General features: G+C 43.3%; 4 protein-coding genes, 1 long non-coding RNA gene and 1 pseudogene across 10 annotated transcripts; 2 read left to right on the top strand and 4 right to left on the bottom strand.

Annotated features, from left to right (window-relative positions):
• The first annotated feature begins 23,858 nt into the window (after nt 1-23,858).
• SPPL3 (signal peptide peptidase like 3) lies at nt 23,859-160,309 on the top strand. 3 transcript variants are annotated; one of them, XM_019467243.2, is made up of 11 exons: nt 23,859-23,981; nt 112,027-112,104; nt 136,152-136,240; nt 142,303-142,422; nt 143,659-143,737; nt 144,657-144,769; nt 155,262-155,368; nt 155,629-155,792; nt 156,544-156,743; nt 157,728-157,837; nt 158,489-160,309. In XM_019467243.2, the coding sequence occupies exons 1-11, from the start codon at nt 23,959-23,961 to the stop codon at nt 158,558-158,560; spliced, it is 1,155 nt and encodes a 384-aa protein (XP_019322788.1). In that variant the 5' UTR covers nt 23,859-23,958; the 3' UTR covers nt 158,561-160,309. The 3 variants fall into 3 exon arrangements, with proteins under 3 accessions (XP_019322788.1, XP_019322789.1, XP_019322790.1); XM_019467244.2 differs by lacking the exon at nt 23,859-23,981 and adding an exon at nt 121,633-121,772 and having other exon boundaries at nt 112,034-112,104; XM_019467245.2 differs by lacking the exons at nt 23,859-23,981; nt 112,027-112,104; nt 136,152-136,240 and adding an exon at nt 138,473-138,632.
• Nucleotides 137,413-138,253, bottom strand: LOC109277517 (40S ribosomal protein S3a-like; annotated as a pseudogene).
• A 4,303-nt stretch (nt 160,310-164,612) lies between the features above and the next one.
• On the top strand, nt 164,613-171,161 carry LOC128777013 (uncharacterized). The gene is made up of 2 exons (XR_008422147.1): nt 164,613-166,233; nt 170,558-171,161. It is a non-coding gene; the product is annotated as an uncharacterized LOC128777013 (long non-coding RNA).
• Nucleotides 171,162-201,648: 30,487 nt separating this feature from the next.
• ACADS (acyl-CoA dehydrogenase short chain) lies at nt 201,649-213,951 on the bottom strand. 2 transcript variants are annotated; one of them, XR_008422146.1, is made up of 11 exons: nt 213,817-213,951; nt 212,108-212,271; nt 204,838-204,987; nt 204,488-204,599; nt 203,878-204,029; nt 203,405-203,575; nt 203,196-203,333; nt 202,925-203,020; nt 202,667-202,723; nt 201,946-202,506; nt 201,649-201,878 (listed from the first exon to the last, which is right to left on the bottom strand). XR_008422146.1 is itself a non-coding variant. In XM_019467246.2 (10 exons), the coding sequence occupies exons 1-10, from the start codon at nt 213,860-213,862 to the stop codon at nt 202,354-202,356; spliced, it is 1,239 nt and encodes a 412-aa protein (XP_019322791.2). In that variant the 5' UTR covers nt 213,863-213,951; the 3' UTR covers nt 201,649-202,353. The 2 variants fall into 2 exon arrangements, 1 of the variants encoding a protein (XP_019322791.2); XM_019467246.2 differs by having other exon boundaries at nt 201,649-202,506.
• A 2,137-nt stretch (nt 213,952-216,088) lies between these two features.
• UNC119B (unc-119 lipid binding chaperone B) lies at nt 216,089-227,869 on the bottom strand. The gene is made up of 5 exons (XM_019467249.2): nt 227,595-227,869; nt 225,050-225,163; nt 222,355-222,466; nt 222,057-222,229; nt 216,089-219,904 (listed from the first exon to the last, which is right to left on the bottom strand). Exons 1-5 carry the CDS (start codon nt 227,836-227,838, stop codon nt 219,792-219,794), a joined length of 756 nt encoding a protein of 251 aa, XP_019322794.1. The 5' UTR covers nt 227,839-227,869; the 3' UTR covers nt 216,089-219,791.
• Nucleotides 227,870-233,807: 5,938 nt separating this feature from the next.
• On the bottom strand, nt 233,808-248,953 carry MLEC (malectin). 3 transcript variants are annotated; one of them, XM_019467251.2, is made up of 5 exons: nt 248,703-248,953; nt 241,669-241,847; nt 240,910-241,086; nt 240,746-240,803; nt 233,808-239,436 (listed from the first exon to the last, which is right to left on the bottom strand). In XM_019467251.2, the coding sequence occupies exons 1-5, from the start codon at nt 248,704-248,706 to the stop codon at nt 239,207-239,209; spliced, it is 648 nt and encodes a 215-aa protein (XP_019322796.1). In that variant the 5' UTR covers nt 248,707-248,953; the 3' UTR covers nt 233,808-239,206. The 3 variants fall into 3 exon arrangements, with proteins under 3 accessions (XP_019322796.1, XP_019322795.1, XP_053758082.1); XM_019467250.2 differs by lacking the exon at nt 248,703-248,953 and adding an exon at nt 248,238-248,630; XM_053902107.1 differs by lacking the exons at nt 240,746-240,803; nt 240,910-241,086; nt 248,703-248,953 and adding an exon at nt 248,238-248,638.
• Nucleotides 248,954-249,509: the final 556 nt, after the last annotated feature.

Here is a 249,509-nt window from a genome sequence, read left to right as displayed (position 1 = left end):
GTTCGAGCCCCGCGTCGGGCTCTGTGCTGACAGCTCGGAGCCTGGAGCCTGTTTCCGATTCTGTGTGTCTCTCTCTCTCTGACCCTCCCCCGTTCATGCCCTGTCTCTCTCGGTCTCAAAAATAAATAAACGTTAAAAAAAAATTAAAAAAGAAAAAGAAAAAGTGCTTACTCCAAAATCGCACCTATTTGAATGGCTTCAATGAAAAAGACTGACCGTAACAAGTGCTGGCAGGGACACGGAGCTTCTGGAGCCCTGGTGCACTGCTGTTAGAAACGTAAGGGGGTACAGCCACTTTGGAAAGTAGCTTGTAGTTTCTTTAAAAGTTCAATACGGGGGCGCCTGGGTGGCTCAGTCGGTTGAGCGTCCGACTTCGGCTCAGGTCACAATCTCACGGCCCGTGAGTTCGAGCCCCGCGTCGGGCTCTGGGCTGATGGCTCAGAGCCTGGAGCCTGCTTCCGATTCTGTGTCTCCCTCTCTCTCTGCCCCTCCCCCGTTCATGCTCTGTCTCTCTCTGTCCCAAAAATAAATAAACGTTAAAAAAAAAATTTAAAAAAAAAAGTTCAATACGTAACTACCCTCTCCTCCCACTCCACTTCTAGGTATTTACCCATGACAAATGAAAACACCTGCCCACATGTAAACGTGTGCCACAAATGTTCGTAGTAGCCAAAAATGAGAGGTGGACCAAGAGACCATCAACCAGTGGACAGATAAACTGTGTTCTCTCCATGCAATCGAGTATGACTCGCGAATGACTCGTTCGGGCACAACTACGTGAATGAACCTCAAAGTTATTATGCTGAGCGAGAGAAGTCAGGCAACACCGAGCACATACTGAACAATTTCGTTTATATATTTGTTTACTCCCGTGGGGTAAGCCCGATGAGAACACAGCTTCTCTTCCTTCCCGTAGTGGTCCTTTCCCCGGGGGCCAATCATGATTTGGAAGGAGAAAGACCTCAGGGAGCCCTCTGGTGGGCATTCTAAAACAAAACAAAACAAAACAAAACAAAACAAAACAAAACAAAACAAAAAAACCAAGAGTTGACACACACACAGCCTCTTAAGACTGTATTTTTGTTGTTAAATTCCTTTCTTTTATGTTTATTTATTTATTTTTGAGAGAGAGAGCAGGGGAGGGGCAGGGAGAAAAAGAGAGAATCTCAAGCAGGCTCCACACTGCCAGTATAGAACCCGATGTGGGGCTCAAACCCACGAACCCCGAAATCATGACCTGAGCCGAAACCGAGAGTCAGATGCTCGACCAGCGGGGCCACTCAGGCGCCCCAATAGGGTCCTTTTTTAAGAAGTTCATCTGTGTCTGAATATTCTGGGATGGTAATGCAGGTAGGTTCACTTTAAGGAAACCGTCGCATAAGAGCTCAAACTTGCAGAAAAGGATTTGTTTATTCATTCCACAAATATTTACAAACTGGGTGGCTTAAGCAACAGAAATGTTATTTCTCCCAGTTCTGGAGGCTGGAAGTCCAAGATCAAGGTGCCAGAAAGGTATGTTTCATTCTTTTTTTTTTTTTTTTTAGGATTTTATTTTTAAGCAATCTCTACACCCGGTGTGGGACTTGAACTCACGACCCCGAGATCAAGAGTCTCACACTCCACTGACTGAGTCAGCCAGATGCTCCAAGGTAGGTTTCATTCTGAGGGCTCTTTTCCAGACTTGCAGGTGGCTACTTCCTCACCATGTGTTCACCTGTCCTTTTTGCAGGAGAGAATGAGCTCTCTGGTGTCTCTTAGAAGGACACTAATCCCATTGGATCAGAGCCCCATCCTTATGACCTCACTTGACCTTAATTACTTCTGTAAAGGCCTTATCTTCAAATACCATTCACTGCGGATTAGGGCTTCAACTTGTGAATCTGTGAATTTAAGTGAGGGGAGGCAAACATTCAGTCGTTAGCAGTTATCATCCCCATTTTACAGGTGAGGAAGATAAAGGACTGGGTACTTACAGTGGTAAATAAATGAACGCTAATCCCACCCTCTTGAGCTTACGGCCTGGTGGGAGAGACCAATGTTAAATCACAAAATTAGCTCGTCACCATGGAGAAAAAGCAGAGAGAGTCCATGAGGGTAGGGCCCGTGGAACCGCGTCTAGAATGGGGAGTCAGAGAGAGAGATTTTCCTGAGGAAGTGCTGGGTGGGCCTCTCCGTAGCGTGGAAAGGCTGTGTGGAACAAGGCACATTCTAGAAATTAAGGAAGTGTGGACAGGATGAAGAAAGCCACGAAGGGCGAGGAGGCTGGAGAAGTGAGCTGGGGCCAGACCCCACGAGCAGGGAGAGGGTTTAGATTGGCCCTTAAAGCAATGGGGAGCCACTGAAGCCTTTAAGAAGAAGAGAAACATCATGGTATTTACAATTTTGTTTTTTTTTTTAATGAGGGTAAGAGTTATTTATTTATTTATTTATTTTTAATGTTTATTTTTTATTTAAAAAAATTTTTAATGTTTATTTATTTTTGAGACAGGGAGACAGAACGCGAGTGGGGGGGGGGCAGGGAGAGAGGGAGACACAGAATCTGAAACAGGCTCCAGGCTCTGAGCTGTCAGCACAAAGCCTGACGCGGGGCTTGAACCCACAAACCGTGAAATCATGACCTGAGCCAAAGTCGGACGCTCAGCCGACTGAGCCACCCAGGCGCCCCAATGTTTATTTTTGAGAGAAAGAGACAGAGACAGAGCATGAATGGGGGACAGGCAGACAGAGAGGGAGACATAGATTCTGAAGCAGGCTCCAGGCTCTGAGCTGTCAGCACAGAGCCGGACACAGGGCTTGAACCCACGAACCACGAGACCGTGATGTGAGCCGAAGTCGGACGCTTCACCGACTGAGCCATCCAGGTGGCCCAGGATATAAATTTTGGGGGGAGAGTCATCTAGGTGGGTTGAGGGTGGAGTGGCGGATGGGAGGACCTCTTCTCTAGGGCTCCTTTAAATGGACACCCTGACCTCCAGTTTACCATCCCCTCTCCCCCCACCCAGCATAAACATCTTGCCTCAGTTTACACAAAACTTATCTGGAGGGCACCAGTGTTTGAAAAGTCAGGGCAGAATCAATCACAAAGGAAAGGGAACGAGGAAAAGCCTGAGTACCTACTATGCGCTACTTCATTTAAGCTCATTCATTCATTCAGAGGAGCCCCCCCCACCATGAGGCGTGGATCAGAAACAAAGCCGAGGGTTCACTGCACCCCCTTCCCTTCCTGGGCCCTGGCTAGACCACGTTTCCAAGCGCCCTTGCATCTAGGGAGGGCCGTGTGCCTTGTGCTGCCAGTAGAGCGTGGCTGGAAAGGATGTCCACTCCACCCTGCCTGGCCCGGAGACATCCCGCCCCACCTCTCATGTTCTCTCTCCCGGCCACATGCAAGGGAACAAAGGAGTTTAAGACGGTGGACCCTTATGATGGAAAGCAACCCCATCCCTGAGTCTATCACTTGGCAGAAGGCTTGTCTACCTAGCCAGGAACATCTGCATCAGACTTGGCACAAGAGAGAAATGAACCGTGGTTGGGTTAAGCCAGTGAGACTTCGTAGTTGTTTGTTTCAGCAGCGAGCCAGTCTTGATTAACACAGGGCGTCTGCGGGTGTCCTCGTTTTATAGATGAGGAAACAGAGGTCCAGGGAAGTTAAGTAAATTAAGGCCACGCTGTTCAGAAAGAGTATAGCAAGAGTCCCCCCCACCCCCAGCCCGGTGACGGTTGTTCCCACTTTCCCTCCACCGTCAAAGTGATCCTTCGGTGAATATACTTACGGCTAAACCTTGGTGCATAATCCTCGATTTTCCTTTAGGATGCGTTCTTAGTGACGGAATTTCTAGGTCGAAGTGTTTGCGTACTTTTATGGGAGGGGGTGGCTGTGGAATATATATAGCCGAATAAGTCCCACACCGGTTCCTCTGCCTTATGCTGGCTCCTAAGTGGGTGGCTGATGATTGGGAGGGTCCTTGAGATTTCTCTGACGTCTGTGGCCTCCATGTAAGGCATCAAGAAAGCTGGAGTCCAGAGCTTCCGGCTGCGTGTGAACCTAATGAAATCAAGCAAGGAAGCAACCTGCTAGGTAAGCAAGCCAGCTGGCCAGGGGTTCTCGTACAAGTACCACGGATAGGTATTCCCCTTTCACGGACGTTTAGGTTGTTTCCCACCTCTTGGTATCATGAGCGCTGAAGCAAGGAACACCCTTCACCAAATATTGGTTAAGCTCCCCCAAGGTGCCCGGTGGATAATGAGGATAAGGTAGAAAATGACACAGATGTGGTTTGTGCCCTTGGAGAACTTAAGGTCAAGTGAGGAAGAGACAATTGACAGTCAACAAACCAGTGAAATATGCAGGGGCACAAAGGGAAGTGCATGACGCCTTGGGAGTACCGATGGGGTGCCCAGTCACAGGGTCAGTGCCAAAGGGGACTTGGGGAAGGGCATAGCCTTCCTCCCCATCATTTCTATCAGCAGAAGCCGGGAGGGGATGTATTTGATATTGACACGGACAATTTTTCAGTCTCACGTAAAATGTGATTATCTTAGGCTGAGTCTGAGGCAGGTGCCAGTGAAGGAGTGAGGGAAGCAGGATGGGGTGGGAGAGGGGCTAGAGAAAGTCTAGCCTTGGCCTGATTTACCACAGCTGGGGCAGAGGGCGGGGTGCCCTGGAGTCTAAACTACACCATAGATTTGTCCCACACTGAGGCATGACGTCCAGTCTTTTGCGTCCCTGTATCAGTCGTTGCCTGCAGGCTGCTGGGGGGGGGGAGCAGTAGGAGGTGCTGGAACCTCCTAGGTGAGGCAGGACCCCTTAGATGAAGGCAATTCTCTGGAAAAAGAAGCAGCAATGCTCCTAGTGTCTGGACAATGGATGCTGGGAAGAGGGACCCGAAGAGAATACCAACAGCATCTTCTACAGCTGCCAAAATGCAGCCTCAAGGCAAACCCCCCAGCCTTGCCCTGCTGAACCCGATTGCCCCACCTTCAAGGTCACAGAAGGCTTGTCTGCAAATATGAGTGATTTTTCCCAGGGGACCTAAGGCATGATGAGGAGTTTGCAGACAGAAGAGAGGAAGGAGCAGGAAGAAGCCTCCCAACCAAAAGCCAGCACTTGCAGAAGCATGGAGGTGGGAAGGATCATAGCTCGTTTGAGGAACTGAGACCCAGCCAGGGAAGCAGAAGTACAGACACCCTCGGGTGACCGCGGGGCTGGAAGTGGGGTACAGATTGTGCCGGGTCTTCAACTTTATCCTCAGGGTAATGGAGAGCCACTGGAGGTTTACAACAAAGGAATGACATGACCTGACTTCCATGTTCAAAGGACCCCTCTGGCTGCTGTGAGAACAGACCCTTGGGGGCCAAGGGCAGGAGCTTGGACTCCAGCGTGGGTGTTAGTGGTCTGGTTCAGGCAAGAAGTAATGGTGTCCACACAAAAACTGTACACGTGTTCATCGTAGCCTTGTTCATAACGCCCCCAAACTGGAAGTAACACGAATGTCTGTCCACTGGCGAATTGATACACAAAATGTGGTCTAACCATACGATGGAATATTTGGCCATAAAAAAAAACGAGGAAGTACTGACGTGTGATACGATGTGAATGAAACTTGAAAACCTTACGCTAAGTGAAAGAAGCCAGAAACAAAAAGACCATGTATTCTGTGATTCCATTTATATGAAATGTCCAGAGTAGGCAAATCCTAGAGGCAGAATTTAGATAAGAGGTTAACCAGGGCTAGGGGGAGAGACCATGGGAGGGTGCGATTGCTAACAGATGAGGGGGGTTCTTTTGGGGGTGATGAAAATAATTTGGAAGTTAGATGGTGATGATATGGCCCAAGTTGGTGACTATATTAAGTTCACTGAATTTTAAAAGGTGAAGTTTTTAGTACGTTGGGATGGTTGATCTTATGTGTTATGCCAACTCGGCTAAGCGATGCCCAGATAGCCAGTGAAACGTTACTTCTGGATTTGTCTTGTGAGGGTTTTTCTGGAGGAGATTAGTATTTAAATTAATGAGCTGAATAAAGCAAGTAGCCTTCCTCAATGTGGGTGGGCATCACCCAACCCGCTGAGGGCCTGAATAGCACAGAAAAGATGGAGGAAGGGAGAATTTACTTTCTCTGCTTGAGCCGGGACGGCTATCTTCTCCTGCCCTCAGACCCTGGTGCCCCTGCTTCTGGGCCTTTTGGACTCAGATCAGAACTAGACCATCTACACCCCTGGTTCTCAGGCTTTCAGACTCAGATTGAATTATACCACGGACTTTCCTGCAGATGGCAGATCATGGGACTTCTTAGCCTCCATAACCATGTGAGTTAGTTCCTAGAATAGATCTCCTTTTTTAAAAAAGTTTATTTGCTTATTTAAGTAATCTCGACACCTAATATGGCTCAAACTCACAACCCTGAGATCAAGAGTCACACGCTCTTCTGACTGAGCCAGCCGGGCACCTCATACATCCCCTCTTACGTGTATCTATACCGATCCCTACCCCATCGCTGTCTTTATCCCTACCCCTATCGGTGTTGTTTCTCTAGAGAACCTCGGCTAACGTATATGTGAACTATATCCCAACCAGAAGGAAGCGGAGGGGAGAAGGGGAAGGGAGACTCGGACCCAGTGGAGGAAAGCGGCTGGATCTGGGACGTATTTTGAAGATGGGTTACTTCAGGGGACAGAGTGGGGCAGAGGGTGGCTCTGTAGGAGTCCCTGCTTCCCTCAAATGTAATACTGGCAGGGGAACAGAAGCAGCCACAAGCAGAGAGCCCGTAGCAGGGAGACTCGGCTCCACAGTCTGAGCTGCTCAGAGAATAGAGACCATGCAGCTCTGGGATTCAGAAAGTCTGATTTTTTTTTTCTTTTTAAGAGAGAGAGCAAGAGCGTGAGCAGGGAAGAGAGGCAGAGAGAGACAGAGAATCTTAAGCAGGCTCCATACTCAGCGTGGAGCTGGGTCCCACGACCCTGGGATCACGACCTGCACTGACATCAAGAGTTAGGGGCGCCTGGGTGGCTCAGTCGGTTGGGCGTCCGACTTCAGCTCAGGTCACGATCTCGTGGTCCGCGGGTTCGTGCCCCGCGTCGGGCTCTGGGCTGATGGCTCAGAGCCTAGATCCTGCTTCCAATTCTGTGTTTCCCTCTCTCTCTGCCCCTCCCCCGTTCATGCTGTGTCTCTCTCTGTTTCAAAAATAAATAAACGTTAAAAAAATTAAAGAAAAAAAAGAGACGCTCAACCGACTGAGCCACCCAGTAACCCCAGAAAGACTCAGAGTTTGAAGCCTCCCCTCACCAGCTTCTTGGCTGCCTGTCATTCTACACATAGCTTGCCCTCCTGGGCCTCTGGAGGGACTGGAGGGGTGAGTCTATGAGGCTCTGAGCCGCCTTCCCAGCATTCCTCAGCACCTTGTAATCTGAGTGCATCATTACAAGCTCCAGGCAGCACTGACACCTGCCAGAGTCCACATGCGGCCTTCTCAGCGTGGTTTCAGAGTCCCCAGGTACAAACCCGACCGCGCCCAGCCAACCCCCGCTCTTAAACGGCACAGCCCGGCTTCAGAGGAGCGTTTTCCCTCCGTGACCTCACCTCAGTGCCACTGCTTCTGGAGCCCAACCCTGTCCCCAGTTCACCTCCAGAATCACTCCGGCCTCCTGTCTCCGCTAAGTTCGAATTCTGCTGCTGCCACGTCCTAGCTGCATGACCTTGGGCGAATGTCGTGCTCCCTGAGCCTCCGTTCCTTCATCTGCATCATGAGGATTCAGTGAGATCTTAATGGTGCCTGAAGTGTTCAACCCAGGACTTGGCCCGTGGCAATGCCCACTAATTGTTAGGTATGGTTTTTACATTTTAAAAGCCATTTTATTGTATAATATTTGATGTATACCATGTAACCTCTTCATTCCAAAGACACTTATTGAGGACCTATGGGGTACCAGCCCTGCTGTGGATGCCGGGGACACGGCAGGGATGAAAACGGACCCAATTGCTGCTTCTGTACCTCGCACAGAGAGAATCCACAAACAAAAACACTGACGCTTTTCGTCTTTCAGATGGTAATAAGCTTTCCAGAAAAAAAAATAATAAAAATAAAGCAGGAGAGGGGCGAAGGAGCACAGCGTGGATATAATTTTGAATGGTGCGACTATAAAAAGCTTCATTGAGGAGGAAACTCTTGAGCAAAACCCTGAAATATGTTATAAAGCCTAATCACAAAATAAACATTATCTGGGAACCCAACCCCTGATTTATGAGCTAGAATATTATCACTCCTGAAGCTCAGGTTTTTGTTTTGTTTTGATAGTCCGGCTCTCCCCCCACTGAATAAAGCACTGCGTCTCAAGCTTGCACATGCACCGCGATCACCTGGGGATCTGGTGAAAAATGCAGGCCAGGCCCAACGCTCTGCATTTCCAACAACAAAGCTATGGCTTTCGTATTAATTATCTCTAGTTCTCCCTTATGGCCTAACCTCGCTTAAGCCTTCTTATGATGTTCCTTCACCTTCCTCTCTCCCCTCCACCACGATGCCTTCTTGCCTGCCACACCCCACATTTCTCTCCTTTCTCGTGACTTCTGAAGCCTTTTACAGCTCAGTTAGAAAGCCCGAGTCAGGAGGTCAACATGTGGCTTGACCACAAGCTCTATGTGTGGCTTTGAGCAAGCCATTGGCCTGCTTGGTGCCTCAGTTTTCCCATTCTGAAAGTGGAAGACAAGAGGCTCTTCAAGACCCCTTCCGGCTTAGACTATGGGTTGGACGGTAGGTGTGTGTATGTGTGGCTTCCCAGCATCTGAACCTCATACCTGTGTTTGGGAGGGGTCCACCTTCTGGATCAAACATCAGATTTTCTATGAAATAAAAGTATCAGATATTCATTCTCACCAAGCTGGATCACTTGGCTGGAACTTCTGGAAGCACAGGGTGAGGGCTACCTACGAGGAGAGATGATTTAGGCTTCATGGGGCCTCTGATGCTCAGCGATGGCCACAGGCTATTTGTGGCAAAATCCTTAGGCGTCATTCCATCCATCTCCCTCCCCTGGGTTTCTGCCAATTTTCTGCTTCTATTTCTCTCACCGGTTCTCTAAGCTTCCAGATACCCTTCTAACAAATTCCTTTCTGCCTGAGTTACCTAGAAATGGATTCTGTTGTTGGCAGCTAATGAGCTCAGACCTTCAAGTAGTCCTGTGTTACAACCATGTGTCTTTTTCTTTTTCTTTTTTTTAACTGTGTCTTTTCTTCAAGAGTGGCATGCCTTTTGGGTGTGCGTGTCTTATGTCTTCCCATCTCTAACCTTCCCTCCCCCGATAGAGGGGTATCTTGAGGGCCCACAGTGCAAAACTGGAAACGGCAGATTCATAGACATGGGATCCTTTCCAAGATTGTGGAGCATCTTCTAGTTCAGAGGGCCAAATTGTCAGCCTGATGCAGCCATAAGTAAAAATGCTTTGTTTGTTTGTTTTAAACAAATGGCTTTTATTTATTATTTTTTAATGTTATTATTATTTTTAATGTTTATTTATTTTTGAGAGAGACAGAGACAGAACGCAAGTGGGTTAGGGGCAGAGAGAGAGGGAGACACAGAATCCGAAGCAGGCTCCAGGCTCTGAGCTATCGGCACAGAGCTCGACGCAGGCCTTGAACTCACAAACTGTGAGATCATGATCTGAGCCGACATCGGACGCTCAACCGACTGAGCCACCCAGGCGCCCCTAATGTTATTTATTTTGAGAGAGACAGAGACAGCGGGAGCAGGGGAGGGGCAGAGAGAGAGAGAGAGAGAGAGAAACAGAGAGAATCCCAAGCAGGCTCCACACCGTCAGCGCAGAGCCCGATGTGGGGCTCGAACCCATGAAACCGTGAGATCATGACTGAGCTGAAACCAAGAGTCGGATGCTTCACCAATTGAGCTACCCAGGTGCCCCAGAAATGTTTTGTTTGTAAATTTCACATAAAAGTTTCAGATTTCCAGATTTTCTTGAAAAATCAGAAGATCTGGCCACACTGACCCACGGTCCCACACGCTAACATTTGGTACAAGATGAGTAGCACCTGTTGCCTTTCAGTGGGGTGTGACCTCCTCCAGTTTTCCATGGTCTCCACTCATCCCTGTTGGCCTGGACTGCTTCGCTTATTTAAATGATCTGTTTGGGCCCAGGAGGCTCTTGGGTTTGTACCCCTTGTTTAGGTGAGTAGAGTGTTGTGATTCATGCCTTGTTTTCCTTGAGCATCTCTCTTTTTTTTTTAAGTTTATTTATTTTGAGAGTAAGAGAGAGCGCGTGTGCAGGTGCGTGTGTGTGCGTGTCCGTGTGCAAGAGGGGGAAGGGCAGAGAGAGGGAGAGAGAGAATCCCAGGCAGACTCCGTACTGTTAGCACAGAGCCCGATATGGGGCTCAAACTCATGAACCATGAGATCGTGACCTGAGCCAAAGTCAGACGCTTAACTGACTAAGCCACCCAGGTGCCCCCTTGAGTGTGTCTCTTAAGGCCACAACTGGGGATAGGATGTGGCAGGCTGAGACAAGCATGGACTCTGGAGTCAGGTACCAGCTGTAAGCCTAGGAAGGCCCCTTCACCTCTTGGACCCTCGGTCTCCTCAACTCTGAGATGAAAATCCTTCCCAAGAATGTTGTAAAAAAAAAGATGAGGTCCGTAAAGCGTGACACAGAGTAGGTGTTCACCAAAAGTTTATTCAACAGTTAGGGGATTCTGAGACCTTCCGTTTGGAAGGGCCCAGCAGGACGCTTGGCTCATGGTGGGTGCTTAGAAAATATACCTTCTCTCCCCCCAGCCTCTTGATTGCTGGGTTCTTGGGTAGGATTGTTTTGGCTCAGCGAAAGCACAGCAATCCGGCCACAGTACCCTCCAGAGGGGCCCGTGGGCTAGAAATAGACTGGTTCCCAAATGGCTGTGGAACATTAGGTGGGAGGCGGGGGGCATGGTACCTCCTGCAATATGGCTGGACACACCCTCTGATCTGCATAGGACCCATGGGCCTCAAGGAAAAGAGCTGATACCCTGTCCAGGTATCTGACCCTAGGGTTCAGACAAGGTCACACCAACCCAACAGCATCAGCAGAGATAGACATAACTACATGCAGGGAGGAAAGGCCCCTGAGAGAGAAGATCCCAGGAGGAAGACACCAGGCAGAGAGGGCCTGACAGAGGACTAAGCTGAGAGATTGTTAGGAACAGGTGTTCAGGGAACAGTCTGAGGATGCGTTTGCCCTTCTTCGTCCTCACATAGCCCTCATTTGTTCTGGGATGAGAAGGCTGTGGGGCGAAGGCAAGGAGGGGTTCACGTGGGGCCCAAAACGCTCTGCTAAGGGATCCCCCTCTCTAACGGAGCTCAACAGGAGACACTACAGGGGACTGGCCACAGAGAGGAGTGAGCATAAAGCCTCCCAGGTAGGCAGGCCCCGAAGGGAAGTCAGCAGTGGGGCAGCGCCTGAGCCCCACCGACAGTGGGCAGAGGGGCCTCGAGCCAGCAAGGAGCAGCTCTGGCCGCATCCGAGGCGTCTCCTCCCTTCCCGGACCTCGGAGGGAGCCACAGCCCCTACCAGAACCCAGAGCATGGCTGGAATCCTTGGTGAAGGGGACCCATGTCCGGGTCAGGACTTCCTGCTGGCCCAGCTGTGGTGGTGCTGGTGGGGGGCGGTTGGGACACCAAGACCGTAGGTGGAGGCGTGGTCCTGTCATACTCATGGCTCATCCACAGCTATTCAGCACGTGCTCTGTGCCCAGTTCCGTTCCACACCTACGGCGAACAGGGAGCAGGAGCTTCAAAGCAGCAGGGAGATACCAAGCAAGTGCATCAGATGGGTCAAGGTCAATCCTGTGGTGAAATGTGTTGTGAAGAAAATGATGTGATACACTGGAGCAGCTGAGGTGGGTGGGGCTGAGTGACCAGAGCAGACTTGGTCATTTGTGTCACCAGGGGATGAGCTAGGGGCAGAAGGGTCACAGCTTTTTCCTTTTCTTGGGTGTTACCCCAGCCCTTGCCCTGTTGGGGCCTGTGTCCCATCTGAGAAGTCAGGTCCACCGAATGCTTGCCCAGGAAGGCAGGCCAGCTCTGTAGCCCCCTCACCAAGACGACCCCAGGGGTCTCACCTAAGAATGAGGCCAAGTGGGTGGGTGTCCTCTGAACCACTGATGGGGTTTTCGATGTGCTCCTACCTGCCCAGGTACGCCCAGACTCCAGGGCAGGGGTGTCACCTTTGACTCATCTCAGGCGGAGCTGGGAAGCTGCCTGCTACTCCCCACCTCCCCACACTACCGTGACTCTAGGACTCTGGGAGAGGATCTGACCAGAGGCACAGAAACAGGGGCTTGTGATCACTGGGGCAGGAGCCATACCCCTCTGCGCCCTGTGGCCATGATGAAATTTAAGGTTCATTTCTACCCTCTTCCTGTAGGAAGGGGGTGTGGTCCTTGAGGACAGGATGTCAGCATTCTTCTTTTTTTTTTTTAAGTTTATTTATTTATTTTAAGAGAGACAGAGAGAGAATGCATAAGCAGGGGAGGGGCAGAGAGAGGGAGAGAGAGAATCCCAAGCAGATACTGCCCTGTCAGCTTGGAGCCCGATGCTGGACTCAAACCCCACGAACCGTGAGATCATGACCTGAGTCGAAATCAAGAGTCAGAGGTTTAAGCGACTGAGCCACCCGGCTGCCCCCACGATGTCAGCATTTCTTAGGGGACTGGCCTGGGTTTGTAGTGCTGCATGTGAAACATATGCTCTAAGAGGTGGCCAGCTGGCATCGGCCCCCACCAACATTCGCTGGTCTTTGCCCCTTCTTCCTCAGAGATGCCTCCTTCAAAACCCACTAGGTTCTTTCCCTTTGCACCTTTATCTCATTCACTCAACCCAGACCCTCCCTTCTACTTCCTGGGATGCCACATTTCCCTGGATTCAAAGCCTGGCCCCACTATTCATTTATTACCTGTCTGCCCTTTGACTCCCCCCGCCCCCCCACCCACTTCTCTTTGTTTCAGCTTTCTCTTATGTAAAATAGGAATCAAGAGTCTAGCCTCATAGTGTGGTTGTCGTATTTTTCATTCGGCAAATACAGCATGAGTCAAGACATATAAAGCCCTTTGAACAGTACTTGGCATATAATAACCACTCAATAAATGGTACCTATTTCACTCTTATCATGATTAAGTATTGACCTAGTGTCTATTCTTCTGGGCATTGGGGATTCAGTGCTGAGGAAAACAGACACCTCACGGTACAGATGGAGGACAATAAAGAATGTGCAGCACACATAGAGGGTCCCCAGTAAAACGGGGGATCCTTTTCCCTTCCTTCCCAGGAACCAGCCGTGGGAACCCTTCCGGTCCTCGGTGTTTCCTGAAACCTACAGACCTGACATATGATGGAAGCAGAGGGAATGCTCTGGCGGGCATGTGCCACATTGGAAAGGCTTCCCTGGCCAGGAGTCCTGTAGTGAAGTCTACCAGATGGGGCAAGCTTCAAGGGTGGCGGGTGAGTCCTCTCATACCCCCAGCTGTTCAGCCAGTGTCCAGGAACAGGGTGTGAGAAGCTTGCCTTCCTTGGATCTTCTTGGCCAGGCCTGGATTCCCCTTAGGACACTCTGACTCAGGCCTGACTCGGGAACAGAGGTAGTTAGTTTCAACAACGTAAATCTGGTTTTGCCATTGTAACGCCCCATTCTGGTATTCAAAGCTGTCACTCAGGGCTTCACAGAAGGTGTGGCCTGTAAGGTCCAACGCACAGGCAAGAAGGGGCACAGCCTGACGCTAAGGGCTGCTTAGTCACTGCTAAGAAGTTCTTTCAAGTTCTGGGCTCGATTTATAAATTATTTTTAATATTTATTTATTTTTGAGAGACAGAGACAGAGGGAGAGAGAGAGCAGGGGAGGGGCAGAGAGAGAGAGAGGGAGACACAGAATCTGAAGCAGGCTCCAGGCTCTGAGCTGTCAGCATAGAGCCCAACGTGGGACTCAAACTCAGGAACCGCAGGATCATGACCTGAGCGGAAGTCAGACGCTTAAGCGACTGAGCCACCCAGGTGCCCTTCTGGGCTCAATTTAAAATGCCTCCTGCTGCGGGTGCCTGGGTGGCTCAGTCAGTGTCCGACTCCAGCTCAGGTCCTGATCTCACAGTTCCTGAGTGCAAGCCGCATCAGGCTCTGAGCTGACAGCTCAGAGTCTGGAGCCTGCTTCGGATTCTGTGTCTTCCTCTCTCTGCCTCTCCCCTGCTCGTTCTCTGTCGCTCTCTGTCCCTCAAAAATAAATAAACATTAAAAAAAATTTTTTTAAACGCCTCCTGCTCAGGGTGGGAATGGATCGGTTGCAAGGTCAGAGATTGTGTTAACTTTTGGGAGAGGGGGATTTTGAAGTACCTTAGAAAACACGGGTGTAGTTTAACTCTAGAAGCTGGGTTTAGATAAGTGATAAAACACAGTTTATGCAAGCAGAAAAGCTAAGGGAGGGGGTTTTCATAATAATAGTTACTATCAACTGAGGGCTTACCAGGAGTCAGGCACTCTGTGAAATGGTTCAGCTGAATTATCTCATGTAATCCTTACAATAGCCCTGTGAAGGTGGTGCTCTTGTGATCCACATTTAAGATAAGAGAAAGCAGGAGGCTCAGAGAGGTGGGGCCACCTGCCCAAGGCCACACAGCTGACAAGTGACAGAGCTAGGATGTGACTCTAAGTGGAGTGACTCCGGGGCCCACAGCCTTAACCAGTGTCAACACCAGTGTTAGTATCTTGGTGAAGCATGATGGAAAAATAAGAATCCTGAGCTACGAGAGACAGAAGAATCCTGGTGGCAGTTACTTTGCCTTTACCAGATAGGTTTGTAACCCTGCCTGGGCATTAGAATCATTAAGAAACAGTATAAAATGTAGATTTCAAGTCTCTCCCACTAGAGATACCTCTCCAGGAAATGGGGCCTAGCATCTCTATTTTTCATAGTTTCTCAAATGATTCTGAGACTGTGGATTGAAAACTACTGCCCTAGCCTGAATAGGGGTTTTCAGGGATCTCACCTCTTCCCATCCTTGAATATTTTCCAGTGGGCTGTAGGGTGGAATCCAAACCACCTTAAAGACATATAGGAAGTACTGGGAATTACAGCAAGGATAGGGTTATGTCATCTGGTTTGTTTCAAATCCTGGTTGTGCCATGAACTAGATGTGTGACCTTGGGCAAAATGCTTCTTTTCAAATTCTTGGTTTCCTTAGCTTAAAAATAGGACTGATTATACTGACCTTGAGGTGGTGCTCTGAAAAATAAAAAAGTTAAAGAGTGTAAGGGAAAAGGGGTGGTAATAGCAGATTAGATTGGGCAGAACAACCCTCCATCAGATAACAATGATAAAATCTGAACAAAATATAGACCGAAAACCTCCAATTATTTGATGGCACTGTAGAGCACCCAACAGGAGGCAGAAATGTGAGGGGAGTTGATACTTGAGAGACAGGAGCTACATTGGGTGAAATCTGTATTGTTGGGGCCTCTTGCCTGAGGCACTCTCTAATCTGTGTGGGAGGTAGGGAATGTGTAGAGAGCTGTGGTTTTACTGGTTTGAGGTGTCAAGGGTACAGAATTCCATGCAAATTGCTGGAAAATTAAGGCGTGGTGGTGGTGGGGAATCCCAGAAAGACATGAGCTGTAGAAGAGATGGGTCCCCAAATCTGTATACAAACTCTGTCCAAATCCTTAGCTGTCCACTGACCTACACACATGCACAGGAGGCTCCAGAGATCCCAGTGAAATCAGCACCTGGAAGCTCAAAGAACTGAGTGGAAATTTCAGGGGTCGCCCTCTACAAGGGGGCACAGTTGGGAGTTTTGAGTCCAGCCAAGTTAGTTGCCTGCTAAAACCAAACTAAACGCTCTTGAGAGGAACATAACATAATCCAGGGTGTCTACAATGGGTCATTGACAATGTCCAGCATACAAAAACCAAGTAAGTTGTAGTAGACCTGTGAAGAAACAGAAAACTGACTTATACTCAAGACTCATTTTCAAGGAGAAAAGCGATGATCCAAATGTTGGAATTAAATATCAAGGATTTGAAAGCAACTCATAAATATTTTCAAGGCCTTAAAGGAAAATATGGTCACAGTGAAGAAACAGATGGAGAACCTGAGCAGAGAAATTGAAACTATAAAAAAGAACCAAATGAAAATCCAAGAACTAAAATGTGCAACAAATGAAATGAAAAATTAACTTGATAGGTTCAATAGCAGTATGAAGATGACCAAAGACTCTGTGAATCCTTCACAGGGCTATTGTAAGGATTACATGATCAATAGAACCCCATTCTGGGGGTGACTGGATGGCTCAGTCGGTTAAGCATCTGACTCTTGACTTGGGCTCAGTTCATGATCCCAGGGCTGTGAGATTGAGCCCCCTCATTGGGCTCCATGCTGAGTGTGGAGCCTGCTTGGGATTCTCTCTCTCCCTCTTCCTGTCTCTCCCCTGCTCATGCTCTCTCATGCATGTACTCTCTCTCTCAGAATAAATAAATAAGCATTTAAAAAAGAAGCGTGAACAATCTTCAGAAAAGAAAGAAAGAAAGAAAGAAATCACCCATTCTGAATACCAGAGAGAAAAAGAAAATTGAAAAAAATTAAACAGAGCTTCATGGACCTGTGGGAAAACATGAAAAGATCTATATACCACACGTAATTGAATTTTTAGAAAAAAGAGGGAGAATGGGGCATAAGAATATTTGAAGAAATATTTGCTGATGATTTCTCAAATGTAATTAAAGATAAATTTGCACATTCAAAAAGCTCAGTGGAGCCCACACAAGAAAAATACAAAGAAAGCCATACCCAGCATAGCATAGTCACACAACCAAAATCCAAAGAGAATGAGAAAAATCTTGAAAACAGCCACAGAAAAATGACACATTATAAACAGGGGATCTATGATATAAATGACAGCTGACTTCTCATTGCAAATGAGAAGCTGGAACCTAACAGATCGACATCTTTAAAATGCTGGAAAACAAAACAAAACATAGCAAATCCCTTCTTGAACCAGATATCTATATCCAGTGAAGACATACTTCAAACGTGAAGGCAAAATAGACACATTTGCAGATAAACAAAAACTGTGTTTGTCACCAGCAAACCTGTATAATAAGAGATGCCAAAGGAAGTTTATCTGGAAGAAGGGAGATGACATCAGATAAACACTCAGGTCTAAAGGAAGGAATGAAAAACACTTGAGTGGTAAATATGTGAGTAAATAATTGTTAAAAAATTCTATTTTTTCATTTCTTGATTTCTTTAAAATACATAACTGTTTGAAAGCTAAAATTATGACATTATATTATAGGGTTTATAACAGATGTAATTTATGTAGTAACAACAGCATACAGGCTAAGAATCAATATTCTGGCACTGTATATATATTCCTGTATATATCGTTGTGAAGTTCCTTTATTTTATGTGAAGTACTACAATATTAATTTTAAGTAGATTGTGATAAGTTAAGGATTTGTGTTATAATCACTACAGCAACCACCGCAAATACAATTCACAGAAGGTGTAGCTAAAAAGGCTACAGGATTTTTAAAGAGGATTTAAAATGAATACAAAATATTATTCAATTAAACCAAAGGAAGGAAGGAGAGGAGAAACAGAGGAACAACAACAACAAAAAGATGGGACAGCAGAAAGCAAATAGCAAATAGTAGAACTAAACCTAAATACATCAATAATTACATTAAATGTAAATGGACAAAAAGCACAAATTGCCAGAGACAGCGGAGAAGCAAGATCCATGTATGTGCTATCTACAAGACACATTATTTAAACACAAACTACACATAGGTTGAAAGCAAAAGAGTGGAAGAAGATACAAAATAAAACCACAAATCATAAGAAAGCTGGAGTGACTATATCAATACCAGATAAAGTAGACTTCAAAGCAGACTGCAACAGATATTTCACAATGATAGAAGAGGCACTTCATCAGGAAGATATAACACCTTTAAATGTATATTAACCTAATCACAGAGCTTCAAATGTATAAAACAAAAATGGATAGGATTATAGGGAGAAGTAGACAAACTCACAATTATAATGACAAATTTTAATACTTCTCAATAATTGATACAAAAAATCAATTACTAGACAAAAAAATTAGTAAGGATGTAGAATATCTGAACATTATCAACTATCTTGACTTAATTGACATTTATAGAACATTACACATCAAATAATACAAATCCTTTTTAAGTGCATATGGAATATTCATCAAAATAAGCCATATCCTGGGGCACCTGGGTGGCTCAGTCAGTTGAGTGTCGGACTTTGGCTCAGGTCATGATCTCACAGTCTGTGAGTTTGAGCCCTGCATCAGGCTCTGTGCTGACGGCTCAGAACCTGAGTCTGCTTCACATTCTGTGTCTCCCTCTCTCTCTGTGCTCCTCCCCTGCTTGTGCTCTGTCTTTCTTTATAAGAAAATAAAATAAATATATAAGAAATATAAGATATAAGAAATATATAAGAAATATATATAAGAAATATAAGAAAATAAAATAAATCTTTAAAGATTTATTTAATCTTTAAATAAAGATTAAAAAAGAAAAAAAAATATCCTGGGCCATAAACAAGTTTTAGCAAATTTCAGAAGGTTAAAATCTTATAGAATATATTCTTTGACCACAGCAGGATTAATTAGAAATAAATGGCAATAAGATATCAGGCAAAACCCCAAATATTGGGAAATTAAGCAACACACTTCTAAGAAACCCATGACATTCTGAATTAAGTTGAAAACGTATGTCCACACAAAAACCTGCACATGAATATTCTTAGCTGCTTTGTTCACACTTGCCGAGATCTGGAAGCATCCAAGATGTCCTTCAGTAGGTGAATGGATAAACAGACACTGGTACATTCATACAGTGAAATATTATTCTGCGATAAAAAGAACTTTGAAGCCACAAAAAAGACATGGAGAACCTTAAAAGCATATTGCAAAGAGAAAAAAAAAGCCAATCTAAAAAGTCTGTATGATTCTAACTATATGACATTCTGGAAAAGGTAAGCTTACAGAGACAGTAAAAAGATAGGTAGTTGCTAGGGGTTTGGAGGGAAGGAGGGATGATGAGTAAGTGAAGCACAGGAGATCTTCAGGGCAAGGAAACTATTCTGTACCATACTGTATTGGTGGAGACATATCCTTATACTTTTGTCAAAACCCACAGAACTGTACAACACAAAAAGTGAAACCTAGGGGCTCCTGGCTAGGCTCAGATGGGGGAGCATGCTACTCTTGATCTCAGGGTCGTGAGTTTGAGCCACACGTTGGGTGTGGAGATTATTTTTTAAAAAAAGATTTTAAAAAGTGAAACACAATGTAAACTATGGACTTTAGTTAATCATAATGTATACCATTATTGGCCCACCAATTGTAACAAATGTACCACACAAGATATAAATAATAAGGGAAACTATGTGTTGGGGGCAGGGGAGTATGCGGGAACCCTTGGTACTTTCCCATCAACTTTTCTATAAACTTAAACCTGTTCTACAAAAAATTAAGGTTTTTTTTGAAAGACCCATGTCCAAAGATTGCAGGTGACCTGATACCTAAGCTTACCATATACCTTCCTTCCAATCTTTTGCCTTCCCATAATATTTCTAACCGAGATTTATCTGCCTTGAAGGATTCTCTTTCTCAGTCAGGGAGGGGGTTTTGGAGGACAGGAGGGGATGCTGAATACGAACAAGGTCATGGAGAGAATCATGGGAACATCAGGCGAAACCAGTTGTTCTGGTTCAAAACCTGGTTAGCCTCTTGCTCACTCAAGCATTCATTCCACAATATTCAAGCTTCTACTGCACTGGGAACTGGAGGTGTAACTGGCAGCAAGCCACAGTCCCTTCCCACAAGGCATTCACGATCCAGAGGGAGAAAATGACAAGTAAACAAGCAGTGACAGTTCAGCGTGCTAAGTGTTACCATACATGTAGATTCAGGGGCCTGGGGGAGGCCTGGGGAGGAGTATCTAACCGAGCTTACGTTTGGTCAAGTGAGACTTCCCTCCTGGGTGACATAGAAGCAAACCTCAAAATTATGAGCAGCAGTGAAGAAGCAATGGAAATGCCTCCCGGGCTTGGTCAGAGATCTAGAAACAAAAAAGAACAGAGCCCATCAGGAAGTGCCATCCACTCACTGTGGAATGTAAATAGAGAGCATGTGTGTGGGGGTGGGGAGTGGACGATAGAGGTGAAAATGGGTCGGAGAGGCAAGGGGGACGCTGGGACCCAAGCCTTTTACCCTCTCACTAGTGCCTACTCAGCCCAACCCGACCTGCAAAGCCTGCTCCCAGGAGTCTGTGCCTAAGGCAGATGACAGGTCCTGGGGAGACTCACCAAGTCTCTTTTGAACACAGTTGATAGAAGAAGTGATCCTATAATTACCGTGGTGATAATTAGAGGAACTTCCATTGCTTCTTTCAACAAACATTGCATAAAATGTGGCCCTCTTATCTTCGGGGACGGGGGGCGGGGGCGGCGGTGTGGGGGGAGGAAGCCAGGCATCCCCCGTGGGGGAAGCGAACACCTGCATCTATCTCCTCCTGCCAAGCGCCAAGCACACCTGACTACCGGGCTGAGGCCCAGAGGTGCCATAGATACACCTGGGACTGCTCCAGGTTGGAGCTGAGCGCTACTGGCAGAGTGACTGAAAGTCACTCCCCGGAGATCCTGCCCAGGACCTGGAGGTGCTTTCTACATCTTGGCAACCTTAGCTCCAGATGCTCAAGCCACTAGCCTGGGCTCACACTCCATTCTCCTTGGACCACATACACAGGGTTTCTGTGGCCTAGACACTCTCTTAGTCTTGTCAAATGCTGTTTGTTTGTTTGTTTGTTTGTTTGTTTGTTTGTTTGTTTTTTATGAAATTTATTGTCAAATTGGTTTCCATACAACACCCAGTGCTCATCCCAACAGGTGCCCTTCTCAATGCCCATCACCCACCCTCTCCTCCCTCCCACCCCCCATCAACCCTCAGTTTATTCTCAGTTTTTAAGAGTCTCTTATGGTTTGGCTCCCTCCCTCTGTAACTTCTTTTTTCCTTCCCCTCCCCCATGGTCTTCTGTTAAGTTTCTCAGGATCCACATAAGAGTGAAAACATATGGTATCTTATGGCTTCTTATACAGTCTGCCCTCACTTGTTCACCCAAGAGACACTATGAGGACCCCTGGTTTAGATGAGGAGAAAAAAACCTTTCTTTTCATTTCTGACCCCATACCTTTACCCAAACCTCTTCTTCCTTTCTTCCACCAGATTTTTCTCAGTGCAAGGTCCCATTGCTTCTGGGAAAGCCTTGACTTTCTTTCCTCAGCACCTCCTGTCCCATCCAGCAGATACCAACTTTTCACTTGGCTTTGCCTTTAATGACTCACTGGGAACTAAAAACCAAGTGAATTTCCCAGAGGCTCTCCATCTTTTTGTTTCATTAGCAACACGTCTGGTCTGTTTTGTTCTTAGCTTTCCAGGCAAGAAGCTTCTGCACCTCTCAAAGCCACTTGTACCAATGGCTTCTGGTCTTTCCCATGGGGTCTGAAACCTCAACTCATGCTCCTCTGAGACTCAGAATGACTGTATGTCACATTCAAGGGAATGTTTGGCATTCTGCAAAAGCACTGGCAAAGCTGTAAGAGCTAAGTGAACATCAAAATGTAGGCTCTCTGCCTTCCTATCTCCCCATGATATCCCTACATCCAGTGCTATTTACAGCTGGGAAGATATTTGCAGGCTGGTATCTTTCTGTCAATGGTCAGAGGAAGGGCACTTGGTGGTCTGGCATTTTCTTGGGGCCCTATCTCAAACCCTCTTTGGGACTTTGATCTTATCAGCTGGCCCTTTCCCAGGGCTCTGTGGTGGAGCTTCAGGAAACATGTCGAACCTGACTGGTCTTGGCATCTGGCAGTGGGGCAAGGAGGAAGAAGGAGAGAATGCCTCTGAAGGAAAAGTGTACTTGGCTTTCTCATTAATGGGTTCCCCTTGGGGAACAGGCAAGCAGCAGATGTATGGGCAGTGGCCAACTGATCCATTTGGAGATAGATTCGGGGTGTGGTGTTCCCTGTAAGCCCGGGCAGGCCCTGGGAAACTGGAGCAGAGCTAGATCCCGGCCTGAAATTGGCCAAGCTGCAGAGGAGCTTGAATATGCTGGTTTCAGGTGTGCAAGGTCTGCTCCCTCTGGAGATTGGGGTCCAGGGGGGACTCGTGTGTCTGTTGCTCAAGCATGCTTATCAAACCTGGAGCTGCACTGATCATTTTCATTCATGAACATAGTAACTGGCTTATCTTGGCCCTTCAGAGTCTGGCCTCAATGCACCTTATCAGTCCCTTCTCTCAACACTCCCCAGCACAAACTATCCACTCCCACTCCCGGATCCAAGCTCACTCCAAGCCTTCACATCTTTGGGCCTTGCCTCATGCCATTCTCTCTTCATAGAATGCCTTTTCTCCTCATAAGCCACTCCTGGAGAGGCATCCCCTGATGCCTAGAAGCTCAACCCATCTCTCCTCTCTCCTCCTACGCCCCAGATTCACTCTGTTGGTCTCTGGTCTAGCGCTGTTATTTTACTTTGTGCCTGCCTCCTGTCATCCCGATGGGCAGTTCCCTGAGGTTTTTGCTCTTGCAGGACCAGCTCCTTCTCATCCTTCAGGTGTCAACTCAAATGTCATCTGCTCAGCTAAGCCTTCCTCGACCACCCTATCTAAGGGTAGCCTCCACCCGTACACACTCTGTCCCATTACCTTGAGTTATCATCTTCATGAAACAGCACCCGACATCATCTTCACCTCTTTGTCGGCTTGGACTATGTCTCTTCCTCTAGAATGTAAGCTCTTAGAGGGCAGAGATCCAGCAGAATCGGTGGATTTATCGTTTGGTTCCCAATAAATATCTGATGATGGATTAAGTGAAGGCAAGTGTGGGGTATTCGAGTTGGCACCCCGAGGACCTGGCACAGAGCCTGGCGCAATAGAGGCTGGCAGCACGGAACATTTGCTAAACGAATGAATGAACCAACGAACGAAGGGATGAGGCGCTCGGCCTGCGGACTGACAGGTTGACTGACAGTTGGGGGACCCGCGGCCAGCACACTGTTGATTGACGGCTGACAGCTGACTGGCAGCCAAAGGACGCTTCGGGGCTCCTGATTGGCTGGCTGCTGCAGCCCCCTTAAAGGGAAATGGGAGGGGGCCCGAGGCGACGGCTCCGCGTGGGGAGGAGGCGGCACCAGGCGGCGGGAGGCGGCTCATCCGCCAGAAGCCTGGCGAGCAACAGTCGCCTCGAACCAGCGAACCGACGTCCCCGCGCAAGGGCCTGGCGCGAGGGGCGGGGCGCGCGCGTCACGTGAGCGTGTTTTGGGCACGTGACCCGCGCGGGTCCAAGGCTGGCCCCCGCCCCCTCTTCTCCTCCCCTCGGCGGGTGTGAGCCGAGCGGCCTCGCCTCAACGCCTAGCGCCCCCCTCAGCCGCCGCCGCCGCTGCCGCCGCCGCCGTCTCCGCCGCCGCCGTCTCCGCCTCCGCCCGCCGGCCATGTCCCCCGGCCGCCGCCGCCGTCGCTCGAGCGCGGCGCTCCCGCGGCCCAGCGCGCAGTGAGCGCGGGGCCCTCTCGCCGCTCGCCCGCCCCGGGGCCCCCTTGTTCTCCGCGCCGCCGCCGCCGCCGCCATGTTGGGTTTAGAGCCGCAGCGGAGCCGCCGCCGCCGCCGCCGGTGAGGGAGGCCGAGAGCGGAGCCCGCCCCGCCCCGGGGCCCAGGGAGCGGGGCCGCCTTGGAGCCCGGCCTCTCCCCGCCAGCCGCCTTCCCGGCCCGCCCGCCGTGCGAGCCAGCGAGCGAGCGCCGGGCCGCGGCCGCGCCTTCCGCTCCCGGCCCGAGCGAGTCCGCCGCCCGTTCGTGCCGCCGCCGCCGCCGGGCCCGGCCAGAGCCTGCAGCGGAGCCCACGAGAGTCAGCGCCATGGCGGAGCAGACCTACTCGTGGTGAGTGCGGGGCTCGGGAGGCCGGGGCGCGGCGCAAGTGGGGGTCGGGGCGCCGGCGCGGCCGGCCGGGGGCAAGAGGAGGAGGAGGAGGAGGAACAGGTGCGCGTTGCGGGGGGGAGGGCACGGGTTGGGGGTGCACGCCCCCCTCGTCCCCACCAGAGGGGGCGGCTGGCGCTGGAGGAAGGCGGTCAGCGGCCGGGGACCCGGCGCCCGAGAAGGGGGATGGAGGCGGCGGCGGCCGCGGCGGATGTCATCTGGTCATGGGCGGAGCAGGTGATGGAGAAGGGGAGCATGACCCCAAAGGTGGGAAGCCCGCGGATGGGAAGTTGAATCCCCTGGGCACCCCGGAACTGACTTGAGGGGGTGGCTCCCGGGCAGGAGGAATTGAAAGGGTGGGCAGAGGCGGGCCGGGGCAAGGGTGAGCCACTGGGTTGCGAGGAAGCTGGTGGGAAAAACAGGTGATAAAAGAGGACGAAGTTGGAAGTTGTGAGAGAGGAGGAGCCGTCTAACTGGGGCCGCTGCTCGGCACCTGGAGGGCGAGTGAAGGGAGAGTTGGTAAGGTGGGCAGAGGCCCGGGCATGACGGAAGGGTTAACGGCGGAAGGAGCGTCTCGGGAGCCATGGAGGGAAGTCCCTTGTGAAGAGTTTGGAAGGGGAGCCTGTTTGGATAACCACATTCTGGAAGGGAGGTCGTTGGTGGCAGTGGGGCATGAGTAGAATCTTTGTGAGGGTCGGCACTCTGTTCTTCAGAATTTAAAGTGGCCTGGTGCCCTGGGTCAGGTGTGGAGATGGAAGGTCTGCAAGATCTGCCCATTTTTATAGGACTTTTAAAGTTATTAAATAGCTTATTAAGGACTGAGAAGCGTTACTATGTAGTTTATAGAGTGAGGACATACCTGTCTTGAGAAGGGAGTGCGGTGTTTGGGGAGAAGGGGATGAGAGGCCTCCCTGTAGCATGTGGAGGTGGAATATTTGCGGGAGGGGTTGAGGGAATGATGATAGTTTCCTTGAAGAGTGGAAATTGGATAGTGCGGAGGAGGTAGTAATGGGAGGGTGAGGAGGCAAGAAATGGGATGATGGTGTGGGGATGGGGAATCCGGTTGCAATCTAGAGAGATTGAAGATGGTTTGCCTTTGGTTTGAAGCCAATTTGACTTGGGACAGAATTGTGTGCTTTCCCTTGTTAGAAAAGAGCACAATAGAGTAGGAAGGGCAGGGCATTTGGAGTTGGAAGACTTGGTTTGGAGGTCCGGTTCACCACTAAGTTGCTTTATAACTGGGCAGGATAGTAAGTTCTCCATTTCTTTTCCCTTACTACTAGATAGGAGAATTGCCTTTTTCTTGGGTTGTAAAGATTAAATGAATAACTTTACAAAGCACATGGCAAGCTGTAAAGTGTTACATCTTACTACATTATAGTTAGGGAAACAGAGAATGGGTAATAAGTGAAAACAAAGAATGGTTTTTAGGTGGAGGGCTTTAATGGAGTGGATGCTTTGTGGTGGTTGGCGTTAGGATAAGTCAGGAACTCATTCTGCTTTCACAGAGGGAAAGAGGGTTGATGGTTGAAGATGGTCATTCAAAAGGGAACCTCAATGATGTGTATACAGGCTCAAAAAGAAGATAACGGAAAGACTGAAATAAAGTAACACTAAAAGAAGAATTAAAACGTTGGTAAACAGTTGTGACTGCATATGTATTTTTAAAAGCTGTTTAATTGGATAGTTTTGAGCAACAGTGAGCTGCCTCTCCCTAGCAGGTAATAAGGAACACAAGATTGCGGCTGGAGCTTTCTTATGGACACAGTAAGTTCGCCTTGTGGTAGCTAACTCATCTCAAGCTCTTAACACTCTGGCCCAGCTGAGAGTCCTGATGGCTACCCTGCTTTGTGCTGTATAGAGGCCGCGGATGGTTGGAGGAAATACACTGGCCAAGAAGTGGGGGAAATGAGAGTGTTTCACTAGGTAGGTTGGCCACACACTATCTCTGTGTGATGTTGGACAGCTCTGCTCGTTCAGTAGGGACTATTTTGTGAAGTTTGATAGTTTACAATATTCATCCTACTGAAATACTTCAATCTCAGCTCCCTTTGGCTTTACAGGCAGAGAAGCTCCTTGAAATCAGAATGCTTAGCCTGTCATCTTTAGATGGAGAAACTTTTTACATCATCTTGAGAGAGGGAGTTGTCTGAGGCGAGAGGACTGGAAAACCAGGCAGCTTTCTAGGTTCTGATAGTTACCAGAGGTAATGATCCATGTGGCGGTAAGGTACTTGTTTAATTCTCCCAAGGCCCTGAGGTCGGTGATCACTCCCTGTTTTAAAGAGGAGGAAATGTAGGCTCAGGAGGACAAGTGATTTGTCTAAGATACTTCATCTGTGATGCTTTATTTTGTTGGCCATGAATTCTCCCATCATTTTATTCATTCTCCTTGAAATGTAAGTATGGAAAAGGTATTCCGAAAGTACATGTAAACTGAGTTTTGGAATATCTCTCATTTGCAGTATCTTTGTCACCATTCCTTAGGTTCAGGCAAATAAGAGTTGATTTTTTTTTTTAATAGACTTATGCTTTATTTGTATGTGGCCTTGAGGAAAATCAACCTTGTGGAGACCACTGTGGCAATATAGATTTGTCTGAGGATGGAGTCAGCGAAGAATGTAGAAGTCAGAAGAATGAAAATAGGTTTCTTTAGGATTTTCATATAATAAGATAATGTAAATCATAAAGCAAGATTGGCCATGAGGTGGTAATTGTTGAAGCTTAGTGATGAGTACATGGGGGTTTATTATTTTATTCTGTATACCTGGACATATTTACATTTTTCATAATAAAAAGTTAATTTAAAAACCCTACACATGCTGTTCATGCTGTTTTCTGATTTCTTGTGCTTGCTTTCTGTGTTGAGAAGCTTTCTGTGAGTAGGTGTATTAAGAATATGTAGGTTATGACCTGATGAATGAGGGGGCACGAGCCACCCAGGTAGTGGGCAGGTAGCTCCCTGAGCATTGAGCTTCCACTTTGGGCACATGAAATCCATGGGGTTGCTCTGGTTGAAGGTGCAGGTTCAGTACACCCATACAACAGAAGTACAGAGTTCCCCTTGTCTGTGGGGTTTACATGCCAGGACTCCAGTGGATGCCTGAAACCAAGGATAGTACTGAACCCTAATATATCCTATGTTTTCTCTATCCATACATACTTACGATAAAGTTTAAATGATAAATTAGGCCTAGTAAGAGATTAACAACAAAAAATAAAATAATTATGATGGCATACTATAATAAAAGTCATGTATGGTCTCTCAGAATATCTTACTGTACTGTACTCACCCTTGTTGAGATGATAGGAGATGATAAGATGCTTATGTGATGAGATGAAGTTACGTGCATGAACATAGGCATTGTGATGTAGCATTAGGCTATTATTGACCTTCTGACAGTACGTGAGGAGGAGGATTATCTGCTTCTGGACTGTGGCTGACCCTGGTAACTGAAATCGTGGGGCCCCATGAGCCAGGGAGAGGGTAGACCTGTGTCCCAGGTCATGAGCAGGAGATACATAGCCGGGTAGCAAGCACCTGTGATTGGTGTGGAGGTCAGTAATTTGGGGGGCTTAATGCTAGTGGTTATTTTTTATTTTTTTTTTTTATTTTTTTTTTTAAATTTTTTTTTTTCAACGTTTTTTATTTATTTTTGGGACAGAGAGAGACAGAGCATGAACGGGGGAGGGGCAGAGAGAGAGGGAGACACAGAATCGGAAACAGGCTCCAGGCTCCGAGCCATCAGCCCAGAGCCTGACGCGGGGCTCGAACTCACGGACTGCGAGATCGTGACCTGGCTGAAGTCGGACGCTTAACCGACTGCGCCACCCAGGCGCCCCTGCTAGTGGTTATTTTTAAAAGGTGCCCAGGGAAAAGCAAAGCAGGGACTTGTGGTGAGTATCCCAAACTTGAGTCCTTATCTGAATGTCCAGACTCTGGGTGTGATTATGGATATCATACTAAAAAATGGCTAGGTAGCAACTCAGAAAAACAAAGTTCTTGTTCTCAATAGTTGTTTTCCTCATCACACTTTCTTCCTAGCAAATTCTATCAAAATCCTGTCATGCAAGGGTTCACTGCAAATTCCACTGAGCTGTGAAGCATTTTCTGAACACCCCAACTGAAAGTGATCTCTTTATTGTTGATGCTTGTAGTCTGCATCATTCCTCCCTTTACATGTGTGAATACTTAAGCCTCTTCATTAGATTGTAAACTCCTTGAGGGTAAGGACACTGTTAACACTAACCTTTGTCTTGCCCATAGCTCCTGCTTAGGAGCTGATTGAGTGAACATGATTTTCAGGGTGTTTCATCCTTTGTTGAAAGGATTTTTTTTTAAATTTTTTAATGTTTATTTATTTTTGAAAGAGAGAGAGAGAGAGAGTGACAAGAGTGCAAGCAGGGGAGGGACAGAGAGAGAAGGAGACACAGAATCCAAAGCAGGCTTCAGGCTCTGAGTTGTCAGCACAGAGCCCGACGTGGGGCTCGAACTCACGAGCCGTGAGATCGTGACCTGAGCCAAAGTCAGACGCTCAACTGACTGAGCCACCCAGGCACCCTTGTTGAAAGAATATTTTAAGTGTAAAGGGAAGCTACAGTTAGATGAGTGTTTATTATAATCCATATACTTATAGAAGAGAGCTTTTGGTAACTTAGTTTCCTGGTATCACTTGCTATAAGAATGAATAATGCCATCCTTAATAAAGTTTTAAATAAAAGCTATTGACATATGAAATTAAAGTTATTGGTAGTAACACCACAGTCTTTATCATGATTAAACCACAAGATTCTGCTTGTATCCTTTTTGCTTGTAAAGTGAGGAAGTAAAGGAATGCATGTGAAAACACAAATAGAAGGAGCAAACTAGACTTTTATTAATTTGAGAAAAATACCTTGCTTAATAAATATTTTTGAGCAGTTGTTTTAGCTTAAGTTCTGTGGGAAAGGGGAACTTGTCTCTCTTATTTTTATTTTTTAATTTTTTTTTTAGGCTTGTCTCTTGATGGAGTCATTTATAAGTGCACTTGAATCTTGGTGGTAAAAGTTACTTATGTTAGGGTTAATGTTGGTGTAGGGGGAAAAGGAAATAAGTACATGTGAACCTCACTGGGATGAATTTTGTTACCAAAATAGTATCATAATAATTTATTGTGTTTTCTCCATGCTAGGGCTTTACACGCATTGCTAAGTAAGGAAACTGAGGCTCAAAGAATTTAAGTAACTTGCCAGATAACATGTAAATGGTTAAAGGGCTCAAAGTCCAGACTGACACGAAGATTCTGCCACTGAATCTACTTTCATTTCCACAGTCACCACTCAAGCCAACCCATCTTTTGAGTGAGTTCCTTGTTAGCCTCCTCACTGGGTTCCCCCCATTCTCCACACGATGGCCCTTCTGAGTGGCCTTCTAACTCCTTGACTCAGATCCTGTCAATCCTCTGCTTTTAAAACCCTTTGGTGGCCACACTTAGAATAAAATTTAAGTTCCTTAGTAGACTCTTCATAGTCTCATCTTGTGTGTGTCTCTGAGGGATGACAGACCATAAACAAGCTAAAAGTTACACAAGGGTAAGAATCTATTTTGATACTCTCTCCAGGGCCTGGCATGTAATGGGTAGCTCGTAAATATTTACTGAACAAATGAATGAGAATGCTTCCTCTGGCCTGCGTTTAAGATCTGCTCTAAGGATTGCATTATGTTGAGGTGATATAGTGTTATGATAATGGACTTTATCCTGTGAGGTATTTACAAATAGTGCTAAACCTGAGAGTGAGAAATAACAGATCTCTGGAACTCACGGAAGTCACTTCTACTTTGCAGTTACTGTTGTGTGTCATTTTATCTCTAGTGATCATACCTGATTGCTGTATCTTGTGGTCATTGCATCTAATACAAGTTTTTCAGAGAGAAAATACTCAGTTGAAAATATGTCTCTAGTATTATAAACTTTAGATTTGCTCATTAAAAAAAATTTTTTTAATGTTTATTTATTTTTGAGAGAGACAGAGACAGAATGTGAGTGGGTTAGGGGCAGAGAGAGAGGGAGACACAGAATCCGAAACAGGCTCCAGGCTCGGAGCCGTCAGCACAGAGCCCAACGCGGGGCTCGAACTCACGAGCCGTGAGATCATGACCCGAGCTGAAGTTGGCCACTCAACCAGCTGAGCCACCCAGGCGCCCCAAGATTTGCTCATTTTAAAAACATGTTTTGCTTAGAGTTAAGGTGCTGTAATAATGGTTTGGTGATGCATGATTCAAGCTGAAAATTAACCAAAACTAAAACCAAGAATTTGTACCAAAATCATTTTCCTCAATGTTTCTTATGAAGCCTGGGGAGGGGGAAGGGGGAAGCTGGAGAGTTTGTAGCCATATCAGCCTATAATTTAGCAAGTAGTATTACGAATTAAAATGCCTAGTGCCCGTGGATCTCTCAAAACAGATTTCTACGTGACCACTTATTTTAGAGATGACAAATGCCACTGAATTGAGGTGTTATGTAGTTCTGTATAGTTGTATTTTACTTCAACATAATAACTTCATTTTTATCATTCTCACGTTTCATCAAACTATCTCAGGGAAAATCCAGGGGTGTTCTAAGAGGAGAGAGTGTGTCTAACCAAGTGCTGTTTTAGTTGGCTACGTTTGGCACCTGAACTTCATGTGGTTGCTGTCCCTGGCAATAGAGCCATAAGAATGACTTGATTTATTAAATTCTATAATATATTTTCTGGCGTTTAATGGTTGTTTCTTAAGAGTTAAAGGGAAGTATTGGTTTTATTCGTTGTATGTTTAAATCAAGAAATTTTTGGAACTTTGCAACAAGTTTCTGTAACACATTTTCCAATCCTCACTTAAAAAGTGAGAGGTAGAGTTCTCCTCTTCCGTAATTTTAACCTCTTAGGTGTCTAGAGGGGCTTCAGGTGACCAAATTCAATTTTACAGGGAAAATCTACAGTTAGTCCCGATGATCCTCATAATGAATTCTTACCTCTCAGATTTTATTAGTAGGTCTCACTAGGTCCACAGCTTAACATAAAACAGACCTACTCATTAGCTGTGACTAGACTAGATTGAGGACCTGTGAAAAGATTTGAAAGTATTTTTAAGATATTAGACTGATGTGGGGCGCCTGGGTGGCTCAGTCGGTTGAGCTACTGTGGCTCAGGTCATGATCTCATGGTTTGTGAGTTCGAGCCCCGCATCGAGCTCTGTGCTGACAGCTCAGAGCCTGGAGCCTGCTTCTGATTCTGTGTCTCCCTCTCTCTCTCTGCCCCTCTCCCACTCATGCTGTGCCTCTCTCTGTCTCAGAAATAAATAAACATTAAAAAAATTAAAAAAAAAAAAGATATTAGACTGATGAATATGCAGTCGCCTAATAGACACCTAGTAGAAAATCCCATTTCTTGGTTTGTAGGTTGCACCCTAGCTTGGTAAGAAAACTCAGTAATCTCTATTTTGGACTTCTGGTATTGATAGTGAAGAACTATTAAGGGATAAAAAACAAAAGTGCACTAAAGTAGAGGTGTGCCCCAGTTGTTTTTTATGTAAATTGTATTGAACGTAAGTGATGGCTCAGAAAGCATTTGATTCTGCCAACGTCATTCACTAAATTTTTGTTTGAAATTCTAAAATACGAGGATTTACTTCTGGTTTTTTTTGAATTGGGAAACATTTGTTGGAGGGTGATTTCCATCTCTGATGAACTGTGAGCTAGTCTTGTCTTGGTCCCAGTATTATATTCTGTACAGTGGTTATGCCTGTCCTCCATAGAATTGTTGCAAGGATTCAATGAGATAATGTAAGTGCAAATGCTTTGTAATTGCTAAGTGAAATATAAAAAGCAAGGTATTTGTTCTCTACATTGTAAGATCCAGACAGGTTCCAGATACAGGTTCCTCGCTACAGAAATGATTTTTCTCATTTCACGAAATAACTAGCATTTAAACTTTGAGATGTTCAAATAATGTTTTATAAAAAGAATGAGAATAGTTTGCAAATTGTCATTGGTTTGTATTGTTGCCTTTGAAATGTGCTGAAATGTGCTTCTAGTCCTGTTTTGAAGTCCAACAAACAAGAAAAACCATGAATAAAAGCTAAGTTTTTTCATAAAATAGTTTTATTTTGATTGCTTGAAGGCAGTTTCCTTCATAATGTATTCATGTGAGGGGAAGAGAGCAGTGGTATGGATAAACCTAGTCTTTTCCTGGTTTTCTCTGGAATGGCCAGGACACTTGGACCCTAAAATGTGTGAGGAGGGGCTGTTAGCAGTTTCTTATCTGTTTCCCTACTCCGTACCAGGTCTGCCAGGCACACCCATTTCCCCTCATCTGAAGGCCTCAGATTTTGGCTTCACTCTGACCTAAATAGGACATGTGCAGCAAAGTTTTAATTGTTTCTTCAACTTAGTTATACAGACGTTTTGACTTAAGTACAGTACTTGACTTCGTTGTTTCCTTGTCTTAAGTTTTGCTTGAGTTGTCTAGCTTTACTCTCCAAATCTGTAAATCTTCAGGCTTTGCCTGACAGCCTTAACTTTTAAACATTGGACTGTATGCTTTACTGACTTTATAAACCCCCAGAAATTTACATCCATTTCTCAAAAATGCTTGGAAAAATACTACTGTTAGAAGTAAAAGTTAGTTTTAGAGAGTGAATTCTTTTATCTATGCATTGATTAGTGCAAGCACCAATACCTTAAAAATATTTTCAAACATTGGGGCGCCTGGGTGGCTCAGGCGGTTAAGCGTCCGACTTCGGCTCAGTTCATGATCTCGTGGTTTATGGGTTCGTGCCCCGCATCGGGCTCTGGGCTGACAGCCCGGAGCCCCGAGCCTGGAGCCTGCTTCCGATTCTGTGTCAACTTCTCTCTCTGCCCCTCCCCCACTTGTGCTCTGTCTCTCTCTATCAACAATAAATAAACGTAAAAAAAAAAAAATATTTTCAAACATAGCTTTCAGAGGGGCTAAGTCTAGTCTTGTTACAGAAATGCCACCTGGTACTGCTGCAAGGCTAGCGAGAGTGAAAGATTTGAGATAAGATCAGTTAATTAGGAAGGAGAGAATAGAGAGGGCAGAATGGAAGACCGGAAGTTGAGGCTTGGGAAACTCAAAACTGAGAATGGGAGGAAGAAGAGGAATCAAAGGAAGTTCCATCAGAAGTAGGGTAATTAGCAAAGCTCCATGGCAGTGAAAGAAAAGGCACAGAGAATTTGGGGGGGCAAGAGTGTAAAAAGCTACAAGGTTCAAAGAGAATGAAGAAAAAACAGGCTATTGAATTTGCAAAGGAAGTCATTAGTGAAAGTGCACTAATAAAGATCAGAGTAGTGAGGGTGAAAGGCAAATTAGGGAAGGGTAATGAAGAAATAAAGGCATCCTTTGGGTACTGGCCATTTGTTTGCCAAATAAGATGGGAAAGATGTAAGGAAAGAGTATGCTTGTTATAGACAGGGCCATAGGGTCTTCTGTTTTTATTGATAAGGTAGAGGATTGTATATTTGAAGCCAGGGAGAAAGAGAAATTGATCTTGGAAAGAGATTATTATTATATTACTGTAGTTTAAATTTAGAGATTTTTATTTATTTATTGCAGTCATGGATTTCAGTTAGGAGTTGTGAAGGGAAATTAATGGGAAATGAACAACACTTAATGGGGATGTGACATTTAGTCTTTGATTCTTTGGATCTTTACATTAGTACTATTTCGGATTGTATTTCATTTGGATGTCTTGTTTTCTTGTGTGTGTGTGTGTGTGTGTGTGTGTGTGTGTGTGTGTGTGTGTGTTAATTGTGTCCAACCTCTTTGGTCATTTGAAACATTGTTGCCTTGTAATCCTACTTCCTGTATTTTCTTTAAAATACTTGTTATTTCTGCCAAACTGGATTACTCACTGTTTCCCCTTTTATTCAAGCTCTTATACCTGGTTAGCCTTTCTCCCAAGTCTCTAAATATGTGAGTCCTATGCATCTTTGAAGGTCCAGCTGAAATGCTTTCCTCTTGTTACAGAATCTTTTTGATTTGTCTAGAAGAAATATTCTTCTGATGCCTGTAGTTCTTTATCTGATCCTGCCATGTGGCAGCACTTTGATGATTTTCTGACCTTGCATTGAATATATTTATGTGGCTATCTTCCTACCTTGACCGTGAACTCTGGGTAGAGGCTGAGGTTTTCTTTTTTTTTAAAGAATGAATGTTTTAGAGGTGACATTTGCCAGGTGCTGGATTTTAGAATATAATGTTTCCTTAAAAATATAATGAAAGGGCACATAGAAGAGAGGAGAGAATACTTACCTAACATCTCACAGCTCTTTGAAGAAAATACAAAAGTAAAATTGTTATTGTTAAGTTGGATCAAGTGCTGTGGCCGGATTTGCCTAACTTCCTAATATCCGTATAGCACCTTGAGAAGGAAAGTGGCTCAGCCCCCGAACCAAACACCTATGGGAGGCGTTTACAGAGGACCACAGGCTCTTTAGAGTCAGCGTCTTTGTTTATCTCAGTCTTCTTCAACTTGACTGCAGACCAACTGCTACCAATTTATTTATACTTGATCTCCCAAACAGGCACTTTGTGATATAATACTATTTTTTTTAATTGGAGAAGCTCTGCTTTTTTTTTTTTTTTTTTTTTTTTTTTGGTAATTATCAGGGGACGAGTTTCAGTCACATGCTCAAATGAAAATATTTTGCAGGAAACTTCCTTTGAGGTATGAGGAGCAATAAGTTATGTGGAAACCAGCTTCTGAGCAATTTAACATTTTCTCTCTTGCTTCTATTTCAGAGTTTCATATTCCTTGTATTTAAGCTTTTGTTTAAAGAGCTGATAGCATGATCAGTACCTCTGAGTTACAAGAGAAATGTTTATATTATTGGTTGCATTCACATGAGTGTCTTTTTAAAATTGCATTGCAGTGTTCAGGTACAATTTGGTGGTGGTATAGGAGATATCTGTAAGGGATTGGATATCAGAAGTTTAAGAGAGAAATTGTTTTTGGAAAGTAATAGATTTTATAAGTAAGGATCTAAAAGATATATTTCTGATGATTTATCTTAAGAGGATTTTATCATATTTTTTCCTTAATTTTCTTTACATTTTATCTGAAAATATTCAGTTCCTTCATATTTTTGTTGCTTTTACTATCAAGAAAGTATATATGTCTCACAATAATATTGTTTCAATTTACAAATTGTTCCTTATGTTATAAAGAATGAACCTCCAATGTAGTCTAATCTTTAGATTAAAAATACAATTTTTTTCTGGAAAAAAATGGTGCTAATTTTTTTTTTAAATAGAAACTTATTTTGCCTTCATCTTTTCCCTGTTTTTAAGAGACTGTTTTCTCTTTTAACTCATTTCTTTTCTCTTGTTTAATAATTGTAATTCAGAAAGGGCAATTAAAAAAAATCTCGGCCTAGTGAGTGCATATTTTAAATTGCATAGATACAGCAGTGCCTCAGTCTTAGTTTAGAGTTCAATAACCTAGTCGTCTGGATAGGGATAAACCAGGAGTTTGGGGGATTAGAAACTTGTTTTTGTTTTGCACCTTTGTATGCTGTGCAACGGTGAAAATAACTGACAGACCTAAGGATGATATATTAGGCTGGTATTCATGGATAGCAAAGGTTCCAAGACCTAATGCTAAAGGTTACCAACCAATTTAGAACAAAAGGGACTAACAAGTAGAAGTGAGAGAGAACAGTGAATAGCAGATGTGATTGGACAGTAGAAGCGAGGCAAAGGTTACGAGACTCACGCATCAGGAAACTCAAGTAGTGAGACCAAATGGAAAAGATAGCCAGCTACTGGAATAGGAAACTCAGCCAGAGTCATCATGTGGCAAAGGTGCAAATAGCCCCATACATCTCTGCAAATCCAGCTTTGTGCTTCAGTTTAGGCTTCCCAAGTTGATAATGAGTCAACATTTGGTGATGAGGCAGTCTTAGCCTGTCCCATAGCTATCAAGAGCTTCTGGTGGGGCATCACAGCTAGGGACCTTGGAGACATTCTTAATCCCCATCAAACAAGTCAGTAAGCCCTGTTCATTTTATATATATATATATATATATATATATATATATATATATACACACACACACACACACACACACACACACACACATATATGTATTTTTTTTCAATTTTAGAAACAATTTGTCTCTTCTTTATTCCCATCGTTGTCCCTAGATGACCCTTATTTGTGTTCCCTTAGTACATTGTACTTACCTTTTTCTTTTTTTTTTAATTTTTTTTAACGTTTATTTATTTTTGAGACAGAGAGAGACAGAGCATGAACGGGGGAGGGTCAGAGAGAGGGAGACACAGAAGCAGAAACAGGCTCCAGGCTCTGAGCCATCAGCCCAGAGCCGGACGGGGGGCTCGAACTCGCGGACCGTGAGATCGTGACCTGAGCCGAAGTCGGCCGCTCAACCGACTGAGCCACCCAGGCAGCCCCCGTACTTACCTTTTTCACTTGTTGTTTGTTTCCTTATTTGTTTCCTTGTAAAGTATTGAGGGCCTGATTATATTTTGTGTCTTTATCCTCAGTGGCTTGGCACATAGTTTATTTAAGTGTTATTCTAGGGGCACCTGGATGGCTCAGTTGGTTAAGTGTCTGACTTTGGTTCATGTTGTGATCTCATGGCTTGTGGGTTTGAGCCCCGGTTCGGGCTCAGTGCTGAGAGCCCAGAGCCTGGAGCCTGCTTCAGATTCTGTGTCTGCCTCTCTCTCTGCCCCTCCCCTGCTCGTAATCTGTCTCTCTCAAAAATAAGTAAACATTAAAAAAATAAATATTCTGTATTTTATTTTTTAAAATAACCCTAAAAGTAAAATTAGTAAGATGGAAGGTTATGTGATATCTTCTGTTGCTTTCAACTTTCAGTTTAAGAGCTTGAAGGGACAAGCATCGAATATCATTTGGGTCTGTAGGTCAGTCTTTTACACTAAGTAATTGAAAATATTGTTGAAGATGTTAGGCTGGACCTACCTTGGTTATAACTAGTTTATGGAACCTCTTCAAAATACAGTGGGAGAATTGGTCACTGTGTTGGTTAGCTGTTGCTGCAGTAATACTGCATAACAAATTATCCCCACACCCGGTGGCTTAAAGTAGGAGTCTGCAGGTTGGCTGGGCACCTTTGCTTCTTGCTTCAGATATGTAAGTCAGTTGGGCGGCTCTGCTGCATGTGTGTTTAATTTGGGGCCTAGACTGAATGGGCAGCAGCATCTGCATGGGTGTGTGGGGGGGAGTCCTTCTCATGACAGTGGCAGAAGCATAAGAGGGCAGGTGGAAACCTACAAGACTTCTTGAGGCTCAGGCTCAAAACTGGCATACTGTCATTTCTGCTTCATTCTTTCAACCTAAGCAAGTCTTTGGTGGAAACCAAAGACAAGGAGCCACAAAACTAAATCTTCCCCGTTTGTGGGAGGAGCTGCAAAATCACATGGCTACAGAGTAGATTCTGGGAGACTCGAGGAATTAGTGCCAGGAAAAGCAGTCAACCACAGTTGGAAGTTCCCACTTCCCTTTCATGTGACTAGGTGTCACTTTTCATTTTGTTCTAAAATGAAGCATATCATATAGTCAGATTTCATGTAGGTCTCTTTCTCTAGCATTCAGGTTTTCATTCTAATCTTTTATATTTTTAAAATAGCATTTTTGAGGTATAATTCACATACCATATAGTTCATTCATTTAAAGTGTACGTCTGGTGGTCCCTAGGTGGCTCAGTTGGTTAAACGTCCTACTGAGCTCAGGTTGTGATCTCACAGTTAGTGAATTTCAGCCCCTCATCAGGCTCTGTCCTGACAGCTCAGAGCCTGGAGCTGTTTCGGATTCTGTGTCTCCCTCTCTCTCTGCCCCTCCCCTGCTCTCAGTCTCTCTCTGTCTCTCTCAAAAATAAATGAAATATCAAAAAATAAAAATAAGTGTACATCTAGTGGTTTTTAGTACATTCACAGAGTTGTGGAGCCATTGCCACAATCAATTTTAGAACATTTTTTTTTTCCACCTCCAAAGAAACCCTGTCATTAGAAATTACTCCCTTTTCCCCCTTCTCCCTAGCTCCTGGAAGCCACTAATGTACTTTTAGTTTTTATGGATTTGCCCATTTCGTATAAATGGAATAATACAATATGTGGTCTTTTGACTTACTTCTCTTAGCATGCTGTGTTCAGGATTCATCCATGTTGTGGCATGTATTGGTGCTTCGTTCCTTTTTATTGCCAAATAATATTCCATTTTATGCATATACCATATTCTGCTTATCTGTTCATCAGGTGATGATTGTTTTCATTTTTTGGCTATGATGAATAAATGCTACTATGAACATTCATGTAAAAGCTTTTGTGCAGATGTATATAAATTTACGTTTCTCTTGGGTAAATACCTGGGAGTGGAATTGCTGGCTCATTTTGTTTCTCTGTGTTTAACATTTTGAGGAACTGCCAAATCATTTTCCAAGACAGCTGTACATTTTACATTCCTACCCACAATGTTTGAGGGTTCTGATATCTTCACCTCCTCACCAGCACTTGTCATTGGCCATGTTTTTTTATTATAGCCATCTTAGTGAGTGTGAAGTGGTTCTTACTTGTGTAGTGTTTATATTTAAGGGTTTATAGAGGATAAAAGCAGTGGTTTAAAATGTTAGATCTGTTTGCACTTAACAGGGTAGTACCAGAGTTGCCACCTCAGTTTTAATTACCTAAAAAAAGGTAAATTGAGGGGAAAAAAAATATAATATTTTGACTCAGATTTTTCTTCAGGCTACTCCTTATTTTACATGCTAGAATCATTTAGCAAGAGATTAACCTCAGGTGATTGTTAAACTAGTTCTTTACCTTTGAGTAAGTGAATGCCCAGATTACTCCGGCAGCCTGCTGTGTCATCAGTAGTCTTGGGACTGTGACTGGTTTAATGACTGAAGTCGTTCGTTTTTTTTTTTTGGGGGGGGGGGGGGCGGGGGTTGCATGGAGGGAGTCCTCTGTATCTGTTCTTTGCCAGCAAGGTAATCACTAGAGGAGTTAGTTGTAAAATACGACCTTTTTTGGGACAGCACTGTTCAATAGAAATATAATAAGGTACATATGTAATTGTAAATTTTCTAGTAGCTGCATTAAAAGTAAAAAGAAACTCATGAAATTAATTTTAATAATATGGTTTATTTAATCCAGTATGTAAAAATATTTGTATCATTGATTATATGTAATCAAAACAAAAATTAAGATATTTTACATTTTTTTAGTACATAGTCTTTTCAGTTCAGACTAGCGACATTTTAAAAACTTAACATCTACAAGTGGCTGGCAGCTGCCATATTGAACAACAAACACCATTCTGGAGGTCTAAGAGCTTATGATCTGGATTTCTGCTCACATGTATGATGATCTGTATCATTAGGAAAAACAGATGAGTGCTTGATCAGCCTGTATTTCTAGTTTCTCAGTTTTATGTTGTTACTGCCTTTTCTTTTTTTAAATGTGGAAGAGAATCTTCAGAGGGGTACAGAGAGACCAGCTCCTTACAGCTCAGATTCTTGGCTGTGAGTAGAGATTAGTTAACAGGAGAAAGAAGAACTTTGGTCTCCCTCGTCATTAAGGGTGTGTACCAGGTTCTGTAGTTCTTGGCAAATGAAAGAACTGCTACCATTTGGTTCTTATTCTAATTGTTCTTGTACATTCAGGGTCTCATTTGGCCTGTTGTTTATCAGTTATATACCACTCGTACTGTTTGACCACATAGTTCTCTCTTGGTTAGACAAAATAAGGCTGTGGGTTTGATCTCTGTAATTAATGACTGACTCTTTGCCTGCTGGGGCTTCACTATAGTAACTAACGCAGAATAAACAGGATTCTCTCTTCCGTGAGTTTACACTGTTGATAGAGACTGCTGGCATTTTGCCAGCAGATGTAATTAAGACCACTTCAAGAGAGGAGATTTCAGAATGGGCCATTGTATGGATGGTGTGTCCCAGTCAATCATTTGATTACTAGAGGGACTGAATTTGGTCAAGTGTTTTAATATTTGAGTGTCATTACTCATAGCTTTTATTTTCTAGTTTGCCTCAGCCCTCACCACTTCCTATTGCCTCACACAGAATCTGTATATTACTGGTTTATATTGTTTACCTAGCCCCTGCAGGCAGTTGAGTGTTGACCCCCTCCTGATGTCTATGATCAGTTCTAGGTCATTGCCACAAGGGTGGGTTAGGGACAAGGAGATAGCTGATCAGTGCCCCAGTGACAGTGGATAAAAAAAGACTTTATCTTATGAGTACTTCCATCGTGAGACACAAATACTCCATACTTGACCACTGTATTAAGTTTTGCCGACTATTGGATGTCTTAATGTTCTAATAAATGTTCCATCAGCTTCTTCTTTCTCTCTGGCCCCACTGCTGACTAGGGCATGGCCCCGGGCAAGTCTCACCCTCTCCATTAGTGCTGAGACCTCCCACCAGTGTCCAGATACCAGACGCCAAATTCCCTTTCTATTTTTTTTAAAGTTCATTTATTTTGAGAGAGATAAGAGCGTGAGAGAGCAAATGAGCAGGGGAGGGGCAGAGAGAGAGAGAGAATCCCAAGCAGGCTCTGCACTGTCATCACAGAGCCCGATGCGGGGCTTGAACTCACAAACTGTGAGATCATGACCTGAGCTGAAAGTTAAGAGTTGGACACTTAACCAGCTGAGCCACCTAGGCGCCCCTTGAGTTTTTGATACACATTATGATTTTGATAATTTCCAAGTTTAGTTTGACACTTGTTCATTAACTTCATTTTTGAAATGTGCTTGAAAGAGAGAAATAATGCTTTTTAGTTTAGAATTTGAAATGCCTTGATTTATTGGTATTATAAAATATTCATTTAACAGTTGTTTTACCTGTTCTCAACTGAGTGCACAGACTGCAGTGACTAAGCTCCAAGTTGGTTGGATCATCAGTGGGGATAGAATTGGAAGCGTTACTTCTTCTCTGGTCTTAGGCACTAAATAATTCCACTCTTCCGGTGGTAAAACCTAATTTAGACTTCTTCTGATGGCAAAAAAAACAAGCCCTAACTGACATGAAGTTCTTGATATTACCTGTTTATCCCTGTTAGGGTGACTCTTTGCTTTGCTGCAGAAATATTTGTGTTTGGTTATGGGGTACTGACTGAAACCGTGCTAGGGTAATCCTAGTACAGGTTCTGTGTTTTCTTTTTCGTGGGTGTGTGTGTGTTGCCTTTCTAAAAGCCAAAAAGGGGTGCCTGGATGGCTCAGACAATTAGGCATCCAACTCTTGATTTCGGCTCCGGCCATGATCTCACAGTTGTGAGATTGAGCCCCACATTGGGCTCTGCCCTGAGCATGTAGCCTGCTTAGGATTCTTTCTCTCCTTCTCCTCTGCTCCTCCCCTGCACTCTCTCTCACAAAATAAAAACAAAAATAGATTTAAAAATCAGGATTCTGAAACATCCCTGGCTGCAAGAGTATCAGATAAGTAATTATGGAACTCTAGTACTACACATTTTCTTGGTGCAGTTTTAGAAGATGTAGATAAACAGAAAAAGAAAAGAAAAACACTTCTACCTACCCCCCCCATCCCTCATTAAATTTTCTGTGTATCTTTCAGGTCTTTTAAAAAATGCATATGCTTGTGACTGTTGTTGTTTAATTACACACTAGTTCATAAAAAATCAGAAATCTTGAATAAGTAGTAATAAAAAAAATTATCGTTACCTAAAATTTAACTTACCTAGAAAATTCGTGGCAACATTTCATGGTACCCTTCTGGGTATTATAGGAAGTATAGATAATTTTTTACACAAAAATAAGGATAGATTCATACTGTATTTTCCTTCTTGTGTCAAATTTAATATCTACAGAAGAATAAATGTTCTGTGTATGTTAGTTATGAGACATAATAAACACTCATGAACTTCACCAACCACCTAAAGAACTGCAGGATTACGAGTACTTTCTTGAAGCACCTGTGTGTGTACTCCTTGATCCCTCCTCCTACCTACCCTCCTCCCCCTGTCACAAATGTGATGTTTAACATTCCCTTGCTTTTTAAAAAATTAGTTTTACTATGTTTTACTGTATGATATAATGTTTATTTTTACTTTAATTTTTTACAGTTGAGTATTGTGAAGATATATATGGTGTCTTTTATAATTTGCTTTTTAAAAATCAATATTATTTCCAAGATGTGTCCCACTTTTTGTACTCATTTTCCACTAATGTATAATATTCCAGCCTGTGAATTATATCATAATTTATTTATCTATTTTCCTGTTGACGGATATGTAGGTTTCCAGTTTGGAACCGTTTCAAAGATTTCTGCTGTGAACATTCTTATATATATTCTTGGTGTTTTTTTTTTTTTTAATGTTTATTTTCAGAGAGAGAGAGGGAGAGAGCGAGTACGCAAGCACTAGCATGTGAAAGGGCATGGGGAGAGGAAGAGAGAGAATCCTAAGCAGGATCCACACTGTCAGTGCAGAGCCTGACACGGGGCTCAATCTCACAAACTGTGAGATCATGCCTGGTGTTCATGTTTGAGAGTTTTCCTAGGATTTATCCCTAGGGCTAGAATCTAACCATCTCTCCTAGGTGAGTGCTTTTGTGTCGTAAGAAATCCCTCTCTGGCCTGAGGTTTTAAAGGTATTCTCCTGTATTTTTTTCTAAATTAGAGTTAGTGTTAATACTTTGCCTTTCATGTACAAATTTTTAATCTAAAATCTAGATTAAATTTAGAATTGTGTCTAAATTAAGATGAATTTAGTTAAGACTAAGACATCTGGAATTGTTTTATTTAACCATAGGGTAATAGGACTATAAGATTATTAATTATACTATTATATCCTGTTAGTAGAGGGTAATAGGAATCCAGTTGTCACAGCTACATTTATTGATAGTCCCTTCTTTTCTCACTGATCTTTGATGTTACCTCTGAGACTCCTTTTGGTGTGTTTAAGTAATGTTAGATGGTAAATAGTATTTTGTTACTAAACAGCAAATAGTATTTTGTTATCTGCCTTTTTTTCTATTTAAAATACCTTGAATATCTTTTCAAACCATTAAATATAGGTTAGTTTTTAGTGTGTACATAATAGACCACTATATTCAACCCTTCTTTATTATGTCTTATTCACTCCTGATCCTCCAGTCTCCCTCTCCAGGAAAATATAGCCAGCTTTCTCTCCATTCTTCTAGAAATGTATGCTTGAAAGCACATGTATAAGTATAATCCTATGTAATCCTCCATTTTTATTGTGGCAAAATATACAAAATATAAAATTTTCCATTTTAACCATTTTTAAATGTACATTAGTTCAGTGGCATTAATGAGTGCATTCAAATTGTGCAACCGTGGTGCCACCACCACCCATCTCCATAGTGTTTTCATCTTACAGAATGGAAACTCCATACCCATTAAACACTAAACACTAATTCCTCATTCTACCCTCCTCCCTTCCCTTCCCCTTCACTGTCTCAGTGAATTTGACTACTGTAAGTATCCCGTCTAAATGGGGACATACACTGTTTCCCCTTTTGCGTCCAGCTTATTTCGTTTAGCCTAAGATCTTCAAGTTTCATCCACGTTATCGCATGTGTCAGAATTTCCTTCCTTTTAAGGCTAAATAATACTCAATTCTGTGTATATGCCACAGTCTTCTAATCCATTATCCTTCTGTTGGCTTTATATTATTGAATAATGCTGCCATGAACATGATTGTACAGATAGCTGTTCAAATCCCTGCTTTCAAATCCTTTGAATATATACTCAGAAGTGAGATTGCAGATTGTGTGGTAATTCTTAGTTTAATTTTTTGAGGAACTGTCATATTATTTTCTATGGCAGCTGCATCATTTTACATTCTCTGCAGTGGTGCATAGGGTTGCAGTTTTTCCACATCCTGTCCAACAAGTGTCATATTCTGTTTTTTGATCATTGTCATCCTAATGGGTGTGAAGGGTATCCTTGTGGTTTTGATTTCCATGTTCCTAATGATTGATGGTGTTGAGTGTCTTTTCATGTGCTTGTTGACTATTTATATATATTTGAAGAAATGTCTCTAAGTCCTTTGCCCATTTCTTATTCAGGTTGCTTGATTTTGTTGTTGAGTTGTAGTTGTTTATATATTCTGGGTATCAATCTCTTATCAGCCATATGATTCGCAAATATTTTTTTCCCATTCCATAGATTGCGTTTGCACATTGTTAATAGTTTACTCTGGTGCACAAAATTTTTAATTTTGATGTTTATTTTTTTTTCTTGTTGCCTGTTTATTTTTGCTTTTGGTGTCATATCCAAGAAATCATGGCCGAATCCAAGGTAAGGCTTTTCCCTTGTGTTTTCTTCTTCAAGTTTTCTTGTATTGGCTTTTATGCTTAGGACTTTGATCTATTTGGGATCCATTTTTTTTTTTTTTATGGTAAGCATTCAACTTCATTCTTTTGTGTAATCCCTTTTTGATGAAGTGATAGTGTGTTCTACACACTGTCATGCTATGGCTTGCTTTTTTCACTTAGTAATGTATCTCAGCCCCACTAACTTGTTTCTTTTTTGTTCTATCCAGCATTCAGTTGAACAGTGTAAGTCAGTATGTAGGAGAGCTTTTTGAGTATGGCTGGCTACCTTAACGAACAGTTAAATTAAAAGAAAATCACATAGGAATGTTAAACCCAGGAATGAAAACTGAAAAGAAAAGGCAAAAGCAAGGAAGGGAGAAAGAGGGAATATAAGGGAAAAAGATCATTAACTTTTGCTTTCAGGAGGACAAATGCAATTTTGTTGAAAGTTTATCAGGTTTATATATTCTTAACACACTGTGTGTATATAATTTATCCTTAAATCAGTCCTCTGAAGTGTAGGTATTGCTCCCTTCCCCCGGCCATTTTACAATTGAAAAACTGATTACTCACCCAAGATTATATAGTTAATGAATGGCAGAGCTAGAATTTGAACACAGATATTTTTAACTCCAAAGCCTAGGCTCTTTGCCATTAATGGTTCTCTGAGAATAAAGGGAACCTTTAATCAAGTAAGCCTGAGAAAGGCTGCATATTAAATTCTTCTCTTGGAAATTCATAGTCTGAATTAGCATATCATGAGCTCTGGTAAGTCAGGTGGTAAAAAAGAAATCTGTCTGATTTTGTTTTAGATGTTAAAAGACACTTGCTCAGGGGAAGAGTTTGGCATCTTAACAGTACCTAGAACAATTCCCCCTTAACACTATTTTGGGGAAGTGCCACTCATACTTGTGTTTTCTTTGTTGTATCAAATTTCAAGAAAGGCTGAGGACAGGAAATTAAACCCTAACCTGGTGAAGAAACAATCTATAGAATTACCTAACACAGAGCAGGCATGCAGCATTTTGGAGCTTATTTCCCAAAATCTGTAAGGTAACTCAAATGGGCAGCCAGCTGCTTTTCCAGAGGTGAATTGCGTGTGACTACAACTTCCCTTGTCTACAAGTAAATAATAAGTTCTAGCTTTATTTCATTGCGTATGATATGGTAAAATTACAATACAATAGAAGAATTTAAGAGGTTCATTTGGAAATATTTAAGAAAAAAATAACATTTTGACCTGCAGTTCTTCTTACATGTGAGCTTTCAGTTAAGGATTCTATCTTGGTCATGAATTGTGCATTTTAGCTGTACCACAGATGATATAAGCTACGATTTAGGAAATGAAAGATTGTCTCTATTATGAGTGTGCCATTTAAACATTGAACAGAAACTAGTGTCAGAGATGGTCAGCAAATGAATGAATCAGCAGCCTATTTGCATTTATTTTGCAAGAGAAAGCCATTTTTCAGTTTGAGACCCAATCCCTTGCTTAGACATTGCTTTTAGTATTCCATAGGCCTAATCCTATCTTCATGATTTTACAGAATGTTCTTTGATTTTCCCCCATTTATTTTTCCAAGTTCTCAAGTTGTGTAACATATGTTGTTAGTGTTTAAAAAAATTTTTTTTTAATGTTTATTTATTTTTGAGACAGGGAGACAGCGCGTGAGTCAGGGAGGGGCATAAAGAGAGGGAGACACAGAATCTGAAACAGGCTCTGGGCTCTGAGCTGTCTGCACAGAGCCCGATGCGGGGCTCGAACCCACGATCTGTGAGATCATGACCTGAGTCGAAGTCCGACGCTTAACTGACTGAGCCACCCAGGCGCCCCGTTAGTGTTTTAATTGGAAGTACATCACGTTTATTTTTTAACTTGGACGAAATTGTCTGCTTCATGATACTGTGGCCTATTCCTTTTCTGTAACTAACCAAGTTTTTCCGCATTAAAGTTTAGGTTTTTTTATACATTCACTACACCAATTAACAAATGTTTTATTCTTTTTGTTGCTGTTTTCACGGAGATACTTCGGCATTCTTTTTCTAGCTGGTTACTACTGGTGTACAGCATTACCATTGATGTTTGCAGACTTGCTTTTTATATCCAACAAGTATAGTAGACAAATTATTCTAATGATTCTTTGCTTAGCTTCTATACAGACTCAAGTAGTGATCTGTATATTTCAGTAGTTTTTGTAATTCTCTGTTTTATTGTCCCTTAAAAATTACTCTGGAGTAAAGAATATGTAATATATTATTACGAATAGCTAAATCAGGTACCTCTTGGTCTCTTAAGTGGAAGACCACTAATGTTCAGCCATCAGATTTGTAATGTGGATTGTTTTAATCACATTAAAAAAGAAATCAAAAGTTTTTTATTGCTTTTTATAGAAAGGAGTGGGACTGATTGAATTTTATAAAATGTAGAGTCTATTGCTATCATGACATTTTGCTCGAATCTTTCATGTGCTATCAATAGTTTTATTTAAAACCCTTGCGTTCTTCTAACAAAAGCTATATAGTAGTACTTTTAAATAAATCTCTTGATGTACTGCTTTAATTGCTTAAATTTTATTTAAGATTTCTCACATCATTATTCATAAATAAGACTGTCCTGTAATTTTCTTTTTTAATTTTATCTTAACGGTTTTAAGACCAGGATAATGTTTACTTCACAGTACTTTGAGGTCAGTATGCCACATTTTTGTAAGAAATTTAAAAATTTCTGTGTAAAGCTAGGTTTGGGGTTTTAGTGCTCTTGTAGGGATAAAGAAGAGGTGGTTGGGTAATTTGTTATCTTGGTCACTGTCTTCTGTTACAGATTTGTTTAGCCATGTCTTTTTGTATCAGTTTTGGTATCTAATATTTTAATAGCATATCTATTGAACCTAAATTTTAAAATTTCTTTTTTTTAAATGTATATTTTCGAGAGAGAGACAATGGGGAAGGGAGAGAGAGAGAGAGAGAGAGAGAGAGAGAGAGAGAATCCCAAGCAGGTTCTGTGCTGTCAGTGCAGAGCCCAACATGGGGCTTGAACTCAAGAACCATAAGATCATGACCTGAGCTGAAGTCAGATACTTATCCAACTGAGCCACCCAGGCGCCCCAGAGTAGTTTATTTTTTTTAAGTGGTCCAGAATATGGTTCATGTTGGTGAATGTTTCAGGTACACTTGAAAAGAATGTGTATCTTGCTGCTATTGGGTGAAATAGTGTATGAATATCTATTAGGTCAAGTTGGTTTATAGTGTTCAAATCCTTGCTGATTTTTAAAATTCTATCCATTACCGAGAAACGTGTGTTGCAAGTTGCCGACTTTAGTTGCTTTGTGTATTTCTGCTTTCAGTTCTGTGACTATTGAAGCTTCGTTATTAGATACATACATATTTAGGATTGTTATTTAAGTCCTTTTAATGAATCGATCTCTCGATCATTATTTATATCCCTCCTAATAGTCATTGTTCCAAAATCTACTTTGCTGGTATTTATACCGCTTCATCTTTGTGTTTGCCTTCATTTGTATTCTCCCATCCTTTTACTTTTAATCTGTCTGTGTTTTTATATTTAAACTCTGTTTCTTGTGGATAGCATTTGGTTAGGGCTTGCTTTTTTATCCAGTTTGACAACCTTTGTCTTTTAATTGGAGTAGACTGTTTAAATTTTCTGTAATTATATGTAATTTAATATGCTAGTATTACACATATTTTCCTTCTTCTTTTTTTTTTTTTTTTTTCTTTTTTAAGTAAGCACCATGTGCAACATGGGGCTTGAACTCATGACCTAGAGATCAAGAGGCGCATGCTTTCTGGCTGAGCCAGCCAGGCACCCCCTGTATTTTCTTTCTTGCTATTTGTTTTCAATTTGTTCCATCTGTTCTTTCTCGTTTCTCATTTTTCCTTCTGTCTTCTTTTTATTAAAACATTTGTTGAGAATTTTTATGGTTTCATTTTATCTTCTTTCTTGGTTTACTTTGGTTTATGTCTTTGTTTTATATTTTTCGTGGTTGATACAGGGCTTACAGTATACATCTTTAATTTCCTACCATCTGTGTTAAAATAATGTTACACCACGTCACCTATAACTTACAGGGTTTACAATGGTACAGTTTAATTTTTCAGCTGCCTGGGTTCCAAAGGCACATATCCTAACAAGAAACAGACAAATAGAAATTTTTTTGCCTTTTATGACCTAACTTTGATCTTGAGTCAGGCAGTGTCTCTCCTGCTGTATTCTGTAGGTGGAGGCAGTTATAAAGATTTGCCCAGATTCAGGGAGAGGGAATATAGACTCCCCCCCCCCAGCACCCCTCACCCATCTTAGTGGAGGAATATTAGTGTCTCATTGGAAGCAGAGCATGTGGATTGCAACAGGAGGCAACCTTTGGAAAATGCAGTCTGTTACACTCTCCTGTATCTCTGTGCCTCTATTATCATTCCATGTAATTTTTCGTATGTTGTAAACACCACAGTTCGTTTCATTTTAAACATGTCTTTTGCTTTTGCCCACCTATTTACCATTTCTTTCCCTCTTTATTCCTTTTTGTAGATCCAAATTTCCATCTGATATTCTTCTGTGTGAGGACCTTCCTTTAATGTTTGTTATAGCAGGGGTCTGCTTGCGATGAATTCTGTCAGCTTTTATTGGTCTAAAAACGCCCTTATTTTGTCTTTGTGTTTAAAAATACTTCACTGGATATAGAATTTTATGTTGGCTAAGTGTTTTTTTTCTTCAGAACTTTAGAATCTTACTTGTTTTTGTCCTGTGTGATTTCTTTCTTTTTTTTTTAATTCTACATGATTTCTAATGAGAAGTCTACTTTCATTTTTATCTGTGTACCTGTTTGAATAGTATGGCCTTTTTCCCTGGATACTCAAAGTTTTTCTTTTTATCAGTTTTCATGTTTTTTGTTTTTTGTTTTTTTTAAGCAGTGTTGTGTGCTTTGGTGTTTTTCCCTTTGTGTTTCTTCTGGGACTTGAGTTTCTTGGATTTCTCATAATTTTCATCAATGTGTCAGATTTTCAGCCATTATTTCTTTGTTGTTGTTGTTTTTCTGCTCTCCCTTCATTTTTTCTGGACTCTAGTCATGTGTGTTTGACCACTTGACAGTGTCCCACAGGTTACTGAGGCTCTTTCCTTCCCCCCCCCCCCCCCCCCGCCCCCCAATCTTTCTTTCTATGGATAGTTTCTATATTCTGTATCTTCAAGTTCACTGTTATTTTCTTCTGCAGTGTCTCATCTCTTTTTCCCATTCAGTGTATTTTTCATTTTACCTACTATACTTTTTAAAACTCTGCAAGTTCCATTGGGTCTTTTTTCATCTATTTCTCTTTTTTCCATGTCACATTTATGTGAACCAGATTTATAGTATCTGTTGTAACATCTTTGTCTTCTAAGTCCATCATGTTTATATCATTTATGGTTCTGTTTCAGTTGATTCACTTTTCTTCTGGATGTGGATCTTTTCCTCTTTCCTTTGTATGGCTGAACATTGTGAATTTTACATTTTCCATCTTTTTTTGAATTTATTTAAAAAAATTTTATATGTTTATTTATTTTTGAGAGAGAGAGAGAGAGAGACAGCGTGAGCCAGGGAGAGGCAGAGAGAGAGGGAGACACAGAATCTGAAGCAGGCTCCAGGCTCTGAGCTGTCAGCACAGAACCCAATGCAGGGCTTGAACCCACGAACCGCGAGATCATGACCTGAGCTGAAGTCAGATGCTTAACCAACTGAGCCACCCAGGCACCCCTTGATTTTTTTTTAATGTTTATTTTTGAAAGAGAGAGACAGAGCGTGAGTTGGGGAGGGGCAGAGAGAGAGGGAGACACAGAATCCAAAGCAGGCTCCAGGCTCTGAGCTGTCAGCACAGAGCCCGGCACGGGGCTCAAACCCACGAACCATGAGATGATGACCTGAGCCGAAGTTGGACACTTAACTGATTGAGCCACCCAGGCATCCCTACATTTTACATTTCTGGGCACTGAATTTTGCTATATTCCTTTAAAGAATGTCAGATTTTATTGCCATACAGTTATTAAGTAATTTTTTGGTCAGTTTGATTCTTGGGAAGCTTGCTTTTAAGGTTTTTATGGTTGGTCACAGCAGTCTTTTTCCTTAGACTAATTTAGCCCCACTACAGAAGTGTGGTCCTTCTAGTGATTCTGAGGTTTCTACATTCTGACCAGTAGGATCACAAACTAGTCCCAGCCCTGTGTGAGCTCTGGAGATTGTTGGGCTGATTGCTTTTTGGTGGTTTGCTCCCTGCTCTTGAGAAGGTTTCCGAGATTGAAGAGAATCCTTATACAGATCATCAGATCTCCACATGCAGGCAGCTCCTTGCTCTTCAGTACTTTGTCCCGCAAATTCTAGCTGCAAATTCCAGGTGCTTCAGCTTCCCTGGCTCTTGTCTCCTCAGTGCAGTCAGAGCCGGGAATCCTGTGTCAAATTTCTGTCCCTGCAGTGAAGTCTGGAAATTGCCTCCAGGCCATAAAAGTTTGGTCAGTCATGGAATTTACTTTCTTTGTTTCCTTTCTCTTGAGGATCACAGTCTCTGCTGCTGTTTGCCCAATGTCTAAAAACTGCTATTTCATGTGTTTTGTCAGGTTTTCTAGTTGTTTACAAGAACAGGGAAATTCCTGTAGCAATTAGAAGTTTATGTTCAGAATTTCAAAGCTTCCTGTTTAAATTGTATTAATACTTTCAATGATTTAACAGTTTCATTTGCCAACAAAGTGTATGTCAATTCTACTTTCTGCTTTTCCAGCTTTTCCCCCCATTTAATTTTTTGTTTTAAATATATAAAATATAAATAAGTAAGAAAATATAAATATATTTTAATATATTCATATAATATCAAAATAAAAAGTTATCATTTGTAAGCGTACAGTTCCATGGCATTAAGTATATCCACATTGTTGTACAGCCACCACCATTGTTCATCTCCAGAACTTTTTCATCTTCTCAAACTGAAACGGAGTACCCATTAAACACGTATCAGTATTCCATCCTCTCCCTAAGCTTTGGCAAACACCATTCTGCTTTGTGTATCTATGAATTAGACTACTCTTAAATACCTCACACAAATGGAATCATATAATATTTCTGCTTTTGTGACTGTCTTATTTTCTTAGCATAATGTCATCAAGATTCATCCATGTTGTAGTGTCAGAATTTTCTTCCTTTTTAAAAGACTGACTGTTGTATGGATATACCATATTTTGCATATCCATTTGTCTGTTTGTGGGCATGGGTTATTTCTACCTTTTGGCTATTGTGAATAATGCTGCTATGAACGTGGCTTTACAAATACCTGTTGGAGTCCCTGCTTTCAGTCGTTTTGAGTATATACCTTGGCCTTACTAAGTTTTATGGACACATATCCTGAGAGAATATTGAGACATTCAGGAGTAGTTCCTAGTACTGAGTAGATTGCTGATCCAGTAAAATCCAGTTTTTAAATATTCCTATTTTTGGATTCTCAGCTGTATATTTGAAATCAACTACATTCGAAATTCTTTGTTCCAGAAGATACATATTTCCATTCTGGTTTGTATTTAAATCATGTTTGATTACATATATTTGTGATATGCTTAGATGTAGTATTTGTTTCTGTTTTTATGACTTCTTTTATGTTGATCCATTATAGTGAATTATAGCTACAGAATAATACTGTGTAGTAGCAAAATGCTAATTTAAGAAATAGAAATAGTAGCATGCCAGTGATTTTTAAATAGCCTAGTTACTGAGCTCAGTAGTTCTCAGCTAGGGTAGTGCTTGCTGTTTGGGAGAGGGGGGCATTTTGGGTTGTCACCACACTGAAGGTTGTCACAGGCATTTAGTGAGCAAGGGGCTAAGTTTCTAGATGCCTTACATTGTTCAGGACAGTGCTGTACAATGAATAACTGTTTTGTCTCATTTCATGTAATTACCTCAGTCTAAAATATTCTACCTGTAAAAAAAAAAAAAAAAAAAAAATCGGGGCACCTGGGTGGCTCCGTCGGTTAAGCGCCGACTTCAGCTCAGGTCACGATCTCGCGGTCTGTGAGTTCGAGCCCCGCATCGGGCTCTGGGCTGATGGCTCAGAGCCTGGAGCCTGTTTCCGATTCTGTGTCTCCCTCTCTCTCTGCCCCTCCCCCGTTCATACTCTGTCTCTCTCTGTCTCAAAAATAAATAAACGTTAAAATATATATATATATTCTACCTGTATACACAAGGCATTTTTTTACATGATGTTAATATATAATCTAGTCTATAAATGCAACTAGTATGTATGTCAAGGAGTGAGTAATGTCCTTTCATGTAGAGCTTTACCAAGAGTTGTTTACCGTTTTGGAAAAATGCATTTGCCGTTTTGGAAAAATGCATCACAGTGGTACCCCTCAGAGTATATTAGTCACTGTTTGACATACCTGATTCAGTTGGCGTTTGTAGCTGTCATTTTCATTGTGATTCTTCGTATTGGTGCAAACATCTTATATATCTTATGTATTTTCTAGTGTAGTGATGCTCAAGTTTTTACATCTTAGTGCTTTATTAAATTAATTTCCTTTTCCTTTTCTTTTTCGTATTTATAGTTGGGGCATTGTAATGATATTTTAAAGTTAAATGGATAGGTAAGTTATCACTTAATATAATTTCAGGGTAATAAAGGGACTGTTAAAACGTTTTTTATAAATAGGAGCTTTTGAGTTTGGTAAGGTTGGAGCCGCTGAACTGATTAAATAGCAGAAACAACGGAACTCCATGGTCCCTGTGACACATACACAGCCTTTAAGATTGCTTTAGTATTTCTGTGAAGTTACCACTAATACTACATTTCAGATATGTATGAAAATATTCTTTTATCAATATTCTTTGGAAATTACCACACTGTCTCATGAATGACTGGGCAATACCAATAGTACTTTGAGAGGCATTGCTGTATATCTCGTCTTGCTTTTGTACATTGACCTTCTTTTCTCAGTTACCGTTTTTGTTCTAAACTCTCTATATAGTTTTTATTCCAAAAGTCTTTTTGTTTGTTGATTGTTGTTATTGTTTTAGAGAGAGAGAACATGAGAGTGAGGAGCGGGGAGGGGTAGAGGAAGAAAGGGAATCTTTTCTTTTTTTAAGTTTATTAGTTTGAGAGAGAGATGGAGAAAGAGAGAGAGCGTGCACACGAGCACACGCACGTGAGTGGGCAGAGAGAGAGGGAGAGAGAGAAGCTGAAGCAGCCTCCATGCTCAGTGCAGAGCCCGATGTGGCGCTTGATCCCACAACTGTGAGATCATGACCTGAGGTGATAGCAAGAATAGGCTGCCCAACCAGCCAAGCCACCCAGGCGCCCTGGAATAGAGAGAATCTTAAGCAGGCTCCACCCTCAGCAGGGAGCCTGATGAGGGGCTCTATCATGACCCTGAGATCATGACCTGAGCCAACATCAAGAGTCAGACACTTAACCAGCTGAGCCACCTAGGCTCCCCTGTTTTGTTTTAAATTTTATTTTATTTTATTTTATTTAAAAAATTATTTTTTAATTTTTATTTTTGAGAGAGTGCAAGTGGAGGAGGGGCAGAGAGAGAGGGACAGAGGATCTGAAACAGGCTGTGCACTGACAGCAGTGAGCCCATTGTGGGGCTTGAACCCACAAACTGTGAGATCATGACCTGAGCGAAAGTCAACTGACTGAGCCACCTAAGAGCCCCTAAATTTTATCTTAAATTAATTAAGATAAACTGACATACAACGTAGTGGTTTCAGGTGTACTCCAAGATTATTTTAGTTTAGTTTAGTTTTATTTTGTTTTAAAATGTTTATTTTTGAGAGAGAACGAAAGCAAGAGTAGGGAGGGTAGGGACAGAGAGAGAGAGAGAGAGAGAGATTGATCATGAATCCCAAGCAGGCTTGAACTCACAAACCATAAGATCATAACCAGAGCCAAAATCCAGAGTCGGATGCTTAACAGACTGAGTCACCCAAGATGCTTTTAAACTCTACCCTTCAGGTGCCTGGGTGGCTTAGTCAGTTAAGTGTCTGACTTTGGCTCAGGTCATGATCTCGTGGTTCATGGGTTCCAGCCCTGCATTGGGTTCTGTGCTGACAGATCAGAGCCTGGAACCTGCTTCGGATTCTGTGTCTTCCTCTCTCTTTGCCCCTCCCCCATTTATGGTCTGTCTCTCAAAAATGAATAAACGTTAAAAAAAAAAAAAAAACTTAAACTCTACCCTTTAGTCTGTCTTTTGTGAACAGTTTGTAATTGAATTTGGGTTTCAGTTCATTCTGATGTAACTTTTTATAAAGAAATCTGATCCTTATATTTATCACTGTAATTTTCTTATACATAAATTATCTAATACCATAATTGCCCAACTGTAGAATGAACCTTTTCAGTGCTTTTAAATGTTTTTGATGTGATGTGGCACCTGGGTGACTCATTTGGTTAAGCATCTGACTCTTGATCTCAGTTCAGGTCTCAAGCTCAGGGTTGTGAGTTCAGACCCCACGCTGGGCTCCACACTGGGTGGGTGCCTGCCTAAAAAATGTTTAAAACAGTTTTGATGTGCCTTCGCAGTCCTTAATGGCAAACAAAATTTGTGATGTACTGGCAGATTACTTTGTATTACAGATGTTATTGCCTGCTTATATATCAATTTAGCCACGTGTAGAGTTGTCTTTTCACCCACTTGCCACCTCAGTTATTTGCACTGACATTACACATGGCTGAATTTTAAGTTAAATGTAGATATAGAATTTGTTTTATATTTCTTCAAAAGGAGGAAGATACAAAGATTATTTTATGTGCAAGAAACAGCCTGTGTACCAAGACATGATACAATCAAAAGTGACAGAAATCACTAACTCATTGGAACACATCTTGAGAGTTTGAGAGATAAGGGAGTTGAGTGTGACTGATTCATGACTTGTGATGGATTATAATTCAAGTGCTAACATCTTTAAAAATCCTTCTGATTCTTAACGGAAATTGCTCAACTTCTGTTACTATCTAGTTAAAAATGAAACAGAGGATAACTACATGTAAAAATTAGAGGATTCCCAGATATTCCTCTATTCGCCTCAAAATTGTGCTGTCAGTTCTAAAGATGTCAAAGAGAACAGAGTTATGGTTTTTGAAAAGTGATGTGTTAATCTGATATTATGCATGCTTGCTGATGGCCAGAAGTTCAGAAAAATTGTTAAACTCTGAATTTGAAGATAGTTTCAATCCAAACTTGGATCAGAATTTGAAGAGGAAAGTGATATGTAATTACTTTGAGAAATTCTAAAGATAGCATCTTAGAATGGAAGAAATGAGTTATTTCTCCCTTTTAAATGTTTCCTCCTTTCAAACATGCCTTCTTCAGGATAGATTATGCCTTACCATTTCAGTTTATTCAGAAAATGACTTTATATATCAAACTTTTTTTCTTTTCTGTTCCTTTTCTTCTTTTCTTCTCTTTTCTTTTCTTTTCTTTTCTTTTCTTTTTTCTTTTCAGTAGGCTCCATGCCTAGTGTGGAGCCCAATGTGGGGCTTGAATTCACGATCCTGAGATCAGGACCTGAGCTCAGTTCAAGAGACACTTAACAAACTGAGCCATCCAGGCACTCCTATATCAACCTTTTAATAGTCGTGTTTGTAATGAATTTTACACTATCCACAAAATAAAATGTGTAAGTTGTGTGATGATAGCCATGATCTAAATCCTTCAATTACAGTATTTCCTCCAGTGGTATGTTTCCCACCCTCGTATGACAATAAGAATTCCCTAATGTGTTATGCAGGATTCCTAGGCTCTTTCCTTGAAGTTTCTGATATACTAAGTCTAGGGTAGAGGCCAGGAATCTAGATTTGTAGGCACCCTAAGTGATTCTTCCAGGATAGTTGGCAAGTACTGCTCTAGATACTGGGCTTGTTCCTGGGGGTGCTGCCTAATTTTGACTGCTATACAAAATTTCTTTGCTATAATTTAGGATACATATGTTCTAGTACAGTGATATTTTGAATATTGCTGGTATCTTGCAAGTACTTCCTTTGTATCAGGCCCCATGCCAAACACTGCATGGGTTGAATCCTCAAACTCTTGGAGATAATGAGTACTGTTATTCTCATTTTGCAGATGAGGCTAAGTAATTTATATAAGGTTACCTAGTAAGTGGTAGACTTAGGATTGGAACCCAGGCAAACTGACTTAGAGCCTGTGCTCTTAGTCACACAGTATTGGCTATTGCAGGGCAAATGCTGAGCTAAGCTGGTTGTGCAGTACATTGTAGAGTAGTTTACAATTTACCGTGTGTATGAAGTGAGAGACGTGGTAGAACGTAAGGTTGAATGCCCAACAGAGTGTGGCCTCCTAACTATATGAGAGAGTTAGAGTCAGAGCAGAAAACAATAACCAGTTCTAAAGGGCCACATAGGGATCAATTAGATAACTGTTAATGCTTCTGTAGATTAGCAGTTCTCGGTGAGGCCTCTATTCTCCTGGAAGCCCTGGAACTCTTTCAAGGGGTCCTCAAGGTCAAACTGTTTTTATAACATTACTGAGAAAGTGTGACTTTTTATGTGTGCTAATATTTGTACTGCTGATATAGCTGCATTGGTGGGTAAAGTGTTGGTGCCTGAGCAATTCCAGTGCCCTGGAACCAGATTGTCCTGGAAGCCATTATACTCTTCACTGCCATACACTCTGCAGTTAAAAAAAAAAAAAAAAAGCCGGTTTCATTTAAGAATGCTTTATTGAAGTAAAAAATAGAGTAAAAGAGAACACGTCCTTTTATTAGTCTATATGATATGATGAGAAATACATATATGGAGCTTCTGCATATTGAAGTACTGTGGTTATTTTAAGGAAAAAGCACTTGGAGGTTTGGAGTTGCATGCTGACCTAGCAGAATTTTTCATGGAACATCATTTTTACTTGAAAGAATAATTGACAGAAAAACTGTGGTTATTCTGATTTGGGTAATTAGCAGACATTTTCTCACAAAATGAAAGAACTGAGAAATAGGTTCTGGGTGACTTTGGATGTCTGTTCATCCTTGGTGTAGGGACTGCTTAGTGCTGGGCCTTGCAGATTTGATCTTTTCTCCCTGTAGACCTGAGGCCTCTGCTGCAGCCGTGTTATGTTGGATCCTCAGGCATCTGAGCTTGATCCCCCTCTTCGTATTTATTGGAGCGGGAGGTACTGGAGCGACGCTGTCTTGTGCCTGGCATTGTTCAATCCAGATGTCAGTTTGGATAGGAAGAATAACTCAGAACCCTGGAACAAACGATCTCCGTGATCAATACAAGTTCCACTTACTGAATGCAGATTACAGCAAACTGATAAAAGAGGTCCAGACTTCTAAATGAAATGTTTCACCATAAAGCTGCTTAGAATGAAGGTGTTCCAGAAGCTGTCCGCACAATTTTCCACTTATCTAGGAAATATCTTTCCTCTAAATGCATGAAATCATGTTGGTGTATTGTGTTGGGATTTACACTGATAAATAAATGTCTGAAACTTGGAAAAAAAATGAAAGAACTGTTGCCAGTGATAAAATTTGGACTTGACAGCTTCCCAGTATTTAAAGGCTTCTCTGAAGAGATCAGTGGCAATGTTAAGAAATAGGAATTTTTGATACTGAATAAGGAAGTATATCAGTGTTTTGAAGAGCTGTATAACTCAGTGAAGTAATATTGGCTGAGTAAAGATCCCTAGTACAAGATAGACCAATGGATTTTAAGGTAACGGTGTACAAAAAGTTCATTGACGTGGTTTCAGATTCTGTATTGTATGTAACCTTTAAGAAAACTACCATCTGTTAAGTTTTGTGGCAGTGTTGAAGAAGAATGTTGACAATTTTCTTAAAGACTATTAAACTCTCTTTTAAACTACAGATTTGTGTGAGGCTGTATTTTCTTTATATACTTCAGCCAGAGCAAATTATCGGAACAGATTAAATGCTGAAGTAGATAGGAGGATGCATCTGACTTCTGTTAAACCAGACATTAAAGATATTTGTAAAAATGTGAAACAGTGCCACAATTTTAACTTTCTTTAAAAGAAAACTTATGTTTTAATTAAAGCATGTGATTTATGTGAGTATGTAATGTGTCTTTTATTTTGTTTTTTATTAAAAAAACTTTTTTAATGTTTGTTTATTCTTAGAGAGAGAGAGAGGGAGCGAGCATGCGCGGGGAAGGGGCAGAGCAAGAGAGGGACACAGAATCCGAAGCAGGCTTCAGGCTCTGAGCTGTCAGCACAGAGCCCGATGTGAGATCATAACCTGAGTTGAAGTCAGACATTTAACCGACTGAGCCACTGAGGTGCCCCATCGGTATATTCTTTTAAAATAAATATTTTTAATGTTCTCAGTTCTAATTCTAATGATACATATCAGTAGATATAATGTACATAAACAGGAGCCTTTTGGGCCCCCAGTAGGAGTTCTGAAACCAAAAAGTTTGAGAACAGCTTCTCTAGACACTGTGGGTATTATTTTGCAGTAGTACGGGTTGTATTAGAATTATTGTTGGCTTATTTACTGTTGTTTTAAAGGCCTAATCCCTTCAAGTATGTTGCTCAAAATTCTAGAATTGAAACCATGTGGAAAAAATGAAAATGTTCAAGAACTACCACCCAGAGCCATGTTGACAGTTCTCTCTTACCCCTGAGTCTCCTTATCTTCGTTTTGGGGTCTCAAAACTTTTAGGTTTCGGGACTCAAGAGCCTACTTTGGAGGGTACTTTCTGCTCTTCCCTCCTTCCGTACCACCTCTGTTTGTTATGCTTGTTGTAATATGCTAGATTACTGTGATACAGTTATTGGCCCTCAGTTTGGGAGATTGTTCTTGAGAGGTATTACAGATACCTTTAAAGTTTTATGGTTTTATTTCAGATGGTTGAAAGTCTGAGTGCTGATGGGATTTTGTTCTTTGCATGTACTGAGGAAATCATGGTCTGGTTGGAAAACCTGAATAATAGAGATTAGGAAACCTGGATTGTGGTCTTGAATCCACTTTTAACCAGATGAAATTTTTCGTACCCTTGGTTTCCTTATCTGTGAAAGGCAGATACTAATTACCCACCCTTACTCACATCTTACTCAGTAAATAGTTGATTTTTTTAAAAATGTGTTTGGTAGAGAAGATGCAAAGAAGAATCAGGCATGAATCCTGCTGTCAAGTAACATAGGGTATAGTAGGAGAAGACTTGTCAGTTTTGCCTTGCATTTGGGTTATTTATAGTGTTTTTGTTTTTGTTTTTGTTTTGAGAGAGAGAGAGAAAGACAGAGAGACAGAGAAGGAGAGGATCTTAAGCAGTCTCCATGCTCAGCATGGAGCCTAACTCAGGGCTCAACTTCACAATTGTGAGATCATGACCTGAGCCGAAAGTGGCTAAGTCAGACACTGAACCGATGGAGCCACCCAGGCGCTCCTAGGTGTCTCTTATTTTAATTATTAGAATATAACTGTTGTGAAGGCAAACCTTATTTTTACATCCTTAATAGTGGATACCACGAGCAGACTTTTGTACTTATTAGGTACAGGAACTGTTTCAAAAAACAAATAATGAGGGATAGGACTAACCTGTTAGAGATTGGATTGTTTTTTATAAGTTATGATTTCAAGAATGTGATTTTTTTTTTTAATCTACTAGAAATTTGATTGTATGCTAAGGGTAATAGCAGATGGTGTTCTCCCCTGCCAGATAAACCAGGGTTCAGTCCTTTGCTCTGATGCATATAAATGAAGTCATCTTGCTTATGTAGTATCACCACAAGGCACTGTAGTTTAGTGTAATAAAGCAAGGATCCATCACAGCCTGGTTAACGTATGACTAGGAATGTGACTGCTGGCATAGCTAAACAAAATCTAGACTACATTGATAACGACCTCTTAAGGATTGGATTCCAAAATTCTTATTCTTTTCCCCTTCCTTTCCATTGCCAAAACCTTTTGTCCTTTTGGATAATTTTATGCTTTGTCTCCTTCCTCATTCTATTTTTCTTGAATGTTACAGTACAGGGATCAGTGAATTTGGCCTGCAGGCCAAATCTGACCCACCAGCTATTTTTATAAATAAAGTTTTATTGTAACAACGATGCCCATTTGTTACATACTATCTATGGCTACTTTCATGCTGTAATGGCAGAGGTTAATAGTTGGAGCAGAGACCCTATGGTTTGCAAAGCCTAAAATATTTACTGTCTAGCCCTTTACAGAAAATTTGTTGGCTTCTGCTTCTCATGCTGTTTCTGGTAAAGTACCAGTTCCTCCTCTGTCCCTGCCCCCAATTTGTCACGAACACATTTTTTTGGTAAAATACATTAAAGTAAATTACCAGAAAAAAAGGAAATAAGAGCTTATAAATGTATGCCCTAAAATTTTGTTATTAGAGGCAACAGACCTAAAATTACCAAACTACTGTAAAGGTTTCAAAATCAGTTTACTCTGTTTTTGTGCTTAACTTGAAGTGGGTCCCTTGCCAATAGTTTCTGAACCAACACCAGTGCTGAATCACACTTTGAATAGCCCTAGCAGTCAATCTATTATTAAAAACTGTTGCATTTAAATTAGTGGTTTCTATAGGATTTTTGTTTCAGGTACTTTTTTGGGGGGGTCAAAATAAAACATATATACACAGACATACTACGATGTATGATGTATATATTATCACAATTTTAACCTCAGTTATTGCTTGAAAACATTTGGATTCAGTAATCCTTACCTTATTTAGGAAGATATGTGAGCACTTATTTTTATATTTTGCTTGTGACACAATATAAGTTTTCTTTATAGATAAAATCTCCCCATTGGAAAAAATTTTTAGTGTGCCTCCAGGAAACATGATGAGACAGAATAAAAAAATGAAAGCATAACTACTTATATTAAGGACCCTAAATAGAGTGACTAAATAAGGAAACACTAATAGACGATAAAAAGAAACTGGTTCTTAAAAAATTAAACAAATTTACCATATGACCCTGCAGTTTCACTCCTACTAGGCGTGGCTGCCGATAAATTCTTGGCTCACATTTGTTTTTCTCTGTTGTCTTCTGCCATATTGTGTCACTGTCAAAGACTAAAGATATTCTGATAGTTTTTTACAAGTGATTTGGTCTTTTTTCCTGGATGCCATGATTTTTGCTGTTTTCAAAATCTAGTAATTTTACTAAACTGTGTCTTAGAATTGGTCATTAGGGATTGATTCAATATACAGTTTCAATCTTCTGTTTCATCAAATTTTTCTTAAATTATGTTTTTTAGTATTTTTTAATAATTTATTTTTTAATTTACATCCAAGTGAGCATATAGTGCAACAGTGATTTCAGAAGTAGATTCCTTAGTGCCTCTTACCCATTTAGCCCTTCCCCCCTCCCATAACCCCTTTGTTCTCTATATTTGAGAGTCTCTTATGTTTTATCTCCCTCCCTGTTTTTATATTCTTTTTGCTTCCCTTCCCTTATGTTCATCTGTTTTGTATCTGAAATTCCTCATTTGAGTGAAGTCATACAATATTTGTCTTCCTCTAATTTCGCTTAGCATAATATCCTCCAGTTCCATTCACATAGTTGCAAATGGCAAGATTTTGTTCTGATTGCCAAATAATACTCCATTGTATATATATATACCACATCTTCTTTATCCATTCATCCATCAGTGGACATTTGGGCTCTTTCCCTACTTTGGCTCTTGTCGATAGTGCTGCTATGAACATTGGGGTGCATGGTCCCCTTTGAAACAGCACACCTATATCCTGTGGATAAATGCCTACTAGTGCAATTGCTGGGTCATAGGGTAGTTCTATTTTTAGTTTTTTGAGGAACCTCCATACTGTTTTCCAGAGTGGCTGCACCAGTTTGCATTCCCACCAACAATGCAAAAGACATCCTCTTTCTCTGCATCCTCACCAGCATCTGCTGTTGCCAGAGTTGTTAATGTTAGCCATTCTGCCAGGTGTGAGGTGGTGTATCTCACTGTGGTTTTGATTTGTATCTCTGATGATGAGTGATGTTGAGCATTTTTTCACGTGTCATTGGATGGTAGTGTACAGGTGGTTGGTTTACTATTAACCATATCTATTTATGTTTCTTAGTAGTCCGGCCTTAATACATGCTGACAAAATTATTTTCAGCAAAGTACTTGTAACCTGTTATTTAGGATATATTTGTTTTGAGGTACAAATTTGGAATTGACATCAGTGTCTGATCTTTAAATACATAGGGTTTGTTTCACTCCTGTACCAAGGACAACAGTTTATTTCATCCACTTTTACTTTGCTTATCTTATGAATTGCTATATCTTCAGCTACAATGAACAGCAATCCTGATTTGACTGATACAATAAGACCTTGTTGAATTCATATTGTTGGGAATTTTTATCTGTTGTGCTCATTGTAGGATCTTGTCAGTGCTTAGGACCTGAATAAATGAAAATATATAAAATATCTGAATGAGTAAATAGATGAAAATATCTCCATAGTACTGGTTGGGCAGCTCAGTGATCATATCAGGGGCCCATATTCTTTCCATTCTTCTGCTCTGCTCTTTTCAGCGTATCTGTCTCATATGTAGGCTTGCTACCCTACTGTTTGTAAGATGACTGCAACATTTCCTAGACATCACTTCCTCAAGACCACATTTAGAGGCAAAAAAAAGAATCTTTTCTTCTTTGTGTATGTGTGTTGTTTTGTTTGTTTGTTCTAGATCAAGGAAAATCTTTTCCTCCTATCTCATTGGCCAGAATTATTCTAGATCACTGTCGAGGGCACTGGAATCTCCAGAATTTGCTTGCATCTGTGCTATCCAGTAAGGTAGCCTTTAGCCACATGTGGCTGTTTAAAGTCATTAAAATTGAATAGAATTACAGATTCAGTTCCTTGGTGGCCCTCAAGTGGCACTCATCACATTTCACTTATTGGACACTGCAGATACAGAAATGTTTTCATCATCACAGAAAGTTCTAGCTTACATTAGCATAAGCACTGGCTTACGTTAACGTGATTTATCCTCTGGGCCTTTCAGAATTACACTCACCCTTAAGACTGGAATTCTGTCCACTGCCTTCCAGCCTTCTAGGGACATCTGCATAGTGAATAGACACAGTATCTAACAGTGATTCCACCCTGGTGTGACTCTTGGGCTGTAGGTATGCCTCTGCTCCTTTGCAGGGTGATATATTTCCTCTGTGTATGAAGAAGAGTAAGATTTTTACTGCCTGAAAGAAGACCGCACGCATTTCTGAAGCAAGTATTGTTTTACTTGAGACCAATAACTTTATTTGAAAATAAAGTTTTGGAGTCATAATGCTAAGTAGCAGAGACCTGTGATTTACTTGATGAAAAACTGGTTTATATATGTTTGTCAGTTTCTAATTGAGTAGTTGAAAAATGACGTTATGCTGTGTTATTTCTGTTCCTTTATTGTGCTCTCCAGAAGGTCTTATACCAGGGGATCTACTTCATAAATTATTAGAACTGTGGACGTGGATGTGGGTTACCCTGTTCTGGTGCTTTCCATCACCTAAGTATTATTTTTTTACTCTATTGCTCATCATGGTGGCAGAAAAAGGATGTAGTCGTTGATAGTCTTCCGTACCTCTCTGGTCTAATTCTAGCACTCTCTGGGGTCTTGTGATCATTCTATATAAAGAGAAGAAAGAGTGGCTGGATGGATACTGATTTCCCTCTCCTCTTTCCTGAATAGTAGAGGTAGGATCAGGCAAGCTTCTTCTTTCTCTCTTTCCTTCCCCTGTGGAGTGCCACCACTAGTTACTTGCATGCGCTGGAAATCCTGATTTGCTGTTAGGTCCATGTAAATAGCATAAATATCATAAATATAAGAATAGGGGCGCCTGGGTGGCTCATTCGGTTGAGCATCCAACTCTTTTTTTTTTTTTTTTAATTTTTTTTTTTAACGTTTATTTATTTTTGAGACAGGGAGAGACAGAGCATGAACAGGGGAGGGTCAGAGAGAGGGAGACACAGAATATGAAGTAGGCTCCAGGCTCTGAACTGTCAGCACAGAGCCCGACGCGGGGCTAGAACTCACGGACCGCAAGATCATGACCTGAGCCGAAGTCGGCCGCCTAACCGACTGAGCCACCCAGGCGCCCCGAGCATCCAACTCTTGATTTAGGCTCAGGTCATGATCTCAGGGTCGTGGGATCGAGCCCCATGTCAGGCTCCCTGCTGAGCAGGGACCCTGCTTAAGATTCTCTCTTGGGGGGTTGCCTGGGTGGCTCAGTCGGTTAAGCATACAACTTTGGCTCAGGTCATGATCTCGCAGTTCATCACTGTGCTGACAGTTCAGAGCCTGGAGCCTGTTTCAGATCCTGTGTCTCCCTCTTTCTCTGCCCCTCCCCTGCTTGTTCCCTCCTCCCCCCGCCTCTCAAAAATAAATAAATATTTTTAAAAAATTTTAAGATTCTGTCTCTCTTGGGGCACCTGGGTGGCCCAGTCGGTTAGGCTGACTTCGGCTCAGTTCATGATTTCATGGTTCATGAGTTCAAGCCCTGCATTGGGTTCTCTGCCCCTCCCCTGCTCATGCTCTCTCTTTCTCATTCTCTCTCAAAAATAAATAAACATTTTTTAAAAATTTATTTAAAAAAGAATAAAAACTTTAATAAAAAGATTCTCTCTCTCTCTCTTCCGTTGCCTTCTCCCCTGCTCATGTGCTCTCTCACTTCTCTCTCTCTCTCAAATAAAAAAATATATATAAATATAAGGACGTTCTCATTATTGCACTGTTTCTCTCAGTGGAACCAGTTTTGATTGTACCAAAGACATGCTCACTTTGGAAACACTTGCCAGTGGTGGTTATTTAGAAGGAATAGGACTGGGGTGCCTGGGTGGCTCAGTCGGTTGAACGTGACTTCCACTCAGGTCATGATCTCGCAGTTCATGAGTTTGATTCCCACGTCAGGCTCTGTGCTGACAGCTCGAAGCTGGAGCCTGCTTTGGGTTCTGTGTCTCCCTCTCTCTCTGCCCCTCCCCTGCTCACGCTCTGTCTCTCTCTCAAAATGTGAATAAACATTTAAAAAATTAAAATAAATAAAAGGAGTAGGACTATCAGGAGATTGAGTTTTTCGTTGTTGATAAACTTTGTAAAGTTCTGTAACTTAATGGTACTTAGGCTTTGGGGCATTTAGGCTAATTTTAGATTGACTCAGGTAACAGCTAATTTTGTTTGAGGTTTTTTAATATCATTAAGATGCTGTCTTGCTTAATAAAACATACTAATGCAATTTAGCATTTAATTAAGGATTTGATAGCACTTCATACTCTTGCCCATTGTTTATGACTTCACTGATTTTATTTTACTTTTTTTATTAACTTGGTTTTATTTTTTATTTATTAAAATTTTTTTTAAAAAATGTTTGTTTATTTCTGAGACAGAGACAGAGCACGAGTGGGGGAGGGGCAGAGAGAGAGGGAGACACAGAATCCGAAGCAGGCTCCAGGCTCTGAGCTGTCAGCACAGAGCCCGACGCGGGGCTCGGACTCACAAACCATGAGATTATGACCTGAGCTGAAGTCGGTCACTCAACCGACTGAGCCACCCAGGCGCCCCATATTTTTTATTTTTTATTTTTCAAAATTTACATCCAAATCAGTTAACACATAGTGCAACAATGATTTCAGGAGTAGGTTCCTTAGTGCCCCTTACCCATTTAGCCCATCCCCCTTTCCCACAACCCCTCCAGTAACTGTCCATTTGTTCTCCATATTTATGAGTCTCTTCTGTTTTGTCCCCCTCCCTGTTTTTATATTATTTTTGTTTCCCTTCCCTTATGTTCATCTGTTTTGTCTCTTAAAGTCTTCCTGTGAGTGAAGTCATGTGATATTTGTCTTTCTCTAATTTCACTTAGCATAATACCCTCCAGTTCCATCCACGTAGTTGCAAATGGCAAGATTTCATTCTTTTTGATTGCCAAGTAATACTCCATTGTATATATATACCACATCTTCTTTATCCATTCATCCGTCGATGGACACTTGGGCTCCTTCCATACTTCGGCTATTGTTGATAGTGCTGCTATAAACATTGGGGTGCATGTGTCCCTTTGAAACAGCACACCTGTATCCTGTGGATAAATGCCTAGTAGTGCAGTTGCTGGGTCGTAGGGTAGTTCTATTTTTAGTTTTTTGAGGAACCTCCATACTGTTTTCCAGAGTGGTTGCACCAGCTTGCATTCCCGTGGTTTCACTGATTTTAGATATAGATTCTGTAAGAGAGTAGTGACCAACACAGCACATCTCCCCCTGATTAAAAAGTGCTGCCTGCTTGCGTACATCTCCATTTTGTGTCAGCGGGACTAGATTTACTTACATTTAACTATTAGAGTGTAATTTATTTACATCTAACTATTAGAGTGTAATTTGGCAAACACCAGCAAAACTTATTTGTTTCTTCATTCTGAAGCAGTTTAGGGATGGACAGGCTCTGTTTACAAATTTAATGCCCTCTCACTGGATGTTGAAAATTATTCTGGTGCTTAATGGTGAACTCTTGGCTTTTCTGAACTTTGGTTTCCTCTGGCCACATTACAGAGAGCTGTTACATGTATGTGTTGTCTCATTTAATCCTTGCAGAGCAGTCAGTGAAGGGTAAATTGAGAACTTGCACAAACCAGGAGGAGCTCAGTTTGAGTTAGCTAAGTTTTCTTATTTGGGAAAGTATTGACTGTCAGTGTGTTTTCTTTTTTCTGTGTGTTTTTTGTTGTTTGTGGTGGGTTTGTATTGTTTTGCAGTTTCGTTTCCTCGCCAGCTTTCATAATGCATTTAGTAGCTTTTTGAATTGCCATGAAAATGTGAGTTTCATCTGAAACTGGTTTTTTTAAAGTGTGGTCCCTGTACTAGCAGCATCTGCATTGCCTGGGAACTTTTTTTTTTTAATGTTTATTTTTGAGAGAGAGAAAGAGAGAGAGGGAGGGGGCAGAGAGAGGGAAGACACAGAATCTGACTGAAGCAGGCTCCAGGCTCTGAGCTGTCAGCACAGAGCCCGATGTGGGGCTCGAACCCACGAACCGTGAGATCATGACCTGAGCTGAAGTCAGCCACTTAATCGACTGAGCCACCCTGCCGCCCCACCTGGCAACTATTTAGAAATGCCCCAGATCTACTGAACCAGAAACTTGGGGGTAAGGCCCAGCAGTCTGTGTTTAAATCTTTCAGGGTGATTTTAGTGTACCCTCAAGTTTGAGAATACTCATTTAGAAGATCCCTGAATTTGTATCATGTGGGACCAACTCTGAAACTTTCTCTACATGTGCTTTGATTTACATCATACCTTCCTTCCTAACGTTAGGTTTTTTTTGAGAGAGAGAGAGAGCACGTGCGCAAGTAAGAGTGTGAGCGAGGAAAGAGCAGAGGGAGAGAGAATCTTAAGCAGGCTCCATGTTCAGTGCAAGCCCGACATGGGCTTGATCTCATAAATCAAGAGTCAGATGCTTAACCTACTGAGTTACCCAAGGTGCCCCCGAACATTAGTCTTAAAATGATACCAAAGAATCAGGAAATAAGACAGTTTATGTTAACAGTTTTTTACTTTGCTAGTATTGCATACATTTTTAAGGTTCTTAAATATTTTTTTGGTGTTTGGCGTCAGGCGTTCTTGTGATGTCTTAATGAGTAAGTACCTTTCATTTGGGCAGATGAAAATGTCAGTGTATTTTATTTGTCTCACACAGTTCTCTTTCAGATGTAACATGCTCCTAGAGACATAAATAAAAATCCTTACTATGTACAGATATTTTCCTTGAGCTGGTCGCTTTTCTCAGGAGAGTATGATGAGCACATGTGGTAATAGAGAATGTATCTTTAATAGAAAATGTCAAATTGGCATGTCAATATGTATGGAAACAGACTGGGAGTTCCCTGTATTGTGTGTCTTAGCCCATTATTCAGAGATGCAGCTATTATTTGCATACCAAATACATAGGCCCACAGGTCCAAATAGTTTGCCCAGACACTGAGGGGTGCCCCAGCAAATTCACATGGGCATCACAGGATACTTTTAATTTTCTGGGAAACACAGTGACATCTGTCAGACATCACACAAACTGCTAGTTTAACGTAGTTTACAATTCAGCATTAAATCACTGCATTCCTTTCGATATTTTGTCATATTTTTGCGAAGCTGGAATTTTGACCATTGCTATAACTAAGGAAGTACTGTAGCATGAAAGTCAATGTGAAATAGGAAGTAAAGGTGGCGGTGTCTAACCTGATGCTAAGAATCAGAAGTTGAGAAGTTGTGGAGTACCCAAAAGGTGCTAAGTTGTTAGGACATAAATACTTAGTGTGGTTGGAGCTAACAGAATATTTTGGCATTTCTTCTGGCCCAGGGAATACCATGAGAAAATGACCAAGATTATAAGGGAACAGTGACCTGAAAAAGTATAAGGACCTGTGCTGTGGGTTAAACTTTTTTGATAAATTGCAGTTTGGACTTCAGGTATGGTAAAAAGTCGTACAAGAAAATGGGAGGAGAAAGGCAGGGGAATTGTAAACAGCACGGCTGGGGAGAAGGCAATATATGATGATGGTGTATATTCTCTAGTTCCTTAGGGCCATATTCTCCAGTTTTAAGTCCTGGTTCTTTGGCTAACTATATGACTGTGGCTGAGAAATGAACTGTTCTAGACCTGCCTTAGCATTTATAAAATAGGAATAACACCTCATAAGGTTTAAATGAAATATTCTAGTTAAGTATGCTTTATAGAATTTAAAATCTCTAGATAGGTTTGTGGTAAGGTGAATAGTGGCTACTCAAAGATGTCCACATTCTAATTTCTGTTACCATAAGTATGGTAAAAGAGACTTTGTAAATGTAATTAAGTTAAGGATCTTGAGGCGGGGACATTATCCTGGATTATCCAGGTAGGTCCTTAGAAGGAGGCAAGAGATCCGAGTGAGTAGTAGGAGAGTTGATGATGGAAGCAAGAGGTGGGAGTGAGTGGTGTGATGAAGGGGACCTGAGCCAGAGTAGAGGAGGGCCCTAGAAGCTAAAAAAAAGAAAAAAAAAAAAAAGCAAGGAAACCAGTTTTCCCCTCAGAGCCCCCGGAAGGAACCAGCCCTGCCACCACCTTAATTTTTAGCCCCAAACGGCTCATTGTAGATTTATGATCTCCAGAATGACGAAAGAATAAATTTGTGTCAAGTCATTAAGTTTGTGGTAATTTGTTACAGGAGCAAGAGAAAATGAATACAGACAGGGTGTTACTTAAGTTGAAAAGGGGACAGTTTCTTTAAGAAACCAGTAGTCCAGGGTCAGAAGACTCCTCATTCTTTTTTCTAACGTGGAGTCTGGAATAGCAGCAGTTGGCTTTTTCGCATTCTCTACACTGTGGCATAAACTTCTATGGTGTGTACGTGTGGAGAAGATTTCCTTTGGCCTTAACACTCAGATGGCTCTAGAGACTTAAGAAATTAGATTGGATAGGGATAGTAGGGAGGATTCCTAAACCTCTGGAACATCTCAAATAAGAGTTTCTGTAGGAGGCTTAATGCAGTGGAAAGGGTTCCAGGGAGTTTTCTTGGCAGCTCTGGATCTGTCCTTTACCCACCATCCATCATGATGCGTTTGATGCAGGAAGTTACTTTAGAACGGTTTCTCCAGGCCTAATGTATTTTAAATTTGCACAGCAGAGGGTAGTGTTTCAGAGCCTCTCTGAAATGCAAAGTTGGGGTTTTCCATGGACTAGTGATTCAGCTGAGGGAAGCATCTGATCGGTATCTGCTTGTGTGTATCTCATATACTGTTAAGAATGGTTATTTTTTACCGAGTCTTTGTCAACATCTTTTCAATCTCAGATATTACAGAAAAGTTTTTTCACACTAGGGGCACCTGGGTGGCTCAGTCGGTTAAGCGTCTGACTTCAGCTCAGGTCATGATCTCATGGTTTGTGGGTTCGAGTCCCACGTCGAGTTCTGTGCTGACAGCCTGGAGTCTGCTTCGGATTCTGTGTCTCCCTCTCTCTGCCCCTCCTATGGTCATACTCTGTCTCCCTCTCTCTCAAAAGTAAATAAACATTAAAAAAACATTTTTTTTTCACACTAGACTTAGAGATGTATGAAGCAGCAGCTGTCATAAAGAAGTGATAAGGCTTGAGGATATGAAAACTTCAGAGGGGGATGGTATGTGTGAGATAATTTAGAGCCTGTAATCCAGAGTTGTTTTCAGGAATCTCTGCTTACTAGGATTTTCGTAGTCCCCAAAGGTATAGACCATATGTATTATTCACTAGTCAAACCAGTTCACAGCCTAACTAGAATGCCTAGTACAAGCCAGACATTTTCTTGGATATAGTCTCAGTACCATATGGAAAAATCATACAAAATATGTTAGTCTCTGGTTTTGAGCAATTTGGATTTTTTTTTTATATATTGTTAATCTAACTGCCCCAAATCTCTTAAGCAGTTGCTGGTATAAACAGATCACCCATTTCAACTGTCTCTGTGGTGGCTCGTTAATCCATTAGTAGCTACCTAAACAATAGCTCAGGAAACCATCCTCCAGTTGGTTACAACTTTGTAGAAGTGGGTACTAATTACATGAAATTATTATTATTATTATTATTATTATTATTATTATTTTTACCTTTAGAAGACTGACTTAGATGGTTTGATACACAGTACAGCTTTTTAGAGTTGATGATTCCGTCTCTGGTAGCTTTGTTAGAGGGAAGAGAATATCAGAGGTATGTTTAGCTTTAGTTTTACTTTATTGATGTAAAAACATTCACACAGTAACCAAGTTAGTGTTTTGTCCTGGGCCCCGAAAGATAGTTTAAAAAAAATGGGACGTCATACAAATCCTCTCTAGCTTGCTCATTTTTTAGTTATCAGTGTAATTTATCATATAGAGATGATAAAGAGTAGTTTCTGCACAAATTTGTTTAAATTTTTTCCTTATTGTTTGCTTACTTGCTTTACTATTTCTTTATACTTTAGATATAATGAGGTATGCTAAAAGAACAATAAAGTACCTGTAAGAAACCTAGCTTTTCGTTTTGTAACCTTCTGGATTTTTGTGACTTTGGAAATGAAACAATCAGAAAGTAGTTATGAAAACTATAAATTTGGCTTCCTTTAATCTTAAGTATATAGATTAATTCCACAAGTCCATGTAAAATATGTTAGGTGATTAAAGTAATATAGCAATTCTAATATAATACTTGTTAAGCTGGCTTACTTGGTTCAAGGCGGAGCTAGTAAAGTAGTTAAAATAAACTGTTACCATTGTCTTAATGGTACCACTGTTCTCAGTCATTCAGACCAGACAAGAATAGCAGTGCTCGTGTGCCACCTCCCTTGGGTCTTCCCATGTTGGAGGACTTTCACTTGAGGGCTCAGTTGTGTGAGTATGAGAATAATTGGAGACCTGTACACTTCCATGTAGTCCTCAGCTTCATTCCAGGGCTTTAGGAATGGTTCGACCTGTGTTCTCAGACCCTTTCCTTGAGATTTATATCCTGTGGAGAAAGTGAGGTTAGAAGCTGCAAGTACCACTTTGTTTACAGTGACAAGTTAAGGCAGCCTTGAGCTTCTCTGTCAAGGCAGTGCTAGTAATGTTCTTTTAACAGATTCTGGCCACTCTTTTCATCAAGAGGTGGTAAATAATCTAGGTCAGAAACTACTCTTGGACACATGTAAACCCTCTCATCCCACGCCAGTGTTCATGGACCAGGCTAGTTTTGAGGGGTTTTTGTGGGTTTTTGTTTTTGTTTTGTTTTTTTGTTTTTGTTTTTGTTTTTTGTTTTTTGTTTGTTTGCATAATGTCTTCTCCTTTCTGTCACCAGGCATTCAGTTGATGATAAAAATCACTCCTTGGGGCACCTGGGTCGCTCATTAGGCTAAGCATCCGACTCTTGTTCTCACCTCTGGTGTTGAGCTTAGGGTTGTGAGTTCAAGCCCCAAGTTAGGCTCCCTGCTGGGCATGGGGCCTACTTAAAAAAAAATAAGCAAACACTCTACCGAACCAGAGATTATTCCTTTTATCTCGTCAGTTAAAATGAACACAGTTCGTATTCACTGTGGCAATTTAAAAGTGAGGGCACACACACAAAGTGATTATGGTATGTAGTTACAGGAGAACAGGAAGACCAGTGCTCTGCTATAAAACATGAATTATGAATATCAGCACTATCTTTTTATTAGATTGAAAGCCATTTCAAATGGCTACCTTAAAAAATCAACCTGATCCATATTTCTAGCTTTCCTTAAGAGACTAACTAAATTTGTCTTTTTCTCTCTCTCTCTCTTTTTTTTTTTTTTTCCTTTCTTTCTAGTTAGCATTGAAATCACTGTTACATCTTCTTTTCTTTTGGTTTATTTTGTTTGCTGAATTTCCTTTTTTCCTTTTCTTTATGTTTGGTTCTGTGCATAGTGAAGCTTGAGGCTGTTGGTGCAGGCGTTCACTAACATAAAACTTGATTTATTTGTGTTTATAAGTCAGAATCCTGTTTCACATCTTCCTGAGCCTGAGGGGAATCTTAGAAAAATCCATTGAGATTTAAGTTTTAAACACACTACTTAATTACTGCGCAGCCTTAACCACAGAGTTTGCTGTCACAATATAAACACCCAGACAGGGCCTGAAGGAAGCCTCCACACTTCCACCCTCGTGAACTCCCTGGGGTTTTCTATTTTTCTATTCCTGCCCTCTGACAAACAAAAATATGGACTCCATTCCAAGAGCTTCTGTGGAACTGGTTTAGAAACTTTATATGTCTCAACTAAATGCCCAAAACTGTATGACTTCTAGTCCATTTTGCCATCTTTCTCCAGGCCATTTTTTAATTTAATTGTTTGAAAACTTTGTGATTGTATTCTTAAGACATTGTACTTAATTTGCTGCCAAGTTTTAAAAACTCCCAATTTTAAGACTTGTTTCTCTTTCTAGCCTTAAGTAACATACACTAAATAAGCAAAAAACATCCTTGGCTCACTATTTTACTCTCCAGAGCCCTTATAGGATAAAACATGTTCAGGCTTTAAAATTCTAAGACAACTATTGTAAATTGAAATCGCAGCTATGTAAGTAAACCAGAGACTGTTGTTTCATCAATTTAAAACAGTAAAATTTCATTGCCTTCAATGTAATTAAAAATCTATTTGAAGAGCCCACCGTCCATCTTTGGTAAAGTCAAGTGACACACTAAACAACGGTGCCATACTGTGCATGCGTTTGAAATGAATTTGTGAGATTAGTAAATTATTTTATCAATTCTCTTAGAGTGTCCCTCCTTCTCAGTTATTCAGTCATTTGAAATATTTACTGTGCTGTAGTTTTGTCAGGCACTGTTCTAGGTGCTGGGGGTACAGTAGTGAACAAGGTGTCAAATCCCTGCTCTAGTGCGGCATACCTTCTAGGGAGCAGTAAACAAATAAGGAAAATATCAATAATGAGTTGTAAGCAGAGAATGAATATAATTAATGTTAATATAGAATGATACGGTGATTGGGATGACTGAAATTGGACACGCAGGAAATGGCTGAGCAGGTGACATTTAAGCTGGTGTCTGAATAGCAAGAGCCAGCCATGCAAAGATCAGAGGATATATATCCTAAACAGAAGGAATAGTCCCAAAGTGGAAATGAGTTTGAATATTCAAAAACAGAAAGGTGGCCAGTGAGGCTGAATCATAGTGTTTGTGTAGCTAAGGGATGAGGTGTGGGGTGCTAGGGAGGGGTCATGTAGGAAATAAGAGTAAGATTGAGGTCAGATAGGTAGACAGGAGGTTGGATGTTATCCTTTTGATGGGATGCCATTGGAGGATTTTAAACAGGCACAGCAGTGCTGTTTAGACATAAAGAATTGGTTGTGTGTGTATTGGAGGAAGGAGAATGGAAGTAAGACCAGTTAGGAGGCTGTTGCAGTGGTTTAGGATAGAGATGGTGTTGAGTTGTACCAGGATGCTTATAATGCAGATAGAAGTGGAAGGACTGGGGATATATTTTGAGGGCATGCTCGATTTACTCGTGTTGTAGATTTTGACTTAAGTACCTGGGTGGGTAGTACCTTTACTGACCTAAAAACTGGGAAAGAGAAGCTTTTTGAGAAAAACCCAGAGTTTCTGTTTTGTCCATTTGTACAGTTTAAGATACCTGTTGTTAGATAGCGAACTGGAAACACCAGATTACCAAATGACCCCAGAGTTCCAGAGAAAAACCCAGACTGACAGGTATTAAGCAGTAGAGAGTGTGTATTTAAAACCACTGGACTTGAGGGGTGCCTAGGTGGCTCAGTCAGTTAAGCGTCCGACTTCAGCTCAGATCACGATCTGATGGTTCATGAGTTCAAGCCCCGCATCGGGCTCTATGCTGACAGCTCAGAGTCTGGAGCCTGCTTTGGATTCTGTGTCTCCCTCTCTCTGTGCCCCTCCCCCGCTCACACTCTGTCTCTCAAAAATAAATAAACGTAAAAAAAAAAAAAAATTTAAAACCATTGGACTTATAAGATCACTGAGGAAATTGTGCAGATTGAGAAAAGAAGGAGAGCTGGTACCCTGGGGACCCCAGGAAAAGAGCCAGCAAAGGTAAATTGAGGAGGAACAACCACTGAGGTGAGAGGAAACCAGTGATAGTGGCATCAGAAACCAAAAGTTGAAAGTTTCAAACAGGAAGGATAGAAACTGACAAACACTCCTGGGAGGGCAAGTTAAATAAGAACTACAGTAATGTTGGCTTTGAGAGCTATTCATGATCTTAATGAGAGCATTCTCAGTGGAGTTGATATGAATGAATGGTCAAAGAACAGAAGTGAGGAAAGGGACAGTTACAGACAACTCTTATATCAGGAAGGATGATGTCCCGAATAGATACCACAGGTAATTATGTTTTGTAAGAGAGAACTGGGATAACAAACGTACTTTGTTCCCAGTGCAGATCTATAGAAATATCCCTATATGGTTTATATATGTGTACCTCCCACCTGTGGACCCAAGACATGTATTAGTAGAACTATGATCCATCACTGTGTGAATGCTGTTGAATGTGGCATAGGCTGTATTGAGTACCAGTTTGAGGCTGTAATTCAGTATATTTCAAATTAGAAATAGTACAAAATGTATAGTTGAAGGAGTGTGTGTGTGTGTGTGTGTGTGTGTGTGTGTGTGTGTGTGTGTGTTGCCTCCTGCAGGTTCCAAATCCTTGATTAGCAGGTCCTTTTGCATTTAAAAAACCAAAACCAAAAAACCTTCTTGGTGTTTTTTTCCATTTACTGAATGTTTGCTAGAGTTATATCTTCAACACTATATTTTCCCCTTTCATTATTTTTGAAAAATAATTTGTTCAGGAACATTTTTAGAGGAACATTTTTATAAGTTCTTGGTAAGATTCCCCTTCTTGCCCCTTCTCGGTGTGTTTTATAATGTTCTGCCACTATCCAAGGTTGATGAACAAGAGTTTCTGATGTACCCATCTTTAACTTTGAGGTGCCTGTTAGCATCAACCAAGTAGACCATCAGGGGTCTTTTAGGACTACTTTTTTTTTTTCACTCTCCCTAAAAAGTATCAACTTGCTGTGTGTGAGTCAGACCCATCATTTCAAAGTTGAGCCTTTCTGTTCTTTTTGCTATCACAGTTTGTAGCTGTGCTTTTTCTATCTGTACTGTGATAGTCCAGCAGAAGAGACCTAGACAGTCTGTGTTGGTGATCAGAATTCAACCTGTAGATCCTTAGACTTACTGTTTTAGATGGTAAGATAGTATTGGGGCGTGATAGAAGTTTAAGACATAATAAAGTATCATATTTTGCCTTACATGCCTAGTAGTACTGGTGCATGTTTAAAAGTACAAACCAATAGTTCTGTGATTCAGGGTATTGATTAGTAGTAAAAGCAGAAAGGTCTGTTGTGTTGATGTTTATTTTGCTTTGAAGAAAGAAGTTGTATTGCTGAGACTCTGTAACTAAAAGAAAATAGTTATCACTCTCTTTCTGACCTTTCACTTTTCAAACTCAGAAACTGAATAGATTTGGACAACAAGGGGTACTTGTTTTGTAACATTGGGCTGATTGTATAAAGCACAGACTGGGACTTGCCCAATTAACACATTTTGTTTCATATTCCAGAACTTCTGATTGATACAGTCAAGTAAATTAACCTAATTCACACCAAAGAGCAAACTGAGGGAGCGTCTCTTTTTTCTCTTTTAAGGAAAATACGTAACTTGGCTCTTTCTTATCCTCTTACAACATGAAGGTCTCAGGAATCTGTAATAATGAAAAACAAAGTTGGAGGAAGGAGACATCCCAGCATATAAGTAATCTGTTCTTTTCACTTAAAAGGGCATGGCAAAGAAAGTCAGTGACTAATAAAGATTTGAACAGTTCAAAGCTTTTATTGTTTTTTTTTTTAATACCAGCTTTATTGAGAGATAACTTACATACCTTAAAATTATTCTCTCCTAATATGCAGTTCCACTTTTAGTTGTGCAACCCTCATCATTATCTCATTTTTTTAAGATACATAATTTATTGTGAAATTGGTTTCCATTATCTCATTTCCATCCCCCCCGCCATGGGGACCCATGCCTACCAGGCTGTCAGTCTCCATTCCCTTATCCCCTACCCCAGCCTGAAGCAGCCTTGATCTCTTTTCTGTTGATTCACCTCTTCTGATGTGTCATAATTGGACCCCTACAATATGTGGCCTGTGTGTCTGATTTTTTCCACTTAGCATAATGTTTTCAAGGTTCATCCATGTTGTAGCACGTATCAGTGCTTCATTCTTTTTTATGGCCCCAGATAGTCCTTTGCATGGTTTATGCCACAATTTGTTTATCCATTCTGAAGTGGTGAACATTGGATTGTTTCCACTTTTGAATTAGCATGAATACTGCTGATATATGAGCATCTGTGTGTATGTTTGTGTGTGTGAACATGTGTTTTCTCTTCTTTTAAATATGTACCAAAGAATGGGATTGTTCAATTAAAAACATTTTTTTAATGTTTATTTATTTTTGAGAGAGCACACGAGAGCATGCGAACGGGGGAGGGGCAGAGAGAGAGGGGGCACAGAGTCCAAAGCAGGCTCCAGGCTCTGAGCTGTCAGCACCGAGCCCAATACGGTGCTGGAACTCACAAACCACGAGATCATGACCTGAGCCCAAGTTGGACACTTAACCGACTAAGCCACCCAGGTGCCCCAGAATTGCTCTATTTTAAAGTCTGTCTTATTGTTTCATAAATAATATCATTGTTGACTAGTCCAGTGAATGGAATGTGTTAAATGTATTTACATACTGAGAAGCAATTTAGCCACAGAGCTAGGGATATTATTACGCCTGCTGTTTTCCACCTTTGGTTATTTAAAGAGAAAGGCTCCTAAATTTTTTTTTAATTTTTTTTTTAATGTTTATTTATCTTTGAGACAGAGAGAGACAGAGCATGAATGGGGGAGGGTTAGAGAGAGGGAGACACAGAATCCGAAACAGGCTCCAGGCTCTAAGCCATCAGCAGAGCCCGATATGGGGCTCGAACTCACGGACCGTGAGATCATGACCTGAGCCGAAGTCAGCCGCTTAACCGACTGAGCCACCCAGGCGCCCCAGGCTCCTAAATTTAAGATGAGTTGAGGAAAGCTCATTGGGTTTTTTGAATTTGCCTACTTTCTTAGGATGATGGCTATGTACTTTGGTAATACCTCTGATTCTGATTTCACATTTGCTCCTTGATTACCCTGAAAATTTTATCAGTTGAATGTTTGGATACAAATAATAAAACAGAAAGCCCGATGGCTTAAGTAGTAATGAGGCTTCTCTAGTACAATGACTGAAAAGTCCAGGTGGTACTGGCTTCAGGCAAGACTTGTTCTTCCACTCTAAGATAGAGTTCCCTGATGGCTTAAACAGAAGTCCCAGTCGAATCTTACGGCCCTGATTGATCTGCCTTGGGTTGTGTGCTCTTGTTTGGTCAGGATTTGGGATAAGCTAGAGCTGGGAGTGGGTATAGTCCAAGTTAGGGTTGTTTTAGGGGAAGAAGGGAGAATGTATGCTTGAGATGTATCCAGTAAGAGTCCACTGCAGAGTCACACATCTCTTTCTGTAGAGCTGATAAGGAAACAAATAAATTCGTATCCAACTGCACTTGCACTTGAGCCTGTACCCGATAACGTACTGAATTCAAGAAGCCCATCTTTCCTCAAGAGACCAACCCTTTTCTTTTTCTAGCCTTTGTGGCCAATCTGTGATATCTGTGCCTCTTTATTATTGGGGGGGGGGGGGTGGAGGGAGACAGAGAGTGAGTGAAGGGGAGGAGTGGAGAGAAAGGGGGAGAGAGAATCTCAGGCAGGCGTATGTCCAGCGCAGAGCCTGTCATGGGGCTTGACCTCACAAACTGTGAGATCATGACCTGAACTGAAATCAGGAGTCAGATGCTTAACTAACTGAGCCACCCAGGTGCCCCTGTGCCTCTTTATTCTTAAGTTTTGTTTTGGTAAAGTATTGTATGACTTTGTTAAACAAAAATGGTTCCTTTGTTTTAAGTGATAAGTGTGGGCTATATTCATAAATCATTGTGTCTGAGATTTAATACTAAAGGAACATCTGTCAGCAGTGAAAAATGTTTTATTTTTGTTTAGTGATAGTCTTGCTCGATACAGGCGTTGGGTTTTTAGTGACCAGTCCAACTTGAATTTAAAAAAAATTTTTTTAATGTTTATTCATTTTTGAGAGATAGTGACAGAGCGCAAGTGGGGGAGGGGCAGAGAGAGAGAGAGAGGGACCCAGAATCTGAAGCAGGCTCCAGGCTCTGAGCTGTCAGCACAGAGCCCGACGCGGGGCTCGAACTCACAACACACTAGATCATGACCTGAGCCGAAGTTGGATGCCTAACCAACTAAGCCACCCAGGCGCCCTGAGTCCAACTTGAATTTTATGTGAAGCAGCATCCCTATATGACTCTTCCAGCTTATTCTAATAAGTACAGGTCAAGGCAGTAAATAGGGTGGCTTAAACATTCTCTTCTGGGCATCAGTGAGAAGAATGCAAATAAGCATTCTGAGCATCATATGAATTTTATCCAGTTTAATAACTTTCCTTGCGCAGATGTTGTTAGTCTTCTTTTCCTTTCCTTTTTTTGGGGGGTGGTGGTGGTGGGGGCCTGCTGCATAACCTTGAAGCCTCAGTGAACTACAACCAGCAACATTTATTTTTGTTCCTATGGGTTTTGAGTTGGTTCAGTTCCTCTACTCATCTGGGCTTTGCTCATCTAGGCCAGGCTGAACTTCAAATCTCTGGCCAAGGTCCAGTCTATTTTGTAAGTTTTTATTCTGGGGCTTGAGCTGAGCGGCAGTGGCTACCTGGGCATGTGGCTACATGTTCTTCTCATATAGGATCATAGGAGTATGAGAAGGGTGATTGGAAACATGCAGTGTCTCTTAAAGCTTTATCTGGGAATTGGCACATTGATACTTCCTCCCAGTTTTATTAGCGAAAGTAAATTATATGGCCACGCCTAAAACTAATGGGACCAGGAAATACACTGCTCCCACAGTGGGAGGCATTATAAAGTCACACAGCAGTGAACATGGGAGTATACTTTTTTTTTTTTTAAACGTTTATTCATTTTTTGAGAGACAGAGTGTGAACAGGGGAGGAGCAGAGAGAGAGGGAGACACAGTATCTGAAGCAAGTCCAGGCTCCAACAGAGCCTAACGTAGGGCTCAAACTCACAAACCATGAGTTCATGACCTGAGCCAAAGTCGACCACTCAACTGACTGAACCACCTAGGTGCCCCATGGGTGTATAAGTCTAATGAGGGATTGAGTTTTACTCAATTGGGGAATGCTAATCTGCTGAGCCATAGGTATTATCCAAGGAATAAAGATGCATGAAACTGTCATGACCAAAGCAGACTTCTTCTTAGAGTGAGTAAATTAGGATTATATAAGAGCATAATTGGGTACATTTTAATAATCTGATTAAAACCACAAGTGTTAAAACTAAATTAATGATATTTTATTTACTGCTTCCTCTGAGAAAGCAACGATGGTACTGTGTTCAACTCCTCCTCTCAGTGTCTGAAGACATTCCCTAAATTGCTTTAGTGATTCTTAGTACTGGTCTCTTGTGTAAATTGTAAAAAGGGCTGAAATCCTTGTTCATGGTCAGTCTCAAATTGTTAACCAACTCTTATTCCTATTATTTCTCTAGAATTTAGCAAATACTAATTAGTCAATTTATACATCAGCTGTTACATGGATTTCATTAACAGCTAGAATATAGAATTGGTGAAAAGGTGAGGCATCTAAAATTACATTTAGAAACATCTAGGTCATCTAGGAACATATCAGGAACATTGTATGCATTGCCATAGAAAGAATTGTAGGTTTGTTTTTGTCCTTTAGAAAGTTTCCAGTGCTGGTAGAAAAATGATTTTGTAGACTTTGAAGAATCTTAGGTTTTAATGGGTAGGACAGTGTTTTCCTACTCAAATATGCAACTCTTCCACAAGAAAAGGATATTTTCTGTGGAATCTTTCCTAAGATTCCATGGGGATATATTTTGGATAACATTGTTGTAGGCTGGATTTATTAGTTAGGATTAAGTTTAACTATATATGATAAAAAACTCAAGACCGGAGCACCTAGGTGGCTCAATCAGTTAAGCATCCAACTCTTGATTTCTGCTCAGGTCATGATCTTGTGGTTCATGAGTTCGAGCCCTGCATTGGGCTGTGTGCTAACAACATGGACCCTGCTTGGGATTCTGTCCTTCTTTGCCCCTCCTCAGCTTGTGTCCCCACCCCACCCCCAATGAATAAATAGACATTAAAAAAAGAAAAAAAACCCTCAAGACAGTAGTGGCATATATATGGGAAAGAACTATAGAAAACAAAAATCTTTGGTGTTTTAAAGTGTGGCTCAGTCAGTTAAGCATCAGACTTTGGCTCTGGTCATGATCTCATGGTTCATGAGTTCAAGCCTTGCATCAGGCTCTGTGCTGACAGCTCTGAGACTGGAGCCTACTTCATATTCTGTGTCTCCCCCTCTCTTTGCCTCCCCCCTTCTCTGTCCCTCTCCCTCCCTCCCTCCCTCCCTCCCTCCCTCCCTCCCTCCCTCCCTCCCTCCCTCTCTCTCTCTGAAAAATAAATAAACATTAAAAAAATTAAAATGAAGCTAAATATATATTTGGACTTAAAAAAAAGAGCTCAGATTTTAATATAATGTGTTTTGGCTAATCTAAGACTATTTATTTAAAATGGACCATAACGACTAAGGAAAAAAAATGCTGTCAATTGTAAAATACATTCCAATTTTAGAGATGTTAAAACATGGGAAAAGTGTGTCTTTGATAGTATTAATCTTTCTCATAACTGGTTTTTGCCTCCTCCCATTTCTCTCTAGCCAGTTGAAGGAATAATTATTGTATGTAATTGAGAAATGTTTGAACAGATGCAAATAAAAAAGGCAAAAATAATGTACCGTAGTAATAATAGCACTTGTTAGCATCAGGGTTTTTTAAATTTTTTTTAAGTAGGCTCCATGTACAATGTGATACTTGCACTCACAACCCTGAGATTGAGAGCTCCATGTTCTAACGACTGAGCCAGCCAGGCACCCCAGCATCAGTTATATACCCAGTTAGTGTTTTCTTAGAAAGCTAAGCTAATTAGTTCAATTAAAATGTTGCTACTCTGTATCAGTTATCTATTGCTATATAACAGGCTACTTCAAAACCCAGTAGCTTAAAGTAACCATTTTTAATTGACATTTTTATTGAGATAATTGTGGATTCACATGCAGTTGTAAAAAAAAATAATGCAGAGAAATCTCACATATCTTTTGCCCATTTTCTCTCTGTGGTAAATTTTGCAAAACTATAGTGTAATATCACAGCCAGGATATTGGCTTTGACACAATCCACTGATCTTACTCAGATTTCATCAGTTTACTTGTACTTGGGTGTGTATGTGTGTTTGTGTTAGGTGTGAATAATTTTTTTAATTGTATTTAAATCCAAGTTAGTTAACATACAGTGTAAGGTCTGGACAGTTTTATCACCTGTGCTTTGTATATCCACCACCATAGTCAACAGGACTAACACTAAAAGTACCCTTCATACTGCTCTTTTGTAACCGTACCCCATACCCACCTCTCTCAGTGCTGATATTCCACTCTCCCTCCCATCCCTAACCCTTTGCAACCACTGTCTGTCATTTCTAAATTTTGTCTTTTCAGAAGTACTTGCTCATGGTTCTGTGGATCTGCCTTTGGAGCAGGGCTCAGTTGGGATGGTTTGTCTTTGCTGGACTCTACTCGTACTGGAGAATCCCAAATGGTCTCCTTCACGTGCCTGCAGCCTTGGTACTAGCTTTCAGTTAGTGTGTAAGTGCTCCTCCTCATAACCTCTCTCATACAGTGTCCTCTTCCATGGGGCCTCTGTTTCCACATGGCCCTTTGTTTCTAGCAGAAGAGCTGGGACTTCCTTACATGTAAGCTCAGGGCTCTAAGAAAGCAAAAATTGGAAGCTGCCAGGTCTCTCTCAACCTAAGTCTGGAATTGACAGAACCTCACTTCTGTAAGCAGCCTCTCGGTTGGCGCAATCACAAGGGTAGCCCGGATTCAAGGTTGGGGGGGGGGGCGGAATAGATGCCACCTCATAGTGGGAGGAGCAGCAGGTGTGTGCAGGAATCAGCGAGGCATTGTTGGTGGTCAGCTTTGCAGACAGTCTGCATGCTCCAAACAAGATAGTCAGGGTATAGGATTGATGGCACATGTGTGTGCTTGGATCTGTTGTAAGTGTTACCTTACTTCATTTTGAAATGTGAATTAGTTTGAATTCCATAAAAAGTACATAGAATGTAAGATTCATAGTTTTCGGCTGTTAATGCCTATTTCAAGTAGGACGTTGCAGGGCAAGTTGCCAGAGTTGAAGTTACCGACCAAATCTAAGGATTCTCAAGGGGCCTGTGGTATTTACAGAACAAGTGGTTGCTTGAAGTGGCTGTTAAGATGTTAGGAATGGTTCACCTCTCTTTTATTTTCCCAGGCTAGCTGTTTTCTTGTGATCATAAAATAGCAAGGGCTTGTATACATATTTCGGATTTCTATAATGCTGACTTTGAAAGACTATACAGATTTTCTTCTTTGTATTAAACTTTTTAGGTAAGGCATAAGGGTATTGTTTTTTAAGATAGTTTGACTTCATAGAAAAGATCTTTTAATAGGGAATAAAGTTGTAGGAGAAGAATTTGAAACCAGAAGAGCATTTTCTCTTGAGTTTTTTTTTTTTTTTTTTTTTTTTTGACTGTGAAATGTTACTGTGCAAGCCTTTGTTTTGTTGTGAGAGCAGCGGTAGAGTGGGTCAAGGGTTAGGTCCTGGGCTTTTTGGGGAAGAATTCTTGTTTGTCTGTTACACTGTAAGGAATAAGCGTTCATAGAATTTCTGGAATGACAGGTAACTAAAGGAACGTTGCCCAGTGAGAGTCACATGCTTAGAGAACCTTTAGTGAATCATGAGAATATGTAGACTTGTGGTTTTAAATATGGATATCAATTTTTCACTCTGAGTTGTAGAATAGTATGTTATTTGTTTGCGATTTTCCTTCCTGGTTTCCTTTTGAGTGATAACTGAGTTCACAGACATTTACTGTATACTGTATGTTGAGACACTTTGTTAGACATCATTAAAAGAAGGCTAGAACAGGGTACCTATTTTTCAGGAGGTTGTGGTCAACAAGGCAAATAAGATGCACATGAATAGCTGATATATAATACCAAGGTGATAACGTAGAAGTTCAACATGAGTTAGTGAAACACAGAATTACATTTATTAATGAAATACAGAAAGGGAAACAAAAAGGTTTTATTTTTGGTTAAACTAGAGTAGTTCAAGACTTTCTGTAGTGCTTCTCAGATACTAGGGGTGAGAATAGCACAGCTGATTCCTGTTCACGTTGATAGAAAAGGAGAATGAATTTAAAATTGGAGAAGGCAGTATTGCCTAGATAGTGGACAGGAAGTGTCTTCCTTTGTTTTAGTAGACATTGCTAACTTCTTCTTTGGCAACATCCGTGGTCCAGTCCTCTTTTGCTTTCTACCTCCTGAATGTTAGTTGTTCACATGGAAGCTGTTCATGGTCCGTCTGTCTGTCTGTCTTCCCAGCAGTCTCTCAAAGAGTGCTTCAGAGGGCAGAATCCCTGCCACCCTCTCCTGCTCACCACCCACCTCAACCCCTGTCGGAGACAACCATGGAGCCTTCACGGACCCCTGAGCCCTCCCACCAGCCACGCTGTTGCTCCCTGTTAATCACGGCACAGTCAGCTTCAAACTGCTTAGCATACATGATTGTGCTGTAGACATCAGGGAGCTACACCAGGAGTAAAAATGAATTGAAAGATTCTCATACTAGCCTGGTTGCCTGTTAGGAACTGAAGACTTTTGAAACTCTTCAGTGAGATTTCCTTTGTTTCTGCATTCCAGATTGTGGTTAACGTAAAACTAGTTCTAACTGTGAAGTCATTAGCTAGGAAGAATTTATAGACCGAATATTACAATTTTGGGAAGCAGTGATAATCATGTGAGATAAATGCTATCTGTTAGGATTAAAGGCAACTATAAGTGAAAGTGGTTAATCCTTGACACATGTGTATTGTGAGTCTTCAAAGATCAGTACTATGCAGATTTAACGGCACTCTCCTTATGTATATGTTAAGGTGAAATCTCAGTCCTGAGCGTTAGCCCCACATTTGCAGTCCACTGTAGTCATACAAAATAAAAGTGGATCTCACCACTGCAGTGTCTATCACTTGAAGCTCAGTATATGCAAAGCAGCACTCCTTTCCCCGTCCCAGCTCACATGCGTCGTCTTCTCCTCCTTTGCTGCATATTACCATCCTGTCATTTACCCAGCTTCATTCCTATTTCTCTCTTGCTCCACCACACCAAGTCAGCTGCCAGACCGTGTCTGTTCTGCCTCTTACTATGTCCTTGGTATCCTTGGTATCAGCCTTCATTCAGGTATTTGCCTAGTGTATTCTAATAGCTCCTCTCTTTGGAGCTATTAGAATAGCTCCTCTCTCCTCTATGCTCTCTCCCTTTTTTAAGGCCTGTCATGGGCCACCTTCACTTATCTGGCCAACCTTGTTTTCCTGTATTTCCTCTCAGGGCCCCGTGGTCTACATGAGCTCCAAGTACTTACCAACACCCCACACTTCCTTGCCCTGTGCCATCATTCCTGTTGTACGCTTTGCTTCTGAATGTTCTTCTCCTTGCTGGATTCCAGATATCCAGGTCCCGCTTACCCTTTGAGAACGTTTCAAGTATTACCTCTGCAGAAGAGGCTAATTTGACCTCTGCAATTGGAAGTAGTCTTTTTCTCCTCTCCTGTACCTGTCTGTTCCTTTTATTGAAATATAATTCTCTCTGCCTCATTTAGAGTTATGTATGTACATTTTTATCTCCCCACTTAGATTGTAATCTTGAGGTCAGGAGCTGTGAGTTATCACCATATTCCCATAGTGCTGATGTGGTGCCTAAAGTAATCCCTTATACTTTGGAAGGGTTCAGTAAAACATCTGTTCAGTGCCCTGCTTTAAAAGTCTTCCTGTGCAGTTAGATCTCTGATATTAAATGGCAGTGTGGAAACAAGCTGCCCACTGTGTAGTATAGTGAGCTCTCAATTGCTGTGAGGGCAACCTTGAGTTCTCCCTTTGATTGTAAGGATTTCCAAGTAAAATAAATTTTTGTTTTTATTTCCATAAATGTGATGTTTCCAAGTAACTTGTTTTCTTTAAGAGCAGTCACACCGGTATTTTTCTTCCTCCACCACCTCCTCCTCCTCCTCCTCTTCTTTTTTTTTTATGTTAGAGCCAGAAAATAACAGCATAAGGCAAAAACCACTTTCTCTAATCCTTTGGGAATTAATCAAATGTCATACTTCTTAGTATACTGCCAAAATATTGGTCATTAAAATCAAATTTTAGATAGTTGGTGCTTGCTTATTTTTAAGGTTGGCATATCTCCTGTTTTTATAAATGTTACCTTAAATGCTAACTTTACATGAATAAAATAGGAATAATGATATAACTTTGTCACAGGGTTATTTCGAGTATTAAATTGGCTAATTTATTTAAAGCACTTTGCACAGCACCCCACACATACTAAATGGTCAGTAAAACTAAGCAACTATATTACTATCAGGAATTTGTAATTTGAGATTTTAGATTGTTGTTGGGGTAAAAGCAAGTGCTGCTGCTGGTTTTTATGTTTTAAACTGTGCAGAGTAGTTTCCTGGGAATTAGATTAGCCCTGAAATGTTATGTCAGCTGAGAATCTTGGTTTCTAGGTGACAGTACTGCTGGAGGAAAAAGGACTGGCTCTCCCTCCAGAGAAAAAAGCTTTCAGTGGGAATCCATAGTAGCTTTTTTTTGTTGTTGTTGTTAATCTGATTCTTCCTTCCCAACTCTCAGATTAAAATGATAGATTAAAATGGGTGGCTCAGGGGGCTCCCGGGTGGCTCAGTCGGTTGGGCCTCCGACTTCGGCTCACGTCATGATCTCACGGTTCCTGAGTTCAACCCCTGCGTCGGGCTCTGTGCTGACCAGCTCAGAGCCTGGAGCTTGTTTTGGGTTCTGTGTCTCCCTCTCTGTCTCTGCCCCACCCGTGCTCATGCTCCATTTCTCTCTCTCAAAAATAAACATGTAGGGGCGCCTAGGTGGTTCAGTTGGTTAAGCGTCCGACTTCGGCTCAGGTCATGATCTCTCCATCCATGAGTTAGAGCCCTGAGTTGGGTGCTGTGCTGACAGCTCTGAGTCTGGAGCCTGCTTCAGATTCTGTCTCTCTCTCTCTCTCTGCCCCTCCCCACTCACTCACTCTCTCTCTCTCTCTCTCTCTCTCTCTCAAATAAATAAGTAAACATTTAAAAATAAACATTTTTAAAAAATTAATAATAAAAAAATGGGTAAAAAAAATAAATCAAAAATGGGTAGTTCAGTCGGTTAAGCATCTTGATTTCTGCTCAGGTCATGATCTCCCCATTCATGAGATTGAGCCCCACATCTAGCTCTGCACTGACAGCTTGGGTTTCTCTCTCCCTCTCTCTCTGCCCCTCCTCCGCCTGCACATGTGCATGCTTGTGCTCTCTCTCAAAATAAATAAACATTTTTAAAAAATAAATAAAATGTTAGTGTAAAAGAGAATAGGGAGCCTCTGCAAAAATGATCAGGAACTACAGAACTTCAGAGGAAATGACTGCTTGAAGAGATGGGAGAAACGAGAAGCTTGTTTTGTTTTTGTGTATTAAGCAAACACTTACTGGTGGAAATAGTAAACTCCATAATAGGAAAGGAATACTGAATCAGAGGTACAGGTGATCCAACATGAATTCCCAAAGTATCCAGCCTCTCTCTCCCTTGCATAAACAGTGGGGCATATGGAGTGGGCATAATAAGTGGAATACAGAAATAGAGACGTGGAGGAATTTCTGCTAGAGGGGTGTGAGTAGGACCTAATTAAGTAGGAGCCATGGACAGTGAACACATTTTGCCTTTCTTAGAAGAAGAGTATGCTTAACTTGGGGGTGAGAGCTGGTCAAACCATCAAGCAGAACTGTATGTGGCTAGGCTTCCTTCTAGGGTCACAACAGAGTCTACATGATGGGATTTCTAGCTAAAATGGAGGAATACAGTGATGTTTACACACACACACACACACACACACACACACACACACACACACACCTTGGGATCAGTAATGACATTATTTTTCTTTGATAGCCGACTGGAGCTTAGAAGTCTACTCCTAATCAACATCCAATACCCCCCTGTCCCCACCCCCACCCCACCATCTTCCCCATGTAGCCTTCCAATGTCAGTTGTTGGATGCTTCACGTTTCCAGTTACTCAGGCCAAACCGTAGTAGTCATCCTTAGCTTCTGTTTCTTTCATGCGTATCAGGAAATCCTGTAGACCTTATCTTCAGAATACAACTAGAAATCTGATTATTTCTCACCACTACCATGACTTTCACTTGGTAACAGCCACCATATATTGTCGTTTGCCAGGGCTAGCTACTACAGTAGTCTGTTTTCTCTGCTTTTGCCCTACCCCTTGTAATCTGTTCTCAGTATATCAGCCAGTCATCCCCTTTTTCCTCCACTTTTTAGAAAGTCAGATTTCTTAAAGTATAATTTACAAACAATAAAATTCACTTTTTAAGCATAGAGTTTTATGAATTTTGACAACACGTAGTCTTGTACCGACCACCATAATCAAGAAATAGAGGGAACATGAGTCAGGTTTCTACCTCAGTTGTTGCCTCCTAACTTTCTGTTTTGTTTTTAAATTTTTTTTTGTTTATTTTTATTCTTGAGAGAGAGAGACAGAGTCTGAGTGGGGAGGGGCAGAGAGAGAGGGAGCCAGAATCTGAAGCAGGATCCAGGCTCCGAGCTACCTGCGCAGAGCCCGACGTAGGGCTTGAACTCATGAACCTGCAAAATCATGACCTGAGCCGAAGTCGGACACTCAACCGACTGAGCCACCCAGGCGCCCCAGTGTGTCTCCTAAATTTCTAATTGCCCAAATAAATGGCTGTTTGCAGGAACATAGAGGGAGGGAGAGAACACTTCAGTTGCCCCCCAAAAGTTCCCTCATGCTCTTTTGTAATCATTTTGTAATCAGTCCCTTCATCTGATCCCTGGTCCCTGGCAACAGGTTTCTTTCCTCTCTCTTTAGTTTTATGGTTTCTGGAATGTCTTATAAATGAAATCAGGTTTGTAGACTTTTTAGTCTAGCTTTCTTGACTTAGCATATATAGATCCATCAACATTTCATGTGTTAGTAGTTTGTATTTCTTTATTGCCGAGTCTACTCCACTGTGTAAAGGTTCCATAATTTGTTTATCCATTCACTAGTGGATGGACATTTAGATTGTCTCCCAGTTTTAACAGTTCTGAACAAAGCTGCTGTAAGCATTCATATTCAGGATTTTGTGTGGCTGTATATATTCATTTCTCTTGGGTCATATGGTAACTTTTATATGAAACTGCCAAACTGTTGCTAAAGTGAGTACCATTTTGCATTCCCACTGGCAGTGTTTGCAGTTTCTGGTAGTAGCTCAGCTTCCTCAGAGCACTTGTTACGAACAATAACAAGTTGTAATCAGCTTGTTTTTAATTTGAACCATTGCAAAAGATGTATAGTTGTATCTTAATAGAAGTTTTAATTTTCTTTTTTTAATGTTTCTTTTTGTTATTCAATTTTGAGAGAGAGGGAGAGAGAACGAGCAGGGGAGGGGCAGAGAGAGAGACAGGGAGAGAGAGAACCCCAAGCAAATTCTGTGTTGTCAGTGCAGAGCCTGTCGTGGGGTTCAATCCCATGAACCAAAATCATGATCAGAGCCCAAATCAAGAGTCAGATACATAACTAAGCCATCCAGGTGCCCCAAGTTTTAATTTTCACTTCCTTAATGACTAGTGGTGGTTGAGCATCTCTTTATTTATTTGCCATCTGTATCTCTTGGTGAAGTGTCTCTTCTGATCTTTTGCTCAATTTTTTATATTGGGTTATCTGTTTTCTTACTGAATTGAGAGTGTCATTTATATATTGTGGTTAACCGTCCTTTATCTTATATGTATTCTGCAGAATTTTCTCCCAGTCCATTGCCTGACTTTTTATTTTCTTGACAGTGTCTTTAGAAGAGCAGTTTTTATTTTGATGAAGTCTGATTTACCAAATTCTCTTGTATGATTTCTGTGTTTTGTGTCTTAAGAAACCTTTACCTAACCCAGTGTCCATGAAGGTTTTTCTCCTCTCTTTTCTTCTAGAAGCTTTGTGGATTTCAGTTTTACATTTAAGTTTATGGCTCATTTTGAGTTACTTTTTATATCCAGTATGAGGTTTTTGTTGGTTTGCATTTGGATGTCCAGAACACTTTGTTGAAAAAGACTGTTCCTTTCCACGTGGTATTTGTGTCTAAATATCAGTTGATCATAACTTTTCGATTTCTGGAATCTCTCTGTTCTGTAGAACAGTATGTATATTCTTCATCAGTATCACACAGTGAATAATGTAGTTTTAGAGTAAGTCTTGAAATCAGTTCATGTGAATCTTCCAACTTTTCTTCTCAAAATTGTTTTGGCTATTGTAGTTCCTTTGCTTCCATAAAAAGTTAGGGTTGGCTTGTTGATACCTATAGAAATTTTCTAATTATCAGTTTTATTGATTTCTGCTCTGTATTTTTTCCTTCCTTCTACTTGCTTTGCATTTCATTTTCTCTTTTTTTTCCCCTAGTTTCTGAAGGTGGAAGCTTAGGTCATTGATTTTTAAACCTTTTTCTTTTCTGATATAATAATTTAATGCTGTAGATTTCCCTCTATACACTGCTTTGGCTGCATTTTGCATATTTTAGTATTTTTTGTTTTCATCTTCATTCAGTTCAAGATACTTTCTAATATCCTATGTGATCTCTCATTTTGACCTATGGATTGTTTAGAAGTGTGTTATTTTTATTTTTTTATTTTTTTATGTTTATTTTTGAGAGAGAGAAAGAACGTGAGTGGGGGAGAGGCAGAGAGAGAGGAAGACACAGAATCCAAAGGAGGCTCCAGGCTCTGAGCTGTTAGCACAGAGCCTGACATGGGGCTTGAACTCAGCCATGTGATCATGACCTGAGCCATAGTCAGACACATAACCAACTCAGCCACCCAGGCACCCCTAATTTCCAAACATTGGAAATTTCACAGATTTTCTGTGGGTGATTTCTTCTAATTTAATCCCATTGTAGTTGGAGAATATATTTTATAGGATTTCAGTTCTTTTAAATTGCTTTTATGGCTTAGCTCGTAGCCTATCCAGGAAAATGGTCCGTGTGTGCTTTGTTTCTTGTTAGCACTCAGAACATGCATTTTGATACATCGTACAACTTAATGATCAGGGCTGAGGTTGGGGAACAAGCAGAGTTGAGGATCGTGAAATGGTTTAGAGCATGACCTCTGGATCTGGAGGCAGACTGCCTGGATTGGCTTGCTTAGCTCTGCTTCCTCCTTAGGCAAATTAAAATTAGTTTGTCTCTCTGTGCTTCCATCTTTTCATCTCTAGAGCTGATAATAATAGTGCCTTCCTCAAATGGATGTTATGAACGTAAAATGAGTTGGATGTAAACAGCTAGTACAATGTCTAACACATAGTAAGAGCCCCCAAAATATTTGCTGTTGTTATTGTTACTGTTATTATATGACAGCAGTGTAATTTCTTGGTCTCACAGACCTGTCAGATAGGGCCTTGTTTGGTTGCCTGGATACTTTGTAAAGAATGACTCCCCTTTTAAAGGTTTTTCTCATATTTATTATTTATGAGAAGCCAAATAACACTTATTTGAGGGTTTGTGTCATGTGTATGTCGAGGAAAATGGAAAGTTTGGGAAATCTATATAACCCAAGCTTTTAAAACACTGTAATTTAAACTCTAAACAAGAATTTGACTCTTAGTCAACAGTTTCCTCTGAAAATATTCTTACAAGTAGCAGACATCTCCAATTATAAAAGAGTCCAGTACCCATTATAACTACTAACTAAAAATAGTCTTTCTTTGTGTGGCTTTTAAATATTGACATTCATCTTATGAATGTCTCACTTTTTGTCAAGATTAATCAGAAAATTCATAACTGAATTAACCCAGGGCTTCCTGTTCTTGTTTCTGTTTCTAATAGGATATTTGTATTGTTCCCCCACCCCCACCCCCAGAGTCCTGGACAGTAGTTATTTGATCTGAATCTTTTTAGAGGAGCAGAAGTGGATTAATTCCAGCTAAAGACCTCAGTCACTGATTCTTTGCATGTATCTCTGAAAACAAACAAACAAACAAACAGGGAATTAAACATTATTACTGAGGACAGAAGAGTCCTCTTTAGACCATGAGTTTTTGGAGTTATTTAGCACAGATTATTTTAGAGCTCCTGGCTCAAATAGTCTAGATTTGAATCCAGACTCTGTCACCTACTGATTTTGTACCATTGAACAAGTTCTTGAACATTTTTCTGTTCAGCAGTTTCATCCTTTTAATCTGGGGATAATAAAAGTTGCCTGTCTCATAGGGTGGTAATGAAAATTAAGTCATGAAACTAAAGTACCGAATAATGATACTTGGCACATAGTAAATGCTTAACAGTTATCATTTTCTATTATTATTGTGGTTATTATTTGTGTTTAGTTTCTGAATCAAGAGTTAGAGACCAGGTTTTTACCAGGCTTGTGTTGGAAAAAAGACTCCTTCTTTTAGAGCGGAGCTTCTTCAAGAGTGTGCTGTGGGACACAAAAGCTGCTCCAGAAAAAAAGGGGAGAAGTGGTATAAGTTTTGCCAGAAATATATAATGAGCTTCAGGAAGTTCTCTATTTAAAAAACAAAACAGTAGTCAAGTTTATTTCGTTTAGCTCAGCATTTAACAAACCTACTTGTCCATTACTACTGTTAGTCATGCACATCAGTTTAAATTGCCTAAGAAACTTATGTCCCATAGAATCTGGGAAACACTATTTAAGAGGTTGGTGTTGTTACTAATACTGAAGTTTGCCAGATATTTTCCTATTATCACCCTTATATTTGTTTTACGACATTAGCTCAGCTGTGACCAATTTTATTAAGGTTCTGGCTTACCATTCCTGTTCCTTCTGAATCACTAACTAAATCCTCGTATAATCAAGGCAGTGGTGAAGTAGACAACTGCATTTCTCTTTCTACAAGGGGCTATGCTGTGCAAGCTCAGGAGTAGAAGTTGGGCTCCTGTCCAAATGAGGGTGGGATGGAGCTGAGAGGAACTTGGAATTCAAGTATGACCTTACAGTAAACATATGTTTATAATATTGGGAAAACAGCAACAAAGCTCTTTTTTTTTTTTTTTTAATGTTTGTTTATTTTTGAGAGAGAGAGCGCGCACGAGCATGGGAGGAGCAGAGAGAGGAGACACAGAGTCAGAAGCAGGCTCCAGGTTCTGAGCTGTCAGCACAGAGCCCGACATGGGGCTCGAACTCACAAACCGTGAAATCATGACCTGAGCCAAAGTTGGATGCTCAACTGACTGAGCCACCCAGATGCCCCAGCAGCAAAGCTATTTTTATCAGAGTTGGAAGACTTGTGTTTTACATGAATGTTGCACAATGAATTGCCTTTTACATTGAGTTGATAAATGTTGGCCATTTTTAACATGCTGTTGTAATTAGAACATTGTTTAGATTCTGAAGTCTCAGCACCGTTGGTCTTAGATTCCTTATAAAATCTATTGGAAATAGAGTAAAAGTAATGTTAAAACTTTCAGAACACTATAAGCTTTTACTTTGAAATCTGTTATTTGGAAACCTTACCCTTTACGACTGAATTGGAGGCAAATTAATGAATTACCTCCAGTTTAGTTGTCAGACAAATTAACGATGTTTTCCTATTGTGGACCTTCATCCATGGCCAGTCCTGGCGTCTGGTACATTAAATGTAAGTATGCCTTTTCCTCATACTCTGTAGTAATAGCTAGCTGATGCAGGTAAAAATCCAGTTGAATAAATTGGGTGGGTTCAAGTTGAAATAGGACATTAGCACCTGAAAATGTGGTAGTACAGCTAGAAGTGAAAAAGGATTGAGGGACTAAGTAGCCAAAAGGGAGTATACATATTCTCTAATGGGAGATACCGAAGAGTTTAACCTTAAGGAGGTTAAACATTTCTTCCCCTACTACAGTCACTCTACATAGCTTTGGGTATCTGTGGAAAAAATTGGGCCCTGGGGCTGATCTTGATTTGTCTGCTAGAAAATGACAAGTAGCTGTATCTACAGTCAGTCCTTGAATATTTTCACTAATAGAGGAAAGCCTTTTCTTGGGAAATCCAAAATGGCAGCTATTCAGAGTAAACACAGTACTTTAGAGCTTCTGTACCCAAACCGTCTGGATTTGAATCTGGACTCTGTCACTTAATACTTTGTAACCTAAGCAAGATATTTCATTTCTATATTCCTTAGATTCCTTATATGTAAATTAGAGATAATAAAAGTTAACTATTTCCTAGGGTGGTAATGAGGATTAAATAACTATTACTCAGAATGAGCCAAATCTTTGGTAAATGTTAGCTCTTACCCCCTGTAGAATTATTAAAATAAATTTCCTTACTTTTCCCTTTTCATCATCTCTTAGCTGAAGAATATGTGATTCCCATTGAACAGTAAACTTATGTTATTAACATTCCATCTACCAGATCACTTCATTGAGAGCTTAACTCTATGAGATAGATGGTGTTATTATCACCCTCATTTTACAGATGACAACATTGAAGAGTAGAGAGGTTAAGTAACTTGCCCAAGGTTGCAGTTGGTAAAGGACAGGGTCAGGATTTGAACCCAGGACATCTGACTACAGAGTCTTTTGTCTTAACTGTAACAATCTCACAGTGCACTTCTCTGTACGCTCCATGTTTCATTGACCCAGCTCTCATAACTTTATTAGGTGTTTATCCTCCTCAATTTCTGCATTTCCATCTTCTTACCATTTTATATTTCATCTTTTCTGCTTAAAATACCTCCATTTTTCAACCAGTCTTCTAGGAATCCTTCCCCAGTTCACCTTACCCAACTCTTCATATCTTTCTTTGGCATCTTTACCTGGCTGATTTCCACAGCACTTAGATACTCATTATTCTTTGAAGGGAATTCAAGTGTCCCTTTTTATATATTAATTCAGTATGAAGAGTTTCTAACATGAATTTTATAAAAGTACATGATTAATTTGAATTTAAGGAAATTTCTGCTTAAGATACTTCCAAGCCTACTCTTTTCTTTGAACCTGTTGTACTTTGTTCACTTCATACTGAATAACTGACTCTAGAAAATCACCTGTAATCTCTCCTAAATCAGCCTCCATCCTCATCTGCTTTTATGAGAGGTAATAACAGGGGTGATGGTTAGAAGTGTGGACCTTTGGAGCCATACTGTATTCACATCCTGTTTCTGCCACTTTTTTTTTTTATGTTTAGTTTTGAGAGAGAGAGAGAGAAAACGTGAGTGGGGGAGGGACAAAGAGAGAGGGAGACAGAATCTGAAGCAGGCCGTAGGCTCTGAACTGTCAGTGCACAGGGCTTGAACTCGTGAACCACGAGATCATGACCTGAGCCAAAGTCGGACCCTTAACTGACTGAGCCACCTAGGCGCCCCCTGAAACTTTCTGTAGGATTTGGGGCAAATTCGTTAGCATCTGTCTCACAGCTCCAGTTTGCTCAGTACATATGCTCAGCATTTAATGTGATCTTTTTTCCCTCCGCTCTAAGTTCTCCCCGTAGTAATTCCTAATTTCCATTGTGCACTGTTCAGGGTAATTGAAACCAAAGATTAAATACTGAGTGAAAACGTTTTGCCATCAAAAAAGTGAATCCAGTCCAGTACAGAGTCTAGGCTCTAGGAGATGAGATTTGAAATAGAGGAAATGGATTGGGGCTTTTGAAGACGAAAGATAGTAGAGTACCATGTTAGAAATTGGAGTGTCTAGGTATTGTAGGTTGCTGGGGCTTGTTGATGAATGAGGTAGGCATGGGGCCAGGAGACGGTCTGTGTCGAGGTTCTTCTGCCTTGGTTTGTGACTTCTGCCTCTGGTACTGATATGTGAGGTACCTGGACCTGGATTTTGGTGCCCAGTCAGATGTCTCCACTGTCAGGCTAAGTGGTCAGGTCACTGTCATATTATAGAAATTTTCACTCTTGTCTCTTCGTCATTCCCTTTGCCCAGTGTGTCACCAGATCTCCTTGGTATTTCTTTCAAAATATAGTTTGTAACTGTTTACTTCCTCCATTTCTACTTCTTATTAATCTGGACTATAGGCCTGGGTTCTGTTTTTTTTTTCTTTAAAAAAAATTTTTTTTAACATTTATTAATTTTTGAGAGACTGAGCATGAGCAGTGGAAGGCAGAGAGAGAGGGAAACACAATCCGAAGCAGGCTCCAGGCTCTGAGCTGTTAGCACAGAGCCCAATGCAGGGGCTTGAACCCACGAACCATGAGATCATGACCTGAGCCGAAGTCAGATGCTTAACCAACTGAGCCACCCAGGTACCCCTAGGCCTAGATTCTTGTAAGAGTTTTAGTTCGTCTCCTTCATTCCAGTCTCATCTCTTCTGCCCCTTCCATCTACAGTGGATATTTCTGTCTAGTTGATTTTCCAGGAATATTATTGTGTCATTTTTATGATTTTACTTCATTGATAATGGTAGTATTTCTAGATGCGATTAAAATTTCAGCAGATAAAATTCTACTGACAAACCTAGAATCTAAGTATACCATATTTTAACCTAATCACTAGATAGAAACTCATCTTCCAGTTAATCTCTTTGGAATTTCACTCTTCTGTGAGAGAAGATACTTGCTCCTAATGATACTATTCTCCCTGTGTACCTATGTCCTCTTCCCAGAGTTTGACTTTAGTAACAGAGATGTTCCTTTTGTGTTACTAAATATAATGACTGTACGATAGATTTAAGGTTTGTTTGATTGTTTATTTTGAGAGAGAGTGCACACACATGGGCACACAAAAGTAAGGGAGGGACAGAGACTGGGAGAGAGAATCTCAAGCCGGCTCCATGCTGTCAGCACACACCCCAAAGTGGGGTTCCATCCAGTGAGCCATGAGATATGACCTGAGCTGAAACTGAGAGTCAGATGTTTAACCGAGTCAGATGTTTAACCAACTGAGCTACCTCCATGCCCCTTGACTGCCCGATAGATTTAAGGTAGTATCATATAGGAGGACATACTATGGGAAAGGGACTGGGGGTCTGTTTACTCTTTAATGTTTGTTCAGCCCCATCTACAAATAAACTGTCTATTTTAAAAATCTATTACAGTAGCTGCTTAAAAATTTTTAAGCTGTCTTTTCAAATGAATTACAGTATGAGAGTTTGCTGCCATTTCCAGTGTGAAAAGGGGTCAATAACCAGAAAAATAACATTTAGTACCATTTAGTGCTGAATCAAGATCTCAACTGATGTGATTATATGACTAAATAAGACTTAAAATATATATGTAATTGTAACGTTGGTGCTTTAATTTTAAATGTATGTATGTATGTATGTATGTGAGAAAGAGCGTGAGCGTGTGCAAGCTGGGGAGAGGGGCAGAGGAAGAGAAAGAGAGAGAGAGGGAGAGAATTTCAAGCAGGCTCCAAGCTCAGCATGGTGACCAACTTGGGGCTCAATCTCACAACCCTGGGATCACGACCTGAGTCAAAATCAAGAATCAGGGGCACCTGGGTGGCTCAGTCGGTTCAGTGTCCGACTTCGGCTCAGGTCATAATCTCACGGTCTGTGAGTTCGAGCCCCGTGTCAGGCTCTGTGCTGACAGCTCAGAGCCTGAAGCCTGTTTCAGATTCTGTGTCTCCCTCTCTCTTACCCTCCCCCATTCATGCTCTGTCTCTCTCTGTCTCAAAAATAAACATTAAAAAAAAAAGAATCAGACACTCAACCAGGCCACCCGGGAGCCTCATGATGTTGGTGCTTTTAAAAGTTTAAGAAAACCTTTGTCTTTAAATTTGGCTTTTTGAAAATAGATTCTACCATAGATGGGATGTTACGTTTAACTGAAGGATATAGGCTTTTAGCACATGGTTAAAAATAAATGAAAAAATGTAGCCTATTCAGAAATCACAAGCACTTTCTTTTCTTAGCATATCCTCCTAAGATCCTAAACGCAGTTTTTAGTTTTTATTTTTTTAATGTTTATTTATTTTGAGAGACCTTGCATGTAGGAGTGGGGGAAGGGGCAGAGAGAGGAGAAAGGGAATCCTAGGCAGACTTCCACTGCACTGTCAGCACAGAGCCTGACATACGGCTTGATCTCACAAACCGAGATCATGACCTGAGCCAAAGTCAGCGGTTGGACACTTAACCAACTGAGCCACCCAGGCACCCCTAAATACAATTTTTTAAAATGTTAGTGTCATGGGGCGCCTGGGTGGCTCAGTCGGTTAAGCATCTGACTTTGGCTTAGGTCATGATCACAGCTTGTGGGTTCGAGCCCCGTGTCAGGCTCTGTGCTGACAGCTCAGAGCCTGGAGCCTGCTTCAGATTCTGTGTCTCCCTCTCTATCTTCTCCTCCCCCACTCGTGCTCTGTCTCTCTCTCAAAAATAAATAAACATTAAAAAATTAAAAAAAAAATGTTAGTGTCATTTTTAAAATTCACATAAATGCAAAAATGTGAAATAGTCCCATTTTAAATAAATGTGGTATTATGTGATATATTGGTCTTTAGCCTGCTTCCTCCTGTAACGGGTTTTCCATGCTGTTCTTTTAAAATTTCTTCATAGTGGAGTGAAGTATACAAAATACAATGACTATAGCAAAAGGAAAAAGGTTGATTAACCTCATTGTGTTTCAGTTACTTCATCTGCAAAAGCATTTTATGCACTACTTGACACACTACTCAACAGAAGATTGTTACTGTTTCGAGGAGGAGGGAGCCATCAACCTATAGAGATGGTAACTGAACACATGACAGTAGACAGTGTCACACAAAGACAATGCGTGGAGTAAGAAGTGAGGGGGCACTGATGACAGAAGCCATGATGAGCAGAGGAGAAGGAGACTAAGAAGTTTTAGGAGCCAGAGGGATAGGAGGAAGTCCAGAAGAAAATCGTGGATGCTGGGACAAAATTGTTTTAAGAAAGAAAGCGATCGCTGTTTTCAGATCCTGCAAGGAGCCAGAGAGAGCATGTCAAGTAAGATACTGACTAAGGTTTATTGGATAAAACAACAAGATTGTTGCTGATCTTGGGGAGAGGGAGAGCATGTTCCATGGAGTACTGAGGGCAGAAGCCAGATTGTGTCAAGAAGACACTAGCAGAGGGGCACCTGGGTAGCTCAGTTGGTTAAGCATCTGACTCTTGGTTTTTGGCTCAGGTCACGTTCTCGAGGTTTGCAAGTTTGAGCCCCGTGTCAGTCTCTGAGCACAGAGCCTGCCTGGGATTCTCTCTCTGCCCCTCTTCTGCTCGTTCTCTCTCTCCCTATCTCTCCCTCCCCTGCTCGTGCTCTCTCTTCTCTCTCTCTCAAAATAAATTAAAAAAACAAAAAACAAAAACCCTAGCAGAGACAGCAGTCCACCCCTGAGTCCCTAGAAGGTTTGACCTGGCCTGTTTAACCTTTCTGGTCTTTTTTCTTTTCACTACCTCGTACCAATCCCCCCACACCCCCCACCCCAGCAGATACTCTTGCGGGAGTGCATTGTAGCTCTTGCTCTCTCTCTCCCACCCATGCGTGCTCCCTCACCTCTCTTTCTAGCCTAGCTGAGCTACTGGACTGTTGGTCATCTCTCAGTAGACCGCACTCTCACACAGGCCTCCAAGCTGAGCTTCTACACTGATCCATATTATGGCTTAATTTGATAACCTTTTTACTTTTCTGTTCCTCATCAGACAGTTCTCAATGGGTGATATGGGGCTGGGTCTTTATCTCGGAGTGCCGCACTTATGAGAGTACTAATTTAAATAGTCCTGCATGCAGTGATGCGTAAGATAGGATGGAGCAGTGACAGAAGCAGTTATTACCGTTAGAGCCTGTAACAGACGTTACATTTTGCAAGATAATGGGGAGATTTGTTTGGTTTTAGATGTGTTGAATTTGAGGTGATGCAAGTACCCCCATGGGCATTGGAGAGTTCTAACTGAAATTCGGTCTGTCTTAGAAATCCCCTTGTTCTGGGACATTCCTTTTGAACTTCTCTAGTTTATCTTGATAGAAGTAAAGGAGGCACTGTGACTTAGGTCGTCAGGCTTCTTTTTGCTTGTCCACAGAAGTCGATCTGTCATGAGGAGACATTAGCTACCAGGAAATGACTAAATGTCAACCTGTAGCATCCAGTTTTATAAGTCATTGGAAAATCTTCTTAAAGTCCAAATTTTGGAATTGTGTGAATGCTTTCAAGACTTTGTTTACAGAATTATACATAAAGCTATTATATTGTCAGCATTAAATGGCAAAGAATAATCTTTTAATGAGACTCATGAAGTGAAAATCAATTTGCTGAATGTTTTTAAGAACAGTGTTAAAAAAATCCCCTTCTTGTTTTTTTTTTAATTTTACTGTAAAATAAATGTAAACATAAAAGCTAAACTGCTAACTTTTTATAAGTTTATTTATTTTGAGAGAGCAAGCACGAGCAGGGGAGGGGTAGAGACAGTGGGAGAGAGAGAATGCCAGGCTGTCAGCGCAGAGCCCGACGTGGGGTTCAGACTCAAGAACCATGAGATGATGACCTGAATGAAATCAAGAGTCAGACACTTAACAACTGAGCCACCCAGGCGCCCCCAGTTTAACCATTTGTAAGTGTACAGTTCAGTGGCATTAAGTCCACTTACATAGGTTGGGCAACCATCACCTCTGTCCGTTTCTGGACCTTTTCATCATCCCAAACAGAATTCTGTACCCATTAAATAAGAATTCCCCATTTCACCTCCTTCTAGTCCTGGTAACCTCTATTTGACTTTCTCTATGAAATTACCTGTTCTAGGGCCCTCATGTGAGTGGAATCAAACACTATTTGTCCTTTTCTGTTGGACTTATTTCACTTAACGTAATGTTTCCAGAGTTCATCTGTGTTGTAGCACATATCAGCATTTCCTTCCTTTTTTAAGGCTGAGTAATACTCAGTTGTATGCATACACCACATTTTGTGTATCCATTCATTCACTGATGGACACTTTGGTTGCTTCCACCTTTAGGCTGTTGTGAATTGTGTTGCTGTGAACATGTGTACAAGTATCTCTCGAGTCCCCGCTTTCAGTTGTTTGGGGTATATACATAGGCCTTTCTAAGTTTTGTGGGCACATATCCTGAGAAAGTATTTAGACATTCAGGAGCAGTTTCTTTATGAAAGTTTCTTTATGAAGATTTCTTTATGAAATCTTGACCAGCATGTTAACACAAATTTTTGTAAGTTTTTAAGGAAATTTATTTAGTTCAAGTTCTAAAGCAATCTTGGCTTGGCTAGTGATACAAAAATGTCTTCAAAAGCTGCATTATAATTTTCTTTTTTGAAAATGAGTCCCTTGGTCAAATGAAAATGCATAAACCACTTTATTCCAGCTTGTTTCTGTCTACTTTGAGAAAACCAGTTGCCTAGGTTTTTCCCTTGCCTTAAAAATGTATGTTACAGCCAGTACAGGGCTATTTCTGGCTGCTGGTGTTTTAACACAGGAGTCACAATTATGTTGCTGGGTGTGTGCTCAAATCACCAAAAAATGCACATGCTTTTGAAATTGTAATGTGAGGATCTGTCTAAAAGAGTAATTCATAGGAAAGAATGGAAGCATCTTACCATGGAATCCTTCAGTGTGGGGTCCTCTTTCTGTTTCTCTGGAACCCTGTAAATCCTCTCTTACCTATTATAGGCAATAAAATGTGTCTGAAAACAAAATGACTACAGATCATCTTTACTGCCTTAGAGACTAATACCTTTCTTTCATAGGAATATGCTCAGTCCTCAGATTTTGCATCTCTGATGGAAATAATTTTTCACCGTGCTAGCTGGATAAAATAAAGTAGTAACGTGGTGCATCTCATATATGTTTTTTTCCATAAAGTATTTGGTGCTAATGAAGAGACAGGAAGAATGAAAATTCTTCATTTCTAATCCAAAAATATTTTGATATTGGAAATCCACCCATATTCATGGTATGACTCAGAGATGTTCGTGACTCTTGCGAGACTACACACACACACACACACACACACACGCACGCACACCCCTCTTTGTGCAAAACAGGAAATAGTGCCTCCCTGACCAGATGGGCTTGGCTCAAAAATTGTCACCTTTGTGAAAAGAAAAGGTGTCCCTCCCACCAGGTGGCTGCATCCATCCTGTAGGACTCAAGGTTCTGCTCATCAAGCTTTGTGCCTGAAGTCCTGCTGCATCCTCCGGGAGGGAAGGGTAGGATGTATTTCAACATTCGTTGGCCCTCTTAGCTGGGTGGCCTTATTCAGTAACAACAATATACAATAAGGGTGAGCAAGCTTTTTCCATATAGGACCAGTTAGTAAATATTTTGGGCTATGTGAGCCATGTGGAGACTGTCACAACTCTACTGCTCTGCCAGTGAGGCACCAGAGCAGCCATAAACGATACCTGAATGAATGAGCTTGGCTGTGTTTACTGGAATAGCAGTAGGCCATAGTTTGCCCCCTCCAGTACGTGGCAACCCATAGCACTTTATTTCTCTATTAGAATATTACATTCTGTCACCTTGTATGACGTGTCTTTCTTACTAGATCATCACTTTCTTAAGTGACTATCTTTGTATCTTGGACATAAAGATTAAATTTAATTTATTAAAATTTTAATAAGATTGTCTATTCCATTATTAAGTGTAGGATACATATTTGGTTTTTTTCCTTAAAATAATGGAAAAATGTGGAAGGGAATTGTGAATACTATAATGTTAGATATTTTAGATAAAAATACAAATGAAATCCTCTTTGAACATACTCTACCTTAAAGGGAAAGCTAGTATTGCTGAGGCCTGGAATGTAAGTCATGTTGTGCATATCCTATTTAAAGCCAAAAATCTTGCATAGCAAAATAATTTTAACTACTTCTTGGTGTTTTGTGATTTTAGAAGTTCATATGAGAAAATGCTAGGAATTCGTATAGCCAGGACCTGTGGGTAAGTGTATAAGGCAGCTGTTCTCAAAGTGTGGTCCACGAATCCCTCAGGGTTCCTCAGACCCTTTTAGGGGGGCTACCATTAAAGTTATTTGTCTTTTTCATTTTGATATTTTTTCCTTGTCTTTTTCATTTTGACATTTTTTCCTTATGGTGAAAAGCAGTGGTGGGTAAAAAAAACCAAAAAACTCTGGGGCGCTTGGGTGGCTCAGTCGGTTAAGCGGCTGACTTTGGCTCAGGTCATGATCTCACGGTCCGTGAGTTCAAGCCCCGCGTCGGGCTCTGTGCTGACAGCTCAGAGCCTGGAGCCTGTTTCACATTCTGTGTCTCCCTCTCTCTCTGACCCTCCCCTGTTCATGCTTTGTCTCTCTCTGTCTCAAAAATAAATAAACGTTAAAAAAAAAATACAAAAAAAAAAAAACAAAAAAAAAAACAAAAACAAAAAACTCTGCTGTGCGACATGAATCAAGGCAGTGGCACCAAACTGTACTAGTAATCATAATGTTCTTCACCACTGTGCACACACCGTTCATTTATTTATTTTTATTTTGGGGGACACCTTGGTGGCTCAGTCGGTTAAGCCTCTGATTCTTGGTTTCAGCTCAGGTCATGATCTCGTGGTTTGTGGGTTCAAGCCCCGCATTGGGGCTCCATACTGATGGTGTGGAGCCTGCTTTCTCTCCCTCTCTCTCTCTGCCCCTCCCCTGCTCTTACTCTGTCTCTCTCTCTCTCAAAATAAACAAATAAATAAGTAAGTAAGTAAGTAAATAATTTTTTTAGTGTTTATTTATTTTTGAGAAAGTGCAAGTTGGGGAGGGACAGAGAGAGGGGGACAGAAGATCTGAAGCAGGCTTTGCACTGACAGCAGCCAGCTCAATGTGGAGCTTGAACTCACAGGCTGTGAGATCATGACCCAAGCCGAAGTTGGATGTTCAACCGACTGAGCCACCCACGTGCCCCTCACACACTACACTGTTTTGTTTTGTGTTTGTTTAAAAACAAAAAAACAGTTTCCCTTAGGGTGAAGCAGTGAAAATTACTTTTATTAAATCTCAATCCTTAAGAACACATTTTTAAATAATAGAAAGTTCTCAAGCATGTATGCTGTATACTAAGGTACCATTGGTTTTCTTGAAAAAATACTTGTGCAGTCATTTGAGATGGTAGCTGAACTAGCTACTTTTTTCTTGGAACACTATTTTTACTTGAATGACTAGTGGACAAACTAGAGTTAGTCACGCTTTGATGTTTGGCAATTTCTCAAAAATTAATGAAGTGAACCCTGTCATTTAAAAAAAATAAACAGTCGTTTTGCCAGTAATACAATTTGGGTTTTTGGTTTGTTTGTTTGTTTTTAGAGTATTAGTTCTCAGTGATTAGAGATTATTTATTTATTTTTTATTTTTTAAATGTGAAATTTATTGTCAAATTGGTTTCCATACAACACCCAGTACTCATCCCAACAGGTGCCCTCCTCAATACCCATCACCCACCCTCCCCTCACTCCCACCCCCGTCAACCCTCAGTTTGTTCTCAGTTTTTAAGAGTCTCTTATGTTTTGGCTCCCTCCCTCTCTAACCTCTTTTTTTTTTTCCCTTCTCCCTCTTTCCCCCCCATGGTCTTCTGTTAAGTTTCTCAGGATCCACATAAGAGTGAAAACATATGGTATCTGTCTTTCTCTCTATGACTTATTTCACTTAGCAGAACACTCTCCAGTTCCATCCACGTTGCTACAAAAGGCCATATTTCATTCTTTCTCATTGCCACGTAGTACTCCATTGTGTATATAAACCACAATTTCTTTATCCATTTATCAGTCGATGGACATTTAGGCTCTTTCCATAATTTGGCTATTGTTGAAAGTGCTGCTATAAACATTGGAGTACAAGTGCCCCTATGCATCAGCACTCCTGTATCCCTTGGGTAAATTCCTAGCCGTGCTATTGCTGGGTCATAGGGTCGATCTATTTTTAATTTTTTGAGGAACCTCCACACTGTTTACCAGTGATACAATTTGAACTTTTAAGTGAAAATTAGAATTTTGGAAAACTGTTATCATTAGTCTCAGGAATGATGTTAACAAATGTGGTTTTTCAGATACTGTGTAATGAAATGTGACCACATCTGGAAAAGCTGCATAACTCAGTGAACCAATATTTTCCAGATGACCAGTGCATGATGTTACAGAATCATTCATGGGTAAAGGATCCATTCAAAGTGTAGCATAATCCTTTGGATTTTAACATAATATGTTTTTTAAAAAACTTTACTGATACGGTTTCAGATTTCACATTGAAAATAACCTTTAAGAAATGACCACTTGCTGAAGTGCAGTGTAGCATTAAAGAAGAGTCTCCTCAGTTACCTAAAAATGTTATTATAATACCCCTCCCTTTTCCAGCTACCCATATGCGTCAGGCCAGATTTCCTTGTCCATAGCCTTCATAGTGTTCAACTAAAGCAACATATGGCAACAGACTGAATGCAGAAGCAGATATGCGAATCTGGTTGTCTTCTGTTTAAGCCAGACATTAAAGAGGTGTGTAGAAATGTAAGAGAATGCCCCTTGTCTCACTAAATTCTTTTTTGTTTTGGAAAATAGTTCTTTTTCCTTTAAAAAAAAAATTATGCTCATGTGTAATGGTTTTGTTACATTTAAATGAGTTAGTAAACGTTTTCATTTTTTCTCAGTTTTAATTTCCAGCAGCTGTTACCCATAGGAACAAAAGCTCTAAGGGGTCTTCCTTGTGTAAATAGTTTCAAGACCAAAAAGTTTGCAAAGTGCCAGTCTAGGGCACCAGACAGTGCTAGGTTGGAATATTAGTTGCTTGGTTTGTTGGGTGGACAAGAATGCTTTCATTGTATAGCTGGAAGGCTGACACATAGAACACATTATAGAACAGTACTCTCTGTGTCTCAGTTTGGCATGATTTTTAGCAGGATATGTGTTATAAGCACTTGCTGGTAAAGCAGCTAGAAATAGATGTTTGACTGTAGAGCGATTACTAAATAAAATCCAGCATGGTTCTAAAAATCTTAGGGTGTAGAATATAATCTTACTGTATATGAGAGAACTTTCTGGTAGCTTCCTGTCTCTATTAAGGTTTGGGGGAATATGGTAAAAGAATTAGGGGGTTTTGTAATGACCATGTAAAATATCTCAACAGCTAACCTGTGCTAATACATCACTTGGCAAAGTCTCCTGAGTCTGTCTTCAGTACATTTGGCCAACCTGATTTTGGCCTATCTGAAAGGCATGTATTTAGTTTCTTTTTGCATTTCAGTAGTAGTTCCTTTGTTTCAGTCTGTAGAGTAAGTTCCTGTCTTTAATGTGCATTGAGTCTCGGGAAAAGACACCTCACTAGGAGAAGGTCCTGAGAGATGATACACATCTGCTTTTGGCTGTGGGAGAGCCTAAAGTGTGGGATAGGAAGAGACTATGAAATAAGATTGTGGGCTTTGCTTTCCTAGAATTGGCCAGACTACCTACCCTTTTTCCCTGGAATACCTTTCCCTCTGCCTGCCCTACTCTGGTCGTACCCCAGAAGCCCAGACCCCAGTCTCTGCAGTAAAATTCTTGGGTCTTCGCATACTTGTGAAGTGTTTCTGATTCTTTACTTCTCTTTGCGGGCAAAGAGAATAATAGAGGTATGGATGAGGCCCTCTTCTCCCTATCGTTATCAGCAGTGAAAACCTTTATTAAACAATCTGTTTGATAATGAAAGAAAAGAGCTGTGGGTTAGACCCTAGAGCTGGCCAGTTTTTGTAAAAAATGACTCAAGAGAAGAATTTTCCCTTGGTTGATTAAACCAACCAGTTATGGAATGAGTTAAGTCACGGGAATAAAAGGCACAGCTTAAGGAATATTATCAAGGATATTATATAATAGTTGTATGGTAACAAATGGTAGCTACACTTGTGGTGAACACAGCATAATGTATAAACTTGGGGAATCCCTATGTTGTACACCTGAAACTAATGTAATCTTGTGTGTCAACTATACTCCAATGTAAAAAAATTTAATAACAGTTTTCAGTAGTCTGGAAACAGTGCTGCCTTTGTCAGCTAATTTGCCTATAAACATGCCAGTGATCGGCCAAACATATTTATATGGTAATATTTATCATTTTTGGAGGAAAAACACAGTATAAAAACCTAGAGTCTTGAAAATAAAAATTAGCTGGGCCTTCAAGTTTGTCTAGGCCAAAAGAGGATTTTATAGAGACCAGGAAAATGTAGAAAGCTTGCCTACGGAAGATCAAATGGCTAGTTATAGAATAATTAAAGATAGAAACTGGAGCTTCCTGACTCCCAAGTTTGTCATCAGATGATCAAGTCAGTTTGAGAGATGATGGAGTAAGTCTGCCTATGTTCAGAACTGCACCCGGCTCCTCAGCTCAATGGTGACAATCACACAGGTCCACAGTTTCCAAACCTCAAATTCTGAAAACCCAGAGTTTTTCTGTAATTCACATGGAAGCAAAACCTGACCCAAGCTGATGAAGCGGTTTCTAATCTTTATTTATCTTATTTAGTGTGGTTATTCATGTTTCACTACAGAAATATTAATATTTGATTATAGGGTACTTGCTGCTCTAGACCCCAGTGAGGGGGTTTTCTGCAACACATCTATCCTCAAGGTATTTTTTTGAATAAGGGGTTGCATACGTGTAGGACTTAATGTCATAGAATGGTTGTGAAAATTAAGCGCTCAGTAAAACGTTAGATGTTGCTCTTACCACCAAGAAAATCCCAGAAGCCCAATTTTGAACTATAACAGGGGCGTCTTCCTATACAAGTATACATCAGTGCAGTCATTAGAACTTTCTACATTGATGGAAATGTTCTTTATCTGGCCATTCAGTAGAGTAGTCATCAACTATTGGATACTTGAAATTCAACTAGTGTAACCAATGAACCAAATTTTTAATTTCATTTAAATTTAAATTGCCACATGTGGCTGGTGGCTAAGTGGCCATTTTAGTGCTAGTGGCTGCTATATTGGACAGTGCAGTTCTGTATTTGAGTTCCCGTTCCGTTTATTCTTTACTTTGCTATTTTTGTAATTATCTTATTATCTCTTTGTATTGATTAAGCTACATGATCCAGCAGATTATTTATTGGCTAACACAGCTGGTATGAGAGGGAGAACTTATGTTTCTATGTCCATCCTGGGCTTATCATCAGCTAAATAGGTGCTTCTGTCTTCAGGGCTTTTTAAAGACTTAATAGTAAAACGTACATGTTTCAACGTAAACTTGACACGGGCAACCTCTAATGAAATAAACTTAAATGATGCGTAACGCATAATGTATCTATGCCAAGAAGTTCCTAAACTTAGAGACTGTAAGAAGCAGAAGGTTTTCTGGTGAATGTGGAAAAAGAAAAACTTCATTGTCAAGTTGTCTTAGGATAGCAGGATGTTCTAACATGTTCAGTGTTAGTGACAAAATGTGCTAGCATGTTCACATTTCTTAAGCAGATGTTATTTTGCAAAAATGATTTCCATACACATTTTAAATGTAATAGTATGTATAATATCAATGTTTTTGATAGGCTCTAGGCTAGACAAGAATTGTTTTTAAATTTTTAATGTTTTATTTTTGCGAGAGAGACCGACAGAGTGTGGGGGGGTGGTGAAGGGAGGAGGGGCAGAGAGAGAGAGAGGGAGACACAGAATCCGAAGCAGGCTCCAGGCTCTATGCTGTCAGCACAGAGCCAGACGTGGGGCTCGAACTCATGAACTGCGAGATCATGACCTGAGCCGAAGTCAGAGGCTTAACGGACTGAGCCATCCAGGCGCCCCAAGACAGGAGTTAGGGTGCATCGGCGAGAGTAAAGATGCAGCTCTTCCTAATATTTTTCACAGGATATTTGACTGTTCAGTATCATGATGTGGATGTTATCTTTACCTGTGGGATTCCATGGTTGCCTTTGAAAAAAGGGCAATGGAAACATTCCTGTCTTCACTAAATCTTTTTTTTTTTTTTTTTAACGTTTATTTTATTTTTGAGACAGAGAGAGACAGAGCATGAACGGGGGAGGGGCAGAGAGAGAGGGAGACACAGAATTGGAAGCAGGCTCCAGGCTCCGAGCCATCAGCCCAGAGCCCGACGTGGGGCTCGAACTCACAGACCGTGAGATCGTGACCCGAGCTGAAGTCGGACGCTTAACCGACTGAGACACCCAGGCGCCCCACTAAATCTTAAATTGACGAAAAAGAACAGCATAGGCGGAGGCATCCCCATGTGTTTCTGTTGAGGTTAGAAACAACAAACTATACCCTCCTAATTCGGGAGGTCAAGTGAGGTGAAAAAGTGTGGTATGCTGTTGTTAATAACTCAGAAATGAGAATTTTTAGACAATGTGTATATGGTTAAAAGTTGTGTTTATTGAACCTAGGTGATTTCTCTTAAAAAAAGAAAGAGTACAGTTTAAATTAGCAGGTTTTCCATGTCTTAATTTTATAGCAAAAGGCCAATAAATTAAGGCAGTAGAAAAGAATAGCCCCTGTTACATAGTTGAGTTTGAAAAAAGAGCCAAGTTACAGAAGGACACGAAGTGTGTATCCGTTTTTATGGTGTGTATACATTCTGCATACACACTTTATGTGGAAGGATACACATACCAAATTGTAAACAGCGTCTGCTCCTAGGGAATGGGCATGTGGACAAGAGGGAGGGGCATGGCACTGGTACTTTTGCTTCTTACCTGTTATTTGGATTTTTACAATGAACATGAATTATTTTTGTAATTTTTAAAAAATAAAATTGATACTTTATTTTTAAAATGCTAAAATTGGCTAAAATTAATTTTAAACCATATTCTGCATAATAAATTCTTTGTGTTAAAAAGCTTTTTGTAAAACTTCCAGGGCGCTTGGGGGGCTTAGTCGGTTAAGGGTTGACTTCGGCTCGGGGCATCACCTTAACAGTCGTGAGTCTGAGCCCCGCGTGTCAGCCCCACTGATAGCACAGAGCGCACTTCAGATACCGTGTACCCCTTTCTCTCTGCCCCTACCCTGCTTGCATGCACGCACACTCTTTTTCTCTCAAAAATAAATAATTATTTTTTTTTTTTAAAAAAGCTTTTTGTAAAACTTCCATAATGATAATTTGAGTTGAAAATATATGACATTTCAAAAAGTTTTATTATAGGGGTGCCTGGGTGGCTCAGTAGGTTCAGTGTCCGATTCTTGATTTCGGCTCAGGTCATGATCTCATGGTTGGTGAGGTAGAGCCCCATATCGGGCTCCACACTGACGACGTGGAACCTGCTTGGGACTCTCTCTCACTCCCTCTCTCTCTCTGCCCCTCCTGCCCCCCCCCCCCCAATAAAACAAACAAAAAAAGTTTTATTATAAATTGTGGACTAGATTTGGAGTCAGCTTTTACCAGATTTTCTTGTATAGATTTGGAAAATAAAACTGTTCAGGCTAGAAGAAACCATTTCCTGAAATGCCGTGTTTCGTTCTACAGTGGGTAGCAGGCTTATTGGCTGGTCGACCTGCTCAGCCTCTTCAGAAGGTATTTTGCATATGGTCAAACCCTTGCCTTGAAAAAGACTGAAGAAAGTCAGTGACTACAAGATGGTCAGCCACACAGACAAGAACACAGCCCAGAGGATGTGTGGAAGACAAGAGCTGGTTTAATAACAGTTGAACCCCAGACTTCTAGAAGTCTTCAGTGATGAGTCTCTGGAGGGCCTCCATTGATGTGAGAGATGTAGCAAAAGGAATATACAGTAGTATGAGATCTTAAGACACTGAGTTTGGGAAGTTTAGACTCTAATCTACCTTTTAGGTAATGACAATGTGCTTCAGAATACACAGGATATGAAAAAGCCAAGTCATCCAAGTAATACACCAGCAAAAGAAAGGTTTCTTAAAAGGAAAAAAAAAAAAAAAAAAAGGCTCCCTTTGTTTTTTATCGCTCTGGAGTTGGAAAAAAATGTTTAAATTCTTTTAACAATGCTTATACTAGCCTTTAATCATGTGAAAAGCCGCTTAAGCTCACTTTTAATCAATTTTAAATTTTAATTACGTCAGAAAATTAATGCAAATGAAAACCATATCGAGATACCAATTTTCATGTTTCAGATTGGTAAAAAGTCAAAAATTATACAACATTCACTGTTGACAAGGCTTTGGAAAAGAGGAACCCTAATCTGTTACTGGTGAGAATGCAAAATGATAGAACTTCTCTGGAGGGCAGTTTGGCAACATCTATCCAAATTGCAAGTACATTTCCTCTGTGATCCAGCAGTCTCACTTTTAGGACCTTTGTTCTGCACAGACGTGTCATTTCATGTGCGCGTTGCAGGTACAATTTATAAGGCTCTTTATTACACAATTGTGGGTAACAGAATTTTTGGAAACAACCACAGTGTCCATCTAAAAGGAATTTTTTTTAAAAACAAAAACTGTTTTTCAGTGTGTCCACACAATAGAAATCTATGTAGATGTTTAAAGAAAATAAAAATAAAGAAGAGAAACTCTGCACATATTGATATAGGAAGATCTCTGGGTTATGTTGTAAAAGGAGGGTGGGGGGAGTACGGAGTGTTAATCTTTTGTGTGAGAAATGGTGAGAAATAATATGTGTTGATACTATATGTTCTAGAACGCTATACAAGAAACCAGTAAAAGTGGTTATCTAAAGAGGACCTGGGGGGAACTAGATGGGAGTACGACTTCCTGGTTGTATACCTTTTGGTATATATAGTTTTGATTTTGGTACCATATGATAATCACTGAGGCTTTATCTTTGGTACGGTAATGGTAGATATCTTGGCATATCTTAAATTGGGAGTGGATGTTGTAAGCATCATGTGGTATACGGAGGTGGGATTTTTACATTGATGTCATTTAACATCCTATGAGTGTTACCTAATAATAGCTGTGAACCTACACATGTATTCTTTATGTTAAACTAGCAGGTCTCATTTTAGTTATGTTATTTTGTTAATGCTAATTTACACCTTTTTTTTTTTTTAACTTAAAGACAATAATGAAACTTAGTGAGATTGAACTCCACCATACTGTAAACTCCATGAGGACTTGCTGCCATGTGATTTAACTTTTTTTTTTTTTTTTCTCATTTCTCTAGGGCCTATTCCCTGGTGGATTCCAGTCAAGTGTCTACATTTCTGATTTCCATTCTACTTATAGTCTATGGTAGTTTCAGGTAAGATGCTCTCAGGATGGGACAAATTTCAGTTGGAGGTGGAGGCAGCATTGTGCGGGAAGTGTGAAAACTTGCTGCTCTGTGAAGGGAAATATGACTTTGACAAGAATCGAGTTAGAGCGGGATAATTCTGAAATTTATTCTTTGGTTGGCTGCTGGTAAAACACTTCATTTTAATGCAAACATGTAAATATTGCTTGAAAATTAAAATTTAAAATTGCTTAAATTCTGGTTCTGAAAGTAATGACTCCCATAAGTGTACTCATTGAAAAGATCAAGGAGAGAAGCCTTGACGACGATTCTACAGTCTCAAAGGGAACAGCAAGTTTTTCTTAATGCAAAGGCATTGACTTAGGTTGAGTCACATGGAGCAATTGCCAGTGATTTCATATGGTTCAGCCTACTGTTATTAGGATCGTGCCCAGTATCATTCCCCAAGTATTCTGTCTACTGACCTTGGAAATGCTGAGACTGGATCCTCTTGAAATTCCTGTCCTAAGCAGGCAGCCGTAGGAATACAAAGGAAAGTCAGGAAGCTAGATACTCCCTTCTTTTCACACTCCTTACTTGAGGGAGGAGCTTTAGTGGTTATGTAACACAGATGTCTTGTGGCTTATATATTTACAAATGGAGGCTGGATGATAATTTTTAAATTGAGAACTTGAAAGGGGATGACTGATAAATAATCAGGCATAAGAATTTTGAACTGTCCAGTTATTATATCTGGATTTGAATGAGTACTTGGTAAAATCAGACCTCCAGGCTTTATCGCAATACTGGGTAGAACAAATAAAATACATTGATAATTCCAGAATCAGCTGATGAAAGTTTTAATCATTGAGATTTCTGCCGAGAGCCCTAGGTTCACAACCACTCTGAGAAAGCCTTAATCAAGCCAGAGCAATTTAGAGCCTTATCAACATAATCTTGATATTTTGTTATCTGTCCTTTGGATGAGTTTCTGATTTTTTCTCTTTGAGTATATCATGTATCAATATTTCAAAAAACTTTGTAATTAAAACCAAAATCTTTTAGACTCAAAATTTGAATACTTAACTTTCATCAGTAGAAATGACTTTTTGTTTGGCGTGTATTTATATACGGTGTACGTTTTCGTAATTTAACTCATTTATATTCTATTTTTACATAACAAAAAATATTTTCCTTGATCTTCTTCATACTAATTTTTAGTAATTTGATATTTCTTTGTGTTACTACTCTTATTCTACTATTGTTGGACATGTAGATGGTTAAAGTGACCATCTTTTTATTTTTATGTGTTCTGTGGCTGGTTGAATTATATCCTTAAGTCAAATATCTGAAAGTTGAAATACTTTGCCAGAGAGTATGAGCTGGCTATTACTACATACATATTGCCATATTGTTTTCCAGAATGGTGACAGCAATTATACAATTGGACAAATTTTAAATAAAATTCTATGTAATAAGTATACCATGGAATTACATCATATAGATGGAAAGGATTTCTCCAGTCAACCTTCATATTTTACAAATAGGGAAACTGAAGCCCAACAAGATGAAGTAACTTGACAAAGATTACACAACTAGTTGGTAACAGACTCTGGATTGGAACCCAGCTCCTGATGCTTCTGGTCCAATACCTTATGTCTTTTATACTTCAATGCATTTCTGCAAAAAGTAAATCATGATGCCTTTAATTACACATTTAAATTGACCTCAAAAATAAAAATAAATAAATTGACCTCACTGAATAAGTTTGAAAGTGTTTTCTTCTGTTTCCTGGAAAAGATTGTGCAAAATTTTGTTATTTCTTCTTTGTGTATTTGATAGAACTCACCAGTAAAGCCATCTAAAGTTGGGGTTTTCTTTGTGGGAAAAGATTGTTTCTGTTTTTTCCTACTTTGTTCACTACTTTTGTTTTAAGTATTGGTGAGGGCTTAAAAATTTTTTTCATTGTGATAAAATATACGTAACAATTTACTATCTTAACCATTTTGAAGTATACAGTTCAGTAGCAGATTTGAGGGTTTTTTAATACCCATTATTGTACTTTTATTTTTTATTATTTTTTTATGTTGATTTTTTTTTGAGAGAGAGAGGCACACACAATCCGAAGCAGACTCCAGGCTCTGAATTGTTAGCACAGAGCCCAGCGCAGGGCACGAACACACCAACAGTGAGATCATGACCAGGAGCTGTCCATTATTTTACTTTTATTATGACTGTTTTAGTACTGGGGTGTGAAATGATACCTCATTGTGGCTTTGATTGCATTTCCCCAATAATTCCAATTAAAATGTTGAAAAGATGTTGGGCATCTTTTCATGTGCTTATTGGCCACGTACTTTTCTTCTTTGGTGAAATGTCTATTCAGATCTTTGGCCATTTTTAAATTGGGTTATTTTTGTTATACTGAATTGTAACAGTTCTTTAAATATTCTGGATACAAGTTCTCTGTCAGTCGTAGGATTTGCAAATGTTTCCTCCCGGTCTCTGGTTTGCCTTTTCATTTTCTTCATACTGTCTTTCAAAGTATAAATGTCTTGGGGTACCTGGGTGGCTCAGTCGGTTAAGCATCTGACTTTGGCTCAGGTCACGATCTCATGGCTCATGGGTTTGCGCCCCGCATCAGGCTCTGTGAGTGCTGATAACTCAGAGCCTGGAACCTGCTTCAGATTCGGTATCTCCCTCTCTTTCCACCTCTCCCTCACTTGCGCTGTCTCTCTCAAAAATAAACATTTAAAAAATCAAAGTGTGAACATCTTTGGTTCTGATAAAGTGAACCCTACCAATTTTTTGTTTGATGGATCATGTTTTTTGGTATTGTAGCAAAAAAGTCTTTTCCTAATCCACAGACACAAAGAGTTTCTCGTATTTTCTTTAAGAAGTTTTCTAGTTTTACTGCTTACATTTAAGTCCATAATTCATGTGAGTTAATTTTTCTGTGTGGCATGAAGTACAAATAAATCTAAATTCATCTTATGAACATGGCTGTCCAGATGTGCCGGCACCGTTTGTTGAAAAGGCTGTCCTTCACCCCCATCGAATTGCCTCGGCACCACTGGGAAAACACAGTTGACCATAAATGGAAGGATTCATCACTGGATTCCCATTTCTGTGCTTTGGTCTATAGGTCTTTTCTTAGGCCAGTACCACAGGTCTTGATTGCTGTAGCTTTTATAGTAAGTGTTGAACTCCAGTAGTCTAAGTCTTACAACTTAGTTCTTTTTCAAAATTCCAAATACTCTAGGTCTTTTGGATTTCCATAAAAATTTATATTTAACTGGTCAGTTTCTACCAAAAAAACATTCTGCTGGAGGTTTGCACGTATTGTGGATCTACAGATCAATCCAAGAAGAACGGCTGTCTTCATAATAGTGAATCTTCTAGTTCAGGACCTGAAATGTCTCTCCATTTATTTAGATCTTTAGTTTTACTTAGTAATGCTCTGTAATTTTCAGTGTACAATGCTTGTACTTCTTTTGTTAAGTATTTCATTCTTTTGATGTTCCTGAGTATTTCCAGTGTTCCTAAGTACTCCTTTTTTCTTGGATTCATTTTTGGATTTTTCATTGCTAAGCATGTAGAAGTGCAGTTGACTTTTTGTATATTGATGTGGTATCCTGTAGCTTTGATGAACTCATTTGTTAGTGCTAGTAGTTTTTTTGTGTACAGACTCCTTAGGGTTTTTACACACAGGATAACATGGTCTGCAAATAAAGATGGTTTTGCTTCTTTTCATATCTGAATGCCTTTAATTTTTCCTCCTCCTCCTTTTTTCCCCCTTCTTGTATAGGATAGAACCTCCAGTACAGTGTTGAATAGAAAGAGACAAGAGCACACATCCTTCTTTACCTTGTTCCTGATCTTAAGGAGAGAGCATTTAATTGTTCACCATTAAGTATAGTGTTTGCTGTAGGTTTTCATAAATGCTGTTTATCAGGTTGAGGAGATTTCCTTCTGTTTCTAGTTTGTGGAAAGTTTTTATCATGAATGGATTTTGTCATATACATATCATGTGTATGTACATATATATGATGTATGTATATATATTTAAAGAAGATACAGAATGAATTAGTAGATCATTCTTGTCACAAGAGCATGAGGACCAAGGTAGCTGGAAGACACATATGGCTTATTTTTTTTACATTTATTTTATTTATTTTGAGAGAGAGCGCGCGCACATGTACATGCCACGGCACACACGCAGGCCAGCAGGGGAGGGTCAGGTGGAGAGGGAGAGAATGAATTCCAAGCAGGCTCCACACTCTGCACTGAGCCTGATGTGAGGCTCATTCTCACGACTGTGAGATCATGACCTGAGTCAAAATCAAATCAGGAGTCGGAGGCTTAACCAACTAAGCCACCCAGGCGCCCTGGTCATATATTTTTATTATATATATATATGTATCATATATCATATATACAATTATATATATTTATATATATGATTTGTGTCTGTATTCATGAGGGATATTGGTCTGTACTTATTATGTCTTCTTATGACTTTGGTACTTGGAAAATATTGGCCTCATTGAATGAGTTGGAAAGTGTTTCGTCTATTCCTTGAAAAGATTGTGTAGAACTGTATTGTTTCTTCAAGTATTTGATAGAGTTTAACTGTCTAAAGCTAGGCTTTTCTTTGTGGGAAAATTTTTTTGGTTTTGTTTTTTTTCCTGCTTGGCTCACTAGTTTATTCCTTCCCCATCCCCCGCCCCGCCCCCTTTTTTAAGTGTTGGTAAGGTGTGGGGTTTTTTTAACAGCTTTATTGAGATATATATATATATATAGTGTAAAATTCTTCTATGTAAAGTGTACAATTCAGTGGTTTTAGTATGTCTACAAAGTTGTGCACTTATCACCAATTTTAGAGCAATTTTATTATACCAAAGGAAACCTCGTACCCATTAGTAGTCATTACTCTTTGCTCTCTCTCTTGCTCTAGCCAACTACTAATCTGTTTTCTGTCTTTTATATAGATATGCCCATCCTGGAAATTTCAATTTAAGTAGAATGTTACAGTACGTGACCTTTTGTGACTGGCTTCTTTCACTTAGCATAATGTTTTAAAGTTTATTCACGTTGTAGCATGTGTCAGTGCTTCATTCCTTTCTATTGCCCGATAATACTCTCTTTTGCTAATCCACGCATTGATAGACATTTATGTTTCCACATTGGGCTGCTATGAATATTCATGTACAAGTTTGTGTGGGGACATAAGTCATCATTTCTCTTGAGTAGATACCTATGACTGGAATTGCTGGGTCATATGGCAACTCTATTTTTTTTAACATTTGGAGAAACTGCCACTGTTTTTCAGAGGAGCTTCATCATTTTACATTGCTAAGGCTCCAATTTCTGTTATTATCTGTTTTGATTATAGATACTGTATTCTGTTTTGGTGGATATGAAGTGTATTTCGCTGTGGTTTTGATTTGCATTTCCTTAGTGGCTCATGATGTTGAGCATCTTTTCATGCTTATTTACCATATGTGTGTCCTCTTTAGTGAAGTGTCTATTCAAATCTTTTACCCATTTTAAAATTATATTGTCTTCTTATTACTGATTTGAGAATTCTTTATATATTGTGGGTACAAGTCCTTTATCAGATAAATGCTTGCAAAGAGTTTCTCTTGGCCTGTGGGTTTGTCTTTTCACTTTCTGGATGTTTACAATTTTTATATTTTCCTGATAGAGTGAGATAAAATATCACTCTTTAGCAACAATTTTTGTCTTAAAAGTCTTAAACTGTCTGATGTTAGTATAACCATTCCAGCTCTCTTATGGTTGTGTGTGGGAAGATTTTTAATTACTAATTTTATTTCTTCTTCTACGTCTACTTGGATTTTCTGTTTCTTCTTGAATCAGTTTTGGTAATTTGTGTCTTTCTAGGTTTTGTGCATCTTTTCTAAATGATCTCATTTATTGGCATTAGCTTGTTCACATTGCTCATGTATAATTAATTTTTATTGGTCGGTAGTAATGTTCCCTCTTTCATTTTTTTATTGTAGTCACTTGTATCTTGTTTTTGTTTTTGTTTTTTTTTCCCTTGGTCAGTCTAGCTGAAGGCTCTCAATTTTGATCTTTTCAAAGAAACAACTTTTGGTTTCATTAATTTTTCTTTATTTTTTTTTCTATTTTCTAATTTCATTGATTTCTACTCTAATTTTTATTATTTTCTTCCTTCTGCTTGCTTTGGGTTTAGTTTATGCTCCTTTTCCTAGTTCCTTAAGGTGAAAGCTGAAGTTAGTGATTTGAAACCTTTCTTCTTTTTTAAGTTAGGCAATTAAAGCTGCAAATTTCCCTCTAAGCATTGCTTTAACTGCATCCCATACATTTTATTATGTTGTATTTTCATATCATTCAATTAAAGATACTTTGTAATTTCCCTGGTGATTTTTTCTTTGACCCATGGGTTCTTTATAAGGACATTGGTTACTTTCCTACTATTGGGGGATATCTCAAAATTCTCTCTTTGAAAGGAATTTTAAGAGCCTAATTCAATTCCATTGTGGTCAGAGAGATACTTTTTATGATTTCAGTCCTTTTAAATTTATTGAGACTTGTTTTATGGCCTAGCATATGATCTGTCCTGAAGAATGTTCCATGTGCAATTAAAAATCAGCCTTCAACAGAGGGTTGAGAGCAGGAAGTGCCATAATCTGGTTTATGTTTTAGAAAGATTGTTCTGGATTCTCTATGAGAAATAGCTTGTTGGGTAAAGGGAGAAAGTGACATAAAGGAAGCAGTGCCCTAGTACAGACAAGAAATGATGATGGCTTTAATGTTTTGTTTGGTTTTTTTTTAATGTTTTTGAGAGAGAGAGAGGGAGAACAAGTGGGGGAGGGACAGAGAGAAAGAGAGACACAGAATCTGAAGCAGGCTCTAAGCTCCGAGCGGTCAGCACAGAGCCCGATGCAGGGCTCAAACTCACAAACCGTGAGATCATGAACTGAGCTGAAGTCAGATGCTTAACTGACTGAGCCACCCACGAGCTCCAAGAAATGATGGTGGCTTTAACTAGGTTAATAGTGGTGGAGTGAAATGTCGGTGGGTTTAGGACATGACTGCTGATAGAATGGATAGTGTGTGTGTGAGAGGAGGCAAGGAAGCCTCCAAGGTGTATGGCCTAAACAACTGGATCCAACGATGATGCAGTTTCTGAGATGGAAGGCTCTGTAAAAGAAGCTGGTTTTTCATGGAAACTTGATCTACAAAGCAGATACAATTTGTCAAGAGACTGATGTTCGTTCTAGTTTGCTCTTCCCAAACTGTTTAATTTGGGGTAAATTAAACTTAACCTCCGCAGACCCCATCTGGAAGATTGTTACTTGATTAATTACAAATATTACTATAATTTATAACAATAATAGTGTCATATTAACTATATTCTGACTGTAATGCTATCTCTCTAAGCTTCCAGAGGGAGTTGTAAGTATATTTTAGTAGTGCTTAACCAAACATATTTTTACAATAAAATTTCACATCTCTTTGTTTCTAAGTATTTAATAAGCAATACTATAATTATTGCTTTGGTAGATCAAAACTTGTCAAATGTTAGCAGTTTCATGTAGTTCAACCTGATAGATTCTTTTTACTCATTGACCTAGGGTCACGTAAGGGTGTTTATGCCTCTTCTCAAACACATCTCTTTGTGATAATAGAAGTGAGAATTGAAATATGAGGTAAAATCAGTAGCAAAGTAATTTCCTTGATTTTTGCTTTCACATAAACGCAGGATAGCTGGTTGAAGAACTGGCCTGTGACTTATTTCAACATAGATTCCTTGATGAAAATATTTACAGAGACTTCTCCATTGAGGTGTAGCCAGTTGGGTACCCTGTGGGTTCTGCATGATGCTTCATAGCCCACTTGCTGTCTGACTTCCACCATTTGGGTTTTCTACAGCTTAGATGCTTTTTAATTATTGCGAGTTGATGTCTCTTGCTTGCGTGAGGAGGTTGGGTAGAGATGTATGGTTTCTGTTGGCTGTTAATAAATTTTTACTTTGACATTGACTATATTAAAGAAATCTGATGAAGATGAAGAAAATAGCTAATATTTTACTGAGCATTTATGTGACAGGTACAGTGCTAAATGTGTTACATAAAGTCTTGTTTAATCCTCATATTAATTCAACAAGATAGATATTGGTTTTTTCTTTTTAATGTTTATTTATTTTTGAGAGAGAGCAGACGCCTGAGAGGGAGAGAGACAGAAAGAGAAAGAACCCCAAACAGGCTCCATGGCATCAGCACAGAGCCCTACATGGGGCTCGAACTCACAAACCCTGAGATCGTGACCTGAGCTGAAATCAAGAGTTGGATCTTAACCGACTGAGCCACCCAGGTGCCGCAAGATAGATATTGATATTCCCATTTTACAAATGAGGAAACTGGTCCCAAAAATGTTAAGTAGTAATGTAGTAAGTGATGGAGCTGGGATTTAAGTACTTTACTGCTTTTGGCCATTGAGAACAATAACAAAATTTCATTTCTGAACCAAATACATTGATCTCGTAGTACAGTCCGAAGGAATGAGAAGCTTTCTTATAAATCCCTTTTTGGTGAATTTTTTTTTCTTCTTTAGCAGTGGTCTTCAGGCTTTATTGTGCATCAAAATCACCTGGAGAAGATTGCTTCACTGGGCTTCACCTGGGGTCCCAGGACCCAAGCCTATTCAAGTGGCCTGCACAACACATTTTCTGGAAACTTTCTTGACTTTCTAAGTCGTTAGTTCTTAATTGCTGATAGCATTTTCAGGGCCCATTCATTAATATGTTATTTACCCTTTACAGGTCTATTTGAAACTCTGCAGATGTCTCAGAGTTTTTCCCTTTTGCTAAAAAAAAAAAAAAAAAAAAAAAATTCCCCTCCAGGCTTCATTTTTGAGCTGTCCTTGATGGTATGCCACCACCTACTCTTGAAATTTTCTCCTCTCTTAGCTTCCGTGATTCACTTTTATGCTACCCTCCATAGACAAGCACAAAAAATGTTTCTTGAATTTGAATAGAACTGTGTCTGTATTGCCCCCAGCTACTCAACCAAATATTTTCTTATCTCCCCTGAGACCATAAAAATATATTATTTGCTCAGTTAAATTACCACATTTTATTATTTTTTAAATTGTATTTTAGAGAATGTGTGTGAGCAGAGGAGAAGGGCAGAGGGAGAGAGGGAGAGAATCTTAAGCAGAGATGGACACAGGGCTCAATCCCACAACCCCGGGATCATGACCTGAGCCAAAATCAAGAGTTGGGTGCTCAACCAAGTGAGCCACCCAGGTGTCCCCACATTTTATTTATTAAAAGCTGTGAAGACATGGTGAATATCATAAAATTTAGGATAAAAGATTTGTCAGTTGTACTGGTTATTTCCCATCAGGCTTTCACGTTCTTAAGTACAGAGGGGAAAACTATACCGCAGAACACCAGATTCTAAAAGCCAAAATAAATCCTCAGTTTAGGAATCCTTATGTTTGCCATCCCGTGGCTGAGCTCTGCTGGATTTCCTAAATTACTTCCAACTGACACCTGTCTCTCCTTAGTCTTTCCAGCTACTCAGAAAAAAAATAGCATAATTACTCATCTAATCAGTATGTCCCTGAAGAGTTTGACAAACTATAGAAGAGCATTAACAGAAGGAGAGAGACAGAGAATACGAACTTCTAACTGCAGCTCATTACTGGTAAGACACTTGACTTCTGTCCCGTCAGGAATCATAGAAAAATAACAGGTTTGAGATCTTAAAAAATCAAAAGGGAGATATACTTTATTTCCTCTCTCTCTAAATAATTATGTATTTATCTATAATCTCTAAAGTTGGCTATTGAAGGAATAATGAAACTTCTATAACTGCAGGGTAACTACTACCTTTTAAAGACCTTGGGGCACCCAGGTGGCTCAGTCAGTTGAGCGTCCGACTTCAGCTCAGGGCATGGTCTTGCAGTTCATGAGTTTGAGCCCCGCGTCGGGCTCTGTGCTAATAGACAGCTCAAAGCCTGGAGCCTGCTTCAGATTCTGTGTCTCTCTCTCTCTTCCCCTCCCCTGCTCATGCTCTGCCTGTCTCTGTCTCTCAAAAACAAATAAATGTTAAAAAAAAAAAAAAACAAAACAGTACCTGTGCTTTCTTTAAAAAAAAATTTTTTTTTTAATGTTTATTTTTGAGAGAGAGAGAGACAGAGCATGAGCGAGGGAGAAATAGAACTTGAAGCAGACTCCAGGCTCTGAGCTGTCAGCACAGGGGCTCGAACTCACAGACTGTGAGATCGTGACCTGAGCCGAAGTCAGATGCTTAACTGACTAAACCACCCAGGCGCCCCATACCTGTGCTCTCTTTAATGACAAAGCGGTTTATTTGCTTATACCCTAACCTGGTCTAGGAAGACAATGTCATCAGGTTAATGAGACTACAGAGATAATAAGAAATGTACTTTCTGTGATTGTGTTGCCCTTCAAACTAAACGTGTATAATTGTAAAATCAGACCAGGTTAACAAAAACAAGTCCCACCATGCTTGACAGTGTCAGAATGTGTGTTTATCACACAATGGTGTGTGATGTTTTACCTTCTGAGCTGCTCGTTGCCTTCTCAGAGCCTGTCCTACTTTAAGAAAACATCATATACAGAAATCTGACTTATCAGGTAATGTAGGAAACGGTTATGTGTACATTGTAATGTATATGGACAAGTTCCTTGATATATTTAACAATTTCATCAACTCTTTTAAAAAATATCATAAAATATAGGGTAGGATGCGTATATTTTTCCATTTATAAAAACCACTGAGTTTTTTAGGAACACACACTTAGCTTAAATCCTGTTCGACCATATAGTGTTTACCCTGACCAAGTGCATTCTCTCCTTCATTGCACCTGCTTCTACTATTAGGATGATCAAAAAACGTGGTATTCTTAAAGTAAAATATTAAGATAAAAAGTTCCAATTTTCTTCTCCAGTATTCACAGTGTACTCTGTTATCAGAATTCAAATGAATGAACAAATGTAACTCAGTAAATAGTTCTCGGCTCCATTTTGCTTCCTGCGATTGTCTGTTTTTGCTCTGCCCTGTTCAAAAGGATTTTAGACCATTCGCTGTTTTCCAAGTTGTGATGAGATAAGGTAAATTAAAATGGGGCCAAAGAAAAGAAAAAGTATGGGTGGAGACAGAGAGCCAGAAATAATTCTAAAAATGCAAACCATATTGGCCAACACCTTTACTACTGGTTGTCCACAAATACCACAGCAAGCTTTCTAGCAGCCAACTTTCAGAAGAAAAAAAAAAAACTTCACAGTGCCTTTGGATAAAAAGAACCCAGTTCAGGTGAGTTGCATCTGTTCTTGGTCTTAAGATCAGACAGACCTTTATCCTGAAGGTCCTCAAAAAGAGGATGCAGCTTTGAGTTTTGTAGCATTTCACAGTTAGCACTCAAATGTTTATTGAATGAATTATAGTGCCCTTCAATATAAGCTAGTGGCATTTCATGAAAATACATTTCAGCAACAGTAATTTTGCCAAAATTAGAAGCACACGGGCGCCTGGGTGGCTCAGCCGGTTGAGCGACTGACCAGCTCAGGTCATGATCTCATGGTTTGTGAGTTCAAGCCCCGCATCGGGCTCTGTGCTGACAGCTCAGAGCCTGGAGCCTGCTTCTGATTCTGTGTCTCCCTCTCTCTCTGCCCCTCCCCTGCTCATGCTCTGTCTCTGTCTCAGAAATGAATGAACATTAAAAAAAAAAAAAAAAAGGCACACAGCCAGCAGCAGAAAGTGGTGGTCCAGATTGCTAGCTTATGCTCGTCTAATGTTATGTTTTAGAATATCTAGAGAAATGAATGGGTTGTTAGTTCATCAACTGATTACTCCTGAGTATTGATCTCTTGATAAATGTTGGCAGCAGTCTAGACATGTAGTTTGTTGCCAGCTGAATATAGACCTCTTTGTCTTAACAGTGCTCACAGCACATTTGTATCTTCATCAGAACCAAGGAACCTAAAAAGGCCTAACGACAAGCCCATCTTTCCCCCTTATGCTAGGCAAGCAGTGGGACGTTCCCACAGGCCTAGGACTTTGCTCAGAAAATCCTGTATAATCCAGTCCAGTACATAAAGACATGAGTAGTTGATTTCCTAAAGTTCTGTTCCTTACAGCTGAGTTAGCTTTAGTCCAAAAAATTTAGAGCAAATACGATGACCAGATCTCCACCTTAGCCAAAATAAAATCTTTTAAAGCTCTCAGAGAATATTAAACCACTTCCTGATGTAGTGTCTGTGATATATTGTGTTGTACATCAAAGTGACCCCAAAAAGGCACACTTAGGATTTATACTTATACACTAATTTAAATTGGAAGAACCTTGATCGGTGGTTGTTCTTTCTTTCTTTCTTTCTTTCTTTCTTTCTTTCTTTCTTTCTTTCTTTCTTTCTTTTTCTTTTTTATCTTTATCTTTGAGAGAGAGAGAGACAGAGTGTGAGCAGGGGAGGAACAGAGAGACAGGGAGACACAGAATCTGAAGCAGGCTCCAGGCTCTGACCTGTCAGCACAGAGCCTGACGCGGGGCTCGAACTCACAAACCATGAGATCATGACCTGAGCCGAAGTCGGATGCTCAACTGGCTGAGCCACCCGGGCACCCCTGTTGTTCTTCTGACACTAATTAACTGGCAGGCTCAGTTGTCAGTTGAACCCCACCCAATTCAAGATAAAACCATATCATCTGCTTATAAAAGGTTGCTTGTCTTAATATTTCTCTGTAACAAGGCAGGATATATGCAGTTCATCCAAAAATGATATTGGATCACATTAACTCAAGGAGAAATACTGTGTAGTTATTATTTTTTTTAATGAGAAAAAGCAGTATGTATTGATGTAAAAGGATGCCCTTGACGTACTATTGAATGAAAGCTTAATTTGTGAAATAATATTAATCCTCATTTTTAAAAAAGGCAATTTTATACCAAGTGCATTTATTTCTAGAGATTATTTCTAGAGATTATGGGAATCCATTATTTGTACCTTTTTCTATCATTTGAGGTTTTTTGGTAATCATATATATTCTCCCCCCCCCCCAGAAAAATAGATGTTCATTTGTTTTAGAAGGGAAGATAATATATAGCCAAGGCAAGGTGTACAGTGAGAACCTTGGTTTCCTTAACCATGTAGGGATAGTAATAGAGCATCTTTGTATTAGTTTGCTACAACTGCCATAACAAAGTAACACGGACTGGGTGACTTAAAAAAACAGAAATGTATTCCTGGAGGCCAAAAGTCCAAGATCAAGGTGTCGGCAGGGTTGGTTTCATTCTGAAACAGCTTATAGATTACTGTCTTCATATGTAGATGGTGCTGTTCCCCTGGCCTTCTGTGTGTGCATGTGTCTGGTTGGTCTCTCTCACCTAATGTCCTCCTCTTATAAAGACACCAATTATATTGGATTAGCGCCCACCCTATCTACCCCCATTTTAATTTAATTACCTCTTTAAATGCTCTGTCTCCAAATACAGTCAACATTACTAATTATAGTTATTCTGTGAAACAAAAGAAATCTTGCCTATAAAGCAGTTAGCATAATTAGCTTGACAGTATAAGCTCAGTAAAGGTGAACTGTTATCATTATTTTAACCTTTAGGAAGTTTTCAGTTTCCTAGGCAAAAGACCATCTCTTCTACCTGGATTCTTAGTAGTAGATTCTTGGTGTAGCTTCTTTGCAAGCATCAATAATTGGAAATTTGTCTGCCTCCTAAAGCTTGACCCATAACTATTTCCTGTTCAGTCATAGTTGATGACAAGGCAACTAACAATAGCAAATAATATGCTATAATTTAGATGGCTTTTTCTGTGATGGTAGATGGTTGTCTGTGATGAAATAGCAATAGCTCAAGTCTTTCAGTGAGTATTTAAACATTGCTTTCAGTAACCCAGACTTAGGTTAAGTGAATAGCCCAGATACAGTTTGGCTGGAATGTCTAGTAATAACATCATGATGAATAAATGTATGTTATTGTGTAGTAATAACAGTAAAATTGGGATGGCAGGGAGAGGGGAGAAGAGTGAAGGGTAGTCTTTTATGAAGATGGAATAAACTGTTCTAGATCCAGCCAAGCAGTTTCATGTCTGTAGAGTTAATAGAGATTACCAAGTAAGGCAGGATAAAGGCCCGTAATTCAGAATGGCCCCTGGATAGCTCAGGAGGCAGAGTCTTCAGCAAAGACTTTATTTAAGCTGCTTAAGTTGGTTGTTAGCTATACGGTATGGGTAACTCTTATTGGACTTCAGTCACAGTGGCTTGGAATCTGTTAAACCTAGGTTCGTTGATCTTGTTTTGTAAAGCTACAATACATGAACCTCCTGTTTGAGCAAATGTGTGGGGCCCCACCACTTCATCTAACCAACTTCATTCTGTTTTGTGTAGTAGTCACCCACGGTCTGCCTCTAAGGATCAGGCAGTGCTTGATTTTAGCTAAGCTTATTTGAGGCAATAAGAAATTCAGAGTAAGCTTCAGATTATATGACATGCTTGCTGACTCTGCACCCCACCACACCACCACCCCAGTACCTCATTAGTCTGTCTAAAGCTTTCACGTCCTTTGCAACAGTTCTTAAATTAGGTTCTACGAAAATGGAACAGTTAAAACTGGTTTTAAGGTAACCACGGCCTACCAGTGTTTGAAAAGAAGAGGAATCCTTGTCTTAAAACAGCCAGGATAGGGGCACCTAGGTGGCTCAGTCAGTTAAGCATCCAACTGCAGCTCAAGTCATGTTCTTGCAGTTTGTGGGTTTGAGCCCTGCACTTGACTCTGTGCTGACAGCTGGAGCCTGGAGCCTGCTTTGGATTCTGTGTCTCCCTCTCTCTCTCTGCCTCTCCCCGACTTGTGCTTACCCTCTCGGTCTTTCTCAAAAATAAATAAATAAACACTTAAAAAAAAAAAAAAAAAAAGCCAGGATAGAGTCTTAAATAGTCCTCAGTTAGTAAAAATTGAACTAGACTTAGATACTACCCCTAAGCCTATCTGGCAGTACTCTCAGCACCCTGTTTCATTTACCCAGTCTTAAGACAGAGGCTCTGTACCAGCTGTGCCTAGGGTCAAATCAGAGATGACTGGCAACTTTCCAGTCCAGACATCAATATATAATGCCAGCAGAAAGCATAGGAGAAGCTAACTATGCCTGCTAGCCAGTCCCAGTGGTAGAGATGGGGGTTAACAATTTCTGTAAATTTACTATGCTGTCTCCAGGATTCTGAGAACCAGACTGTGCATAGTAAATGTTGTCAATCCATTCATAAGTGAATCTGAAAAATGCAATTTAAATTATTATAGGTCTTTTCCAAAGCATGCCCACAAGGAAGAAGCAGTCTTCATATCCCCGTGGCTCCACACAGGCCCTCATGACTTGCACCACCAGTCTTAGAGTTTAACTGTCCACAAATCGTTAGGACTTCCATGAGAAACATGAATTAAAGTTTAAAAACCATAGAAATGAAACCGTATACTGAAAACTAGGGCAGGTGTCTTAGCAGGGGAAATATATGCAAAACATTATGTCCAGTTTGTTGTGGAACTAAACAATTGACAGGGTAAAGTTTGTCCCCAGAGCCAGTCCTGTAGCAATGACCAGGGCTGACTGAGGTGAGAACAACCCGTATACTTGCTAATCTCTGTTAAAGTGTCTTCCTCTGATTGCCAGAGAAATAGAAGCCCCCAGTACTAGATAGGAAAAGATGAATGTTCCAAAATACAGGGCCTTTTTTTTTTTTTTTTTTTTAATTAAAAACTCCCAGGAAGGCCAACACATCAGAGTCCTGACCATATTCAGAAGAGGAGTGTTAGCCATATTTTAGGGAGTCTATCACATCTATATACATACGTATATAGTCTCCTTTGGTCTTATTGGAGAATTTGTCACCCGTTAGGGCTGCCCTTCCAGTGGGACAGTTTGCTAAGCCACTAATTAGCCAAGTTTACAGAGGACCAGGGTGAAAGGTACCTAACTAGTCAATACTCCACAGGCTTTTCTAGGCAGGTCACCAATTCTAACTGAAGTCATAACCAATTGAGGCTTCTTCAGCACCAGTAACAGATAAGGGAGTTTTAGACAGTGGTTGATAGAACAGGAAGCCAAATGGCAAAGTCAAACTATTCCAGTAGGAGGCAGATTTCCTGTATCTAGCAGATTTTGAGTTGTAAGCGTAGGAAACTATAAAGTGAAGAACATTTCGAGTACCACCTGAGCCTCATGGTTTGGTTAAGAGTCCCTTCCAGGAAGAATTCTGACCTCTCCAAGACGGCATCCTGTATTCTTCTAAAAAGACAAGGTTCCAGTACCTCAACAATGTGCTAGTACCTCAAGGACTTAAAAACAGCATGAATAAGAATAAAAGGGGACCTCTCCTTCACTTCAAAATCTGCTCAGTTTGGAACCTGAATATTTATTTATTTTTTTTTTTTTTAATTTTTTTTTCAACATTTTTTATTTATTTTTGGGACAGAGAGAGACAGAGCATGAACGGGGGAGGGGCAGAGAGAGAGGGAGACACAGAATCGGAAACAGGCTCCAGGCTCCGAGCCATCAGCCCAGAGCCTGACGCGGGGCTCGAACTCACGGACCGCGAGATCGTGACCTGGCTGAAGTCGGACGCTTAACCGACTGCGCCACCCAGGCGCCCCGGAACCTGAATATTTAAAAGAACTACCTAGAAGCACTTCTGCTTCCAACCAAGATGGAGTAACAGGAACTGGACTTACTATCCCACCTGAAATAATGATTTCTAAGATACTGTTCATCAGACAACAAAGGACAAATCCTGAGAGATGATAAACTATTTTTCTAGCTGTATTAAGATAGTCCTCTCTGTCCTCTTCACCTCCAGAAAAGTTGAATTGATAGTAACAGAGTTGAGTGGTAGTACCAGAGGCTGGAAGGTGGGGGAAAGAGGAGAGACTGATGAAAGATATAGGATGAGTAAGTTCTAGAGACCTAATGTACATTGTGGTGACTATAGTTAATATTTATGTACTTAAAATTTGCTTAGAGAGTAGATCTCAGGTATTCTGACCATGAAAAAAGGTAATTATGGGAGGCAGTGGGTATATTAATGACTTTTATTGTGGTAATTGTTTCATAGTGTATATACACACCAAAACATCATGTTGTGTACGGTAAATAGTACAGTTTTTACTAATCAGAAACAAATTTAAGAAAAAGGGAAAACATTAAAGACAATTTGTAGGAGAAACATTCCCTGCCTGGTGGAGACAGAGCTGGGAGTCTAGAAAGCCTGAGGCAGCCAGAGTTAATAGGACAGAGTATGAAAGACAAGAGCAACAAACAGAGAAAGTCCCAGAGATCTGCAGGTGCACTCCTTGAGCATTCATCAGAGTATCAATCAGTGCGTGCATGTGAGGAAATCACCTAAGGCTAAGGAAGGAATAACGTGAAGGGGTTAAAAGAGTACCTGCTCCTGTCAGCCAGATTGGAAAACTGTATGACTCACGTGGCATTTGGTAGGGTAAAACTCACAATATCTGGAGTACAAAGATGACCAGGCAACAAAGAAAAAGGAGAACATGACCAATGATGGAAATAATCAAAACCAACCCAGAACTGACACATGTATGTTGGAATTAGCAGAGAAATACATCAAACCTGTTACTATAAGTTATATTCCATCTGTACAAAAAGTTAGATAGATACAGACGGAAGATGTTTTAAAATACCCAAATCAAGCCTCTGGAGAGGAAAACGACGATGTCTGAGACCAAAAATACACCGAATGGGCACTCAGTGGCAGCCCCCGCCCAGACCAGACTCTGATGCTCATGTACCTCACTCTGCTTCCTCTGCAACCATGTCTGACAAACCCGATATGGCTGATAGGGAGAAACTCAAGAAGTCAAACTGAAGAATATAGAAACGCAAAATCTACTTCCTTCAAAAGAAACAGCTAACCAGAAGAAGCAAGCAGGCAAAATGTAGTGAAGTGTGCACTAACAATGTGCACTGTACATTCCACAAGCATTGCCTACTTATTCTGCTGCTTCTAGCTCTTTAACTTTGTAAATTGTAAAGAATTTGGATCAAGTTTAAATGCTGACCCTTTTCACACCAAAGATTCGATGACTGGGGCACCTGGGTAGCTCAGTCAGTTAAGTGTCTGACTTCAGCTCAGGTCATGATCTCGCAGTCTGTAGGTTTGAACCCCGTGTCTGTGCTGTAAGCACAGAGCTTGGAGCCTGCTTCCGATTCTGTGTCTCCCTCTTTCTCTGCCCTCCCCTGCTTGTACTCTGTCTCAAAAAATAAGTAAACATTAAAAAAAAAAAAAAAAAAAAGGGGGCACCTGGGTGGCTCAGTTGGTTAAGCCTCCAACTTAGGCTCAGGTCATAATCTTGTGGTTTGTGAGTTTGAGCCCCACGTCGGGCTCTGTGCTGACAGCTCAGAGCCTGGAACCTGCTTCAGATTCTATGTCTCCCTCTCTCTCTGCTCCTCCCCTGCTCAAGCTCTGTCTCTCTCTGTCTCTCAATAATAAACAAATGTTAAAAAAAAAAAAAAAGAATCTAGGACTACTGACGACAAAGGCCACACCTCCCATCTGCCTCTCTGGCTGGCAGGAAAGGAAAAGAACTTGCATGTTGGTGAAGGAAGAAGCTAGCTGGGACAACAGTGAAATCTAGAGTAAAATTCAAGCTTTCCAAGATGTCCCGCAGGCTGTAAAATGCAGTTGCATCAGAGCATTATTTTTTTTGTTCAAATTATTTTAACTACTAGAATGCACAATTTTTTCAATGTGTAAATAAAAAGTTTTAAAACCTGAAAAACATACACTGGATGAGATTAACAGCAATTAGACATTACAGAAGAAAAGATTAATAAACTTGAAGTCACAGTGACAGAAAATATCCAAAATGAAATAGAGAAAAGAGGGGGAAATTGTTTTTAATGGAAAGAGTGTCTTTGACCTATCATTGAACATCAAAGAAGAACCTCCAGTGGGCTAATATATGGGTAATTGGGGTCTCTACAAGAGAGAAGAAAGGGAAGGAAAGAAAAATACTTGAAGGGGCACCTGAGTGACTAAGTCAGCTAAGCATCTGACTTCGGCTCAGGTCATCATCTCACAGTTGGTGGGTTCTAGCCCCACATCGGGCTCTCTGCTTATCAGCACAACCCGCTTCGGATCCTCTGTCCCCCTCACCCGCTCACACTCTACCTCTCTCTCTCTCAAAAATAAATAAACATTGGGGCGCCTGGGTGGCTCAGTCGGTTGAGTGTCCGACCTCAGCTCAGGTCACGATCTCGCGTTCCGTGAGTTCGAGCCCCGCGTCCGGCTCTGGGCTGATGGCTCGGAGCCTGGAGCCTGCTTCTGATTCTGTGTCTCCCTCTCTCTCTGTCCCTCCCCCATTCATGCTCTGTCTCAAAAATAAATAAATGTTAAATAAATAAACAAACATTAAAAAAAAATACTTGAAGAATTAGTGGCCAAAATTTTTCCAAACTTGAAATAAGCTATAACCCACTGCTCTAAGGAGCTTGATAAACCCATAGTACAGGAAACATGAAGAAAACTACTCCAAGGCCCATCATAATCAAGTCACTCAAAACCAGTCATAAAAGAGAAAATCCAAAGGAGCCAGAGGTGGATGGGGGGGTGGGAGTGGGCAGAAGAACACATTACACAGAGAGGAACAAAAACAAGGGTGAACACTGGATTTCTCACTGAGAATAATATAAATGAGAAGACAGTGGAACAACAGCTTTAAAGTACAGAAAGGAAAAACCATCAACATAAAATTCTGTGTTGACAAATTCTGTTGGCAAAAGTATCTTTCAAAAATTAAGGCAAAATAAAGCTGTTTTCGGATACCCAAAACCTGAAACATTTATCACCAACCACTTTCCATTATAAGAAGTGTGAAAGGAAGTACTTCAAACACATTAAAAATTGTACCAGCTGATAGTCTGGATTTACACAAAAGGAATAAAGATCACCAGAAGCGGTAACAACATTGATAAGTATAAAATAATTTTTTCTTATTATTTAAAACTTTTTAGAATATAATTGACTATATAAACAAAATTAACAATATATTGTGGAATTTGTAGCATAACATGTAAAAGTAAAACGCACGGTAATAGTACAAAGATTGGGTGAGTAACAAATGTGAACTGTTGTCAGGTTTTTATACTGTACGTGAAGTACCATAATATAACTTGAAGGTACACTGTATTGGTTAAAGATGTTTAATATAAATGTTACAGCAACCACTAAAATAAAAGAACGAGTACAGATAATAAGACAGCAAAAGCGATAAAACAGAATCCTTAAAAATACGGTATTAATCCAAAAGAAGTTAGATAAAGGAGAACAGCAAAAAATACAAATGGCAACATGATAGTCTCAAATCTAATCATAACAATAATCACGTAAAATGAAATTGGCCTAAACACTACAATCAGAAGGCAACAATTATCAGATTGAATTAAAATGCATGATCCAATTACATGGTGCTTACAAGAAGCAGATATGAAGCCAGAAAAAGATTTAAAGTAAAAGGTTGGGGAAGGATATACCTTATAATCATCAAAAGAAAGCTAGGATAACTACATTAATACCAGACAAAAGCTGCTTTCAGAGCAAGGAATATTTACAGACAAGGCTATTTCATAATGATAAAGGGGTCAATTAAACAACAAGACGTAATAATCCTAAATGTTTATGCATCTCATAAAAGATCCTCAAAATACATGAAGCAAAAATTGATAGAACTTCAAGGAGAAATAAAACGGGTGCCTGAGTGGCTCACTCGGTTGAGTGTCCGACTTTGGCTTAGGTTGTGATCTCGCGGTTTGTGAATTCAGCCCCCCACATTGGGTGCCCTTTTGTCAGCCTGTCAGCGCAGAGCCCACTTTGTATCGTCTGCTCCTCCCCCACTTGTGCTGTCCCCAAAATAAATGTTAAGAAATCCACAAGTGTAGCTGAAGATTTCAGTACCTCTCAGTATTCGATAAAACAAGTTGTCAAGAAATCAGTAAGGATATAGTGGCTTGAATAGTATTCTCCATCAACTTCAGCTGATTGGCATTCATAGAACACTCCCTTCAACCGGAAAATATGCATTCTTCTCAAGTGCCCGTGGAACATTTACCAGTTTAGAACGTATCTGGGGACATAAAATAAGTCTCAGTAAGTGGATACTAAGCATACAAAGTATGATCTCTGATCTCTGTTAATTAGCAGGGGGCTGCCATAACAAAATACTACAGGCTGGGTAGCTTAAACAACAGAAAATTATTTTTTTTTACAGTTCTGGAGGCTGGAAATCGAAGGTCAGGGTGCCAGCAGGATTGGGTTTTGGTGAGCACTCTTCCTGGCTTGCAGAAAGACCCCTTCTTGCTGTGTGGTCACATGGTCTTTCCTCAGTGTGTGCCCACTCAGCAGGCTCTCTGGTATTTCTTCTAAGAAGGATACGGATTCCGTCATGAGGGCCCCACCCTCATGACCTCAACAGAATTACATCCCAAAGACCCAGTCGCCAAATACCATCATACTAGGTGTTAGGGCTTCAACAAATGAACTTTTGGGGGTTAGAGAATGACACATTCAGTCCCTAACAGATCACAGTTGAATCAGATTAGAAATCAATAGCAGAAAGATGTCTAGAAAATTCCCAGATATTTTAAAACAAAAATAACACTTCCATGCATCAAAAAAGAAGTCATGTAGAAAAACGGAAAATATTGTGCATGAAAAGAAAGTGAAAAACACTAAATTTATGGAATTTTGCAAAAGCAGTACTCAGAGGAGGGATTCCAGTTCTAAATGCCTGGATTAGAATAGAAGAAAAAGGTGTCAATGATCTAAACTTTAAACTTAATAAACTAGGTAGGGTGAGGGGGGGTGCAAATTGAAACCAATTTAGTAAATGGACAAAAGGTAAGACTGAAGATCAAAGCCAAAATAAGTGAATTATTTTCTCTAGGGGTAGAGAAAAACCAGTGAAACCAAAAGCTAATTTTTAAAGACCAATAGAAGTTGGTAAATCTCTAGCCAGGCTATGGGGCACCTGAGTGGCTCAGTCGGTTAAGCGTCTAACTCTTGGTTTTGGCTCAGGTCATGACCTCACAGTTTCATGAGTTCAAGCCCCACATTGGGCTCTGCACTAATGGTGTGGAGCCTGCTTGGCATTCTCTCTCTCTCTCTCTCTCTCTCTCTCTCTCTCTCTGTACCCCTCCCTTATTCATGCTGTCTCTGTCTCTCTCAAAATAAATAAACTTAAAAAAAATTTTTTTTTTTTTTTTTAACCCTAGTCAGACTAATCAGGAAAAAGAGAAAACCTAAAACCAGTATCAGGAATGAGAGAAGTGATGTGACTAGAACCTACAGGTATTGCAAAGATAATAAGGGCCTACTATCAACAACTTAATGCCAGTAAATCTGACAACTTAAATGAAATGGACCGATTCTTTGAAAGACACACTCTGCTAAAGCTCACTTAAGAAGAAATCGATAACCTGAATAGCCTCATATTTATTAAAGAAATTGAAAATTGTCAGACTGGCTTCCAAAGTATCTGCACCAATTTCCATTCCCACCAGTGATGTCTTTGCTGACACTTGGTTATTATCTGACTTTGTGCTTATAGCCATCCTCATGGGTATGAAGTGGTATCTCATTTTGCTTTGATTTGTATTTCCCTGATGACTAATGATGTGAAAAGTCTTTTCATGTGCTTATTGGCCATTTGCATAGCTTCTTTGGAGAAGTATTTATTCAGATCCTTTGTTTATTGTTTAATTGGGTTGTCTTTTTATTATTGAATTGTAGGAGTTTTTTATATGTTCTAAATACAAGGCCCTTAACAGACGTATAAGAGCAGATATTTTCTCCCATCCTTTGGGTTAGAGACTTTTTTGATAGTGTCCTTTGAAGCACAAGTTTTAAATTTTGATGAAGTCCAATTTATCAATTTTTTGCTTGTATCTTTGGCATCATGTGTAAGAATCTACTTCCCAATCCAAGATTACAAAGATTTATTCTTATGTTTCACCTAAGAATTGAATAGTTTTAGCCCCCAAATAATTTAAATTACTTAAAATTAAATGTAGAATTCAGTTCCTGTTGCACTCCCACGTATTCAGTGCTCATGTGGCTAATGTCTACCCAGTTCAGATATAGAACATTTCCATCATTGCAGGAAGTTCTTTAGGGCACAGACACCTTAGAGTAACATAGTAGTTGAAGATGAGCTAAGGACTTAAATAGTTTACAAAAAAGGAAAAAATGAGTGAGCTCACATACACAAAATTGTTTAGTAGTTAAAGAACGCTAACTTAAGAGATTGCATTGTTCATTCCCCAGCTGGACAATGACCACTTCCTTCATGTCTTGACATGGAAATCATGCCAGTGTTGACTCCCAAGCCCACCCTATTTAAAATTTCAAATCTAGTCTTTTCATTTCCTGCATTTTCTCATTAGCTGTTACCATTAATATCCATTTAACTTACTTTTCTTGTTTATTGTTGGCATCCCCCCTCTGTGAATGTACAATCCATGAAAACTTGTCTTATGCACTATTTATCATCCCTCCACTGCCTAGAGCAGTCCTATATATAGCAGAAATTCAAGTGTATGCTGTTGTTAAATGAAAGCTGACAAGGTATAGAGAAGATGCTTTCATACACAGCTACAGAGAGCAAATTGGTATAACTTTGTTGGAAGCGGTTGTGTAGTATGTTAAAGTCTCAAAATTGTGCTTGCCCTTTGACCCAACATTTCTCTTTCTAGGTATTTATCATAAGTAGGTAATTAAGGATGTGCACGGAGATGTGTCTGGAACATCAGCCACAGTGGAATGCTTTTAATCTTCAGTCAGGAGAACTCTTGAACTGACATATTGGAAGGGATGTAGATGGTTTTTCCAAAATGTACCAACAAGAACTGTTTTGCAGAGTTGTTCAAAAGAGACCTTCCTATCTTCCCTAATGCCTTCCGTGTTAAAATATTATCTCGTAACAGACTTTTCTGACCTCATTTCTTAAGCAAAATTAAAACTTGCCTATACATTTTTCCACAGGTCCCTTAATATGGACTTTGAAAATCAAGATAAGGAGAAAGACAATAGCAGTTCTACTGGGTCTTTCAATGGCAACAGCACCAATAATAGTAAGGCCTTTTATGTCAATTAACTTTTCATACATGCACTGGGCTTAATTTGATTGTTTCTATAACCCAAGTTAATTTACTGGGGTTAAGGATTTGTTTGGTGTAATAATAAAATCTAATTCTGTATGGTAGAATTTGTAAAAATGCTTACATTCTGAATCTGAACTACGGATTTCTTGTGTACTTTGTGTACTGCTTTTAACTCATGCCTGAAAACTCACTGCTGAGATTCTTTATTTTCTTAAAAATAAGTAGGAAAATAGGTATCTGCCTGCTTAAGACTTCATTTAAATCCTTTGGTGAGGTTGATAGTTTTGTATGTGTTGATCATAAATTCACTCAGTGGTTCTTGAAGATAGTTACTTCTGAAGTACTTGTAAAGCTAAGTATTGTGGCAACCTGATGATAAAGCTTGCTTTATAAAAAATAGAAGTGTGCTATATGGCAAATGTTCAGCAGCATTGTTTATTATGGCCAAAAAGTAGAAACAACTCAAAGATCAATAAAGTAGTGGGTGGCTAAAGTATCCACACGAAGGAATACTGTTGAGCGTTAACAAGAATGAGGTGCTGGTAGATGCCACAACATGGATGCACTTCAAGACATTATGAAAGAAGCCGTCCCGGAAAGGCTGCGTATTGTGTGAGTCCACGTGTATGCAATTTCCAAAAAGGCAAATATGGAGAGACAGAAAGTAGATTTGTAGTTATGTGGCAAGTACTGTACAGTGAAGATGGATGAATACACATAAGTTGTGCCTCAGTAGTTATATAAAATTGGTGACGTTTATTATAAAGAGAACTGAATTATAAATAAAGAGACTTGATTTGTTAAGAGCTTGATGCTGGGTTCCTATCATGCACTTTATTAGATGTGTATTTTTTAGATATTCTATTTTATATATATATATATATATATATATATATATATATATATATATATACACACACACACTTTTTAATGTTTATTTACTTTTGAGAGAGAAAGAAAGAACACAAGTAGGGGAGGGGCAGAGAGAGAGGGAGACACAGAATCCAAAGGAGGCTCCAGGCTCTGGGCTGTCAGCACAGAGCCCGACATGGGGCTCGAACCCATGAACTGTCAGATCATAACCTGCTTTAAATAGATGCTTTAAATAATCATTTTTGTTTTGTTTTGTTTTGTTTTAAACATCACAAATAAGATTTTTTATTTATCACCATTAAATGCCTGAATTTTAAACAGATTCTCGGACTGGTGGCTCATATCCATCAGTTCATTCAACTTTAGCACTGGTCTCATCCCCAGTAGCTTTTCCAGAACTACAACCTTCACCATGAAGCTCCGTCAGCTTTCCCAATTCAAACTTGGGCTTCTTCAGCATTTTTAATTTTCTAACGAAGACATCATGGAGTGGATAAATAGACTGGCAAGCCTTCTCTACATCTTTTCGATGCTGTCTGGAATCAATTTATTGACCCACTTCTTTCAAGTCATTTGTCTACACCTCTGGGGTCATGATTTCCATCATCTTTTTCCGAATTTGGCAGACCTGTTGGTCCTGAGTATAAGAGGTCTTCTGAATCTGATCGTTGCGTTTTTTAGTAAAACCAACACAAAAAAGACGAAGCAAATACCCATCAGTAGTCTTGACATCAACGTGAGCTTCAATCATGTCTGCCATTTTTTGACCATGGAGCACATTTTGTCCCGGGTAAGATCCGTGCCATGAAAATTAGGCAGTTTTTGCCCTGAACATCTTCAGTAATTAGCTTGAATTTCTTAAATGCAACTTCGTCATGCTGATCAACAAGGCTTACTTCAAACACAGGACCCTGGAGGCCATCAGATGTGATTTTGGTTCCTTGAGTTCTCATGACTAGTGTTTTTCTCATATTTCTTACATTAAACATTGCTGGTGCTTTTACATCGTACCGCTCTTTCTTTGAAAATGGATCAGCCACTCTCGGCTCCCTTTTTGCCACCTTTCTTAAGGCGCTTGTTCTTGCCTACCACCATGGCGCTGCTCAGGGAGCCAAATGGCTAAATAGTCATTGTCTTAAATCTGTCTCCTGTGTTACACTAAATTATCCTCACAGATGTATTTCGTCAGTGCCTCATCTGGGCCATGGATACCAAAAAGGGATAGATGAGGAGAGAATGCCTTCCACTTCCACATAATCAGAAAAAAACATAAAGAAATGGCTGTTGCTGCAGGGAAGGCCAGTACTCGATCATGGAGCACGACATCATTCCAGATTGAAGGGATGGCATGGAAAACATGGTACATTTGTCAAACTCAAGGAAATAACAGCCAGAAAGATAAACAGAGAAATATAAGAGATTGTGTAGGCACCAAGGAGATTGAAGTCCTGAATGATAACAATTAAGGGGAAGTTCTCAGGAAAGGAAGGTATGAATTTAGTGTTCAGATTTTGGCAAAAGTGTTCTGAACTGATTGAAGGAAAAAGTGTAGATAGATGAGGTGGTTTTTAAAGGTTGCAGAATTAAAAATAAATGTTGTGGTTGCTTACTCCCAAAATAAGTAAGAATCAAGGAATTTGAAAAAGACGGGAAGATGAGTGATGTACAGCTACATAAATAGCATGGATGTTGCTCACAATGTTGGGCAAAAGAAGCCAGATGCAAAAAAAAAAAAAAAAAAAAAAAAAATCCTAGTAAGTCAAGGCATGTAATAAGCTCAAAAACAAGCAAAATAAATATTAGTATTTTAGGATGCATGCTTGGGTGGAAAACATATCAAATAGAGCAGAGAAGGAAGTATAAAAACCAGGGTAGTAGTTCCCTTTGGGAGGAAGAGTAGTGACTGGGAGGCACAAGAAAGACTTCTGGGCTTGGCAAGCTTGACCTGGGTGGTATTATCCATTTGATGATTGACTGAACTCTGCATTTTTGTTTTATGTACTTTGCTGTACGTGTGTTATGTTTTGCAATAAAAGAGTTAGAAAGCGGGGAGGAGGGAGTGCCCTCCAGGGCCTCTCTAATTTTCCCTAACCTTGTTCTAAATCCTGTTTCATCCCTACATCTGCTCCAAGAAACCTAGGTAGATACTTTTTCCCCTGGCGCACCAGTCCTTCATTGAATCAGTGTTAGGTGGGTTGAAAAGGACAACTCCCAACCTCACCCCCATTATCTGACATCTTGAAGGCCTTTACCAGGCTACCCATGTGATATATCTGAAGATTGTGCAGGTTTTTCAGTCCCTCGTGTTACCTACTGTGTAATACAGTAAATAGCCAAAACATGCTTCTCTCATGGAGGTGCTAAATCATTAACTTTCTTAATGATTGTCAATAATACATTGATTGGTGTATTGTTCAGTATCTATTTCATGACCATGTATTTAGCCTGTAGCCTTGTTCACTGAATGCTAAAAATAATTTCTCTGTACATATTTTTTTCTGTCACCATGCCTATTTCTTTTGTTTTGAGACTGCGCTCTATCTCTTTGTGCTCCAGCAGTTTCTTGCCTTTGTCCTAAAGCGTCTCATCTCTAGGGCCCGCCTTGAAGAGAAAACCATGCCTATTTCTTATGATAATTTTGGCTTTAAAGGTAATGCCCACTGCATTTGAGTAACTCCTCCTAATTATGAGGAGTGACTGACAGGACAGATTAAAGTCACCACCTAAGAGGGAGGAAATACCAAGGATCTAATATAAAGCTAGAATACTGACGGAGAATTTTGTTTTGTTTTGTTTTGAAGTCACTGAAATTTCTAGTTAATTAGCTCCATCTCCCTCAGGACCATTATCTCCAGACCTTTAGGAAGTACAATATTGAAATTTTGTATTTTTTTAGGAAGCATATTGTCAGCAACTAAAGGAACTTCACTTTACCTGTGACATTGCTGTTTGGTAAACTCCCTTAGGCATTCTTCTATAGAACTAATGGAAGCAGTGTCTTAATACCTCTTGCTTTAAAATCTGTGCTTTCAAAAAACAAAAATCTATGCATTCTTATCTAATATTCTAGAAAGGCTCTTTGTATTCAGCTTTGCATTTTAATTGCAGACTAAACTGATAAAATTTGGATTTATTATAAACACATACTTCTCATATACCTGACTTACTAAACAGTTTTTGTTTTCGCCAGCTATTTAATTTTTCTGCATGCTGTCAGTGCAGAGCCATTGAGAAACCATTATTTTCTGTTGTGAAAGGCACCTGAAATCTGTAGTTTCCTCTAGTAGTTCTTTGAACTAGTGTAGAGCACTCAGATAAAAAACTAGGTGAAATTCAGTTAGAGATTTCATAGAGTTTTACTTTGTAAATGTCCATAAGACACTTTAAGTAAGATACCCCCCGCCCCCCCCCCCCCCCACACACACACACACACGATCAAGGGGCCAGGAAGACAAGTTTGACTGCACTTCTGGCCAGCTGTCTTCTGAAGAGCATCTCTATTTGTCTTGACACATAGCCACTCCTCCTAAATTGAAATGCCCTATTCCTAAGTGAATTATTTGACTCATGTATCTAGCCAGTAGGAAGCAATTGTGTTTTGTAGAAATATTTAATAGTTTATTTAACTAAAATCCCTAAATAGCTTTCTTGGGACAGGTAAATTCAAATATCAAAGAGCCATTTTTAAATATTGGTTGATAATTACAACCCTTTGTGCCTAGTTATGTTCATCCTGGTCACATTATATTTTATTCATTGCCTTAATTTAATGGAGAGAGATGTTTACTTATAATACTTTTTTTTTTTTTTTTTTAATGTTTATTCTTGAGAGAGACAGACGCGCAATCTGGGAAGGGGCAGAGAGAGGTGGGGGGAGGGACACACAGAATCTGAAACAGACTCTGGGCACTGAGCTGTCAGCACAGAGCCTGACGTGGGGCTCAGACTCATGAACCATGAGATCATGACCTGAGCAGAAGTCGGACACTTAACCAACTGAGCCACCTAGGCGTCCCTAGTATTTCTTTATAATAGCTCATATGAACATTTTTTTTTTTACTCCACTCAAGAACTTTATATCTCAGCAGTGTTAATTTGGAAGTAGCACACAAGATTAGTAATTTTTTTTTCTTTTCATTCAGTAGTTACCAGATTGTGCCGTGTTTCTCTTCTCTACCAAATACTTAGTGTTCCTCAACTCTATATGCAAAATAAAATTTTGTGGAGAGTTTTCAGCTGGGCCTAATAACACCCAGAAATTTCAGTTTAATTGTTCTGGGGTTGTGCCTGGGCATGTAATTTTTAAAGCTCTCCAGATGATTCTAATGATTAACCAAGAATCCTACCATATCCCAAGTAATTGTTTTCCCCCATTTATCTCCTGTTTGGTCCTTACGATGTTCCCACAGAATAATCTTTCTGATTTTTGATTTTCAGATGTCTTGTTCCCTCCACTCCTTTGCTCCACTGAGAGTCAGTTCTCAGCAACAGTGGGGAAGAGTGAACATGAGTAAATCTGTAGATAATGAGAAAGGATTTTAGTCAGTGGCTTTAAACTACCTTTTACCAAACCTGTACATGAGATTACAGATATACTCAGATTGACTAATCTTTTTACTACCTGTTGATGTTCTTAGTTTTTGTTTTCCCTCCTTTCGTCTTTCTACCCACCCCCCATCTCCCTCTCCCTCTTCTTCCTATTTCTTCCTTCCTTCAGCCTGTCAACCAGATTGTTAGCACCAGGCGGTAGTAGTTCAGTTCAACAAGTATTTGAGTACCTGCTATAACGAATGCACCATGAGGAGAGCAAGGACCTCATAATTTCAGTGGGAAGGAAAGAATCAGAGGTCCTAGATAATCTGTATCTTATATACTAACTCCTAGAACTGTCTGTACTTTTTTTTTTAGTTTATTTATTTATTTTGAAAGAGGGAGAATCCCAAGCAGACTCGGTACTGTCAGCACAGAGCCCCACTTGGGCTCAATCTCACCAAGTGTGAGATCATGACCTGAGGTGAAATCAAGAGTCAGAAGCTTAACCGACTGAGCCACCCTGGTGCTCCATAGACTGTCTGCATTTTAATGGGTTAATGTCTCTGGAGTACATGGGCACAGTACTTATCATATAAGTCATTAATATGTCCCTTATTCTCTTTCAGGTATCCAAACTATTGACTCTACCCAGGCCCTATTCCTTCCAATTGGAGCATCTGTCTCTCTCCTAGTAATGTTCTTCTTCTTTGACTCAGTTCAAGTAGTTTTTACAATATGTACAGCAGGTAAATAAGTTTCTCTGTTCTTTTTTAAGTTTATTTATTTTTGAGAGAGAGAGCATGCACACACCAGTGAGAGAGAGGGAGAGGAGAATCCCAAGCAGGTTTTCTACCGTATCAGTGCAGAGCCCAACAACTTGGGGCTCAATCTCACAAACCGTGAGATCATGACCTGAGCTGAAATCAAGAGTCATATGCTTAATCAGCTGAGCCACCTGGGTGTCCCATGTTTCTCTATTCTTAAACATTAACCTAAAAGGAAATTTTTTCACTTCTTTTTTTTTTTAAGTTTATTTATTTTTGAGAAAGAGGCAGAGTGCAAGTGGGGAGGGGCAAAGAGAGGGGGAGACACAGAACCCGAAACAGGCTCCAGGCTCTGAGCTGTCAGCACAGAGCCCAACACATGGCTCGAACTCAAGAATTGTGAGATCATGACCTGAGCCAAGTTGGACATTTAACCAACTGAGCCACCCAGGCACCTCTCACGTCTTTTTTTTCTTTTGAAAGGAAACCAAGGTAAGTTTCCTGGAACCAGGGTTCCACTGAGACTCGAACCCAGAATCTTCTGTGTATTTCTTTTTAATCATCATTCAAAACTTAAGACCTATACAACCTTCCATGCAAGTTTTCTTCCATAAGTCTGGCTTTTCTTCCCCATCTTCTCCTTGAACCATTGGATACCCGTATCATCAGTTCAGGACTGTCAGCACAGTCTGAACAAAAGGCCAGGGGTTTGAAAACTTATGAGCTTTATGACACCAGAACATGACCACTTTGACTCCTTGTCTGGAGTCAAAGTGTCCAGAAGGCCCAGTGTGGCAAAGCGGTCATTGGCAACCCCCACCAATGTTTCTGTAGACAGACGCATTGGTAACTAATCAGAGTAATTTGACTGTCAACCCTCTGATCAGTTTTCAAGTCAAGAGATGATGGAAATGTATAGAACATCAACAAAATGCCAGACATGTTAGATCATCCCCTGGCTCGCTATTTATCTTTCCGTGTTAAGATAGAAAAGAATGAGAAAACCTGTCTATGCTTCCCATTCCTTCAAATCAGGTACTTTTTGTTTTTCAAGACTTTATTTGTACAGTGCTAAAGGAAGATATTTTTCTTCTGTAGTTAATTAATTGTATCTACTTATTGAGAAGAGTATTCTGGTCAGTGTTTCCATAAGTCCTGCCATTTTTCTTATAGGTGTTGAAAATAAACAAAACTTAACCATATATTTTCTTTCTCTAGTTCTTGCCACAATAGCTTTTGCTTTCCTCCTTCTCCCGATGTGCCAGTATTTAACAAGACCCTGTTCACCTCAGAACAAGTAAGGACTTGGGATTTTTCTCTGAATTTTAAATGTTTTTATGTCACACTTGATAACATTGTTAGGAGTCTAAATTTCTGGTATGGACCAGAGCACACAAATGCTAGAAGACTGGGAAGGGAGACGTTTGATCTTTAAGACTGGAAGGTAGTACTTCCTTTTGCACCTTTTCATAGGAGAGGAAATATACACAAATCTTAGGAAGTCGGAGTCGTTGAAACATGCTTCCTGCTTAGATTATTGAAAGATGAGCAGTTTCATTTTGAAGCAATGCTTTTGTCTCTTGACTAGTGAGTTAATGGGATGTGATCAACTCAGACATTCTTTGCCTTTTGTCTTTGGTGACCAAGAATATATACTAACCACTTGGGTTTAAACCCAGTGTGCACACCTTTCACACCTCAACTCCTAAAGCCATTGCTTCATGGACACCAAGTGCTGTGTTAATAGAGATCCCATATGAACGTAAGGAAACCAGTCACTAGGAGCAGCTGATTTTCCCAGGATTCGTGATAACCAGATAGAGTTGTTACCATTTTATAAATATGCATTCATCATCACCCAGTGGATTGAACTATTGACCTTCTTCATTTTGCTTTCCTCATAAAAACAGAATTACCCTATAGTGTACTTCATTCTCCTAAGATTGGTATTGTCACTTTAAATTGTAAACACCCATGTTGATAATTCGGGATAAAAACTACAATATCAGAGGGCTGCAGAAGGATCATTAATGCCTTTGCATTTCCTGTGGCCTACTCCAAAGAGGTTTGGGTGTTTTCAATTTCTGGGAGTCTAGGTATTGCCTGCTATTCTAATCTGGCTGTGATGAACTCTGATCGTGAAGAACCAAGGGAGAGTTTGATTATTGAATATAATGTATCAGCTGTTAGTCCAATAAATATCATGTGTTTTCCAGGATTTCCTTTGGTTGCTGTGGGCGTTTTACTGCTGCTGAATTACTGTCATTCTCTCTGTCTGTCATGCTCGTCCTTATCTGGGTTCTCACTGGCCATTGGCTTCTCATGGATGGTGAGTAACATGTGACAAGTTGAAGTGTTAATACAGTTTATAGTTAAATTTGTCCTCCCTTCCTCTGCTTTTTGTGTTTTAGTAATATTTCCTCTGATTGCCATGAGTATTAGGTGTCCAAAGGTGGTGGTGTTACATATTGTTCAGTTATTATTTTTACCCACATTCTCAAGATATTTTTAATAATACAGCTTTTTGAGGTGTAGTCCACATTTTTACCTACTTGGAAGTGGCTTTTAGTATATTCAGAGAGTAAAATCGTAACATTATATGACTTATGTGTCTGCCTTCTTTCACTTAGCATGATGTTTCCAAGGTTCTTATTCATGTTGTAACCTGAATCAGTATTTCATTTCTTTTTATGGCCAAACACTGTTCAGTTGTATAGATATGCCAATTTTATTTATTCATCAGTTTCCACTTTTTTAGCTATTATGAGTAATACTAGTATGAACATTCATATGTAATTTTTTGTCTATAGACTATATATTTTCTTACATAAATGGAATACTGTAATATAAAATACATATGTGGAATATATGCTATATATGTATTATATACAATAGACTCTTTTATGTAATGATACAAATACATGTCTATATCATTACATAAAGATGTATCCTATCCTTTTTAATAATTCCAGAGTATTCCATCGTATGTCGTTTATTGCTGGGCCCTTAGATTGATTTTAATCTTCTCTTATAAATAATCCTGAGGTAAACACTCTTGTTCCACCTCACGGTACACATGTCAGGTTACTTCATAAGATTATTTTCCAATGGATGAGTTCCTAGATATTAAATTCCTAGATTAAAGGGTTTTTGTAGTAAAAAGTTTTTTTTTAACTGTTATTATACTGCCTTTCAGAAAGGCTGTGGCAGTTTATACTCCTGTCCATAGCATATGAGGATTTCCCTTCCTTGGTGATGATAATGATGAAATAATAATGGCAGTATTATTCAGCTAACATTTATTGAGTGCTTCTTATGCATTGGGTGCTTTCCTGGGTGTTTGTGTGGATTATCTCATTTAATCCTGGAAAGTCTTTGAAGTAGGTACTGTTATTGTTCGATTTTACAGACAAGGAAACAAAGTTCAGAGAAGTCACTTACCCAATCACAGAACTCCTGTGTATACTTGATACTTCTCAAAATATCTTGGAAGGACATTTCCAAAAATCCCCCCTTACTCTTTTCTCTCCCCTAAGACGTTTTTCATTTTTCTCGAAGACCATGTAAGCAACCTCCATCTCCTTGCTCATTCAGTCCTGACTCCTGTTCTCACAGTTCATTTTCCTGATCTCAAGAAACTTTAACCATTGCTCTGCCCCACAAAGTCTGTTCACGTTCTCCTTTCCTCTGGTGTTTCAAAAGGGAAGGAAGTTAAAATACAAAAGATGATTTTATACTGTTTGTAGTACTATCTAAAGAATTTTTAAAGGAGGAATTTAAAAATCAGAGATTATGGGTATGGATTGCACTTACTCCCATTATCCATTCCAAGCAACTACAAGGCTAATCAAGACCTTGGAAACAGAGCTCTTTGGAAGCATCTGCCAGGTCTGAGAGGCTCCTCTCCACTAAGGCACTGGTCCCTGCAGCTCTGAGGATGGCTTAACTGTGGAACTGTCATTCAGTGTTGCCTCAGCACAGAGCCAGCGAGAGTGATGCTCACGGTCCACGCCTCAAGTTCAGGAGTAGCTCACACTTGTATCGCAATATTCTGCTCATGGTCAAATCAGATAGAACTTGACAAAAAGGATTTTAAACTTTGTGTGCACGTGTGATCCAGAATCAGTAATATAATCTTGATAAGGAGGAAATTTTAAACCTTGAGGAAAACTAAAATCTTACTCTTTTGTTTCAAGGGTATTTTTTTTTTTTTGTCTTGTACCAGTTCAAGAATTTGAAATTTATGTGTGCCAAGTTAACTAGTGAAAAACTCTAAGAAACTGAGTATTGTAAGGAAACAAGCTATAGAGTGGATTGAGAGCTCTGTAAAGCTATAGGTAAATGGCACATGTGATTTTAATCATAGGTGATGATTACAGAGAAAGCGCTTTTTAAATTGTAAATCATACAGATATCCAGTATACTTCTTCAGCAAAAAATATTTTTAAAAACAATAAGACAAAATTATGGTGATGGAGAACAGACAAGTGGTTGTGTGGGGGAGAGGGTGTGACTATAGCTCAAGGATTTTATTGGGGTGATACAAGTATTCTACACACTGAGGGTGGTGTGGCTATATAAGTCTACGCCTGTGTTAAAATTCACTGAATTACCTCTAAATAAAAACTATCAGTATTACTGTTCGTTCATCTTCAAATGTTACACATATTCAGAAAATATTTAATACTGAAATATTATATAAAATATGTATAACTTTATAAATACATAATTTGTTTGTATATAATTGTTGTCATAGTTGTTGTTCATCACTTTTATTGAGTGCCTACCATATACCAAGCTCTTGAGACTCAAAAGTAGTTCCTGGAGCACCTGGATGGCTCAGTTGGTTAAGCACCTGACTCTTGATTTCAGCTCAGGTCATGATCTCATGGTTTGTGGAACGAGCCCTGCATCTGGCTCTGCGCTCACAGTGCAGAGCCTGCTTGAAACTGACTCCCCTCTCCCCCTCCTGCCCCCACTCCTGCTTGCACATGCTCTCTCTCTGAAAATAAATAAATGAACTTAAAAAAAAAGTTCCATGAGGGGCGCCTGGGTGGCGCAGTCGGTTAAGCGTCTGACTTCAGCCAGGTCACGATCTCGCGGTCCGTGAGTTCGAGCCCCGCGTCAGGCTCTGGGCTGATGGCTCGGAGCCTGGAGCCTGTTTCTGATTCTGTGTCTCCCTCTCTCTCTGCCCCTCCCCGTTCATGCTCTGTCTCTCTCTGTCCCAAAAATAAATAAAAAAACGTTGAAAAAAAAAAAAATTAAAAAAAAAAAAAAAAAAAAGTTCCATGAGGTTGCAGACCACATTACCCCTTAGATTTATTTAGAGGCCTTTAATGAGTCAGAATGGAAAACAGTGTCAAAATCTGCCTGACCATGTGATAATTCATATTTGCTGATTTCTGACCGGTTTGGTCTCTTATTTTAGCATCTTAAATTGCCTTATAAAAAAACATTTCTGTGATCATTTGCTTTGGAACGTATATAAGCATCCTGAAGTGCAGTGTTTAGGTTGTTTCTTTGTTTGTTTGTTTGTTTGTTTTTGAGAGAGAGAGAAGGAGAGGGAGAATCTTAAACAGGTTCCATGTGTGTGTTCTATCTCAGGACCGACCGTGAGATCATGATCTGAGCCAAAATCAAGAGTTGGACGCTTAGCCGACTGAGCCACCCAGGTGCCCCAGTGTTTAGGATTTTTAAGTAGTTACCAGAACTATTAAATTTCCCAAATCTAGTATCAGTGCTTGCAGTATTCTTGTGGATTGGTGTTTGATACTTCAGTGCTTGTGGAGGTTGATAAAGAATAAGTTCAGAAAAAGAAGTTAGATCTGAAATCACATAAATTGCTTGCCCGGCTTATTGTAGAAGAGTAAATGCCTATTTTTATATACTAGGTATTAAGAGTTGACGAAGTAGCAAGTGTGTGTGTTTGACTTTTCCTGAGATGAAGTCTTGATTTCTGCAGAAGAATGACTTGTTAACCTGAAAAGCATGTAGGTGATTTTGAAAGACTTTCAAAGAGCCTAATCTCTTTTTAAATCTGTTACAGAAAATTAGGGAGTCTTAATCATGATAATGACGGGAGTAGAGATAGTATTAGTCCACATCAATCTCATAGCTGCTTTTATGATTATATCCTTCAGTCTCACCTAAATCAGTGCTTCCTGATGAGAAAGCAGGCAGCACAGACATTTCTCCTCTACTACTTTTGAACAAAAACTATTTAGAAATGCTCGTTAGCTGGTTAATACCTAAACCAGATTATTTCAGTCCATATAAAATGACTTTTAGCTATATATTCTGAAGAGAAACTGTTTTATGCTAATGTCCTTAAATGAAAGAGTCCACTTCTGTAAACACCAATCCATAAGAATACTGCAAGCATGATGATTCTCCCCGTACAAATATTATGTGAAATGAGATGATAAAAGCTTCAGATGCCACTGCTTTGACTAGAGTAATACAGGGCAGTCATCACCTGAATCATCACCACATCGATTCATCTCAACACTGGCAAACCCAAAGTCCTTCTGATGACAAATGGTATGGAAATTACCTTGAAGTCTTGGGGCACCTGGGTGACTCATTCGGTTAAGCGTCAGACTTCAGCAGGTCATGATCTCAGCAGGTCATGATCTCATGGTCCAATCCATGGGTTCGATCCCCACGTCGGGCTCTGTGCTGACAGAGCCTGGAGCCTGCTTCAGATTCTGTGTCTCCCTCTCTGTCTGCCCCTCCCCTGTTTACGCTCGTGTTCTCTCTCTCTCTCTCTCTCTCTCTCTCTCTCTCTCTCAAAAATAAACATTAAAAAAAATTACCTGAAGTCTGTCAGCCCCCTCTGTGGTCTGAGGTTCTCTGTAATCCCACTAACTTTTGGTGACTCTGCTTTCGTGGAGCCCTTTATTCGTGTGTCCAGACACACATGATACTATTTATAGGTTTTGCTGAGGGTTTTAAATTTACCAAGCTGCTGACCCAAAAAGGGATACCTCTCAAAACAGCAAGCAATGTTCTTTATACTCTCGTCTACTCTTCCCAGGCATTGCGTAGAACAGAAAAATACCTATTTTCTAGTAGTATGTCACTAAAAAAGAAAAAGTTGGCATGATAGAAGGTGACATTCTTTTCAAGATACACTGATTTACACAGCCATCTGAAACACAGACTTGAGAACAAGTCAGCAGAATTTTCTTCATCGTACCTTTACAGGCAGGGGCAGGGGCCAGGGCCAGGCTTACTAGACTCGCTGACAGCAGAATGGGGTAAGCAGTTGTCTGTAAGATAGCTGCAAAGTACGTTTCACTGCAACATTTCCTCTAGACTGTGGGGCCGATAGAAAGCTGCCCATAAGAGGCAACTTTATTTTCCCAGTGACCACCATCAGAAATACATTTCCATCATGAAATTCACCTGACAGCTAAAATTCTGAGTGTCCAGTGAGGTTCCCCAAACCCTAATCAACCCTAACATGTAGACGTTTCCATCACCTTTTGTCATTATTGATATTCCCCAATATATATTTATCCAGGAGTCTCTTTTCCCTGCCAGTTTGCACTGGTTGAACTTCCCGTGACCAAGAGTAGAGTTTTCCCCACCCCCAAAAAAAGAACTTTTGAGCTTTTTTAAAATTTATTTTGATGATAGTTTTTAATATTTATTTTTTAGAGAGCGGGGGTGGGGCAGAGAGAGAGAGAGAGAAACAGGATATGAAGTGGGCTCCGCACTGATAGCAGAGCCTGACACAGGGACAAAAAACTCACCAACCATGAAATCATGACCTGAGCCAAAATCAAGAATCAACCGCCTAACCAACTGAGCCACCCAGGCGCCCCCAGTTTATATATTTTTGAGAGAGAGAGAGAGAGAGAGAGGGCGCGCGTGCTTACCCCTGCGAGTGAGGGCAGAGAGACTGGGAGAGAGAGAGAATCCCAAGCCCACGGGGCTCGAACCCACGAACCGTGAGATCACGACCTGAACCGAAACCAAGAGTTGGATGCTCAACCGACTTAGCCACGCAGGCGCCCCTGAGCTTTTCTTACAATTACTGTTTCTCAGATTCTAGTGTTTGATGTTTGTTTTCTGCTGTTACAGAAAATGTAGCTTTCTAGCCATGGTCTTTAATGTTTTGAAATAGGTTCTTCTCTGACATGGAAATTATCTTTACAGACTTCTCTGCACAATCAGAAATCATCTTGTAGGCAGTGATAATTTGGTAGTAGAATTTTTTTGAATGAATGTTTCTCAGTTAAAGCCTGTTCTTTGAAGTTAATTTAAAGTGAAGACAATTATAAATGTGGTTGTTTTAGGGCAAGGCATGAAGTATGGTTTTTAAAAAAAATTTTTTTAATGTTTATTTTTGAGAGAGAAAGAGACAAGAGTGTGAGCTGGGGGAGGGGCAAAGAGAGAAGGAGACACAGAATCTGAAACAGGCTCCAGGCTCTGAGCTGTCAGCACAGAGCCCGATGCGGGGTTTGAACCCATGAACCGTGAGATCATGACCTGAGCCGAAGTCAGACGCTCAACCGACTGAGCCACCCAGGTGCCCTGGCATGAAGTGTGTTTTCAGGCTTTTATATACTAAGAAGCGTTAATAGTAAGAAGACGTTTCAGTGTGTTCTTGAACTAAATCTAGAGTTTTATCTACTTTCAGTTTCATCTGGCAAATTAACCTTTTAAATTTGGGAAATCTTGAGAGAATTTGACCAATAGGTGGTATCCTGCATTAGCTAAAAGCTGATGAATCTTGTGCACACACATTTACTGTTCAGGGATCGTTAAACCAGGTTCACAGTGTGGATCCACTGACCAGCTCAGGGACTAGAAGAGTCTTGAACAGATGTCTAGTTCAGTCCCCTCATCTAATACACTTGGTACTAATCTGTGATTAGAAAATGTTCAGTGCCAAAAATCTAGCAATTGATTTGTTTTCTTGTTTTAAAATGCTAGACGCTGGTACTTAGTCCACATAGGGCTTAGCTATTTACAGATGCTTTATCTTAGAACTGAGCACTGCTTAAGAATTTACAGGTTGCATGTTGCTTTTCAAGAACGTTTTGGCTTGGTTTGGTGTCATTGTCTTTGTCCCTGACCCTACTGGTTGTGGAAGATAAAGCGACACAAAGATTATATCGATACTAAGTTGAAAGTAATTCTAGACAAGTGGCTAAGATTAATAATTTACTACTCTTAACGTTTTTGGTTAATTTTAAATGTAAATTAACCCAAAGTGAAGATTGTTGGTAAAGCCATTTGGGAGAGTCTTGAGTCTCTCAAGCAGCATGGAATGAGGGAAAGTTATCACTTCTCTTAATTTTGGCTTGGAAAAGTGCTAAGGAGGAGGTAAGATTATGAAGAGTTACTTGAATGAAAGAATGGAGAAAAAGAGAGGCAAACTAGAATACTTGAGGGCATGTTCCTGTGATGTGACAGATTGTGGCAGTGTTCTTTTGGGGGTAGGAGTGATACTCGTTATCTGAAACAGTCAGAAGGGATGCATTCCGCTTCAAATGTGGAACTCACAGCACAGCTGGCGACGCTTGGTTGCCATGACTGGGAAGAGGGTATTGCTCAGCTTAACTGGAGAGGAATAGGAACAAAGGAAGACAGACTCTGGGGACACGCCATCCCGTGAGTTGTGCCCAATGCTGTGGGACTTATAATTAGACTTGATCCATCAGAGTAGGGAGCCTAATGACTGTAAGGCAGGAAATGATGCAAAGTGAATTGTTTACAGTGGCAGTGAAGAGTAAGTGGGAAGGACAGAAAGTGAAGAAGGACGCACATCAAACTAGGAAAGTGTGACCGAGGTGTGCTGTAACAACAAAGGGTGGTACACAGAATGGCCGTGGATGGAGTGCACGTGATGAAACACTGATAAATTGAAAACGAATCTAGAGTTTCTTGTATGGAAGATTAGAGATAGAATGACAATGTCCCTGAGCAGTTCTGTCTTGTCCATGTTTGGTTGTGACTCAGGTGGGGTAGGATCAGCATAAGAGGAGTGACAAAGCAATGAGTGGATGCTTAGACCCTGTGGCCTGTAAAGGCTTCTCCCAGTTTAGGGTTAAGGGACTGTATGGTAAATTGAAAAATTCTGGAACGGACCAGTCACCTGCATGTGTCACAGAGGCATATACATTTAACCTTGGGAACCTGCCCCTTTGGTTATCATCAGTCAGCCCTCTGACCTTTACTGCCACACACTTGTCCCTGGTCTGTCCATTAGGCTTTCATCTCTTCCTTTGTTCCCTTGGTGCACTTTGCACCCCACGTTTGCACTTGTACGTTCCTGAACAGATCGCTTGCTACCCTACTGCCCTCACCCCTTCCTCTGCCCCAGGGGCTTCCCACCCTCCGCTGACCACTGTTGTTCCTCAGGCCAGCTGAGCTTATCCCTGCCAGTGCCCTGTTTATCGACTCACAGCACAGCCAACTATTTGTTTCTGGAGATCATTATAATGGGAAACTCTGTTTAAAAAAAATGCATATGGGTTGATTATATCGTGGGCCTTGGTTCTGTTCTTAGAAATTTATAAAAAAATAAAGGAGACCCTAGTAAAACAAGCACATCCTAGATTATCGTAAAATCAGAAATTATGTTCGACCACATCTCTCCAAAATGCATACTGCAGTACACAGCGTGGAGATCACCGAGTGCTTGATAACAGTATGACAGAGGAAGAATAAAGATAGTTTGTTCTTTTTCCCAGTGTTAGCACTGTCTTCCAGGGTTAGGAATGGTCTTTCTCCTCTTTTGTTTGTGCAACACCATTCCCATGGTAGGAACTCCCCAAACATGAGTTGAGTTGACATGTCCAGGGTCTGCCAAACTGCTGTATTTGCCCACTTAGCTACATGTCCTGACAGTTTACCACCAATTCTATTAAAATGATACACATCTGTAATCTGGCCTCACTTTTCTAACTTTCCTTGGAGTAATTTTAAAGTAGATGGAACATAATTTTTCATTCATTCTGGAAATATTTATTGAACATCTACTCTGGTAAGTGCTGGGGCTTTACAGAAAGAACAAGCCATGGTTTTGGTCAACCAGGAGTACCAAATTTAAGGAATAAATTTGCTTGTATATAAATAATCACACTGTTACAGAATGGGTGAGCAAGTTGAGAGAGATTTCAGAGTTCTGTGGTGTCAAAAAGAAAAAAATAAAACCCTACTTAATCTGATAGATCAGGAAAGACTCCCTGAAAGAGAGTTTTCTGACCTAAGAATGAGGATAGGGGCACCTGGGTGGCTTAGTCGGTTGGGCGACTGACTTCGCCCCAGGTCACGATTTCATAGTTCATGAGTTTGAGCCCCGCGTCGGGCTCTGTGCTGACAGCTTGAAGCCTGGAGCCTGTTTGAGATTCTGTGTCTCCTCTTTCTGCCCCTCCCCCGCTCATGCTCTGTCTCTCAATAATAAAATGTTAAAGAAAAATTTTTTTTTTAACTAAAAGAATGAGGATAGATTTTCTAGGTAAAGGAGCTTGAGACAGGGCCTTCTGTGGAGAACAGGAAGGAACACAGTGGTGTTGAGAGGTGTGATCGGTGCACACTGAGGGCGGGGGGCCGCACAGTGGAGAGCAAGCACCCTCCTGTGCTTCCCTGTCAGTGCCTGGCCGCGTTGTCGGACTCTCATCCCACTATCCTCCCACTACCGTGAGGATCCACTGGAATTGTGTAAGCAGCTACGGGACCTAATCAGACCTGTGTTTGAGAAGAATGGAGGAGGAGAGCTGAAGACAGGGAGAGACCATTCATCTGCCAGACCTGTTCTAGAGTCCCGTGGTACAGCAGGGAACCATGCCCTCAAGGACCTGACATTTTAGTTGAGAGAGAATGAAAAAAAAATTATATACATACACATGTATGTATGTATATATGTGTGCACGTATGTATGTATACATACATACACACACGCACACATACGGCATATGTCAGATTTTGAGAGGTACAAGAGAAAAAGGCCAGGATAGAAGAATGAATTGCTGAGTAAATAAAAGGGGGCTTAATCTTGGGTGTGGGCAGATGCTAAAGTCAGGAGCAAGGAGGAAGTATCCTCAGGGGTGGGGGAGACAGGAAACAGAGCTAAGAAGTCCTAAACCAGGCCTGGCTTAGAGCTTTATCATTCAAAAAAAAATTTTTTTTAAGAGAGCACATGCACATGGGTGAGTGGCAGAGGGAGGGAATCTTAAGCAGGCTCCATGCTCAGCACTGAGATCGACACGGGGCAATATCCTACAACCCTTGGCTCATGACCTGAGCTGAAATTAAGAGTTGGACACTCGGGGTGCCTGGGTGGCTTAGTCGGTTGGGCTACCGACTTTGGCCCAGGTCATGATCTCACAGTTCGTGAGTTCGAGCCCCGCGTCGGGCTCTGTGCTGACAGCTCAGAGCCTGGAGCCTGCTTCAGATCTGTGTCTCCCTTTCTCTCTGCCCCTCCCCTGCTCATGCTCTGTCTCTCCCTCTCTCAAAAATAAGTAAACATTTAAAAAAATTAAAAAAAAAAAAAAAAAAGAATTAGAAGCTTGACTGACTGAACCATCCAGGTACCCCAGAGCTTTATTATTCAAAACAATCTCCTGGGTCTTACACAGTTGAGCACTATCCAAGAGCATGAGAAAAGGGATGTCCCCGAAAACCAGCCCGTCAGAATGGGCTAAAGTGGGCACTTTGCACAAGTAGGGTGTAAATGTCTTGGAGCTTAAACTGGGCTGCTTGACTTTTGAGGGGACTTAGAGACTGTTAGGTTTATAAGCAGAATAGCTTGTGGAAAGAGGATGAGTCTACTCCACACTGACCAGTGTCTGTGGCCTCCTCCCCAGCCCTGGCCATGGGTCTCTGTGTCGCCATGATCGCCTTTGTCCGCCTGCCCAGCCTCAAGGTCTCCTGCCTGCTTCTCTCAGGGCTTCTAATCTATGATGTCTTTTGGGTAAGTGTCTGTTTCCCTGAAGCCACTGCTCTCTTTTGTGTTTAATTGGAGTACGTGTGTGTCTCTTGGGGTGGGGGGAGAGCAGGCAGGCAAAGTTCTCTGCCCTGGGAGCAAAGATTTTCTTTCACCTCCAAAACATGCAGTCAAAAAAGCTTGATGATGTAGTATTCTGAGACTTTGCTCTTAAGAACGAGGAGGGCTGATGCTGAGATCAGGTTGCTTCTAGCTCCCTCTGTTGAAGACGTCTCTCCATTCGGCAGGTGTTTTTCTCCGCCTACATCTTCAATAGCAATGTCATGGTGAAGGTGGCCACACAACCGGCTGACAATCCCCTTGACGTTCTATCCCGGAAGCTCCACCTGGGGCCCAATGTTGGGCGTGATGTTCCTCGCCTGTCTCTGCCTGGAAAACTGGTCTTTCCCAGGTAGGACTAGCATGTTGGGCCTCATCTTGTGATGGTTAATACACTGTCTTCTCCCTGTGCCTCTGTGCTCCTTGATTGGTCTTTGTCATCAGCATTCTTATCCTAGACTGGAAAAGGGTTGTGAGTCATCTGTCCATTATACAAATGAGAAAGAGAATATTGATTTGACTTGCAAAGATTTGTAACTAAATGATACAGGTGCTACTTTTTATTATTGATTAACATTCTCAAATAACCATATGTTACTACTGTTACCATATTTTGGAGTTGGCTGGAGGGAATTCACAGGAGAATCTGGATCCTTTTTTCTTCTAAGATGTTTGTAAAAATATGTCCTAATGCTAAAATTATGCAGTGGCTGGTAATATAATCTTGGAAAAAATTGTGCTGCTTTAATATCCGTGTCTGGTAGTAGTCAGGTGCTTGTTTGAAGTCACAGCAGTGAATGTGTGACAAATACTGAATTGCTTGACATTTCTAGAGGAGACAGTACTTAAACAGACGACTTTAGCAGTCACTTTAGAGGTGCTCTCTTAAAGCAGTGAGGGAGCCTGGTTAAAGACATTCATCGTCAGTACTCTTCTGGCTTGTAATCTCTAAACTCTTACAAACTAGTGCTGTCCCACCGCTAGAGATTGCCTCCCATTCAGGTAAGTCCAACTTCTTAAAAAAAGCTGACAAATGACTCTGCACAGGAGGAGAAATGGGATTGTTGAGGGTGGCATCCCTGACCTGTGCCACTGCATTCCAGCTCCACCGGCAGTCACTTCTCTATGTTGGGCATTGGGGACATCGTGATGCCTGGACTCCTGTTGTGCTTTGTCCTTCGTTACGACAACTACAAAAAACAAGCCAACGGTGACTCCTGCGGTGCCTCTGGACCCGCCAATATCTCTGGACGCATGCAGAAGGTCTCCTACTTTCACTGCACCCTCATTGGATACTTTGTAGGTAAGACAGTGGGAGAGGCACGTGATCCACTAACTGTCCTCCAACCCGTGGAGTTAAATCAGGTCTTCTAGCTGTAGACGCTGGATGGAAGGAGTGCAGTAACTGTGGTTGCTACTACAGACAACCACGAAGGACAAGTAACAGTGGCCTGTGAGATGACAGGTGCTGTCCTTACTGGTCAGCCCGATCCAGCAGTAATCTCTGAAGAACATTGGAAGAAGAGTATGGTCAGTTCTACCACACAGTGATCATGGATCAGTCTGTGTGCCTAATTAAATCTTCAGCTTGAAGTTAATCCATGTCTTGCTTAATTTCCCATTTTTTTAAACAGGTATTTCCCTTCATTTGTTCTAATATGTTTATCACCTCTAATCTCAGACTCTCACTAGGCTAGTATTTCTCTAGGCAGCTCACTTACGGACCAACAGTAAGAGACCTGTGTGATTGGGCTAGGAATAGCGGTAACCTGTCTGCACCTACAATGGCTACAGCATAGTGGTTCATTTCAGTACAAAAACTCAGAGACAGGCATGGCAAGTGGTGTTAGCCCCACTGAACAGTAGAGGAGGCTGAGGCTCAGAGAGGTGAAGTGCCGTAGCCAGGGTTACACAGCTTTTGTAAGTAGCAGAGTTGGAACTTGGACCCAGGTCTTTTGCCTCCGAGTCTGGCATCACATACCTCACAAGACTGAGGAAGACCAGGCACGCTCAGTGCGGAAGTGAGGGCTTGAACCAGGAACCTGAGCACAGAAAGGGGCTTGAGCCACTCACGCGTCCTTGCAATGCTAGCATTTTTAAAGCTGTAGTGTTCCACGCTTCTTTAACTGCTAGGGCTGGGCATTTCATACCCTACCTATTGGACAGAATGTGTCACGGTAGAGCTGTCCAGTCTGAAGACCCTGGCAAGCAGCAGCCATATTACAGGTTCTTTTCTCTCGGGGCTGGCCCCTTGGCATTATTCACGAGTGTTTTTCTCTCCTTATAGGTCTGCTCACCGCTACTGTGGCATCTCGCATTCACCGAGCAGCCCAGCCTGCCCTTCTCTATTTGGTGCCATTTACCTTATTGCCACTCCTCACGATGGCCTATTTAAAGGTGAGAGAAGCAGTTAAAAACCTGTGAAAGCAATAACTTGGCATATATTCTCCTTGCCAGAGGTGGTTCTCCTTAAGCCCCAGAGCTCTTGGTCTTGACAGTGGGTTGATGGGTTTTTGCTAACCTGGTATTAGCAACCTCTTCCAGACTATTGCAGCCACTGGCAGAAAATGCTAGTGAGTTAGACTACTCACACCACCTGGTCATGGATGGACTAACTGAAATCCCTAGAGCTCAGCTGCAGAGACTTCCTGTTTCCCTTAAAAGCAGCGCCCTATTGTCACTTAACAGCTTTTTTAGTACTCTGCCTTAAAGTTTGGAAATAAGAAATGTATGATTACAGCTAGACTTGGAGCATTACCTTACAATATTTGCATTATCCCCATTTTACAGAGGAGGAGGCAGAGAGGCAAACTAACTCGCCTTTAGCATCTCACTGAGAAATGAGAGAACTTACACCCTTCTTGGCGTAAGGGGCCTAAGAGCTCTTCTAGTGAGTTCTTCAAAGAATGGTGGTTATCTTTCAGTGCATGAAATTGAAACGTTCTTTGATTCTCTGCAGAAGCAGTGTGGTCTGAGCTCAAAAAGGACTTGTAGATGTGTGTGGCTCACGTTTAAACCTGTAACTTAGTAAAGTTCCTTCTTTCCCAGGGTGACCTTCGGCGGATGTGGTCTGAGCCATTCCACTCCAAGTCCAGCAGCTCCCGATTCCTGGAAGTATGATGGATCCCAGAGAGTGACCAGAATGGCCATCTTAGTCCTTTTCTGTCAACGCGTGGTTTTGTTTCCTCTTAGCGCTGGCCTGGTACTCAGAGATGTACCTGTTGAAGGAACTGACGTGTGACTGGATTTTGCGTTTGCAGGGAGCTTGTTTGCAGGAGCGAGGTGCTGGAGCCCTGCTTGGTTCTTTCTCTTCCTGCCGTTGTAGAGGCGGAGCCCCTCCTGAAGTGACAGGCCCTCCCCAGCGCTCCTTCCTCCCCCGTTTTTATGAATCTGCACCAGACTGTTACCCGTGGGGGATGGAGATGTGACTGTTGAAAACTGACAACGGCAAGGAGTCGTTCTGTACCTTTTGAACACTAAAAGGATGAAAAATATTAGCAAACCGAAGTTTCTTCAGTGAACCCTCAAGAACTTTGGGACCAGTTTCCTATGGGGGACTCAGTTTCAGAGAACTGAGACAGAAGCTCTTCTGTCGTTCTATTCTTTCCTTTTTTTGGATTTATTAAATATTTTCTGTGGTGTGAAGTGACTTATTAAATCCACAGACATTGAGTGACTTCTTACAACATAAACATAAGAATTTGTTGTAATGAGTTCATGTCCACCCAGATGTTGTGTTGGCAGTGAACGAGGGCACGGTTTTTATACATACACACACACGCACATAGGTATATATGAATAAACAAAAATTAAAACCTGCTAAGATCATGCTGTGTAGCAGACAGGGACTTGCTGTAATTTTTAGCATGTAGAGCAGTTTACTCTGGCTTTCTTGTATATGGATAAGCTGCTGTCTTTCCCTCCACAACTGAACGTGCAGTTAAAAACCAGTATAGTATTTGTACTGATATACTCATGGACTTTAGGGGGCTCTCATTTGGTTTTGATCAGTGTAGCAAATTAGGGATGAAAAGTTAAAACTTTTTGGCCCTTTTTTTGTTTGTTTTTACAGGCTTCTCCCTTGCAGGGTTTTTAGTAGTTTCTTCTTGAACCAATGCATGTAATATAGCAGCAGGTGTCTTTGTGCTTTCTGATCATAGTAATGTACTACTTGTAAATACATTTTTCTATTTTCTATTTTTTTTTTGTATTTTTTTTTTTTTGGCATTTTGTTTCATTGGTGTGCTGTATTTTCCATGCCCTCACTCCTTTAAGAAAAAAAAAGGAAAAAAGCAACACGATCCTGTCCTTGCTGTTGTGATTATGGTCTTGGTTTACCTGTGGTGACAACTGGGTGTTGGGGACAAATGTCAAATGCCCCGCTGAGCTGGGCCCTACGTTCTAGGAGTTGTGGAAGGAGCGAGCTGCTCTGTCCCCTTAGAATCTGACCGTGTGCTGTGGTCTTTGCTGGAGAGCTGGCATTCTGGTAGTAATTCAAGTGTGATCGTGTCAGCTCGCCTTTGTCTCAGCAGCCCCAGCCCGGTAAGAAATTGCCCACTGTACAGGCAGAGAGAATCCTGGCTACCTGACAGCAGAGGTCGGAGAAGGGCCCACGTGTCCTGATTTCTCCCTTTGGCAGGTGACGTGCCTCTGCCTCAACCTGTGTGATGAACTGGTGTGCTGGGCTTCCCGTTGCCAGAAGCCACGGTGGACAGAGCTCGTAGGCCGTGCGCGTCACAGGGCGTGAGGGCGGGAAGCGATCAGGATGGTGCGTTCTTCTGTTGTGTCTTCAAATCCTGCTGAGGGCTGTTTTGTTTTTTGTGTTCTGTTGTTTTTGTTTTTGTTTTTTTAATAAATGACTCCTTTCTAGCCTTTGTCACCTCATCTTCACTTTTGGTTGTTGGTACCACACAGAGCTCCCGTCACCTCCTACCTGCTGTGCCTGTTCCAGAAGACTGATGGGAAGACCCTGTCTCCAGACAAGGTCACCCGTGGCTCTGGTTCAGTCCTAGAGATGTCAAAGAATTGAAGCTTCCGTTGCCCACAGACTCATAACAGCCTCTGGATTTGGTGAATACCAAAGGTACACTCATGTGCTCGCTGCTCATCAGCTGTATCCTTCCTCAGCCCTCGAGGATGCTAATTAAACAAGGCAGGGGGTGGGGGAACTCTTCCAAAGTGACTAAGTGCTTGTAATGGTTAGAGGTAGTATCCTGGCAGTGATTATCTTTATTTAACTATCTTTTCATGAAAAACCTAAAATCCGGACAATATAATTTTTTGTCATCCTTGCTCCTGTGCAGGTTTAGGGGGAAAAGTACCCACACGGGTCTCCTGAAAGTAATTTGGATTCCAGCTGCTAGTCCTCAAAGCCCTTAAAACTTTGGCACAGGAACCGCAAATATTCCCTTTGTTTTAAATCAACCACAAAAGACACATTAGAATTTCCCCTGGTTCTGGAAATAACAGGACTCTTGGGGGGCAGGGAGCAGCTACAGTTATAGCACATTATTTCAGTTTCTCCTTACAATCTTCTCCCCTCCCCTGCCTCATACAGACTTCTGTCTTCCTCTTATTTTTTCTGTTTTCTCAGATGCTCTGATTTCTGGTGTTTTCTAAGAAGTCTTGTTTGCATTAGGCAAGGCATGTTGACAAAGTTCTAGCACAGTCCCCCTTTCTTCCTCTGGTCTGGGTCTGAGGTTCTTCCACCTCCAGAGAGACTGCACTTTGAAACTCTCATAGTAACTGTCTTCTAATTTGAGCTAATGAAGACAAGACAGCAAAGTTTACCCAAAGTCTTGTATGTTCCATCACTGTTATTACAGCTTCTGTTTTTCTGAATAAGACAACTACACGGCGCCTTGTGTGGGGATGGTGCAAATCGGCACTGGGGGCCTTGGGGGGATGCCTTTGTAGCATGCCAGCACAGGCCTTGGTTAAACAGGTAAGTTATGTTACCTACAAGAAAAAAGGCTAGTTCTCTGTGAGGCTGGAGCGAAGGGAGTTCTGTTTTGTCAACAAAGTGTTAAAAATAGATTCTGCCGTGTCTGCAGAGCAGCTCTCACGTTACCGCTAACCAGATCCAGTGTTGTATGTAGACATTTGTGTTTGGTGAAGGCCAACATTTACGTCAGAGCCTCGGAATGTAATCGTTTTGTATATACATGAAGCGCACTCCTCAGGAATCTCGACTGCGGTTCTTTTCCCTGGAAGCAAGGCAGGCCAGGCCACACAGGCTCCGAAGGAAAGCAACGCATCCTACTTCTGGTGTTCCAGCACACGCTGGCCTGCACGGCCTCCTCCCTTCGCTCCGTCACATCACCTTGGCAGTTTCCAGCCATGAAATCACTTCAAGAACAGTGGCTCTTAACGCAGGTGTCAGCCTTGCCATGGAGTCTGTATGAAGTCGTGCAGATGTGGCCACAGAACCCGGGCTCTTCTCTCTTCCGGGAGGGATAAGCCAGGTAAGACCTTTTTTACCCAGGAGTTATTTCTATTCTGGTGCAATTTACAGACTGCTCCCTGTTTCCAAGACTGAATGAACTCTTCACTTCTGCAGGTTCGGAGTCTAACTTCTCATGTGAATGGAGCCTCTCCCAGAACAGTACTTTGTCCACTCCTCCTTTTCGGCCATGTAATCGGTTTCCTCCTTGGCCTTTCCTTTGGAACTCAAACCCTTTCCCATCCATAGGTGGTAATTTAGTCATGTTTCAACTTAAGCCGTATCAGGCACTGGCTGATACCGGGGAACAAAACCCAACAGCCGATGCCTTACTTTAGTGGTCTGCTGCAGGGGCTGCTTAACCATGGAACGTTGTCCCCGCACATGAGGTTACCCAGCAGCACAGCGCTGAGTTTCAGAGTGCGTCAACCTAAAATTGTCAGGAGGCAGTAATAAGCAGAGGTGTTTATTTGGGATCAAGGAATTGCAATTCGGGGTACACCGATTTGGGTAGCATCCCAAGTAGTGTCCCACTAGGGGGCAAAAACCAGAGGATTTTTTTGAGTGAATAGATATTGTCTACGAAGAGTTCTCATTGGTGTTGGCGGCAGACAACTAATCTTGGCAGAACATAATGGGTTGTTAAGGCTGTCCCCTGGAAGGCAAAAGCTTGTCACTGTAGCAAGTTGCAGGGCCCAGCAGAGTCCTTGGGAGTATCTGCAGTTTAGCCCAGTTCACGTCCCCACCTGGTGAGGATGTGCCTGAGGCCCACCTCCTTAATGGCCTCCCGGCTCCATTTTATTTCACCTTTGACAAGTACATTCTAGAGCTTTCAGTCCAGGACTCTGGGCTTTCCCATAAATAGCAAAGACATAGTTGGGGATGCTTGTTTACGGGACTGGATGCGCCCAGCTAACAAAGTTGAAAGCAGAGTTATAACCATGGTGCAGAAGAAGCCATGTTCCTGACTAAATGTATAAATGACAGCCAAAGGAAGCACCGAGCACACTCTGTCTCTGAAGCATTGTTTGGAAGTCTCACTACCAACAGCCAGCAGTTCGTTTGTGGCAATTCTAGCTTTCTGCAGTGCTTTCTAGTGGTGAGCACTTTGGTGTGCTATAGAGCTCTTGGATACTTGAATTATTAAAAATTCATGTGGTGGACTCAGGCTTATGGCTCCTCTCATTTGGATGCTGCATAGTCAGTTGTTTAAGTTCCAAGAAGTCTATCCCCTGTTAAGTAGAACTGTGTAACTTTCCGCTGGTTCGCAGGTGAACAGTGGTCCTGAAATAGAGGAGTCCGTGAGCTTGCTCCAGCCCCCACTGAGTCCTGGGATCCTCACTAGATCCACAAGACTGAGGAACGGGAACCAAGTTAGGGAGAGGAAACAAGGCTTGAGACTGGGAGTCGGGAAGTATGCCAACCGGTGGGCTTTTGCCTCGTGAGGAATGAAAGAAAGGAAGGGGTGTCCAGAGAACAAAGAGATGGAGAGAGGGCAGCAGGGTGGCCACATGCCAGCATCCCAGCCTCTGGGTTCTGAGTGCCAGTTCCTCTGCCTTGCCGAACAGACTGGCTCCAAGCAAGTTACCTATCCACCTTCTTTTAAAATATTTTAACGTTTATTCACTTTTTGAGAGAGTGCGAGCAGGGCAGGGGCAGAGAGAGGAGACACAGAAACTGAAGCAGGCTCCGGGCTCCGAGCTGTCAGCACAGAGCCCGATACGGGGCTCGAACTCACGAACCGCGAGATCATGCCCTGAGCCGAAGTTGGGCGCTTAGCCAGCTGAGCCGCCCAGGTGCCTCTGCCTATCCACCTGCTAATGAGACCGTTCACACAGCTCACCTGGACTTTGAGATGCAGGTAGCACGTGTACCTAACTTACGGCCTTTGTAGTTGAACCTTTTCCCCTAGAGACAGTGGATTTCCTCATACTTCAGTTGGTGGGTATGCAGTAGCACATCCTGGGCTGCTGTGCCCACTTACGCAGGCTTCCTGGGGAGGGTGGACGGCTAATTTCAAGAGAGAGGTTAAGGACCTGCTAGTACAGGAAGGAGCACCACTGGCCTCCAAGATGACAAAGTACTGTATGGATGACAGCGGTGGAGACAGTTGGCAGCTCGGGCCATGAGCCCCAGCCCTACCCAGAAGCTCGGGGAATGGAGAGACACCCTCCCCCATTCTCCACTGCCCTGGCCCTTTCAACAGCCACAGGCGCAATCAGGGCCTGTGCCACTGGATGTCACCTAATGTGTCCCCCTGCTGCCATCCGGTCTGGCCTTCACCGTGGTCTTCACGGAGCTGTTCTGCCAGCAGGTCCCCTGCCGTGCCGTCCCGGTGCAAGGTGGCTGGGACTGAGAGTTGGGAAGAACCCTCTGCCATACTGGATGGAGAGGATGGGGACCGGAAGGAGACCCCTCAGCTTTTGACCTGAACAGCTATTTGCCGGAACTGAGAGAAAGAAAAGATAAAGGAGAAGAGTTCTGGTTTAGCCAGTAGAGCAGCTGAAGATAAAGAACTGGGATGTCTTAAAGATAGAAACATACATTCCCCGAGGCTTTAAATACCAAGGTGAGGGCAATAGTGAGAGGCAGGAGAGTGGCTCCCATGACATTCTGTGTGGTAAGGCATCAGCAGCAGTTAGCCTCACATAGCCACATGTGGCCTGGGGTTGGTGACAAAGCCCCTCTGAACCTTGGGGATAACAATGCCTTATTTAAAGGGGCACCTGGGTAGCTCAGTCGGTTGAGTGTCCAACCTTGGCTCAGGTCATGATCTCACATTCCTGACTTTGAGCCCCACATCAGGCTCTGTGCTGACAGTGCAGAGCCTGCTTCAGATCCTCTATGCCTTTCTCTCTCTGCCCCTTCCCCAATCATGTGCACTCTCTCACAAATAAACGTTTAAAAATCTAGCCTTTAAAAAATAGAATATTAAATGAATACTAGGCACTACACTGGTCTATTGAGTTTTCATGTATTCCACACAATTTACCAGTCTTCATGGAGTTAGAATACAATTAAGATAACCCTATTTAAACAGATGTCACACTTTCATTATCTAAACAACCACAGCTGCTGTAAATGCTTCCAGTTCATCACTGAAGAAACTGGTTATCTTTCCACTGTTGAGACGTGAAGAGAGAGCTGGCATTTGAATCCTAGTCCAGTCTTCCAAAACAGAATGGATTCTGCGTAGGTAATAGGATCTCTACCATAAAACCAGGCCAGACCAGGGTCTTGACATTTTCCTGTAAGCACCGAAGGACTTGACACAAAGCAGGGATGATGGTGTAGCAGTTTCCCACATGTGCATATCCTGGGATGTCTGGGTGGGACCCAGCGGTATGCCTCTCCCTGGCTAAGTTTAAGGAATGGCCTCCCAGAACCTTTAGAGCCTTCCCTTAGCCATTCATTATGAGGCAGCTTCGGCCTTAATTTTTTGCAGCCCAGACTGAGCAGAACAGAAACGTGACGTGTCCCCACATTAGTCTTTCCAGTAACACAGTTGGGATAGGTTCTGCCTCATGGGTCCTTAAACATTTTGGCCGCCTAGGCCAAGGGTATCAACCTGTAACCAGATTCTGCGAACAACCACTGGTGACGTTTTCACTTTTTTGTAGTACATTCCTTTTCCGTAATAAACGCCACATATGCCCTCTTTTACACTGGTGTACTCTAGAGTCCTGCTATGTGTTTTGAGGGAAAAGTTAACCGCTGCACTGTGAAACCACCCCTTCAGTCATTGTGGGCTTGTAGTAGCTCCCAACTCTGTAGGCTTTTCTTGAACACCTTTGGAACAAAAGACTCAGTGGGCCAAACTTCCAGTCTGTTTTAAAATAAAGAGCAGCGTCATTCTGAGCCACTTGGCTGCAGTCCACAAGATAGAAGGGGAACAGGAGCCAGTGTAAGTAAAAAGTAAGAATGCCTTTCTCTCTCTGCGCCTCTGCGCCAGCAAGCATTTGGAAAATGATCCTCAGGGACAAGGTGGGGAAGTCAGGGCTGAGTATCACTGATACTCCTACGTCATTGTTGTAGTGGATTAATAACTGGTTGAATGGCTCTGTTCCACATGAGCAGAGGAATGGCCTGGCAGTAACTGGGAGGAACGGCCTGGTCTTTGTCTTGAGCCTCGCCCAACGTTTCTCTTGCCATTGTGGCTCAGGACACGACTGCCAGGCTAGCAAAGCGGAAGAGGACAGGAAGCAAGGAGAAAACGTAACCATGATCCAAACAGAGCTCAGAGGGCCGGGACAGGTCATTAAACACCGGGAAGTTGGATGGAGAGAGTCCTGGCAAGTGATAGCCAGACCCCAGAGATGAGGACCGCCTCGCCTGACAAGAGTCCTCTGAGGTGAGTGCCACTACCGCCACCAGTGTTACAGAGGAACTCGCCAAGCCCCCAAGATCCGGCAAGTGGCAGAATTCGCTCTAAACGCTGGCCTGTGACCTTAACCACTGTACTTCCTGCCCAGCACAGAACTACAGAGAGTCCCCACCCTCAAAATACAGCTAAGTCATTAGACACTCTGTCACGGCTCTCTGGCCTACTGGGTCCGAAACATCTGAAGCCCAGCCACTGCCCAAAGCAAATAGTGATCATTGCAACCACCTCTGCCTGGATCTTCCCAAATCCAGCGCATGTTCCACCTCTGGGGGCCAAGATGGTAATCACCTCATATTTTTAATAAAACCTCATGATACAGGGAAGACGGATTTTATTATCCATTTCACACGCCAGAAAAAGGAGTTTCAAGGTCAGATAATCTGCCTCAGATCTTCCTGCCCCCTTGCCCAGCTTATCGGAAAGTAGTCCCACCCAGGTTTTGTAGATAGGACTTGTGTGGCTTAAACAAAGGGGGTGGAGGGCCCGTAAACGGGGCACTGCGCAAACAGCGTCCTGTTGGAGGTCAGTGACCACCAACCCTGTTAGGCAGGGAAGAGCTGGAGTTGGGCTGCCCGGGGCCCTGTTCTGACCCAGCTGCTGTTCAGAGGCATAATGCGAGGCCTTCCTCCCAGTAATGTTATGGCAGCGTGGACTAACTGAAAGACTGTTCTTGTACAAATCAGGAGTCCCTAGGAGGAGGGGCCAGGACCAAACAAAACCTCTCTTTGAGGCATCTGAAGCAACCAGATTTTAATGTTAAAATGATGAATCCCCCATTGCTGTCATTAAAACAAAACAACAAACCATAAAAATAAATGAAAACAACTGTCAGCTGCTGTTATGATCTCCAGTAATGGTGGGCTGTAATTCAAGCCAATCCTCCTGCTAAAAATAACTTTAAAATCTAGAAAGTGTCTTCTATAAAGCAGTAAAGAAGATTCTGCTTCTGCTAAGGGTAGAAGTATTCATTCAACCCTCCCACAAATGACAACTATAAATTCTCAAGAAAATGAAGAAAACCACCACTGTAAGGCAGTGAAGAGCAACCAAACTGGAGAGAAACTGAAAGGGAGTTAGTTGACGGTTGGAGGGAAATGTCACAGAGTGAGTTCCCATGTTTATGGCTTTTTGCCTGAGGTCAGGTCCCAGGTGCCAGAGGACCTGTTATTGCTTCAGTAACCGAAGGAAATGGTTTAGAATGACCCTAGCACCTTAAAAAATGAGGGAGTAAATCCCAGAAAGAGAGGTCCATGTTCTATGTATATACTCTGCCTAAATCTTTTGTCTACACACTTAGCAGACTCCAAGCAGCCAACTAGAAGAACTTAAAAGGAATAGCTGCTGCACGGCACAGGGGAATCAAATTTTTAATTTGAGGTCAGCCAACCTAACTGCCTGTTTTCAAAATTAGTCTTCAGAACTTCTACAGTATCTAGGATAGAATTCAAAATTACTACACATAATGAAAAACAAGAAAATGTGATCCGTACCAAAGAGAAGAGGCACTAACGGAAAGTGCCTTTGAGATGACCCAAATGTTAGAATTAACACTTAAAACTTTTAAATCAACTATTTCAATGATGCCAAAAAATATAAAGGAAAATATAATGAATGCACAAGGAGGAATTGTCAGCAGAGAAAAAGTAATGAACCAAATAAAAATTATAAAACTGAAAAATACAAGACCTGAAAGTAAATTCAGTAGGTGGGATTAACAACACATTGACAGTGACCTGTTAAAGGATCATTCAGCTTGAAAAAGAGCGGGGTTGGTAAAACTTTTCTGGGATGAATCATGGTAAATACTTTTGGCTTTGAGGGTCAAAAGTCTTCATTACAACTACTCATCTCTGCCATTGTAGTGTGAAAGCAACTATGGTAAATGAATAGGGATAAACAGATTTGGCCTGGAGTGATCCAGTTTTTCAACCCTTAAATAGAACAATAGACATCCAATCTGAAGAACGGTGGGGGGGGGGGGAACCCTGAAAAAATGGTCAGAGCATCTTTGATCTGTGGGACAACAACAAACAGTCTAACATACAAATACATAATTGGAATGAGAAGAGGGAAAGAATTAGGTAGAAAAAGGAATTTTTTTGTGTTTTTAAGTAGGCTCCACACTCAACGTGGGGCTTGAACTCGGGACCCTGAGATCAAGAGTCACATGCTCTACAACCAGGTGCTTCAGGTTTTTTGTTTTTTAATAATGGCCAAAACTTTCCAAACGTGGAGAAAGTTCAAGAATCACAACAAACCCCAAACAGAATAAATAAAAAGAAAGCTCCACTCAAGAACTTCATAGTCAAATTGCTGGAAACTAAAAATAGAAAATCTTAAAGGCACCAAAATAAAAATGACGCTTTACAAAGAAACCACATTCCAATTATATGAAATACTGCAAACTTCTCATCAAAGTCACAGGGACTAGAAGACAATGAGATAACATATTTAAAGGTGTGAAAGTAAAACATGTCAACCCAGAATCCTATACCAAGTGGAAATACTCTTCAAAATGCAGGTAAAATATTGACATTTTCAGATAAACTAATGAGTCAGCAGCAGCAGACCTACTTTACAGGAATTACTAAAAAGTTCTTCAGGTCTAGGGAAATGAGCCCAGATGGGAATCCAGATTTACAGGAATTAAGAAGTCAGTCTAATAATCTCAAAATGGTCTCCAGTGATCCTTTCTTCCTGGTATTTATGTTCTCTATATCATCCCCTCCCACACTATCAGGACTGGTCTGTGTGGCCACCACAGAATGTGAAATGATAGTGTAAGATTTCCAAAGCTAGGTCACTAAAGACATTGATATAGGCATAAATCTTCATAACCTTGGATTAAGCATGATTCTTTTAATGTTTTTTAATGTTTGTTTTTGAGAGAGAGAGAGTGGGAGCAGGGGAAGGGCAGAGAGAGGGAGAGGATCTAAAGCACTGCCAGCACAGAGCCTGATGCAGGATTTGAACTCAGGAACCATGAGATCATGACCTGAGGCGAAGTCAAACGCTTAACTGACTGAGCCAGCCAGGCACCCCAAGCATGATTCTTTTAGACATGATACCTAAAACACAACCAAGGAAAAAAATAGGTAATTGCACTTCATCACAATTTAAAACATTTATGCTTTAAAGACACAACCAAGGCTATAAAAAGCCCAAGGAATGGGATAAATTATTTGTAAATCACCAATAAAGATTAAGTGTCCAAAATATTTAAAGAACTCTTACAACTCAACAATAAAAATATAATTCAATTCTTTGTGTGGGCAAAAGATTTGAATACACATTTCTCCAAAGAAGATATATAAATGGCCTATAAGTACATGAAAAGACGCTCAACATCATTAATCACCAGAAAAATACAAATCAGTCATGAGATACCACTTCACGTCCACTAAGATGACTATAATTTTAAAAATCAGGGCAGGAGGGGGTCCCTGGCCAGCTCAGTCTGTGAAGCATTTGACTCTTGATTTCAACGCAGATCATGATCTCATGGTCTGGAGATGGAGCCCCACATCAGGTTCCACACTAAGCGTGGAGCCTGCCTGCGATTCTCTCCCTCTCTCTCTCAAAGTAAACATTTTAAAAATATTTTTAAAAATAAGTAAATTTAAAAAGCTAGACAATAACAGTTAGCAAGGATGTGGAGAAATCGGAACTCCCACATTGCTAGTGGGACTGTAAAATGGTGCGGCTGTTTTGGAGGACAGTTTGGCAGTTCCACTAAACGTAAAACGTGGAGTGACCATATGATCTAGCAGTTCCACTAGTGCTTATATACACAAGAGCATTTGAAATCTACATCAGCACAAAAACCTGTGCACAAATGTTCACAATAGCACTATTCATAATAGCCAAAAAGTGGGGCCCAAATGTTCAGCTGATGAGTGTCCATACAATGGAATGTTATTTGGTAAGAAATGAAGTGCTGACCCATGATACAACATGGGTCTCGAAAACATTATGCTAAATAAAAGAATCCAGACACAAAAGACCACATAAAGTATTTCATTTATATCAAATGTCAAAAATGGGCAAATCCATGGGGGCAGAAGGGAGATTAGTGTTTGCCAGGGGAAGAGTGAAATGGGAATAATAGTTACCGAGTGCAGCCTTTCCTCTTGGGATGATGAAGATATCCTGGAATCAAGCCATAGGGGTGATTCCATAATTTTGCGAATATTGTATACTTTAAAAGTATGAATTTCATGGTACGAGAGTCATATCTCAATTTATCAAACACGCACACAAAAACAAACCCTGCCAGTTTCATCTTTCTCAGATCATTCACACTGGGAGCAGTCAGATGCCATATTCATGAGGGCCCTCAAAACAGCTATAGAGAGAGGCTCTATCTATATGGCGAGAAACTGAGCCATCAATATGCTGTAATGTGAGAACTCAGAAACAGATCCTCCAGTTTGAGTCAAGCCTTCAGATGACTGCAACCCTGGCCATTATTTTGACTGTAATCTCATTCTAAGAAACCACAAGACAGAATCACCCAGCGAAGCCAATTCTGATTCCTGCCTCTCAGAAACTGGACAATAATATTTATCATTGTCTTAAGTCACTAAGATATGAGGTAACTTGCTATGCAGCAATAGATAACTAATATAATTGGCAATGGATTAAATATAAGAGACTTTTCTCTAAATTTCATTAATATACCTATAACTGAATAAAAAACTTAACATTGTATAGTGAGGTTTGTAATATATGAAGATATAATACCTGTAACAACTATTGAATAAAATGTGGGTGGTAGGTAAATGGACCTATATGGTTGCAATATTTTTATGTTTTTGTGAACTGGTAAAATAGTAACTCTAGGCAAGTTGTGAAAAGTTAAGGATGTATATTGTAATCCCTAAAGCAAATACTTATATTTCTTAAATACTTAATACTTATAAATACTTAAATTTCTTATAAAAAATAAGAAAATGCAGATGAGGTGGCTCAGTCAGTTAAGTGTCCAACTTTTGATTTGGGCTCAGGTCATGAACTCACAGTCATGAGATCAAACCCCACGTCAGGCTCTGTGCTGGGCATGGAGTCTGCTTGAGACTCACTCACTCACTCTCACTCTCTCTCTCTCTCTCTCTCCCCCCCCCCCCCGCTCATGTGTGCTCTCTCCAAAAAATTAACAATAAAATGAATAGTAAAAATAAAATGCAAAAGAATAACTTTAAAAGCCAGTAAGAGGATTAAAATGGGATACTGAAAACTATTTGCTTAAAAGGCAGGAAAAGAGAAAACGAAGATAATAGCAAAATGACCAATGATATCAACAATTATATTAAATATTAATGGACTAAAAAAATAATGGACTGACAACATATTTCTGACAGAATAAAAAGGAGATTAAAGCTCTCCCCTTAAACAATTAAAACAAAAAAATCTACCTCCCAATGCAGTGATTATCTGTGTCACCACTCTGCCATCAAAACACCTTTAATACTTCCCTACACTAAATCATCTGTCAATTTATAATAATTTTTGAGTTTGAAAACACAAAACTAAAATGTTGCTACATCACTGTTCTGTGTTAATGCTTGTCTATGATGAGACTAGGCTGAAGAACAGGTATCAAGAGAGAGCTCCAAGATTAGAGCCCTGAGGACTTGCAACAGGGGTGCTCCAGGATAGTGGATGAGTTTGAAAGACTATTAAGGCTTTTAGAAAAATTATAGATCCAGAATGTATACAATGCCAAACGGACACTGATACTTCATAGCAGGCAGTTTGAACGTTTTCAAACTCAAGGAACTTTTGAAGTGGCAGAAAAGGTAGAGTTCATTGTGGGGAAACACTATTGGGAAAATTGTCTGCAAGCCTCTAGAGCCAGTGACTTTACTCAGCACTGAAATAGAGAACAGAGGGAAGATAGATGGAGGTAACTTCTGAAGGGCCAGAAAAGGAATTGTCTCTTAAGAATATGCAACCAGAAATGACTTTATATGCCTGAGTTATATGCAAACTTGCTATTCTCCATATTTACGTACATTTTGTACTACCAAAGACCCAGAAATTGGCCTGAGTCTATGTACATTTTTTAAAAATCTGATATTATGAAAAAAAAAAATCTATGAAACAACAGGTCTCAAACCTGTCTCAGACAACAGGCAGCACAGGACAGTGATCTTTGAGAGAAGGAAAACTAATGAAGTAAGCCCTACAATTGCCCCAACCTACAACATGTAGAGAGTTTCCAGACCATGGATCAGAGAGAACAAAACAGAACCCAGGGGCACCTGGGTGGCTCAGTTAAGTGTCCAACTTTGTCTCAGGTCATGATCTCACAGTTGACGGGTTCAAGCCCCGCATTGGGCTCTGTGCTGACAGCTCAGAGCCTGGAGCCTGCTTTGGATGCTGCATCTCCCTCTCTCTCTGCCCTTGCTCCACTCATGCTCTGTCTTTGTCTCTCAAAAATAAATGAAAATGTTAAAAAATAATAATAAAAATAAAAAAAAAAAAAAAACAGAACCCAGATGTTTCCTTGGGTTGAAGAGAGTGCATGGTTCGGTAAGACCAAACTGCCTAGAATTGTGGGACAGAGTAAAAGAAAAGAAAATTTCAGAGAGCAAAAGATCACTGAAGATCTGCAAAGGCTCACCTTTGACTTTAGTACATATGTATGAGAAATTATCAAAGTCAAGGAAAGAACTGGAAGAAAGGAGCAGAAAGAACAATCCACAGAGCTCACACATGGCCAGGAATATTTTATACTGTCAACATCAGAATAAAAAGACATCCTAACACATGAGGCAGCAATTAGAGTTCGCAGGTATCAAGTAGGGGCAAATTAGCCACAGATGAAAGGATGTTCTGGATCCACCTAATAAAGCATAAAAATAATCCTTAAAAAGATCCAACTATTTCCAAGGAACTGTCACAGGACAAACCTCAAGAATATTTAAATGAAAACAAATGATACAAAATATCCAAAAAAATGCACAAAATGTACATTTTACATTACAAAGTACAGTGTAAAATACACAATGTCTGGTATCCAGTAAAAAATATGTATATGTATATGACCCACAGAGGAGAGAAAATTCCATCAATAGGAACAGACCCAAAAATTATGTAAGCAATAGAATTAGTAGACGAGAATGTTTAAAAAGTGATTATATTCTACATATCCAAAAAAAGTAAACATGAGCATGTTGAAAGAAAAAATGGAAGACAGAAGGAAGACCTAAATCACAATTACAAAAATGAAAACTATGATGTCTGAGATACAAAATACACTGGATGGGATGAATAGTACTGTGGATATTGCAGAAGAAAACATCAGTGAACTTAAAGACAGCCTACAATGGAAACTACCAACAAATGAAAAACAGAAAAAAAAGAAAAAACAGCATCAGTGAATTATAAGACAACATTAAATAGCTTAATATATGTGCAATTTGAGTGTCAGAGGAGAAATGAAAAATAGAAAAAGACATTTAAAAAAATAATGGCCAAATTATTCTCCAGATTTGTTTGGTTGCTTTTTTTTTTCCCCAATTTTGGAGAAAGCTATAAACCCCAAAATCCAAGAAGTTCAATTAACCCCAAGTGGAATAAACATGAGGAAAACTATACCAAAGAACTCATATCAAATTGCTGGAAAAAAATGATAAAAAAATTATAAATAGCCATGTGGTGATGGTGGGCAGGGCAGGGTGGGGAGGAGAATACAGAACAAAAGTGAGAATGACAGCAAAATTCTCATCAGAAACAACTCAAACCAGGAGACAGGGGAGCAACATCTCTAAAGTATTGAAATAAACAAGTCCCAGATCAAAATTCTAAGGAATTCCAAATTGTCTCATAATTCTAAGAGAAAGTCTTTCAGAAATGAAAATGAGGGGCCCCTGGGTGGCTCAGTTGACCATCTGACTCTTGACTTCAGCTCAGGTCATGAACCCTGGGTCACGGGATCAAACCCCACATTGGGCTCTGTGCTGAGCATGGAGCCTCTTAAGATTTTCTCTCTCTTTTCCTTTGCCCCTCTCCGTGGCTTGTGCTCTAAAACTTTAAAAAAAATTTTTTTTTTTTTTTTAATGAAGATGAAATACACGTAAAACTTATGGGCAACAACAAAAGCAGTACTCTAGGGAAATTTATCCTTATAAATACCTACATTAAAAATGAAGAAAGATCTCAGGGCACCTGGGTAGCTCAGTTGCTTAAGAGTCTGGCTCTTGTTCTCAGCTCAGGTCATGATCTCACAGTTTGGGGGATTGAGCCCCATATTAGGCTCGCACAGTAGACCTGTGTATCGCACAGTAGATCTGTCTGTCCCTACCCTACTCATGCACTCTCTCAAAATAATAAATCAATAAACTTAAAAAAATGAAGATCTCCAATCAGTAACAGTTTACACCTTAAGCAACTAGAAAAAGAAGAGCAAGCTAAACACAGAGCTAGCATGTGGAAGAAAATAATAAAAATTAGGATATAAAGTAGAAAATGGAAAAACAAAATCAATAAAACCAGAAGTTCCTTGAAAAGATAGGTGAAATTGACAAAGCTTTAACTGGACCAACAAAGTAAAAGAGACAAATAATTAAAATTGAAAATGAAAGTAAAGACATTAAATAATGGCCTTACAGAAATGAAAAGGATTACAAGTGAATACTATAAAAACTAAATGCCAACAAATTATATAATCTATAAAAAATGGACAAATTTCTTACAATACACAAATTACTTAAACTGACCCAAGAAGAAATAGAAAATCTCAGCAGACCTCTAACAAGTAAAGCAACATAATCGGTAGTGAAAAATCTCCCAATAAAGAAAAGGCCTGGACCAGATGGCTTCACCAGTGAATTCTATTGAACAAAGAATTAACACCAATCTGTAATGCCCCCAATTTCGAATCCAAGAGACCACCAAGGAGTGGATACTGATGCAAACGCAGGAGGGTTTATTTGCAAGCTCGAGCTTGGGCCCAAGTATACCCGACACAGTGGAGCAGGGACTTGGACCCCTAGGTTAAAAGGCGTAGCAGTTTTATAGGGGCCGGTGGCCAATGAGATTGTAACACACACAGAAAGTTGCATAGTCATGCCAGTCCACACGCAGTGGCCAATTGAATTACAATTTATCCTATAGTAACTGTTTGAACTAGCCTATCACTCTGGTCAGAATTTGCACGCAAGTTTGGCAGGCAAAAGGCGGGGTTTACATTCTTTGGCCGTCAGGGGTTCCACATTCGTATTTGAGCCGGTTTCCAGTAAGGGTGTGCTCAGCGGCTTGACTAGGGTGGGGGAGTGTCTTAAGCAATAAGCAGGTCATGTGGGAGTTATACATGAGATGGTGGGTGTAGCACAAAATGGAGTTAGTCTTGCTCTGCTTGTCCAGGGGTAGGGGGTTTTTGTTAAATTCCTTGGATCCCACACAATCCTTCCCAAATTTTCCCCAAAATTGAAGAGGAGGGAACACTTCCTCTCTCATTCTAAGAAGCCAGCATTACTCTGATACCAAAGCCAGTTAAAGACATCCCAAGAGGGGCGCCTGGGTGGCTCAGTCGGTTAAGCCTTGGACTTCAGCTCAGATCTTGCGGTTCTAAAAGTTTTATGAAAGTAAGTAAATAAAGACATCACAAGAAAGCTACAGACCAATATTCCTTATGAATATAGATGCAAAAATATTCAACAAAAAAGTTAGTAAATCAAACCCAATAGCACATTAAAAGGCTTATTTGCCATGAACAAATGGGATTCATCCCAGGAATGCAAGAGTGGTTTAACATAAGAAAATCAACATTTACAGAATGAAAGCACCCCCCCACGACATGATCATCTCCATTAGTGCAGAAAAGGCATTTGACAAGTCAACACCCTCTCATGATAAAGACTCTTAGAAAACTAGAAATAGGGGGGAAATTCTCAACATGAAAAATGGTATTTATGAATATTCCACAGTTAACCTCATATGCAATGATTAAAGCCTGAAAGCTTTAGGATGAGGAATGAGATAAGGATGCCCACTTTGACTGCTGTTATTCAACTCTGTACTAGAAGTTCTAGCCAAATCTATGAGGCAAGAAATAAAAGTCATCCAAATTGGAAAGGAACAGATAAAACTATCTCTATTCACAGATGACATGATCCTATGTAGAGAAAATGTCAAAATCCACAAGTAAGCTATTACAGCTAATAAACAAGGTCAGCAAAGTTGCAAGGTATAAGATCAACACATTAAAATCAGTTGTATTTCTATATACTAGCAATGAACAATCTGAAAAGGAAATTATGAAAGCAGTTCCATTTACAATAGCATTAAAAATAATAAAATACTTAGCCAAGAAGATGAAAGATGTACACAAACTATAAAATATTGCTGAAAGAAATTAAAAACATAAATAGAAAAATCCCATATTCATGGATAAAACTTAATACTGTTACATGTTAATACTACCCAAAGCAATCTAAAGATTCAGTGCAGTCCCTATCAAAATTCCAGTAGTCTTATCCGGATGGCCAACAGGCACATGAAAAGATGCTCAACGTCGCTCCTTATCAGGGAAATACAAATCAAAACCACACTCAGATATCACCTCACGCCAGTCAGAGTGGCCTAAAGGAACAAATCAGGAGACTATAGATGCTGGAGAAGATGTGGAGAAACGGGAACCCTCTTGCACTGTTGGTGGGAATGCAAATTGGTGCAGCCACTCTGGAAAACAGTGTGGAGGTTCCTCAAAAAATTAAAAGTAGACCCACCCTATGACCCAGCAATAGCACTGCTAGGAATTTACCCAAGGGATACATGAGTGCTGATGCATAGGGGCACTTGTACCCCAATGTTTATAGCAGCACTCTCAACAATAGCCAAATTATGGAAAGAGCCTAAATGTCCATCAACTGATGAGTGGATAAAGAAATTTATATACACAATGGAGTACTACGTGGCAATGAGAAAGAATGAAATATGGCCTTTTGTAGCAACGTGGATGGAACTGGAGAGTGTTCTGCTAAGTGAAATAAGCCATACAGAGAAAGACAGATACCATATGTTTTCACTCTTATGTGGATCCTGAGAAACTTAACAGAAACCCATGGGGGAGGGGAAGAAAAAAAAAAAAAAGGTTAGAGTGGGAGAGAGCCAAAGCATAAGAGACTGTTAAAAACTGAGAACAAACTGAGGGTTGATGGGGGGTGGGAGGGAGGGGAGGGTGGGTGACGGGTATTGAGGAGGGCACCTTTTGGGATGAGCACTGGGTGTTGTATGGAAACCAATTTGACGATAAACTTCATATATTGAAAAAAAAAAAAAACAAAAACAAAAAACAAAAAAAAACAAACAAAATTCCAGTAGTCTTTGTAGAAATAGAAAAGCCAATCCTCAAATTCACATGGAACTCCCAAAACAATCTTGAAATAGAAGAAAATTGGAGGAGTCACACTTCTCAACTTTGAAAATTTACTACAAAGCTATAATAGTTAAAACAGTATGACAATGACATCAAAACAGACATATAGACCAATAGAATAGTATAGAGAGTCCAGTAATAAACCTTCGCACAAATAGTAAATTGATTTTCAACAAGGGTACCAAGGCCATTCAATGGGAAAAGGACAGTCTTTTCAACAAACCATCCTAGGAAAACTAAATATCCACATGCAAAAGAATGAAATTGGACCCTTACTTTACACCATTTACAAAATGGATCAAAGTCCTAAACTTTAGAAATGAAACTATAGCAAACCATAAGAGATTCTTAAATAGAACAAACTGAGAGTTGCTGGGGTGGGGAGGGGTATGGGCTAAATGGGTGATGGGCATTAAGGAGGGCACTTGTTGGGATGAGCACTGGGTGTTATATATGTAAGTAATGAATCACTGGGCTCTACTCCTGAAACCAATACTACACTGTGTGTTAACTAACTTGAACTTAAATAAGTAAAATTTTAAAAAGAGAAGAAAAGATTGGAGAAAATCTTTATGGCATTGGATTTGGCGACAACTTCAAGGATATGACAACAAAAACATAGGCAACAATAGAAAAAAATAGATTTCATCAAAATTAAGATTGTATCAAAGGATACTATCAAAAAATTAAAGACAACCTACTGAATGGGAGAAAATATTTTCAAATCATGTATCTGATAAGAGGTTAATATCTAGAATATATAAAGAACTCCTCCACTCAACAACAACAAGCCAATCTAAAAATTTAGTAAAGGATTTGAATAGACATTTCTCCAAATAAGATATACAAATGGCCAATAAGCACATGAAATGATGCTCAATCTCACTGGTCATTAGAGAAACACACATCAAACCTATGAGATACCACTTCACATCCCCTCATTAGGATAGCTATTATATTAAACACACACACACACACACACACACACACACACACACACACACACACAGAGAGAGAGAGAGAGAAAACAAGTGTTGATGAGGATGTGGAAAACTAGAATCCTTGTGCATCACTGATGGTAGCGTAAAATGGTAAAGCCACTGTGGAAAACAATGTGGAAGTTTCTCAGAAGGTTAAACATAGAAATGCCATATGATCCAGCAACCCCACTCCTACGTATACATCCAAAAGAACTGAAAGCCTGGACTCAGATTATTTGTGCACCCATGCTCATAGCAGCATTATTTACAATAGCCAAAAGGTAAAAGCAACTCAAGTGTCCAACAGCAGATGAATGGATAAATAAAATGTGGTATATACATACAATGGAATGTTATTTAGCCAGAAAAGGGAATGAAATTTTGATATATGCTACAACATGAATAGAGTTTGAAAACATTATGCTAAAAAAATAAGCCAGACACAAAAGGAGAAATAGTGTATGGTTCCTCTTATATGAGGTACCTAAAATAGGCAGATTCATTGAGATAGAATAGAGGTTATCAGAGGCTGGAAGAAGGAAAGTTAGAAAGTTATTGTTTAACGACTACAGAGTTTTTGTTGGGGACGATGAAAAAGTTTTGGGTATAGCTACTGGTAACAGTTCTACAACATTGTGAATGTATTTAATGCCACTTAATTGTACACTTCTGAATAATTACAATAAACACTATGCCATGTATATTTTACATATACAAATAAATTTATTTAAGTTAAAGTGAAATAATGACTTTTTCAGTTCAGGTATGCAAAACCAAAAGGAATTCATCATTATCAGACCAGTACCACAAGAAATGTTAAAGTAATTTCTTCAGGCAGGATGATGATACCAGATGGAAACTATATCTACACCAAAGAATGATTAGCACTGGGAATAGTAAATATGTGGATAAATATAAAAGACTTTCATATTTTCAATCTCTTTAAAAGATAATGGGCTGTTTGGAGCAAAAGGATAAGATATAATATATAAAAGTAAGATATAATATATAAAGATAATATATATAAGATTATATTTTATATATATATATATATATACACACACACGTATAAGATATATAAAGGTAAAATGTATGACAGCAATCATACAAAAGTTGGAAGAGAGGAAATGGAAATATACTGTTTTAATATTCTTATATGTTAGATAGTATAATATTTAAACATAAACTGAGACAAATTAAAGAAGTATACTGTAAATCCTAGAGTAAATCCTAAAATAAGAAAGTAAGCCAACAAATGAGATCAAATGTAATCATAAAAATAATCTAAAATAAGGGAAGAAACAAGAGATGAGAAGAGTAGAAAACCAATTGCAAGATGGTAGATTTAAAACCAAACATCAATAATCACATTAAATGTAAATGGTCTAAACACACAATTAAAAGGCAGATTCTCAGACAGGACTTTAAAATCAAGACCCAGTTATATGTAATCTGAGAAACCAACTTTAAGAATAAAGACACATATAGATAAAAAGTAAGAGAATGGAAAATATATATCATGCTAACACAAATCATAAGAAAACTGGAGTGGCTATGTTAATATCAAAATAGTTTTCAGAACAAGGGGTATTACCAAGAATAAAGCAGATCATCCCATAACAATAAGGTGATTAATTTATCAGAAGCCCAAATTCTGAGTGTTTATGCAGCTAATAATACAATTTCAAAATACATGGAGCAAACTGATAGAGATAAAAGTAGTCTAACTCAAAATTGTAGCTGAGATTTCAATATCCCTCTCACTAATTCAGAGTAAGTAAATAGAAAATGAGGACAAACAATATAGTCAACCAATTAATAGGTTAATTTGACCTATTAACACTTCTAGAACACTCTACACAACAAAATTAAAAATCATTAACAAAGATCTAAAAAAATCTTCAAATATTTGGAAACTTAAGTAGCTCACTTCTTTTTTTTTTAATGTTTATTTATTTATTTTGAGAGAGAGAGCATGTGAGCGCAGGGGAGGGGCAGAGGGGGAGAGAGAGAATCCCAAGCAGGCTCCACACTCAGCACAGCGCCCAATGTGGTGCTCAATCTCATGACACAAGATGAAATCAAGACCTGAGCTGAAATCAAGAGTAGGACACTTAACTGACTGAGCTCCCCCAAGAGCCCCTTAAATTGCTCACTTCTGAATAACCCATGGATCAAGAGGGAGAGGGGAGCAATCACAGGAAATTTTAGGGAAAAAAAGACTCTTTGAATGGAAAGAAAATGAAAACGTATTTCAAACCTATGGGATTACTGCCAAAGCCGTGCTTAGATGGAATATATAGCATTAAATGTTGATATTTGAAATGAAGAAAAGTCTCCAATACCTAAGCTTTCACTTTAATAAACTAAAATGTGAAGACCAAATTAAACCTAAAGTAAGCACAAGAGGAAATAATAAAGATTAAAGCAGAAAGAGCAATGAAATCAAATACAGAAAAATAATAGAGAAAAAAATCAGTTAAGCCAAAAGCTGATACTTGGAGAAGATTGATAAAATTCATAAACATTTAACCAAACTGATCAGGGGCACAAATTACTAATACCAGGAATGAGACTGGGAACATCCCACAGAGTCTACAGCTTTGAAAAGGATATTAATAAAATATTATGAACTTCCTGTCAATAAATTTGAGAATTTAATTGAAATGGAACAATTTCTTGAAAGACAAAAAACTACCAGAGCCCAATGAAAAAATAACAGATGACATGAGTAGTCCTGAATCTACTAAATGGAATTTATAGCTTAAAACCTTTCCACATAAAGAAAAGTCCAGGCCCAATGTCCTCAATAGTGAGTTTTACCAAACATTCCAGAAAGAAATAATACTAATTCTCTAAAATTCTCCCAGAAAATTGAAAAGAAGGAAATATATTTCCTGGGGAGGGGGGTGGGGTGGGGGCAGGGTCAGTATTGTACCAAAACCAGAAAGACAATACAAGAAAACTACAGATCAGTATCCCTTATGAACCCAGACATAAAAATTCTCAACAAAATTTTAGCAAATTGAATCCAACAATATATAGAAAGGACACTATATCATGACCAAGATGGGTTTATTCCATGAATGCAAGTGTGGCTTAAGATTCAAAGATCAATCAATGTCATTCATATCAATAGACTCAAAACAAAACAAAACCATCACACTTAAATTGAAAGAAATCAGCAGAAAATAGAAGTATGAGGAAAAAAGCAAATTCAGGAATCCCTGTTTTGGGGTATCAGTTTTAAACTTTGCTCAGGATTCCTCCAAGCACTGCTTTAATCAACTGTATAATTGACATCACATTTTTTTTTTTAGTTTGCACATGCTTGTGCTAATAATTATCCTTAAAATCTTTTAGATATGAAAACAAACTTCTAAATTCTAAAACAACAACAACAAAGTAATTTAATTGATGGACTGAAATATGGAGACTGAATTACTAAACCTGAAACAGCTGAGGAAATTTTCCAGAAGGGAGCGCACAGAGACAGATGACAATGTGAAAGAGAGGTTATAAAACATAGACAACAGGACAAGAGGGTCCGAACTGCATCTCCCAGGAATTCCAGGTGGAAAGGACAGTGCCTGCCACTCACATTTGTTCTGAGAACAAGAAAGACAGTCATCAAAGCTAACATGCACAGTGTTTACTAGGTGCCAAGGATGTTCTGCACAGTAATCACCGTGGCTAAGAACCGGCAAAAATGTCCTCAAATCAGGAGATTTAAATCATGGTACATCCATAAAAGCGAGTACCATGAAGTTATTAACAAGCACAAGGCAGATCTCCAAGTACAGATCTGGTAATCCGCAAGAGACATTGTTAACTAGAAAAAGCAAGATGTAGAACAGTGTGGGCCTGTTCACGCGAAAGTGATCCAGACCGATACCATCATCCACACACAGACGTCTCCAGGAAGTTGTAAGGATGGGTAATAGCTGCTGCCCTGCGGGGATGTGGGATGGGAAGGAGACTGACTTCACTATAGCAGGCACTTTTGTACTGAGTTTTTTAACTTGTGCCTATATTAAGTAATAAAAAAAAAAAATACGTCACTGAAAGAACGTTTGGCCAGGCAGCAGGAACAGCCAGTGCACAGCCCAGAGGCAGGAAAGAGCCAGTGGGTCACCAAGTATACCCAAGGAAAGCCACGCTATTAACCACAGACTCAGGCCACAGGCCAGGCTCTTGGCCGAACCAGGCTGCACATACCGTCCCGTCGCAAACACCCTCCTCTTGGGGCAAAGGTGCCTCAGGCCAGTCATTCCCTGTGGTGAAAAAGAGCAAGACAGACCCACCTCCTCTTCTTTCCTACAGAAGAGAATTAAGATCACAAAATGATGTCACTTGTCACCATTCCTAAAGCGGATGATACATGATGCAGTAATCTACTGGGAAGCACCAACAGATGTGTGAGATACAGGGCAGAGAAGAAAGAAGGGAATGCACGCTTATTTCTTCTTCCTCAGAGAAGTCAGCATCCTGACCCATTTCTGAAGATGAGAAACTGGAAATAATACACCTAAATATATTAAAGTTAAAGATAGCAACTAGGAGAACTAAAAATGTCAATTTTCCAAATTACCCAGGTGAAGACACTACAGCAGAAGATGAGCAAAGAAAATAATAGGGAAGCATTTAAAAGAGGACAATGTGAAAAAGGTGAAAACAAAGATCAAGAATCTGGTACTGACATAAGTGAGATAAAGTCACTTGTTAGAAGAAAAAATTCAAATCTGACCAAAAAAATAAATCCAACCACTGAGAAGTGACTCAAAATTTCCAAAGTCAGAGTTCAAGCAAAGATGTACCAAGCAAATATACATGAAAAGAAAGGACATGATAGGTCCAGCAAAGTTGAATTTTGGTAAATTAAGCAAAACAAAAGTTTCATAAAGGTGGAGACCCTAATCCACACTGAATCTATCATTGTCCAACCCAAGCTGTGAGCCAAGGTTTCTTTTAGAGAGGGAAACAGGACTGGGAGCCATAAATAGGGACTGTCCATAATTTTGAGTGCTTCATGACAGTGTTTTCAGTTATTATTTCAGCAATTAAATATAAAAATCATGGGGCACCTGGGTGGCTCAGTCAGTTGAGCATCCGACTCTTGATTTCAGCTCAGGTCGTGATCCCAGGGTTGTAGGATCGAGCCCCACGTTGGGCTCTGCACTGAGTGTCGAGCCTGCTTGGGATTCTCTCTCTCTCTTCTTCTGCCCCTCCCCCTCACTTGTGCACGCATGTGCACACGCTCTCTCTTTCTCTCTCTAAAAAAGATAGTAAAATAGAAATCTTAAAATCTGATGTTGTTATGAACTTTTACTGCCAAACATATCAAATTATATAGGCAAAAATGAAACACAAGAAATTGATAGAAATAAAAATGTAGTTGAAGATATATACAGAGGGGTGCCTGGGTGGCTAAGTTGATTAGACATCCAACTTCAGCTCAGGTCACAATCTCATAGTTCGTGAGTTTGAGCCCCGCATCAGGCTCTGTGCAGACAGCTCAGAGCCTGGAGCCTGCTTCGGATTCTGTGTCTCCCTCTTTCTCTGCCCCTGCCCTCCTCTCAAAAATAAACATTAAAAACATTTTTTAAAAAATGTATATAGAAAGGCTCATAATGTTTGCGGCAGATCTTGTGCTCTCCCCCATGACCAGTCAATCCATCACTGACCCCTGTCGTTTGTACTGCTAAACGCCCCTGGGATCTATCTATTTCTCTCCATTTCCTCTGTCTCCACTCTGGTCCAAGATAATACCACCTCATCCCTAGATTATTACAGGAGCCTTCTAACTCACTCTGACCACCCTCCCCTTCCATCTCCCATTACCTGCTTTGTACAACACAGCCAGAGTGGTCTTTCCAAAATGGACATATTCTCATATACCCCTCTGAGTCAAGTGGGCCAGTGGTTTCTTGTTGCTCTCAAGGCAGAAATTTGTAATGTGACACAAAGGGCTGGGGCCACATGGTCCTCCCTGCCTCTCCAGCTTCCTTTCACACCATGCTCCCTCCCTCCATCCTCAAGATGCCCTTCCATTCCTTAAAGACCATGCTCCTCTCCCGCCACGGGACATTTGCACAAGCCATTCCCTAGACTGGGACTGTTCTCCTCCAGGTTCTCTTATTAATGCCATCTCATCTTTCAGATCTCAGTTCACCTGTCGCCTTGTCAGGGAAACCTGTGACCTACCATTCGAGCTCTGATTCCTCTATGTTATGCTCTCATAGAACTCCATTCTTTTCTTGCCCTGTATTTATTCAGGCTATTACTTCTCTGTCTGCTTCCCATCCCCACCCCTATTATCCTATAAGGACTGTAAGAAAAGGAATTTTTGTTTTTTTCCTATTTCCCCCAGTGGCTTGTACAGTATCCCAAATGTACTAGGTGCTATAATAAACACTAGTAGAACAAATCTGGATCAAATTACTAGCATTTATTAGATCAATCTTATGAATACCTATTTACTATCCTAGAAATCATAACCTTTTTAGTTCTTACAGAATATTGATGAAAGTCGCAATCCTCACAAACCTCGTAATCTGAAGAGTGAAGACAACTGACCACTTTCTCTATTGCACAGTAGAACTAGAAGTAGATATGAAAAATAAAACCCAGCAAGGGCTCTGTCTCATTCACTGCTGTCCAACACCTATTCCAGGTGCTCAATATATGTTTGTCAAACAAATAAGAACAGGAAGATGGAATTAAAGGGCCCCAAAAAGTAGGGCGGAGAGACAAAGAAGGAAAAAAGGAGAGAAAAAATTCGAGTTTCAATTAACAAGAGACTGAACATCAGATTCATGGGCGTTTTAGAAAGAAAACCAAAAAGAGAATAAAATAAAGAAATAATGTAATATTTCAGAAGCTCAGAATATGAATCTCCAGCTTGAGAAAGCCCAGCAAACGCTCAGCTAAATGGATGCAAATGACCCACATCAGGACACACTGTCTTAAGTGCCTCGATGGCTCAGTTGGTTGAGTGTCCAGCTCTTGGTTTTGGTCAGGTCATGATCTCACATTTCGTGAGTTCAAGTCCTACATCGGGCTCTACGCTGACAGCTCGGAGCCTGCTTGGGATTCTCTCTCTCTCCCACTTTCTCTGCCCCTCACCAGCTTACGCACACTCTCTCTCAAAATGAATTAAAAAAAAAAAACAACTTAAAACATCTCTCAGAACACTGGAGACAAGGGGAGGGTGCTACACACTCTGAGAAAATACATGTCACCTACGAAGATTCAAGAACAAAATGGCTCTGGACTTCTAAATGGTAACATTGGAAGCTAAAAGACAACCAATGCCTTCAAAATTCTGAAGAATCATAATTCCAGACTAGAATTCTATACCCTGCCTCGCTACCAAGGGCTCAATAAACAATAGACTAAAAATATTTCAGATATGCAAGGCCTTTAAAAAATTGCCTCTCACTCATCTTTTCTCAGGAAGCTCCTAGAGAAAATACTCTATCAAAACTACGTAATAAAACAAAAAAGACCCAGGATCCAAGAAACAAGGAATCTAACGCAAGAAAGATGACAAGGAAAGTTCCAGAACGATACTGTGGGTAGTAGGTCCAGATTAACATGAAGATGGAGGTTGGGGGCCATGAAAATGGACTTCTCAGACCCCCAAGTACAGGGAATACAACTGACCGAAGACTTCAGCCGCTTTCCTCTAAAATCCGCGCTGGCATCTGCACCAAGGCCACCTCCCACAAGGTGCTCCCAGTCAGTGACTAGTGCCACAGGGAAAGAGGGCAGACCTTTTCCCGGGAGACGTGAGACTCCCCTGATGGCTCAGTTCGGCTGGAAGACTTCCCGAAGGCTTTGCTGAACTTTCCTGATGCTGCGCAAAAGCCTAGGATGCTTCCACCCAAACTTCTCTCCTTCCCTTGGGGCTGTTCGTTCACCCAGCCTCCTCTAACTCCCTCCCTGTTCTCCACCACAGAGACATTCCTCTTCATAAATTCTCGCATGTTGGGGCGCCCGGGTGGCTCAGTCGGTTAAGCGTCCGACTTCAGCTCAGGTCACGATCTCACAGTTCGTGGGTTGGAGCCCCGCAACAGGCTCTCTGTCAGCACGGAGCCCACTTCAGATCCTCTGTCTCCCCCTCTCTCTGCCTTTCCTCCGCTCGCTCTCTCAGTTTATTTTTATTTATTTTATTATTTTATTTATTTTATTATTTTATTTATTATTTATTTTCAAAAATAAGTAAACATTTTTTTAAAAGTAGACTTATGCCTACCACAACACTAAAGAAGTAGCTGGCACGCACCAGCAGGAGCCTGGGCAGTGGTCCTGGGGTGGACTTGAAGAAAGAAAGCTGGAACGTAAGGTGAGATACACGATAATTAGTTGACTTGCTTGCACTTCTTTCGGGATTGGGGTTTAACACCCAAGCAAGCACCCAGGAGTTGGAGCCAACTTACCGCTTGGTTAGCTCTTAGAATCCTGGAAAAGCCAGAAATGATTGGGCAAGAGAATAAAGAGCCTAAGTTAAGTGGGCATGCTGGAATAGATGTTTCACACACGGCCAGAAGGAGGCCATCAGGAATACAGTGGCGGGGGGGGGGGGGGGGGCGGCACGCGTCGCTAAGAAGTCCAGAGGTGGCTGTCCTCTGCGGGCCAGCACTGATAGGAGAGGCCATCACAGAGCTGGCCTCCTGACGCATCACATGGTCCAGGGGTGGCGCCGACAGCAAGAAGCTGGAAAGCACAATTGCTGGAAGACCAGCCGGCTTGGTGGGGGAGTCGGGGGAGCCTGGAGCTGTGAGGGGGTCAAGAGAGTATGATGTCCCTATTATTCTTCTATTTCTGCTGCACCAACCAACTTAGCGGTTTAAGACAATACAAACGTGTTACCTTACAACTTCAGAGGTCAGAAGTGCCACACTGGTCTCACTGGGTAAAATCACGGCATCAGTAGGGGCCACGTTCCTTCCTGGAGGCTCTGGGGGACAAACCACTGCCTTACCTTTGCTAACTTCTGGAGGCCACCCGTGTTCCTGGGCTCCTGGCCCCCTTCCTCTATCCTCGGAGCTAGTGATGTTGTGACTCTCCGACAGCCCACCCCGTCTACAGCCCATCTCTCCCTCTCCAACTGCAGCCTGGAAAGGCACTCCGAATCCAGGACACTCTCCCCTCCTCACAGTCCAACCCTTCATCGTGCCTGCAAGGTCCCTTTCTCTGTGCATGTCCCAGGAATTAGGATGTGGATGTCTTTGGGGGGTGGCGAGGCATTATCCTGCCCGCCATAGTCCTCCCTCTAGCCCCCAGTGATTCATACCCATCCACACGCAAAATACGTCCATCCCATCGCTTTGGCCCCTAAGAGTCTCAACCCACTGCAGCAGCAACTCAAAGCCCCAGATCTCGTCTTCTACGGCACTTAGGCCAGCTGTGAGCCAGGCTCCAAGCAGACTCCATCCCAGAGCACAGTGTACCCGTGAAACTCGAAAACCAATTATCCTCTCCCAAAATCTGGTAGCAGGAAGCTATAGGATGACAAGTATACAGACATTCAAAAGGGAAGAAAATGGAGGAAAAGAAGAACCATGGTCCCAAACCATTCTGAAATCCAGCTGGGCAAACCCCCTCAGGTTTCAGGGCCTGGGAGTACCTCTCATGGCCTACGGCTCTACCCTCCCTTCTTTGTGAAATGCGGCAGGTTTGCTCGGGTGGTTTCCCGCCTGCAGAATTCTAAAAGACAGCCTCCTTTCATTTGGTCTCTCTCTCTGTCCCATTCAGTCCAAGCTGGCAGTGGTATAAAACTCTCAAGAACTCTGTGGGTCACCCGTGCACACAAGGATTCACACCAGTGGACAAGAGGGCCATCCGCAGATTTTTCCCAGATAATCTCATCTCTATTTCTCGCTTCTGCTGAGGTGACTCCAGGGATCTGTCACAGATTTAATCTCTTCACAGGGACTGGTGTGGGACCCCTGGACTGAAAAGTGGCTAGGTCCTGAGAAGCAAGGACACCCCAGCCATCACCATGGACCCTGTAACATCATGGCAAGCATATAAACCAGGAGAATTCCCCTCAGTCATTCCCCAAAAGAAGCAGGGTCATTTACTTGGGTGAACGCAGACCGGGGGGAAAGGGACTAACCAGATATTTCAAGGACCACTGGACACAGGGTCTGAGTTGACCCTGATGTCCAAAGGCCCAATGTTTCATCATAGGTCACCTCCTTTTTTTTTCTTTTTTAAATTTTTTTAACGTTTATTTATTTTTGAGAGACAGAGATAGAGCATGAGCGGGGGAGGGGCAGAGACAGAGGAAGACGCAGAATCCGAAGGAGGCTCCAGGCTCCGAGCTGTCAGCACAGAGCCCGATGCGGGGCTTGAATCCACAAACTGCGAGATCATGCCTTGACTAGAAGTCGGATGCTTAACCGACTGAGCCACCCAGGCGCCCCAAGTCCCCCCTCCTTAGAGTGGGGGCTGACAGGGTCAGGTCCCAGATGGCATCCTGGCTAGAGGCCACCTCACAGTGGGTTCAGTGGGTCTGTAGATTCACCTACATCCAGGTCGTTGCTCCAGTCCCTGCTTGTATAATTGGCATCGATAAACTTGGCAGTTGCAGTGATGCCCATATTATGTCCCTGGGTGTGGAATGAGGGCTGTCATAGTAGAGAAGGCCACACGGAAACCTCTGAAACTCAGACCCGCACACAAACACGCAGCTACCCACTAAGGAAGAGGTGCTGCACAACCAGACAAAATGACCCAGTGGATCAACACATCAGCCACCCTAGAACTGGCACAGCAGGTGCATGGATGGAAAGGCCACAAATGCCCTCAACAGCATGGACTCCCACCTATCAAGACTGATCTAGGGGCACCTGGGTGGCTCCGTCAGTTGAGCGTCCAGCTTCGGCTCAGGTCATGATCTCAAGGTTGACGAGTTCGAGCCCTGCGTCGGACTCTGTGCTGACAGCTTGGGGCCTGGAGCCTACTTCAGATTCTGTGTCCCTCTCTCTCTCTGACCCTTCCCCACTTGTGCTCTCTCTTTCTCCCCCCCAAGAATAAATAAACATTAAAAAAAAAAAAAGACTGAGCTACTTGCTCCTGCCTCAGGATGTCCAGCTGGTCAGCAGCAGAGACCAACCCTGAGCTCCCCTTATGGCATAATTCCTTGGGAAGACCACTTGGTAGCCAGTCAACATTGACCCTTTTCCATCCTGGAAGGGCCAGTGGTTCGTCCTCATGAGGACAGACGACTACAGAGCCTCGGCCAGCACCACTGTCCAGGGGCTTACAGAAAGCCTGATGCCCAGGCCTGCGGGCCAAACACCAAGCACAGCATGTGGCCGTGACGGAGGCGTAGAAGTGCGCCCACGATTCGGGGAGCCCCTGGCTGCGTCACACACTGGGCCTCCCAGAAGCCGCCTCACCCAAAGCTTCAGTGGCCTGAAGGCACAGCTGAAATGCCAGCTAAGGAAACGTTCTCAAAGAATAGGTGTTGCCGATCAGAACACCGTGTTTTTATTAAATCAGAGACTTCTGGGGCGCCTGGGTGGCTCAGTCGGTTGAGCGCCCGACTTCAGCTCAGGCCATGATCTCACGGTCCCTGAGTTCGAACCCCATGTCAGTCTCCGTGCTGACAGCTCGGAGCCTGGAGCCTGCTTCGGATTCTGTGTCTCCCTCTCTCTCTGCCCCTCCCCCACTCGTGCTCTGTCTCTCAAAAATAAATAAAAACATTTTTTAAAAAATCAGAGACTTCTATCTAGTTCTGAGACCTCATAGGAAGGATACGTGGCTCTCGATTGGAACGGAGTGGGAACAGGAGTTGCCCCCATTTGCCATTTTTGTGCCTCCCATGCCACCACCCTGGGGCTCGGCAGGATAGGAAGTCCCCGTCACCAGAGGGGGCGGCAGAGAGAATCCTGGTGCACTGCAAGTTCCGGCCGCTGCCAGGGCACGGTGGACGTCTGCAGGAGGCAGCAGACGGAAACGGGAATCACCGTGCTGGCAGAGGCGACGGATCAGGAGGAAGGAGGCTGGGAACAATCTGTAGGGAATCCAGGTGATGCCACCGGGCACCTTCTGGTATTCTCTTGCCCCATTCCCACCGTGGGCGGACACGTGCAGCAACCCCAGGCTGAAAAGGGTCTGCCGGTAAGTGTTCAGACCCGTCAGAAATGAAGGTTGGGGCCACTCCACCAGGCAGAACCACCAACACAAGGTGATCGCTGGGGCCAAGATGAATGTAGAACGGACAGTGGAGGAGAGTGAGGAGGAATCTGCAAACCCAAGGTCAACTGCAGCACAAAGAACTGTAGTTCACCTCACTGACTTCCTCCTGAGTTTCCCCGGAAAAAGAAAGGCCCACAGAAACCACAGAACTGCTGCTCCCCCCACCTACGTAGAGAAACAACTGAAAATGTGCCTCGCGGACCTCCAGCATCAGGGAGAACAGCTGACCAATAGCCCCCGCGGCCTAGTTTTGAACTCCATCCTCCAGTTTGCACTGAGACCTCGCCTGCCATGGGCCCCTCCCAGGACAACAGGGTAACTGAGGCAGGTGATTCCTGGGGAACCCAGGACTCCTGTGATAGCCAATCTTAGCTTCAAGACTCCCTGATGGCTTTGCAGAAATTTCCTCAGGATGCGTCCATCCGACCTTCCCTTCTGCTCTCCTCCACGTGGCGTAATTACATCTCAGTCCCGTGGCTCTCCCAGCCCGGGGCTGGCTCCCTCATTTTCTCTCACACAGGTATTTCCTCAAGAAAAAATCCCTGCGTACTTAATCCCATCTTGGTGTCACTTCTTAAAGGTCCTAGACCAACACAGGAAGCCTCCTACAGGGATGGCACCAACAAAAACATGGAACTTACAAGACATACGATGTGTGTAAACATGTAGAAAATTAAATCAGAGGAGTTTTTCACTTTGTTGGAGAGATTGGAGAAATCCATGACAGATTCACAGAAATAAGCAAGTAGAAAAATGAGACAATTACTAACTCCAGAAAAAAAAAACACTGGATGAGAAGAAGGAAGAGGAAGAGGAGGAAGAGGAGGAAGAGGAGGAGGAGGAGGAGGAGGAGGAGGAGGAGGAAGAGGAGGAGGAGGAGGAGGAGGAGGAGGAGGAGGAGGAGGAGAGGAGGAGAGGAGGAGAGGAGGAGAGGGGGAGGAGGAGGAGAGGGGGAGGAGGAGGAGAGGGGGAGGAGGAGGAGAGGGGGAGGAGGAGGAGAGGGGGAGGAGGAGGAGAGGGGGAGGAGGAGGAGAGGGGGAGGGGGAGGAGGGGAGGAGGGGAGGAGGAGAAGGAGGAGAAGGAGGGGAGGAGGAGGAAAGGAGGAGGAGGAGGAGGGGAGGAGGAGGGGAGGAGGAGGGGAGGAGGAGGGGAGGAGGAGGGGAGGAGGAGGGGAGGAGGAGGGGAGGAGGAAGAGGAGGAGGAAGAGGAGGAGAAGGGGAAGAGGAGGAAAAGGAGGAGGGGGAGGAGGGGAGGAGGAAAGGAGAAGGAGGGAAGGAGGGGAGGAGGAGGGGGAGGAGGGGAGGAGGAGGGGGAGGAGGAGAGGAGGGGGGAGGAGGAGAGGAGGGGGGGAGGAGGAGAGGAGGAGGGGGGGGAGGAGGGGGGAGGAGGAGGGGGGGGAGGAGGGGGGAGGGGGGGGGAGGAGGGGGGAGGAGGGGGGAGGAGGAGGGGGGGGAGGAGGGGGGAGGAGGGGGAGGAGGGGGAGGAGGAAGAGGGGGAGGGGGAGGAGGAAGAGGGGGAGGAGGAGGAGGGGAGGAGGAGAGGAGGAGAAAGAGGGGGAGGGGGAAGAGGAGAGGAGGAAATCACTCCTTGGCTTGGTGGTAACAGTAGTAACATGGTCATAATGAGGTCAACACTGAATACTGATTAAGCCAAGAATCATGACATAACTTGGCTGAGAATGTGGGGGGAAGGGAAGTGGGAGGGCAGGCTGGGAAAAAAGCTAAAATGGCAGCCTTTATAACCAGGACATGACCCTATAGAATCCCAAATTATAAATCAAGAAATTGAGTGAACAGCATAAATATGTATATACCAAAAGAGCCAGGAAATGAAAAGGAAATGAAAAAGGCAGGGCACTGAGGTGTCTGTTACAGCTTTGCAATACTATTTAATCTTTGCACGTTTTACTTTAATGTATGTTTACTTTTGAGAGAGAGAAAGAGACAGAGCACAAGTGGGGGAGGGGCAGAGAGAGATTGGGAGACACAGAATCTGAAGCAGGCTCCAGGTTCAGTGCTGTCAGCACGGAGCCAGATGCGGGGCTCAAACTCACAAACCGTGAGATCACGACCTGGGCCGAAGTTGGGGGCTTAACTGACTGAGCCACTGTACTTTTTACTTTAAAGAAAAATAACATACAATGAAAACATTACAGGGGCGCCTGAGAGGCTCAGTCGGTTAAGCGTCCGACTTCGGCTCAAGTCATGATCTTGCAGCCTGGGAGTCTGAGCACCACGTCCGGCTCTGTGCTGACAGCTCAGAGCCTGGAAACAGCTTCTGATTCTGTGTCTCCCACTCTCTCTGCCCCTCCCTTGCTCACGCTCTGTCTCTCTCACTCTCAAAAAAATGAATGTTTAAAAAAAATTTTTTTAAAGGAAACATTGCACATCAAAACCTATAATAATTATGCTGATTAAATTTAAAATCTATGCAAACAGTCTGTTGTCTAGGAAAACATAAATTAACAAAATTGATCCTAGACAAGGCAGACAAAAAAAACCCCGAATGGACTAGTAAGTCTAGAACAAATTAAAAAAGCAGTTAAACATCTGTCCTGAGTGCAAATATTCTGCATGATATTATGATGGTGGATATATGTCATTACACATTTATCCAGATCCACAGAATGTACAACCAAGAGTGAATTCTAATGTAAACGATGGACTTGGGGTAATAATGACATATCAGTGAGGTTCATTGATTGTAACAAATGTACCGTTCTGGTGGGGGATGTTGATAATGGAGGAGGCTGTGCATGTGTGGGGGCAGAAGGCATATGGCAACTCTCTGTACCTTCCTCCCCATTTTGCTGTGTAAAGTCTGAAAACTGAAAAAAAAAAAAAAAAAAAAAAAAATCTGTCCCCTGCCCTTAAAAAGGCATCTCATAGCAGGCGTCAGTGGGGATCTGGGGCAACTCTCTCGTCGTGGATGAGAGGGTAAGTTGGTTAAACTGCTGGGGAGAAATGCTGGGCAGCAGCCACTGAACACACACATACCCTATGACCAGCAATTCTACCCCCACGCTTACATCCGACAGAACAGAGTGATCGTGTCCCGAAAGCCAGGGGCAAGAATATTCATATCGGCTTGATTTGTCACAGACAAAAACTGGAAACCCAACAACCCAATAGTAGAACGAATGGGTAAATTCATACAGTGAAGAGACAACTATTTTTAAAAAATGAACTAGTGACCATAATTCAATATCATGGATGAATCTCACAGACGTAATGTTGAGTGAAGAAAGTTAGACATCGAAATAGTTCATGCTGTATCACAGTGTTATGTGAAGTCGAAATGCACGCAAAACTAATCTATGGTGATAGAAATTGGATTAGCGGTCACCTTGGGAGCCACTCACTCATCAGGAGGCGTGAGGGGAAGTGCGGGGTGCTGGAAACGTTCCATAGCCTTACCTAGATGGTGGTTATTCCAGGACAGTCATGCAGGAAAATCCCTAAAACTGTACCCTTAAAATTGTGGAACTTACCAGTTACACCTCTTTTTTCTTTTTGCTAGAAAAATAAAGCATCGGGCCCAGATGGTTTTACTGAGAGTTATAACAAAACTTTTATTGCTAATTAAACTATCCCAGGACATGTTGGAAACCTAACTCTTCTTCAAGTTTGGCATAACCCTGTGGTCAGAATATAATAAAAAGTAAAAATTTTACAGATCAATCTTACTTATGAATATATATGCAAAACTGCTCATATTAACAAACTGAATCCTGCATTATATGAGAATAATAAACCATGACCAATTAAGCTTCGTAGCATAACAGCCATACCAAACAGGAGAAAGTATTAATGTAACTCCACACATTTACAACTGGAGAAAAGCCATCACCTTCAAAACACATCTTAAAAATCTGCAACCCTTTCCTCGTTAAAAAGAAAAAAAAAAGAAACTGTCCATAAACTAGAAACAGATGGAAATTTTCTGAAGTCACTAATGGCTACCTCCCCAGAAAGGTGTAACAAAGAGACGTCATACCTAACAGTGACACCTCTGAGGCGTTCCCATGAAGCAGAGGTGGCCATGCAGGTGTCAATGCAACATGATAAGAAAAAGAAATGAGAGGCATAATATAGAAAGGATCATTGGCAGTGATGACTTAGTTTTTCTGAGTAGGCAATCCATTGAGAGAACAAACAAGAAAGCTCTTCAGCATAACCAGATAAACACACAGAAATAAAAGAACTTAACTACATCAGCAATAAACAATTTTCAAAAATATAACGGATGATTGGGGGCTTGGGTGGTTCAGTCAGTTGAGCGTCCAGCTTCGGTTCAGATCATGATCTCACAGTTGGTGGGTTTGAGCCCCACATTGGGCTCTGTGCTGACAGCTCGGAGCCTGGAGCCTGCTTCAGATTCTGTGCTTCCCTCTCTCTCTCTCTCTCTGCCCCTCCCCTGCTTGTGCTCAAATAAATAAATAGATAAATAATAAGTAAATAAATGATAATAAAATAAATAAGTAAATAAGATGATTTCTGGCTTCCTGCAAGACAGTAAGCTGGCCTAGGTTGCTGGTCCCCTCCTTAGCCAAACCCTGAATGCTCTACAGAGGTCAAAGGAGAGCATACAGCGTTAAGGAACTCAAGTGAAATTCCAGGGACAGAGGGTGGTTGACACCAAACGCAGAGGGATCAACAGCAGCCCAGAGCAGAGTCAGGGGCTATGCAGCAGATAGGTCAGGGGTCCAATGACCATCCTCTACTCTTGGTGATTCACTAGAAAGATGTGGACGATCTGAGATCAAGTTACAGCACAGCTAAGGCTTATTAAGCAAAGGATACAATACAGAAGCAGCAGGAAAAAGATACACACAGGTGACGTCCAGAGAGGTCAAGAGCAGACCCTCTACAAGGGCTGCAGAGATTTTCTTTTATATGAAGTGCTTTTTATTTTTAGACCAAACATACTTAATATAAAACCCCTTCGATATGCCAACTGTAATCACAACAGCATCCACAGAGCCGCAGGGGAATGGGGTGCGGCAGGGAGGATGGCAGGGGGACGGAAGGTTTTCAGGGGTCCCGCTCCTTCCCTGGCCTGCAGTCACTCTGTGGCCTGTGAGAGCATGAGTTCTCAGCCAAGGGCACCTAGAGGCTGAGGGGTCCCGATGCCGACACTGAGCCCGGCCGAGCACAGCCAGGCCCCTCCCAGGTGCCACCTCCCCACTGTGGCAGCCTCCAGGGAAAGCCAGGTCCGGCTAGGAGGTAACAGGAGGTGGACGGGAGAGGCAACCGTCATTCCTCAACATCCCACTGGCTGTGTCTTTGGGCACGGTCTTCCAGGGGCCCTCTGTGAACCACAGAGATGTGAGACGTCTCTGCCCCGGGGCAGCCACTCAAGCCTCAGAATCCAGAACTCTTACGAGATGCCCACCTAGGCACATCCCTGCTACGTGACTAGCCGTGGTAACTACAGCTCAGGACTCCAAAACAGATACCAGATGCACAGCATAAGCCCTAATGTTAACAGTAAGTATTCTAACATCTGGTAATCTGTTCCATCATACCCCAAGGCCCTAGAGATCACAGAATACATAGCTACTCAACCATGATGTTATGTCCAAGAATGTTACAAAATTAGACAGATATAGACAGGGGTGCCTGGGTGGCTCCGTCAGTTAAGCATCTGACTTTGGCTCAGGTCATGGTCTCGTGGCTCCTGAGTTCGAGCCCCACATTGGGCTCTGAGCTGACAGTGCAGAGCCTGCTTGGGATATTCTCTCTCTCTCTCTCTCTCTCTCTCTCTCTCTCTCTGCTCCTCTCCTCCACTCTGCTCTGCCTCTCTCTCAAAAGTAAATAAATGTTAAAAAATAATAAATAAAGACAAATAAAGACAAAGACTCATTGAGTGCTATAGAAGCCAAATGATAAAAACCCCACCACCAGGCACATTATGATAAAACTTAAGAACCTCAAAGATAAGGAGAAAAACAATGGGAAAAAAATGGAAAGCCTTCTGGAGATCAAAGAGATAAAGAGCAGATAATTTACAACAGAAAAGAAAAAAGATAGGGTCAGACTCTTCAAGAGTGACAGCAGAAGCAAGAAGACAGAGATCTGCTCTCAGAACATTTTCTGTATGGACCTCAATGGACCTCAATGAATCAACCTTGGATAAAGTCCTTCAGCAAGAATATTAATAAATGCAGGGGCGCCTGGGTGGCTCAGTCGGTTAAACGGCCGACTTCGGCTCAGGTCATGATCTCACGGTCCGTGGGTTCGAGCCCCGCGTCAGGCTCTGTGCTGACCGCTCAGAGCCTGGAGCCTGTTTCAGATTCTGTGTCTCCCTCTCTCTCTGACCCTCCCCCATTCATGCTCTGTCTCTCTCTGTCTCAAAAATAAATGTTAAAAAAAAAAAAAAAAAAATTTTTTTTAAAAAAGAATATTAATAAATGCAGCAGAATGTGGAGACACTGGGGAAATAAGGGTGACAAAACACCTTGGTAGTTCACAGTGACGGGGAGGGAGGCAACGGGAGGGGAGGAGAAATCTCAAACAACCCTGAATGAATACACTGGAAGTGAATGCGGCTGGTGGGGGAGGGGCGGAGGGGGGCACAGAAGAGTAAGGAGACCAGATGAGAAAATGCTAAAATTCCTTACCTGAGGAAAAGGATGTAGATGGAAGTTAGATAAATTGATAGGAAAAATTAAGTCTAACTACTGGCCTAAGTTCCCTCAACCAGCAGAAGAATACAATTAGAATGCATGACTTTAACAAATAAAATTCAGTGCGTGCAATCAAAGGCAGAGAGGGAGAAAAATGAAAAGCAAAATAAAATGGAGAAGGGAAAATATAAAATGGCAGAAATCAGTCAAAATATAAAATAATTACAACAGATGGGAGCGCCTGGGTGGCTCAGTGGGTTGGTTGAGCATCCGACTTCGACTCAGGTCATGATCTCACGGTTTGTGAGTTCGAGCCCCGTGTCGGGCTCTGTGCTGACAGCTCGGAGCTTGGAGCCTGCTTCCGATTCTGTGTCTCCCTCTCTTTCTGTCCCTCCCCCCCTCACACTCTGTCTCTCAAAAATAAAATTAAATGTAATTAAAAAAAATTTTTTTTAATGTACTGACGTGAAAAAAATGTAAAGTGAATAAAGCTAAATAATGCATGGAGTATGCGTCTTGTGGGGGCAGGGACACATAAATGAGATGTTCACAGATGCACAGGGAAAGGTCTGGAATGATGCACCGGAACTATCGCTGAGAAGGGATGGTCATTTTACCACAAAATATGTATTTGAAATGTTCGCAGAAAACAAAACTTAGTTCTAAAACAACTTTTTAAAGTTAAAGAGTGAACATGAAAATGTGAAACCATTTTAAAAAGTGGAAGCCACACGCTGTATGAGCCTTTTTGCAACTAGGCAGCTGACGGATGATTAGCATCCAAAATATAACCCATGAGACAATTACAAATCAGTAAGGGAAGAAGCGGACGAAAGACAGGAATGGCCATTCACAGCAGAAACCACAAGGGTCGTCGATAAACACGTGAAAAAGCTGTGCGGTAATAACCAAGGAGATGCGAGTTAAAATCACAATCAGAGTGAAGAAACAGAGTAAAGTTGATGGCACCAAGGGGTAGACATGCTCCTGCCCAATTATTAGAAGGCTGCGTTCTAATCCAACTGCTGTGAAAGGCAATGTGGCCACATCTGGGAAAGCTGAAGAAACAGTCCAAAGTCCAGCAAAGACCGCTTCTACTTAAATACTCAGAAGCTGTCACACACGAACAAGGAGACACATTCCAGAATGTTCTCTGCACCAGTTTGTGACAGTGCAAAACTCGAAACTTCCTAAGTATATTTATACAATGAGACACCAGGCAGGAATCGAAATAAACGAACTACAGTCGACGTATCAAAGTGGGAAAAAGAATATCTTAAACACGATTTGGTTTTTACGAAAAGGCGACTTAGGGACCATGAAGTAAATCTCAACAAATTTCAAAGAATTTAAATAATCAGGAAATGTTCTGAGACCACAATCGCAAATGAGGTAAAGATCAATACCGATGGGTGCGGAATTTCCTTTTGGGCTGACAAAAGTGTTCTGGAACGAGATGGTGTTGATGGTTGCACACTGTACATGTGCTAAATACCACTGAATTTACCTTGAAGAAAAACGGTAAGTTTTACATTACATGTATTTCACCACAAGTGTATAAAAAAATCAGTAACAAAAAATACCGAGGAAAATCCCATGTTAATAATACTCTTCTCAGTAACTGGTAAGTCAAAGGACAACGCATGCGCAGTGGGACTCAGAACAATGAAATAATGAAAACACCGTATCAAGATTTACAAAGGGAAGCTAGGGGGCGCCTGGGTGGCTCCGTCGGCTGAGCGTCCGACTTCAGCTCAGGGCATGATCTCACAGTTCATGAGTTCGAGCGAGCCCCGCGTCGGGCTCTGTGCTGGCAGCTCAGAGCCCGGAGCCTGCTTCGGATTCTGTGTCTCCCTCTCTCTCTGCCCCTCCCCCACTCACACGAACGCACGCGCGCGCGCTCTCTCTCTCTCTCTCTCTCTCTCTCAAAAAGAAACATTAAAAAAAAGACTGAAATCATTTATAAACCTCAGATTAATTCAGAAGAAGGTAACCTACCAACAACAGAAGTCAGCAATAAAATAGCTTCACCACATTCTCACTGCCAGAAATCCACAGCATGAAGCCAGTCCTGAAATGATCAGACTAATCTAGACCCAGGGGCAGTCTACAAAATGACCAGCCTGGACACTTCAAACACGCCAATGTCATGAGAAACAAACACCATCTGAGAAACTGTCCTGGAGTGAAGGAGACAAGAGACCTCTCAATGCGGCAAGTGACCCTGGACCTTGAAAACAAATGAGAAAGACAATGGGACAATGGATAAATTGTGACCGGGGTCTCTGTGTGACAGTTGACCACTGTTACGCTGCCCCTTCGGTAACCATCCTGTAGGTACATCAGCAAATGTCCTCGTTCTCAGGAAATACATGCTGGGCACAAAGGGACGTGATGTCCGAGACCTCCTCCAACAGTTCAGGTCCAAACAGACGCAGGGGTGGAGTTCAGCACTTACTCGTGAGCTGGCTTCATCTACCAGTGGCCCGCTCCTTGTCAAAGCCAAGGGTTGGTGAGCTGACTGCCCCACCCCCCGCCACCCCCACCAGCCCCTTTAAGGACTAGAGGGCAGACTGGACCCTGGCTCAGCTCCCGGCCCTTCCTGACGCTGTGAGGCTCTTCCCACCGTCTTCCCAGAAAGGCCCAGACGGTTCTGAGAAGCAGATACCCACCTGGGACTTGGAAACAGGCCCATCCCCTGGCGTGCAGCCCTTTGACTCAGTAGCAGTGTCTGCGGCTCCAGCCCGAGGCCCGTCGGCCCTTCAAGACCCACACGCTTTTGAGCAGGTGGGGCAGGTGGGCCTAAAGCCAAACCAGGAGGGGCCGGAGTCCTGAGGAGAGCTGGGTTCCAGCTGGACTACCCCTGCCCGGGGCTAAGGCTCAGTCTGGGCTCCCTCTGTTCCCCTCTGGGCCTCAACGTCATTAAACTCCCTCACCCCCCATCCCCCACCCTACCTAGAATAATGGCCCAGACAACATGAACCACCTGCCCGTTCCCTCATCCTTCAGCTGGGCCAGGAGCCAGTGCCATCTGGCTGAAGGGGTCACGGAGCCATAGGAACACCCCTTCCCAGCTGTTCGTGGGGTCGGTGTCTCGGGAGTGACAGACCTTCATCTGCTTCGGTTGGGGTAGGTCTAACTTGACGGCTGCTGGGGAGAAGCCCCGACTCCCACCCGCACCCCCCACCTCAGGCTCGCACCTGAGCCCAGGGCGGCGACAGGGGCAGATCTGGGAGCCCCAAAGAGGGTGTGAGCTAGGACCCAAGCCCCTGGGCGCTCACCTGGAGCAGGAGGGGGCGCAGATCACCCAGATGTCCTCCGTCTGCCTGCCGCCTGCCCGCCCGGGGCCGCAGCCTGACCTAGAGAGCGTGCGGGGAAGACGCATGCGGCCACAGGTGCGGCTCGGTAGCAGGACGCCCGCACACCTGCGGCCCCGCCCCACAGCGCGTGCGCCCCGCTCCGCCACGCAGAGCTGACCTGACCTCCAGGACCCGCAGGGGGCGGCGCACCCAGCCAGCCCCTCGCGTGGGAGCAAAGGAAGGGCCCGGGGATAGGGCGACAGGCTCCCGGCAGCTTCCGCCACCAAGAGGGTCCGGGCCGGTCGGCGCCCACGCGATGGGGGCTCCAGATGGGTCACGGCTCCGCCTCCAGTTCCCTCCAGAGGCCTCACGGGGAGGGCCGACCCCGGCTCCTCTGAAATCTGTCTCTGTTCCGTTTTTCTTGCCGCAGCCTCATCACGTTGGGCGGCAGTCGTTCAAAGCTGGGGACACCAGGCCCGTCACCGGCAGCTCCAGCACGGCCACCCTGAGCAAAGGACGCTGCTGAGGCCCCCGCCCCCTTCCACAGCCGGGCTTGTAGGCCTGTTGAGCTTTGCCCAGTCCCTGGTCCCCTCCCCACCCATCAGGCACCCTCCTTCCCCCTGCTTGGGGGCTGGGCCCAAGTATGGGCCCAGAGGCCCTGACCTGCCCTCCCTACCTGGCGGCCACAGTCCTAGCCCCTCACCCCAGCCCTGCATCTTCCCTTAACTGAGTCAACCCTGCCTGGTCCCGGAGCTCTCCCGTGCAGACGGCCGCCCCTGCAGTCAGCCTTACACACGCGCACACACACTCATACTCACAGGGGGCAGCAGAAGCCACCAGCGGGCCATCTCCCCAGCAGCACCCAGACAAGGACGTGAGGACCAGAGCACAGGTATTCTTTATTAGTTTCCACACTCAATTGTCCCGAAGAGTGATTCGGAGCCCTTCCCACACAAAGTACAGGGTTATGGGGCGCCAGGTCCCCCACAGTCACCCAGCCACACAGCCTTCCCGAGACGTCCCTGGGAACCCCGAGGAGAACACGACTTGTGCTACAATGAGGCCCGGTCATTCTGGCCCCCAGCCCACTCCTCCCCCTGACTCCTGACCTCAGGGAGAGGAGCAGACACTGCCAAGAGCCTGGCCCCCAGCCCACTCCTCCCCCTGACTCCTGACCTCAGGGAGAGGAGCAGACACTGCCAAGAGCCTGTCCCACCTGAGAAAGGAAATGGGGGCCCCATGGTGGTAACTCAGCCGCCAGGAGGCCAGGTCCACTCAGATAAAGAAAACAAGGCACGGTTGTGAAAAGGAAGCAGAGCCAAAGAACCGAGCTGAAGATGGGTGTCCTCCGATGCTGGCCACCGCCCCTCACCTTTCCTTTCTCCCAGACTTAACCCCCAGGCAGTCTGGTCTGGGGCGGGCAGAGTGAGGGCAACAGGTGAGTCCACAGCAGAGGGCAGGCACGCCCTCCGCCTGTCCACCCCCTCCCCCCCCAGCATCCCTGATGGGAGCCAGGGCTAAGGCCTCATGGCTCCCGCCCCCTTCCCCTCGGGCCTCAGGTCAGCCTGGCACCTGAGTGGGGGCTCAGCTCCGGTAGCTCTTGAGCAGGTGCCCAGCGATCACCAGCCTCTGGATCTCGCTGGTGCCTTCATAAATCTCAGTGATGCGCGCGTCACGGTAGTGCCGTTCAGCCGGCATCTCTGTCACGTAGCCCATGCCACCCAGGATCTGGATGGCCTGCGGGGGAAAGCAGGGGATCGGGAGGGAAAAGGCCGTGTCAGGGGCGGTATCGGCCACAGTAAGGGACCGGCGAGGGAGGGGTAACCGGCCCACTTTCAGCTACTCAGTCCTAGGGACCTCACACCCAGGCACCTCTTCATGCACCCAGGACACTCACCTGGTGGCTGATGGCAGTTGCAGCCTCCGACGCAGCCAGCTTGGCCATTGCTGCTTCCTAAGCACAGGGGACGGTGGGGTCAGAAACTACTTTGGGGAGGAGCCCCCAGCTCATGGCCCTTCAGCAACGCCGGGCCTGGGGAGCCTCCCCTTGAAGCAGTAAGCCTACGAGGCCCAAGGAAGCGGGGCCCCACCCGGACTTCTCCCTCGGCACACCAAAGCTCTGGGCCATGCCCAGGGGCCCCCTTGCCACAGGCACCTTGGTAAAAGGCTTCTTGTTAGCCTTCAACATGGCAGCACGCCAGGTCAGCAGCCGGGCACTCTCCAGGGCCAGGGCCATGTCCGCCAGCTTGAACTGCAAGAACCCAGCCCCGCCTCAGTCAGTGGCCGCCCCACCCCCCACCCCTCCCTCCCAGGACAAGAGGGAGGAGGAGGGAGAGCCTGCAAGCAGGTAAAAGCTCACCTGGGAGCCGGAGAGGAAAGGCCGGGCTGCCCTCCCTCCGGCATCCAGGCTAGGCTCCACTCGTTACCTGGATGCTCTGGAGCTTGGTGAGGGGGGCCCCGAAGGCCTTGCGATTCTCGGCATAGTTCACGGCACAATCGAGGGCGGCCTGGGCGATGCCCAGGGCCTGGGCGGCAATGCCAATGCGCCCCATGTCCAGGGTTTGCTGTGGGGAAGGCCCCGGTCAGTGGCTGGCCAGCGGGGCCCCAGAGCCCCTGCCCCCACTGCCGGGCTCACCATGGCTATCTTGAAGCCCATCCCCAGCTCCCCCAGCAGGTTGTCCTTGGGGATGCGACAGTCCTCAAAGATGAGGTTGGCCGTGGATGAGGCCCGGATGCCCAGCTTGTCTTCCTTCTTCCCCAGCGTGAGCCCAGGCGTCGGCATGGGAACCAAGAAGGCACTGATGCCCTACGAGGCATACCCAGCGAGGTTCTCAGGGGCTGGCCCAGGCCACACCCCTTGATCCCCGACCAGACACCGAGCAGCCCCTTCCCTCCCTCAGATCTCAGGCCGGGACGCCCTCTGCTGGCCTCTCTGGGGACCAGGTGCAGACTCCACCCTCAGGCCAACAACCGGCCAGAGAGGGGAAGGGGCAGCCCCAAGGTGGCCAAGAGCAGAACAGCTCCACGGAGCCGAGGGGATTCGGGTGAAGAAACTGCAAAAGGTCTGCATCCCGGAGGTCTCATCGACCCTCCCTCTGGGGTCCCCACCTTGTTGTACAAGGATCTGTCTGTGCTGGCAAAGACCACGGTGGCGGAGGCCTCCCACGCGTTGGTGATCCAGGCCTTGGTGCCGTTCAGGACCCACGAGTCGCCCTCTGCTCGGGCGGTGGTGGAGGCGGCTCCTGCGTCGCTGCCATTCCCTGTCCCACGCACAGACTCAGAATCCACTGCCTCCACCCCGCAAAGGGCGCTGCCACCAGCAAGCAGGGGACCCGGGCTCTGCCCCCCAGCTTGTGAGCACGAAGCCCCTGCCACCTGGCCTCCAAAGAATCAGGGTTCTGGCTCCTAACAGAAAGCTCCCAGGTCACACCAGCTCCCAGAGTCCTCGGAGACTAGTCCAGGAGGGGAGGGGGGTGGCACAGCAGGGCGTCTTCACCCCGAAGGGACCCCAGAGCCAGGCATCCCTCACCGGCTCAGCTGAGGTGACTGCGTGCTCCTTGGTCGCTCCCAGGTGGCCCGCACGGAAGACCTGTGCCCTCGCCTCTCACGGGCCCCCCTCCTGCCTCTGCCCTGGGGGGACAACCCAGCTCCAACCCAAGTCCGTCACTCTGACCCTGAGGTGAGGGGATGGGGGCCGACCACTGTCCCACCGTGGTACCTGGTTCACTGAGTGCAAAGCAGCCAATTTTGTCACCACCAGTAAAAGGGGTAATCCACAGCTGCTTCTGCTCCTTGGAGCCGAACTTCAGGAGAGGCCCCAAGTAGAGGGACTGGAGGGGGTGGGCGCGGGGAGGCGGTCAGAGGCCACCTGCCTGCCTGTGGACCCCACCCCAAGACCTGTTCTCTCCAGGGCCCTACCTGAAAGGACCAAGCCCAGAGGAGGTTGGGGGCTGGGCACCAAGGCCTGGCTGTGCCCAGGGTGCCTGGACACATAGCCAGAGTGCCCACCTGCCCACGGGAGCCTCCCCGCCACCTGTGTGTCCCAGGGACCCAGGAGAGGGAACTCACGTTGTTGACACTCATGATGACTCCTGTAGAGGCACAGCCCCGACTGATCTCCTCCACGGCAATGGCATAGGCCAGGTAATCAAGGCCGGCACCATTTAGCTCCTCGGGCACATCCATGGCCAGAAGCCCGAGCTTGCCCATCTTCTTCACCTGGCCCCAAGGAAGGCTGTCATGGCAAGGGCCGTCGGGAGGGCACCCCTTGGCTCCCGAGCCGGTGTCTGCAGAAACAGGCCATGTGGCCCCATCCACCCACCCCATGATGCCCGAATCCAGACACTGAAGACCCAGCCTCAGCTGAGGTCTGCATGACAGCACCGTGGACTGAAGCTGTTGTGCCCCCACACTCCACACTGGCTCACCTCTGTGTCTGCAGCCACAGCCAGCGAGCAGGCAGAAGGTACAGGAAGCCTTCAGGGGCCTCCAAGGTAAGGAGCAGGGCAGCGTAGTGTCATACTGACCTTCTCAGCCCCACGCACATACTCTGCCGCCCCACCACAGGGTCTTTGCGCATGCTGTTTCCGATCATTTGCAAATGAGTTGTTGCGGCCTCCTTCCTTTCAGACCTCAGCTCGAGCCTCGCTTCTTCCAGCTGCCGTCTCCGCCCTCTAACTGCGTGCCCTCCCAGAATCTCCGCCTTTCCGATGCGGTGCTTAGGCGGGTGCAGGTTCACCCCTATTACTCCGCTGGTTTCGGTTACGATCCTTCTCCCTGACCTTGACGGCAGAGACTGCTGTCTGCCCACTGTGCTATTCCCAGTGCCCGTGAAAGAGCGAATAAGTGGTAAGAGTTTGGAATTTCTGATGCAGAACAATACTAGTAATGGTCAACCATCAAGTGACTACTACGTGCCCAGCTCTGCATCTGAGTCTTTCCAGAGCTCAGACACATGAAGCAACCTGCTCGGGGCCAGAGCCCGGAGGCAGTGCAGCTGGACTGCACCCCGGGCCGTGACCCCAGGGCCATAACCAGCTCAGCACACCACCCAGCTCCACCCCTCTGACCTGGGACGAACTGCCTCCCCTCCGTCAGCCTGCTTTCCTTCTGCCCAACGGGGACCACACACAACCTACCGAGCTTCAAAAAGAAGCAAATAAAACCAAGTGACTGTGGGGAGCAGCAGGGGTGGGGGGAGGAGAAGGGCACCGTTGCTTTCCATGAGCCCCTCTATGTCACTAGATTCTTGTAACCGTGTTCTTACGTTATTTTAACTTAAAAGAAGCAAACATAAGAATGTTCACAATATCTTCTCACTTTTCTATAATATTATTTCCATGATTATAAAATTGTTACACTTCCTCTGCAAATAGGATCTTCGTCACAGAACTGTTTGAGGACTGAGACAATATATATAAAATGCTGAGCCCAGTGCCAGGCACAAGCTGATCAGTGAATGGCACTTACTATCATTAAGTAGCTGACAAGTTGGCATCCGGACAAGAATGGATGGGAGGAGGGGCACTTCCATAACGATCTGTGCGCCCCTCTATGAATCTCTTACCAGATTCTGCCTTGAACCGCTCCCGGGGAGACTCTCCTGTAAGACTCCACACCTGGGGTGACCTCACTCCCCTCCGCCACTCCAGAAAGACCGCAAGTGTCTGCCGAAAGGCAGTGAGCTGCAGAGCCGCAACTGCAATGAAGCTCTGCAGCCACAGGGGGGCGAGATGGGTGGGAGGCTCTGCAGGTGGGATTAAGGCTGGTGAGATGGGGGTTACCCTGGATTACCCAGGGGGACCCAATGTCATCTCCAGGGTCCTTACAAGGGAAAGAGGGAGACAGGAGGGTCGGAGAACGAGAGGGGACAACGGAAGCAGACGTCAGAGGGACCCGAGCGCCGCCTGGAGGGGGTCATGAGCTGGGAGTGCAGGTGGCCTCCGTGTGCTAGACGCTGTGGAGCCGTGGAGGCAAGGAGATGGCCCCTTCTCTGGAGCCGCCAGAAGGAAGCGCCCGGCCAGCATGCGGCTCTCAGCCCAGCGGGTCCCACATCAGGTTTTTTGATCTCCAGGAGCTGTCAGATAATAACGTGGTGTCGTTTCAAGCCGCTAGTCTGTGGACACCAGCAAGAGGAAACTAACAGACGGTGATAAAGTACCCAGAGGCGCCAGGGATGTGTCATTTCGAGAACCGCTGAAAAGACAAATGTTCTGTGCTGACCGCACACCTGCCGTCAGAGGGGGGTGGCGGCCTGCTCCGAGATGCTGTATCGCTTCAGCAGGTGGGAAGCACCCGGCGGGGGGGGGGGGGGGGTTGTGCAAGGCAGAGTGACCTACGTGGCGCTGTATCTGAACCCATGTGGGGCCTCACAGGACGCTGTGCCAGCACGAACGTGGCCTCCAAGCAGAAACCATCAGACCCACACCTGAAGGTAGCCAACTCACCCATGCCAGGGGGAGAAACGGCATTTTGTTAAAGGCATGTGGTGCCGGGTCAGGAGTCCGGGCCACACTCCACCAGGTGCCGGAAACACGCAGGCCTCCAGGACGCATGCGCGGGCCTAGAAGGGCACCCCGCTGGAAGGCTCTCTCTGGCCTACCGGCAAAACTGCCCCACGCTACCTACCAGTGCCACCCAACCTCCTCCTCATGCCACAGCCCTTCCGGGTTCGGCCCGGAAGAAAGGTCGGATTAGTCCAACGTCCCACAACTCCACCTCGTCCCCGGAAACAAAAAGGAAACCCAAATCCCAGGTGGGGTTCCAGGACACAAGGAATCAAGCCAAGTCTACGCTACAAGGAAGCCAGAGTTCCGGGCACTCTCCCCTCCGCAGCGCCTCGCACTGGCTATCCAGGCAGCTGTCACTGTAGGAGATCACTGCACCCCTGACCGGTCCATTCCTCTTGAGAGTCTCACCCATGTCCCCTCCTCCCCCACCTCCTGCCATCAGTGTCTGCTTGAAAAACCTCCAGCCCCAACATGCTTGAGGGCAGGCACTCACCCACGCCAGGCCCAGAGCCTGCACACAGCCAGGTTCCCCCAGTTTCATCAGGGATGCCTGGGGCCTGGGGCTGCCCTTTCCAACCTTTCTATTCTGAAGCAGATCGTGAGAACTCTGGCAAAAGGATACGGCCAGAGGCAGGAATGTTCTAGGAACAACACGGAGGTGGAAGCAGTAATGGCCTCGAGGTGCAATCACCCAAATGTGTCCTGGAAAAGAGACCGGCATCGAGGGAAAGAACCAGCGGGGCCGTGGAAAGAACACGCAGTATCACCAAAAAGAGAAAGAAAGCAGGGCCAAGATGGAAAGCAGCAGAAACATAAAGAACACGTGTCCAGTGGTAGAAATCGTTTCCGATCTAAGTGCGTGGATGGCCACCGGCTACCAGCAGAGGGGCCTGGGCTTCAGAGTCGCCCCAAGGGGAACCTCCTGGAGCTACTCATATGGCCACCCTCGGTCTCTTGTGTCTGGGAGCCAGACCTGCAACCCAAAGAGAGGCACCAGCCCCGACAAGGCCAAGCCTACTGGTCTCCAAACTCCCAAGACGCGAGAAAGAGTAACACCCCTTTCCAGGTTGCGACAGAACGAGCCTTCGGCACCGCCTGCCTTGGGTTTGGGAGACGCTGAGCAGGTACTTCATATAAAGTCAATGCCTCAAGTCGCCTCTAGAGCTCACATTTTTACAAATCAAATGGATCCTAAGTATGTGTGTGCTCCCTAGAGCCCAAACTAATCCCCTTAGAAGAATCAAATCTCCCAGCCTGTTGGAGATTGGCTGCGTATTCGAGGGAAAGAGGCCCCGTTGGCCACCGCCTCTAGTGTCCGCTGTCGGCTCGTGGGTGCTCCGAGCTGATGCAGCAAGGACATTCGGGGCTACCTGACAGCTGGGCGACCATCTGCTAAAGGTCGAGCACTCACTGAGAGCAAGGTGTTGTGTGCACGGGGACGTGCAAACACAAATGGGAGCTCGCTGCCTGCAACATCCGTGCTGGAAGACATACGCCCGGCGATGTGCTGGGCACAACCAGGATCATGGGTTATGAACGGGATGCTCCCGAACACAGACCGATGAAGTTTGCTTGAGACACATGGGAGGCGGCAATCAGGACACATTTCCAGGGTGGAATTAACAAGAGTCGGTGGCTATGAGGAAGAAGAAAATGGGGTAGGGCCCTAGAGGCTTCTATGTGGCTAACCAGGTCAGCGTAGCACCATCACCTGCCAGGGCATGAAAAAGACGAGGTGTTGCACCTGGTCTTTAAAGTTATTCAATAAACAGTCACTGAGTGAAGAAGAAATGGGGCTCAGTTTTGTTTTGTTTTGTATGCTCCACACCCAACAGGGGGCTTGAACTCGTGACCCTGAGATCAAGAGTCGCATGCTCTCCTGACTGAGCCAGCCAGGCGCCCGGGCTCAGTTTTCTACACATAAAGTTTGGTGAGTCCAAAATCAGTTGAAACACCATTTTATTTCTTGCTTCCCTTTATGACAAAATAACATTGTAAGTTTATATTTACACCTTTTTTTCTTCTTCTTTCTTTTTTTTTGGTTTGGACCCAGGAAGAATGAAGTTGAACTTAGGTTCCCAAACCAGCCAAGTAACCAGAAATTGGCACCAGCCTTCCACCTAATAGTTGGTCTGCCTCCCCCAATTCTTCTCCCCTTGACCCTTCCCCCATAAACCCACATTTCTGGGCGGTGGTGAAAAAATATTAGAAATCATTAACTAAGCATCTACTATAGGCCAGGCCGGGCTCAGGAGTCTATAGACTCCTACTGACTCTATATGTGTGACTGGGAAGCAAGAAGCTTAACCCGTGGCTTCCGTTTTCATCTAAAAACCGAAGATAATTTAAGTAACTACCCCCAGAGTGTTGTGCTGAAGATGTAAGGCATAAGCACCTAGAATACGGTAACCCCTAAATGATAGTTATTCCTGCTCCTATGTCTATTTTATCTGGAAACACTAGTGGGATTATTATCTTGAATTCCGCAACCCACCATATCCTCTGTGTGGCTAGAGCTCTGTTCCCTCTGCCCGCTTAAGCCCTGGCCTTCCTGCTGCAACTGGGAGATGAGCACCACCCCCCCACTCCCCAAAACACAGAGAGGGAGGAAGCAAAAACCCAGCAGGCCTCCTCAATCTGTGGCCAAGGGAGGCCAGTACCGATTAACCTCCATAATCCCATCAGCCACCAAGACAAGCAGGGTGGTGGCAAAATCCGAAGATTTAGCACAACTCCTTCCTAGCTCTACAACCCCAGGCAATTCAAACAACGGCTCCTTTGTCATCTATGAGAAGGGGATAATAACAGCAGGACTCGGGACAATTTGATGACATCACAGACATGAAAACACCCTGACCAACACAGACCCAAATACAGATGCCATCGCGACTCTGAGCCATGGCCGTGCATTCGGCAGATCCTGACGAGCTGCCCCCACCTGCCAGAGGGAAGGAGGCTGCCTGCGCCCATGGTCTCCTCCCTCCATACCTGTGTCTGCCCCTATTCCGGAGGGTTAGCTTGAAAAATACCCAGCACCAGGAAGCAGGGAGGAGACTATAAAGCCAGAGGATTAGTTCAGAGGAGCTTGTCAAAAAGTCTGTTTCTATTGCCAGCTTTCTTGCCCGGAGCAAATCTGTCTGTAATATTAGTAAGAATTTGAGGGAATGTAGGAATAGGATAGGAAAAGTAAATCAAGCTGACTGTCTTTTGGTAGGAAAAGCCCCAGCACACAGCCACGCTCACATAACCGCTCTGGGGAGAGCGCCTCTGAGCTCTTCCTGCTTGTCAATGGTCATCCGCTCACTCCCATCCTCTGTCTGCAGAGAGATGGCGTTTGTTTACAGCTCCATTAACGGTACTGAAAGATGAAGGGAAACTGCCAGATAAGGTTACTGAGAGCAGGGCATGTGGGTACAGAGGGCAGAAGGGCAGCTTAGACCTTTGACGGGAATATTCCCAACTAGAAGGGGGCTTCCCTGCCTGCCAGCGGGGCTTCTGGAACAACCACGTGGATAGTGTGGATGGAGAAGGGTTTGGAGCCAGCCGGACTTGGAATATGAAGTCTAGCACCACAGATCAGTAACCCTGGAAAATCACTTTACCTCTGCCTCAAATTTCTCAACGTAATGGTATTAATAATAGCTACCATTTCCCAAGGGCCAGGAGGCACCAGAATTTGACAGGCATTACCCCACTTAATCCTTGTAAGCATTCTAAGAAGCAAAATGGAGATTAGACTTGCAGGTGAGGACGTCCTCAGGACTAGACTAAGAAGGTGCACATGAAGTACTCAACAACTCAAAAGTTATCCCCCTGATGCCAGTGCCCAGAATGCCAGGTTCTACTATACCTGGAGCTCCCCAGGGACTGCCATGGTTCTAAGCACAGTGCCCAATATGCTGTTATCAGCACAGTATTTTCTAAGCTGGAAAAGTGGCCCCAGAGCCCAGAAGACATGGATGACAACTCTTGAACTCCTTAAGAGTGAAAAAAACAGGCCAAGAGAAGAGGCCAGAAAGGTTTCCTCTTTTACAAGTTATTTACTGAACAAATAGCTATTGGATATTTATACCATGTGCCACATGGCTTGCCAGGCCCGGGAATACAGCAGGAACAGCTTTTTTTTTAAAAGTTTATTTACTGGAGGCGGGGGGGTAGGGCAGAGAGAGGGAGACAGAATCCCAAGCAGGGCCCTTGCTGTCAGCGCAGAGCCCGAAGTGGGGCTTGATCTCACAAACCGTGAGATCACGACCTGAGCTGAAATCAAGGGTTGGACGCTTAACCTCCTGAGTCACCCAGGCGCCCCTACGGCAGGAACATCTTAAACGTGAAATTACAGATGCGCCGACATCAAGGGAAAGAGCACTCGCACTGAGAGCTCCGGGTCTGGCGAAGAGCTGGGTCCCAGCCCTAGTTGTGCAACTCCCGAGCTCCGTGACCTGGGGCCCATTATTGAACCCTTGAGTCCCTCTGGGTTCACCAACCGCACAACCGGATGTATGATACCAGTACCCTCACCTCACAGGGCTACGGTGAGACGCAGATGGGCTGGCACACCTCAGAGCCGTGCCGAGCACCCTGCAAGCGTTAACTCTTACTATAGGCACAAGGCCTGGCACACAGTGAGCATGCCGACCACGCACCATTATTACTGTTGTTCCAGAAGTTAAATCCAGGCCTCGTGCTGAACGAAGGAAACCTCCAGAACATTTTCTGGGTCCCAGGGTTCCTGGCTTGGGAGTCTCGGTGCCTCTGGCTGTCACTGTCCCCACACATCCAGGAGGAGCTGGCAGACCACCATCAGGGGCTGCTGAGGTTGGAACTCTCACCTGGGCTGTCGGGAAGCGATGCTCCTTGTCCACCTGGGCGGCAATGGGAACCAGCTCCTTCTCGGCAAATTCCCGGCACGTCTGACGCAGCATCTGGTGCATCTCGGGAAGTTCCACAGACTGGTAGATAGTATGCAACTGACGCCAGTCCCAAGGACGCAGAGCTGCCGGCAAGAACAGGTGTTGGTGGAAAGGGATTGCATCATCATCACCATCACAAACCAATGACTTGGTGGGCCTCCACCAGGAATGTCCCAAAGGACATCTGGCAACGTCTGGAAACAATTCTGGTTGTTACACCTGAAGAGCGAAATGCTATCGCTATGAACTGGGTAGGGGCCAGGGGTACTAACACCCTACCTACAATGTACAGGACAGGTCCCACAACAAAGGATTATCTGCCCAGGGATGTCTGGGTGGCTCAGTCGGTTGAGCATCTGACTCTTGATTTTGGCTCAGGTCATGATCCTAGGGTTGTGGGATCGAGTTCTGCGGCCAGCTCCACGCTGAGTGTAGAGCCTGCTTAAGACTGTCTCTCAAAAAAAAAAAAAAAAAAAAAAAAAGATTCTGTCTCTCAGGGCACCTGATTGGCTCAGTCAGTTAAGCATTGGACTCTTGATTTCAGCTCAGGTCATGATCTCACAGTTCCTGAGATAGAGTCCCACATCGGGCTCTGTGTCTGCCCCTCCCCCACTCTCTCAAAATAAACATTAAAAAAAAATTTTTAATAGGAAAATAAAAAGTTTGTCTCTCCCTCCACCCCCCTCCTCAGCTCACATTCACTCCCTATCTCTAAAATTTTTTTAAAAAGTACAAAATAAAAGAATCATCGGCCCAACATGTCAATAGTGCTGCTGTTCAGAAATGCACACCAACGGAATGCTTTCTCCACTTACTAAACACTTTGCACACAACTATCCCATTAGGACACTACTGGTAATAATAAGACAGCTTTGTGTCCTCAGGCAAGGATCTTAACTTCACTGGGTCTCAGTTCCCAGAAAATGTGGAGGCCAACAGTACTTAGCTCCTGGGGGTGGAAGGGGTAAAGAGATCCTGACTGCAGCACTCAGCACAGGGCCTGACAGAGACAGACCTCAATGGAGGGGGTGGGGGGTCCCCTTATTGCAGTCCTGCAGGGTGAGCTGGGTCTCTGGCCAGGCAAAGGAAGCCCTGGCCACGTGTGTCACTGCTGCTACAGGGAGAGAAAGAAGCTGGGAAAGGTGCAGTGTGAAGCGCAGTGTGAAGACCTAACATCCACTGGGCACCATATGCCAAGCGCTGAACTGAGTGTGTTACACAGGCTGTGTCTGATTCAACCCTGTAACAACTCCCTGAGAACAGTAACACATTGGCGGGACCATTTTACCCACGCGCCCGCCAGAAGAGGAGAACGGGCCGAGCGTCTCGTCCAAGGTCAAAGTCCCAGGGTCAGGGTTCAATCCCAGGCCTGGCTCGGGAGGAGGGACGCGCCCCGGACATGAGGGGGCGGGGAAATGACGCTCGGGGCGCTGATACGACTGCGAGAGCCGGGCGGCAGGCGGGGGTCGGAACAGGAGCCGGGGCCGCGCAGGCGCCGGCAGCGGCCCAACTAGGGCGAAGGCCGCGCGCGCTCCCGAAGGGGGCGCCGCCCGCCCTCCCGCCGTTGCCGGGGAGAGCCCGGCCGGCCCGGGCCGCTGCCCCGGTGAGCGGAGCGGGAGCGCACTCACCTCGGAGGCTGGGGCCGCAGGCCCGGGCGAGCAGCGTAGCTGCCATGGACGCGAACACCGCCAACCTCCGACCGCAGGCGCGCGGGCTCCGGGCTGCGCGGGCGGGGCCGGAGGCGGGACGTCACGGGCTCCAGCCCCGGGGGCGGGGTCCGCCGCGGCTCTTTCCGGCCCCGCCTCCCTCCGGCTAGCGCAAACCGCACTCTCCGGGGGTCCCGCGGTCTCCGCTGTCCACGGACGTCCGTTCTCAAAACCCTTGGACGGTGGCCCACCTCTCCTAAAATCCAAGCCCGCAGCCTAAAATGCCCCATATGGCCACCCCCCGCCCACTTCTCCCGCCCCAAGCCCACCATCCCCACCGGGCCCTCGCTGTCTTTGCTCTGGCCGCACAAGGCAGCTTTTCTGCAGCAGCTTTTCTGCAACAGCAGGGCTTGTTCCTGCCTCCGGGACTTTGCAAGCCCTGTTCTTCTGCCCGGAATGCTCCGTCCCTCCATCCAGGCCTGACTCACTGAGGCCTGCCCTGACCACACATTCTCCATCCCAGCGTTTGTTTTCCTTATTCATGGCACCCACCATCTGACATCTCCAGTCCTCTCACTGGTCTGTGAACTCCAAGAAGCACAAGGGTCTCGTCTTGGTCTTGCTCTGGTGCTCAATATTCAGGCCCCGGGGAATCAGGTTGCCTGGGAGGGAGTTCTCCTTCCCCCAGCAGCTGTGGGGGGCGGGGGGGGGGGGAGGGGGAGTAGGGATGTTACCCCCTTGTTCCGCTGTAGTTCCCATCTCGCAGTTGTGGGGCACTGCTCCCGATGCCATGCATTTGGTCCTTAGCATCCGCCCCAGGACGCCTTCACCCTCCCCAGGAAACTGGCAATTCCAGTTGCTGACAAGGGTCTTCCCTTAGCACAAGTGTGTCAGACCTCCACACCCTCCCAAGCACCTACGCATCCCTCCATCCCTGTCTTTCTCCCGCTGTAACTCAGCCAGGCACCTGTCCGCAGCACTGACCCGCAGGTCAAAATTTGCCTTCCACCAAGGCCTTGCCCTGCCTCCCCGGAGATCAATGAAAAGATGTGGCAAAGTCCTTAATATGTTACCTTTCATTTAAAAGAAAGCCTCTAAATCCACAATACTTTAAAGCCAGATGAATGACTGTGGTTGGCAAATGCTCTGAGGCCTTCCTCACCTTTCTATTGGCCCACCTGAGCACCAGCACTGGGTGAAAGAAGACAGGAAAAAGCAGGAGAGGGGGAAATGAGTGAGTGAACAGAGGCCGATAATTGCTTTCGGTGCCACAGACCATCTAAACCAGACATACTTTACAATTGTATTGTCACCTCAGGGTTCCTGGGTGGCTCAGCTGGTTGAGCATCTGACTTCAGCTCAGATCATGATCTCACAGCTCCTGAGTTCGATCCCCATGTCAGGCTCTGTGCTGGCAGCTCAGAGTCTGGAGCCTGCTTCAGATTGTGTCTCCCTCTCTCTGCCCCTCCCCTGTTCGTGCTCTAAGAATAAGTAAACATTGAAAAATTTTTTTAATTTAAAAAAATAAATAAAATTGTATTTTCACCTTAAACAAGAATGTTGTTTTATATCATAAGTAGGCAAATTTCCCAGTAGAGACAAAAACCAGACAATGGTTGCAGGAGGTTTGGGTGAAGGGAGGGAACTGCCCTTTGCCAACACCAGGAACCTGAGGGAACTTTCTGGGGTGACGCAAAATCCCTGTATCAGATTGTGATGGGGTAATAAGATTGCGTACTCATCCAACTGTACTCTTAAACCAGGTCAATTTTACTGCAGTTAAAGTACACCTTAATAAGCCTAACTTTATTTTTTATTTTTTTTAAATGTTTATTTATTTTTGAGACAGAGAGAGACAGAGCATGAATGGGGGAGGGTGAGAGAGAGAGGGACACACAGAATCCGAAGCAGACTCCAGGCTCTGAGCTGTCAGCACAGAGCCCGACGCGGGGCTCGAACTCACGGACCGCGAGATCATGACCTGAGCCGAAGTCGGATGCTCAACCGACTGAGCCACCTAGGTGCCCCAATAAGCCTAACTTTAAAATACACAAATGTTTAATTCCCAAAGTCCCCCAGTGAAACAAAGCAAAAATATAAAATCTAAAGCCAAACACTGTTCCCTGTTCACCCTAGAAGCCACCTCATTATTTACAGAAAGGTCACATAAAGAAACTCAGAGCCCATTCCCACCCCACACCTGCTCCCCCCAGCAATGCAAAGGGCCCACTCAGGACACAAGAGAGGATGCGTGTACTGTGAAAATCTTTTATTACTGTCTCTTGTGACAAAATAACATTTTATACAAATATGTCACCTAGTTTACTTTGGACACAAAGACAATACAAACTGGAATGAGGATCTTGGGTGAAGGGGAAAGAGGAGGAAGGACAGATCAGGTCATTGATGTTTCTTATATTCTGTGAAAAATAGATTTACAGGGGAAAAAAAATAGACTTTCACAACTTCAATGACTTTACATGATCCTTTGTAAAACAAGGGTAAATCCGCCTCCACCAGACCCCTCTTGTGGCGAAGATGTTCTGTAACATGGAATGTGAGTAAGTGATGATTTGACGACCAGGCTCTCACACTGGGGACGGCAGCACCTCTGCACAGGAACCCCTCGCCCCATGCCCTGGCAAGGAAATCTATGCTGGGATTCTGGGGGCAGGCTGTCTCCAGTCCCCAAACCTCACTGACATCGTGGTGACAACAGCCACCAAAAGAAAGTGACTTGACAGAGAAAAAAGAGTGCCCTGGGAGTCTACAGGGGTGGCAGGACACTAAGGCAAGACTCACCTAATTCATCCAGTACACATAGCCTATGAAATCCATTCCAGAAATGAATGCGCCTTGAAGGCATTCCCCTTGAAGATTCCCCGTCACTGCCATTTCAAGAATCACTGGTCTACAGTTAGCCCCAGCTTCCCTGAATCACTGGCCCTCTCTGAGAATCAGATGGCCCAAAGGCCGTAGGTGTCTTCAGGGAGTCTGCATGCCCCTGAAAACTGCTTTCTCTGCAAGAGATCTCCGAGCCAACACACCAGGACGGGGAAGCCTACGTTAGCCCACAGCTACTTTAAGTTGTTATTTCTTCCGCGTACTCTTTAGGACAGAATGAAATCAACAGGGATCTTCTCTGGAAAAGCAAGAAGGGCATCTTAGCCCAAAGGTTCCACAGGAAAAGAGAGATACTCTTCCTGGAGATTCCAAGGCAGAGGAACAGGAGCAAGACAGGAGAGGAAGAGGTGCAGGCGTCAGGCCCCGTGGCAACAGACGGGCCCGGCGGTCTGCTGGAATGTATTCCTCCGGGAGCTGCCGCTCAGATACCAGCTCTGAACAGAAGGCAGGGTCTCCCCCGTGCAGGTCATTTTCCCCCTCCAATGGTATGATTACCCCCAAGACAAGTGCTATCAACAGTCCAGATAACTTAATAACATGGCCTCCTGATTCAACTCCTGATTGCTTCAGCTACTTTCAGAGAAAATATGACTTCCAATTCTCTCCCCAGTTCAGGAAAAAAACTTGAATTTGAAACTCACCCTGGTTAACACCCCAGGGTGGTTAACTCTGATTTCCTGAGTAATGAGACATACGAATCCAGACTCCCAGGTACAGAATACCAGACAGAACTTCTGGAGCAGAAGAGGGCATATCCCTGTCCTGGTGGGCACAGACTGAACACATGGCCTCAAAACCGTCTCCAGTGAGACTAAGGCAAGCCAGTGGGGAGGAGAATACAGCACTATTCAGGCCAGAATGCCTGCCTCCTCTGCCCTCCAGGCAGAGGCTAACACTGCATATAAGAGACAGCCCACGAGTCCACACGACATGATCTATCCTGGGACATGTTTCCAAGACATACTCAACTGAGCAGAGCTCTGGAAGCTCCAAAAACCACATCCTAGATACTAAGTGAATATCAAATAGTAGAAAATCTCCTGATTAGGCCACTGTCACATAGAGAAGGGGCGATTCTCAAGCTCAATATGCACACACAAATATGCTAGAGGAGAAACCGAAGGTAAGGAAGCAGTGCTGATGTCTGTCCACAGAGGAGGAGGGAAGGAGGCCAATGCAGCTTTCCCCAGCAGCATGTGGGACAGAGCCACACATAAGGCACCTAGATTTGTAGTGGACTCCGGTTCTAAGATTCACCCGGCCTGGTGATGAGTAAGCTGTCTGCAGGGTGCCTGGTCTCTTCCCTCCTCAGCAGTTGGACCCAGTGCCAACACACACAAGTAAGGGTTTTCTCAGTGAGAAAGCTGCCAGCACCTGGCAAAGCCCAGATTCTGGCCTGGCACAGAGCACTACTAGGCCAAGGTTCAAGGCCACTCACGCTCTAGAATCCAAACAGGGAGAGACACTGGTTAGTGAATGCACAGGGGCTTTCTGTGGCAAAGCGCTGGCCCTTCCATCCTGGGCCCCGCATGGCTTTTGTCCCAAGCATCTTGGGAGACTGCTCTCCGTCAGTTACTATGATGCTTCACAATGACTATCACCACATACCTGGGCCCTTCCTACTGCTACCTTTCTATCGATGCAAAATCCTGGCCACAGCAACGATCTTATCAGAGGGTCAGCTAAAGCCACCCACAGTCAGACAACCATACGGAGCTGAGGTGGCAAGAGTCTATCCAGTAAGGGCCTGAGGACAAACATAACCCACAAGGATGTGCAAGGAAGGTTTTTTGAGAGCACCCTTTGAGAGCCACCTCAGGCTAGTTCATCCTTTCCAAACAACCAAAAGAACTCCAACTAGCAGTATGAAGGATCAGAATATGCATTAGAGGTCTGACCTGCCAGGATGGTTCCAGAAACTACTTCAGTAGAAAGATAGACAGGAAAATCCTCCTAAATAAGAAATCTACAGAGTTTCAGACGCAAATCCCCATCAAAGCCAATCCTGCAGGCTCTCCTGTGTTGAAAAATCAAATCCTTCCTTTAAGTAGCTGTTGGTCCGTAACTATATCCAGTCCCAACACGAGCCAGATTAGCCCCAGGAACCTGATTAATACTATCAGAAGTCTAACCACACATCACATATGCTGGGAACACCACTGACATCTTATAAAACCTCTCCAAAAGAAGCCTAGAAATAAAAAAATGAAACAAAAAACACAAAATACGAGGCCTGATGTGGCCTCAAGAGATCCTACTGCTCCGAATGCAAACACTGCCACATTCTATTTCAGGAGATACTCAAAGGTTAGGAGGCAGGACACGCAGAGCAAGCTCGTCTTTCCTCCAAAGGGGGAACAGAAGGCACTGCCAGGCTGAAACCTTGTCGTATCCCCGGGAGGGCTGGCGGAAGATCCTGGAAGTCAGACAGAGAAGCAGGCCTCTCCACAACATGGACTTTTCAGTTTGGCAGCCCTGCCGGCCGCTGGTGCCTCCACTCCTGGTGCCCACACACACCCCCTTTTTTTCCAGTTGCTTTCGAACTACGCTCAAACTGAGGTCAGACTGTGCCACTGGCAATACTGCAAGTAAGAGGGCGAGCTGCCTGGAAGAGACCCACCGTTCAGCTTCTCACCGCACCCAGGAACCTGTGGAAAAGCCGCTGACTGGCAAGCCGGCTGGCCAGAGCCTCCTTACCCTAACACAGCTGTGTCCGTAGCGGCCCGGGCTCATCAGCACAACCAGCAGGCAACTATGACTACGTGAAAATAAATTTTCTTTTTTCTCTGGATTCCAGGAGCCTTACCCTAATCCTTCACTTTACTATAATACGTCTGCAACCTAAAGGGTAGGGGAAAAGGGAAGAAAAAGTGCTGGGGAAGAAAACACAGCACTGCTTGGCACCTCTCTTGGAGCACAGGAAACCACCACCCCAGCCTTGGCTTCCTGGGACCAGGTTCCAGATGTGTGTTGACGAACAGCAGGTTCAACCACCTCCATGTGCCAGGACCTCGGGCCACAGCAAAGCACCTCCCCGTCCACTCCCACAGCGGTCACTGGCCTCCATTATAGGCATAATCGGCCTTGTTGTGCATTATCAGCTTGTTGTCAACAAAGTAGAAGCTGTCAGAACGGGTCTCATAGGGATTTTCAATCATCAGACGAACTGCAGGTCAGAGAAAGGGAAAAAGCAAAGACTTACGTGTGAGTCTGCCCCACAGACTTGGTGGGGGAAAACTTAGTATCCCCTCTAGGGGCACCTGGGTGGCTCAGCTGATAAGCATCAGACTTCGGCTCAGGTCATGATCTCACAGTTTGTGAGTTCGAGCCCTGTTCAAGCCCTGCATCAGGTTCTCTGCCGTCAGCGCAAAGCCCATTTTGAATCCTCTGTTTCCCCCGTCTTTGCCCCCCTTCCCCACTCTCTCCCCCTTCCCCACTCTCTCTCTAAAAAAAAAAACCCTCTTTAAAAATTAAAATTAGTGCCCCCTCTAAAATTCATAGGCCAGCCCTCCAGAACATGTGCGTATACTGTTAGAATAATGAGGTCAGAACAGAGGGGGCCAGGCTTAGAGAGCTGGAGAGAACCAAAGAGGCCCCCAACTTAAACATGATACCCACTTCAACACAAGGATGCAATCCTCTCTCTGACATGGCACTCCTTGAGCATCTCGAGCCTGGACTCGTACTCGGAACCCCAGGAAAACAGGATTACCCTTTGCCAAACATGGACTACTGCACATTGTTTATTCAGTACTTCTGGTCTGTTCCCCACCTCTAGACATTCTGGTCCAAATTCCAAAAGCTGTGCCTCACTGTGCCCACTTCCCATGGGCACTCCTGACAACCAAAGGAACCCTAGGTATACATGAGTGAGGGGTGACAAAGGGCAAGGAGCCTTTTCCGGGGATGGCTCAGGGTATTCACTCGCAAAAGATTCAGCAAAAGGTCTGCTTGTCTTGGGATCCAGATTTAAATCTCATTTGTCCAGGCAGCTGCCCAGGCCTCTTTCACCATTCTGGAAAGTCAAGATAATTAACAGTCACTACCTCTGATCAGTTCTGAGTTAACGATCACAAGCTATTTTGGTTCCTCTGGAGGAAACGCTCTGGTTTACCACAGGTCTCAAAAGATGAAACTGACTGTTGAAAGTCCTTTGGACCCACCTAGGCCAAAGTTACTTGGTTTATATCCAGAATATTGACCTCCACACTCTTTTAGCTTATGTGTTTTCAAGAAGAAAAGTTCTACCACCTTGGGTAAAAACTTGTACTACTATACATAATCTTTCCTTGCAAGTATCTACATATCCTGGCACAGCTTGGGGAGCGGGTTTAAAACCAGGACCAGATGCTGTCATAAACAGTCCACCCCAGGCAGCAATCCTCATTTTACCTAAAAGCAGCACTGCCATGTGACCGAAGAACATTCTGGCTTTCAGAATACAACAATTTTAAGGACATGGGATTCTGAGAAAACCAGTCAGTATATGCAGACCCTTCCCTACAACTCAGCCAAACCCCCACACTATTCACAGGCTCCCGCTCATATTCTCAATGTTCTGGAGCCATTCTCCCTGGTTACTAACAGATAATGCCAGCCTGAGAGAGCTCCACCAGAGTCATGGGAACTGATAAAGCCTGCTCTCTCTCTCGATGAGTCCACCTCTTCCCCTGCCTCGGCTCCTCCCTCTGGTGCCTCCCCAGCTTTTCTTCCACAGGACTACAGGATTACTCTTCCTAAGACGTGACTTCTGTCCTGCCATTCCTTCTGTTCCAAACCCTATGAGATCTCCCTATTTCCTGTGGCTCTATTCTGACAGTCTATCTATGCAACCTCTACTTGCAGGGAATGGGAAAGACGAGGCCCCCAGACCTCTGATTCTATTCAGTCCCCAGCTTAGCTTCTCCCTCTAAGGAGAAAGGGGAGGGCAAAGAAGGAGCGCCGAGCAGAAGCCAATGACTAGCACACAGTGGAAAAGCAAGCCTAACGGAGGCTCGGAGAGGCGCTCCGGCTAACCCTAGTCCCAGAAATCATCATGGCCCTCTCTTCCTCTTCCTCAGTCACCCCCTTTCCCTGCAGCAGGCACCCAAAGCAGATGGCCTGCATTATTAAAACCTCTGATGCTCCCATACAGGCAGAATTTGAAACCCTAGACAGGAGCACTAGGAAATGAGAAGCCTGAGGTCAAATGCCCGGAGAGGCATCATGTCACTACCTCCCTCCTCTGCCAGATGAGGGTGTTGGACCAGATAGACTCCAAAGTTTGTTCCTTCTAGTCCTAAGAATTTAGGACGGGGAAGAAGTCAGGGGATACATACTGACATCCTCAGAAAGCTGGGGAAACTCATAGATATGTTCACAAGTGTTTCTACTGCTGGGGATGCAGAAGCCGAAATCAAAGTCAAAGTTTTTCAGCAAGCGTTCCCGGAAATAGTGCCGCTCGATCATCCGGAAGTTTGACACAGGTTTGTCTCCCACTGTGAACTCCACTCTGCAAAATAAATCTCTGTGAGCCCTACTTTGCCTCCTCCCTTCTTTAAAGCCAACCCAGAACCCAACCGAGAACATTCTTTGTGGACAAACGAATGTTCTCCCTCCAGAAATACTGGTACTCACGTAGCCCCGACTGTGCGGAGGCGGAGAAATGCCGGTGTGAACTGATAGCGGACAAAACGTCCCGCGCTGATATCCACATCTCCACCTTCCTCCTCCTCCTCCTCCTCTTGGTCTGAAAGAGCACAAGGAATCCTGAGCTCAGGATTCCTGGTGTCTCAGCGCCACCAAACAACACAATCAGTTAACAGCACTAATACCAACGGCAGGATGGCTGATATTTACTGGGCACTTGCTACATAGCAGGCCCTGCGCTGATCATTTCACAGAATCCTCCCAACCCTGTGGAGAGTCATCATTATCTCCATCTTATAGATAAGGATGCAGAAGCCCAGAGTGGTTAAACAGCAAGTTCAAATTCCCCCAAACAGTACACGGAGGGAACAGGGATTTGAACCCAGGTCCATCTGACTTGAAGCTTGTTCTTATAAACATTAAGCTATTTACCTTTTATGTAGTTGAGTGGCTTGGGCCGTATCCTAAGAGTGAAGCTTGAAACAGGCTGGGTACTAGGTCCCTGGCATGGTCTATATTATACATAGTTATCAGGTCGCAGTGCTAGCTGCTAACCAAAAGAACGTGCCTACGAAGGTTGAAAATAGGCAAAAGGTGAGTTCAGAGAACACAACACTTTCTGACAGGCAGCAAAGACAAGCTCCAAGACATAATCTTGTCATTTAAATGGAAGACACGGGCCTACAGCCTTGGGGTACTGTAACGCCTATCCCAGGCCATGCCAAATCAGACACTGACAACCTGGGAAACAGTGAGGTAGGTAAGCAATGAGCCAACATGCTGGACCTGACTGAGGGTGAGTCTAGTCCATTCCTGAGCCCAGGAAATGGAAGTTTTGTAAAATGAATCAGACAACCATTTTAATGTGAACAAGGAGATAGTTCCCACTAGTAGCCATCCAGTATCCCACAAAAAGATTTTCTCCAGGTATTGGCTGAATGTGGGTGCAACTTCTGTCTTTTTTTAACCCCAAACATCCCTCTGCCTATCACAAGCCCAAGAGCAAATGGGGAACCAGACGGAGCAGGCGTTCAGAGCCAGAGACTCTAGAGCCCTCGCTCCAACAATGTGATTCAGAGAGAATCAGACCAAATCTCAGGGATTCAAACTCATCAGAACAAGTATAGTAGGAGGGTACTGATTCAGTGTGAGCATATTCTAAGTGAATCAAGATCCTTGCAGGTAAAGACTGGAGAAGTTGAAAATCAAGGTGTCTTTTTTTTTTTATAAATTTTTTTCTTCTTAACATTTATTTATTTTTGAGACAGAGACAGAGCATGAACAGGGGAGGATCAGAGAGAGAGAGAGGGAGACACAGAATGTCAAACAGGCTCCAGGCTTTGAGCTGTCAGCACAGAGCCCGACGCGGGGCTTGAACTCACGAACCGCGAGATCATGACCTGAGCCGAAGTTGGACGCTCAACAGACTGAGCCACCCAGGCGCCCCAAAAATCAAGGTGTCTTTACAAGTTCTGTAGCCTCCCTGTTTGAGACAGTTCAGTTTTGTACTGAAATGACTACTCTGGGCCCAGCCTAGTCCAAGTCCACACATCTGAAATGGCCATGGGGTCCTCGAAACATCCAAAGTACTGGGACATTTCGCGTAGGGACGTGAATACCACAGACCCAGGAGGCTGCCTGGCCCTGATCCTCCCAATACCAGCTAAGTATCCACAAGCTGGAGCCTTCAGGTCCAGCTTCAGGTCAGCACTAGATTATGAGAGCATGAAGGATGCCAGGTGGGGTGGGAAGACCAGGGCTCTAGCCTTGCCTGTGTGATGAACCTGAGCCGAGACCTTCTCAGGAAAGCCCTTCGACCTGTCTGGGCTACTAACACCTGCCTTACCAAATTTACAGGCTCTTTCTGAGTAGCAAATCATTATGAGAAGAGTTTTGCAAAAAGAATTCTTGATTCAGACCTCAGTGGATACTGCAGTCATCTGTGCTGGTGTTCCAGTAACTAACTCCAGGGGGTGCTCCGTCTCCAGTGATGAGCTCCAAAGACTTTGATGTGGCCTGGCTAGCCAGAGAGGAACCACCCTGGAGCTGCGTGCACTACAACACAGGAAGCATCTATTCAAGGCTAATTTAAGGAATCCCAAGTAGATGAGTTCATAGGTCTGGGCTTTCTGTTCCTCCAGAAAATGGTGGAGATTAACATCCAAACTAGGCCTTACAAGAAAACAGAAGGCACTGTTGAAAGGAAAGCGAGCGAGAAGACAGGTGAGCCTGGACTGGGACCCCCAGCATGACCCTTCCAGTGTCCCCAGGACACACGGCTCAGGTGAGCTTTCTTCATTGTACTTTTAATTCCAAGGTTTCCTTTCCTAAGCAGAGGCAACATGGTAAGAGGAATGAGCACAGGACCGTGGGAAAGTCACTTGGAAATTCTGAGACTCAGTTTCCTTATCTGGAAAATGGGAGTAATTGCTCCTCACAGAGACGTGAGGATCACATGACCTGATGTAAACAGAAACATGTGGGACACAGCGCCCAGCACAGAGCAGATACTCAGCAAACATCAGCCTCTTAGCGCAGCTGCAAACCAGGGCACCTGGCAGCCCAAGCTTCAGGAGGAGGCAAGGAAGTGCACACGCTGAGTCCATGCCACAGGATGCAATGGTACACACAAATTCGAGCTTCAAGGACCTTTTGAAGTGACCGCTACAGTACTGAGGCCTACCTGAAACACAAGGTTTGGCAATCTCAAAAAGCACCGTCCCTGTCTCCAAATCTCGAATTTTGAAGCGGGTGAAATCAATACTGTAGATGTTATCTTCAGGTTTACATAAATAATCTGAAATGAGAGACAGAGAGAGAGAGAGACACCAATGCTGTTAAATAATCATCCAAAACTACCATTCATTTCTTCCTCAAGTTTTGAAGCAAACTCAGGTTTTTTTCTTACACAACTCACTTAAAATACACTCAAAAACTTCCCCTTACGTTAAAAGCAAATGTTGCAGGAAGAGAATAAGGGGATCAAAGAAAGTAAAAAGAGCATGGATTTGGTTTGCATGAAAGATTATCGTAACACTTTAAGAAACAGGGATAGTATAAGGGGATTCCTTTGGAAACCCCTTGAATATCACAACAGGACAGAATTTTTTTTTAGAAATCCATTTAAAAACATTCATGCTAATCTAATGGCTAATATAGTACTTGTTTGCCAGCCATTAGTATCACAAAGCAGAGAGCAGCAAACTTTTTCTGCAAAGGGCCAGATCACAAATAATTTAGACTCTGGGGCCACACTGTCTCTCTCACAACCACTCAACTCTTGTCACTGTAGCGCAAAAGCAGCCACAGACAACACACAAATGAATGAGCATAGCTGTAGTCCAATAAAAGTATTTACAGATACTGAAATACGAATTGCATGTAACCATGTGGGGCAAGATTTCTCCCCCTCCCCCGCCGAACTATTTAAAACTGTAAAAACCATTCTTAGCTTGTGGGCTGTACCAAATCAGGCAGTGGGCCACATCTACACAGGTGACAGGACAGACTGGCTGGTGAGGGTACTGGGCCAAAGTAACGTGGAACCTCTGACAACCTGAGCAGCTGGTCAATACAGTACTGATCAGAGAAAACTTTGCTGATTTCTTTCTACGATGACTCCTGACCGCATGATGGCAAACTGAAGAGCTCCTGATTACTTCATAAATCTGAAAAAGACTGAGGAAGGTTCTGCACCTTTAGAGGGTACTCCATACACAACTGAACGGAACAGGCTAACAAAATCCAGAGGTCACCAAGCTCTGACCTGTGGCTTTCTCCAGTAGGCTGCTGACACGAATTTGAGCCACAGCACCAATCCCAAGCCCCTACACAGGACCTCTGCCCACCAAGAACACTGCTTAGGGCCAGGCATTACAACGGCCCGATTCCCCCTTGGTATGAGGAGAAAGTAGGAGGTTAGAAGGCTCAGGTGATGAGCACTTGTATGCATTCAGGGCCCCGAATGAAAACTGGGTCAGAACTGAAGAGCAAGACCTACTAAAGATATACTCGGGCATGCAACGGACAGGCCCGACCCAAAGAGTGATGGCAAATGGGGACATGGAAATATCCAGAATCAGGTTAAACCTCTTAAGAGATGGCAATTCCTTTTCATACTGGCTGGACCAAGGCCCACCGCCTGAACTCCCATCCCCACATCACTGGAGCTGCCACCAGCTCCCTGAGGTACACCCGAGCGGCCCCAGGCTGACAGCTAAAGCCGTTCAGCAGAGGACACTGGGGCAGCCTTAGGTCCGTGGCGGGAGTGCGGGTGCTGCAGGGTTAGAAGTGTGGAGGGCAGCAGGGTCTAACAAGGTGACTGCAAACTCTGGGGAAGAAATAGCAAGACAAAGGGCATCAGGTCAGGGCTCGGCTTGGAAGAGAACAGAGAAAGGAAGGAGAACCAGGACGGGGGGGTGGGCAATATGTTTCTTCCCACCCGTACCTACATCCATGAAAAGGTGTAGTAGAATGGTTGCACGACACATTCTCGATTCACTAGAACACGTGTCAAGAGCAGGAGTCACATTTTGGATCGTGTACATAAACTGAAACTTTATCAACATACTTTTTAATGTGGCTGTTTAAAATCTGCATGAAATGCCACTGTTTGAGAAAGGAAGAACGCCCCTGCACGCAAAGGGACAAGGCCTGGGACCAAAAGAGGTAGGGCGGTCAAGCCAGGCTGGAGAGGGGGGCTGTCAGGGGCCGGGGTGCAGAAAGGCGGAGGAAGAAGGTAGGGGTCTGGGCAGGCAGACGCTGCAGAAGCTGGAAGTGGGCAGGCTGAGGGAGCCTGGCTCGGCAGGAACTTCACTGATCCCCGTGGGTCTTCCAGGATGAGGGGGCAGCAGTCCCACTTACCAGGGTCAAGAGGATCCAGTTAAGCTTAAGGGGGGGCTCCCTACCGACACAGATCCAGCTGAGGAGGAGAACGGCCGGCCTGGAGGCCCAGCTGCGGCCGGCCCAGGAGAAGCCTGGCGTGGCTGGACGCAGGGGAACGCGGTCAAGCTCAAAGAGAACCCCTTCCCAACCTAGGCAAGTTGAGGGTGGGAGGCGCAGAGCTCGCCCGGCGGAGTGGCCGGCGGCGCGGCCTGGCCGACCGAGGGGGCCACAGGGTGGACCCCCGGGCCGGTCAGGCGGCGAGCGGCCGGCTCCGCTGAAGGCGACAAGGGGCCCGGGGCCCGGGGCCCAGCGCGAGGGCAGGGCGCGGCCGAGCGGGCACTCACTCTCGGTGACCCGGCTGAGGCGCAGGACGTGCTCGGGCCGGATGGTGTCCAGAGCCAGCAGCTCCTGCTCCGTGACCGCCGCCCCGATGCCGTCCTCTGTCGCGTGGGGGGGCGCCTGCCGCCGCGCCTTGAGTCGGTTCAGGACACCGCCGCCTGCCTTCTTCTTCTCCTCTTTGCCGGCCACCAGCGCCCCCGGCCCAGCCGCTGACCCCGCGGCCGCAGCCTTCGGGTTCGACCCGCTCATCGCTCCGCCGCCAAGATGGCCGCCGCCTCCGCAGCGCCGTAACTATGGAGAGCGGGGGCGGGGCCCGGGGTGGCACCTGGGGAGGGGTGGGGCGGGGGCGGGGGCGGGGGCGGGGGGCGGGGGCGGGGCCTGCGGGTCAGCGGCCGGCTGCCGTCTCGCCTGCTTGGGCCCAGCCAGGTGGTAAGCCGCAAGGGTGGCTGGGGTGCCAACCCCCAGACTCTCCATCAGGTCCCCAAAGTCACCTCACCTCAAATGTCTTTAAAATATTTCATACAGTCAAATGACTTTCTGTCATATAAACTGTAGACAAGGCATCTTGAGAGAGTTTTTTAATCTGTAGCACAGAAGTTAAAAGTGCTTGCCTTGCAAAAGCACCTTTCCAGAGTACAGTTTCTAAATCCTACTGTGCCAGGGTTTGGGCTCGACCTTGTGCTAGACTACAGGGAACGTAAGAACATGAATGAGGACTGGGATTGGGTCCACCTTATTCACTATTGTATTCTGGCAGTCCAGCTAATGGCTGACACAGTAGGTGCTCAATAATGAGCGAGTGAGTGAAGGAATGCTCCACTCTGAAGGAGCTTCCCCTTTGCTGGGACAGACTGTGAAGTACATAATTCATTATGTGGCCCTTCCTCTTGACCAACCCAGTAAGTATGAATGAACTCAAAGAGGAGCCGGATGGCCGACTGCTCTAAAAAGAGGTAGAGCAAAGATGCTACCGGAACACACAGGAGTGGTCGGGCCAATCGGGAAGAGGCTTCACAGAGGCAACATCTGCACTGAGCCCTGGAAGTTAACCATGACTTCACCAATTGGAAGAGGTGGGCCAGGGGGTTGAGTGGGTGAAGGGTGGGTTGAGGCCCTCCTCTCACACCCCTGGTTGGCTCCTTCTCTAGGGATTCTGGATCAACAGTCTTCTGTGTCGGAGGCCTGGGCCTACAACTGATGTAGTGTGTCTTCTAAGTGTGGTATCACATCTTACCCAGACTTAGGCCAGAGTGAAACTCCACCTTTCTCCCCATGGTCAGCCTCAATACTTAATTTATGCCAGGCTTTGCTGTGTCGTTCTCACCTTATGTAAGGGGCTTGGGAGGGGCTGACAGACCTAGCCTCATTCCTGGACAAAATCCAAACCTTACTACACCCCAGCTGCCCAGCCTGGTGGAACAGTATGTGGCCAAGTTCCTATCTAAAAACTGTCCTGTCTTTGAGAGATTACCACGGTGGCATTTACCAAACCGTTCAGGAAAATTTTAATAGATGTGTACAAAGAATTAAAGTCCTTCCCTTTGCAAACAACTCTTTTAAAACCACTCAGCAGTGAGTGGTTACTGAAGAATTTCCAGAACTTTTAATATGCTACTTAATTGTGAATCACCAGGAGGGAGGCTCAGAATGCAGCCATTTCCCACTCCCTTGCTCACTGAACCTTTGTTCTCAGAGTTCTCAGGAATAGTTACCTGGATCCCCCACTTTTCTCTTTCTAGGGATGGTAACAAATGTATTACCCCTTTTATGCACAGAGTTGTTTAGTGCAAAGATGTTTACCACAGAACCATTTGCAACATTGAAAAATTACAATAAATTACAGTTGCATCCATTCAAGTTATGCAGCTGTTAAAAAGAATGAGATCCCAGGCCCCTGGGTGGCTGGTCTGTTAAGCATCTGACTCTTGATTTCAGCTCAGGTCATGATCTCACGGTTTGTGAATTCCAGCCCCACATCAGGCTCTCTGTTGTCAGCACATAGACTTGCTCAAGTGTGCTCGCGCATGTGTGCTCTCAAAAATAAACATAAAAAAAAAAAAAAAAGAATGAGATCCATCTATATGTACCAGTATAGAGAGAGCTTAGACATATTGGGGGTAGGAGGAGACAGGGGGGACAAGGCACAGAATCCCATTTGTTTAAAATAAAAAGGACATGAAAAACAAAAAGGGGGGGGGGGCACACCTGGCTGGCTCAATTGGTTAAGCATGGACTCTTGATTTTGGCTCAGGTCATGATCTCACAGTTCATGGGTTCCAGCCCCTTCACAGGCTCTGTGCTGATATCACAGAGCCTGCTTGGGCTTCTCTCTGTCCTTCACCCCCTGGCGCTTGCATGCTCATGCTCTCTCTCCCAAAATAATAAACTTAAAAAAAAAGAAAGTAAAAATAAATAAAATAAAAAGGACATGAATATATGGATCTGCATCTGCAAAGGAAGAGATCTTGAGATACACTAAAGTGTTAAGCGTAGTTCCCTCGGGGGAGGAGACAGTATTAGGAGGAACAAACTAAAAAGAGTATATAGTCACTTTTGACATGAGAGCTACTTATGCACTATTTTGTCACCAGCATACGATCATGGGTTGCTTATATATTTAAAAAATATACATCTTAGGATCTTTGTCCGGAAGGAAAACGTTAAACCAAAGTAGCCTTATCTTCTCTTAAAATTTAAAAGCAACTTCACATGTGATCACTTTTTCCTGTTCAAAAGAAAATTAAATAAAAACTCCTGTATAGGGAGCTGGAGCTGGGGCCTATACTCTCTCGGGTCACTACCTATGAACCTTTGTTCACACACACACACACACACACACACACACACACACACACATACATGGAAGGAGTAGGAAGAATAAGGGCTATAAACTCCAATCTGCTGCTACTTCTCTTCACCAATCTTTCTAAGGCGTATCAAAAGGCTCTTTTAAAAAGTGTTTTTTGAAAAGTACATAAACTAACACCATGTTTGGAGGAAAGAGGACAACACAGAGCTACCGGATTAGCAAATTTTAACCCAAGGTTTCCCTGGGCTAGATGCGGGAAGGCCAGCATGGACAGGCCAGACTCTTTCACCCCAGCTCTGAGCTCTGCAAGTCCCTCTCCTGGTTGTTTTCCTTGCTGTAAGAGGTGTGACAGTGGCTATTTTCCAGGGCAGTCCCAGGGTAGCCAGGCAGTCTGACTCAAACCAGGCCAGGCAGGTGGGGCCTGGTGCTGGTGCAACCAAGGTAAGCAAGACATCAGAGGGCTTTTTCTGCAAAGACTGGGAACTTCAGTCCTCCTTCCTACTCCCTCCTAAAGGTGGCATGCATCCAATTGGCGGGTCAAAGCTGGGACTGCAGGCATGCCTTGTGGGCTGGGGCTGAGAACTGGTAACTTCCCTAGTAGCCAAGTCACCATCTCCCTGGCTGAGGGCTGTTTTTACAAAGCAAGAATTTATATTTATATCCCACCTGTTTCCAAAAGGGATTTCTCACATATTCCCAAGTCATACAGCACAAGCTTGGTGAGTGAAAACTCATGGAGCCTTGTGGAGGGCAGTACTTCCAAATTTTTAAATGCATATAATGTTTGACCCAATAATTCCCTAATGGATTCTGAAGAAACATGTGCACATGTGCAGAATAAATCTGTGTAGGGGCACCTGGGTAGCTCAATCAGTTAAGCGTCTGACTTCCACTCAAGTCAGAATCTCACCGCTTGTGAGTTCGAGCCCCACATCGGGCTCTGTGCACAGACGGTTTGAGCCTGGAGCCTGCTTCGGATCCTGTGTCTCCCTCTCTCTCTGCACCTCCCCGCTCATACTCTGTCTCTCTCTGTCTCAAAAATAAACATTAAAAAAAAATCTATATCAATATGTGTATATGTATATATGCGTATACATATAAATATATGTACATATAAAATATGTATAAAAGGAAAGATATTCACCAGACCATCACCTATATTCTCCTCTAGGGATTAGATGAGTAGGTATGAGAATGAGAAGTTTTCAGATTTTGCATCCATATAACTTTAAATTAAAAAAATGCTCATGTATTTCCTATATCACTACATCTTAAAGAGTTACTTTCTTTTTCAGAAAAGGAATGATATAATAAACCTCCATTTAACCATCACCCAGCATCATCAGTTACCTTCATTTAATTGTTTTTTGTTTTGTCTTGTTTTTTAAAGAACAGCACATCATGGCATTAAGAGCATGAGCGTGTGGTTAGTCCCACTCCTCACTCTGTCACTTACCAGCTATGTGACTTCGGGCAGGTCATCTATCCCCTCTGAGCCTTTGTTTCCTCCTTTATAAGTCAAGCTAGTCACACATCTTCCCTGGATGTAGTGAAGAGATCAAAACCAGCAACGAAAGCACGATGCTGGTACCAGGGAGCGTGAATCGTGAGTGGTCACGATGCCTATATATTTGAGCGGCCTTTCTCCAGGACCCCTCAGCAGAGGGCAGGCACACCAGATGGGGAGAAGAGGTGGAGCTGGATGGGAGAGCATGGTGACTGAAGAGAGCTGAGGGGAAATGAGCTAAGGACCAGGCTTGAGGAAGCCACACATGGATTCCAGTGGCAGGGGCAAGGAGACCCAGGACAGCAAGTCTTAGCACAAGGCCAAGCCAAAAGAGCAAGTGGGGTTATTTTTTACTAACATATAAGTGGGTGGCAACAAACAAAACTAAGACTCTAGGGCCAGAGTCCTGCAGTGAGGTGCCTACCACCTCAGGCTGTCAGAGAACAGAGGCAATCCCACTGCAGAACCTCCCTGCTCCACGTCCTCTCTTCCTTGACCCCTCACCACTGCTAATAGCAACGAGCTTTCCAGTAAATGTGGAGAAAACTCCTCTCTCTTCCTCTATACGGGACGGAGGGGGGGTGGGGTACTAAGTATGGAGAAAGGTCCGACACACCGGCTCCAGCCAACCGGGAGCCTGATTTCCTTCACGAGATTAAGATCTGGACCCAAGGAGCGGTTTCACCCAACCCCCAGCACTTGGCCCAAGATCTTCTGTCAGTTTTCCTCCCTGCAACTCCCTAGAGCAAGGCTTCTTCAGGTCTCTTCCCCCATTTGGCAGCTCGCGGAAAGCTACTTGAAATAGTAACAGCTAGGTCTGAATTAGTAAAGAACTCCAGTTATGGGTGGGCTCGAGCTAAGAAAGAGGCTCTGTGGGCCTCCTGGTTTATTTGGGCCCTGAGAACAGACGCCATCAACACTGGCCTCATTCTTGGAGCTGAGCAATGAATTCTGCCCTTTAAGGGATAACTGAGGGAAGTAGGCCAAACTCTCCTGGTACCAGCAGCCTCCATTCTTGCTGGAGAAATACAGCAGGTAGGTTCTGGAGTCTGGAGCCAGTCACATAGCATGGTGGGGAAAGGAAAGGTAATCAGAGTAATAGAGAGTAATGATGAACCAGAATCCTGGTGTAAAGTCCTAGCTCCGTCTACGCTGGCTCTATGGCCTTGGGCAAGTCACTTCACCTATGTAAGGCTAATACCAACTGTTTTGTTGAAGATTAAACAGAAATAACTTCTGTAAAAGTGCTTGGCATTGTGCCTCATCCATTTCAAGGGCTCCATTAAGGGATATCTACAATTATCCTTATAGCTTAGAGAGAACAGGGGCTTTGCAGGCAGATAGACTGAATTTGAAACCTGGCTTCACTGTTTACTGACTAGCCTGGGGTAAATTAAGGTTTTTGAGTTTCATGCTCCTCAGCTGTGAACAAGGTAGATTCATTACAGGGGGAAAAAGTCCTTCCTGCTCTTTCTGCATATACATCCTTCCCAATGTATACTCAACACTGACAACACACCTGAAAAGGAGAAAGCAGAGAAAATCGTCCCAGGGCTCGGTCTGTCCACAGGCTGTCATGGAAGCTGAGGGAAAGATGTGCATTGGGAGGGAGAGTCGAGTCATGGCCTGGCATTCCAGTGAAAGTGGAAACAAAACAAAACAACTGTTTATTTTTCCTTGAATGCACTGCTGGCTGAAATGGCCAGGCAGTTTTACAGAACTTCATTCTCTTAACCAAACATCCCGGCGAAAACAGAAGCAAGAGACACGAGGCTAAAATGGACAAAAGCCGCCGGTCTTGTCCCAGGAGAGCCCTTTGCAGCTAAGTGAGCCCCCATGTCTCCCTTTTCCCACCCAATCACTTCACCTCTTCACAATCAAGTTCAAACTCAATCTCAACAGTGTCACTGCAAATTGTTTATTAAAACACAAAGCAATGGACAGTGAAAAACATCCTGATTTTTTTACTTTTTGGTGGGAGTAGGATGGGGCATGTAAGGGGTAGGGACAGATGGAGACAGCCCAGAAGGAAAGACAGCTCTATCCACCCCCCACTGCTTTCCCGGGCCAGCCAGGTTCAAAGCCCCTCAATCACATCTCACTGTGCTGCTGTAAATGCATGTTGTGGCTACAGTTTGTTTCGCCGCGGCAGGGAGAGGATGGGAATCTAGGAGCTACCAGGCCTACTAAGAACTTGCCACTCTTCTCCAGTACTTGGTATAGAACAGAGCAGCCAGGCCCGGGGGGGGGGGGGGGGGGGGGGGAAGGAGGCAGGGGTGGTTTCCTGACAAGCCAGGTTAGGCCAATAATTGTTGAAGAGGCTGCTCTGAGCTCAGAATGGGCAGCTGGTCCTAGTGTGTGAGAACATGGTGGAAGGAGGATCCAAAGAGGGAACTAATCCAGGGTCAAATTTCTTTTCATTCCCTGGATCGTAACACGCCAGGGAAGAGGAGTCAAGAACGCCTCATTCCTGGTTTTGCCGTAAAGACTCTCCCTGCCAATTCTCCCCTCCCACCTGGCAACTCGGCTCTCCTTTCCTGACAGTTGTCCTTTCAAAGGACGGAAAGCACACTTCAGTTTGTTGTTGTTTTCCCTCATACTGAAATAAAGCACTGAAGCTCAAAATAGAGGTGAGAACGAAGTTCTGCTTCTCCTGGTGCTGTGTGCCCCCACCTCACAAGACTGCCTGCATGTGAGAGGTGCCAGGGCCCTCCCTGCCAACTCTAACAGGACTACTGTTTCCCTGGCTGCCGGCACAATCCTGGCTCCTTGTCTTTATGATCCTGGAGGGGGTGGGGGGTGGGAGGGGACTGTCCCAAGAGATCCATCCTGCTCTTTTTCTGCCAGTCCAGCCAGTCCCCAAATTATCTGCTCTTATCAAAATGATTTGGCAGCCGAAGGCAGGCCACCCAAAAGGCAGCTGGGGAAGGACAAACTAGATCGGCAGCAAGCCACCCACGTACAAAGAAGAAATCCGCCCTAGCTGGGCAGCTGACCCACTGATGCCAATCTGGTCTCGTAATAAAATGAGGAAATCTAGCCCTCTTGCCCCAGAAGAGGTCTAAATACAGAAAGAGTCCTAGCTCGGACAGAACGGGAGAAATTACTCTGATCTCTCTGAAGCTTGAACATTAAGGCTTCTTTGCAATATTTTTAGAGCTCTTTGATCCCTAATTATATCTTTCCATAGAAGAGAAGCAGACTTCTAAGATTTCTGAACAGATCCCGGGTGTTTCTGGTTCTGCTTCCGCACTATCACTGAGCCTTACCCCAGGCTCCTTTCCCCCAGGGCCACAGCAGAAGGAGGCCCAAGCATCTCCTCCTCCTCCCTTGTTTTGAACAGGAGCATCTGTTACTCTCTCACTTTGGAAAGTTCACCTGCTCTCCTAGGTCCTTTGGAGAGGCATAGAGGACAATATTACACGTTGCCACTTGATGCCATTAAGGCTCCTCGAGGCAAGAAGACACTTGAATTAGGTTAGAGCCGGCCAGCAAAGGGGAGGGGGAGAAAGGGATGGGGAAGCAGCCCCACGGCAGGGACTGTAAGACCCCTGCCCAGACCTGAATCTAAAGGGAATGCCCACCCTGGCTCAGAGCAGGAGAGGAAAAGGCACTGTGCTGACCGGGGTGGGTCCTGCCCCAATCTCCAGGGAGGGTAGAGAACCTGTGGACTCTTTCCCTGGTCTTCCCAAGGAGAGCCAATTTCTAGAGAAAGGAGTATATGTGCTAGGAAAGGGAAAATACTGCTGCTGTTTTCTGAAGTTCAACTGAGATTCTAGAAGCCATGGCCAGGTCTTCCCAGGAGAAAGTAGAAGCAGGATAAGAAGGAAGAGAAATTCCTTAAAACAGAAGCTTCTCTAAAAAGATAAAGAAGTCAAAACACAATTCCAAAACCAGATTAGTTTCCAGACACAGAAAGGGGCAGGTAAACTTAACTTGAACTTCACCCCATCTCTTCAAAGCCTAATTGACCTCTAATGTGCTCTCCCAATTTCAGGCCAGTATCTCTTAGGCAAACAGTGGAAAAAAGAGAAAAGGTTACATTCTCAAACCAGCCGGTAGTGACCCTACAGGTCCTGTGCCGCCCCCACCCCCACCACCCGGGAGTCTAACACCACTGACACTCGAAGATAACCATTTTTCAAGTCACCAGAATTCAAGATATCCACTGAGCAGCTTCTCCTCCATAGTGGAGATGTTACAGAAATATGGATCTGGTTTAGGGGACATGAGTCTCACAGATTATTTCCTGGCAGGATGTTTCAGTCAGCATGAGTGAAACCCAAAAAGGCCAGCTGGTCCCTGACCCAAATCAGAGCTACACTGAAGACTCTCAGTCTATCCCCAGCAGAACATCTTAACGTGGTCCACCCAGAAACTGAACCGAAGCCACATTCCTGGCAAAAGGAGTTTCATCTTGGCCGTCTGCTCTTGGCTTTGGCCAGCTGGGCTCAGGGAGATCTAAAAACCTAGGACAGTGCATGGATCCAGTAGAAGAGTCCAGGCCTCCCCTTCCCCAGAGCTAAGTGGCATCCCTCATCACCTCCCCAACCCCAGATAGACTCCCTACAGCGTAGCTGCCTGGTCCTAGCACTAGCTCAAAATACAGGCAGGAGAACAAACAGTGCAAAAAGCAAACAACGAACAGAGTAATTTGTGACGTACACTATACAAAAATAAAAATAAAGAGTGCCCCACCCCACCCCTTTAACCTAAACTTCATGTACCTATATCATCTTGAAGGAGCCCCCCCCTCCCCGAACAAAAAAAAAAGCTTTCAAGTTCAGCATCATGGGCCAGCTGTGACCAGCCCTGGGCAGCTGTTAGCTGGGTGGACTTGGCTCCAGGGGACTCTACCCCAGCCCCCCACCATACTTCTTCCTGTTTCCTCACTTCTCCTTTAGTTTTTGTGAGCCATAGAAAGATGTTCCTTCCTTTCGGACACAAGCAGAGGAAAATGCCCATCCCTATCCCTGGGCTCAGGGGAAAGGAGTGAGCTTGGAAACAGGGGTGGGCTTGGAAGCAAAGCTGCTTGGCTTACAGTACCGTTAGGAAATGGCCCCAGGAGCCAGGGTTTCCTTCTGAGACTCTGAGTCACTGAAGGGATGGGTTGAGGTGAGTAGGCGGGACCCCTCCTTCCTCAAAGACCCAGGCAAACTAACAAACAAGGCAAAATGGAGGCAGCGAGTCCTCCTTCCTCCTCTTGTCTACTCCATTGACAGTGGCCTACAGCTTTGAGGAGATCTGATGGAAGGGGAACCAAAGCCACTGTCAGAAGCCCAATTAGTCAGGACGTCCATTGCCCTGGGCAAGGGGTGCCCCGGACCAAGGCTACAGGATGCCATCCTTCAAAGCAGGGAGCTTTGTGAAGCACTCCAGGAAGTGTTCCCCTTATTGCGGCCTCAGGCCACAGTCATCCAGATGCCTGACTCAATCCCCTACTACTGAGGCCTAAGTCACAGCTAAAATAAAGGGCTCCCACTCTCAAAGGACTAAATGTTGGCCCAGAGTAACTCATTAAGAGCCAAAACCCAGGCCATGAGCCCAAGAGCTACTTACTTTGTCACATAAGCAATTCAAATGCGTGGAGCTCTTCAAACACATCAAAAAAAAAAAAAAAAAAAAAAAAAAAAAAAAGACAAAATTAAACACATTCTAAAAAGATGAGCCTGGTCTGAGATTCTATGCTGCTCTAGCCCAAGCGGAAGCTAACCCTGCTGCTTTCCACCCACAAAACTCTGTGTAGCTTGGTTGGGTCCTCCCTCATTGTTGCTCTAACTGGGAAAAGAATAACAGTGACCAGAAAGAAAAGGCAACAGGGAACCTTCATTTCCTGTACAAGTTTTTCCAGGGGATTGAAGACAGCCACTTGATGCTAAGGCTGGCTTCAGAGCTGCCAGGACTATGGCTGACTAGAAATCTTTCAGCTCCGTCACACCAAGAACCCAACTGCAGCTCAGACAGGGAAATGAAAGGAAAGGGGCAGACTGCTAGGATCGGGAAGAGGCGCCAGTGGGCCAGATACAGACAATGAGTCTAATTTCTTGGGGCAGCTCTAGGCATAAACCAAAACTGGTTGACTTGTGACACAGAAGGACATGGGAATAAATGAACATCAAATACTAGATAGACACTCTAAACAGTGGTCAGTCACTTAGTAGGGCTCAAGTCTCTGAGGTGGCTCTTAAGTTATGCTAACATAAGCCTTTTCTAATCCAAAGACCAGAAAAGACTTTTAAGGTCAAGTGTTCTGTTGCTGCAGGCTGGAAAGCATCCCTGTCCCCTGGCAGCAAGACCCTACAAAGGGGCCAGTAAAAGAACTGCTGGGTCAGGTCCTCCTGGCTGCTGGCTCAGAGATCCAGGGAGGGAGGTACCAACAAGGTGAGGTGGTAGAGGATAAGACATTCAAGCAGAGGGAACCCCAAATCCCCAGGTCGCCTTCCCTTCTTGGCAATAACTTAGCGGGATGATTGAGAGAGAGAGAAGAGATTTCAAATGGGCCAGATTAAAGGGGGAAAAAAATGAGAAGAAATCAAAGTCCCCAACAGGCACTGAAATCAAAATGATTTGTTGTGGTAACAAGTCAGAGGCAACTTGAGGACCTGACATAAACTAATCGTCTTGGATACCAGACAGTCCTCTAACTGGCATATGTCAGGGAGACAAGCAATGACAAAGCGCAAACACTTAAGGTGGAACCATCACTGGGCTGAAACCAGAAAGGCTTCCAAGTAAGGAAGTATCTAATTTTCTTTTCTTTTTTTTTTTTTTTTTTAATCCCCCTTCTGTTTTCGTCTTTATCGTACAAATTATACACCTTCACACATACACAAAGCACACACACTTTCAATCCCAGGACATCTGAAAACTTATCTGGACATAACTTCAGAACATACCCAACTCCCAGCGCTGGTCTTCTCAGGTAATAAGATGACATTTCCCTGCTGTTAATTTCTAACCTAAAAAAAGGAACCACGTCTGCTCTGGGTTCAGAGTCCTTTCCACTAGGTGTGCAGATGGGGCTCCTTGAACATGGAGGATCTGCTTCACCTTAAGTACCCTGGAGAGGAAAGAGACGGCTGGGGCCAGCCACAAAGAGAGCACAAGGACTGAAGCAGGGCTGGGACCAGTGGTGGATAAGGGCTGCTCTCTACCCACTCTGCCTCTTTTTTTCTCCTTTAATTTTTGTGTGTGGTTTTGTTTGTTTGTCTGTTAATCACTGTGAAAAATACAGAAACCAAAACCAACATGTTCGGTTTCTTTCCCACACCCCTTCACCCTGTTCAGGATGGTATTTGTTCTCACAACCGGCAGAGGCAGAAGAGGGTTGGAATGAAGACTCCAAAGGCCACCAGGATGGGAAACATGAGGCTGCTGTTGTCCGAGGCATAGGGGTTGGGCGTGCGGGGACCTGACTGCACCCGATTCTTATTGGTCTGTCTTTTGAGATTAGACCCTTCATCGTATTCTTCTTCTTCTTCTTCCTCTTCTTTCTTCTCCAGTCCTGGATGAGGCTGCAGCTTTGGTACATCTGACACAAGAAAGTAGACTTCTTTAAGTAAGACCCACACCATTTAAAAAAAAATTTTTTTTTAATGTTTATTTATTTTTGAGAGAGAGAGAGACAGAGTGCGAGCAGGGGAGGGGCAGAGAGGGAGACCCAGAATCCAAGGCAGGTTCCAGGCTCCGAGCTGTCAGCACAGAGCTTGACGCAAGGCACGAACCCACAAACCATGAGATCACAACCTGAGCCAAAGTCGGATGCTCAACCGACTGAGCCACCCAGGTGCCCCAAGACCCACACCGTTTAAGTGAGACCCTTAAGAGCCATAAATGAGCCACAATAAAGAGATGCTATGACCTATGCAAGGTCTACAGCAAAAAAACAGATGTAGCAGAAACAACTCCTGGCCTAGAGAATAGCAGATGGCTGCAAACACCAGTCTTTTTTAGATTTAACTAAAATGTAGTAAAAGCCCTACCCCAGGGAGGCTTCCTATCACCTTCCTTTTCTACTTCTTCAGAACCGTGAGGACTGGACTGAACAGTGGCAATGACTCGACACCCAAAACTTAACCTTTTCAAATCCCTTCTGCAGCCTCCACCATCCCATATGCCCTTCTGATTCACACAGCAACTGAGGAAAAGCTGAGCTACAGGGCCCTGGGTTGTCAGCACACACCACCCCTCTGTTCTGCCTGCTCCTTAGGGACTCTGTCGGGAAAGGGTACAGAGGCCGAATGGAAGAGAAAAGTCACTAAGACACCAGCTTTCTGTGCAAAAATCAGCCTGGGAAGCTGGCAGCCAGGATCATCTCAATGCTGAGAAAGTGATATACCCTAAGGCTGGATCCCAAGGACAAGGAGACATTCGGAAGTGGACTTTTGTCCAGTGCGGTTTTGTCCAGTGCGGTTGAGCAATGCCCGACAGCACACCGAAACGCTGAAAGACTCCTCCCTCTTGCCTTTTCCCTTTCTGCCCCCAGGAAATTGATGTCAAAGAAAGAGAATAAAGACAGGTTTTAGGCGATTCCAAGACTAGAAGGGTCAAGGCACACCAGTAGGTACCATTATTAAGCCCCATTTACAGTGAACTTAAAGGAATTTGTCCAAAACCAAACAGCTGATTAAGTGGCAGCAGCAAAATCTGAACACAGACCTTACTCCAAAGCTATGGTCAGCACCATGCTGCACCCCGTCCCCATCCATCTGACTTCGGATTCCCCACAATTTGGCTTTAAGTGTTTATACAAAAGTGAATGGCTAAATTATTCCCCCAAGGCTTTCCTCAATCATATCCTTCAGACCAAGGGAAAAAAGCAAGTTAAAAACACCACTTACCATCCACTGTCCCAGCCATGATGTAGAGTGCACAAACTTTGGGATTGTCATAGTACCCCTGGGAAATGGGAGAACCGGGGTCAGCACCACGCAGCAGTAAACATTCCCCCACCCCCACTCTTTTAAACATCTCCTCAGCTGGGAAGGCAGAGGGAGAGCATTACCTTTACAAACTCGATGTAGAGTTTCCCTGTGAAGGTGGACACCTCCCCTTGGACACTCAGCTTTCCCTTTCTGATGCTCATAGGGATGATTTCATCATGAGCTGTGCTGTGCCCAACACGATCAAAGATGTCCAAGTCCTTCACCACAACATGGCCATTCAGTCGCACATCAAATACCTTCCACAATTAAAATAAAAAGAAAGAGAGACAATGTCAAAACCATCAGCTTCATACTCCTTTAGCAGCTGGACATCATGTACCTGCTTGGGCTTCAAGTTCAGAAATAATTTTTAAAATGAAAGAGCTGGATACAGTCAAGGGTACAGAGTTCTTTACATGAGCCAAATCAAAGCCATGTTCCTTCATGGTCAAGGTCTCATACTGGCCTTAGGAAACAAAGAATATAAACAAAAAGCTCAACATGGAAAAAAAAAAAAAATGCTCAACATGGAAAGAAGGAAATTCATAAGAAGAGACAGGAAAAGAATAAGGCTAAAAACAAGAAGGTGCTGACAAGTAAGGAAGACGACCAGGATCAGTTAGTTGCCAAGAACTAAGAGTCTGGCATTGCCTTCTGTCACCAACCCCCAAGGCAAGTGCAGCCTTGTGAGCAACGGGACATCGCTTCTCGAGGGGCAGAAGGAATCCAGCTTCTCCTCAAAGCTCACCTGTTCCTCCCTTCTGGGGAGGCTCTTACATTCTCTGGCCCATAGCAGGGGACTATCCAAGAGTGGCAATGTCCCACTGACCAGGCCTCACCTTCTGCTGGGACTGTGCAAAGTAGACCTCAGCAAATTTCAACACCAGCACGTAGTCCCCCTCCTCCTTGATGGGCACTTCGTAGCCAAAAGTCTCCTCATTGTACCGCTCTGTTTGATACAGGATCTGGTCCTCGGGGTTGGAACGCAGGATTGGCAGTTTCATACCATAGTCGGAGGCTGGGGACAAAAGACAAAGAGACACCACATCAGAGGCAAGACACACAAAAATTGCAGAGACCCCACAACTGCCAGAGCCATTTCTGGGGCAATGCTAGTAACCCTCCCAGGGGAAGGGGCCACCCCCTCTGCATCTGGCTTTAAAGAGACCAGACACAAAGGCAAGCATCAGAGAGCCTAATGGCTCTAAGGAAGAAAAAGTGAAAGAAACCAAACACTAATCACCCCAAGAGCTCCCTAACCCTCAGAGAAGAACTTCTTAGAAGCTTGTTAAAATGACTTTCCTCAACTGCAGAGAGTGACAGGAAGAAAACAGGCAAAAGCTACAGCTCCTGGCTCCCTGAGAGGGGAGCTTCAGAGAAACCTCATAAAACAGGGGGGGATGGCCAGGAACTCTGCAAGACCATTAAGTTCAAAGAGTTTTTTTCATTCAGAAAAGCTCAAGGGTCTAAAACAAACAGGAAATGTTAGGCAAGTCATTCTGCATTGTCTTTACTACAAATAAGATACCAGCTTAGTTGCTTTTTATAATTTTCATTCACAAAGTTCCAAGGGTGGTAAATACCAGAGAAACATGCTCACAAAAAGAAGGGCGTGATACTCTCTAATTTCTTTTACATGCAAGCACCTTACTTCCCGCAAACTCACAAAACTCAACCTCACCTACTCTCTCCTGAACGTATCCCCAGTTAATCCAAAAGAGTTCAGAACCAAAAAGTTCCTAATGTAGCCCCAGCACCTAACAAAGTCCCTGGCACATAAATAGGCACTCAAGATGATTCGCTGAACCAACAAACAGCAACTAAGGAGGTCCCTGAGGAGCAGTGAAGCCATGCTATTCTTTCCATAGGGCTAAGCCATCCTCGCAGGAAAAAAAATCTGCCAAGGTCCTATTGGCACCTCTGGCCTAAGATGCCCAAGTCCTGGGGGAGCCACCTTTCCCATCTCACACACTGATAAGGAATAAGGCAGGGTAAAAGTAAAAAGTTAGAGGTGCCTGGCTGGCTCAGTTGATACAGCACGTGACTCTTAACCTCAGAGTCAGGAGTGTTTATGCCCCACACTGAGGGTAAAGCTTACATTAAAAAAAAAAAAAAAAAAAAAAAAAAGGTAAAAAGTTACATACCTTGAGTCAGTATCAAAAAGCCAAAAACCTCTACTGCCCCCAGCCTTCTTCCCCCAACCTTAGTAGGAGACAAGATTACGCATGTTTTTCTCCCCCCACCACATAACAAATTAAACCGGGGTCTTGCCTCAAATATTAGACACTGACCGCACTCCAGCCTCAGAGATGAATAGCTATGCTTCCTCCTTCAGAGAGCAGCTTCTCTGACTCCTTTATCCTGTAAACACAGTGAGGTTTCCCAGTGCTCCATAATCTACTTTCCAAACTGCAGACTTAGCAATGATTTCAGTACACCCGCCTAGTCTCTCCTCCAGCCTGGGATTAAGATTTCAAGACCACCTTCCAATCTCACATGATGACTCTGAAGACATTTGGCACCTAGATCCTTTGGGAGATGTCCAAGAGCAGTCATCCCTGGAGCTTTATCATCTGAATCACCACAACTCCACCAGGATCTTTTATCTCTAAGGAAGGTGAAAGAGTAACTAAAGAGCCAGCGGCTAAGGTCAAGCCCTCAAAAAAATAAACATAACTGTTAACAGTTCCTGTAAGTGAACAGTTAGCCGTGACATCAGATGGACCTGATGAGACAATGCAACAGGAAACTTATTGCGCTTTTGTCTTCAGGCTTTTTTCTTTTTATTTCTTCTCAAGAAATCAAAGGGTGGCCAAGTAGCACTACAAAGGATGGACTGCCAACATGCCTCAGCTCTTTCCCAGGCTCAAACCCTTATACCATGAAGATTAAAAGACTGCTATTTCTCTTCCACTTGAGCTCTAAGAATTCCCTTCTTCCAGGAGGACCATGATCCTTACAAATTTGGAACATTAACTACATTTGCTTTTTACATACACAGGAAATTTTGTACATGTGTGGGGAATCTTTTTTCTTTCTTTCTCGTGAGCGGAAAAAGTGAGAAACTGACAGTAATGTAATCTGTAAGAGCCGCAGTCTCACAACTAACAAAACTCAGCCATGTGAATAAAAACTACTTAACAACCTTGGAATTACCTTTAAATATTTTTCCTGTAAAGCCCAAGTGGCTTTCCCAGGAGATCTGCCACATGCTTGTCCAAGTCCCAAGTGATGCAGCAGTAAAAAGGGTTTCTTTCTTTCCCCTTTAGACTTTAGGTATTCACAGCTAAACAGATCTCTCTAAAATACAGTGACGTGTACACAGTCAGCACACTGCTGAAGTTGGCACAATATAGCTCAGACAGTTAACCAGAAAGGAAGGCGGCCAAAGGGCCTACATTATGTCTGCTGCTTCTTAGTTCGGGACAATGGAGGAACCAGGCTGTTTGAAAAATTCAGCCCCAGTTTGAGAGTAAGACAGGCCTGGATTTGAATCCTGGCTCCGCCGCCTAGCATGTGGTGTGGAACGATTTGTCTTCTCACCTATAAAATGGGGATAACAACCTATCCCACAGGTTGCATGTAGGGAGATCTGTAAACATCTTAATACAGTGCCTCATAGAGACACAGACAGACATAAAGGTATGCCACCCAGGCAAGCATATGCACACAATAAGCACCAAAAAAAAAAAAAAAAAAAAAAAAAGATGCCTCCACTCCCAGGAGTTTAGGGAATGGACCAAGTGGAAATGGAAGTAATAAAAAAATTGGAAAACTGCGGTGAGGAACCACAGCAGTGAAAAAGCCAGAATGAGCTGGAAGCTGTCCTACACGAGACCACCACTGCAGAGCTGCTGTGGCACTCCACCCTTGCCACCCCACCCTTGCCACCCCGAGGTTAGGCCTCCCACCTGACCGCTAGCTTATTCTTCTCAGTCACTTCCTTCTCACGCAAGGCGAGTCCATAAAGAATTATTCTGAATGCACTGAGGCGGGGAACCTTGAGGATTCGGTTAATCAAAAAGGAAGGGCCAAAGGGCCTACATTACGTCTGCTGTTTCTTACTTAGTTCAGGACAATGGAGGAGCCAGGCGACTTAAAAAATTCAGCTCCAGTTTGAGAGTAAGACAGGCCTGGATTTGAACCCTGGCTCTGCAAACTACTATATGATTTGGAACAGATTATTATCTCTAGGTGTTTGTTCACCTGTAAAATGGGGATACCGCCTACCTAAGTTCTCTACCTGTGAACTTCTGCTACTGAGAGGGCCTGCAGATGAAGCCGGCCTCTTAGGCGAAAGTATGGAGAGAAAATTCTAAACAAATCCCACAGCCTTAAGCAAATCAGACACAGCAGTGACCCTCAGCGTCTTTCATGCTCTAATCTCCCCAGAGCCAAATCCCTCCCCAGCCAAAAGGAAGGCTGCCCAGAAAAGGGTCTTCCTTAGGCCTGCAGAATTAGTAATCTAATAGGTTCAGGCCCTTAGCCACCTTTTTTCCCCTCTGGAACCATGTTCTGCCTACTTATAACTTCTTGTGAAAGGTTATCAAGAACAGAGAAAGATAGAGACACTTAAACCCACTCTGGGCAAGAGAGTTTTCAGACTCAGGTCACTGATTTCTAGAGCACGAGAAGTTATAGTACAAAGGAAAACAAGGCCCAGAGAGATAAAGCCTGTTCTTCAAGGTCATACAAATGATTGGCAGATATCTTTCTATGAAGAGGAAATAGCCTCTCCTAAAACCAGGCCAAGTCCTGGGCCCTCAGGCCAAATAACCAGGCCTTTTCCTCCTGAGTCAGGAGGAACCCAGAATGAGCAAGAACCTGGAATTTGCAGCATGCCAAAGCCCCAAGTTGAGCACTCTATAGTGATATTTCCATCTGGTGAAGCCCACAAGTTGAAAAAGCCTTTCCCAGGCCATGAGGATCTCCTGTGAGCACTAGCTACCCTCAAGGCAGAAATGAAATTCAGTAAACATTATGAAGTGCCTTTGAAAGCAAAAGCCACTAGGTGCCCTAAGCCACTCACGGTTACAAGAATGCTGAACTACAAAGACACTATAGAGAAACACCAAGTTCAAAAGCAGGCCAAACCCTTATCTGGATGAACTTGGCAACAAATGCCTAAATCCATTCAACATAAAACGAACCAATGCTGGAAACAGTATCGCCGGCATGTGGCAAAAGAAATTAGACATACAGCTCCTACTGCAATTAGTGTAATAGCTGCATGGAGCAAGGGTCTCCAAATACCTGGCACATCCCACCCAAACAGTGCCAGGGAAGGGAAGGCAGAGTGAACAGCTACACTTCCCTTGGTGGCACCGACTCCTTAGCACAGAAACTACAGAGATGCCTCCGGAGAATGGAAGCTGAATCGAATCGAAGACCCAGATCTAAGGCCACCAAAATGCTACTCTCAGTCAGGAACCCAGTAAGTGCAATGATGCAACAGGCTGGTCCAAGCCACAGTTGACAACCAGCCTCCACTCTCCATCCACCCCTTCCTACCGCTACAATTCATGGCCCCTGTCTGTTACACTCTGACAGAGTGGAGCAGGGAACCTCTGTTTATAGAGCACCCCAAAGGCTGGGGTCCAAGACAGGATTCCAGTACGCACGAGCTTTGGTAGGTCTCATGTAATTTTACCTGCTACAATAAACCCCTCCAAAGAAATTGCAACCATGAGCCAATAACCCAAGGACAGAGAGCCTGGCTGACTGCTGATCAGCACCACACCCTCCCCCTGCAAATCACCTGCACCAGCAAATTAAAACCAGGATTTCTGAACTGGGAACTGAACCTGCATGGTCTTAGCTTTTTCCTCTGCACAATAAACCTAATAGGATCATGTAATATGTAAAGCCTGGTATCTGTCAAGTGAAAGAAACCATCTGCACGCGTCCTCACCATTCCTATCTCAAGAGGCAAAGTCCACAAACGGTCTCTAGTTTCCTCAAGAGCTCCTTCCTCCCTGCCCACACCCATGAAGAAAGAGGAAGGGTCCAGGATGGAGACAGCAGTGACCTCGTGCTTATGTGAAGTCTGGCTTCGGCTGCTGTTACAGCTGCTAAAGACCGGGGCCCTGACTCGGCTGAACCCGGGCCACTGAGACCTACATGCCAGGGCTAAGTAAATTCCAAGACAAACACAGAACTTCAGAAAACAGCCCTGTGTCCCAACATCCTCACATGTATGGAAGCAATAAACCCTCGAATACAACAAACTCCAGGACACTGCAACTAACTTGGAAGAACGAAGTTAAACCCTTTCGTAAAGGCAAGAGCCAAATCTGGGCATCGTGGAAAGAATGAGAGAAAGTCTGTCTCTTAGCTTTCTGGAGATGGCACACTGCCAATTTGGCAGCCTCTGAACCCAGCATACAACATAAATCTCCTTCCAACACACGAAATAAGGAACTTCCCTCTTAAACCTGTTGTCCAATCCCACTTAACAGAAGAAAGCGTCTAGAGCAGATTTTCCCAAAGTCTGGTCTGAGGATGCCCAACATCAGAAGCCCCTGGTGCAGAAACGTGGGTTTAATCTATTAGGTCTGGAATCCGCATTTTTAGCCAGCTCCCCCCCACCCCCACCCCCACCCCGCCATTCTTACACTAACTCTGAGAACTGCGCAGCTCTGTGAAAACTACTGTTGCTGGTCAGTTAAGTCAGAATCATTTTCCCCATACACTGGAATCCTACCCCTCAAGACTTCTTAGGGTAGGCGCTACACGCTCTACACACTCTCGGATAGAATACTCCAAAGGTTCCACTGGCTGACCCAGTTGACACTCCACCAGCCTCACGTGCAGGATGGCTTCAGTATAACCACCCTCTGGGGTGGCCTCAGCTTCTACTTTTGAGCACACACAGTCCTCACTCTAAAGGGGGGAGCAGGAGGAGGCTACAATCAAACTTTCCTGGCTCATCGTCTTCGAAGATTCCTTTCTATTCCGGCTAAGAATCAACCCCGCTCCTGCAGAAGGGGCAAGGAAAGCGGCCGATTTCTGGGATGGCAAGAATCTAGCAGGAACGGTCGTAATACAGCACAGCAAAACCACCCAGGCCTGGGACACTGATAACCTACGACCCGTGAGGCCTCGAGGTGGCAACAAGCCGCCCTCGTCTTTGGTTTCCCAGATCGGCTGGAAGAGAGGGGTTAAGAAAATGCAGGATGTGAGGTCCAAATATAACTTCTCGCCAACTCTGCCTCAATCTCTCTTCGTAGCTTCGAGACCGCGCCAGGCTCTGAGCTCTGACCGGGTCCCGGAGGAAACCGCAGAGACGGACTTGGCTCCGGAGACGTGGCCCCAGGGTCGAGGAAGGGGCTCAGAGCCCGCAGCCCTCGGTCGACTGCGCCCAGCACGGCAGGCCCCGGATCCCACGGCTCGGCTGAGGGGCTCTCACCTCGGCCCACCCGACCTTCCAAAGGGTCCTTGCGGAAGTGGATCCCGTGCACGTCCACATGCGCCTCGCCGCCCGCGTTGACGGCCCAGATGACGCTCTCGGGCAGCCCGGCCCCCGCCGAGCAGACCACGCCGAGCCCCGGCCCCCGGAGCGCCGGCGGCAGCAGCAGCAGCAATAGCAGTTGCAGGAGCGCCACGCCGGCTCCCTCAACCGCCCGGGCCTCCAGCATGGCGGCCACCACAGCGGGGGCAGCCTCCGCCGACCCTCGTCCTCAGTCGGCCGCCAGGCCGCCCCGGGCTCAGAAAAACAGCGCCACGGGCCGCTCTGCTTCAGTCGCCGGGGACATGTCGCTCTCAGGCCTCCTTCTCAGCCACGGGTGCCGCCTCCCACCTCAGGAACAACCTACCCCGCCGCCCAGCCCCCCACGACCCTACAGCCAATCAGCGCCCGGCCCTCATTAATTACCCATCGCCCAGCCGGGAGGCGCCCGTCCATTGGCTTCCGGGCGAGGGAAAGGGCGTGGCTACTCCCAGGAGCCAGCCCAACCAACAGGCTCGAGAGGGAGCGCGCGCAGAGGTGGGGAGTTCGGTTGAAGCGGCGGTTCAATGCGGAAGTGGCGGGGTGCAGCGCCCAGGCGGCCCCGGAATCCTGCAGCTGAATAGGAAAGGTGGCCTGGGAGGGAAGGTTTAGAGTAGGGCGCACTGACACGTCGCCAACACTTCCGGTGCTCCAGATCCTGGGACCGAATAGGCTCCGGGTAGGGGTGCGTTGCCCACTTTCCCGCCCCCTCTTTTCTCAGGGAGAGGCATGAACATAAGCTCTAGTAGGAGAAGCAGTGGAAACTCTTTCGACCCGAGCCTCAGTCTTTTTCTCTGTGTGAGGCAAAAAACCCATCCTCTCCTAGACAGGTTGCTAGCACAGGTCTTCAGGGCGAGAGTCCCACGGGGACAAGACCCCGCCCCCACCCCTTAGCGAGCTCTGGGCTGGTGGTAGCGTCCAGACGGCCGTCCAATCAGAAGGCTCCAACGCAGCGGAAATGCGTGGCCTTGTGGGGGAGGGGCTCCTGGCTACCCAGGTATCCTTGGCGACAGCCCGGGTCCGTCCCAGCGACTCAGGGGCGGGATCGGGACTTCCCCAATCCTGGTGAGCGGAGTCGCGCGTGGTACCCAGCCTGTAGGTGTACGCGTGACTCGAGCTCCCTTTCTGCCCTTTGGCATTTCACCCAGCGCTTTCCTACATTGGCGATCTCTGCGCTGTGGTCACTGTCCAAAC

The sequence above is a fragment of the Panthera pardus genome, unplaced genomic scaffold, assembly GCF_024362965.1.
Source record: "Panthera pardus isolate Hobbes unplaced genomic scaffold, ASM2436296v1 HiC_scaffold_15, whole genome shotgun sequence".
In the NCBI taxonomy this organism is placed as follows: domain Eukaryota; kingdom Metazoa; phylum Chordata; class Mammalia; order Carnivora; family Felidae; genus Panthera; species Panthera pardus.
Note: the sequence above shows the minus strand (reverse complement) of the source record. Positions and strands in the feature narration are given on the sequence as shown.

Bases quoted from the DNA above. Each gene is read 5' to 3' on its own strand.
- MLEC (XM_019467250.2), bottom strand. From the start codon at position 248,466: ATGCTGGAGGCCCGGGCGGTTGAGGGAGCCGGCGTGGCGCTCCTGCAA. The intron at 241,848-248,237 runs GTGAGAGCCCCT...TTTTGTCCCCAG, and splicing joins GGAAGGTCGGGTGGGCCGAG to CCTCCGACTATGGTATGAAA. The intron at 239,437-240,745 runs GTAAGTGGTGTT...TTCTTGTGTCAG, and splicing joins CATGGCTGGGACAGTGGATG to ATGTACCAAAGCTGCAGCCT.
- UNC119B (XM_019467249.2), bottom strand. From the start codon at position 227,838: ATGAGCGGGTCGAACCCGAAGGCTGCGGCCGCGGGGTCAGCGGCTGGG. The intron at 225,164-227,594 runs GTGAGTGCCCGC...CTCTCATTTCAG, and splicing joins CCTCAGCCGGGTCACCGAGA to ATTATTTATGTAAACCTGAA. The intron at 222,230-222,354 runs GTGAGTACCAGT...TTTATTTTGCAG, and splicing joins CTCCGCACAGTCGGGGCTAC to AGTGGAGTTCACAGTGGGAG.
- SPPL3 (XM_019467243.2), top strand. From the start codon at position 23,959: ATGGCGGAGCAGACCTACTCGTG. The intron at 142,423-143,658 runs GTAAATAAGTTT...TTCTTTCTCTAG, and splicing joins TTTTACAATATGTACAGCAG to TTCTTGCCACAATAGCTTTT. The intron at 143,738-144,656 runs GTAAGGACTTGG...TGTGTTTTCCAG, and splicing joins CCCTGTTCACCTCAGAACAA to GATTTCCTTTGGTTGCTGTG.
- ACADS (XM_019467246.2), bottom strand. From the start codon at position 213,862: ATGGCAGCTACGCTGCTCGCCCGGGCCTGCGGCCCCAGCCTCCGAG. The intron at 212,272-213,816 runs GTGAGTGCGCTC...TCTTGCCGGCAG, and splicing joins CTGCGGCCCCAGCCTCCGAG to CTCTGCGTCCTTGGGACTGG. The intron at 204,030-204,487 runs GTACCACGGTGG...TGCGTGGGACAG, and splicing joins CTTTGCACTCAGTGAACCAG to GGAATGGCAGCGACGCAGGA.